Below are 241973 nucleotides of genomic sequence, written 5' to 3'. Positions count from 1 at the left end.
TTTACAGCCAGAAATTATGGGGACTTCTCTTCCTGGCACTGGAACTCTGAGCTGGGCGCCTGGTGTGGGACGGGGACCCCTCATTCCTCAAAGAAGACCTTCACAGAGGAGGTGTCCTCCTGATTTTTATCTGCCACACGTGGGTGTGAGACCAGCCTGTCCAAGCCTCCGCCCCTCCTACCAGTCTCTATGTGGCTTCTTTAATTTTGTAGTTGTAGGACTTCCATTCAGCTTGATTTCAGGTGGATCTGAATGATGGTTGTTCTGTAGTTTCAGGATCACATGATTTTACAGGGGAATTTTTCCAATCCTCCCAAGACCAGATAATCCTAATGTCAGAACATAGAAAAAAAGAAAACATCCAAACTCTTTTATTTTTTTTTATCCTCACCAGAGGACTTTTTCCCCCATTTTTGTTCAGATAGAGTGAGAGGGACAGAGAGGATGAGAGAGAGAGAGAAAAACATCGATGTGAAAGGGACATATCAAGTGGCTGCCTCCCACATGACCCCAACCAGGGCCAGGGACGAACTGCAACCGAGGTACATGCCCTTGACCAGAATCGAAGCTGCGACTCATTGGTCCACGGGCTGACACTCTAACCTCTGATGCAAACTGGCCAGGGCCAAGCTCTTTTTATGAAGTAAATATAACATTGACACCTAAATGCAATAAGTACAAAAAACGAAAATGCGTGGATCTTCCTTACTTATAAATATTTATGCAAAAATCTCGTGTTAGCAAATTGACTCTAAGAGGACATTAAAAACAATATACCATAGCCCTGGCCAGTTTGGCTCAGTGGTTGGAGCATGGCCTGTGGACCAGAGAGTCTCGGGTTCAGTTCCTGCTAGGGGCACATACCAAAAAAAAAAACAAAAATGATAATAATAAAAACAATACACCATAATTAAATGGGATTTATATAGGAATGTAAGAATGGTTTGATACTATTTATTAATATAGTCTACCATAATCATAAATTTGTGAACAAATTATGACTGTCTATAGATATTGTAAATGCTTTTGACAAAATTAAATACCTATTCATGATAAAAACATTAAATAGAAAAAGGAATTAATGAGTGCATTTAAACAAAATACATGTATATATAAAGGTATATATTAGAAATATATATTTCATTCCTAAAGTTAGGATTTTACTTAATGGATAAATGCACGAGGACAGAAACAAGGCAAGGATGTCCATAACATTGGAGATAGTCACCAATACAACTGGATAAGAGAAAACTATTAGAGATATAAGAATTGAAAATGAAAAATAAAAGTATCTCTATTTGTAGGCAATATGCTATGTAGTCGGAAAACTCAAAAGTTTTAATAGAAATAACACAAGCAAAATAATTCTATAGAATATACATATACATGCACAATTTTATATAGATAAATAATATATAAATATGCAAATATGTTTATATTGGTATACACAATAGCCAGTTAAAGGAGATAATGAAAGAAAAACCCCTATTTAATATAGGGGGAAAAAGCATAAAATATTTAGGAATAAATTAACAAATGGGTGAACTATGTGGAAATTCTAACATAATCTGCTAGGGAGTTGTTGACATAATATCATGGTACTTGGCATCTAGAAAAGGAGTCACATAGTCATCAGAAAACATAGTATGTAAGAGGCCAGCTTGGCTCTGAATGTAGTTACCCATGCAAGTCATTGGGCATCTTTACGGTCCCAGGAGGGTGGTGCCGAGTCCCAGGGAGGTGCTGTGGTACCTCTTCTGGCTTGACTGGTCATGCGTCTGGCTCCAGGTCTCCTGTCCCTCTGGGCTGTGAGACTGGCAGCTGGTGTCAGTGTGGTGGCTTGCTTGGCTCTGTCCTCTCCTCTAGGATCACATTTTCTATTATAAAATTTTTGCTTTGATCTGCTGGAGTGTCCAGTGTTTTATTTGCTACCACTAATAATATCAAAACCTCTCTGAGGAACCCTTTAAAACGTTCCCAAGAGGCATAAAAGGAGACTTGAACAAAGCAAAAGGCATCCCATGTTCTGTGATGGGACAACTCAAGATCATAAAGATCTAATTTTCCTCAAGTTAATATATAATGTTAACATCATCCTAATAAAAATACTGTATTTTTTTTTCTAGAGGAGTTGATTCTAGAACTCATATAGAAAAATAACCATGCAAGAATAGTTATAAAAAAGTCCAAATTGAAGAGATGTGAGAAGAGAGTAGGCTTGTCAAATAATAAACAATATTATAAAAGATCTGTAATTAAAACTTGTAAATGAAAAGAGACTATTAGAACAAAATAGAAAGTCTAGAAATAGACCTAAGTGGATATGGAAATTTAGCATATGATAAAGTTAATATCTGTAATCACTGAGGAAAAGCTGGTTCTTTTAATAAATGGTGTTGGGGCAACTGGACGGCCATTTAGAGAAAGATAAAATTGGATCTATGCCTCATACCAGAATAAACTCCAAATGGATCAGCGGTCTATGTGTAAAAATAAAATTATATGGGTACTAGAAGAAAACAGAATTTTAAAAATAATCTCAGTGTGGAGGAACTTTTCTGACTCAAAATGTACATGCAACAAAAGAAAAGATTGATGAATTGCTCTACATAAAACTAAAGCAACATTAGCATGGCAAAAACATAGAAAGAAAAATCATGAACTAGGTGGAAATATTTGCCACCTATGTCAGAGATAAAGATCTAATTTCCCTAATATATGAAGAAAACTAAAAATTGAGGGGGAAAGAAAAAAGATCATAAACCCAATATAAAAGTGAACAAAAGAGACAGTATATGAAAATGTATATAATGGTTCTTAAATGCCTTTTGTGGAAGAAAGAAGGGGAAATAAGTATGAGTATATTATACACAAACAAACAGAGAAAGGAAGGGTTAGGAGGAAAGGGGGAGAGAAAGAGAAAAGGAGGAGGAGGAGGAGAAAAGAGAAGAGAGAAAGGAGAGAGAGAGAGGAGAAAATAGGGTATGCCCCTTCTTTCCTTCTTTTTTTATTCTCACCGCAGGACATTTTTCCATTTTTTGTTCAGATAGAGCGGGAGGGAGAGAGAAGAAGAGAGAGAGAGAAACATCGACGTGAAAGGGACACAATGAGTGGCTGCCCCCCATGACCCCAACTGGGCCGAGGACAAACTGCAACCAAGGTACGTGCCCTTACCAGGAACCAAACCCGGGCCTCTCTGGACCGCAGGCCAACGCTCTAACCGCTGAGCCAAACTGGGTATGCCCTTTTTTTACAGAAGAAATCAACTAGAACGTAGAAGAACTGACTGAGTTAGAAAACCTTCGTTTATAACTGATTCTGGCGAGGATCATCAATGGGTGCTAACACCGCTGGATGATTGGTGAACAGGACGCTTATGTACATAGGCAATGTATCAGTCCAAAGATGGTTTCTAATTACAAGGGGAAAGAGACAAGATCTACTTTATCCAAGGAAGACAACTTAGCATCATCATTAATGGAAAAAAGACTGGTATAAAGGGCCTCCCCATCTGAGGAATGGAAAATACAGCCCTGCCCTGACCGGTTTGGCTCAGCGGTTAGAGCGTCCTCTGTGGACCAGAGAGTCCCAGGTTCAGTTCCCGCTAAAAGCACGTACCTCGGTTACAGTTTGTCCCTGGCCCCGGTTGGGGTCCTGTGGGTGTCAGCCACTCGATGTGTCTGTCTCATGTCGATCTATCTCTATCTCCCTTCCTCCCTCTCTCCCTCCCACTCTATCTGAAGATAAATGCAAAAAGAATGTCCTTGGGGAAGGATAAAGAAAAAAAAAAAAAAAATACAGCCCTGGTTGGTGTGGTTCAGTTGATCAGAGTGTCAGCTCTTTACACTGAAAGGTGGCAGGTTCCATTCCCCGTCAGGGCACGTGCCTAGGTTGCAGACTCAGTCCCCGGTTGGGGTGGGTGCAGGAGGCAACTGATCAGTGTTTCTCTCTCACATTGTTGTTTCTGTCTCTCCGTCTCTGTCTCTCTCCCTTTCCCTTCCTCTCTCTAAAATCAGTTTTTTAAAAAAGCATATCCTCAGGTGAGGAAAAAAATTAAAAAAGAAAATACATGTCACTTGTGTAGTCTTCTTGCTAAAACATTTTCACGTGATTCTAGTAATGAGAAAATGATAAGACAAATCTAGAATATAGACTATGAATTCTATAAGTTAATTCACCTGGACTCTTCAAAAATGTCAATGTCATGAATGACCCCCCAAAAAGTGTGGAAACTATTCTAGGATAAAAGCAGACGAAAGAGGACAACCAGCAAATGCAATGCATAACATTTGGATTTGGGGTTTAAACATAAAAGCAAATATAAAGGACATTGTTTAGACAACTGGGAAAATTTGAAAATGAACAGGAAATTACGTATTATTGTATCAGTGTTAAATTTCTTGGATGTCTTAATGATATTGTGGTTAGAGAAGAAAATATCATTGTTCTTTGGGAATACTCATATTTAGGGGTGAACTGTCATGGTGTCTACCACTTACTTTCAATTAGTTCAGCAGCAACAAAATAATTGGTTATCTGAATCCTTGAAGCTTAGTATGAAACACTCATTTAAAAACTATTGTTTTAGCAATGATCTTCACAGCACATCCTAAATACCTATATATATATTATTTTTCTTTATTGATTTTAGAGAAAGAGGAAGGGAGAGGGAGAGAGAGATAGAAACATCCATGAGAGAAAATATGGACTGGCTGCTTCCTGCATGCCCCCCACTGGGGATCGGGCCCACAACCTGGGCATGTGTCCTGACCGGGAATTGAACTGGTGACCTCTTGGTGCATGGGTTGACACTCAACCACTGAGCCACACCAGCCGGGCTAAATACCTGTATTTTAATTGTTGGCAGTCGGGAGGTTGTAGGGACACTCACTTATCATAAAAACCACCCTAGATGAAATAGTTCTTCAGGCAATCAACACCCCGCAATGGAGAGGTTGTAACTTGTCCAAGATTATGAACAGAAAGAAATGACTAGAATGTGAAGAAAGAATGTTGTCTTATCATCTGTGCCTTACACTATGTGATATTTCTTTTTTCTTTTCTTTTACTCTTTTAGGAAACTTTTCATTGCACTATAAAATACATGCAGGAAGACACCAATATTACATGTATAGCTTGCTGAATTTCTACAAAGTGAATAAATCCATGAAACCAGCATTCAGATCAAGAAACAACAATCCAATAGCTCCGAAGCCTCTCTCGGGCTAAGATTTAAAACTCGGCTTGTGGATGCATCTAGTGGATGCTTGTTTTCCCTGTTTACTTGGCATATTTATTTAATATTTTCCAGCAAACCTTTTTGAATATGAACAGGATACCTGACACAGGTGTCCTCTGTGTCAGATACCTGAAGGCATATTGCAGGCCACATTATTGTCTCCTTCATGCACCTGCCATACTGGAGGCTCTGTGTGTGTCCACATCCTTTTTGGTTAAGAATAGACACTTGTCAGGCTTTTACTGTGTAGCATCCATTCATTCTTGGCACCCTTAGATTTTCCACTAAGGGAATCACAGACTCTCCAATTTTCATTATGCACGCTTCAGGTAGAGTTAATGTCACATTTGGCATCAGGGGTGAGGATATGACTCTGGCTCAGCCAATGAGATTATCACATTTTACGGCCATAGATTGTTTCATGAATAGGTGCATGATCCAGTCAGAGCCAAAGAAATGTAATAAGGATTTTGTTAGGACCATTGGAGAGGCACACTTACTTTTCTGTTAGACTTGAACCTGGGAGGATATAAATGTGCAAATGCTAAGAGACATTTTTCCATTTCTGAATTTCTGTGGGGTTGGCTGAGGTCTCCACTGAGACTTTGTCATAGTCCAAGTTCTCTTTCTGCTTCCTTCCCTTCTCTTCCCCACGTGTTGATCCCAGGAGCAGCCTCTAGTAAACCCTCTCTCTGTTTCAGTCTGCTTCACAGGGAACCTAACTCGCCGGCTAAGCACTTAGGTAAATTATTCACCCCACAGATGAATTCTGAAGATACACTGTGTGCCAAACTTGCAACATTGCAACTCTCACAATTTATGAACCTCATGTAACAGGTGAGGAAACAGAGGCACATAGCAGTTAGGTTACTATCCAATGTCACACAGCTGTTAAGCAAGAGGCAGGATTCGAACTCAGGTCTGTCTGATTCTTATAATACTGCTATAAACCAACCAGTGGTAGAACTAAAAACTACTCCAGATTTCCAAATCTTCATAGCCAATGTTCTTGTGCTGACTCAAATAAATAAATATACATTGTACTGTGACCAGATCTCAGAGTTTGATGATGAAAGGCATGTCGAGTCTCTGCAGCCCAGGCGCTCCTGAGAGACAGGAGAACAAGGCACAGCACATAAAAAATTAAATCACAAGACAGTAAAAAGAGAGCAAATTATCAAATTTTAAAAGTACATGTGAGCCCTGGTTGGGTAGCTCAGTTGGTTAGAGCATCATCCCTATACGACAATGTTGTGGATTCAGTCTCTGGTCAGGGCACATATAAGACTCAACCAAATGCCCTGGCTGGTTTGGCTCAGCAGTTAGAGCATCGGCCCATGGACCAGAGAGACCTGGGTTTGGTTCCTGCTAAGGGCACGTACCTCGGTTGCAGTTCATCCCCGGCCCCGGTTGAGGTGTGTGGCAACCAGTCGATGTGTCTCTCACATCGATGTTTCTCTCTCTCTCTTCCTTCCTCTCTCCCTCACGCTCTACCTGAAGATAAATGCAAAAATGTCCTCTGGTGAGGATATAAAAAATTTTTTAAAAAACTCAACCAATGCATAAATGAGTAGAACAACAAATCAGTGTTTCTCTCTCTCTCTCTCTCTCCCCTTCTCCCTTCCTCTCTTTCTCTAAAAAGAAAAACATGTGATTTACCACCGAGTACATGCTCACCCACAGGTGGGTTGCACTGACTAGTAGTGTGCTTTGGGATGGAAGTGGGCTCAGACAGGCAGGGCATGGAGAAAGAGTGACAATCAGCAGAGGCAATAAGAGGAGACACAGGGGGCACATGCAGAGGTATTTTTCCAGGGAAAGAATTAGACCAACCCGGCCAGAGCTGTAAAGAGGAGGTGCTCCTGGAGGCTGGACCAGCGGAGGCTGTGGAGGGTGACGGAGGTCAGAGTCCTTTCCCCCTGGACTATGGATCCTTGTCTCCAGCTCCTCCCTGCTTCCTATTCTCACTTGGTCCAAACATTCTATCCTAGCTTCCTTGGTGGCCCTAGGATCGGAACCGAGCTCACACCCTCATGCATGGGAGGCCGGGTGCAGAGTCCCTGAGGCCTGTCTGGCTGTGCGTTCCCGACCTGGCTTTCCGGGTTCTCAGATCAAGGAACACAATCCCTTAGCTTCTCTCTCTCCCAGTCCCTTTCCCCTCTGTGTTACTTTCCTGGGACTACCAAAAGGAAAGTACCATGAACTAGGGAGCTTGAAACGACAGAAAGTTCTTCTCTCGTGGTCTGGGGCCAGCGGTCAGAAAGCCAGGTATCGGCTGAGTGGTCTGAGACTCGGGGCAGAATCTTGCTTTGCTTGTGTTCCTTGACTGGCTCCTGCATCATGCTGATCCCCGTTTCTGTTGACACAAGGCTTTCTCCTGCGTAATTTGTGTCTAAATTTCCCTCTTCTCGTAAGAAGACACTAGTCATATTAGATCAGGGCCCCACCCCAGTGACTGCATCTCAACTTGTTTACAGCTGCAAAGATCCTGTTTCCTAATAAGGCCTCATTGACAGGTGCCTGCAGTTAGGACTTCAACGGATCTTTCTGAGGGACACAGTTCAACCTCTAACACTCCTTTCAGACATGCTGACTTACTCTTCCTGGGGAGAGAAGAGGAGAGTGAAGCAGGCATATGTTAGAAACACTCATCCTTCCCCGATCCTAACAGGCCTCATTTGGGATTCTTTAAATCATCAGAAGTCAAGTTCCTCAGGGATTCATCCCAAATAGCTAGAGCAATCCCCCATCCCCAAGGAATCCCCCACCTCTAAAAACCAACCCAAACCACGCCTGTCACCTCTCATTCCCTACACTCTCTTAGGTGTCCTGCTCCCTCGAGTTTCCTGAGCTGCCTGGTGTGTGACCCAGAAGATCATCACTATAGCTGCTTGCATCAAGAGGCGACTCTGGGCCAGCCTTGTGCTCAGCTTCTCCACGCAGGAAGAGATTTGTTATTTTCATCTCACGGATGAAGAAACTGAAGGCGAAGAGTTTACAAAGCAAGGTCACTAGGCTGGCAAAGGGCAGAACCTAAACACAGATCTGTGAGTCTCTTATCTACAGTATGTTGTTCTGACAATACTCTTTTGCCCCTGTTTACCTTCCAGATGGTTCTTACAATTATTTTCTTTCACTCTGGAGCTTTTACCTGCAGACGATGACCGAATCCTGACTCAGAGCATCCCTCCCTCATTCAAGAGAAGACTGGATTATGATGACTGATTCTCCAGTGGGAAGCCCAGTAATCATAATGTTATTGGTGGAAGTACTGCCGCTGGAATAAAAATTTCTGGAGGCCCCCACAGGAGGATAAGGTATTATTAAAGCTTTATTTCCATGGAATTACACCCCTGAGTTTCCAAGACCCCCTCTCCCTCCTTCCTGCCATGGGAGAAGTGTAGCTCTGGCTACAGCAGAGCTAGAATCAAAGCCAGTGTATGGAGTTTTTGCTCCATGTTGGAGCAGGGTCCAGTCTAGCATCAGGATAGTTTAATTTGTGTTCTTACCTACAGTCCATTAGTCCATTGTGTGGGTGGTCTGCATGGCTATGGGCCATATAGACAAATGCAAGGAAACAGGAGCAAAACCAAGGGAACCAGAGAGCCAAGAGCAAACCATGAGCCAAGAGACACAAGGGCAAACTTCTTTGTTTGGGGGATTATGTATTCCCATTTTTCATGGGCTTGTAGTGGCCCTGCCTGTTCTGGCCAATGGTTTCTGTTTCCAGGTGACTGACAGGTACCTTCACTAGTTGCCCCAACTTCACTGCACATGAGTCTCTCTCTCCTCTGTGGACCCCTTCCCCCAGTGGTCTGTAGGGAATGAACTAGTGGTTCCCTAATGGGGGTGAAATTGCAGTTTCCTGGTGAAGCTGCCCAAATGGCCATGCTTATGTCTGGTCTTCCTTTTGCTCCTTTCTATTATTAATAACTAGTTAATTACAATGATATCAAGGATATTAAACATAATGTTAAAAACAGCTAATGACAGCTTGCTGAGCCCCAATCATATGCCAGGTGGTTTACATAAAACAAAAACAAACAAAAAAACAACTCAGGCCCTGGCTAGTTTGGCTCAATGGTTAGAGCGTTGGCCCGTGGATCAGAGAGTCTTGGGTTTGCTTCCGACTAGGGGCATGTACCTTGGTTGCAGTTTGTTCCGGCCCCAGTTGGGGTCGTGTGGGTGGAAGCCACTTGATGTTTCTCTCTCTCTCTTCCTCCTTCTCTCTCTCCCGCTCTATCTGAAGATAAAAATGCAAAAACAAAAACAAAACAAAACAAAAAACAGCTTTATTGAGGTATAATTGACATATAAAATTGTAAGATATTTAAAGTGTACATGGTGGTGATTTGATATCATCTACATTGTGAAAAGATTCCTCCCAGGTAGTTAATAAACACATCATCACCACACATATTTATCTTTTTTTTTATGAATTTTTATTTATTTTTTGTTACAGATATTTTACCTTTTTAACCCATTGGCACCCCCCACCCCAACCCCCCTCCACCCTGTCCCCGGCTTAGTTGTCCATGTCCATTGGTCATGCATACATGCATATAAGTTCTGTGGTTTATCTCTTCCCACCCCCCCACCCCCCATCCCCTCTTCTGAGGGATGTCAGTCTGTGCCCTACTTCCATGTGTCTGGGTCTACTGTATTCCTCAGACTGTTATGTTCATTATATTCCGTATATAAGTGAGATCATGTGGTATTTGTCTTTTTCTGCTTGGCTTCTTTCACTTAGGATAATACTTTCCAGGTCCCTCCATGTCGTTTCAAAGGAGAAGAGATCTTTCTTTCTTACCGCTGCATAGTACTCCATTGTGTATATGTACCACAGCTTTTTTATCCATTCGTCTACTGGTGGACACTTGGGCTGTTTCCAGATCTTAGCTATTGTAAATAGTGCTGCTATGAACATGGGGGTACATATATTCTTCATGATTGGTGTTTCAGGCTACACATATTTATCTTTGTGTCTTTGTGTGTGTGTATATGTGTGTGTGGTGAAGGAACCAAAAGTTTTGCCTTCTGGTATATTGATTTTAAGCTGTTTGTTGGGAAGAGATAAACCACAGAACTTATATGCATGTACGCATAACCGATGGACACAGACAACAAAGCCGGGGATGGGGGGGGTGGGGATGGAGAGGAGAGTGTCAATGGGGAAAAAAGGGGAGAAACATCTGTAACAAAAATAAATTAATAAAAAAATAAAATAAAGAAACAAAACACTCAAAAGGAATCTTTTTTTTTTTTTTTTATCCTCACCTGAGGACATTTTTGCATTTATCTTCAGATAGAGTGGGAGGGAGAGAGCAGGGAAGAGAGAGAGAGAGAAACATTGATGTGAGAGAGATACACTGACTGGTTGCCACCCACATGACCCCAACTGGGGCCGGGGACAAAATGCAACTGAGGCACATGCCCTTAGTGGGAACCAAACCTGGGACTCTCTGGTCCGTGGGCCGATGCTCTAACTGCTGAGCCAGACTGGCCAGGGAAAAAAGGAATCTTTGATCCTCCCTCCTTTCCTGCCTAAAAGATTCAGACAGAAAAATCTGTTTCAGGAAGGCAATCTTAGAATGTTGTTTTAGCCTAATTTGAATTAAATGTGGTAACTAGAGGGCTTCAGGCAGGGGCCTGTTAGCTAGGTCCCTCCTATGTCCCACTGTTTCTGAGCTGCCCCGCAAGGACTTGCCTGCCGTGTATGTTGTGCTCTTTCTCAACTACCTCTAAAGCACCCATTCCTACTTCTGAAATCTTTGGTCTACAGGCTGACACTCTAACCACTGAGCCAAACTGGCCAGGGTTTACTTCTGAAATCTAATGCCCCATTCCCACCCCCTTTTCTGTCTTTGAAATTTTCATGCATATGTGAATTCCCCATGCACAGGTATTAACATTCTTTCTCTTGTTGATCGGTTTCTGTTCATTTGATTATTAGCTCCGCTAAAATAATTATTTTTTATTTTTTTAAATATGTTTTTATTGATTGATTGATTGATTTTTTTTGGTACGTGCCCCTAGTGGGAATCGAACCCGGGACTTTCTGGTCCGCAGGCCGATGCTCCAACTGCTGAGCCAAATCGTCCAGGGCTTTATTGATTTTTTTAGAGAAAGAGGAAGGAAGAGAGAGAGAGAAACAGTGATGTGAGAGAGAAACATTGATCGGCTGCCTCCTGCATGCCCCCTACTGGGGATCGAACCCAAAATCCAGGCATGTGCCCTGACCAGAAATCGAACCCAGACTTCTCAGTCCATTGGATAATGCTCAATCCACTGAGCAACACTGCCTGGGCAATAGCTAAAAGGATTTAGAAGGTGGGCAGAAAAGTATTCATGTTTTCCAGCCCCACAGTGAGAACATTTAAGTTCTACTCTGTTAGTGATTTCAATTATATAATACATTATTATTAACTCTATTCACCATATTTTACATTGGATCCCCAGTCCTATCTATCTTACAGCTGAAAGTAGGTACTCTTTACCTACCTCCTAAGTGATTTACATTTAATCCCCACAATAACCTTATGATGTGGCTACTATTCTTTCCATTTTCAGATGAGAACACTGAGGCTCAGAGAGGTAAAGTAACGTGCGTGAAGTCGTGCAGCTGACAGGTCGTAGGCTGGGTTTCTAACAGAGCTATTCTGACTCCAGTGACTGTGCTGAAAGGGGATTAGGCAGGGTCTCCTGCACGGGGTGGCCCTGGATGACCAAAGATGCTGCAGGTCCAGGCCAGCTGCGTGGGTGCCCACTCAGTGAGGTCAGCACGTCACAGGCTCTGGCTGTTACTGGCGTGGCACTGGCATGCAGAAGCCTCCGGTGTTGCCTTCCATAATGGTCACCTGATCCCCAAGCTGGTGGGCAAATAGCCTGAGATGTTTATACCCTGACAACCAACTGGCCTGACAGACAGACAGCCCCGGTGATAAAAGAAGACAGAGGAGGTGGCGGGGGGAGGGGCTAGATAAAGGAATCCTCTGCCTCTGAGAAGTGCTGTTTTGCTTGGCCGGGGCCTGGAGTCACACTACCGGCCTCTGAGTGACAGTGACATTCTCCAGGGATTAAGCATGCAGTGTAGAAGCTGGGTCTCCATGGGGGTGCCGAGCCCCTTGGAACTTAAATCATGCAATTAACCACTAGCTAATGTTTCTCCCACATTCATTTCATACCTCCATGACTTCCCATCCCCCCTCCAAAAAACACACCTTCAATTTGTTGTATTACCCACCCACCCCCATCTTACCCTGCCGCGTTGCTTTCTCTTGTAAATAGCAAAGGCGGTAAAGTCATTCTCTGGATCCTTCAAAGCACAGCTCAAAATTCTTCTTTTCCTGGAAATCATAGACCCTGGGATTCGGAACCCAATCCACAGTTGTTTGTCCCCAGGTACTGAACGAGTGATGGAAGGACAGAACTCAAGCCACCTGGGCTTGAGGCAGAGCTGTTTTTAGTGCAGGCAAAGAAGCTGATGCCACTCCTGGTTTGTGTAACTGCTTTTCTGTTCAGGGGTATTGGATATACCTAGTGATCCAGACCCAGATTTTCTGACTCCCAGTCAACTGCTCCTTTGATTATAATACAATACTTGTGCGGATCAGTGGAGAACAGGGGGCCTGGCTGATAAATCCACGACCAGGGAGATGGATGCTGAGCCGGTCCCTGCAGCCAATGAGGGATGAGTTGTCAGGCAGAAAAGAACCTCATGGGTCATGTCCTCAGTTTTCCTCAGCTAAAGTTCCCTGACTGTCTCCTTCAAATTCAAATGTGCATCCAGTTCCATGAGTAACCACATTATTTTTAAACAGCATCCTTCAGCCACTCTCTCTCCTGGGTTTTCAGAGAGGCGATCCTTTGTGAAGCCGACCCAGGACTTTATTTTATGATCGTTTTAAAACATTTCCAGGGGTTCCATGGAGTTCAAGTAAAAGATTGTGCTTTAACTCTGAGAGAGGAAAAGAGAAAAGCCAGGTCATGTGGAGACATGGAAAACCAAAGGCTGAGAGATTGGAAACAGCAGAGAGGGTCAAACCAGCTGGGACTTAGCAGAGAAGCTTCTGGTCTCCAAAGCCCCCATGACATTACGAAACACCATGCCCAGTAGTTATAAGGCTCTACCCTTTGTAATCAAGATTGGGATTATATCCACAGTTCTTCCACTTAGTAGCTGGCCAGGTAGCTGAACTTCTTTGAGCCCTAGTTTCCTTACCTGCAAAATGGGCACAAAATAACCACCTAATAAGGTGGTTGTGAGGATTAAATAAGAAATGTTACGCCCGGCTGGTGTAACTTAGTAGTTGAGCGTCGACCTATGTACCAAGAGGTCACCAGTTTGATTCCTGGTCAGGGCACATGCCCAAGTTGTGGGCCAAATCCCCAGTGGGGGCACGCAGGAGGCAGCCAATCGATGTTCTCTCTCATCGATGTTTCTGTCTCTTTCTCCCTCTCATCTTCATCTCTTTCTCAAATCAATGAAGAAAAAAAAGCAATGTTACGTACTCAAACAATATAAAAGGTCACAAAAGGAAAAGATTCCTGCCCCATCCTAATTTTCAGAGTTCATTAATGTTAATAATTACTTGTATAATTTTCCAGAAATGTTTTATGCTGCCTTCTTAAGAGTTACAATGCAGGGTTGGGGTGGAGGGCGGGACAGAGGGGGTGGCCCAGAAAAAATAAAATAAAATAAAATAAAGTAAAAAAAAAAAGAGCTACAGTGCATTCCCTGTAGGGGATTATTTTATGTATGTAGGGATTATTTATTTATTTATTTATTTTTTTATCCTCACTCGAGAACATATTTGCACTTATCTTCAGATAGAGCAGGAGGGAGAGAGGGAAGAGAGAGAGAGAGAAACATCGATGTGAGAGAGATACATCAACTGATGTGACAGAGATACATCAACTGGTTGCCACCCACACAACCCCAACCGGGGCTGGGGACAAACTGCAACTGAGGTACATGTCCTTAGCAGGAACTGAACCAGGGACTCCTGGGTCCGAGGGCTGACACTAACCACTGAGCCAAACCAGCCAGGGCTATTTGTTACAATTTTAATAGACTGCCAACTCGCTTCCCAAGAAGCTGCTGCAATTGAACTGACATGTTCACCTACAGAGCACGAGAATGGCTGTGTCTCACAGTTTCATCAGCTCTGGGTATTATCAAACTTAACAATTTACTAAGGGAACTGTTATTTAAAAGAATAACGGTAATGATATACATATGTGAAATAGCAGTACGTATTAAGTAAGCTCACCTCTAGAGACAAATGCTCACAACTACCCTGCAAGGTGGGCTAGTTTCCCTTTGAACAGAGGGCAGGGGATTTCCAGGAGTCAGACCACGGTCTAAACCTGGGCTCGTTTATTATCCCTGTGACCTCGGACAGGTTCCAAGCTTCTCTGTCTGTAAAATGAAGATATTAAATGAAAGATGGCATGTGAAAACTCCTCAAACCGGTGCCTAGAACCCAGTTAACATGTATTACTACAAAACTCACCAGGGTGCCAGAGTCCCCAAGACTCAATAGTTTGACAGTGATCCTAGTAGTGATAGAGACCTGGGTTCTAGTTCCTTCTCTTTCCTACCACCTCCTGCCAGGCTGCTGAATTTCTTTTGAATTTTCTTGTTTGTAAGTTATCAATTTGGATCCTTCCTATAAATGTACTGATTGGAATAGAAATGAGTGGCAGAGTTGAGTCACAATGCAGGTGGCATTTTATGTCCACTGGAAGGTGCAGGCAGCACCACAGCAGAAGACAAATGGGATCAGCTCCATGTCTGTGTCTAATGCAAGTGGATCAACCAATTTGAGGTCCTGCTTCTGTCCCTTAAAAGCCAGGTGACCTGGGCAAATTCTTATAGCTATCTGAGCCTCAATTTCCTCGATTCTAAAACATGGATAAGAGTAGCTACTTGATGGGGTTACTGTGAGCATAAAGTAAGTAATAATCTATGCAGGCACTTAGAAGCTGACTTCTAGTAAACATTCAATATATTCACGGACAATAAACTGCCTGACCATAGTTTACTGGTAGGTCGGAAGCTACGGATACTTCCGCAGAATGGAAGTACCAGCCCTCACCTCCTAGTCACGATCCATATTTGTCAAGTTGGGTGACTCACACAGCGTTTCTCTCACTTCTATAACTGTGAAGGCACCCTGGGGTAATGGGGGTGGTGAGGGCCCAAGGCCGACCAAAGCAAGACAGTTTCTTTAATGGTTGCAACTCCAGCTAGGGATGTTTTTCATTCTTCTTGGAAAGAAGTGGGGAAACCTAATTTTAAAAACATTTTTTATTGTAACTGTTTAATACACTTAATGTTTGACTTGCAAAATGGAAATGCTTGTTCAATCATTTCCTTTTTGGGGGGATGTGAGGCAGGGAGTGAAGTAGCTGAGGATGTTTCTGCAGTACTCCCCCCTCTTTGCATCTAAATGACAAAGATTAAGCTATAATCATGGAAATGGGATTTCTAAAAAACACCTGTGAATTATTAATTTTTCCATTTTTTACTTTGAAAATTTCAAACTTATAGAAAGGATGCATGAAAAGCCTAGTGAATACCTAGATTTACCCACTATTATTATTTTTTTTGTCACATATGCTAATACATTATTTTTGGGCTGGGATTTTGTTAATTGTTTGTTTTTGCCAGTAAAAATGTTATGGGGATGGCTTTAATCATATCAACATTGTGACCTCCAGACACTCAGCTTCCTGGAGTTTGAGATGTGTTGTCCTATTTGGCTACAAGGTTGGAATATGAGGAATCATGTTTGCAGTGACTGTCAGGTTGAATACCTCCTGCACCAAATATGCAAGATAACATTATTTCTAATCCCAACAGCGACTGTGTAAATCAGGGTCTCCGCAGCCCCAATTTACTTACCTGGTATCTGGTACTCACCGAGGTCGAGTCCCTCCACTGGTAAAAACAGATTTGCCTTGTTGAATACAAAGCCCTTTCACAAAGATTCTGGAAGATTCTCAGAGGGAGATTTTAATGCAAACTTATGGAAGGTTTTAGTTTAGTATCTGGGAGAGTTGCAATGTTCATTTCAGGTAATTTTTCCCAACCAAGGAGGTTCCGGTGGTAGAAGGTGGACTTTTACTGAAACCATAGCCAGGAGTTCAGTGACTGCTTCTTAGGAACGGTGTGGGATGGGACAAATCACCTGGATGCCTCCTCCTTTGTAAAATGGGACAACAATCATGATCTCTTTACCTGGGATTTTTGGTGAGACTCAATTATGGGAATTGTGACAACGTTTACGAATACAAGAAAATGACGCATTGTTTATTCCGTAGGAGGAAGGAGAGAGAGGGCACCCGCGCTATCTAGGTAGGATGACACAAACCAAAGGAGGCATAGTGTCCTGAGGCTGGCAGGGAAGTTGACAGGAAATCAGTCTAGAAAAAGAAGAAAGTATCTGGAAGGAATTCAATTAGTTACCAGGTCCCAGAGAACCCATCTTCAGAGTTTTCCTCTATGAGGCTGCGGGAGGAGGACCGAGACCCTCAGCAAACTTCTTTCCAGGCCGTGGGGCATCCTGGCTTGTGCTCTGGCTTCCAAAGCAGTCAAGGGACACTTTTCCTTACTTCCCGAGGCTGCGATGTCAGAATTTAGAAAGCCCGTTAGCCCACAGGACACTAAGGATTTCCTGGGTGACTTCCATGGTCTTAGATGTTTCTTCGGCACCAGGTGCCTCCCCAGTGCCCCACTCCCACACTCCCTGCACCAGGACACTAAGCTGTCCCTAGCCTGGGTGTCTTCTCAGACCAGGATGCCGGAGTTAGGGCTGTGAGCTGGTGTGCACCGGTGAGCTGGCGCTCACGGGCGCCCGGGCAACCAAAAGGCTTCAGGGGCGGGGATGGTGGCGGCGCGAAGTCGGCAAACTCTCTCCTTTTCATTCTTCATATTTCCACTGAGATTTCGCCAATAAGTAACAAAAATAACAAGTATGCTTGGCTTTGTCTTTGCGCACGCGGGATTGTGGCGGGTCTTTTACAGAAGAGAGAGGAAAAGACGAAGACAAACCGCGGCGGCCCCACCGGCTGCTCCTGGGGATCCCTGAAATCAGCAGCTGGAAGTGACAGTTCGGAGAGCCCTCGGGCCTGGTCATCTAAGACCCGGGGTTACAAGTTCCACTGACCTGGGGGAGGGTCCGGACTTTCCACTCGCGGGGCTGGGCCCTTTAGCTGGGGGTGGCGCTGGCCGGGCGCCAGCCGCCGAAAGGTGCCAAGCCGGAGCCCTTCGCACTGGTGATGCGCGCGGACGCCCCGGGCGCGCTCCGTCCGCTCCGCTTGGCAGGAACGCGCGAGGCCGCGCGCTGTCTCCGGGGCAGCCCGGAGCAGCCGGCTCCCGGGAGAGACCAGAGCTCCGCGACCGGCGGGCTGGCGTGCGTCTGGCCGCCTCACGCGGTTGCGCTGCGCTGCTGAGCGCCGGCCTGGGACCCTGCGGGCGCACGGTGGCGGGGGCGCACGCCGCGCTACCTCCCAGTTCGCGGCGCCGGAGTTCAGCAGGCAGAGCTACACGGACCACCGGGGCTCCAGGTAGCCCCCGGCCGCAGAGGGGGTCCTGCCGGGGGGAGACGCCCCCTGGCTCCCACCCCGGCCGTGTGGGACGAGCGGGAGCGGGAGGAGGAGGAGGAGGCGGCGCCGCCGGGACTGCCTCTTCCCCGCCCCTCGCGTCTCCTCCCCGCGCCACCGGGAAGGACAAGGGGACTGGGCACGGGGACCCCGGCCAGTGAGCGCCCGTGTCCCGGGGCCGCCCCTCGCGCGCGCTCTTTCGCCGCGAGCCGGGGCAGCTCTCGCTTCACCCAGTGCTGGTCGCAGCCATGAGCCAGGACGCGGACCCCAGCGGCTCCGAGCAACCAGACAGAGATGCCCGCAGCGTGCCCGGTGCCCCGGCGCCCCCAGCCCCGGGCCCGCGAGGGATGCAGCCACCGCCGCCCCCGCCCCCAGCCGGCCTACCCCAGATCATCCAAAAGTAAGAGGAGGGGGCAGGGTGGGGTGCGCTGGGGGACAAGCCCTGGACGCCCCCTTCTGTGGCTTCACCTTTCCGGTCCTGCTCAACTTCGCCGGCCACCGTGCGTCTGAAGCTCTCCTGCCCACTCTCCCTGCACAGTCGGCGTCATTCTGGCTGTTCGTGAAGTTGGGGACAGGGAAGCCAAGTCATTTGGGGAAAGTAATTTTGGTTTTCCTTATTTTTTTTTTTCTCCTCTTCAGGAATGTTACTGGATATTTTCAACTAAAATAGCTCAAATTAGGGGGAAATGGACCAGAGACTGTATTTCATGTCTCTGGTCCCAAGAGCCGCCGGAATGTATGGAGAGCGGTGCGTGAGTGCGTGTGCGCGCGCGTGAGGGTGTGTAAGTGAAATGCCGCCACCAAGAAATCGCTCCTAATGGTGCCTCTGAAGTCAGCCAGTGACACTGGGTGAAAAGGGTGGTGAGGGTTTGTAAACAACATGTTTTGCTTTGCCCTGTAAGACGTGTTTACACTTTTCAAGAAGGCCCTCGCGAGGAGTTCTCAGCCGCGCAACCGTTTGCCTTTAAAGTTAGCATCTCGCGATTCCGGGCCCTTGCGATTTGGGTGGTGAGCTTTCCAGTGGGCCATCCCCACGCGTGAGTGGGCTAGGGGTGGTCCACAGGCCCTGAGACTTAAAAGTAAAACAGTGATGTTGTGTTTCTTCTTTTGAGATTTTGTTGACAGTGTGAGGCCTAGAATGTTGGTCTGGTTGAAGGATATTTGTTCTCCTAAGGATTTCCCCCAGCTTGTAGTGAAGCCCTCAAAACCAGTTTAAGAAGTATAGCGAAACCTGAACGATGAGTGCTTGTGCGAAATTGGCGAAACTAGAGCAATACACACAAGTACAGCAAAATCAACCTTGTGGACTAAAGCAGATATTTTTCCAGCGCTGCTGCATGGATGCTTTGAGTTACAGAAACTTATTAAAGTGTAGTAAGAGAAATAACCAGAGATGGGATGTAAATGGAAGGAAATGGCACTTAAATGTTGTTAAGACTGATTTATGTAATAGAGAGGGTAGTGAAAATTCAAGTTTGACATCAAAGAACGCTGGTATATTTCAGAACAAAATGGTTCCCGTTTTTTGACTGGCAGAATACAAAGCTCCATTTATGACAACTTTTTGCTCTAATTTACTTTTACATAACTTTCAACAGCTAGCAACTTTCCAAGTACACGAAAATTAAAATATTTTATATTGGCATTCTCTTGCTATTGTTTTGCAGATTATTTCAGCTAAGAGTAAATATGATTGGCAGTTTATGTGCATCATTATTTAAAATTTCTCTGTAGTCTTTAATATAAATATAAACCAATAGGAAAAAAAATCTTTAAAACCTCAAGTTCATTTACTAAGAAAAAATATCCCTTATCGACCAATTATTAATTGGAAAACATCTAATGTGCTTCTTGCCAGGTCAGTGTTTTGTGGCTTAAGATAAGGCTGCCCAGTAAGTTTAATGAATTTGCTTTAGTATTGTAATCACTCTGCATTTTTCTATCATTTACTTTTAATTAGGAAAAAAATAGGAGTTTTATGTTCACAGAAAAATCTTAGTAGGTGGGTGTCTGATTATGAAATTTTGCCAGGTGGAAAATAAATGCTATTTTTGTAGAAAATGGATCATGTAAAGTGTATTTTAGCTACCTCGTATAGTAAATAATTTAGCCTGTAAATTCATCCCCTTTTTGAAAATTCCGTATCTGTAATATCTTACTTTTAAAAGATGAGACTGAGCTTTTCAAAGATGGCCCCTTCTGCTAGTAGTCTAGGATGGAGACCTCGAGAAACACCTGATAGCTCTGCCTTGTTTGACAGATCAGGGTAGGAGCCAGGTCCAAGGCCAGTGAATGTGCCCGTGGGATTTGATATTTATGCACTTAGCTTTCAAGATCTTTCTCTATAAGGATAATTTGGGGTTTGCGCTCCCCTCAGTACCCACTGAAATTCCGCAGGAACCAGGCGTAACATGGCAAATGCTTTGCAGGTCCACCTTTAATGCGCTGAAACTTGAGCATGTTATTTTGAAACTACGTTTGCATAATTTAATCCGAGCAACCATTTTTCTGTAGTTATGAGGTGCTGTTTTCATCAGCCATCTTTGAGAAAATATAATAGGGAGGTTGCCCTCAGCCGCGAAATGAACTGTCAGTCTCTTGACTCGGAATTTTGTGAACTGCAGCTTTGGATGAAATTCTCCTCTAGTGGATCGAATATGAAATAAATGTTATTGTGCGACCTGTATTTTTTCTAGTTATTTTAATGAGGTTATTATATAACTTACAGGAAGAGAAACTTCGATCTCTTTCACCACGATGAAGATATCAGTCTTCGTATTGCATAGCGTTGTAGAATTACAAAAATTTTTTCACGTCTTAATGTCTCGGTTTACTGATTTTCATTAATAACAGCTTCCTTTGAGGTAAAGTCAATGACTTGGTAAAATAATTGTCATGATCATCATAAACACTGTTTCCTATTCATATACATTATATTTGGTCTTAAGAGAACTGCTATATATTACATTTATGCCGATAAACACGAGGTATGACGGTGAATAATGATACTGGTTTTGGTGTTTGTTTATGGGGGCCAGTCTCGGTACTTACGAAGATTCCATCGAAAAGTTAACTTCTGTGGAGTACTTTTGTTCTACTCAGGGATATTTAGTTTTCTTATTATTGCATTCTTGGCTTTCGTCAAGAATTGTCCATGACCTTTCTGCTCTTGTTAGCCGCTGACTCTTGGCCAATATTGGCATTACCTATAAAGACTATCAGCGATGTTCAGACATACGTAACTCATATCTTGTAAGATCTTTGTTTTAAACGTGCATTCTCTAAGTTGGCCACTGTGGGAGTGTTATTGGATAAAATGTAAAGTATTATGTAAGACATTTGGGCAACAAGAAATAGAAATAACATTTCTAGAGGAGATTTGGGATGAGTTTAGGAAATCAGAATAATTTGAGGACTTAAAAATATATTCTCCATACTAACAGAAGTAAGGCAACATTGACTGGTGTGTTTCAGTGAATGTGTTTTAAGGTTTTATCTTTGTAAACATTCAGAATATTTTCAAAAGTACTTTATGTTTTAATTTTGTGCTTTGAAATCAAACCTAATTCTTGATTTGTAAGAAGTTATTTATTAACCTTGATGAACGTCAGAAATTGAAATTTTAGGTTATAAGTTTTAAAACTCTCTCCAGAATGAAAACAGACGTATTCAGTTCCATATGAAATCTAAGGACAGTTGTCAAATGCATCTACTAAGTGTACCACTAATCGTGGTGAAAATTAACCAAACAAACACCTGCACCTTCTATGAGGTGAACACAAAGGCGATTTCCCGAAATTATTTGATTTACAGCAAAATATTCCTGACTGATGCATGCCATCAGGTTGCATATTTAATTTGAGTATGGATGACTTATTTTATCCTTTCCAGGTTATTTTGATAAGTAATGAATAAAAATGAATTATAAGAATTGAAAATGTTTTGGGTTAGCGTTTGCTAGCTCCTGTTACCTGCATGTGTTTGTGACTTATGGAGATATAAATCCAGCTTTAATTTCTCAAGTTTATAATCTTCTGCATGGCGTTAGTTACACTGGCCGGCTATGTTTTGGCTGACTGTGTTTTCAGAGCAAAGTGCTCTCCTTGATTCAGAATAGAAAATATTACAAGTAGTTACTCTGCTTGCAGATAGTTTTTATAGACATTCTGCATTTGGACAGATCTCCATGTAACTCTTACAGCGTTATATGCAGGAAAGTTGTGTGTGTGATGTTCACCCACTTTGATGGATATGCTGACAATTACATCCAGAATTGGGGAGGAAATAAGAATTTGCCAAAAGGGATATTACCTCACTCCTCCTCAGTCCTTTTCTGGAAAAAGGATGGAATTTCTAACATCTGTGCCAGTTTCTAACATCAGTTTGAGTCCATTTTTAGGGGAAACAGGGATACAACTGTAGAAGGAATTTTGACAATTTTAAATACCATCGTAAACTGCACGTAAGACAAGCATTCAGCAGGAGAAAACATCTGAGAGGATTAAGTGGTTACCCAAAACAGGGAAGGGAAGAGGGTGGGCTCTTTTCTTAGCATTTTGCAAAGTTTCTTTGCTTCTCTAGAAAGTCTCTTAAGGGTATTTCTTTTTAAAGGAAATTTTGCTTGAAGGTTTGTTGTGATAAGTATTTTTAGATAGTAAGAGCAGCCATCCAGTTATGAGTTTTTCTGATATGTCCAGAGAGATCAGTATTATGAAATGTAGTACATTATTCTCATTAGTCATGGTAAATGACTATACATATGGTGTACACAGGGCTGTTCAAATGCCAGTGCTGCAGGGAAAGAAAAGAAGAAAAATTTTATCACCCATTTTATTCTTCTAGCCACTTACTCTTTTGCCACCTCCTGAGCAGTTTATGAAATTGATAATTTTAAAAGCCCAAATCCGCCCGTTGGAATGTGAACTCTGATCTGTTAGAATCTCTTTGTCCTCCCTTATAGTTACTAGGGGGAAAAGAAACCCCATCAGGATTGACTCACAGTGAAATGATCCCACATTATCCAGTTTCTCTCTCTCTCTCTCTGATTTATTTTTCTTGCGGCTGTAGGTTTTTGACTCCAGTTAAACTATTATTTCTTCCCTGCCTACAGCAGCTAATCCTCAAGTAGACAAATCAATATAGCCCAATTCACAGCTTTGATAAACAAAAATCCACAAAATGTTGGGAACTGGGGTCTAATCAAGGGATAGAACTAAAATGGACTGAACTAAACATGGAAAGCAAGGATAGAAGCAGCAGCTTGAGATAGCGGAGTTAAAACTCCAAAGATACATTCAGGGACAGGGTCCCCTTCTCCCTTCATCACCCAGCGCCCCTGCCAGACAAAAGCTTGAAGGGGTCTCCTGTGATACAAAATCCCACTTAATCTGATTTTTATTTCCTGCCACAGTAATTATCTTGTTTGGGATGGTCTAACTGATAGGATTTTGTGTATTTTAACAGGGAAAGTTGCTGTGGAGCCACAGCTGGTGTGAGGTGACTGGTAGCTGTGTTTAGAATAGCGTGTTGAAAAGTTTTGCAGAAAGTAAAGTGATCCGTATTCCAGAGTCAGAGCAAAGACCGTAATTAGTGGTTAGTAGAAAGGAGTTTATGGCATTTCACTTTCTGGGTAATGAACCTGGTTGGATCCTGGTGATATGTGTGTTATCCTGGAAACCTGATACTGCTTGTTCCCACCAGTGAGAAGACTGGGAAATCCTGACTTTAATTAAATAGGCACATTTTTGAATCAGGAATGTGAATTTGGTTTCCAGTACCACCAAGGGGGTGTTGGCGATGGGCTGATATTTTGCCTGGCTCGGTGGGTGGTCACTGTTTAAATTCCACCCAACTAAGGTTTCAGTCTTTGACATTTACAGACAGCAAGTTTGGGGACAAGTCATCACTGCCAGCTGTTAGAGAAAGATGTGGCGGGGAAGGCCCCCTCCTCAATATTTTATGTGTATTTTGGATATGATCCATATTTCTAATATGATGCATATTCTAATTTGATAAAGTCTTTAAAAAAATGTATTGATGTTAGAGACCAAGAGGAAGGGAGAGAGAGAAACATTGATTTTGTTGTTCCACTTACTTATGCGTTCATTGGTTGCCTCTTGTATGTGCCCTGACCAGGGATCGAACCCTCAACCTTGGCATATCAGGGGAGTGTTCTAAACAACTGAGCTACCCAGCCAGAGCATATGATAATGTCTTTACAGCAGCAGAAGTTACAGCCAAGTTAATTGATCTAACTCTTTCCTATATTCCTACAGGACTCCGTAAGATAAACAAGTCCCCTTGATGGTTTATAAGGCAGCTTTCCCCACTCACTGACAGCAGACCCGTCAGGGAGATAGTACATTTTACTTTGAATATATTTTATGAGCAAAGAGGGAGCTGTTAAACAACTTGCGTGAGGAGGCGTTAATAACCTGTAGCTCAGTTCGCTGAATAAATCTTTCCATGTGTTCAGAAACAAAAGGCTGAGGGTCATGCATGGGTTGGGGGGTGGTTGTCACCCCATAAAAAATAGTTTTCACGCCACCTTGCCCTTCTTTTAATGTGGGTATTTGCTTTAAGGATGCACAAGGCCATTTGCCGCTGCCCTTACTTTGCACCTGCTTTTTCTCGATCACAGTAAAAACCCATCAGTTATCAGTCGCCACTTCCCACTTTTAGCCCAAACCTAGAAACCTCCACTCATGGTTGTCTGGACATCTTAAATATTTTTCAGTTTTGTAACTTGTCTGTAGACTCTCTCCCAAATTTGTCTTTGGCCCTTTAGTAGATCTGTCCGTAAACCTGACCCCCCAATGTCATGACACTGAAGGAATAGACAAGGTAGTATATGTATATATCTGCCTGGGGTTGTCAAGTGTAAAAGGAACATATTTACTCTAAATTAATTATTGGGTTTCTGACAAAAAGGGTCAGAGAGGAAAAGAAAACCTTGAATTGGGAGTGGGTGACCTGGACAAGCCAATTAACCTTCCTAATCCAGCCTCTCCGGGGATTGGAAATGATCGATGGCAGTTCCTTCCAGGAATAAAATTATGTGAACCTCCAGGAATATTGCTGAGTGATCATCAGTGTAGAATGCCTCCCCTCTCCTGCTGAACATCGGATAGAATATATTCCATAGCAGTTATATTTTAGCCGTGGGTCCAGGTACATGCTTGTGAGATCGATCACTCATGAAGACGGCAATACCCACAACGAGAGCATGACATGCTTTCTCCTACATTTGCAAAGGGTATTTAACTCAGTGACCTCATTTCAAGTCAGAAAAGTAGGCACTACTGTCAGTGAGAAGGAAGATGTTTGATATTGTTTCCTAATCACTAGAAATTTTAAAAAGCGAAAACAGTTATTTTGGCATGCTAATTATTTTCAAATGTTACGACGAATACTTGAGTTTGCAGAAAGGGTTCTCTTTTCAATTCACGAGACAGATCCAGTAATTTTCATGTATCTAAATTGGATTGTGGGAAACACAGGCAGGTGGGAGTGTGTTAGGTGATATCATTGTTTTTAAAGGCAAAAAAATGTAAACATAGGACCTATGGGCAGCTTCTAGGAGCCTGACAGCCACTTGGGGACTGGGCTTGGTACACCGTGACCGGTGGTCAGTCTGCCACGTGGGCTGCAGAGGCGGCCGCCCGGAGCTCACAGCCTGGAAAACACTTTGCGAAGAGACGGTGGTTGTCCAAAAGCTGGGCCTCAGGTTTCTCTGTGGCCTCCTTGAATGAAAGAGACCAAATGTTGTTTCCAGAGCCTCCTAAGGACAGGTCTCCTTGGGCCCTGTGTCCTCCTGATTGCCTGGGTTATGGAGAGCCTTTATTTTATTTTATTTTTTTTTATCCTCACCCAAGGACATTTTTCCATTTTTTGTTCATGTAGAGTGGGAGGGAGAGAGAGGAACAGAGAGAGAGAGAGAAACATCGATGTGAAAGAAACACATCGAGTGGCTGCCATCCGCACGACTGACCAGAGCCGGGGACAAACTGCAACTGAGGTACATGCCCTTAGCGGGAACCGAACCCGGGTCTCTCTGGACCGCAGGCCGACGTGGAGAGCCTTTATTTGACTTTTAAAATATTTTTTTAATCTTCTGCATAAGAAGGGGAGATGGGTTGTGTGATTAAATCTTGATTTATAGACTTTGTTATATACATAAGAATATTTATTGCAGCATTGTTTAGAAGAGGAGACATTAGAAACCACCTAAATAAATGTTCCTCAGTTGAGAAACTAAATCATTTGCATGTAGAATAACAGTGTGTACCATTCAACCATCAGGATTCTGTTATCTTATATTTATGAATATGGAATATAAACCATATAATACTATTAACTTAAAAAGTCACACACAGCATGTCCACAGGGATCCCATGTTTTTAAAAATGTGTGTGATTATACGGGTGCCTGCATGCCGGGGAAAACATCTAAAGAAAGATGCTAACAGTGGTTCTAACTCGAAGTGGTGCAGTCATAGTGATTTGTTTTTTGTTTTTAGTTAGCGTGTGTTAACTTTATAATCAGAGAAAACTTTCCATTCTTTAGAACACAAATAGGAATAGACATTCCATGTTGGTATTGCACTGTCTTTAAGAATCCACTGTCCAGCCCTGGCCAGTTTGGCTCAGCGGTTGGAGCGTTGGTCTACAGACCAGAGAGTCCCGGGTTCAGTTCCTGCTAGGGGCACGTACCCAAAGGAAAAAAAAAGAAGAATCCACTGCCCATTAGCATTTTAGGTTTTAGACCCGGAAGGCATCTGAGAGCTGCTTTGGCCGACCCTTCCTGTTTTTCTCCAGAAAGCACCAGAGAAGCCAAGTGAATTGTTCAAGGTCATAGCAAGGTTGGGATAGGAATCCCCATCTTTCTGTCTGTTACATTTCTGCTAGGCTACCCTTTTGTCTGCCTGGAATTAGGGGAAAGTGGAGAACATTCTTAAACTATTTATCTATTGGTCCTAGTCTGTTCACGTCTCCTAAGGGGATTATGAAAAGCATCCTTGGGTGTGTTACCGCCTCCTCCTAGTCCCCCATAGGTTTTTGTGCAGGTGGCAGTAGACTGGGTCCCCCCAAGACTTCCCCCGCTCTGTTCCATCCTGCCCAAAAAGCTGAGCATCACATTCCGCCCCTCTAACTACAGGAAGGTAAGTGGCATAACCATAATTCTGTTATCTAAAGGAATTAATCTTAAGTATTTTTTCTAATAAACACTAGATTTCTAACTTTTTTCAAATTGTCATAAAAATGTCTCATATAGGTATTTGAAAAACAATAATCACCTGGTTTTGCAATTGTGTATGATGACTCTTCTGATTTAGCAAGTATAGCCACCTTTTTCTGTTCTTCACGATCGAAGATTCCAGGCTAGTTGTGTTGTAGAATGAACCATGATCTGAATGTGTCTGTTGTTTCCTCATGACCAGATTCAGGTTGAGCATTTTGGCAAGGGTATGCAGCAGGTGATGTGTGTTCCACCAAGTTTGATCCTTTGGTTAATGTGGTCACCACCAAGTCTCTCCATCATAACGGGACATTTTTTTTCTTTGTGATTAGGAAGTTGTCTTTGGGAGAGAGACCGTCAGACCCTCTGGATATCCTGTTTCCCAACAAACTTACATCTAATGGTTTTGTATTTTAATTTGACCATATTCTGAAAATGCCCCGTGGATGAAATATGTGGAACTGAAATAATAACTAAATATCACTTTAGAATGGATGTAGTTTAAATCTGACAGCTTTGAAAATATGTTTGTATTGTACCAGGCTGTGCATATATCTGGAGCCTCTGGATTTTTCGAGTCCTGACTTGATAGCAACTTAACTGATGGGCAAGCCACTTCCTACTTAACCTCTGCGGCAGGCATTCTGTCACAGGCTGCGGTACTTTTTAACATCCATACAAAGATAATATAAATCCCTTTCAATGCTAGTGGCAATGAGTAGATGCTAATGTAATTTTTGCTAGCTCACACAATTTTTTGGCATCCTCTTGAAGATCTATCAACACTTTGCAGAAACCTTTTATCTTCCTTTTCAAAATCACTATAGGAAGCTGACTTTAAAAATGACTGATGACTTTCCCTGGAGCCTAAACGGGGTGAGTCCTGAAGCTGCTCTGTGACTACCAGTTTGTTCATGCTTTTTAGATTTCAGTTACACAGCTATTTTTTTTTTTTTTTTTTTTTTTTATCCTCACCCGAGGACATTTTTCCATTTTTTGTACAGACAGAGTGGGAGGGAGAGAGAGGAAGAGAGAGAGAGAGAAACATCGATGTGAAAGGGACACATCGAGTGGCTGCCACCCGCACGACCAACCAGGGCCAGGGACAAACTGCAACCAAGGTACATGCCCTTAGCGGGAATCGAACCCGGGTCTCTCCGGACCGCAGGCGGGCGCTCTAACCGCTGAGCCAAACCGGCCAGGGCTACACAGCTATTTTTGCCTCTTCCAGATTAGTACCTTTATTTTCATGCAGAAAATATGTGTGGGTAGGGAAAGAGGTGTGGAGTAGCGAAAGGAATCAGGACCAGCCATGCTCTGTGTTCTAGATTCAGCTTCGTCACCACTAACCCTGAGCCTCAGTGTTCCCATCTGTAAAAGGGAACAGTAATATAAAGTGAGTAACGGTGAACATTCATTGAGTGCTCCCTGTGTGCCCTCCACTGTCTGAGCACTTTATGTCTATTTAATTCATTTAATCCAACAATAATCCTGAGGTAAGGGCTGTTGTTTTCCCCATTTTACAGAAGAGTAAATCAAGTCACAAATTTGTAAGGATCCAGCAAAGCCAAGAAATATAGTATTTGTGAAAGAGCTGGTGGGGTGGGGCTGGGATGGGAGATTGTTATGTAAATTCAGGTGATCATTTCGTCTCTATGTAAATATCTGTGTCCTGAAAATAATTTCTAGAAAACCCATCATTTACCCCCCAAAAAAAATTATAGAAAAAATTGCTGAAATAACTTTGAGAGTAGTTAAAATTTAATCTGAGACAAACTAAGTAATCCAACTAAAACCATTTTTTTTTGTCCCGCCCCCCTTTTTTTCTTGTAATTTAAGTACGCCTTTTGGTTTAAAGTGAAATCCATATCCCAATTTAAATTCCACGAGCAAATCTGACTCTGGCATTGATTCACTGTCTGACTCTGCTTGTTATGCATGTTAGGCAAGATCTGAATTTGATGCTCACTGAGAGTATATAAACACTTATAATCCTCTCAGCATGTGCTAAAATAATAACAGATATGATAGTTTGATTTGCAAAGTGAGTGTCTGCCAAGTTCTACCAGACCATTTCTGAACCAATTCAGAAAACCAGGAATCAGCAATGATTTAAAGTGTCCTAGGTTCCTATTAATAGCAGAAAGAATGCCTGACTTGAAACATGGCCACATCAAGCTTGCTCAGTCTCCACCAGGCGTACTACTTGAACGGTCTTAGCAGACATTGTTACAGGTGTTCTTTTGCTTTAAGAAACCATGGTATGTAGAAAACAGACTTAATAGATTCAATAAATCAGGAAAGGATTGTTTTCTTTGACCTGTGAAAGAATTTACAGTAAAGTTCCTCAATGTATTTCAGATAGAAATTTAAAACGTCTAAGAATTTAGAGGTCCAATGGTAATTTTGAAAATGTTTTTGTATTTTTACAGAGGCATAGTTGAAATATACTAAGATGCACATGTTTAAAGCATCCATCAAATAATCAAGCTAATAAATATTTTTTATCAGCCCTGACAGTTTCTTCATGCCTTATCCTCCTCTCTTTCCTTTAACCAACCCTTCCTCTCAGGCAACTACTGCTCTGCTTTTTTTTTTTTGGTACGTGCCCCTAGCGGGAACCGAACCCAGGACTCTGGTCCCCAGGCCAATGCTCCAACCACTGAGCCAAACCGGCCAGGGCCTGATCTGCTTTCTAACACCATAGATGAGTAGATGAGTTAGCATCTTCTGGAATTTTATACAAACGGAATTACGGGATGTATTTTTTTTTTTTGCCCTGGTTTTTTTCAGCATAATGATATTTTTGGAAGTAATATTAAAAAATTGTGATCAAATACATATAACATAACATTTACCATTTTAATGCGTAATTCAATAGTATGAAGTACATTCACAGTATTGTACAACCATTACCACTATCTGGTTCCAGAACATTCGTACCATCTCAGAAGGGAAACCCTGTCCCCGTTAGGCAGTGTTTCCCGTTCCGTCCAGGGGCAACCACTAATCTGATTTCTATCTCGAAGGATTTGCCTGGACATTTCACATACATGGAATTATATAATATGTGGCCCTTTGTATCAGGCTTTCTTTCGCTTAGCATAATGTTTTCAAGGTTTGTTTATGTTCTAGCATGTATCAATACTTTGTTCCTTTTCACTGCTGAATAACAACATTCCATTGTATGGACAGACCACATTTTGTTTATTCATTCATCAGTTGATGGATTTGGGTTATTTCTACCTTTTGACTATTATGAATAGCGCTGCTCTGAACATTTCTGGACAAGTTTTTGCTTGAACATCTGTTTTCTATTCTTTTAGGTATAGTATATCTTGGAGTGAAATTGCTGAGTCATATGGTAACTCTATTTTTTAATTTATTGAGGAAACTCCAAACTGTTTTCTGAAGTGGCTGAACCATTTTACATTCCCACCAGAAATGAATGAGAAGGGTTCCAGTTGTTCCACAATCTTGCCAACATTTGCTGTTTTTCCCTTTGTTCTTAATTATGGCTGTCCTAGCTGGTATAAACTGGTATCTCACTGTGGTTTTTGTTTGTATTTTTCTAATGACTAATGCTGATCATCTTTTCATGTGTTTGTCACCTGTTTGTAATCTTCTTTGGAAAATATCTATTTAGGTCCTTTGTTCCTTTTTTTGTTGTTGGTGTTAATCCTCAACCAAGGATATTTTCTTCATTGATTTTTAGAGAGAGGGAAGAGTGTGTGTTTGTGTGTGTGTGTGTGTGTGAGAGAGTGAGCGAGAAAGAGATTAACATCGATGTCAGAGAGGCACATCGATTGGTTGCCTCCCAATGTGCTCTAACTGCCAATGATCAAATATACAATCCAGGTATATGCCCTTGACTGGGAATTGAACCCAAGACCCTTTGGTGTGCAGGCCAACACTAACCACTGAGCAACACTGGCCAGGACCTTTGTCCATTTTTAAAATTGAGTTGTTTATCTTTTTGTTGTGAAATTGTAAGAATTCTTTATAAATTCTGGATACTAGACCCTTTTCAGATATATGATTTCCAAATATTTTCTCCCATTCTGTGGGGTTTCTTTCAGCATAATGATTTTCAGGTTCATCTGTGTGTTTTGTTGTTGTTGATTGTATATATCAGAAGTGTGGTCCTTTTTATTCCATCTTATGGATATATTATAAGTTTTTTATCCATTCACCTGTTGTTTTAGGTTGTTTCCACTTTCTGGCTATTACAAAGCTGGCATAAACATTCTTTGCAAGTTTTTATGTGGACATCTCTTTTAGTTTTCTTGACTAAATGTCTAGGCCAATGATTATTTAACCTTTTAGGAGCACAGATGTTATACATGAGAATCTTGTGTGTGTGCGTGAAAATACCTTTCAATTTTTATAATTTTGTCTTTGAACGGAGAATATTAATATCACCCTTCAGGGCATTTAAGGAACACATGCTTTTTTCCCCCTTCATGTTAGTTTTCAGGGTTAGCCACTCATTAGCTTAGTTTGTTTTTTCTTGTATGGATAAGTCTTCCTTCAGTCATTTTTCATGTGACAAATAATTATTATCGTGGAAGCTGGGACATTAGATGAATAAGAAAACACAACTGCAGAACTTGAAGCTGGAAAGGACCCTGGAGATCACCTAATTCCATTCTCTTGTTTTCTAGAAAAGAAAGCCAGGTCCAGAAGGAAGACCAGATTTGCCCAAGGCCACTCAGCTGTTAGAGAAGTTACAGGAGCAGAGGAAACTTACATGCCGGGCAGTGCCCTTTTCCCTGGCGTGGAGGCAGCGGTGCAGAGGGGGCGGGGACAGCACCGTGTCCCTGCTTCATGCCATGCTCTAGGGTTCGTCGGGCACTCGTTTCCTCCTCGGTTATTCCATTTCATCCTCCAACAACCCTGTGAAGTAGGTAGGGATTAAGTCACTACTAGTAGTTCGAGGTCCCCTAGCCAGTGATTGAAGAGCCCAGGCTCAGAACCAGGCCTCCTGGCCATTCCAGCGTGTGGTCCTCCCTTCAGCCCTGCCTTAGTCCAGGCCTCCGGGCTTCTCCCCCTGCCTCCAGCGGGGCCCGTCCTCCGGTCTTTCTTCTCTCCACACCAGCACAGCCTTAACCTTGTCATCTGCTTGCTAAGCCTGGCTGGGGCCCCTTGTTGCCTGCAGGTTGGGATGGAGCCTGTTAGAGGCCCCTCTGGATCTGCCCTCACTTCGCTGTCCCGCCCCGGCCGCTGTCCTGACTCCTGCTCTCCCCGCACCCTCTTCTCTCCCCAACTAGAACACATCTTTCATCTTTAGGGATTCTGCTTAGACCTCACCTCTTCTAGGGAGCTTCCCCTGACCCCAAGCAGGAAGGGGGTGGGTTCCCCTTTCCCGTAATGCCCTGTGGCCCCCACTGGAGCCCTTACCCCATGCTTATCTCCTGCTGGCCTACCCTCGAGGCCCCGTGAAGTCCCTGCGGGCAGAGCCAGTGTTCTTCATCTTGGTGTCCTCAGCGTCGGGCAGGGTCCCTGGTGCATGGTTTGTTGAATACACGAGAGAATGAGCAATTTAACTGCCACGTGACTTGGTCTAACTGACTTTGTGATGAGAAAACCACTCAGGGTGGTGGCATGGTGGAGAGTGGATGAGAGACCAAAGCTTGGCTTTCTCCAGCTTATGTTTTATGCGGCCTGACTGTCGGAAAGGGCTAGAGAGACACAAGTACCCCACCTTTACATTGGGGAGGTGGTATAAGTGGGGGGCACAGACCCAGGAAGTAAGGAACCGAGCTCTGGTCTGGGCTGCAACCTTCAAACCACGGTGTGAGCAGAGGGAGGAGACTTATTTCTCGGGTCCCACATTTGTTAAAGGGGTCAGGGTGGGGGCTTGTTAAAGAACGTGGGGTTTGTTATAACAATCAGTGAGAACAGCCATGAACGTGCATCAAAGGAATAAAGTGCTGCCTACACGTGTGTCACGACGTAACCGGACTTTTGTCTCAGTTGTCTCCATCCAGGGCCCCGATTGAGCCCTTAAAGCAGGGGTGGGGAACCTCTTCTCTGCCAAGGGCCATCTGGATATTTATAACATCATTCACGGGCCATACAAAATTATCAACTTAAAAATCAGCCTGCTGTATTTGGTCAAACATGTCATTAACTCCCCCCGATGTGATGTCTGGAGCTGCTGCTCTGTGGTGAGGCTGTGATGTCAGCTGCTACTGATGCTGCCACTCGCAACTGCTTTTCCAGGTTTGCATCTGTCAGTCTGGAGCATAGTCGACTCTTTGTGATAGTAAGTTTTTTTTAATCCTCATTTGAGGATATTTTTCTATTTATCTTCAGAAAGAGTGGGAGGGAGGGATAGAGAGACAGAGACAGAGACATTGATGCGAGAGACACATCGACTGGTTGCCTCCCACAGGACCCCGACCAGGGCCAGGGACAAACTGCAACCGAGGTAGGTGCCCTTGTCTGGAATCAAACCTGTGACTCATTGGTCTGCAGGGCGACGCTCCAGCTGCTGAGCCAAACCGGCCAGGGCTGCAGTAGTAAGTTTTGAAAAGAACTGCTTGCAGCAGTAAGTTGTTCTGAACACAGATGCATATTTCAATGCATGTCTCCTCAGAGTGGGAAATTCATCATTGCTTAGGTAACGTTTACAGAACTCAAGCAGTGGGAGGTTGTACCTAGCTTTCAGCTCGTCATCGCGCAGCTGAAGGATTTCGTGTTGTAGGTTATCAGGCACATCAGCTGGTTCCACATTGAACAGTGTAGCAAAGATGTTCAATTCCTTTTGTTTACTTTTCACATCCTTGAATCTTTCACTAAATGCCTCAATTAGTTTCGCACACTCACTAGCACATTCAAGTGTGGTAGAAGGCTTTTGTCCTTCCAGAGTGGGGAAATGCACCGTGTTATTTCTTTCAAGTTGCACTTTCCACAGCCTTAATTTAGCTTCAAATGATTTCACGTTTGAAAGCAGGGAGCTGAGAAGCTGGTTGGGGCCCTGCAGCTTGACGTTCAGCTCTGAGAGGTACTTGGTGATGTCCACCATGAATGCTAAATCACACAGCCACTTGCTGTCATTGAGTTCCTGCCGAGTTTTCCCTTCATCTCCATGAACTTGTTTGACTTCATCCTGCAGTTCATAAAACCTCATGAGCATGTTCCCACGACTGAGCCACCACACTTCACCGTGATAAACAAGATCACCATACTCAGAGTCAAGATCATTCAGTAACTCCTTAAACTGGTGGCTGTTAAACCATCTGCTTTTGAGAAAATGTATGCATGACACTACTGTTGATGTCACATTGTTGAACCACATCGACTGTGCACAGAGACTTTCCTGGTGTGTGATGCAGTGGCATAGAATTAAATCACTTGGATCAAGACTGAGACAATTCAGTTCTTTCCTGACAAATGCAAGTAACACTTTTTGCGAGCCAGCCATGGCTGGAGCTCCACCTATGATAAAGCCACTTAACTTTTCAAATGTTAGCTCAAGTTTTTTTTTTTTTATCCTCACCTGAGGACATTTTTGCATTTATCTTCAGATAGAGCAGGAGGGAAAGAAAGGGGAAGAAAGAGAAACATCGACGTGAGAGAGACACATCGACTAGTTGCCACCCACACAACCCCAACCAGGGCCGGGGACAAATTGCAACCGAGGTACGTGCCCTTAGCGGGAATTGAACCCGGGACTCTCTGGTCTGCAGGCCGACGCTCTAACTGCTGAGCCAAACTGGCCAGGGCTAGTTTTTTCATTGATAAAACTGGAAACCACCCTGGTCGGTTTGGCTCAGAGGTTAGAGCGTCAGCCTGCCGTCCAGAGAGACCCGGGTTCGGTTCCCGCTAAGGGCACGTATCTCAGTTGCAGTTTGTCCCCGGCCCTGGTTGGGGTTGTGTGGGTGGCAGTCAGTCAATGTGTCTCTCTCATGTCGATGTTTCTCTCCCTCCTGCTCTATCTGAACAAAAAATGGAAAAATGTCCTCGGGTGAGAATAAAAAACAAAACAAAACTGGAAGCCATGCCAAGCTTCCAGTGATAACAGTTCCTCTTGCGGGTCAGACTCTGCAGGTATCCCAGTTGGGCAGTATTTGTTATGTCCATTGTCTCGTCACAAGCCAGAGAGAAAAAATGGAATCTCCTGCAGAATCCTTCAGTGTTCTTTCAATATCCTTTGCTAAACCAATAATCCAATCAGAGATGGTTCTCCCAGACAAACTAACACTCTGAAACAGTTTTCCTTTGTCTGGGGCTAACGACTCCGCAGCAGCCACCATGCACGCTCCAAACTCTCCTTCTACATGAGACCTCAGCTTCTGATTAGCTCGCTCACTACATACCTCGTCTGAGTAACGTCTCTGTCACAGTGAGGCCTAGTGAAAGCGGCTTGTTGTGATTCCAAACTCCGCTGAAGAGCATCGATTTTATCCAGACTCATTTGGCCTCCCCAATTCATTGAGTTTAGCATGTTCTGAGCTGCAATGATGCCCCAGATTGGCCTTTCATTACTGTTAATACATCACCACAAACTAGGCGCACAGGTTTGCCTTTGACTTCAACCAAAAAAGAATCATTCGTCCAATTCTCTTGGAAAGATCGACACTTCAACTTTTCTTCTCTTTGTAGTCGCCATTTGTAGGATGTCACACCACTTAAGTTTTAATAACTATCTAGTGTGTGTGTGGCCAGCGATGTGATTATTTTGCTTTGATCGCTGTTCTAATCTTGCATCTTGGATTTGGAATATAGCCAACGTTAGTGTTATCGACTCTTGAGGTCTTTTCTGTGTATTATAATTTTCTTACTCTTCATCAGAGATTCAGTTTTTGCAAGGCTTGTTGATCATGGGTGTGTGGATAAAGGTTGGATTGGAGTTATCGTCTGTGTTGACAAGAAGTCGACATCGTCTTCAGTCATCAGAGGCAAGGTCCTCGGTGTCATGAGGAATCATCTCATCTCATCTCATCTCATCTCATCTCATCTCATCTCATCTCTTCTCATCTCATCTCATCTCATCAGCAGCAGATCGCTGCCTAGTTCCCCCACAGTGTGTTAGGACTTTCACAGAGTGTACGCTCCCAGCCTGCCTGGCATTGGCTGTCCTCTCAGTCACGCAATCAGGCAGATGGGCTGTGGCAGCCACCGAGAAGCGTAAGTGTCTGTCCCGCAGTGTACTCGTATGTGCCTTGTCTATCCCGTAATGGACGTTCCTTGCTTGTCCCTCAAAATTTACGTTATGATGATGATTTACTTAATATACATTTACATTGCTATGGAAAAAGCTCCTAGATTTATTGAATTTCAAGTCCCGCCTGTGGTTGCCTTGGCAGGGCCAGACCAAATGATTTCTCAGGACTTAGATGGCCCGTGGGCCAGGGGTTCCCCACCCCTGCTTTAAGGGTACAGACAAATTCCAGGCCGAATATCTTCTGTGAGAGTCAACCCACGTAGGAGAATTGGTGGAAATGACCACTCGGAGCACCCCTTAAACCATGTTGCATCAAAACATTCAACAGCACTTCTGGCCGGTTTGGCTCGGCGGTTAGAGCGTCCGCCCAGGGACCAAAGGGTCGCAGGCTCCATTCCAGTCAAGGGCACATACCTGAGCTGCAGGTTTGATCCCTGGCCCCAGTTGGGGTCATGCGAGAGGCAACCAATCAGTGCATCTCTCTCACATCAATGTTTCTCCCTCTCTCTCTCCCTCCCTCCCTTCTACTCTCTCTAAAAATCAATGGGAAAAAAAAAATATCCTGGGGTGAAGATTAACAAACAACAACCAATTCAACAGCAGAAATTTCTGGATCACAAAAATGATTTTTAAAGTCCTAAGTGGACATTCTGCTTATTTCAAGGAATTTCTGAAACACAACTCAAGGCAACTGGGATGCTTTATTATTACCTTGACATTTGCATAATGGCAGTTTAACTGTGGCGATGATAATGGCAGTTGACCTGTGGCAGCTGCAAAAAGGAGTTGCCCGGAAAATAAGATATTGCCCATGATTTCTCAAGGAGACCTACTGTAGCCACCCTACCTTAATTGCATCCTGCAACTTTCTGTCCAATCTCCCTTACCTTGCTGTTTCCCCCAAAGCACTTGTCATCTTCTTTTTTTTTTTTTTTTAATCCTCACCTGAGGACATTTTTCCATTTTTTGTCCAGGTAGAGTGGGAGGGAGAGAGAGGAACAGAGAGAGAGAGAGAGAAACATCGATGCGAAAGGAACACATCGAGTGGCTGCCACCCGCACGACCCAACCAGGGCCGGGAACAAACTGCAACCGAGGTACGCTCCCTTAGCGGGAACCGAACTGGGTCTCTCAGGACCGCAGGCCGACGCTCTAACCGCTGAGCCAAACCGGTCAGGGCACTTGTCATCTTCTAACAGGCCATGTGATTTACTATATTTTTATTGTCTGTTATATCCTCTCTCATCCAGCTTGTGCCACGTACGCTCTCCAGGAGCTCTCAGTGATTTACCCCCCAGCACCTAAGAATAACACCTGGCACCTAGAAGCAGCTCTCTACATATTTGTGGAAGGATTAGATGAACCGTTAATAAAAATGCCAAGCTTAGGCATTGTTACATGGTAGCATTTCTTCTCTGAGCCCACCTAGGATGTGAAGAATATGTGGCTCCATGATCTGAGCTTTGTGATTCAGGAAACTGACATGAATGTGCAGGATGGTAGGAGATCATAACCTTTGATCCTGTGTGATTCGTACACGTAAAAGAAGGTGTAGAACCTGGACTGCTCCCGCTGGCCCCAGGCCTCAGTGACTCAGTGCTCTCTGGCTGTGGCCTGGTTCTGCCAGAGGCCAGTCTAGTTGGATTCTCTGGGGCAGACATCTGAGCTGTGCACTTGGTAGGATCTTCATGTTGGATGAAGAGCAGGGAGGGCTAGGTCTCACTCAGCCCCTTGAAGTCAGGGTCCAAAGGACTGAGACACCCACATGTCCAGCAACAGGATTAGTGAATAAATTCAGGTTCAGCTACATCTTCTCATACTATGGACTATTATCTTGAGCACATCACTGCTTGTTCTCAAAAGAAATTTCCCGTGTCCAAAGTGTAGAGAATTGAATTAGATTGTTTTAATTAAAATCCCTGTCCTGGATTATTAATTAAGGCCTTTGAGATTTGAGAGATTTTTTAAAATTGAAGTCAACATGTAAAACACACCACCTCATGGTGCGAATGTGAAAATGGTACCATCTCTATGGAGGGGAATTTGGAAACATCTAGCAAAATTACATGTGCATTCTTTTTTGACCAAACAATCATTTTTGAGATCTACCCCAAAGATTCAAATTCATGTGTTACAGAGAAATCCCAAGGATATGGGGGTGGGGGGTAAGCAGGGTTCAGTGACACTGTATATAGTTACTATCTTTTGTATAAGAAAAGAGAAAGATAGGGATATATACATATTTTCACACACACACACACACACACACACACACACTGGAAGGATACACAAAACGAAAACCTAATAAAATGAGTACAGGTGGAGAATAGAGTTGGGTGGTAGAAGGTGTGAGGGTGAGACCCGTGTTACAGCAGGTGATGGAGGGGTGATAGAGGATGGAGGAGGAGGCTCCAGGAAGGACATCCAGATGTCTGAGGAGGTCATTGTGAGTTGATTTGAAATCTACGCCTAGGGGCTTGTCAGGTGAATGGGGGAGGATGGGGTCTAGACGGAGGTGGAAGAGCATTCTAGGTAGAAATGCGTTTTCAGAGACGAGAAAGACCGTGGTGAACGGAACCCTCTGAGTAATTCTTGACGGGGGTCAGAGTGTGTTTTTAATTAAAAGGCACTGATGTGGGATAGGGCAGCTGGAGAATGGTGAGGGCTGAGATGTAAACTAAGGCAGGATGCTGGTGACACAGAACCATCCCTCTCACGGTTAGGAGTTTGGATGTTATCTTTTGAGTAGTCATTTGTAAACAGGGGTCTGATGTAATGAGATTGGTGTTTTGGAAGATTACATGGGTATTGGAGAAGGAAAGGATAATAGCAGGGTTGCGTGCACACGTGTGTGTGTGTGTGTGTGTGTGTGTGTGTAGGTGTGCACCTAGATGGTGAGCATCTGAAGTGAGGAAGCACCATAGCATGACAGTTAAAGGTAGGCATTGGAGTGGAATCCCTGGGTTCGCATCCAGGCCCCTACTTGCTTGCTGGCTTTGTAGCCTTGGACAAGTCCTTAAGCTCATTTACATCCATTTCTTTGGGTGTAAAATAGAGCTGATAGGGAATCCACCTCATAGTGTTAGTGTGAGGAGCAAATGAGATCATGTGTATACAAGTCCCTTTAATGTTAGCTACTTGTATTAAGGTGGTGGCAGTAGTGATGGAGGGGAGGGGCAAGATCTGAGAGATGTTAGCAGTAGGGATGATTAGGGAGAACCAACAGTCTACATGCCATCTAAACTCATGCTGGGACAATACTGTGGGTAAAGGGACGCTTGGGTGATGCTGTTAGTGGTGTGGGTGTGGATAGGAGCCCACACTCAATCCACATCAGATCTGTAATTTGTTAAAAGGATGAAGGGGGATTAGAAGAGGAGAAAGCACCCAGAAGCACTGCCCCCCCCCCCCAACTTTGATTTTCCAAATTAGGGAACCACTAGTTCACAAAGACCCAAACTAACCTATGATATTTTCAGTCTGGATATTTAATACTGTGCCTAACTTCCTGACATAAGTAGGGAGAGTCAAGTGTGTACGTAAGTCAGGCTAGGCTGCGGATAAAGGCATTATCTTGAGCACATCACTGCTTGTTCTCAGAAGAAATTTCCCGTGTCCAAAGTGTAGAGAATTGAATTAGATTGTTTTAATTAAAATCCCTGTCCTGGATTATTAAGGCCCTTGAGATTTGAGAGATTTTTTAAAATTGAAGTCAACATGTAAAACACACCACCTCATGGTGCGAATGTGAAAATGGTACCATCTCTATGGAGGGGAATTTGGAAACATCTAGCAAAATTACATGTGCATTCTTTTTTGACCAAACAATCATTTTTGAGATCTACCCCAAAGATACACAGGCAAAAATAAGAAAAGACATTGTACAAGGCTTTCTGTGGTGGCACTGTTTGTGATAGCAAGAGAATGGAAACAACCCAGGGCCCTTCAGTTGTTATAGAAACCATGGGACATCCATATAATGGGATTCTCTGTGGCTATGAAAAGGAAGGGGACAATCTCTACAGTTTATTGTAAAGTGAGAAAACCAGGTGCAAAAAATAGATAGCATGCTTGCTTTTATTTGAGAAACATGTATGTGTTTGCTTATAATGACACGAAATGGATGAGCAAACCAATAAAAGTGATTACGTGTACAGGGAAATGGGTGGGTTGGGATAGAAGCTAGATTTTTCTGAATATATATTGATGTGTGGACTTGACTTTGGAGCCCTATAGATGTTTTTCTTTTCTTTCTTTCTTTTTTTAATCCTCACCCGAGGACTTTTTTTGCGTTTATCTTTAGATAGAGTGGAAGGGAGAGAGGGAGGAAGAGAGAGAGAGAATCATCAATGTGAGACAGACACATTGAGTGGTTGCCACCCACATGATCCCAACTGGGACCGGGGACAAACTGCAACCGAGGTACATGCCCTTAGCGGGAACCGAACCCGGGTCTCTCTGGTCCGCGGGCGACGCTCTAACTGCTGAGCCAAACTGTCCAGGGGCTAGATGTTTTTCTTAACTGTAAACAAAATTTAATTCAAATAGAAAAAAATCCCCCCAAGTCAAAAGCAAAATAAAGCAAATTTATGTATCAAGTTGATAGTTTAACACACAGAAAGTTATTTCAGATAACTGTAGAACACAATTTGATTATACATCTATAGTGGGATTTATCTTAAGGTCAAAACAAATTCAAAATAAGTCTTAAGCTGTTTTCAGTAATATTGTTAATAATAATATACGTATTATTATTCTGAATCAATTATATATATATAAATAATTATGTTAAAATAATCAGAAACCAATATTTTAGTATATAAAAAAAGACACAGCAATTTTATAATAACAACGCTTAAGTAAAAATTCTGTAATCCTATATTTGAATTAGAAATGTCCACATGAACTCTGAAATATTTTCTTTTTAACAAATGAAAAAGTACTTCCTAACTTTGTCCCCTGAAAAGCCTAGAAATCATGACTAGCAGTAGCCATAAACACCTGTAATGCCCAGATTGTGGCCTCTAAATTGGGTTTCCCACTAAAAGGAACTGTGATTCCTCAGAAGAATGGCTGATTCCAGGTCTGGAATAGGAAATTTACAAAATAAATTGGAATAGTTTGTAACAGAAAGTAAAGAAGCTATCAAAGACCACTAGTGTCCTGTCAAAAGGACTCAGGAGCCAAGTTGAAGCCCCCCCCGATCCCTGCAGTGTACAAATATGGAACAATTGGAGCATTAAAAAGAATAACTATAGTGGACAGATTGACATGCATCAAATATATTACAATGTGTACAATCCCTGAGTTAAAAATTCAGTGTTCCCTACGAAGATGTTGGGAACCAACTCATTCTGGAAACTAGTCAAGAGAAGGAAAGAATCAGACATTTATTCTGTCCTTTCTTGTTGGTTACCTTAGGGTAATTGTTGATGAGGAAAAGTTCTTTTTGTTGTTGTTAATCCTCACCCGAGGATATTTTCCCATTGATTTTTAGAGAGAGTGGAAGAGAGGGAGGGAGGGAGAGAGAGAGAAACATTGGTGTGAGAGAGAGACATTGATTGGTTGCCTCCTGCAAACCCCAACCCGGGCCAGGGATGGAACCTGTAGCCCAGATACATGTCCTTGACCAGGAATCAAACCCGAGACCCTTAGGTCTGCTGGCTGATGCTCTAATCACTGAGCCAAACCTGCCAGGGTGGACAAGTTCTTTTTTTGTAAAAGAATTCCATCTAATAAATACAGAGGGAATTACAGAATTGGAGCTAATGAGTTTAGACAACATGGTTATTAAATGGCTACTAAAACATTAGCTGGAGCTGAGGGGAGACTTTTTAATGGATGGATCAGGCTGATGACTTTCAAAGCCACTAATCAATCTTAATGTCACAGAAAAGAAAGACTCCAAGCATCATGTGCCTATTGAGGTGATGTAGTGGGAAGTACATAGCACTATCAGAAATAGAACCTGAATCTTTGCCAGGCTCAAGTACTAACTACCAGTTTATAGAAAATACAGGGGAAAGAGGAACATATCAGAACAACACCATGGAGATAAAAATCAACCAGCTGGAATGTGGGACATTCCTCAGGTCAGAAGACCTGGTTTCTTCAACAAACACATTGTAAGAATAAGAACAGCAAGAAGAGTTATCTATAGATTAAAAGAGACTAAAAATACTTAACAGCAAAATGCAGTCTGTAATTCTTGTTTTGATTCTAGCTCAGACAAATGAAATAATAAAAAAATTACTAGATTAGTTATATTTGAACACACTGGGTATTGAGGCTAAAGAATTATAGACTTATTTATTCATGTATTTATTTATTTATTGTGATAATGATACTGTGATTATATTAAAATTTAAAAAGCTATTCTATTTTAGAGCTATATACTAAAGTATACACACACACACACACACACACACACACACACACATTATATTTATTTATTGTTGTTGTTGTTAATCCTCACCCGAGGATATTTTCCCATTGATTTTTTTTTTTAAATCCTCACCAGAGGACATTTTTGCATTCATCTTCAGATAGAGTGAGAGGGAGAGAGGGAGGAAGAGAGAGAGAGAAACATCGATGTGCACATCGAGTGGATGCCACTCACACGACCCCAACTGGGGCCGGAGACAAACCACAACTGAGGTACATGCCCTTAGCAGGAACCGAACCTAGAATTCTCTGGTTCGCGGGCTGATGCTCTAACTGCTGAGCCAAACTGGCCAGGATGATTTTTTTTTTTTAATCCTCACCCAAAAATATTTTTCTATTTATCTTCAGATAGAGTGGGAGGGAGAGGGAGAGAGAGCAAAACATCGATGTGAGAGAGACACATTGACTGATTGCTTCCCGCACGACCCTGACCAGGGTCTCCTGCACAACCCTGACCAGGGCCGGGGATGAACCACAATCGAGGTACATGCCCTTGACCGGAATCCAGTGTGACTCTTTGGTCCGACCCTCTAACTACTGAGCCAAACCAGCCAGGGCTCCCATTGATTTTTAGAGAGAAAGAAAGGAAAGGAGGAGAGAGAAACATCGATGTGAAAGAGACACATTGGTTGGCTACCTCCCACATGACCCCCAGTGGGGCCAGGGATGGAACCTACAACCCACGGACGTGCTCTTGACCGAGAATTGAACCCATGACCCTTCAGTCCCAGGGTCGATGCTCTAACTACTGAGTCACATTGGCCAGGGCTACTAAAGTATTTATAGATAAAATGATGTATTTGGAATTGGCTTCAAAATAATGGTGTGGAGATTGAGAATGGGCAGCAGATATACAAGACAGACCAATAGTTAATAATTGTTGAAGCTGGGTGATGGTTACATAGGACTTCACATACTGTTCTCTCTACTTTGGTCTAGTTAGAAAATATCCAAAATAAAAGTAAAAAAAGATAAACCTCCCCAGCTCAGTCAGTGGCCAGTCCTGACTTTATCTATCCCTGAATTTAATTTTGGGCTGTGGAGTGTACTCTTGAAATCACCTGGGTGGCGATTAGAAGGTCACAGGTGCTCACTCACATCTGGCCCCAAAGCTCGTGGTCTTTCCACTGTACCCTGCAGAATGTATGTCCCTCTACGGCTCAGACTACTGTGAGATTGTTTAGATTGAGGATTCATAGGGTTCCACCAGCAGCTGTCACATCAACATGGGGAAATGGTGCAAAATCAACACAAGAACCAAAAGTCAGAACCAGAAACGTCAGAGTCGGTGTTCCGCTGAGGGAGGGGAATTTGCCCAAGCGAAAGGCAAGGAGGTGGAAAGACGCAGACTTCTGGCCAGACCTGTCTGGGTCTGGTCTAGTGCACCAGCCTGGGTTTGGGATTGAGAGAGACCTGGGTTAAAGCAGCATGGTCTGTCACTTACTAGCTGTGTGACCTTATGTTCTGTGCCTCGGTTTCTTCAACCAACCCCATCTGGTGGTTGGGAGGATTTCAGGAGCTTGTAAGGCCTCAGATGTGTATCTAGAAGAGAAAGCAGAAGCCCAGTTCACCAAGTTCCTAAGAATCTCAGAGCGGGGCTGGGGACTCTGTGTGTGCAAGTGCTTTGTGATCTAGCCCTCCGTCCCCTTCTCCCCCAGCCCTAACACAGTCTCCAGAACTTTCTGCAGCACCTGGGGGGAAGCTGGGCTTAAATTTGGAATTATTCTTTTTCCTGGGCAAAAAGGCCAATCACTGTTCCATCTGGCCACATTTTGTTTTGTTCTGTGGCCTGGTAGCCAAGGGCAGCCAGAAAAGACCCTTCTTAGGTGTGTCCATAGAAAAGTGCAGCCGGATAGCTGGGGGCCAGCTTTCACTTTGTGGCTGAGATGGTGAGGAGACGGTGGTCGCTGAGATGGTGAGGAGACGGTGGTCACTGAGATGGTGAGGAGCCGGTGACGGTCTTTTCTAAGAAAGCAACACATTTTCTGTCCCTTTTATCCTGTTAACCTCTTAGAGCCTTAACCTGCCCGCCCTCGGCTCACCCAACATCAGAACAGAGTTCCATCCTACACTATGGATCTTTCTTTTCATGAGCCCTTTAAGAGTGCTTGGCCAGCGCCCTGGGTTGAGTCACTTGGTCACCTGGGAAGTGTCCAGGAGCCATACCTTGCGTCCTTTGATCCTTGTGTGTCTGGCTCCCTTTCTCCCACTGCATGTGGCCCACCCACTTGCCAGGGCTTGGGTGTGAGGAAGCCTCTGGCCTGGGGCAGCGCAGCCAGAGGGAGCCCTGATTTACGGACTGTCCATATTTAACCGAGGCTACAGCACTTTTATTAATAGAACATGCTGCATTTCCTTTTTATAAAAATATGAAGATCACTGCACTCAGGAAAACGCCTGGTGACTTTCTGTCTTTAGTGCCTGTTCATCACCAGGCTAAAATTAAAAGTGAAGTCAGGTCCTTCTTGAGTCTATTTTTAACCGAGTTTAGCATATGAATGTGAACGTGAAGTCTTTCTTTAGATCTCCCTTAACTCAATTACTTGCTTATGCCAAGCATCCCGCCTGGAATTCTGAGCCGTGGCTGGGTCTACCTAGCATGGGAGGCCCCCAGGAGTCAGGGCCCACTAGCCATACTCCCTGCTCTCTGGCTTGTGTGTCTCCACCCATCCCAGCTTCACTTTTTCTGGAAGGTTAAGGTGGAGCTAGTTATTAGACTGAAAACAAAAACAAAAACAAAAACAAAACAACAACAAGAAACAATGACCAACCAACTGACAGACCTGTGGCCATTCTGTGACAGAAGATATCAAGTAGTCCCCAATTGGTACATATTTTTCTAGGGGCTCCAATTTAGAAGCAGCCACTTGAGTAGAAGAGGAGACATTGGATTTCAGGGGAGACTTTGTCATTCAGGCAGAAAGTTCGAATGGCCCTGGCATACCAGAGACTTGGGACAACAGGTGGAGGGAGGCAGAGGGAAAAAGCGTAAGGACTGTCATTCCTGTCCAGAGAGGTCGCGATGAGTGATGACAGTGTTAGGGAAAACTTTCAGAAACCCTCTTAAATTCCCCCTTTGAAATCTTTTTAAAGTCTCTGCTCTTTGAGGCCTGTGAATGGGGGGGAGGGCAGAGGGCAGAGTTGATCCTAAATCTTAAGATTCTTGGGCCTAAAGTTTCACTTGACGGCAGGGACTGACAAAGGCTCTTTTTTTTTTTTTTAACTTCTTCCGAGGGCTGTTGCCTGTGGACAGTTTTCAAGTAAAACTGTATTTTTAAATGCCTGTTTATCACAAAAAAATCCTGGCCCTTGTTTTGTGTTCTTGAAAAGTGATTTTGGAAATGTTTTTTTGGGAAAAATATTGACAGCTCATTCCAGTTGTGTCATTTTTCCATTTTTCTTTGCACTTTTACGTGAACGTATATTCAGCGCATGTCCTGCACTCAGTTAAGGCGCTGTTATTTTTAAGCTTTTTTTTTTTTTTTGGTATGGCAACTAAAGCTATCATTGAGGATAGTGGAAGATGAATTTAAAATGCCAATTATTTTGACTAATCTGCTGATGGTGAGGTGGTTTATGGCTGGAGAACTTTGAAAATGCTTCTAGACAGTCTGAGAGGGGAGCAAGGGGAAAGGGTGTGTGCATGAGTGTGAGTGTGGGTGTGTGTGTGAGTGTGGCAAGGTGGTCATTTGACTTTTGGGGACTAGGAATGATATTTAAACAATAAGCTCCTTCCATATACATCTTATTTGCATTTTCTGTTAAAAGCAGTCAAAATGAAGTATGATGTGGTTATAAGTCACTACCCTCCGCCTGAAGTCTCTTGTGGGTTTTTGCCTTCAGCTCAACAAACCACTTACATGCTTTAATGATCTTTTCAATAAAAGTTTGGATTCAATTACATTGCTTTTAGGCTCGGAACATTGTTTTCAGTTCTGAAAACATTGCACCCTCACTTGGTTGCAGTAAATTTTAAGGGACTGCCTCTCCCAGCCAGACTGATATTTTTCGCTGTGTCCAGTTAGTAAAACAAGGTCAAGGTAGGTCTGGGGACTGAAAGATGCTTGGGACGTTGTGAATGGACAAACCTCTGATGATCAGAGTTGTGAGTTCAAAACAATATGCTATTTCTTTAAAACCATTCAGTTTCACCCTGTTTAGTTGTTCAGATATTTTGTCTTGGTTTTCACCTTGACTCAGCTTTAATCCTTAGTGAGTCTAAGGATTCATCTCTCTGAAACCTTTTCGTTTCACCTTGTTGGGCGATTCCTGCTAAGGAGAACATCTTTGTCTTGTTTTTTCCTTACCTCAACTTGACCCCTTGGGGAATCTAAGGATTTCACATCTTGGAGTTTTAGGGTGAATCCAAGACATGGATGTCTCTTTCTCAGGCACTGTGGGTGGCACTTGGCACAGATGTACAGATAAGGAAGTGGAGGATGTGGCCATCCTTCCAATTGTCTTCTGAAATGGGATCTGAGCCTAAAGCCCCTCCCATATGCCTTTGCTTCTTTCTCTGCGGTTATGGTTTGTAGGATTGAGGTTAGGCCTGGAATCCCCATTGTTCCCTCAGCTGGAGCTCCAGGCTGCTGGTGCTAATTCCAGCTGCAGCATGATCCTCCTCGTCCCTGGCAATGGGAGCCTGGCTCAGAGGACACTAGAACCATTTCTGTTGCAGGTTTTCTTCTCCTGAAAATATGGTTTATTCTCAAAAATCCTCTACGACATATTTCTCTTTCTCCACGTTTTATTGAAAACATAGAGAGACATTTTTGTTTTGTTTTAATCCTCACCCAAGGTTATTTTTCTATTTATCTTCAGATAGAGTGGGAGGGAGAGAAAGGGAAAGAGAGAGAAACATCCACGTGAGAGGGACACATCGACTGGTTGCCTCCCGCACAACCCTGACCAGGGCCAGGGATGAACCGCAACCGAGGTGTGTCCTTGGCTGGAATCGAACCCAAGACTCATTGGTCCGCGGGCCAATGCTCTACAGCTGAGCCAAACTGGCCAGGGCAAAGAGAAATTTTTGAAAGAAAAAAATAATTACCAGTAATCTCTTCATTAGACTCAATAATTTGCCTATTTTCCCTTCATTCCTTTTATGTTTGGTCATACGCATATATTTTGAAACAGTACACACAACTTGATATTTTTTTTCTACTTAATAAATTGTAAAAAATTTTTCCAGCTGCATCCTCTTCATATTAATTTCCTATGATGGCTTGATATTCCGCTGAGTCGGTCTACTAAAATTTATCTAGTTATTCATCAACCAATGGACAATTATGATTTCAATTTTTCCTTTTATCAGTGGTACAGTGATGAATGTCTTCATACATGTGGTATTGGAATATCTCCTAGGAATTGGATTACTAGGTCTAAAGGTATGAATATTGTTTTGCTCCTGATCTATTTGTCATATTGCTTTACAATAAAGTTGTACCAGTTTTCAGAGTCAGCAGTAATTTATGAGGAAAGGAGTTTCACTATGACAATTATGAGATTTTCATGAGAGGTTATGAAAACCACTTTCCCTGGGTTTGAATCCCAGCTTTGCCACTTGCCACTTACCAGCTGTGCGACCTTGGGAAAGTTATTTAACCTCCCTGTGCCTCAGTTACTGCCTCTGTAAAATGGGGTAGCCATGGTACCTACCTTAGGAATGAACTAGTTAATATTTGTATAGTGCCGAGGACAGTGCCTATGCCAGTATTATGCACTGTTTTTGTTTAAAAATAGTATCTCTATTTCAGGAATTAAAAAAGAAATAGTGGCTTTAAAAAATCTTTTTACATGTTTATTAACAGTATTTCGAAGACACTCCTTTTAGATAAATATTTTTTTCTTTTTGAAAAAATTTCTAAATGTCAGTTTACAGAACGTCCATTCTGGTGGTTGTTCACATTACCTAGGACCACTTCCTTAAACTTCTAAAACGGAGGGCCCCGCATCCCCGTCTGCCGCCGACGGTGCGGAGGAGTTCCAGCGCCTGCACGGGCCGCCCCTCCGGCTGGGGTGTGGCAAGCACGTGGGTAAGTTAGGGCCCGTGTCAGGCGGTCTTCGTCCTCTGCTTAGATGCCTGTTAATGCAGAATCCCGGTTCCATGTCCGAGATCGCTTTTACCTGGGGGCCTGCGGAGGACCGTCCTGGCTGCTTCCACGTCCCGCGCGGCTTCTCCCGCACTCGGCGATGCCCGGGCCCCTGCGGGTGGGGGCAGCGGCGAGGCTGCAGTGACCCGGCGCGGCCGGAGGGTGGGAGAGGGGCATCCCTTGTCACATTGCGGCTCGCCCAGCTTTCCTCCCCGTAATCCTCGTGGTTTCCGCGGGGCCCTCTGAATAACTCAATCCTTGTGTGCGCCTGCAAACTCCCGAAACCTGAGAAGTCTCCGCGAGCATGTCGCAGGGGAGCCTCCCGAGCGCCATGTGTCACCGCACCGGGACCCTGCGTCCCCGCCCCACGGATACCGCCCCTCCTGGCTGGCCGCCGCCCTCTCGGACCCCCCTCCCCGCCCCCCGCATCCGCCGAAAGCGCCCCCTCCCGCCCCGTGGGGCCAGTGCGCTGCGCCCGGCGTCTTCCCGGAGGGCGCAGAGGTTCGAGCGCTGGCGGCTCGGGCTGGTTCAGCTGCTGTTGCGTCGGCAGCTTCTATCCCCTGCAGGGAGATTTTCCCAGGCCTGGGCAGGCTCAGCGGCCCAGGAGAGAGGATCTTTTCTCCTGCAGCGGGAAAGCAGGCTTCTTTCTCTTGGAGCGACAATGCCCCCGACATGCTGGGACCGGAGCTTTCTGGGTTTTTCAAATAACGCTTCAGACGTGTCTCTTACAGGAAGCAGAAAAGAAAGAAAATCCCTCGTGGGTCCACTGTCTAGAGTTAGCTGCTGTTTGGGATAGTCCCTTGCCTCCTCCTTCTCTACATAAATTAGCTCCCCCCACCCCCAGTTTTAATTGTATGCTAATACTCAATTTTGAAGTCTGCTTATGTCACTGAACATTATTTTGCAAACATGCATACTGGCTGTGTAATATTTTACTTTGAATGTTTTAAAAATTGATTTTAGAGAGAGGGGAGTGGAGGAGAGAGAGAGAAACATCGATTTGTTGTTCCACTTATTTATGCATTTATTGGTTGCTGCTTGTATGTGCCCTGACGGGGATCGAACCTGCCACTTGGTCTTATTCAGATGATGCTTTAACTAACTGAGCTACCCAGCCAGTGCTGTGCATAATATTTTATTAAGTGTATATAGCTATCCCCCCGTTGAATATTTCGGTGGTTGGGTTTTTCTTCTTTTTTAAAAAAAAATTCTGTGGTAAACATCATTTTGCATAAAGCCTTTCCCATATAAGACTATAGTCTCATTGTTATAATTATTGGGACAAAGTATGGGGATATTTTTAATTTCTCCCTCCCCTCCGCAGGCCAAGGTGCAGGTGAGGAGAGTAACCCATTTATTTTCGGTTCCCTGCCTTTGAGGACAATGGCCTATATTGAAAGTGGGGGAATGAGGTTTAGTTACGTTTCAGGGATTGAGGTGGTTTTAGAGGTTATCCTGGGTCAGTGTGTTTAAAGTAGAGCACTATCTGAAATTGTCTTGGCCTCATAACTCAAGTGTAGCACACCTTCAGGGGTTCGCTTCCCTTTTTAGGATGTGTCTTTCTGGACAGGGACTGGACCTGACTTCATTTATTTAGATGCCCCACCCCCTGTTACTTTTATAGTATTACAATTATGTGTTAGAGTTGTTGCCTGGAGAAGGTCTTGTTTCAAGGATACATTTCAGTTCCTTTGTATGTAAGGAAGGGAAGGCATATAAAAGTCATGTATTAGTTGTTGTTGTTGTTGTTATTATTAGTCTGCAGATGTATTGGAAAAGCTGGGTTTTAATAACAAGTGACCTGTGTGGGATGGTATTCATGTTTGAGTTGTTCATGGTCAATTCTTATGTTCTGCAAAATCCATTAGAAAACATGTAACTATCACCAGGTCATTATTCTGTACCTGCCTCATGTTGCTGGGGCTTTGCTTGCAACAATGAGCTCTTCAATCCAAGGCTGCTGTCTTTGCTCTGCTACTTTTGAGTGAGAGCAGGATTTCAATGTCCTGCAGTATAAACAAGTTCTGAATATCTCCTTAGAATTATTCTCAATTCCCAGCCCATTTCCAGATGATGGACAGACCTGAATTATGTAACCTGTAGCTGGGCATTTGTGTCATGACCAAACAAGCTCTATAATGTCTTCCAGGTCTTTGTGGATCATTTAGAAGCTCACTGGGTTAATAGTGTTGAAGCCTTTTAATCCAAATAATTTTCATTGCATTAGGAAGCCTGCATTTTAACAAGCTGATAGTAGGTTCAGGCATTAAGATTGATACTGTTTAAGTCTCTGAGGTCAAATACATGGTCTGTTATTTTTGAGGATGTTGATGAACTATATTCTTTAGATTTTCTTGAGTCCATTCCGTACTCTTGGAGATAACTATCTCAAATAATTATTTTAACTATCTTAAAATAAGACAAGCCAATAACTTTAGAATTCTATGCCAACTTTATATGGTTGTGTGTGTGTATGTCTGTGCTGTTTCCTGTAGCGGATATAGAGACAGCTCACGTACTGTCCTCAAGGAGCATGCAACCCAGTTGTGGGGATAAGACAAAGTTGAAATATCTAATGAATGTCTCAAGTCAGGATATAATTCTATATTCACAGTGTACTGATGAACGATGGTAATGTTCTAAGTGCCAACCTTAGGCAAATGGTCTGGAAGGAGATCAATAGGGCCTCAGTGTTTGGGGAAGACTTCATGGAGAGGGTGGGATTTGGAGGGGGCTTGAGGGAATGAGTAGGTTTTGGATCAATGGAAGTGAAGTTATTGAAGTTTTACCTTAAGAAGACAGGTGGAATAAAGAAGAGAGCCTGGCCCTGGTGGAGGGGGTGGGGGGGTCGGTCGGTCGGTCGGTCGGTTGGTTGGTTGGTTGGTTGGTTGGTTGGTTGGAGCATCATCCCCTGCCCTAAAAAGTTGTGGGTTCCGCCCTGGCCGGTTTGACTCAGCGGTTGGAGCGACGGCCTGCGGTCCAGAGAGACCCGGGTTCAGTTCCCGCCAAGGGCGCGTACCTCGGTTGCAGTTTGTCCCCGGCCCTGGTCGGTTGTGCGGGTGGCAGCCACTCGATGTGTCTCTTTCACATCGATGTTTCTCTCTCTCTCTCGTTCCTCTTTCTCCCTCCCACTCTACCTGAACAAAAAATGGAAAAATGTCCTCGGGTGAGGATAAAAAAAAAAAAAAGTTGTGGGTTCCATTCCTGATCAGGGCACATACCTAGTTGCAGGTTGATCCCTGGTTGGAGAACATATGGAAGGCAACTGATCTGTGTTTCTTTCACATCAATGTTTCTCTCTCTCTCTCTCTCTCTCTCTCTCTCTCTCTAAATCGATAAAAACATGTCCTTGGGTGAGGATTACATTTTAAAAAGAGAGAGAATCTAGTTAGGAGAATAAGGTTTTTGTTGAATTGTGATAGGTAAAAGGTGAGATAGGATGGTGGGTCTAGGTCTGGAAGGAGCCCAAAGTCAAGAAGAGAGGCTGATCTTTGAAACCACTACCATACCCATCCCAGCAGCAGCCACAGCCTATAATTAGCAACTAACCTTTAATTTGTGCTTGCAATATGGTTGTTAGGACTTTTTCGTTCTCCAACAACCTTATGAAACAGGTAACAATGATTGTGTCCTCTTTATAGCAGAGGCACTGAGACATGAAGAAGTTAAATAACTTCCAGCTGGTATGTGGCAAAGTTGGGGTTCAGTTGGACCGAATCAGGTGGCCTGGCGTCAGAGTCTGTGTTTTTCATCATGGTATATTATTAGCTTTAGTAAGAGTTGAGAGCTCCTGATGAGATTTACATGCCCCCCCTTGGGTTCTGGAGGAGCCCAGCCTGTTGAGTCAGACAGACCTGGGCTCATATTCTGGTTCTCCCACTTATTCACTATGACCTTGGACGTTATTTCTCTGAACCCTTATTTCATCATTTGTGAAAAAGAAGTATAGTAATACTTCAGGGATGTTGGGGGGGATTAAAGGAAACAATATACACAAATCACCTAGCAGAATGCCCAGCAGGGAGGAAGCAGTCAGGAAAGTGATAACTACTATGGGCTTTTATTTCTCAAATATATCCAGGACTATAAAGGGGTCTCTAAGAAAGACAAGGAATGAGGGTAAGATGTAATTCAGGTGGAATTTATTTGATGTCACTGGCAGTAATAATTAGCCAACCCAGATACCAGATGTTGGATTCCTCCTCCTGGAGCATCCCAGGAATGGACTCTAAATCCCAACTGTGATTCTGCATTACTCCCAGAACTGACTGCATTTCTCTTTGTTCTCCAAAACGTGGAGGGTGAAACCAGGACACTGCCATGGCACCGAACTTCGGCACAGGGTCTGGTGCCAGTTGTGCGTTCCAGGAGCTGAGACCAGTAATGCTGAAGCGACCAGGGTCCTTGCTGTGCTGCCTCCTGCTTTCTGATGACACTGACCACAGATTATTGCCCCGCGTCTCCGCAATGGAGGAAAGTAGCTTATTTCATTGTCTATAATGTTCAGCAGTGCATCGAATAATTATAACTTAGTCAGAGGCATTTAAACAAAACATTTAGAAGAAAAAATTCAATGGGAGAAAAACTGTGCCCCAAGATGACACGCTAATTAGAAATTGCACTCAGAATTTGTGGAGAAGCAGCGGTCCCAGCTTCTTCCACTTGGGTTCTTGCACATGTCAAACTCTCCGCTCGGTAGTTTTCCTCTGTGTGCCGTTCTGTGGTTAGAGAGTTTTTTCTTAACATGACTTCCTTCTAGAATTTCAAAAGCCACGGTGCAAGTGTCTACAAAGAAGAACAATTTCTAGACTTTTTCTGGTTTTTGGTTTGCTTGGTTCTGATGAACCTACTTGTTCTTGTTTCCGTGTCGTTGGTACAATTCAGTACGGCTTCCTTGGAGCCACCAAATAATTTCTGTTGTTCTTAATCCAGTGTTGGTTTTGAAACCTGAGCACGAGAGAAGCTGTAAGGAAAAATAAAAGTTAAAACACCATGTAGTGTGTCTGAAAATGTGACAATTTTATTGAAATCCCAGAGTCACTGTAGAAGTTTTAAGTTTTCAAATAAGGCTAGAATCAGATTGCTGCTTGCAGAGACGCTGAGTGGTATTTTGGAAAAACTGGAGTGTTGCCCATGGTTTTATTTTCCAAAATAATAACTTTCTGACTTGTTTTACTCGAAGTAAAAGTGCTTTGTGTCCTCCAGTCAAACACATGGGACACTCCACTCCTAGTCCATTCAGGTAAAAGAAGAATTTCTTCAGCACCTGCTAAGTGCTAAGTGATGAACAGAACAGGTATGGTCCTTATGGGTGGAGCCTACAGTCTAGTGGAAAAAACAAACATAAACTAAAAAACATACAGATAACTGTAAAACCATTCATTGTGGTAAATAAGATGAAGAAAAAGAAAGAATTTCTTTTAACCCAAGGCAGAGAAATAGAGCTATGGGAAAACTGAAAAGTTTACTCATACAAAACAGAATCCTATTACAAACAAAGAAATCGCCCTGGCCAGTTTGGCTCAGCGGTTAGAGTGTTGGCCCTCAGACCAAAGAGTCATGGGTTTGATTCTGGTCAAGGGCACGTACCTCAGTTGTAGTTCAGTCCCCAGCCATGGTGGGGGTCGTGTGGGAGGCAGCCAGTTGATGTGTCACTCTTACATCGATGTTTCTCTCTCTCTCTCTCTCTCTCTCTCTCTCTCCCTCCCTCCCTCCCCTCCTCCCTCCCCTCTATCTGAGATAAATAGAAAAAATATCTTTGGGTGAGGATTTAAAAAGCACACACAAAACAAACCAAAGAATAAAGATTAAAAGTGATTATGCAAAAAGTGTGTAGGCGTCAAGGAATTTAAATGCATCAAGTTGCCATGAATTGTCCAATTAAGTACCACTAAATGGAATTCTGTTTCAGGACACATTTGATTCCATGGCCATGCTGCCCATGAACAGTGAACCATCTCAAAGTTTGGTTCTCTTGCCCTGGCCAGTTTGGCTCAGCGGTTAGAGCGTCAGCCTGCGGTCCTGAGAGACCCGGGTTCGGTTCCCGCTAAGGGCGTGTACCTCGGTTGCAGTTTGTCCCCGGCCCTGGTTGGTCGTGCGGGTGGCAGCCACCTGATGTGTCCCTTTCACGTTGATGTTTCTCTCTCTCTCTCTTCCTTTCCCTCCCTTCTACTCTATCTGAACAAAAAATGAAAAAATGTCCTCGGATGAGGATAAAAAAAAAAAGTTTGGTTCTCTTTTTTTTTTTTTTTTTAATCCTCCCCCGAGGACATTTTTCCATCTTTTGTTCAGGTAGAGTGGGAGGGAGAGAGAGGAACAGAGAGAGAGAGAGAAACATCGACGTGAAAGGGACACATCGAGTGGCTGCCACCCGCACAACCGACCAGGGCTGGGGACAAACTGCAACCGAGGCACGCGCCCTTAGCGGGAACCGAACCCGGGTCTCTCAGGACCGCAGGTGGACGCTCTAACCGCTGAGCCAAACCGGCCAGGGCTGGTTCTCTTTAGTTAAGGTGGCATTGTACCCACTGTGGTGTCGCTATAGAATGGACCCTCCTGAGTCAGGGCCACCATGAAAAATGTCTGATTTGGTGACTTCGCCCTCGTTGCTCATTTCTCCGGACCGCATGCCGATGCTCTAACCGCTGAGCCAAACCGGCTAGGGCGGTTGCTCATTTCTGGTAGGATGCATTTGGTTATGGGAAGCCTCCCTGAGTGTGCAGGCCCGCTGAACCCGGCTTCTCCCCTGCTCTGCAGCAGCCTCTTTGGTCAGTGAGCTTGGCTTCCCTGAGACCAGGAGATTTAAAATACAAAGGGGTTGAGCTTGGTGACCTTAAAGAGTGTTTCTGGGTCCACATTTTATTTCAGAAGAAATGGGCAGTAGGGGAATGTTTGGGGTTGAATCACTTCATACTTAGTAATGAACAAAATAAACTAGCAAACAGCCCTGGCCAGTGTGGCTCAGTTGGTTGGGCATCATCTAACCAACTTTTTAATTTATTAAAAAAAATAAATTAAACCAAAAAGAAACAGACTCATAGGAACAGAAAACAGGCTGACAGCTGTCAGTGGAGGGGTTGAAGGGCTGGGTGAAAAAGGTGAAGGGATTAAGCAAAAAACACAAGAACTCATAGACAGACAACAGTATGGTGATTACCGGAGGTGAAGGGGCGGGAGGAGGTAGGAGAGGGTAAAGTTGATGGAAAGAGACTTGACTTAGGGTGGTGAACACACAATACAATATGCAGATGATGTATTATAGAATTTTACACCTGAAACCTATATAGTTTTATTAACTAATGTCATTCCAATAAATTCAATTGAAAATAAAATGAAATAAGACGTGACACTTTCATGGCACAATAGAAGGCACCCTGAGCCCGGAGTCTGAAAGTTTCAGGCTCAGCAATGCCGTTGACTCCTGGAATGATTCGACTTCCACTCCTCAAGGCCCAGAGCACAGAGGAGCTCCTGCTCAGCGGCCACCGTGGGCCAGAGACAAGGAGGTTTCACAGTGGGCGAGTATGCACGTTCTGGGTTCAATTCCAGAACACTCAGCCAGGTAGCCATGTGCATCGGGCAGGAAACCTGGCCTTCTTGAGCCTCCGTTTTCTCATCTATGAAATGGAGCCTCTGTTTCTCATCTAGAAGACCCCTCTGTTCTTCCCAGGTTGGAGCTAGAGTGGAGGCTAAGGTGGTCAGCAGCTCCTGGCACATAGTACGTGCCACTAAGTGTTCAGTGTCACTGTCATTTTTCTTGTTAAGTTACTGTGGCTTCTGGTATTGTAGTTCTTCAGTTGGGCATGTCATGCATTACCCTTTGTGTCTTGGTGTCCTACCTGTGGTTTTGAAAGTTGAATGTGATACTCAGCCGGTGTGGCTCAGTGGATTGAGTGTTGTCCCATGAACTGAGAGGTCGCAGTTCGATTCCCGATCAGGGCACATGCCCAGGTTTCTGGCTCAATCCCCAGTAGGGGGCGTGCAGGAGGCAGCTGATTGATGTATCTCACATCAATGTTTCAATCTCTCCCTCTTTCTCTAAAAAGTCAATAAAAACATATTTAAAAAAAAAAAAAAAGTTGAATATGACTGTTGGAAAGTGCTTTGTAAACCTCAGATCTTCTCCGAGGGCGAGGTGGTAGGACTGAGCAGTTGAAAGCAGAAGGCTGGAGGTCTGTCCATTTGCAGCTTGGCCATTCCTGAGGGAGGGCTTAGCTGCACAGGGAATGCGGGTCTGTCTTCCTCCAGCCCTGACAGACTGACACACATGCACACACTTCCCATCCAGGCAGACAGGCCTGGCCCGCAGATGGCCGGAGTCAGGCATTTGGTGACTGTCATTCACAGCTCCTGCCATCTCATGCCAGAGGCACCCGAGGGCACCTCAAACTTTGTTTAATCTCTACACCGACCCTGCCCCCTTTCAGCCTCCAATTGAAGGATAGCACTATTTTAAATGTCTTTAAAAACCATTATATAGATATTTAACAACAAAATCCAGAAACTGTGAGTGGTGGCCTTACAGGCGGCACCTGTTGTCATGCAGGCTGCCCTGAGGGAAAGCAGTTAGTTTGTTTGGCAAAACCACTGGAATGTTCTTGGTGAGGGCCCGAGGCGGGAGTGGGTGGTGGGTTTGCTCCCTGGGTGTGTTGCCTCCTTCCCTGCAGATGGGGCTGGAAGAATTTCCAGAGGGAGGAGGGACGGCAGTCAGGGCAGGCTCAGGGGCTGTTTTCCTGTCCAGATGGTCCATTCATAAACCGCCTCCTCGTCCAGATGGCACTGGCCACTGCCTGGTTTTCCCCACCCCAGGGTTCACTTCTCTCAGAGAAGGGAGGGGAGCACTGTCAGCTAAAAAGCTGGTAGGAGCCTCCTTCTCCGAGCTCCGTCCGTGTCCCTGCTCACCTGGCTCCCTGTGACGGATGGCCTCAGCCTCTGAGCCAGGATCTGCCAGGGGTGTTTGGGCAGCGCTGGGACTAACGCACAGGGTAAACCAGCCTGGGCTCCTGCTCACCGGGCAGCTCACCTGGGGACGCGGCAGCTGCTTGGGGGAGGCTGCCCCACCTTCCATGGCTCGGCTTGGCTCCAGCTTGGTCCACTTAGACTGGGGTGCTCAGGAAGGCTGTGGGGAGACAGGTGGTTGGTGAGGGTCAATTTGCCCAGCTGCTCCTTGCACGGGAGAGCTGCCCTCGTGTTTTAACTTCCTGCTCCTCCTGTGAGCTCCCCAGGCCTGGCCCTAGTTCCGCTGTTCTTTTCTTTCCACTTTCTCATACTCTCTGTCTTGGATTCTCTTCCCCTCTATTCTGGCGTAATAGTAGACGTGATTTGCTAAAATTCATGGAAAATCTTGCCTCTGTAGCATGTTTGTGCTTGGGGCAGTTGCTGGATGGGAGAGAGGCAGGGGCAGCTTCTCTCATGTTCCTCGCTGACCACGCAGGGCCAGCCACGAGTGAATGAAGAAGGGGCTTGCTCCTCGCAGGGCTGCACGGGGAGCTGGTGACAGGATGGTCCTGCACCCTCAGAATGCACCATCACCCTCTGCTGTCGGGCCCTGCTCCTCGGCCGTGAGGCATCACCGAACCTCCCTAGTGGACACTTCCAAGTAAATCCTATCCACCTGTCACCTACCTCAGGGCTGATTTAGGCTTCGAGAGACCACAGGGGAGAGATTTAGATGTCCAAGTTCATCCTTCTATGTAGTACTTTAAGTACAGGGATCCCCTATATATATTTAAATAGGTTTTTATTGATTTTAGAGAGAGAGGAAGGGAGAGGGAGAGACATAGAAACATCCATGAAAGAGAGAAATATTGATTGGCTGCCCCTCATACACGCCCCCCCCAGGGATCAAGCCTGCAATCCGGGCATGTGCCCTGAGCAGGAATTGAACCAGTGACCTCCCGGTACACAGGGCGACGCTCAACCAACTGAGCCACACTGGCCAGGCTATAATATATTTTTTAAGGCATTGTTGGTTAAAGCAAGGAATACTCTCTGCTAATCCTGTCTACCTTCAGGTCACAGGCATGGTGTCAGCAATACTGGAATTATTTTCACAGTTGCCTTTAAGCCCCATAAAGATAAACTTTGGAAGGTGATGCTGGCCTAGACATGGCTGCTGCCACTCCCTCAGCCTCAGACCCGGAGTTTTATCAGTCCTTTTTTGCCTTGTATTTTGAAACAATTTTAGACTTGTGGAAATTTTGCAAAAATAGCACAGAGAGTTCCTGTAGACTTTTCACTCAAGCTTCCCCTAGTGTTAACATCTTGCATAACCTCAATACATGTATCAAAACCAAGAAAGGAATATTGCTACAATGCTGGTAACTGAATACAGACTATTGGGGGAGGGGGAAGCAGTTATTCCTTAAATGCTTTTTTTTTTTTCCCTATTCTAGGATGCAATCCAGGATCATGGCATTTAGTTGTCATGTTTCCATGGCCTCCTCCAGTGTGTGACAGTTTTTCAGTCTTTTTGTGTCTTTTATGATCTTGATACTCTCGAAGAGTACTGGTCAGTTATTTTGTTTTTAAAAACAAACAAGAATCACTCAGCTTTTGCTGTTGAGGCCCAGATAATAAATATTTTCGGCTTTGCAGGCCAGATGGTATGCCGCAACAACTCAGCTTTCTGTTGAAGCATGAAAACAGCCTTAGAAAATATGTAAACGAGGGGGCACAGCCGTGTGTTAGTATAACTTCACTTATGCAAGTAGCCCCGGTCCACATCTGGTTCTGCAACCCCTGTTGTAAAAAGACCTTACATTTAGTACACCTGATGTGTTCTCATGATCAGATTGAAGTTGTGCATTTTAGAATAAGAATCCCACAGAAGGGAAGTGCCCGTCAGTGCGTCACTTAGTCACTTGGTCGTAACTGTAACCTTAAAGTTGACTTTTCTCCCCCTGTGTCAGTAAGAACTGGAGGGAGAGCCTGGTAGGATTATGCAAATAGCCTGTTTCTCCTGAAACTTTCACCTGCTAATTTTAGCGCCTACGGGTGGAGCTTGCCTGCAACAGTCATTGCTGTGGTGTTCTGATGCTGAATTTCTGTTTCACTTATGTCTTCTATATTTAGTCATTGGAATTCTCTTGTAAGGGAAGAGTTGCTCTTTCTCCCCTGTGAATTGATTGGTATCAATAAATACTCATGCATATTTTTTTTCAGTTTGGGGATGAGGAGGTTCACCATGATTGAAGTGGCTGCCAAATGCCACGTCTTTTGGACGCCTTTGCTCTCATCTAATATTTGACCACCTTCCTGATTTCATAGTTGGCTTTCGGCTACTTTGTGGGCTCCGGTGGCCTCAGACCTAATAGGCCTAATAGGTCTGCACTTCATTAACTTGTTAATGGCAGAAGGCAGTGGTATCTTTCAGCTGAGCGTAGCAAAGCTTACAGGCGCCACACGGGTGGCTCAGTGGGTGGGAGGTCAGCCTCAGGGCGATTGGAGCCTGTTGGGTGCTGGGTAATTGGTTTTCATTAATCTTGTTGGGTGAAGGAGGAGTTTGTAGTATGTTCTGGTACCTGCCAGGTCATGTTTGGATTAGGAGTGTTGTCCACACTGCTAGTTCTCCCTCCCTCTTGCTCTTTATAGGAGCTTCTTTTTCATTCTCTCTGCTGGGAAATGTTAAGGGTAAAAACCTGGCTTAGGTGCAGAGTTTAAAGTCAATAGAATGTCCTTGCCTTTGTATGCCCATTTTCAGATTAAGGTAAAATGTCAGTTTAAATGGCTCAATTAGAAAGCCAAACAGGTTTCCAGAACATGAGACATCTGATCTGCTTTTGACACAATGAATATGTTGCATCAACTTTCTATAATAGGGGAAACTTCTATGACTCCTATGGTTAAAAGGACTGCTTTAGTGACTGTGTGGAATATTAGGTAAATAGCCAATGAGTGGGACATTTTTGTTAGCCCTTTAAATGATTCTAGATGTTTTTTATGTAGGGCTTTTTGATTATGGAAGAGAGAAAAATCAAGGCATGTTCTGTGACTAAGAACAGAGCTGTATCTCTCACTTTGAAAGATTTTTTAACTAATTCATTCTGGGGGCAAGGGTGAGTAAATTTACTCAGCTTTTAAAGAAATTGATTGGAAGAATTCCCCCACACTATCGGTTAAGGAAAAACAGAAAGAATAGAATTATCATTTGCCCGAGGCATTGTTAAAGTCAAAGGGAAAAAGGAGGAGCTTCTGACCTTTTTTTGTCATAGAATTCACGGACAGACAGCCTTGTAAATTGCAACTTAATTTCGACCTTCCTTAGGGTAGAAATGTGTGTGCTAAGAGTGGAAGTTCGGGCAGGCTCCCACTCGTAACTGAGAAATTCCATCCAAAACTCGGGTGAGCTTTTTCTGTGTAACTTCTTCATCTCTCCTGAGGTGTAGAATTGGATGAAGAACAGAGCTATTAGTACTTAAAAAACATTTTTATAAAAGGGAACCATAGACTTTCACTGTGTGTTGATTTCACTATCTGTGAAGCAGCCCAATAAAGTCACAAGCTTAAGGTCCCGTCCAGGTAGCTCACTTGGTTAGAGCATCATCCAGAGACTCCATGGTTGTGGGTTTGATCCCCAGTCAGGGCACATATAGGAAGCAACCAATGAATGTATAAATAAGTGGAATAACAAATCAGTGTTTCTCTCTCTCTCTCTCTTCCTCTCTAAAATCAATAAATTTAAAAAAGCATATAAAGTCACATATTTGAGTCAGCTGTAGGTCTCTTGAAGCTTAGGGCCACCAAAACACTCCCCTAAAATAATGTGAAGGAGATTGGTAGAGAACAGCTGTGTCTCACCTGGATGATTGGGGTCCAGCCTGACATCTTGAAAAAGGAATTTATTCCCAAAGGTCTAGTTTGAGCACAGGTCTGGACCTGCCTCTCGGACAGAGATACATGCTGGAGACTGGGTTTGCTCATTTGTAAATAAGGCCATTGGACCAGCTGTTGGTTTTGGGGGGGAAAAAACATTGTGTGGGCCCTTCCTGTCCTTCCTGGGGTTTGTGATCACTGTGGAGGCTCAGCAGTTTCCCATGTAACCTTACAGAGTCATTGTCATCATGTCCTTGGCGGGCATTTCATTCCATCAAGTGCTCAGCGCATTTCATGTAACCGCTGGAGGCCTCCGAGATAAGAGTGGAAAAGGGCCCTGTGCCCTTCTGAGCGGTGGGTGATCTATTTTCGACTTGGAGACTGGTGACAAATTTGTCTTCTGTCAGGTCAAACTCGCAGGGACCTTCTTGTTTTCTGCTCTTCTGTTGACAGCTGTGACCGTGTTCAGAATGGTCATAGGGGAGCTGGAAGATAGCTCTGGCATTGAGACACCTAGATAGGAAGGGGCAGTGGAATGTGGTTTTTTTCTTTGCTATTTTGGGTCCCTCGTAGTCCATAGTGAGAAGTGAAGAAGTGAGGAGAGACCTGGGGAGGGGGGGGGGGCAGGAAAAGACGCCCAGCTGCTGGTTTGGAAGGTACAGAGGGAGAGATTTCTCCACTGGGGGGTTTTAGTACCCGCAGAGGAATGGCTGGACGGAAGATGGAAAATAAAGGTGGGATGTGAGGTAGCCTTGGGTGGAGAGAAGGGATGGAGGTGGGATGCAGAAAAGAAAGGTAGTTTTTATTGTTGTTGTTTTTTTTTTAATGCTGTATAAAACAAATTAAAACGCATGCACTGAAAATTGCATTTCTACATAATCTAAGATCTTTATTTTAATGCCCTGGCCAGTTTGGCTCAGCAGTTAGAGCATTGGCCTGAGGACCAGAGAGTCACGGGTTCGATTTCCGGTCAAGGGCATGTACCTGGGTTGCAGGTTCGATCCCTGGCCCCAGTCAGGGTCTTGCAGGAGGCAACCAATCGATGGTTGCTCCTTCTCTCTCTCCTTCCCTCCCACCCACTCTATCAGTGGAAAAATATCCTTGGGTGAGGATTAAGAATAAATAAATAAAAACACAATGGTGCAGGCTGACCTGATGGGAGAACTTTTGAGAGACTCTGTTAGTCCTCAGCAGTACTTGACATGAATGTGCATGTAGCTTGGTTTAAATACCAGTTCCCAGCGTCTTGCATCCACATGTATTAGCCACTGAGTTTTGACAAATTCTTTATTGTCCTCACCTACAAAATGAAGCCAGAGCTGCCTACCTGCCTCACACGGCTGTTCTAAGTGTCCAAGTCACCGTGCTATGCTACATTGTCTGGGCGGTTTAGATATTTTGTAAAGCCTGTAATGGAAACTAGGGGTGTTGCTCCCAGACCTCACTTTCTTCTATTTAGTTACAGTGGCTAGTGATTCTTCCCCTCATCCCTCTTTTTTTTTTTATCCTCACCCGAGGACATTTTTCCATTTTTATTCAGATAGAGTGGGAGGGAGGGAGGAAGGGAGGGAGAGGGAGAGGGAGAGGGAGAGGGAGAGGGAGAGGGAGAGGGAGAGTGAGAGCGAGAGAGAGAGAGAGAGAGAGAGAGAGAGAGAGAGAGAAACAGAAACATCCAGAGCCAGGGACAAACTGCAACCAAGTTACGCACCCCTAGTGGGAACTGAACCCGGGTCTCTCAGGACCTCAGGCCGACACTCTAGCCGCTGAGCCAAACCAGCCAGAGCCCCTCGAGCCCCTCATCCCTCTTTTATTCAAGGTCATAGCTCCCTCTGGGATTCTGGTGAAAGTAAGGGCCTTTTTTACACACACACACACACACACACACACACACACACACACAGTTGGGGACTTCTGATTGGACTGTGTCTGTGTTTTTAATGGAAGTGACACTGTGATCTGAGAGAAATGGATTTTGCAGATGCCTGGCATTGGGAATTTTCTGCTTGTGTGCCTCTCTCCATCATGTACATTTCCAGGGAAAGAAACCATTGAATTGTGTTCTCGGCATAAGCTGAGTGCTTTTCTAGTCCTGCCCCACTTCAGCTACAAGCAGCAAGATTGTAGACTGACCAAAGCTGGGTTGTAAATGCAGTGAAAGGAAAAGCTGAGTCATATGGTACTGACTGGGCAGGTGGTAAGATGTTAAAAGTAGACAAGTCAAAAGCACCCAAATCATGTTTCTCTTCCCATTCTTCAAATGTCATCGCTAACCAGAAGGTTAACATTTTTCTTTCTTTCTTTTTCTTTTTTTTTTTTTAGCAGTGAACCCAATCAATGTGATTTAAATCATTCATGATATAGTTAGAGCCGAATGATTAAGTTGGATGATGTGACAGAAGTCTCAGATCGTATTTATGGTCATCGATGGTTTTATGCATTATTAGAGAGAAGCATAGTTACACCAAATTAAACAGAGACATCTGATCCAGACATCAGTTCAGTAATTTCATGGGAAAAAATAAATCTAAATGAGCAAAAAATGTTGTGGTATTAACTCCAATGTGATGGTATTACAAGTTTTCCCAGTTAATTAGTAACACATATTGTAGAACAAATGTTTGAAATAGAAATCTCATGTTTTAGCATAACAAAAAGAACCCTGCCTTAGAAGGCACACTAAGAGTCTTAGAAGTCCCACCATGGTGCTGTGTGACCTTGGGCAGATCACTTCACCTCTCTGGATCTGGAACCCAGGAAACGGGACTACACATCTTAAATGACAGAGGATTCTTGCAGTGTTAACATGTTGTGACTTTAAATTTAATGCTGTGAGAGTCCTGTCAACATTTAACATAATACAGAACAGTGGCCAAGTCATGTGCACCGCTTATTGTATTGTCACCTTTCTAACCAGCCCTGGATTAAGAAATGGAAGTGTTAACAATATTCTAGAAGCTCTCCTTGTTGTCTTTGGATTGAGTGCTACTCATAAGAGTGTGTGTGTGTGTGTGTGTGTGTGTGTGTGTGTGTGGCGGGGGGAGAGAGAGAGAGAGAGAAAATTGAGGTGATAACAAATTTTAGAAATTTGGAAGTCTGACATTAAAAATCAAAAGCTTTATTCATGTGGAATTCTATTAATCTAGTCCACAACCCCCTAGCCACTCTTTTGAAATCTGAATAATTCTGAAAACTGAAAGTTGTTTGGAAAATGATTTGGCGACAAAGTCTGACCTGAAAGGGTGAGTGACTGTTTGTGGTTTTGATTGCTCCTTGTGGTGCGACTGTCCACGCTCTTGCTAAAGAAACGCTCACGTGTTTGGTGGTAAACGCTGCCCTTGGACCCCACTGGGGTTTAATGCACAGCACATGTGTCATGTTTCTTCTCTGAAATCAAAGAGACTCTAAATTCCAAAGCAAATCTGGCCCCAAGGATTTTGCTGAGGGATTGAGGATTCAAACCACAACAAATTGTTTACAGGTGGACACCCCGACTTTTTTATTGCTTAGATTTACATGATCTTTATCTGAAAAGATAAATAGGTACAGTTCTAGTTAACTACCTGGTGCATTATTGGACATTTGTCTTCCAACCCTACATTAAAAAAAATTTTTTAATTTTGGACTAGTTTTGGATTCAATAAAAAGTTGCAAGGATACTACAGAGAGTTCCTGTCTACACTTTACCCAGCTTCCCCTAATGTTACCAGCTTACATAACCAAGACATTAACATTGGATACAATACTATCAACTCAATTATAGGTGTTATTCCGATTTCCTCCGTTTTTCCACTGATACCCTTTTTCTGTTCCAGGATCCCACACGGCATTTAGTCGTCATGTCTCCTTGGTGTCCTCCAGTCTATGACAGGTTCTCAGTCTTTCCTTATTTTTCATAACCTTAATAGCTTTGGGGAATATTGGTCAGGTTGTGACAACATGGATTGACTTTAAAAAAAAATTTTTTTTTTCTTTATTGATTTGAGAGAGAGAGAAAGGGAGAGGGAGAGAGAAACATTAATGAGAGAGAACATCAATCGGCTGCCTCCTGCATGCCCCCCACTGGGGATCAGGCCCACAACCTGAGCATGTGCCCTGACCGGGAATCAAACCAGCGACCTCTTGGTGCATGGGTGGACACTCAACCACTGAGCAACACCAGCCGGGCCGATTGACTTTTAAAGGCATTATGCTAATAAGGCAGACAGAGAAAGACAAATACTGTATGATCTCACTTAGATGCGGAGCAGGGGGAATTGGAGGAAGGGGATCAAAAGGTACAAACTTCCAGTTATAAGGCAAATAAGTACCAGGGATGTAGTGTACAGCATGGCCACTATGATTAACACTGCTCTGTGGTACATAGGAAAGCTGTGAAGAGAGTAGGTCTTGCTCTGGCTGGTGTGGCTCAGTTGGTGGGCGTGGTCTCGTGCACCAGGAGATTTCTGGTTCCATTCCTGGTCATGGGCACATGCCTGGGTTTGCAAGTTCGATCCCCAGTAGGGGTTGTGCAGGAGGCAGCTGACCAATGTTGTGCTCTCACATCGATGTTTCTCCCTCTCCCCCTTACCCTTCCTCTCTCTCTAAAAATCAATCAACTAGAGTAGATCCTAAGAGTTCTCATCACAAAGTGAAACCATTTCTGTTTTTTCTTTTTCTTGTATCTGTATGAGATGATGGATGTTAACTAAACCCACTGTGGTAATCATTTCACAATATATGTAAATCAAGCCATCATGCTATATGCCTTAAACTTATACAGTGATAGATGTCAGTTTTGTTTTTGTTTTTTGTTTTTGTTTTTTCAATAAAACTGGAAATAAAAAGAATACTGGTGAGGTATTTTATAGTATACCTTTTAGGCATTTGTTTGTTTGTAAGCTTTTAAAAATTAAACTTTTGATTTTGAAATCATTGTGGATTAACATGCATTGTATGAAATAATACAAAGAGAGCCTGTGGCCCTGGCCGGTTTGGCTCAGCGGTTAGAGCGCTGTCCTGCAGACCAGAGAGACCCGGGTTCGGTTTCCGCTAAGGGCACGTACCTCAGTTGCAGTTTATCCCCGGCCCTGGTTGGGTTGTGTGGGTGGCAGCCACTCGACGTGTCTCTTTCATGTCGATGTTTCTCTCTCTCTCTCTTCCTCTCTCTCTCCCGCTCTATCTGAAAATAAATGAAAAAAAAAAAGAGAGAGAGAGATCCTGTGTATCCTTTACTCAGTTTCCCCCAGTGGTAACATCTTGAAATCTATAGTCCAGTCTCATAACCAGGATTGGTCTGCTACTGAGACAGTCAAGACAGACCATTCCCGTCACCACAAGGACCCATCGTCCAGCCCCTCTCTTGTGCCCTCTTGGTTCAGCACTGGTGGACTGAGGTCCCCCAGGGTCAGGCTCTGCTCAGGCCCTGGGGAGACAGAGGTTGGCATAGCTTTCAGGAGACAGACATGAACAAGGAGACACACACCAGAAGATAGAATGGGAGCTAGTAATGCTATGAACTAAAATCAGAAGACTGAGGATTCAGAGAGAGAGGGAAACCCAGAATTCTAGCTTCTCTTGAAAATCGAGAGCTTGGTCTTATTGGGCCAGACTTCCCTCTCAGCACCTTCCCTCTCAGAAGGTGTTGCTTTCCCCTCTTTATTCTGCGACGGTGGTGTTACATCGATTGACTTTTATACGGTGAATCATTCTCGTATTCTGGGAGTAGATACCACTTGGTCACGGTGTATAATTATTTTCACATGCTGCTGAATTCAGTGTGCCAGGATTCTGTTGACAATTTTACATCAATATTCACAGGACGTATTGGTCTGTAGTTTTCTTATTGTGTCTTTGGTATCAGGGTTATTCTGGCCTCATAGAATGAGTTAGGCAGTGTTCCCTCCTCATCACTTTTTTGGGAGAGTTTGAAAATGATTGGTGTTAATTCCTTAAATATTTGGTAAAATGCACCAGTGAAGTCATCTGAAATTTCTTTGTTGGGAGGTTTTTGATTAGTGACTCCATCTCCTTATTTGTTATTGGCTTTTCTATTTCTGTATAGGTCAGTTTTAGAAAACTGTGTGTTTATAGGCATTTGCTCATGTCAACCATGACGATTTTTATACTGAACTGTTGGCAAAATAGTTACTTCTGTCTATCTGACAGAATACTTACTTCTGTCAGAAGAGTGAAATTCTCATTTTAAATGGCATATTATTTCATTACAAAGTGCTGTATCAAGGAACATGAGGGTTTTGCTTGTATATATTATTGTTGATGTGTATTCTCTCTTTTTTTTAATCCTCACCCGAGGACATTTTTCCATTTTTTGTTCAGATAGAGTGGGAGGGAGAGAGAGGAAGAGAGAGAGAGAGAGAGAGAGAGAAACATCGACGTGAAAGGGACACATCGAGTGGCTGCCTCCCATATGGCCCTGACCCAACCGGGACCAGGGACAAACTGCAACCAAGGTACGTGCCCCTAGCGGGAACCGAACCCAGGTCTCTCTGGACCGCAGGCTGACGCTCTAACTGCTGAGCCAAACCGGCCAGGGCGATGTGTATTCTATTTTAATCAAATATTTAATAAAATATTTTACTGTGTTTCTTATGGCCCATTAAAAGTGAGAAACATATATATAAGATTATCAGGCCGTGCTTGCCTGATTTGGTGGGGGGTTGGGGGGGCAGAGGAACAGGTGAAAAGGGGGAAGAGATTAAGATGCACAAATTGCCAGTTATAAAAACAGTCACAGGGATGTAAAGTGCAGCACAGGGAATATAGGCGGTAATATTCTAATAACCATGTATGGTGTCAAGTGGATACTAGACTTATCTGGGTGATCACTCCGTAAATTATATGAATGTCTGATCACTGTGTTGTGCTCCTGAAACTAATACATTGTCTGTAAGCTATAACTGAAAAGTTTAAAAGAAGATTATGAAGCTATAAAAAACAGTTTTCAACATACTAGTTACTTATAGTTTAGATACAGGGCTTCTATGGAATTTTGTTAAGATATCATTATCAACTGACAATTATCCTTACTCTTGTAAACTGACTTTGTTTTTATATGGTCTTTAGCCATTTAATTGGTCCAACGGAATGAACCAGTGATATATTTGGCTCAAGTTTAAATTTCTCAAGTTTCTTTTCAGCAACTGGTTCAGAGCCAACAGAAGCAACCCCCATCTGTGTGGTACGAGGGCTTTGTGACTTCCCCTGATCCCCAGGGTGGGTGTTTTCTGATAGGGAGGCATTCATTCAACAGTTCTTCATTGAGCACCTGCCATGTATCAAACACTGAGTAACCATAGATACCCCAGTGACACAAAATGCAGAAGCACATAGAACAGATGACTCCTGTGCATCGGGAGAACCGAGGTGAGGCACCAAAACCAAGGGGCAGCTGGTCCTCAAAAAGGAGCTGCTTCTGCTGTTCAGACTGTCGAACCTTTTTGTCCTGTTCCTATTAATGGAGTGACTCCAGCCCAGGCACTGTCCTGTTGTCTGTGGCTGGGTTGGCCCTTCTGTCCGGAGCTGGAGCAGCCCCCTTTAAGGGGAGGGGGACTGTGATGAAGCAGTAGGTAACGTTGGGCCAGGCCTTGGAAACCTTCCAGAATTACATACGGAAGGTGATAGCCTCTCTAAAGAGGAAATTATGGCAACATGGCATGTAGTCATTTCAGTGCGACAGGAGCCTGGACTCGAGCCCCCGAGGCGGGAGAGACAGGTGAAGGAAGGCTTGAGGTTCGAATTCATTCTGAGTAGCTCTGCCTGAAGTGATGGCTTGGGTTAAAATAGTAATGTCCCAGCCACAGGCCTTGTGACAACAGCAAACTGCTCTTACCCCAAACAGGGAAGTAGTTCTGTAGAACGTACCTTAGAAGCTGACTTGGTGTTTAACATGCAAGTTCCTACAACTTTGGAAAACACTCTACCCAAGGAGTGGGAGCAGATCAGGCTAGTGGCCACCTAACAACGAGTCAGACAAAGTTGTCAGGAAAGTTGTTCTAAGGGCATCATGTCCCTGGTTCAAAGGTTGTGCCTGTGCCTCTTGAGTTACGTGTTCATTGAGAGGGCAGAACCCGACGGTGCAGGTGGTGTCGCTTCAAAGGGTTTTTACTACTCTCCACACCCGATTGAATTTCTTAGGACATCCTTCGAGAGTGAGATGATCTCCCAGGGCGCTGAAATCGCTCACTTTTCCGGCCCCTGCTGAGTTGTGACCGAGAGTCCCCCCCTCCCGCCCCCCCGCAGTTTAACTGGGGTGCTTTATTCATCTGCAGACTGGAAGCCCAGGATTGGAAATTTAACACGATATAAATAATTAAATCTCAGCTTCCACAGGTGCAGAGGGCATAAATAATCCAACTGCATGCCGCCTGAGCATTCCATAGCGTGGGCCATTTAGATTTAATGCCCAGGCACTCACTCGTAACTGAATATGTCGGAGCGCAGCTCCTGCGGGGACAGGGAAGGGTGCTGTTTCAGAGCCGTGTGCTTGCCTGTCTGCTGGAAGGCGGCCTCTGTCCTGTCCTCCTGAAGACCCTGAGCCGGCTTGGTCTCCAGGGAAACTCGTCTGTCTTCCTGACCGGCCCTGAGTACAGAGATCTGCAACCAACTCTTCTTGTGGTTCCATGAAGGAGGTGATCATAGTGAAGGGCACCCCCCCCCCAAATCATTCATTTAATTGGATACATTTGGGGAAACAGATGAGTTCGCTGATGGGCACGGACCTTAAAAAGTTGGTTCTCAGAGGCAGGAATTTGAACCTGAGCCCACTTGAGCACTTGGGAGTGGCTGAAAGATGGTGTCCTTTTCTGCTTCAACAGCAAATCCCGTGAAGGGCACTGCGTGTAGCAATCCATTTCGTGGTGACCAAAGGGAAAAGAACGCAGCTCCTCATTCAAATGATGTCTGCATCACTTAATGGCTTTGCACGTGGTAGAGATTTGATCAAAGTTGGCTAAATGAGTGGCTGAAAGAACCGATGCATCATGTTCAGCTTCCTGGCTGTGCTCTTGTCTGGTGCTACTCACAGGGAGGTCCCCGGCCCAGCAGCATCCGCTGGGAGCTGGTTAGGAATGACGATTCCCAGGCCCTGTTCCAGACCCACTGATCCGTATCTCGGGGGTGGGCCCCGGAACCTGTTTTTAGCAAACCCTCCGTTGATTCTGATACCCACTAAAGTTTAGCAACCTTGGCTTCAACCAGGGATGGGATTTAAGAATCTTACACCCACTTCCTCTCTCTCAGTAGAAAGTCTCCAGAGCTGGTTGCAAGAGAATCACACCTTAGATCCTTTCATGCACTTGTTTCTTCACACACAAACACACACACACACACCCAAGCTTCTCACTCAGGACGAAGCTAGTCACCAGGCATTTTTCTTCAGATCTCGTGTTTCCAGATTCTCTGCTCGGTCTCTTCGAGGGAAATAGAGGTGAGTGGAGCGGAAGGGACCTTCCATTTGCTGCTTGGCAGGAGACGGGGAGCTGTCATGTCAGACACTTACCGGATGCGCACTGTGACTATGGTCCCTGTCCCCTCAGAGGCAGACAAGGAGGTGATGACTGCTGGGCCCGGTGAGGTTGTCACTCACGGGGCTGTCACCGGGAGCACTCCGATGGGCCACGCTCAGACCTGCCCTGGGGTGGGGTAAGGGGCTTTCTGGAGGAGGTGTTGCCAGGGCCACCTCTTACAGGGTAAGCAGGGTGGCAGCAGGGCGCAGAGAGGGAGGGGCCGGAGGGACTTTCAGGGGGAAGGGGCAGCATTGCGGAAAGACACTCTCGAGAGTGCTCTGTTCAGCTCGGGGGACTCTGTGTTTACTTGTCATTTTATTTGTTTGGTTTGTTTGTTAATCCTCACCTGATAATCTTTTTTCCACTGATTTTCAGGGAGAGTAGAAGGGAGGGAGAGAGAGAAAAACATCTATGTGAGAGAGAGATATCAGTTGGTCACCTCCCACAGGTGCCCCACCTGGAGCTGGGGGGTCAAACCTGCAACCCAGGCATGTGCCTCGGCCAGGAACTGAACCCGAGCCCCTTTGGTGTGTGGGCCGACACTGACCACTGAGCACACTGGCCAGGGCTTCACTTTACTTTTAAATTGAGTTATATCCTACGTATAGTAAAGTGGACAACTTTCAGGTTTGCAGCTCAGTGAGTTTTTAAATTTGTCCTCACCTTTGCAACCATCACCCAGATCAAAATATGAGACATTTCCAGCTTCTTAAAGGGCTCCCCGTACATATTCCTTCTAGTCCATAGGCCCCTGCCCCCATGGATATCCATTTTTACCTGTCACCGTAGATTAGTTTTTCTTGGGGACTTTAAAAAACCATACATTTAAAATATATTTTATTGATTTTTTTAGAGAGAGAAGGGAGAGAGAGAGAAACACTGATGAGGGAGCTATATGGATCGTTGGCCTCCTGCACGCCCTGTACTGAGGATTAAACCGGGACCTCTCAGTCCATGGGATGACGCTCGATCCACTGAGCCACACTGGCCAGGCTGTTTCTTTCTTTATTTATTTTCTTTTCTTTATTGATATTAGAGAGAGGAAGGGAGAGGGAGAGATAGAAACATTGATGAGAGAGAATATCGATTTGCCGCCTCCTACATGCCCCCCACTGGGGATCCAGCCCACAACCTGGGCATGTGCCCTGACCGAGAATCAAACTGACAGCCCCTTGGTTCATGGGTCGATGCTCACTACTGAGCCGCACTGGCCGAGATATTTCTTTATTTTTTAAATTGAATTTATTGGAGTGACCTTGGTTAATAACATTATATAGGTTTCAGGGGTACAATTCCATAATACATCATCTGTACATTGTATTGTGTGTTCACCACCCCAGTCAAGTCTCCTTCCATCACCATTGATCCCCCTTTACCCTCTTCTCCCTCCCCCCACCCTCCTTCCCTCTGCTAATTACCCTGCTCTTGCGTGTGTCTATGAGGGCTTATTTTTTCTTCTTGGGGACTTTTTTAGACTATAAACTTCTTGAACAAAAAAATTTATTCTGGTAGCTGAAGCTGAATATGGCTCCAAATTGTGTAGTTATTTTTCTTATTACTGATTTTTAGAAAGAGAGAGAAACAATGATTTGTTACTCCAGTTATTTCTGCGCTCATTGGTTGATTCTTTTTTATCCTCACCTGTGGACATTTTTGCATTTATCTTCAGACAGAGCGAGAGGGAGAGAGGGAGAAAGAGAGAGAGAGAGAGTGAAACACCAATGTGAGAGAGACACATCGACTGACTGCCACCCACACAACCCAAATCAGGGCCGGGGACGAACTTCAACCGAGGTACGTGCCCTTAGCAGGAACCGAACTCGGGATTCCCTGGTCCGCAGGCTGACGCTCTAACCACTGAGCCAAACCGGCGAGGGTTCATTGGTTGATTCTTGTATGTGCCCTGACCAGGGATTGAACCCTCAACCTTGGTGCCTGGGGACGACACTCTAACCAACGGAGCTATCCAGCCAAGGCCTAATGGCACCAAATGATGTATTTTGGTTTTAATTCATTGTTGTCATTTAAAAATTGGGGGATTTCAGCCCTGGCCGGTTTGGCTCAGCGGTTAGAGCGTCGGCCTGCGGTCCGGAGAGACCCGGGTTCGGTTCCCGCTAAGGGCATGTACCTCGGTTGCAGTTTGTCCCCGGCCCTGGTTGGTCGTGCGGGTGGCAGCCACTCGATGTGTCCCTTTCACGTCGATGTTTCTCTCGCTCTCTCTCTTCCTCTCTCTCCCTCCCACTCTGTCTGTACAAAAAATGGAAAAATGTCCTCAGATGAGGATTAAAAAAAAAAAAAAGAAAAAAATTGGGGGATTTCAGATAAGAATCAAAAGATTGGGTAACACTGGGCTTACGCACCTTGGTGGGCTGCAGTTGGGTAGAGACTGTCCTCCCTGAAGGTGGGTCATCTGCTCTCCAGGGGTCCCCTCTGCTCATCACTTTCTCCTGGCCGACGACACTTCTGTTACCTGCCTGGCTCTGTGGGCATTTCAGTTTGCAGTCCCTGCCTCTCAGTATTGTTTTGTGTTTTGGTTTGTAGCCTCCAGCATGGCTTAACGATTTTTATTTGTTCACTCATCAGTATTTATTGAGCACTGACCACGAGCCACGCACTTGCCAGGCGCTGGGAACACAGAGGTGTTGGGGCAGAAAGATAACATGTTTGGTAGCTTGCCCTGCAGCTAACCCCACCCATGTGTGGCACCTCCTGTCTGTGAGTTCTCATCTCACTACCCCCTTGGATGCCACCCTTACTGGCTGTTTCCTGATCTCTGAGCCCACTTGTTCCTTAAAACAGTTCTGCCTCACCTCCCCGCCCCCTGCCCCTTTCCTCCCTGTCTGGCCCTCACCCCTACCAGAACCTTTTGCTCTCGTCCCACCTCTTCCGAGAAGTCTTCACTGAGCATCCCTTTCTGTCCTCTGAGTGCCTATTTCCCACACCACCAGCAATCCAGCCTGTCCTTGACTCCTTCACCGTAAAAAAGAAAAGGCTAGTTTCTTAAACTCAATATTGCATGTCCTAAGGGAAGAGACTTTGCCTCCTATTTCCTGACATCGCCCCATACTGCCCTGCACGGTTCCGAGCACACAGCAGGCGCCTAGTAAATACAGAAGAGGCTGCAGATGGCAGCACCGGGGGGTGAGGGCAGAGAGGAAAGCACTTGAGGAGCTCCAGCCTCCTCACCAGGAGTTGCCCTCCCTGGCAGTTGTCCTGTAGGGATCCTGCCTGTCTGCGAGGACCTAGCGTCCTTGCGAGAATGTTGACACCCTTCAAGGAGGGCACAGACACTCCAGTCGCCGGGTCACAGGCATTCTGGGCAGTGTCATGTGAGGTGGCATTTGAGGTTCTCCCCTTACAGCCTGACAGAGTGTCCCTGGAGTGGCAGGAGAAGGCTCACTGAAGATAGCATGTAGCTGGAACAGGCAAGTGTCATTTGATGGCCATTCCCTCAGCCTCTGCCATGGTCCCTCCAGCCTGGGAGGCCTGCTCTGTCTCACTTTTCTTCCTGACTCAGTGATACACATGGCTGAAGGCAACCCAACTACAAATAGCCCCACACCTTGTAACATGGCCTCCTTGCAAAGTACCTTAGATGTTGGCAAAGGATGGTGACCTTTCTTTAGTGGACTTCTGCTCCCAGCCCAGCTGACCAGACTACTGCAGTGGAGGTGAGAGAGGTCAGAAGAGCCTTTAATTTAAGGGCATTTGGCAAAGAGCTGTGCCTCTGTGCTAGGGTTCTGTTATATGTCACTTGGTGTGCAGGGTTCCAACAACTACTTGGCCTCCCGACAGGGAACATGATAGAATGTCAGAACCTAAGCTAATGCAGAATACGTCGTGCCTCGCCAAGTCATGCACAGCCACTGCAAGAAGCCCATCGGTCACCCACACGGCTGCACCATGTGGCCAAGGACTCCACTGATGGGATTTAGCCTTTCCAGAGCCACGTGATGTTGGAGACTGCACACAGCAGCTTCTTACTCAGAGCATGCTGACTTAAAAAAGTATGAAGTGGCCTGGCTGGTGTGGCTCGGTGGTTAGGGTGCCAGTCTTCGCACTGAAGGGTGCAGGTTTGATTCCGAGCCCCGGTTGGGGCATGCGCAGGAGGCAACCAGACAAAGTGTCTCTCTCACACTGATGCTTCTTTCTCCCTCTCTCTCCCACACCCTCCCTCCCTTCCACTCTCTCTAAAAAAAAAAAAAATCAGTGGAAAAAATATCCTCGGGTGACGATTAACCAAAACAATAAAATAAAGCATGAGGACCCTGGCTGGTTTGCTTAGTGGTTAGTGCATTGGCCCAAGGACCAATGAGTCACGGTTCAATTCAGGTCAAGGGCACGTACCTCAGTTGTGGTTTGTCCCTGGCCCTGGTCAGGTCATGTGGGAGGTAGCTGGTCAATGTGGCGCTATCACAACAATGTTTCTCTCTGTCTCTCTCTCTTCCTCCCTCCCACTCTATCTGATAGTAAGTAGAAAAATATCCTCGGGTGAGAAATACATACATACATACATACATACATACATACATACATACAATAAAGCATGAGGGCATCTCTTAAAAAAAAATACACACTCTTAAAGGGCATGTGTTTCTTATTTCTCTTTTTTCCCCATGTACGTTCCCTTCCCTTTTTCCCCTTCTCCTCACCCTGCTCCCCACACTGTTCTGTGTCTTTGTGTTTATGTATTGTGCCTTCGGCACAACCCCGGATTTCCAGGTGATACGGCAGGCTGGGTTTGCAGGTGCTACGTTCTGTGACTTGGGGGCTTCAGATTTAGTTACCAGGACAAAGAGACCTGAGGTTCCATCCAGTTTGCAGCCTTGGGCCATTTAGGGAAGGTGACACTGCCAACTGTCATCTAACTGCTGAGCGAAATCATTATGGGGGAGTTGTGTGACTGTCAACAGAAAACCCAACACACCGTGGCTGAAGCCAGCAGGACCTTTGTCATCTACTGAACAAGAAGTCTGGAGGCAGGTGGCCCAGGGTTGGTTTAGTGGTTCAACAGGGTCTTCAGGGTCCAGGCTCTTTCCATCCCCCACCTCGCCAGGTCCATTCTGCAGTCTCCTCCCCACAGGGTGGCTGGCATGGTGCCAGATCTCGAGCATTTTCATGCCAGCAGCCAAACTGAGAAGTGCCGATGGAGGGCGGGCAACCAAAGACCCCCCTCGTTTACCTCTTTCTTATCTGGGAGCAGAACTTTTCCTTGTTGCAAAGGAAATGCTGTTTCAGGTGAAAACTGGCACACAGACCACCTGGGTCATTTGGGGTTATCTGGGACAGAGTGAGCTGAGACTTCGTTTTCCGGCTGACCATGCCCTGCTCCATTCCCCATTGTTCTTTCTAAAAATTACAGAATGTGAAGAACTTTATTTCTGCCTAGTTTCTTCCAGCCCAGAGTTTATAGTTGGGCTTAATTTTCATCAACGGATGTGCCAAGACTTAACTGAGAATCTCTCTGAGCTCCTGCCTTAGAAACTACAGACATATCTCATTTTCTTACAGATGTTTACAGATGTTTTGTTTGTTTGTTTTTGCTGTTTTATCAACTTGATTCTTTTTTTCAAAATTGAAAAAAATTTTATTGCCAAAAAAATGAAAATACGTTGTCTTCAAAGTCATTCATTCATAGTAGTATTCTTTTTTGGGGGATGCTTATTGATTTGTCTTTTTGTTTGACATGGCACTTTTTCTTTTACTTTTTAAAATTATTTTTATTAATTTATTTTTGTTACAGATGCTTCTCTTTTTCCCCCATTGACACCCTCCTCTCCATCCCCCCCACCCCACCCCGTCCATTGGTGGAGCATGTCCATTGGTTACGCATATGTTCTGTGGTTTATGATTCTTTTAAAATTATTTTTATTGTTGAAAGTATTGCAGATGTCCCCTCCCCCCACTGGTCCCCTCCTCGCTACTCACCTCCTCTCACCTTCACCACACTATTACAAATTGAAGGCAAGACCCTCCACCAGCAACAAGATTATGACTCGCTTTATTGCAGTGGCCTGGAACCAAACCTGCAATACGTCTGAGGCAGGTCTGAAAGAAAGTCTGGCCTCTACTCCCTAGTACCCACTCCCTTTTTTTCTGAATGGTGTGTCGTATCAGCCTGGACCATAGTGACATACTGTTTAGCCAGAGCGCTCATCATTATTAAGTTGCAATGCCCACCCCCAGTTGGAATTTGTCTTGTGAAAGGTTTGGGTCTAGCAGTCCTTTGATCCTTTCTAGCACTGAACCTTGGGACACGATTTCTCGGCTAAAATAACTGGTTTGTACACACGCAGACACACGCAATCCACGTACCCCAGCGCTACACCCGGCAGTGGGAAAGGCAGGCTGCAGCGTCATGGTGGTTGTCTTCTTGATGAATGTCCCCATGTTCGCCCATAGGGCCGTGACATTCCTGCCTCCCCACTTGGTAATCTGAAAATCTTCCCAGCCAGATTGCCTTGCTATAGGCCTGCAACTCTGGAATGCCACGTCGCTTCTGGGTTTCAGTCCCCAGGGCCCGCACTGGCCAGCACGTGTGAGGGGCTGTGGGCCTGTGGCTGGTAAGGCGGGAGCTGCGGGGGCCATCCGGGAGTGCCAGCGAAGACGCGGGCTCCCGTGGAAGGCAGCCGGGCTGGGGCAGGGGGGAAGCGTGACGCAATTACATGGTCTTGTCTCAGCTTTCCCTTCATCTGCTCCCACATGCATTGTGCTTTCTAGGGCTCCTCACACTTTCTTCATGAAAGGCACTCCCAAATGGGCCCAGTTCTTCTCTCCATTTTCCAGCCTCTGCTGGCAAAGGCGGCGAAAGGAAGAGCCCACCTGACAAGTTATCTGAGACCTCTCCATACTTCAGTTTCTCTATCTGCAAAATGAGAATAATAGTATTACATGCCTCATATGGTTAATGGGAGGATTCAATGAGTTAACATTTAAGTGCTCAAAATGTTACTTAACAATTAGTAAGTACCATATAAGTATCTGTTAAATAAGTAAATCTTACTAGGTAGAGATATTTTTGTTGGCTTAACTCTTCTAACTGAAATTTTTATTGAGATCATTCTGGATTCAAATGCAGTTGTGAGAAATAATATAGAGAATTCCCCTGTCCTGTTCCATTTATCTAGTTTCTCCCAATGACAACACTTTGCAAAATTGTAGTACAATATGGCAACCAGGATATTAACATTGATACAATTTACCTTAATTCTGATTCCCCCAGTGTTCTGTGTACTCATTTGTCTGTGTGTGTATACATTTATCATTTTTGTCTGAGTGTATGTATTTATCACGTGTGTGTGTGTGTGTGTGTGTGTTTGCAGTTTTATCATGTGTAGGTTCACATTTGCACCACCACACTCAGGATACTAAACAGTTCCATCATCAGACGTATCCCTCCTGTTGCTTTTTTATGACCATACCCACATCCCTCCCTTTCCCAGCAGGCCCTGGCGGTGACTAATCTATTCTCCATTTCTAAAATTCTGTCATTTAAAAAATGTTATATAAATGGAATCAGAGAGTTTGCAACCTTTTGAGATCAGCTTTATTCCTCAGAATAATTTCCTGGAAACTTTCCCAAGTTGTGAGTTATCAGTAGTTCATTCCTTTTTCTTGCTGAGTAGTATTACCTGGTATGTATGTACCACCGTTTGTTGAACCATTCACCTAATGAAGGACATCTATCCCGGCTTTTCCCAGTTTTTGGCATTACAAAAAGAGCTGCTGTGAACATCTGTGTACAGGTTTTTGTGTGAACATAAGTTTTCTTCCTCTGAGATAAATGCCCAAGCGTGAGATTGTTGGGTTGTGTGATAATTGCATGTTTAGGTTTAACCACTGTAACAGGTATTATACTTTGTTATTTAAATGTGTACCTCCCAACGGTAAATTTACGTTTGATTCTTTGACTTATAGTAAGTATTATTTTAGTACTTAGTACTTGTTAAATACATTTAAATGGGCCACTGGCCTTTACAGTATATCCAGCACTGTGTTAAGAGGTCAGTGAAGAGAGGAGATTCAAATGGTTTGATGATGGTTCTTGTCTTCAAGAAATGGTTCAGCCCTGGCCGGTTTGACTCAGTGATTAGAGAGCATCGGCCTGTGGACCAGAGAGGCCTGGGTTTGGTTCCCGCTAAGGGCATGTACCTCAGTTGCAGTTTGTCCCTGGCCCCAGTTGAGGTCATGTGGGTGGCAACCAGTTGATGTGTTTCTCTCTCATTGATGTTTCTCTCTCTCTTCCTCCCTCCCACTCTATCTTAATGAAGATAAATGCAAAAAAAAATGTCTTCGGGTGAGGATAAAAAAAAAAAAAAAAAAGAAGAAGAAGAAATGTTTCATCTTGGGCCTGGGAATTGAGTAGTTGAAATAGGAGCTGACATAGATGGTGTGTTGTCAGATTGTAGAAGGCTTGAGCAAGCCAGTGGACAGCTGGGGGGGAGGTGCAGGATGGGGAGAGAGTGGAGTTTTAAAAAAGGGTTGTCAGCCCTGGCCGGTTTGGCTCAGCGGTTAGAGCGTCGGCCTGCGGTCCGGAGAGACCCGGGTTCGGTTCCCGCTAAGGGCATGTACCTCGGTTGCAGTTTGTCCCTGGCCCTGGTTGGTCGTGCGGGTGGCAGCCAACTCAATGTGTCCCTTTCATATCGATGTTTCTCTCTCTCTCTCTCTCCCTCCTGCTCTATCTGAACAAAGAATGAAAAACTGTCCTCAGGTGAGGATAAAAAAAAAAAGGGTCGTCAATGTTGGGGCCACCACTACCTGAGATTGGGAATTTGATGGTGCTTGGTATTTGAGAAGAATATGGGGTTATTTGAATTTGAAGAAAAGCATCAGTTTTGCATGGAGTATGTGTTTTGAGTCAAAGGTAAGGATGTTGTAGAATCATGCATTTCTTTGTAGGGACCTTCTCAGTTTACAAGAAGAGAACTGAAACGTGGCGTTGCTGGAGACCAGCTGGATTTAACGTTTCACCATTGTGGAGGAAGGGTCATCTCCTGGCCAGGCCGCACTCTGGTTTTGCCAGGTCCTAGCAGGATGCTGCTTTCCCCGTACACTGGGGTCAGTGCAGTGCGGTGAAAACTCACCGAGCATGTTTGACACCTGGAGCAGATAATTTTTCACATTCCTATCTTCTGAACGTCAAGATCATTTTCAGCAAAAATCATGTCATGGGCTGCCATTATTCCCTTGATTTCCCCCCCTTAGTTTGGAATCAGTGACGGGTGAAAAAGAACACATTCGTTTTAAAGATGACTTAAATGTAGAAAAATATTTCACATCTGGATTAAAATTTGTGCTTACCAAGCAAAATTGTTACATCTTGCAGTTTGCTGTTTTAAATTTGACACACAAATAAAATGTCCAAGTGGTCACAGGGTGACTGAATAGAAATAACTCAAGTTCTGTTTCTTCAGTTTTTTTTTTTTATCCTCACCTGAGGACATTTTTTTTTTTGTTTTTTGTTCAGATAGAGTGGGAGGGAGAGAGAGGAAAGAGAGAGAGAGAAACATCGACGTGAAAGGGACACATTGAGTGGCTGCCACCCACACGACCCAACCAGGGCCGGGGACAAACTGCAATCGAGGTACGTGCCCTTAGTGGGAACCGAACCCGGGACTCTCTGGATTGCAGGCCAACGCTCTAACCGCTGAGCCAAACCGGCCAGGGCTGTTGCTTCAGTTTTACAGTCACTGTGCTATCACTGCTTGTTCGAAATCTGTTGAAATACTAGAATACACAGTACTGCAGGGATTGGAGACAGGAACTGTGTCTGAAGTAGACTCAAAATATTTTGACCTATTATGAATTTATTTTTGAAATCTACAGAAGTCTGAGTTTGCACGTGTCAAAGTCAGGAGCACTTCATATGAATACCTTTCATATGAATACAATATTTATCAAAGGCTAGGTCATACAAATATGCTAACTTGCAGTTTACATCTATATTATCATTCAGACCCACGGTAACTGCAGGAATCATTTAGAACTTAAGCCCACACAATATTTGTTTTCCAGGAGGGATAGCTTCTCCCTGACATGGTTTAGAATTGCTGATGCTCGGTGATAAGGAAAAGCGGGCGGCTTTCAGTGATTTTATTACGGTTTTAGATTCTTGGGAGACAAAGCCCTGCCTTCTTGTGGCACTCGGGGTTGCTGCTGATGACAAGCAGGGGTTTGGGGAGTTCGGTTGACTCGAATCTGAAGCCCAGCCTTGCCTATTTGTAGCCCTATGACAGAGCACGTTACCTTACTAGCTGTGGTCGGCTCCCTTCTCTGCACAGTGGTAAACTTTTGTTGGGATAATAATATAATCTACACAGAGGGCCTGGAGTTGGTTCTGGTGCATAGGAGCCTCTTAGAAATGTGTGTTTCTCTCTCCACGAGGAAGGAGCACGAGCCCTGGACCCTGACAGGAGCTCAGACCAGTTCGAGTTGCCTCTCTCCCGGCTCAGGAGAGGCCAGAATAGCTCCCCATAACCAAGCTGCGTCCTGGACACCTCTCCCAGAGCCCGGGGACTTTGATCAAGCTTCCCTCGGGGTGCAGTGTAGTCGCTCAAAGCACAAGGCTTAACCAGACAGAACGGCTGCGTTTCCTGCCGGGTCAGGGGCGCTATTCAGGCCTCTTCTGGCTGAGAGGGTGAGGAGCTCCAGGACGATGTGATCTGCTTGTCGATCAGAAGGTCGAACCTCCGGGACCATAGTGCTTGTCCTTTGCTTCAGAGAGAAGAGGTCCTGCAGCCGTTTCTCCTGACGGAAGAGGCTGGGCTGTTGTCAAGGCCTTTTGCAAACCACGTTCCCCCCTTTCTCTGCCTCCTCCTCATACTGATAATTGCCAAGGAACATGGTCCGGGCCCTTTGCTGGCTTTTGTAGCCTTTTATAGCAGCTTAGGAGGAATTCTTGGTATTCTTCTCATGTAGTAAAGATCAGGCTATTCTTCCACATAACCCAGCTCGTGTTAAACATGTAAACGTGTACATGACCCACAGGCTCTGGGGCAGCGGTTCTCAACCTGTGGGTCGCCACCTCTGTAGGGGTTGAACGACCTTTTCACAGGAGTCGCCTGAGACCATCAGAAAACACATATTTCTGATGGTGATTCATAACAGTAGCAAAATTACAATTACGATGTAGCAATGAAAGTAATTTTATGGTGGGGGGGTCACCACAACATGAGGAACTGTATTAAAGGGTCGCGGCATTAGGAAGGTTGAGAACCACTGCTCGAGAAAGACTACTTTATGTAGCAATTTTCTTTTTTAATCCTCACCTGAGGATATTTTTCCATTGATTTTTCAGATAGAATAGGAGGGAAGGAAGGAGGGAGGGAGAGCGAGAGAGAAACATCGATGTGAGAGAGACACCAATTGGTTGCCTCATGCACAACCTCAACCAGGACTGCAACCAAGGTACATGCCTTTGATGAGAATCAAAACTGCGACTCTTTGGTCCATGGGCTGACACTCTAACTGCTGAGCTAAAATAACCAGGGTGCAATTTTTTTTTCTTAATCCTCACTCAAGGATATTTTTCCATTGATTTTTTTTAATTTAATGATAGAATGGGAGGGATGGAGGGATAGGGAGGAGGGACATTGATGTGAGAGAGACACATCAATTTGTTGCCTCCTGCATGACCCCGATGGGGCCGGGGATCGAACCTGAAACCAAGGGATGTGCCCTTGACCGGAAGTCGAATCCACAACTCTCTGATCTGCAGGCCAATGCTCTAACCACTGAACCAAACCAGCCAGGACTGTAGCAATTTTTTTTATTGTAAAATGAACCTGTTGTACTTGAAAGGTGCTAAAGAGAATTCTTTATTTTATACAGAATATTTGATCTGCCCAGTAATAGGTTTTCTTTTCCTTTACTTTTAAGGGAAGTTTATTTAGTGATGGCTTCTTGGAGGATAAGGGAGGAAGCACATAGTTTATTATTAAAAAAAAAAAAAAAAAAGCGTATTACAAAATTTATCCCAGGAAACTACCTCGTGTTGTAAATAATCTCGGATGAAGATTTTTGAATGTGAAATGGGGCTTAAGGTTTTATTCTCGAATGTTATGTATTTCTACAATACTAGCTGCATAGCTAATTCATTTCAACTGGAAAATACATTAGAAAATGTATAACTTAATCAAGAGCAAGTGGAAAATACAGAGCTTTTGAAACATTTTTTCTGACCTTCTTTTCATCCTGCCAACGTGTTGCTTAGAGAAAGGTGCACATTTTTAGAAATCTTAGTGAATGATCTCAAAGTCAGCTACGGTAGATCTGAAGCCTTAAACATACAAAGTAAGCCCTTGGTGATCGTGTAGTTAAAGCAGTATGTCCAGGCAGGGCCAGCCTCACAGGCCTGCCACCTGTACAGTCACCCGGTCCCCGTGCCCAGACGGCCTGTATGGCTCAATGCTCTGTTGTCACCATTTTGAACAAAAGGCTTCATGTTCTCATTTTGCAGTGAGCTCCCCAAGTTATGCAGTTGGTCCTGTGTACTGGCTACCTGGTCATTCAGCTTCAACTAGTTTGGGGCCTTTGAATTTCCAGATGAATGAACCAGACATCGATCAGCCTTCTTTTTCTCTTCGTGAACTTTGAGGACCATCCTAATGTCCTTTCATTTAGATACATTTCTTTTCACCTATTTTCAACTCTTATTTCTCAAAATATGAATAGAGGCTATTGCTGGAGCCTGAGTTTCAGAAGATTTGCGCGTTTTCAGTTTTATAGCTCTGCATTCCAGTTTCTGCAACAAGCAGGAATTATTTTTGTAATTGGGGTTGGGGGACGATAGGGACTTAGGGAAAACTCCCTTTATTTGTTGCAGCTTTAAAAGGAGGCGCTTCATTTTGATCCAGGCCCTGTGGAGTTGGGGCTCTGGGGTTCCCATTCCTGTGGGGCGGTCAGAGAAATGTTAGTTCAGATCGAGAAATGGCTCAGAGTGAGCACGGCCCCACAGTGGGTGATACTATTTGTGGCAAAACATTCGGTGAGTGTAAACGTGGGGGTAATCCGGCCTGGCACTCCATGCCACCCGAGGCACTGATGGACTCTTGTCATTTTAAGTCCTTGGCTATCAATTGTTGTGTTTCTCTGTTTTCCTTGTTTTAAATGCTCCTCTCACGCTTCAACAGCAGATCAGAGATGTGTTGCTTTTGGCCAGAGCTGCAGCTTGCCTTTGAACCGGGACAGGGCTGCCTTTCTTCTGATGCGGGGTCAAGTTCAGTGTGAGATAAACAGCTTTGGCCTCTAAACCCTTGTTGACATCTCACCCTGCTGTGCATTGTGGCACCACGAAAGCCCTCCTGCTGCTTGTGAATTGGCCAGGATTTAAATGCCACTCCGAGTCCAGAGCAGAACCAGAGGGTGTCGCTGCATTCTGTTGGACACCTGCCTGGAGAGGGCAGCCCCGCTGGGTTGGAGGACTGGACAGCCTGGGACAGCCTGCTCCAGCCAGCTTCTCCCGGTCGCCCTGCTAAGGGGCATGTCTGCCCTGGCATGGAGTAGGAGGGCTGGGGGGCATCTCTCATTTTCCTGCCTGTGCTGCCTGTGGGCAGAAATGCTTTGACCAAAGGCCTTGATAAATCTTAAACATAATTTTAAAGATAAATTATAATTTCAAAAATTATAAAGCCAAAGTGGAATAAAGTCAAAACCCATTTGAGGTTAAGAGAATGCAGTGTTTACTCCATTCAGCTGGTTTGCCTTTCGACTTGTGTCCCTTGGAGCCCCAGAGGCTGTGGCAAAGCAGGTGGGATAGGGGTGACGGCCTCACCCCACATCGCCCAGACCTGCTTCAGTCACATCAGCATTACATTTTAATCTTCTATTTTTTTTTTTAATCCTCACCCGAGGATATATTTTACATTAATCCTCAGAGCTGGAGGGAGAGAGAGAGAGAAACATCAATGTGCGAGAGACACATCGATTGGTTGCTACACGTACAACCCCAACAGGGGCCGGGGTGAACCACAATCGAGGTACATGCCCTTGACCAGATTCGAACCCGGGACTCTTTGGTCTGCAGGCGACACTCTTACTGCTGAGCCATACTGGCCAGGGCTGTTTGCAGGAAGTGGGAAACCACGGAGTTGGACTGACCCTTAGCACCTACAGCTCTTTAGCGCTAACTTTGTGCTGACCAGTGAGACAGATCGCAGTGGTTGGGCTGTGACCGTACTGGACATTTCGTTGTATTAAGGTGATTGCACGGAGGGGAACGTGGCCAGGACTCCCACGAGGGTGACGGTAATGCCTCGGCATGTGCGGCTCGTCTGCGTGCTCCGCACTGGCCTGGGCGCTTCTCAGGCGTTCACCCGTCTCATCGTCGCCATCGCCCTGAGATGAACACTCTTGTCCCCATTCCCTGGGGCCTCCGGTTGTGAGTTTAGAAAAGAACTGAATGTCGAGGCTGCCTATTGGGCCTCCTGAGGCCGCTGCTTTTCCACCCTCGGTTCTCTGCCTCCCAGCCAAACCCTCAGCCTCCCCTTAGCCCTTCTCCCCAGCAGGAAGAGGACTGAGCAGAGAGAGAAGCTCACATTTTGGGGGAGTGTGGTTTTCTTGAAGAGAGGTTGGTCTGTCCCTCCTTCTCCCCCAAGGTGGGGCTTCCTCTCCCCAAAGTCTCCTATGAAGCCTGGATACCTCAGTGGCCAGTGTTGCAGTTGGCTATCACTTTGTCAGGATCTGCTACTTGCTCTGGGATCCTGGCACAGGAGGAGAAAGGGGGGTAGGACTCCCACCTGGAGGACACGTCCCATGTGAGCCTCGACCCTGGAATGTGACACTGGGGCACAGTCTGCTGGACCTGCCGTTGCTTGCAGAACAAGGAGGCTCCCACCTGGGAAGGTTGTCTGGAGATGCCACCCCTGGAAGGGAGCGTACAGATTCTCCAAGATTCCTCTAGGGGAGTGGCCTAGGGGGGAGGCTGTTGTCAGTGTCCTAGAGCACAAAGCCCACAGATGAGAATGTGTGTGTGTGTGTGTGTGTGTGTGGGGTCAGTAGTAGTTATAGTAGTAGGTGTCCTGATCATGAACAGAAATGAGTCCTTTTCAACTAAAGGCTACTTCGATTCAGTAGCTACTGCAATAGTCTAAGCATGGCATGGGAAGACTTTCTAGAATTTTTTTTAATCTTCACCCAAGGATATTTTTCCAGATAGAGAGGGAGAGAAGGAGGGAGGAAGAGAGAGAGAAAGAGAGAGAGACACAGGGCAGGGGACCAGACTGCAACTGAGGCATGTGCCCTTGAACAGAATCGAACTTGCAACTCTTTGATCTGCGGGCTGACTCTCTAACCCCTGAGCCAAACTGTCCAGGGCTTTAGAATTTTTCAGTCTCTATTGATTGAGGCTAATAAACACTGTTCTAGAGACCCTGACAATTACTCTTCTGTTATGTCATAGGAGGATGCTTCATTGCCTGGACTCAAACATATGTTTCTGTTTGGCGGAAACCGTCTTTTTTCTGTAATTCCCAACACATGTATTAGTACATCTACTCTGTTCTCTGTAGTACTCTCTAAGTGGCTGTCAGTCATTTTAAGCCGTCCTCACTTTGGCTTTCGTATTCTGAGTACCCTCTTTCCTCTCCTCCTCTGGCCTCAGTCCCCCCGGGCTGCCTCCCAGGCTGCCTCCTGCAATATTCTTTGGTTCTGCCCACAGTCTCAGTTCTTGCTCCTCTGAACTCTCAGGGTGAGAATCACAAAAGATAAGTAGTTACCGTAGAGGCTGGACTAACAGGGCAGAGGCAGTAAAATGGATTTATGTATAGACCCACGGAAGAAGTCTGGACTCTTGGGTTCCAGGCCTGGCTGGGTACAGTCCTGCTGTGTGGTCCAAGCAGGTCTCCGACACGGAGAAACACACCACAAGTGTTAGCTAGCATGATAGCTATTGTTGTTTATTAGTTAACCTTTCTGGGCCTCAGTTTCCCTCCCTGTTCAATGAGGGACATGACTTGGATGATATATTAAGTCCTCTCCACTCTCATTTTAGGTACAGCAAGATTAAATTGGATAATAGCCCTGATTAGGGTAAATCACTAGGGAATGAGGACCAGGCCTTTAACCTCTCTGTGTCCCTATGATAATTTACACACGAAATGGGCAGAGTAGTTATTTAAAATTTAGTACTGCCACCTGAGCATTTACGACATTGATAAGGAGCACTTTATTCGTTTAAAAAAGAGGAGCTCATTTTAATTATTTATCATAATTAAATATATGCATTTCCTGCCAATTAAAGAATAAATGAACGAATACTACTCAGCATTAACTCAATGGCAGTGCCCTGACCATGCCCTGAGGTTGGTAGAGCAGGTCTAGTTCACAGATGGAGAGGTTTCCCAGCTGCTGAGTGGCAGGTCAGGAGCCAGAGTCCAGGGTTCCCTGTCCCTGTGCCAGTGTATTTTCCAGCCCGCTGAGGGCTGTCTCATTAGGCTGGTTAGCACAGTAAAAGATACTTCCTTGTGAAAACTGATAGTATGTAGATGCATTCATCCCTAGAAGATGCCTGTCCCGCAGGATAACTCAGGATACAAGGAAGCCAGCGTGAGAAGGAAGCTTGCCCGCCTACAGTGAGGACCTGCGTTGAGCAGGTCTGTGCCTGAGGGTAGAGTCGTGGAGGTGCTGCTAATGTCGCCGATGGGCTGGGCTGGGAGGCTGGAGGGGCGTTTGAGACTCCTGCCAGGTCCACTGAGTGGGCACATGGGCCTGGGCACACCTAGGATGGAAAAATAGCAGGAGACCCTATTTTTTTTTTAATCCTCACCCGAGGATATTTTTTCATTTATCTTCAGATAAAGTGGGAGGGAGAGAGAGAAAAACATTGATGTGAGAGAGACACATGGTTGCCTCCCGCACGACCCCGACCAGGGCTGGGGACCGAACCGCAACCGGGGTGGTGCCTTGACCAGAATCAAACCCTCAACTTTTTTATTCCCAGGCCGGTGCTCCAACCGCTGAGCCAAACCAGCCAGGGCAGTAGGAGACCCTCTTAAGGGAGATACGATGTTCCCCAATTCAAGAGGCTCATGACCTTGGGTCTTGTCCGTGCCAGGCACCTAGAAACGTAACCATATTTGCAGCCCTGGGAGGGCAATGAAGAGGATTTGTGAAGGAGGAGTTCGGATGTTTCAGTACCATGGCCGCATGGTTCCTCTGAAGTGGTACTTTGCAGGGCTTGTAGGCATGCTGGGCTAGCCATGTGGCCATCCAGGCTACTGGAGCTACTGGAGGGGCAAGGTGCAGAGGACCCCCATCGCTGCCAGCCCGCAGCACCCAGGGGAGATCACAGGAGCGAGAGCAGGAATGTTTGCCCCTGGGTTTGTTGCGTGACCTGCTGATGAGAGAGCAGCTGCTGGCCACTGTCAGCAGGCGCTGCTGCCCCCAAAGAGCAGGCAGAGCCCCTGAAAGCTGTGGGTGGCCTGTGGCCCATGGGAGCCACCAGAGGGGACCGCAGGCAGAGTGCCAGGCTGGGGAATCCCTTCAGTGGTCCGCAGCCCCGTGGCATTCTAGAGGTGGGACAGCTTGTCTGCCAGCGTACTTCTGAGTGAGGAGGAGAAGAATCATCGTCCACTAGGTGACCTGGTTGGAGACCCAGCAGCTGGCTTGAATCCTCACCTGGTCTTTAGGTTCCTGCTGAAGGAGTCGCTCAGAGAGAAGGGGCTACCCTTGTAGGGACCTTCCCAGATGAGCTTGAAAAACTATCAGCAAGCCAGCAGTTTTTTTCAATATTTATGTTCATATTCATACTTCTTTTGCTCCATCACCCTTTACTGATTAACTCCCAAACGGAAGGGGATGCTCCCCAGTCTTAGCCTCCAGTGAGCCTACTGTCTCCACCACTTTTATGTTATTCATTCATTCACTTCCTCACCAGACGTGGTCAAGTACCTTTGACCGGCCACACCAGAGTCAACCTTGCTTTACTGTATTTTACTTGTCTGTGTTCATATATTAGCTTCCACTCAACTAAAAGCTTTTTTATTAAATCATAATAGACATGCTACAGCCACAAAATCCCAGTGGCTTCATATAGTGAAAATTTCTCACTTACTCATCCTCCATGGGTTGGTGGGGCGAACACCAAAGGGGCTGCTCCACGCAGTCCCTCAGGGACCCAGGATGACCAGGGCTCTGCCCCCTCACGGCTCACTGACGGGACACAGGCTTCTTGGCGACCGAGACAGGGAAAGGGTACTGAAGGGTCTCACACCGGCACTTCCGCGTGGGGTGGCATCACAGCTCCTTACAGCCCCTTGGTCAAAACTAATCACAGGCCCACCCAGCTACTTCTGGGAGGGCCCAGAGGTGCCATCTGCCTGTGTGCCCGAAGAGAAAGAACTGGAGAAAGCAAGCGCTAGAAGGCCCTACGCAACTTTTCTTGATGGCGGTGTTGGCTCTCTCATCGGCTTCAAGTACAGTTGTCTCTGGAAGACTCATCTTCATTCGCAAAGGGACAGGCTCTACGTGATGAAGAATGGAGTATATATTGCTAATTGCCCAGCTTGGAAAAGGCTAGTAATAAGTCGTTTAGGCATCCTTGCATGAAGGTGTCTGTCTTTCCTCCTTCCTGGTAATGGAGGAGAGTGGTTAGGGATAGAAACAGCCCTCTGAGCAGGTCCCAGACTCGTTGAGCCAAGGCAGGGTTTGCCCTCATTTCCTGCCTTGGCAGAGCGAGCACTGCCCCACCTCACTGCCACCCCATGCCTGAGCACCCCAATGCCTGGCTTCTCTTGCTCTGTGGGCCTGGGTGAAGACCGTCAGAATCGAGGGGCGGCCAACGTAATGCACCGTTTACCTTGATACATCCAACCACCACTGAAAGAAGGGCTTTGGGATTGCGGCAGCCTGGTTGGTTCAGTAACGCCAGATGGAGATTATGTCCTAATTTAGAACGACAGCGCAAGCATGGTGAGGATTTCAGAAGGCAGGGGGCATTTGAGGACCCAATTGTGTGTTGAATAAATGGCTGGAATGTGGAAGAAACGGATGAAACAATATGGGAAATGTGAATTTACAACTGTGCCTGTTATCTTTCCTGTAACTGTGTTTTCAAACACCTGTTGCCTGAGTTTTCTTCCTTATGTGTGTGTATTCTGTATAAGGAAATGTCGGTTGAGTGTACTGATGTCATGCACTCGTGGCTGTATATCCTGTGAGGGTCACCTGCCCCAGCGTGTCCCTCTCCAGCTGCATACTTCTGAGTACAGAGCTGTGGGCTGCCTGCTCCAGCCCCTTTACACAGCTGCTTGCACACTGCAAAACAAGGTGGTTATATATTTTTTTCTTTATTGATTTTAGAGAGGAAAGGAGAGGGAGAGAGATGGAAACATCGATGAGAAAGAACATCAATTGGCTGCCTCCTGCATGCCCCCCACTGGGGATTTGGCCCACAACCTGGGCATGTGCTCTGACTGGGAATAGAACCGGTGACCTCTTGGTGCATGAGGTCAATGCTCGACCACTGAGCCACACCGGCCAGGCAACAAGGTGGTTATTAATGATGAAGTCAGTGAAGGTGGTCCATAGGAACCATCTTCATATTTATTTCACGACACCCTCATCCTTTCCTATTTTTTTAAGGGCCGGTGGGCCCCATCCCATCTTTCTCCTTCACATCTGATCAACACGCCACTGCCCCGTCCTGCCTTCACCTCCCTTCCTCCCGCAATGTTCTGTCAGCGCGGATTTCATCTGGTCTCCGGTGGTATCTGGAGGGAATGCTACGGAATGTGATGGGTGCACCTGAGTTCTTGGATGGCAGGCCCCTGGCACGGCCTTCATCATCACAGGGCCTGCTGAGATTGGTGCCCCCTGGCCGCTGGCCAGGTGTGCGACATCGGGCTGTCTTCCCGATCTCGTTCGCTTCTGCTCTGTTGCGGGCTGTGTTGTGTGTTGCGGGCTGTGTTGTCTGCTGCGGACTGTGTTGTCTGTTGCGGGCTGTGTTTCTGTTGCGGGCTGTGTTGTCTGTTGCGGACTGTGTTGTCTGTTGCGGGCTGTGTTTCTGTTGCGGGCTGTGTTGTCTGTTGCGGACTGTGTTGTCTGCTGCGGACTGTGTTGTCTGTTGCGGGCTGTGTTGTCTGTTGCGGACTGTGTTGTCTGCTGCGGACTGTGTTGTCTGTTGCGGGCTGTGTTTCTGTTGCGGGCTGTGTTGTCTGTTGCGGACTGTGTTGTCTGTTGCGGACTGTGTTTCTGTTGCGGACTGTGTTGTCTGTTGCGGGCTGTGTTTCTGTTGCAGACTGTGTTGTCTGTTGCGGACTGTGTTGTCTGTTGCGGACTGTGTTGTCTGCTGCGGGCTGTGTTTCTGTTGCGGGCTGTGTTGTCTGTTGCGGACTGTGTTGTCTGTTGCGGGCTGTGTTTCTGTTGCGGACTGTGTTGTCTGTTGCGGACTGTGTTGTCTGCTGCGGGCTGTGTTTCTGTTGCGGGCTGTGTTGTCTGTTGCGGGCTGTGTAGTCTGTTGCGGGCTGTGTTGTCTGTTGCGGGCTGTGTTGTCTGTTGCGGGCTGTGTTGTCTGTTGAGGGCTGTGTTGTCTGTTGCGGGCTGTGTTGTCTGTTGCGGGCTGTGTTGTCTGCTGTGGGCTGTGTTGTCTGTTGCTTGGTCTGCCCGTCACACTTGCACATCCCTCCCCCTCTGGTCGGATTCCTTCGGGGATACTGCTCACCCATTCTCTGTGGTCCCAGGGGGGGCTGTCAATCATGGAATTGGGAAGGGGGCTGACTCACTCCCCAGAGAGGGCAGGTAACCAATGTACCCCACTGCACCTACCCCACTTACTGAGGGGGAAGCACCCTTGTCAAATAACTCCGGTCGGCGTTTCTCCTGGGACTAATAGAGAGAGAAGCAGTTCCTTTGCACTGGGGCTGCTTGCAGAGCATGTGTGTCTGGGCTCCAGGCAGCCCTCTTGTCTGCCATGGTGATAGCCTTTGAAATGGACGGGAAACAGAGGCAGGAGAGTAGGGGGTTGGGCAGGAGACAGAGGCTTGGCCATGTCTTAAATACTAGCCCTGGCTGGTTTGGCTCAGCGGTTAGAGCATTTGCCAGCAGACCGAAAGGTCACAGGTTCAATTCATGGTCAAGGATAACCTGGGTTGCAGGTTTGACCCAGGTCCAGGGTTGTAGGGGGGCGGGCAACCAATTGATATATCTCTCTCACGTTGATGTTCCTCTCTCTCTCCTCCCCTCCTTTCCACTCTATCTAAAAATCAATGAAAAAATATCCTCTGGTGAGGATTAACAACAACAACGAAAAAGAGAACTTGAATACTAGAATCACTATCACCCTGTAGTTTTGAAAACACTATCAATTTTATAAGTAATATATGAATTCATAATTATAAATATCAAACACCTAAACGTTTTCTTAGAAGTACTGAGTGATAAGAGGAGGGCTTCATCTCCCCCGCCCTGCCCCCAATCTGAATCCTCTCTCTAAAAGGCTAATTGCTAACAGTTTGGGCTGTATACTTCTAGCCCTTTCTCTTTGCATTTACATCCATATGTATGTATACAGACATATATAATTTGTACTTTATTTTTTAACATATAGAGTAATATATCACGTGTGTGTATGGTTCTGTAACTTTTTTTTTTTAATCCTCACCCAAGGATACTTTGTCTCATTTTTATCTTGTTTAGAGTGGAAGAGAGAGAGAGAGAGAAACATCGATTGGTTGCCTCCCATATGACCCCAACCAGGGCTGGGGATGAACCGCAACCAAGGTACGTGCCCTTGACAGGAATTGAACCCACGGTTCTTTGGTCCACAGGCCGATGCTCTCCAACGTTCTTCCACTGAGCCAAACCGGCCAGGGCGGTTCTGTACTTTTTATCAGTGTGTTTTTGGAGATTGTTGATGCTAGTATGTGTAGTGAATTTCATTCTTCTTATAAAGACTTCATAGAACTTGACAGCATGAATAATTTATTTAAATAACCTCATGCTGAAGGACATTTAGTTGTTGTCATGTCTTGTTCTCTCTGTCCCAACACTGCTGCAGTGTTTAAGCTCAGGGTGTTTTCTTGCTCACGTGTGGAGGTCTGTTTGTAGGTGGAGGCTTCTAGTGAGGTGACTGAGTCTAGCACACGCCCATGAAACCTTTTCATAGGTTCTGCCAAACTGCTCCAAAAAGGCCTGACCGATGCGCTCCCAGCCGCAGAGTCGAGTTTTCCCACCCCCTCACCAACACCAACGGCGAGTACTGTTCAGTTGTCCTGATCCCCTAAGTGAGAAACTGTGAGGTCCTTGTTCAGGTGCACTCCTCTGAACACTGGTGAGGGGAGCATCCTTCCACGGGGTCTTGAATTTTCCCTTGTGTCAGTTTTTCCTTTTACAAAATGCAGTGCCCAGCCAGTGTGGCTCAGTGGATTGAGCATTGTCCCATGGACCGAGAGGTCCCGGTTTGAGTCCCAGTCAGGGCACATGCCCAGGCTGCAGGCTGGATCCTCAGTGGGGGGCGTGCAGGAGGCAGCCTATCAGTGTTTCTCACATCAGTGTTTCTCTCTCTTTCTCTCTTCCTTCCTCTCTCTCTCTAAAAAATCAATGAAAACATTGAAAAAACGTGGCTGTTTGTCTTTTTCTTATTGACATAAATACGTCCTTTGTGCATTATAGATCTCAACCGCATGTCACCGATGTAAATATTGTCTCCCAGGCATTGCTGTGAGTTTTGTTTATGAATAAGGTTGTTTTTGTTTTTGTCTCTTGGGCATGTGTGTGTAGTTCTAGGCTTAGTCTTGTTCATCATTGGCCAGGCAGATGTTTTACTTTTTTATGAATTCAGATTTGTTCGTCTTTTTCCTGATGGCTCCTGAGTTTGGTGTCTTGTTTGGGGAGCCCTTTTCCGCCCCTGATTATAAAGCATTGCTCCTATGTGTATTGTTTTCAAAGTTAGATATTCCGTCCAGCACTGTCATCTTTATCTGTGTCTTCACCTGTACGTGAAGGGAATGTGTCCCTCCAGAGGATTCGGTGAGTGTTGGGCCCCGCCTCCTTCTCCAGCCCCCCACTTTCCAGCCACTGCATCGCGAGCCTCCTTCCCACAGTGGAGCTGTCGGGGCTGTTTCCTTGATGCCAGAGTTTGGGCACAGCGTTTGGGAACCCTGTGTTCACCCTGTCGTGAGGTGACGAGCTGCTTCCAGGGCGTGGTACCCAGGACCTCGTACCGCTCCCTCTTCTGCAAAAGTGAAACTTCTCTCAGATTTACTGTCTTCGTCCGCAGTTTACAGCACAGCCTTCGGACTCAGACATGTGCTCAGAGCCAAACCCGTAGAGTCGCCCTGGACTCTCATCTTTCTCTCCCCACATCGGTCCACCCCCAGATCCTACCAGCCTTACCTGAGTCACACTCAGAATCTACTTCTCACCACCTCCTCTGCCCCCACTGGGCCAGGCCACCATGGCCCCACCCAGACACTGAGCATCTACCCGCCCTCGCCCCCGCAGTCCCCGCCCACACAGCAGCTAGAGTGACCTTTAAAAATGCAAGTCCAGTAATATATTTTACTCGGCTTGAAACCCTCCAGACTCCCCCCCATGTGACTCAGAATAGAACCCAGAGGTCTTGCCTGCCCGGCTCCCCGTGGCCTTTACTTTCATGCCTTCTTTCATTCTTGTCCTCCTCTTGACGCTGTCCCCTCCAGTGCCCCAGGGCCTTTGCTCTCGCCGTCCAGAGCCTCTCCTTCCAGATGCCTGCAGGGTCCACTCCTTTGCTGCGTGCAGGCACCCACTCAGTTATCACCCTGCCCAGAGGCCGCCCCTGGCCCCTGTCTTAAGCAGCAGCCCCCAGACCCCCATCATTCTCTGTCTTTTTTTCCTTTTTCAGTTTTTCTCTTAGCACCTATATTGCCTGCCACAGTATACATTTATCTGTCTGTTTTTCTATCTTCCCATCCTGGAATGTCATTTCCCTGAGAAGAGAGCCTTTGTTCCCTGCTGAACAAATCCCTGGCACCCAGAACAATGTCCGGCATAAACAGGTCCCTCACCTACTGGTTGAGTGAATGTAGAAATGTCCAACCGGGACTCTGATGAGGGCCGAGCCTGCTGTTAGAGCCCTGGCTGCCTTCTCGCACAGCGAGTGCTCACTCTTGGGAAGGCCGTTCCCGCGGGCCCCGGTAAACTCTGCTGGGACAGGCGATGGGCGTGAGCCTGTCTCCAGGTCTGGGTCTGTCCAGGCAGAGTCCACCCGGCAGTAAATCCTGCTGCACAGACCATGTCTTTTCACTTGGCCAAAGAGCAAACCAGCGAGCTCCTCAGAGGCCTTGGTGTCATCTTCAAAAGTAACCTGTGGCTTCCGACTCTGTGTTTGCTTGTGTAAGCGTCTCTCCTCGTGAAACTTCTTAATGTGGCTGAGTATTTGGATTTCCCTGCACCTGCTCATTTTACCAAGCTATAAAATGAAGACCTAAAAATAGGTGTGATATGCAGATTAAGGCAATTTATTGCAGAACTCCCTGCCCCACTTCAGCTACGGCCCGAGTTCGAGGTGCAGGAGCTCAGAGCAGCCTCACAGTCTGGGGGGATGCATCCCCGCGACTTCAGACACTGGAACAAGACGCGTGGTGCAGGCCAGTTCCCGCTGTTCCTTAGTTGTGGAGGGGAGGCGCCCCTGCTGGGCATCTGGCCCTGCCCTGACTCTGATTACTGCCTTTTCTTTGCCTTTGGTTAGTATTTTTTTGGGGGCGGGGGGGGGGTAGCTGCAGTTTGGCAATGAAGTTAATTGAGTCAGAAATGAATGTTTCTTTTAATGATTGTGACATCCTGGCTTTGAGCTGCTATCAGTGTTTAATTATAGTTGTTAAGCCAGAAGATTTGAAATGATTAATAGATGTATTTCAAGCATAATAGGCATTTTAAAAATTAAATTTTAGAAGTACTGTAGAAATACATTTTGCTTTAAAATATTAAAAAGTCCCCTTTTTCCCCATCACTGCCAATCTGAGATTCTGTCTCGGAACTCATCACTATCATCAGTTTGTATCCTTTTCTCGTGTCCCGGGAACCCTGGAGCACAAGGTGACGGTACTAGTTCCACCTTGAGTGACGGTGACGAAGTGGCTGTAGGGCCAGGCACGTACCAGGGGCTACGCAGCATAATCCTCCCAGCTACCCTGTGAGGTAGGAGGTGGGTACCCTGTGGTTGGTAACAGCTTTATTGAGAGATATAAGCCACATACCATAAAATTCACCCGTTTCATGCGTACAAGTCGGTGGTTTTGTGTACATTCTCAGAGTTGCACACCCATCACCACTATCTGACCCCAGAACAGTTTCATCCCCCAGAGAAACCACAGATGCATGAGCAGTCCCCCCGTTCCTGCGCGGACGGCACCGCCTCCACAGGCTGCGGCTGCTCGTGGTGGAACTGCCCCAGGCTGGGAACTGCGCACCAGAGTGGCTTCCCGCCGATGGACACGTCTTTGTGGAAGGACCGAGTCTGAGTGTCCCGCCAGGCCTCATCTTGTCACTTGCTGCTGTGCTCTGAGGAATCAGGATTTCCTTCGTTCTGTTTCGGGGGCGGGGTCATTGAGTCACAGTCTTTCTTGAATCGGCCTTCTCTGCCCACACAGTGCCCTATAATGTGTGATGCCCGACAACGCCCTGCAGCCGCCAGTGTGCTGGGTCATACTGCTGCCCAGCCGGCGGTCTGGCACTTCGGCGGGGTACACAGAGAAGGTACATTCTTTCTTTACCGCCAAAGCAGGTGTTTTTGCTGCATGTGAATCATCTGAGGAGCGAGAACAGGGGGCAAGGAGGACACGGTCATCATTTCACCGAAAAGCATTTGTCAGGCACCTACTGCGCGTGGCCCCGTTTGCGATGGCGGTGCCCTGCGTCCCCCACAGGAACTTGACCTCTCGCACACGCCGTCTCCATCTGCAAGAAGCTGTAAGTCTCTGGGTTGGAGAAACACCTGTGAACCACCATGTTACTGCGAGCGGGACTGTGCTAAAGCCACTGAGCTGCTAATAAAGTGACAGGCACGCTCTGTGCACCTGCGCAGTCCCTGCCCTTGCCCTGTGCCCAGCGGGCAGTCCTCCTTCCCCTGTTTAATGCACAAGGATGTCTTGAGGATAAACGAGCCTGAGAATGCGCCGGCCCTGAGCGTGCTGGGCGCGCTGACATTGGGGTCAGCAGTTCCTGTAAGGAGCTGATGAAAGCTCTGGACTTTCACCTCAGAAAGATGACTCCGGAGCGCACGCCCGCGTGATTTTGCAAACAATGCCAATTTCATGGTTTTTGTAGACAATCCTGAACCTCATCCTTGAACCTCCACGGGGCTGTAGGTTAACAACACCTACTTCAGAGCTGTTCCCCTGAAGGGTGTTGAAACAATTCCAGATGGTAATTCACATTACGTTATTACGAATACCGTTTTTCAGTTATTTCAGTGTTAAGAGACCTTTGTCTGTTAAAAAAAAAAAAATTTGCTAAGAGTCCCTTGTGACTAGGCACGATTTAGATTCTTGAACGATGGGTATAGAGTAGAGCAGAGTAATCTGGCCAGATTCCGATTTCCCCTCTGTACTTGTATACATGGATAAGATGAAGCAGGAAACAATGGAATGGGGCAGACTTTTAAAAATATACATGCGGACAGAGCACATGAGTCTGGATTCTGAGTGTGGCATCTTGTTGGCTGCGCACTCTGGGGCCAGTGGAGCCCACGAGGCTGTTTAGGGGCGGTGTTAAATGTGGCATAGCTGGGGTGGCGTGTGTGTAGCAGGCGGAGGGCATTGCCACACCAGGTTTCCTGAGACGCGCAGACAGGATTGACAGGCACAGCTTGGTCTCCACACTGGGGGGGAATCTGCTGTGTGTGCAGCCTCCTCCCCGCCCCTCCCCGTGCTGGCAGGCCCGGTGCTGTGGCTGACACCCTCCCTGACTGGGGGCAGATGTGCCATTGGCCGCCCCCTCTGCCGCCTCCCGCCTGAGTCCTTTCCCGGCACACCCCCCTCGCTGCTCGCCTGACGCAGCCCTGGGTGGAATGTCCTGTCCTGGGAGGCATGACATCACTGCTCTCCAGGCTTCTGCTCCTGAGGGCTGGGGTGGCTGACCATGAAAGGGCCGAGGTTTAGCCTTCAGGGCCGCTGGGGTGCCTGTGTCGTAGGTGGAATGGTAAGGTCACAATACCACCCAGCATCTAGACAGCGTAGCATTTTCCCCACTGAAGCACTGTCGGAGGTCTCCCCTCATCGCTGACGGCATGGGCTGCTGTTCAGAGCACGGCGTCTAGCGAGGCCCTGCTCTGCCGTCGCAGCCTTCAGGGTGGCCCAGCTGTGCCCTAACAGATGGCGGCCGGACCACTGTGTGCCCAGGTGAGCGTCCCCCTGGTGCTGCAGCCTGGTGACCAACTCCAGCTACACCAGCTACCGGATGTGGGGTCACGGGCAAGTGATGGACCCTGCCAGCTGCCCAGTCTCCTTGTCGGTGAGGTGGGCACGACCGCACCTGCTTCTCCTTGGGTTTCTGTGGGGATTAAATGCCAGTGCACAGGGACTCCAAAGTTCAGGGGTCCCCGAGACCACACTTGTGATATAATTGTTAGAAAGACTTACAGAACTTACTGTAAGCGGCCGAAATCACAGTTACTTTGAAAAAATAAGATTGAAGAAGCCACTGGAAGAGACACACAGGGCACAGTTCAAGAGCATTCCATGTGCAGAGCTTCCGACTGTCCTGTCCCGTGGGATCAGGTGCAGCACATAGAGCATCCAGGGAGCTCACCTGAGCCTTGATGTCCAGAGTTTGTACTGGAGCTTGTGGGTGACTGCCGTGTGGCCGGCCTCAGACCCAGCCTCTCTGGAGGTCAGGCTGAGACCACATGGCCCAGAGTCCCTACCGTAAGTCACATGGTTAGACTGTCTGGCGTGGCCCAAGGCCGCCAGGGAAATGGGCACTTTTTTCAGGCAGGACGCTCCAGGGGCTTGGGGATCACCCCCCGAGCCAGGGCAAGGCAAAGGCCAGACCTCTCCCTGGGTGAGTTTCATTCTTTACTCCATAGGGACGCTGCCCGGATGTGGTAGACAGACTTCAGAGAATTGCTGTGAGCTCTCATTTTTGTGCCCCAGGGTCAAGGTGTGTGTGTGTGGGGGGGGGGGCTTTGCTTTTTTTTCTTCTTTCTTTCTCTCTTCTCTTTATGTCTGTGGTCTTAGGAGGGTGTCACTCACCTTGCCTTTTTGAAGTTAATATCAGGGTTTGATTTGCCAAATAATAATTTCTCTTGTTCATGCGGTGCTTTAAATCTGCCGGGCTCACCTGTGTTTGTTTGAATCTCAGAACAACACGATAAGGTAGGTAGACAGGTGTCATTATCCCAGTTTTATAGGTGAGGCAGTGACATCATAGGCTCACTGAGTCACCAGGTCTCAGGACGGATGGACCGTGGGATAAAGGTGGCAGCTCGTGGGTGTCTTTCACCCCTTCCGGCGACCCCCAGACGCTGCTGCTCTGGCTCATGTGTATGGCCTGGAGCCAGGCAGGCCTGTGTTCAGATCCGGCCCCGTCACACCAGGCTGCGTGATCTTGGGCAGATTCCGTCGCTGTCCCCTGTCCAGTAGGATGGTTGTCCGAGTCACGAGATCAGGCATGTGAAGCACAAGCTCGTAACGCTGGTGGCCAATGGGGAATATCAGTGCGGCGAGTAACATTACAGCAACAAGAACAGGAACTTACGTGTTTTGCTCGGTGTGTGAGAACTTCAGAATGAGGAGATGCCGTGAATACAGAGAACGCAGTCTGTGGCATCATCATTCATCCTTTTCAGATAATTGCCCGACAACTATCTCTACAGCCTGTAAAACAATATCCTTCCCTCCCAGACCTCCCCCCTGCTCCCCGTGTCTCTGCCTTCGGCTCCCAGCACTCGGCCTCCCCTCCTGCCTGTCCTGCCTCTCTCACCTAGGAAACCCCTGCATCCTCTTCACAGCCGACTCCTCCCTGACCCCCTGGAGGCTCACGCCCCCATTTACTCCTGCACTGGAAGCAGTTCCACACTTTGTTGACAGGTTGATTACTATCTATCTCTTCTGCTAGGCCCTGGGCTGCAGGGGGCAGCAGCGAGATTTTCCCTCCCAGACCCAGCACAGGCTCAGCGGCCAGGTGGGGGCTTGTCTGGGCTCCAGGTGTTGGTCCTCACTGTGGAGAATGCTGGCCTTTGTGCACTGGCTGCAGTGCCGCAGCGGGGGGACTACAGCCCCCTGCGCCCCCTGTGGGATGTTGGAACGCCGGAGTGTCGGAGGAGTGTCGCTCTCAGGGGCATGTTCCCAGTCATTTCCTTTCCATTTCAGGACTAATCCCAGAACTGTGCTGTCCCTCAGCTCTCCACGCCGCTCCCCCTGCCTGGGAGGAACAGCTCCGCAGGTGGAAGACAGCAGCCTTTCTCCCTTCCTTCTTGTCTCTGTCTCAACATCGGCACCACTTAGAAATACAGCAAGCCCTGGCGGGGCGGCTGGTTTGGTTGAGTGTCGTCCGTCCTGTGCACCAAAGAGTTGCCGCTTTGATTCCCAGGAGGCAGCTCACATTGATGGTTGTTTCTCTCTCTCTCTCCCTTCCCCTCTCTCTAAAAATCAATTAAAAATCTTTTTAAAAATACAGCAAGAGGGAAGTTGGTAAGGCTCCAGAACACACCTGCACCACTGACGGTGCCCTTTGGGGACGCAGAGTGTTTGACTACTTGCTTGAAGCCGTTCTTGACACCTCTCCACCCTTCTCGCCCTAGAGCCGGTTCATGGTGTCTTAATTCTGTCCATATCTGCCCCACACAGACATTTCTTCAGGGCAGAATCAGTGACACCCAGTCATCCTTAACCCCTGCATCCTTAGCCCCTTGCTGAGGATGCTTCTTGTGTAGGGATGAGCCGGGTGAAACCACGAAGCACAGAGCCAGGTGTATGGCTGAGACAACTGTGGCTTCCAGACACCTTCCCAGGGGAGTGACTTTCAGAGGAGGCTCTGGATAAATGATCCTTGGCTGCACAGAGGAGGCAAACAGCATGATTCGTGGTTACTATGAATAGAGTTGCCCAGGCAGGGCTAGCTCCTTGGTGTGTGAGCCTTCGTTAAGGTCATGGCAAATCAGGGGTGCAACCTCTTTTATGATCCCTGGGGATGTTGTCTGTGGTTTCTGTTTAGCCTGAGACACACTGGCTTTGCTCTGGCTGCCCATTTCCCACACTTTCGTGACTCAGCACTTTCTGGCTGCCTGTGACATGCCTGTGACTTTGCAGAATGCCCGAGAACTGCTCGCTCGGCTACTCTGATTCTCACTTTAAAGATTATCGCCTCTAACGCAAGGTAATGGACATATTATATCCCCAGCAATTCGGTTTTCTCTCAGGGGGCACTTTCTCAAAATAATGATGTCGCATGTGGGTGACCAGCTAATCAGCTTGTGTGAGTGTGTTGTTTAACCGTGCTGAACTTTTTCTTGACTTTTTTAGTTTACCTGGGAATGTCTGGTAACCGCAGTCACTAGATTCATTTCTTCTCTTTGTTCTTAAAAGTTAAATCAACCCCTCCTTTCATTAAATGAGGAGATAATTTTCATCATTCACGGAAAGTCTGCATTCTGTCTTGAATCATCATTGATCGTTGGGCAAAAACTCGAAAGAAGTGTGCTAATATGTTTTGATCTGTTGGGTTCTTATAATGTCAGAGTGAGTTGAGGCCTCATTTGTGCCCTCTGGGAATGACTCCAAGAGCAGGTCAGAGGAGTTGATTGGTACGTCCTTGGATGCTGATCCACTCGAGATGTTGAGTAAAAGGATGTTGAAACCGGGAGAAAAAGAGGAATGGAGAAGAGACCTGAACAAGGAAAATTAGAGTCACAAAGAATTGCCCTGTCAATATAGAAATGAACTCATGAGTTGGCTTCAGGAGCTCATGCTCATTTGTGACATTTAAACCATTTACTTTCAGAAACAGTTTTGAGTATTCTTTGAACTACAGGTATTATTGGAAATAAATTCCTCTGTTCATTCTGTTCCCGCTATTAAAACTGGATTTGCATCTATTTCTAATTTCATGTTTGGACCTGTCTTATTAAATCCTGGGGATGAACTCATTGTATCCTGTGAGCCAAGATGTTGAAATGTTGGTATAGATCCTATATAAGAATTCCCTCATATTCTCATTTCAAGAGGGTCCTTAATATACTTAGAACACACCCCAATCCACTGAATTGAGTAATCTTAGTGGGGATATTTTATTTGTAAAATAGGGTTGCTGAGAGGGTGGGGTGAGGTTATGTATGTACCTGGCACACCTCTCAGGTGGCTCTGTCATCATCAACACCACGGTGACACTGGGCTAACCAAGTTTACGTACAGGACCTCATCGAATCTTCACAGTGGACCCCACAAGGAAGTGTTTCTCTCTGCTCTTTACTGCTGAGGAAACAGAGAGGACCATTTGCCCAGCGATACATGGTGACTAAGCGGCTGAGCCCAGATTTTAATCAGAGCCCATCTGTTTGTTTGTTGTTGTTTTTTTAAAGGGAGATAGTGGTAGGCAGGGGAGGTTTCGCTTCTTACAGCCTTTATTTATTTCTTTTTTTCCATTATTGATTTTTTAGAGAGAGAGAGGAAGTGAGAGGGAGAAAGAGATAGAAACACTGATGAGAGAGAACATCAACTGGCCACCTCCTGCATGCCCCCCACTGGGGATCGGGCCCACAACCTGGGCATGTGTTCTGACCGGGAATTGAACTGGTGACCTCTTGGTACATGAGTCGATGCTCAACCACTGAGCCACACTGGCCGGACTGAGCCCATCTATTTTAAAGGTGTGATTTTTAACTAGTACCTAGAGAAATGTATGTTTAATGAATATAGTAATAAGCTCAAGATAACTAAGGGTGGGAGAGAAATTGGTTGGACTTTTTGACCAAACATATAAAACACTTTGTAGATTAATTATCGTTTTCTTGGGGGATGGGGTTGGTAGTGGTGTAACTGTGTCATATCCTTCTAGTCCCTACTCAGAGTTGACATGCTTTGGAGTCACTCCCAAGTAACCCAAACAATGAACTTGACTCAAGCCTTTGTTTTGATGTCTTTTCACAAACTATATATTATGCTATTATTTGCCTCATATTGATTTGGGCAAAAATTAAGTTTCTCTCACCCTGGCTGGTTTGGCTCAGCAGTTAGAGGTTCATCCACGGACCAAAGGTATTCGGATTCAATTCCCAGTCAAAGGCATGTACCTGGGTTGCAGGTTTGATCCCAGGCCCTGGTTGGGGTCATGCGGGAAGCAACCAACTAATGTGTCTCTCTCACATTGATGTTTCTCTCTCTCCTTCTCCCTTCCACTCTATCTGAAAATCAGTGGGAAAATATCCTCTGGTGAGGATTAACAAACAAACAAAAAAATTAAGCTTCTCTCTTCTATATGTATATTTTTATAGTGAACACAACTAAACTTATTATTTGAAAAAATTGCAGCATTTGATAAAAGTGCGAATGATTCAAAGGTGTATGCAATAATAAATAAACTTTTCTTCCTGAGACATTCTTCACTCGACTGGTTTCCCCCCGTCAATTTCCTGGGTTTCTTTCCCGAGATATTGTCTACTTATAGAAACATGTATCCGCACGTATATCCTTTTTATACAAAAGGAACATGTGGTACGATTTAGCTGCACTTAATTTTTTTTTTTTTTTAACAAGGTATTTCAGAAAAGATTATTACCTGTCATACAAAACCACCTTGTGCTTTGGTTTGCTTGAATGGAATTCCATTGTGTGAATTACTATAACTTATGTACCCAGGCCTATAGATCAAGGTTGTTTCTAATAATTTGCTGGTACTGACAGTGCCGTAGTGAACATCCTTGCACATGCGTGTTTGCGTGTGTGTGAGTCCATCGGAAAGACACAGGTCTATAAGTAGGATTGCTGGGTCGAAGGTGTGTACATCTTTTTCTTTTTAATGCAAATACATTATCAGTGTATGAGAGTGCCCCACTAGCTGGCGATCCACTCTAGGTTTTATGACTCCTAGTGAAACACCTGCTACTACCCATAGAATTCAGGACACTGTCCTATATGCAAAAGGTATGTGAGCAAAGTTGCTAATTAGCACACATCTTAGCAAAAATGTGGGGTATTGGCCCAGGATTGCCAGTTTCATGGCTGGAGCATTCAGCCCAAGGAGTAAAGGGCTAAAGAATTTAACCACAGCTCAGGCTATGAAAAAACACTGTTCCCCACCCTTTGTCCTGACAGCCTGTTAACTTGTCAGAGCTGACCCCTCCCTGTGCCAGCCACTCTGGGAGCACAGTGCATCTGCAAAAAACATCCACACTTTCCAACCCAGAGAGGGTGAAACACAATCTTTTGGCAGCAAATCCAAAATGACATGCACTTGGGATTGTAAAGTCACAACTTCTTTGCAACCAGAGAGCTTGGGAAGAAGTTGCCTGAAGCAAGAAAATCATAATGTGGTATTTACAAAAATGTACGAGATTGAAGTTCACCTTCCCAAATTATATTCTCTGTCACGATTACTTCTCTGCCATGCTCCTTCCATGAAATAGACTCAGTTTGCACTAAATTCCCTTCTCCCGGTCGCACGCCATGTATGTTTGCCAGCGCATGTACAGCTCTGCAGAACAAGATGTTTTGTTTTATTTCCTATGTTTTTGCTTTAAATTTCACATTTTTGGATTAGGTCATGCAACAATAATGCTGTTTATAGTTGGTGTTTCTTGGGATCGCAAGTTTAAACATTTAACTCCGTCTTAAAAATAAAGAGAGAAAGGATGGAAGGAAGGGCCATCCCAGATGACAGAAACAGAGAGGGAGGGGCTGGTGGTTCCAGGTGCCCGTGTCCACGAACACGCAGGAGCGTGGGGGCCGTGCTCTGAAATCCTGGCCTGTTGAGATCCAGCACCATCTGACAGAGGGACTGTCTTTCCCTTGTGTAGTAAGCTTTTTACTGAAGTATAACTCACCCATAGAAACAATAAGTAAATAGCTTGATGAATTTTCAGGCTGTGAGTACATCTCTAAAAACCTACCCCCAGATCAAGAAACAGAAACATTGCCAACACCCCCGGAGCCCCTTTGCCCCTTTCTAGTCACACCCCCAACCCCAGCAAAGGTCATTAGAATTTTTACCATTCTGACCATGGTTTGGTTTGCCTGATTTTGAATTTCATAACAATTAAAAGTACATGGAGTGTTCCCTTTTGACTTTCTTTTGCTCAGTGTTATGCTTGTGCAGTTCATCCATGTTGTAGCAAGGAATGGTACTTTGTTCATCTTTACTGCTGTATAGTATTCCATTAAATGAAAAATATATATCCTAATATATTTATCTATTTTATGGTTCATGGATGTTTAAGTTATTTTAGTTTCTGGCTATTACAAATAATACTGTCATGGACATTTTTGTACACATCTGCTGGAGAACATATATACACATTTCTGACAGGTATACACTTTGAGGTAGGATTGCTGGGACATTGGATTGTCTCACCAGGGGCCAGATCCCACTTACCAACAGATTCTCTGTGGTCTGTTGGTCATTCATTCATTCATTCATGTATGTGCCAGGCACTATGCAAGATACTGGGATATGGTAGCAGATGTCATTTCTGCTCTTGTGCCGATGTTAATCAAGCAAACACCAAGATGAGGTGGTGTAGTTGCAGCAGAGGTAAGTTAAAGGAACAGAGCAGGTTTCAGGAGCACAGATGGCGTGGGAAGTGGACCTGGACTTGAGAGGGAGTGGTGTGAGGGAAGGCTTCCCTGAGGTTTGAAGAATGAAGAGGGGTAAGCCAGGGAGTGGAGAGGGAAACGCTTTCCTTGCAGTCAGAACAGCCTGTGGGGCACGTTCCTAGAGCGGAAGGTGCTGTGGCCAGAGCTGGGGCGAGGGGGGAGTAGTGAGCTGAGACTGGGGAGGGGCTTGCGAGCCTCTGTTTTTCCTAGAGCATGGAGGAACTGAGGTGTTTCAGAATGCGGTCACTTGCGGTCACTTGAGCCTGTAGGAACCGTGAGGACCTCTCCCTTTGTTCTGTTTGTTCATTCTCCTTTGAAACAAGGTGAAGATGGGCCAGCAGCGCCGAGTGGAAGGGTGAGAACTCTCAAAGGGACCGTCAGCCGGCTGAACGACCCTCTTGGGCCAATGTCGTCTGCACTGGGCCGTGGCTAATGGCTCTTTAGGTCTGTGTGGGTTTTGTGTGTGACCCTGCGGACAAAATCAAAGTACCCTTTGTGATTCTTGTGTCTCTCACCTGTCCCATCGGGTTTTGTTTATTTTTGTGTTTTGATTTTGGCAACTTCCCAATAAAAAAGGCAACCGACTCCCCACCCAAAACCCTCGCTGCGCCTGTGCCGTGAAAAGCTCTTTGGAGGTGTCCCGTTATTAATCCCTTCGACCTTCCCTGGCCCACCTGCAGCTCTCTCGCCAAAGCGAGGCTCCTTCCTGGCTCCAGCATTCCTAGAGTAGACCTCTGCCTTCCTTCACGTTGTTGCCCTTGCATAGAAGGATCCCTCGTTCATCCATTTAACCCGTTCTTCAAGTCCCAGGTTAGCTCACCTCCACAGGAAGCCTTCCCTGATTACTGCCAGTCACATTTATTTGCTGCTTTTCTGTTTCTGACAACTACTGTTGTTCCCGGGGACAGAAGCAATATGGGAACATTTCTTTGGATGGGTGGGTCACTGAATTTCATGTGTAGGGGATACCAGGAAATAGAGGTGGAGAGTGTAGGTGCTCATGGGAAAATGCAGATTGCAACCACATATGAGATACTACTGCACACCCGCCATCATTACTAACATTCTTAAAGACTGAATATCCTAAGTGTTGGTGAGGCTGTGGAGAGGTTGGAACCATCATTCGCTGCCGGTGGGAACGTAGAATGGTGCAGCTGCTTTGGAAAACCGTCTGGTAGTTCCTCAAAAAGTTACACACACATTGCCATATGGCCCAGCAATTTCACTCCTAGGTATATCCCAAAAGAAATGAAAACATCTGTCTGCACAAAGACTTGTACATGAATGTTCATAGCAGCATTATTCCTAATAGCCCCACAGTGGAAACAACTGAAATGTACATCATCTGATGAATGCGTAAACGCGACGTGATCTGTTCACACGATGAAGGATGACTTGGCTGTGGAAGGGGGGAAGTCCTCATATGTGCTACCAGAGCCTTCATATGCTGCTCCTGAGAAGCTAAAATGATGATGAGCAGTGTCTGCTAACGTTAAGTATATGCCTCCCTATGACCACGCCCGTGTACTGCTAGTTGTATCATGAGCCGTGAGTACATGTGTGCACAAAAAGGCATGTGCAAGAATGTTCCTAGCAGCTCTATTCATAATAATTACGAACTGGAAGCAACTCCGTTGTTTCCATCAAGTGGCAAATGGATAAAGTAATTGTCACATATTTGTACAATGGAATTTATATAGAAATCTGATAGACATCCTGGTACACATTCCACATGAATGAATGTCACAGATATGTTGAGTGAAAGAAGCCAGACACCAAAGAATATGTATGATAAAATTCCATGATACAAAGTTCAAAATTAGGCAGAACTACTACTGGATATTGGACAAACGGTTACCTTGTGAAGGAGGGGTGTATATGAGGGAACCTTGCTGGAAATGTTCTATTATCCTGGTTGGGTTGTGGTTAGATGGGTGTATGTTAACAAGTTCACAAGACCCCCCAACTGCCCTTTATTGTACATTTCTAATTTCACAATAAAAGCTAATTAAAATTATTTTTTAAATGATTTAATAATAGGTACTTCTAAAATTTAATTAAATTAAAAACCAATCTTAAACTTGTCTTGGTTTTCAAACTGGTTATAAGCTCCTTGAGTCAGAAACCCTGGTTTCTTCCTATCCAGGGGTAACTCCCAAACTGATAGAAGGCTCAGCTCCTCAGCTGGGCTTTTCCTTTAGGGCAGCAGAAATATTACGGGGGCCAGGGAGCTTGCCCAGTTTCAGCAGGACCACTGCAGTCGGTCTGGTCTGCTCCCAAAGGAAATTCAGTAAACGGTGCCACAGGTCAGACACAGTGTCCCCTACAGGGAATCTGGCTGCGGACTCTGTGCGACGTGGGCATTCCCATGGGACACAGGAGACCTGTGATGGAGCCCGGACCGGCGGCATTAATGGGACGGGTTCATGATGCTGCATGATTGGTGGGAAGTGTTTATGTTCTGTAACGTCTCAGAACCCCCCGGGGAACTGACCTGGCTGGAAAAGATGCGGGAAGGTGTCAGGGTCTTTCTGGGAGGTCACTGCCACACGTGGCATTTCTGGCTGGACACAGGAGGCCAGAGGGACCTCTTTCCATTTGTTGAGTGTGGCCTGGTCTCGTGAGGACTGAGGGGAGCCTGCACATGTCTGAGTTATGATGTGTCTCCGTGGCTGCTTTAATCCCGCTGATGGCTCTTGAAATCTTGCCTTGTTTGTAGGAAGAGTTTTGACCCTGAAAACGGCAGGGATCTGCACTCTGGGAAGGTGTTTGTTCAACAGACATTGATCGGGTGCCTCCTCTGTGCTGGTGTGTGCCGGGCACTGCCCAGCACAGGGGGCACCCGCAGAGATCAGAACAGACAGCATCCCGGCCTCATGATGCGGTGCTCATCCACGGGCTCCTCTCGCAGTGCGGTCGTTTTGTTGAGCTGCCTGACATCTTAGATAATCTTCCATCAGGGAGAAGTGCTTATGTGCAGGCACTAGGAAGGAAGAAAGCAGGGCAGGAAGACAGCCTTCTAGATACAACTGGTGGGGAGGCAGAGTGGGGCTTGAAAGAGCTTCAGCCTCAGTTTGAATCGCAGCCTGGGCCGCTTCCTGGGGGTATCGCTTTGGGCAACTTGATCTGTAAAACGTTGACCTGTAAAATGTAAACTAATCGCCCTGGCAGGATCCTTGCAAAGATGAACTGAGATGATAGGTCCAGCCCCTGGCCGGAGTGAGGTGGCTGTGTTGGCCACCGACCTAGGATGCTTCCCAGACACACCCCCCGGCAGTGAGAAAGCCTTCCCCTGGCCCCACCTGCTCTGTGCTCCCGGCCCAGCTGCGCCGTCTCCCACTTGCTCCCTGCCCCAGCGCCCAGCCCTGCTTCAGCCTCCCTGATCCTCAGCAATGCAGACTTGTCTGGGAACTCGGATGCTCAGGCAGCTTGGCATTTCTGACCAACTGCTGAGCTGACACAGGTTTCTTGTCAAGGCCAGGGCCAGGGAAGGAAGCCTGGTCGGAGGCCCCGGGGCTGCTCGCCCCAGAGCTCCGGAGAGAAGGCTGTTTAGGACTTTGTAGAAGTCTGAGCCTTGCGTGTGTTTGATGGCCTGACTGTGGCTGGGGTGCAGCAGTGTAGACCTTGGGAGGTTAGGATGCTCTTGTTTCTGATGGGATTGCGTAGTGTAGGTCGCTGGGTGTGCATGGTGGAGAAAAAGCTAAATTTTTTTTTTAGGTTGGGTGTTTTTGAACCAGTCGAACCCGAATGGGCTGGGCAGACCTGGGCTTCTGAGTTAGTACCAGCTGGATGTGAGTGTTTGTGGGCGAGAGCAGGGTCTGGAAAGAGAAGGTTGACCAACGTCCAGACGAAGAGGGAGACTGGGGGGGGGGGTGCGGGGGGGCGAGTGGGGCCCAGTGTGGGAAGCTGCGTTCTGCAGAGCTGGGTCAAGGATCTGCCCTAGAGGTGGAGGCCACCTTCCTTCCTGCGCTTCCTCCCGACAGGGCTCAGTGGGGACTGTGTCCACCGGGCCATGTGTGGCCACTCGGGACTCCTCACCTTCATCACTCTCCTTACTCAGGACAGCAGCAGATAGAACATTCTTCGTGGGCAAACGTGAACACGTTGGCTCCAGGGGGCAGTGTTCGGATGCGCAGGCCAGCCATTTAGCCCTGCTGAGCTCCAAGAGGATGCAGAGGCAGCTGGCCCCAGCTTGGGAGACACAGCCTCGGACCCCGGTCTGGGAGCTCCTTCCAGGGTAACGTGGCTGTCGTCATCCGGGGCTCGGGTCCTTCTCTCCCTTACCATCTGCACTTGCCTTTTCCTCCTGATTCTGTGGCATTCTGGGAGCTTCCCCTGACTTCCAGCCCGAGATGGCAGCCCTCAGCCCGCTTCCTCGGCAGCTCCCGGCACGTCCTGCCGCTCGCCGCGCCTGCCCAGCGCCTGCCCAGCGCCTGCCCAGCGCCCGCCCAGCGCCTGCCCAGCGCCTGCCTAGCGCCTGCCCAGCGCCTGCCCAGCGCCCGCCCAGCGCCTGCCCAGCGCCTGCCCAGCGCCTGCCCAGCGCCCGCCCAGCGCCTGCCCAGCGCCTGCCCAGCGCCTGCCCAGCGCCTGCCCAGCGCCTGCCCAGCGCCTGCCTAGCGCCTGCCCAGCGCCTGCCCAGCGCCTGCCCAGCGCCTGCCCAGCGCCCGCCCAGCGCCTGCCCAGCGCCTGCCCGCCGTCAGCTCATTTGTCTTGCTCTCTGTTACCCCTCCTTTTACCCCTCCACAGACCAGAGTCCTATGAAGAAGGTGAAAAACACACATCTTTTTAAAACTATGCTTAAATTAAACTATACTTGACACATAACAGTTGTAAATTTAAGGTGTGCATGTTAATTTGATACATTGATGTATTGAAATTTGATTGCCATTGTAGCAATAATTAGCACCTCTATCACATCACATCATTATGTCTTTATTTAGTGGTTAGAATCATGTCGTTCTGGTCTCTTGGTATGTTTGGTTATTATAATACATTACTGTGGTCTGTATTCACTGCTGTGCATTTCATCTCTAGAACTTATTTACCACTTATTGTAAGTTTGTACCTTTAAACAACATCCGTCCCCCCACCCTCATTCTCTGATAACCACCATTTTACTCTCTGTTTTTACAAGCCTGGCTTTTTTAGATTCCACATATAAGTGATAGCATATGGTACTTGTCTTTCTCTGTCTGACTTACGTCACTTAGCATAATGTGCTCAAGTCCACCTCTGTGGTCACAGTGGCGGGATGCCCTTCTTCCTCCCGGCTGAACAGTCTTCCACTGGGTATGCACCGCAGCTCCCTTGTCCGTTCGTCTGTTGACAGGCCCTGGAATTGTTTCCATATCTTGGCTGTGGTGGACAATGCTGCCGTGAACATGGGCTCGCACACATCTCGCTGGTGTTCTGTTTTCATTTCCTCTGAGTTTATCTCCAGGAGTGGGGCTGCTGGTTCATACAACACATACCGTAGGGTGGACACAGAGAAAAGAAACTGTCAACAGAGGTACCACAAATAACAAAGAAATACCAGTCTCTGGCTCCGTCATCTCCCCAAGCTTCAGATGTGGGGATCCAGGGGCCTGTAGCAGCTTCCACATTATGTCCCCCAGTACCAAGAACTTTTCATGTGTCTGAAATTGAACTCATCATCCTCTTGTTGCCTCTCCTTCTGTTCGACATGACTCTGCAATCAACCCAGAAAGCCAGAGACCCACCAGTCATCCTGGGCCCCTTCCTTTCGCTCACCTCTGCCTCTGCCCACTCAGGCCAGCTATCACCACGTTCTGCCAGCTGTCTGTCTCAGATGCTCCATGAATCTGTCCCCTCGCTAACTGTGGCAGGCTGAAATTATTTTCAGTTCCCTATAGCTGTACAGGGGCTGTTCCTGGGCCTGCAGCTCCCTCACCCCCAAACTCCACTTCTTGCCTGGCTCTGTCATGCTCTTTCACCAAGTCTCAGCTCAGACCTCACCTCCTCTAGGGAGCCCTCCTGGACTGAAGGTGCATGTTCCCCCTTCCTTCCCCAGGATTGTCTGGCGGTGCCCTCTTCCCAGCTCCTGCTCCTCTAGAATGCCCACGTCCCACCCGCTGTGGGAAATGACCAGTTTATATTCCTGCCTCCCCTGGCAGCCAGCTGTATAGGCCTGATCTTTCCACACCCCAGAGGAGTCTGGGAGTATCTCAAATGGGGTGAGGAGAAGAGACAGAGAGGTTTCCCAAGAGAGGGCAAAGGTACAAGGGAAGGGAAGAAATAAATATTCAGTCCTAAGAAAAGTAGAAGCAAAAATCTGAGTGGAGAAAAATCTTTGCCCAGGAATTTGGGGATTAAGAATGTTGAAAAGAGGAAGAAAACAAGAACAGGTCGCCTAAGAGATTTGTGATGCTCGAGGAAAATACAAAAGGGTGATGTGATGGACTCAGAGAAGCAGGAAGAAGCAGAAACAACACAAGGAGTTAAAGTGAATAATTAATGTTCCATTCTTTTCTTGCCCTTTTCTTAATGATCTTGTACTAGGAGGGTCTTTAACTTACAGCTCTGAGATTATCCAGACAGCCGTCTATGGAGTGGGGCTGGACGGATCCCTAAACCACTCAACTGGTGTTGGGCTTAAAGCCTTAGGTGTCCGCAAATTCCAGCTCCTTCCAGATGAGTCTAGAACAGTGGTTCTCAACCTTCCTGATGCCGGGACCCTTTAATACAGTTCCTCATGTTGTGGTGACCCCCAACCATAAAATGATTTTTGTTGCTACTTCATAACTGTAATTTTGCTACTGTTATGAATCGCCATCGGAAATATGTGTTTTCCGATGGTCTTAGGTGACCCCTGTGAAAGGGTCGTTCGACCCCCAAAGGTGAAGCCCGGGAGGTTTCAGTTCTAACGAGTTCCCAGGGGATGCTGACGCTCCTGTCGGGGTCCCCGCTCAGAAAGCCACTGCCCTAGATCATCCAACAGTGCTCAGAGATGCATTTCTCCCTCACTTGTACTGCTTAGGGATTGTTACCCCACTTTACAGACGAGGAAACAAAGGCATGAGAGAGAACAACTGGCTTCAGGTCGTGGGCAGCAGAGCTAGGATTTGAACCCAAAGCCCTTATAACCACTGTCTGCCCTCAGGCCATGGGTCTCCCAGATCTCGGGCTGCAGGGCTGAGTGGTTGCTCTGGGTCCTCTGACGGGCCTGTGGAAGAATGTGAGACCGGAAGAGCCCTGAGCGCCACCCCCACTGTTCAGGAGAGGGCCCCATAGATTTGCCTCTGGCTGAGATCTTGACTCCCAGCCAAGGGCTTTGTTCTCTATTCACATAGTTTAATGTTTCTTATTCACATGTTCATTTGAGAAGGGCCCATGTTGGGCCCAAAAGGAATTATGTCATTTCTGCCGCGATGGTCTTGACCGTCTTTCATGGCAGAGCTAGAATTGCACATGGATGAAAGATCTTCAGAGACCTTGGCGCTGCTGTGGGGGTGGGGAGGGGGTGGTGCCGTGGTGGAGAAATGTAGGCACGGCATAAAATAATCTATTCATTTTCGGCATAAAATAATCTATTCATTTTCGCAGTTGTAAAGCCCTTCTAGTCACAAAAGCCCATGGCAACCCCCAAACCTCATTGCCATCATTCCTTCTTGCTCTTCCTGTGCTGGGCTCCCACCCCAAGGTGCTGATCCCTGCAGGCTCCTGCTGGGTTTGACCAGGGCAAGGCGCTGGCGGGGGGTTGGAGGGTGGAGGAAGAGAAATGCCAGGGTATTTCTGCCCCTCCTCTGTGACTGATGGCATTTTTGACTGTGGCTGACTGTCTTCCTGGCCTCTACCCACCCCCTCTTGTCCTCACCATCTTTTGTTTGCTTTCTTATCTGTATAACACGTTCCCTGGATTAAATTCTCTTCGTTCTAAATACTTGGAGTGGTTTCTCTTTTCTTAACTGGGTCCTGACTAATATAGACATCCTTCCCTTTCTCTTGTAGGTAGCCACTGCTCTGTTCCGACCTAACGTACCACTCTGTTGCTAAATTGAATTGGCATGTGTGTCTTCTCCAACAGCCACGAGCTTCTCAGGGGTAGGCATCGTATTTAATTCAACGCCAAGTCCTTAGCGCCTCCCTGTAACAGTTGTGACATGCTCAGTTAATATCTGCGAAATGAAGAAAAGATAGCAAGTGGCAGGGTCTGAAAATGCATAAGAAAATCAGAATATGCAACATTCAGAATGTGTGCAGTAGTTGACTCGTCATGTGAAAATGTTGATGCCCCCCCCCCATTACAAACAGTAGTAATAAACGTATAGTCCAGAATACAGATTGGGGGGGGGTGCTGGATTTTATCAAATACTTTTCTGTAACTATTGATGTGATCATGTGATTTTTATTAATTTATTTCTGTTATAGATGTTTCTCTTTTTTTCCCCCGTTGATACCCTCCTCCCCATCTCTCCCACCCCATTCTGGGCTTTGTTTCCATGTCCATCGGTTATGCGTACATGCATATAAGTTCGGTGTTTTATCTCTTCCCTCCTCCCACCCCCTCAGAATACAGATTTTTAACACATACATCTGAGGGTGTGTCAGTTGTCTACTGCTAGATGACAAGCCACCCCAGAACTCAGTGGCTTACAACCGTTTGCTGTTTCTCAGGTTCTGTGCATCAGTACTTGAGCTGGCTTCGGCCAGTCTTGCCTGGGCTCACTCATCACTCCATTTGCTGGTGGTTCACTGTGACTGCCTGGCTCCGGATGACCTCACCCACATGTCTGGGCCTCAGAACAAATGGCTAAGACATCCCTTCCGTTCTCTATCCACCTGGAGTCCATCCTCGAGGAGGCTCGCCCGGGCTTGTTCAAGAGGTGGCAGGGTTCCCAGAGGGCGAAGTGGGAAGCGCGAGGCCCCGGGAAGTAGAGGTTTGGACGTTTTCCAGCATCACTTCTTCTGTTTTCTTTTCCAAAGCAAGTCATCAGCCCCACCCAGATCCAAGGAATGGGGAAATTAGACTCCGCCTCTTCATCATAGGGACCTCAGAGTCTGTGGCCATGCTTAACCTACCACATGGTAGTTATTCTCATTCCAAAACGTTCTTTCTTACACACGATACAGTGTACAGATGGTGTGTTGTGGAATTGTGTACCTGAAACCTATATAATTTTGTTTACCAGTGTCACACCAATAAATTCAATAAAAAGGAAAGAAATTCTTTCTTCAAATATTCAGTACAGCTGTACCTTAAGTAGAGCCTCCTGGAGTAGATTTAAAAAGTGACCCAAGCCCTAGCTGGTGTGGCTCAATGGTTAGAGTGTCAGTCCATGAACCAAAGGGTGGCAGGTTTGATTCCCGGTCAAGGGCAAACCTAGGTTGTAGGTTTGATCTCTGGCTCCCAGTTGAGGTGTATGCAGGAGGCAAACGATCAATGTGTCTCTGTCACATCGATGTTTTTATCTCTCTCTCCCTCCCTTGCACTGTCTCTAAAAATATCAGTGGAAAAAATATCCTCAGGTGAGGATTAACCAAAAAAAAGGGGGGGGGGACTCAACTTAAGGCCCACAAACAGGCTACCCATGGTCACTGATTTTCTTAGTTCTTTGTCCAACCACCAGATGGCAGCATTGCTCAGTCGACCTGGAGTCTGTCAAGGCCAGCACCAAATTCCACCTGGAGATGCCCTTAAAGCTGAGGGACTTCGGTGATTTTGTGTAGGTGGATCTGGGTTGGTGATGCTGTCTATGGAGGGGGCCTGGGATGAGAACTGTAACGGGTACAACTCTTTTTGCCTGATTCTTAGAGTACTTTTATGGGAACAAGGAAGGGTCAGTGAAGCCCCTCCACCTCCCAGAAGAGGAGATTCTGCAACTACCTGCAAATAAGGTGCGCAAATACCATCTCATCACAAGAGACACAATCATGAAGAATTGTTTGTAGTAAAGTAATGTTTCCATACTCATAAGCTGCCTATGAAAATTATATTGTATGGACCTCATGACAGTGTTGTAAATAATCCTATACCAGCGTTTTCTGTACCCTCTGCACCGTTATAGTTGTTTGTAAACTTAGAAATGACAGAATATGCAAAAAGCTGATGTCATCTGTAGTCTAGTTCATCACATGGTGCCAGTGTCAGTCCTGGTGTTGGTAACATAGTGTGGTGTTCTACAAGATGTTACCATTGGGGGAAGCTGGGTAATAGGGACCGAGACCTCCCTGGACTATTTTTGCAACTTCCTGTGAATCTATAATTATTTCAGAATAGAAAGTGAAAAGAAGAAAAAAAAAAGCTATAAATAATTCCCACCTGGTTGTGTATTACTGGTATTTGCATTGTTGTTTGGGAGAAGAAGGTTGAACGTGGATTTTAAAAACTGTTGTTTTGGTGTTTGGCCAGAGTAGCCCCCTTTCCTCCCACTTCCAATCCGCTGGCCACTTCCGCAGCACCTGCCAGCCCAGCGGATCATCTGTGCAGAGGACTTGGGGCCAAGGACGGGAGGTGCATTCTCCTCCCTTCTTCCCCTCTGTCTCTGAGACTTTCCCGTCTGGTATCGTAATAGTGTCTTGCAACACCCCTCTCGGGCTCCTAGGAAGGCACTATTACTCTCATTTTACGGATAGAAAAACGGACTCTGAGGGGATGAAGGACTTGCCTGAGGCCATGAGTAAGTGGTGGACACGAGGTGAGCGCACATCCTTTTAACCTTAGGTGTCCCTTGCTAATTCCTCAATAGACTAAAAAGAGAAGAAACTTTTTTTTTTTTTGGCATTCATTTTTTTTTTTATCTTTATTGTTGAAAGTATTACAGATGTCCCCACTTCCCCCCGATTGACCCCCTCCTCCCCACCCCCAACCCCCAGAGAACAAACTTTTAAAAATGAAGTAATAAAACTTCTTTTGAAGTGTACATGTTTAAACCTAAGCCATCATTTCACATGTTTATTTATTAGCTTGCTCTATTAAAATACAACTTAGAACCTTCACACAGTGTTTGAAGTAAAGAAATGAAACTTCCTCTTATGAATAAACAAGTAGAGAAAGTGGTGTTACCTCCCCACCCCCCAATCAATGAGGGAACATGGGGAGCAATTGGTTAGTTCTGTTAGTTTTGGCAAAAAGGCATTTCCTGAGATTGAAGCAAGGGCCAAAGGAGACTATTGTGATGTGTTGGTGACCAAAAGAACAGTGGGAACTTTCCAGATAAAAAGCAAATTAAAACTGTGAAAAATGTAAACAGCATCCAGTGGGCTTTTCAGTTTCCATCACTCTGCGGTGTGTAAGCCTGGGAGGGCTCTGCCTGGCGCCGGTCCACGGTCTGGCTGCGGAGACCGCGACCGTGCCCACCAGGTCACAGAGAACCGCACTGGGGCCGATGCTTTTGTGCCAGGCTGATCTGTGGCACAAAACGTGGGCCACAAGGCTGTTTTGTGGCACAAAACGTGGATCACTGCGAAGAGGCGTCAGTCAGGGAGGGTGCGCTGGACTCGGGCTGGGTGTCGAGATGCCGGGAGACAGCTCTCTGCTGACTCAAAGCTGCAGTGAAGAACCAGGCTCTTAAAATCCACTTTTATAATCCCGCTTGTTAGCGGTGTGCTCCTGGAACAATGACTTTTACCTTCTCAGCCTCAGGTGCCCACCCCACCCCCCTTTTTTGTGGCACAATACCCATGACGTCACACTTAGGATTTTAGCCATGTCAAGGTGTCTTCAGTGCCATCAGTCATTTATAATGGTGTGCAGGCGTCGATCCTGTCTCGTTCCAGAGCGTCTTCATTGCCCACAAAGGAGACTCTGCACCCATCAAACAGGCAGGCCCTCCTCCCCGGCCCCTGGAAACCACTGAGCTGCTCTCCGTCCTTATGGAGTTGCCTATTGTGGACAAGTCACCTAAATGGAACCACACAGTATGTGATCTTTTGTACCTGGTTCCTGTCACTCCACACAGTGCTCCCAGGGGTCATCCATGTTGATGTCAGCCTCAGTTTTACATTCTGAAGAGCGTCTGTGAAAGGCAGTGTGGGCATGACTAGGAGAATAGAACAGCTCGTGCCCTGAAGGGTGCTTGTGTGCCAGAGAAGAGAGGCAGGGATCTGGGTCATTCGGATACACGCCGGTGACACCAGGCACACGGGCAGGAGCACCAGCACGACCCCAAGTTCACGGGTGAAAAGGCGCACGGTGTGTTTGGATAAATGCGGTGGTCTGGGGTGACTGACTCGGGAGGCCTCGAGGGAGGCAAGGTGGGAGATGGACCCAACTTGGAGCTCAGTGCCTTTCTGGGAAGTCTGGACTTACTTAGTGACAAGTAGGAGCCACTGAAGGTATTTGGGAGTGATGGGAAGGGGTATTAGCATAATCCAGGCAGGAATGTTGACCAGGGCATTGGCAGTGGGAATAGCCAGGAGGAGATGCATTTGCTATTCATAGTGCAGAGTGACTCAGAAGCATTTGGCCTCTGGTGGGTGTGGGGGCTGAGTGAGATGAGGGTGAAGCTGGCCCTTGAAGGACCCAGCGGGAGGCCCTCCAGTCCAGCGTCCTGTTCACCCTCCCTCCTTTCGGCTTTGTCCGAACTGGGCTGAAGGAGACAGATTGTTAAGTAATAAAGGAGTTTTAATAACACCGAAAGGGAAGGCTTTATGGGTCTTTCCTGGCAGAGCCCAGCTAACGGCTTATCCTGTCTTCTCAGCTTGCCCTAGTCCTTCAAGCCAACCATTCAGGGATTTTCATTCTCTGGCCCGAGTACAAACTTCCTTCAGGGGCTTTTGGACTTTTCAGGGACTAAGCAGACTGTCCCTTATTCCCGGCCCATGCTGCAATAGCACTTAGGCCCATAATGCTTGTCCCCATTTTATAGAGAGGTTGAAAGGTTGCCTATGATGATATGGGAAGTGATGGGGCCGAGACTTGAACCCAGGACTTCTGCTTCAAGAGGAGCATGACTTTCTCTCCACCAGTGGTGCCTGCTTCCACGTTTGCACTCCCTCCTGCTGAGGAGTGGGTCACTGCCTTCAGTCTCCGCAGTGTTGCCCCGGATGGATAGGAAGCATTACTTATTTTCTCTCTTTCCAGCTGTTTGTTTGAACAAGGCTGACAATAGTTTGGGGTCAGGGGAGCGACAGCCATCTCATCCCCTGATACTCATGTTCCTCTGTGTACCTCGGGCAGAGAGCCAAGAGCTGGGGACAGTGACTTGATGGGAGTAGCTGCTGGCTTAGCCGTTGGCAAAGGGAGCAAGGGCTTGAGCATAAAAGGGAGCAGGGTTCTGTTTCTCTGTTCCTCATCATGGGCATTTTCTTGTCGAGACTGGTTGCAGGTCCTACTGGTTTTGTGTGTACAGACTCGGGGACAAGGCTGGCCACATTCCAGGAAGTGCATTCTTGCTGAGAAACCAGGTGTGTGGCATCACTCCAACTGGCCCATGTGAGCAGCCCCCGCCTGCCTCTGGAGTTGCTGCTCTGCACAAAGGAACACATCCTTATGCACCCCAAAAATCAGTGACCCATTCAAGGCCAGTTAATCCCTTCCGTTAAACCCATTCATATGGGGTGAACAAAAAGGGAGAGTATAACAGACTCCAGAGGGTAATCAAATCCCAAATCCCTGAAATAATTCATTTCTAAAAAAAACAGAATCCATCTGTTTTCTTCATGAACGCCCAGCCTTTCATGAGCTACCATAAAGTTAAGTATGTACACACACACACACACACACACACACACACACACCATTTGTCTTTTTTTAAAATATATCTTTTAATTGATTTTTTAGAGAGGAAGGGAGAGAGATAGAAACATCAATGTGAGAGAGAAACATCGATCGTCTGCCTCCTGCATGCCTCCCACTGGGGATCGAGCTTGAAACTTGGGCATGAGCCCTGACTGGAAATCGAACTGGGACCTCTCAGTCCACGGGGCAGTGCTCAATCCACTGAGACACACCAGCTGGGCCAGAACATTTGTCTTAAAACCATCTGGCCAAATGTTGTCTAGGCATCCACTGCATTTGCTAAGGTCAACGAAGCAGGAAGTGTCAAAATAAATAATAAATCCCAAGTAGTAGAGTTCAGAAGTATATATGCAATCAACAGACATTTATCATGCATTCATGGTGTGACAAGTGCTGTGATATAGTGGATGGAAAGATGTGTGAGATTTAGGCCTTGCTCCCAGGGAATTTAGTAGTTGGGAAGGTAACATCTAAGAACATTAAAAAGGCAACTGCCATCCTATGGTCAACATCATTCTTGGGAGGGAAACCTTAGAACCATTCCCAATTAGAGTTAGAAATAAAATAAAGACACTGCCGTTCAATATTATGCTGGAGGACCTAGAAAATGCAATTAGACAAGAAAAGTAAATGAAGTTATGAAGATGGAAAATAGGAGACAAAGTTCTTGTTATGTTAAGATTATATGATTGCACACCTTCAGAATCCAGTAATTTTCTAAAGTATTATATATAACAAAAGAGGTAAGCAGAGTTGCAGAGTATGGTATCAACATACAAAAATCAATAGCATTTCTGCCCTGGCCAGTTTGGCTCAGCAGTTAGAGCGTCAACCTGTGGACCAGAGTCCCGGGTTCGGTTCCCGCTAAGGGCACGTATCTCAGTTGCAGTTTGTCCCCACCCCAGTTGGGGTCGCGTGGGTGGCATCCACTCGATGTGTCTCTCTCACATCAATGACTCTCTCTCTCTTCCTTCCTCTCTCCCTTCTGCTCTATCTGAAGATAAATGCAAAAATGTCCTCGGGTAAGGATAAAAAAAAAATTTAAAAAAAAATCAATAGCATTTCTGTACAACAAAAATAACCTATTAGAGATGCTATAAGAAAAAATATTGTTCATAACAACTAAACTACATGATACCTAGGAATAAATTAAATAAAACATGTATAGCCTTTAATGGAGAAAATCATAAATCATTATCACAGTATATAGTAAATGGATAATGATATGTTGATAGATGGGTCAACTTAGTATAAAAGTACCTCATTTAAGACAATTCTTTTCTTTTTTTAATAGTTCATTTATTTATTTATTTTAGAGACAGAGAAAAGGAGAGAGAGAGAGAGAGAAACATCAATGTAAGAGCACAACACTGAGTGGCTCTCTCCTGTATACCCCACACTAGGGATTGAGCACAACACTGAGTGGCTCTCTCCTGTATACCCCACACTAGGGATTGAGCCTGCAACCTGGGCATGTGCTCTTGACCGGGAATCCAACCTTCTGGTGCACAGGATGACACCTGACCAACCGAGTCACACTGGCCGGGGCTAAGACAGTTCTAATAAAAATTCCACCAGGATTTCTCTTAGAACTACACAAAGCAATTCTAAAATTCATTTGGAAGAGTGAGGTACATAAATAAATAGATCTGATACTTCTGGGAAAAACGAAAAACAGAGAGATCAACAAAACTAAGAATCCCTATGAACTTGGCATGGAGTAGTGGCACGTTATAAACCAGTGGGAAAGTTTGAGCTCTGCAGTGACTCATGTTGAGACCACTGCTTTCTGTAGAAAGAGATGAGATCTTATCTTACAGTGTAGAGAAAGATCGATTTCAGCTAGCCCTAAACAGTAAAAAAAGACTTCAACACTGTTAGAAGTTAACTCCAGGAGAATATCTTTGTGATCTCAGGGGTTAAAAGGAATTTCTTAGAAAAGACCCAGCTCAGAAGTGAAAAGGTTAATAAAGCTATGTTAAAATATTATTGCTTATAGGTGTATAGTATAAGAAGATGGCTTAGACATATATACATAGGTGTTGCCTCTGGACAGAGGTGGGGGAGAGAATGAGACGGGACTACTTGATCCATAATGTTAAAAGCAGGGAATGTTAACACTGGTTAATTCTGGATGGATCAGAGTATGAGAGCTTGCTATACTTATGCATATTTTTGTATTAAAATGTTTTTTTCAAGAAAACACAGAGTCAGCACATATACCAAAACAAGAAAACACAAAGCAGCTGCCAACCCAGATCAGCACGCAGTGTGGAAACTACAGTCGTATCGAGGACATTGCCTGCTCCCCAGTTCTGTGCCTGTGGGTGGAACCGTCACTCTGGAAAACAAGAGGATTGGATTGGACTGCTGAGATCCTCCCTCCTGCCAGTTCTCACACTGTCTCTTCTCCCCGTGGGAGAGGTTACAACTGCTAGAGGAGCAGAGGAGGGGTCACGGGGAGGAGCGCACGGAAGGGGTCCTCACGGCATTCAGTTCTCACTGGCCTGGCCTCTCCATTCATAGGCTGCCTGGCTTCTGTCAAGCTCTAGACCTTGCTGTTTTCCTCGACAGGGTGGGTCTGGGTGCCCCGCAGTGACGTGTGCTTCCCACCAAGGGGCAGAGAGTCTTAATTAGCTGGGGCTGAGTCGGAGTGGCTTGCTGCTGACATTGAGGTACCAGCGTAATTGGTCTCCATTACTGCTTCAGAGTCATAGCCTGAAAAAGAGCCAAGAAATACACCTGGGTTTGGTGAGGTGGAGGGAGTGAGGATGTCAGGGGGTTTTAGGGAGGCAGCAGTATTTTGATCAAGGTGGTCGTCTGTGGGCTGGTAATATGGAAACGGGAGTGTTGGAATCTGGCCTCAGCTATGGATCTGTTGGCCTATTTTGCCTCAGTTTTCTCATCTGTGAAATGGGGCTGACGGGTGAGGCCAGAGTGATCTATGAGATCATTTACTCTTTGCAGAGAGGAGGTTTTGAAAACAAAAACAGTGTAGTGGTACAGTTTTCCACAGGGTCTAGGTGTTTGTAACTACAGTTATTACTGCTCTCAATCCAAACAGGGAGTGTAACCAAGATCTCAGTCATCTTAAGTGATTTGTATGTGTGGACAGATTCTTCTAACTTTACATGATGTCCCTGTAAAACCAGTTTGGGTGCCAGACGATAAGAAAATCAGAGTTGAAAGGCAGGGCATCCTCTAGTGGCCCCTCCTTGCTACAGGAGTGAATTTTAAGAGACTCGGTTGAGTATCCAAGAGGTAGTTTTAGCAGGATCAGATTGGGGGTGTAGGCACACACGCACTCCCCCTGTTCATCCTAATCTTTCCACTGTAGGCGCTGAAAGCTCTTTTCCTCTCCCCCCTCTGTTTCTCCCGCTCTTCCCTTCATTTAGCCACCCCCCTCTGCATCTTCTGGGCTCCTTCCCTGTAAGGTGGTCTGAGAACAGGGGCCTTGGGGACCTGAGCAATTTGCATGAAAATGGCCATGCTTGTTGAAGGAACCCTTGGTTCCCAAAGTTCTGCCTGTGAGTTGACTCTGCACCTTTTAAAGTTTATCACTAGCTGTTTGACACCTGTGAAGAGAATGTGCTCATTTTAGAGAGAAACGTTGAGAGTGACACCTGAGGGCGCTATGTTTTCAATGGCGGGGAAAGTGTGTGCTTTACGGCAATTGTTTTAATCTGTTAGGAGAATATATAGAAAATGAGCAATAAATGAAGTTGCTCTTTAAATATTTATTTGTATTAAGATAGAAGTGGTGCCCTGGCTGGTTTGGCTCAGCGGTTAGAGCGTCGGCCTGCGGTCCAGAGAGTCCCGGATTCCGTTCCCACTAAGGGCACGTACCTCGGTTGCAGTTTGTCCCCAACCCCGGTTGGGTCGTGCGGGTGGCAGCCACTCGATGTGTCTGTTTCACGTTGATGTTTCTCTCTCTCTCTCTCTCTCTCTCTCTCTCTCTCTCTCTCTCTCTCCCTCCCTCCCTCCCTCCCTCCCACTCTGTCTGAACAAAAAAGTGGAGAAATGTCCTCGGGTGAGGATAAAAAAAAAAAAAGAAATGATTTCTTAAAAACTCTGTGTAGATTTATTTCTTAAGTCACCGTTGCTGCTGTGTCTATGTCTCCTTCTCCTTTATCCCTGCCTCCCTCCCCCCTCCCAACCCCCCTGCAGTTGTGCCTCCTTATCCCTGAGGAGTTCCTGGGTCTGGGGGCATTGGTACTGTTTCCCTTTGGTATGAGGCATGGCTCTTTGAGGTTTTAGCAGCAAGCATCTCACTGGGAAGCATAATCAAGTCCAGGCTTGATTGCGTGTCCTGTTTTTTTAATCCCTGCTCTTGCAGCATTTGAGTGGTATCTTTGCATCAGCATTAAAGGAGAGTCTTGCAAAAGCACTGTTAATTACAGGCACTCACACCTTCTGGCCACTAGCTTGTCTTTCTTAAGTATGCAGAAGAGTTAGAGGCCAGAGGAGGCAGACCCAGTTCTGGGGCCATCTCAGGGCAGCAGGTTTAACACCAGGAAGTCTTTCGTGGATTCCTGACATATGGAGTGTGTGTACGGGGAGGCATGGTTTTGAAAAACAGAAGTAAAAGTTATTCTCAATTAGCTGTCTAGGTGAAGCCCCTATGGCCTTGGGTAAATCATTCAGCTTTGTTAGGCTCTGGCTGCATCATCTATAAACTGGGTATAAGAAGAATGCACTGGTCTGTAGACAGGAGGCTGGAGGAGATGGTGCCTACAGAACTCATCTATGGGTTTTTGATTTGCAAAACACTGAGCTGAGTCTGGACACAGGGCTGAGCTAGAACAGTGTGGACATACCAGTTGAAAGGCATAAACGTGATTTCTTTCAATCCTTTGCCATTGTAGAATATTGCCTGCACACCGGAAATACTTAAAGCATATCTGCAGGGTTTTAAAAATGAAGACAAAACACCTATGTAGCTTTCCCCAGCTCAATAAATGGAATGCTGCCGGCTCCCAGAAGCCCCTGAGTGCCCCTGACCCATCCCAGCTTCCTTCCTCACTTTTATGGCAACTTCCTTGCCTTTCTATAGGTTTACCACCTGTGTTCCCTCCACTACTTTGAAAGTTATACATTCCTTCTGTTCTAAAAATTATGGTATTCGTACTTAGGTTTTGAAGTTTATCAAAACTTTCCTTTCCCATTGAGTAAGACGGGGTCCTTGGAACACTCTAAAAACATTTACCTCACCCTCTTTGCTTATTTTCTCTCATTGTTTTGTGTTTGAATTCCATCTACTTAAAAAGAACACCACAAAATGTATTGTTCTCCACAGCCAGCGTGCATTTAGGTCTACTCCTGCATTTGCCACTGTCTTTGCTCTTCAGTGTTGTTGTGTTTCCAGACTCCCATCTGGGATCATTTTCCCTCTGCCGGGCTTACAGCCTTGAGAATTTCCTTTGCTGGGAATGACCTCCCTCAGGTCCTGTGAGCCTGGAACTCCTGGATTTGACCTTCATTGTGGAAGGAGAGTGTGGACAGTTGTATTAGTTTCCTGTGGCTGCTGTGACAAAGGCGGTCACTTTAAACAACACGTCTATTTCTGTACCGTTCTGGAGACCAGAAACCCGCACTCAGTTTTGCAGAGCTAAGGTCAAGGTGTCAGACGCTCTGCGCTCCCTCCGGAGCGCTAAGGGAGAATCCGAAGTGCCTTCGCCAGCTTCTAGAGCTGGATTCCTTGGTTCATGGCTCCTTCCTCATTTGCAAAGCCGGCCTCATGGCATCTTCAAATCTCTCTCTCCTTTTGTCCCATCAGATCTCTTCTGTGTCAGATCTCCCTCTGCCTCTCTCTCGTGATAACACTTGTGGTTGTAATTAGGGCCCAGCCGGAAAATCGAGGATGGTACACCCATCTGGAGACCTTCACTTAATCACACCAGCAAAGTCTTTTTACCATATAGGGTAACATTCACAGGTTTCCAGAGACTATGACCGGAATATCTTTGGGGGCCGTTATTCTTCCTTGCACAAGAGTGTATAGAATTAGAATTGGTCATTATTTGCTTTCAGTATACAGTTGACCCTTGAATATCATCGGTTGGAACTGGGTGGGTCCACTTATATGCAGATTTTTTTCACATCCACAATTCAACCAACCTCTGATTGAAACTATTTTCTGCCCTGGCCAGTTTGGCTCAGCGGTTGAGCATCGGCCTGTGGACCAGAAAGTCCCGGGTTCGGTTCCTGCTAGAGGCACGTACCACAAAAAAAAAAAAGAAAGAAAGAAATTGTGTTTTCCATCTGTGGCTGGGAATCTGCGGATGCAGAGGGCAGACTGTACGCCCTGTTCCATGCCATTTTGTGTAAGGGATTAAGCATCCGTGGATGTTGGTATTTATGGGGGGCATGTCCTGAAACCAATCCTCCACAGATACCAAGGGACAACTAATGTTCTGGGGAGTCAAAAGTTATATGTGGATTATTAACTTCATGGGATGGGTCAGCGCCTCTAACCCCTGAATTGTTCACGGGTCAACTGTATTAAAGATATTCAGCTGTCTCTGACTTTCATTTCTGATGTTGAGACAGCATTTCTCAGTCTAACCATCATTTGTCTTAAGGTAATCTATATATTTTTTCAAGATTTCACTCTTGGGTTTGATCACTATGATATGTCTAGGTGTGCATTTCTTTATATTTATTTAGCTTGGGATTCTGTGGGTCTTTTGAATCCATAGCGTCTTTCAGTAGTTCTGAAAATAACCTCAGCGATTATCTCCTCAGTATGACCTCAAGTCCACCCTCACTCTCCTCCTCTTCTGGGACTTCAGTGAAATGTATGTTGGACCTTTTTACTGTATCCCCCATGTTGTAAATCCGCTCTTCTGTGTTTTCCATATTTTCGCCCTTCTATGCTATGTTCTGGACAACTTCTTCTGATCTAATCTCCAGTTTCTAATTTTGTCTTGTGCTGTTTTGTTGTTTTTTTTTATCTGCTGCCAAACACTTCTGCTGAGATTTTAATGTTACTGAATTTTCCCTTTCTGGAGGTTCTGTTTGATTCTCTTCCAAATCTGTGAGGTCATTTTTTTTTTTGCCATTTTTTCTTCCCTGCAGATGTTTGCAAACTTGTCATTCATTGTCTTCATGTGGCAGGCATATCCAAACTTAGTAAGTCTGCGTCTGAAAGCTGCCCAGGTCTGTTACTGCTCTCAGTCACTTATTCTGACTCTGACTCCTGCTGCCTTGTTTCCCTGTGTGCATGATCATCTCTAACTGTTTTGCTGGCTGTTGCCTTTAAAAAAGTACTTGTGGAGATTACCCGAGGCTTGGAATAAGGGGACTTTCCGCCTTCTGGCTGCTTTAGGGGCTAACTTCAAACCAAATTTGTTGCACATCAGTGCTGTTCATTTCTGGGGTGAAATATGTACGGTGGCAGGTCTGTGGCCACGTCTTCTCAGGAGTGTTTCATCCCCCTTCCTTCTCCTTCTGCTCTGCTGAGGTACAGAGCAACCTTCTTTCTGTGCCTGTGGGGTTAGGAAGGAGCAGCAGATGCCAGACTGGTTCTGGTTCATCCTAATCCTGAGGGTGCAGCCTGTGGACCCAGCTTAATGCAGGAAAAGGTATCCTGTAAGTCTTCACAGTGACTGTGCTCTGTGCCTTGACCTGTGTCACTTTTATCCCGCCGGTATCGTCAACGAAGAAGTGACTTTAGCACACAAATGATCCTCTCGTTTATTTGGGTTCAAGCTTCCCCCCCAAATTAACCTGGCGGGACTGTACTGTCTTCAACTCTTTGGTGCTTTGAAGGTGACTTATCAAGAGTTGTTTTCAGTCCAGAGGGTGTATTCGAATAACACACTACCTAACCCACACTTATGGGTTAATAACTCACACAAACAGCTATTACATTTTTATTGTATAAAATTATACATTTGTGTTTAGCAGCCATTGCCTTTAGGAACAATCATTGCTTTTAGGAACTTGACGGTGCAAAAAAGGTCAAGGGAATGGAGGCCCACGAGTTTTTATGGAAGCGAGTAGTAGCAACCAGAAGGAAGACCGATCTGGGGTAGGCATTGGGGAAAGTGTGAGGCTGAGGATGGGTTGTCCCATTAACATGAGCTTGAAGAGCCCGTCTGGCTTGACGCCACTTGTTCTTTCCTCAAGGGGTGACTGCAGTCGGTTGGCCAATAAGCGGCATCGTTGCCTTGAAAAAATAACCACCAAAGGAAAGGCACCCTCAGCTGTTTCCCAAAGACCTCGGCTGGTCCTGAGCTGCCTTGCAGTGGCCAAGGTCCAGCCTTTCCAAGTCAGGGGCAGCTGTGAGGGCACTTGGTTGTGATTGAGGCTAGCAGCAGCATGAGCTCCCAGCCTCTTCTCTCACGCCCGGTGCCTCAGCACTCCAGCGTGTGTCTGTGACTGTGAAGGGGATTCCTGACTCCGGCCATGGAGAAGGACATGCGCTTGGACCAGGTTTCCGAGTCTAGTCTTTGGTTCACCCTCGACATCACGTTTTGACCAGCTGGTCTTGGATCAAGGCTCTAAAATTTTAAATCCCAAGTGTCAAGAGTAAATTTTTGACCCCTTGGTCCTCCTATCCTAAACTTGGATGGAGACCTCTGAAATTATAATCAACATGAGGAAAAGCCAATAAATCATTTGTTGATTCAGAAATCATTTAAGGAACTACTGTCTGGAAAGCACCCTGCTGGTATTGTGGAGTCCTTGCCCTCGTGCATCGAATCTGGTGCTATGCAGAGAACTCAAGGAGGGAACCTAAGAGAGGAACAGATTTACAGGCCCGCCCCCTTCCCGAGGCTGGTTGTGAGAGTGGTCTGTGATGTTTGCCATCCATCACTAGGAGGTTTGATTTGGCCGGTCCCTCTGGCTGCTGTCATTTTCCTTCCCCATCCCTCAGTGACTGTCCCTTCCAGATCAGGGCTCACATCAGTGAGTGTGACTGTCCCACCTGGAGGAGGACTATCCTTTGACCAAGGTGTAAAGGTGGCTGTGCTTCTCTGTTTAAGACTCTGCAAAAGACAAAGTAGAGAAAGCCTGAAGGTGGGAGCTAATTAATCTCGTGGCCTATCACGAGGCTTCATGCAGTCATGGCCAAAGAAATGAAAATTAATTTGTGATTTATGCATCACAGTAGACTTATTTTCCAGGAAATCGTTTCAGAATGGATATTGGAATTTGATTACTACGACGTGGCTGGAGTGAAAGATGTGTTCTCCCGGCCAATTCTCTCATAATTCACTGTTCTGCAAAACTACCAAAGTGAGGTTGGTGCATTTAATGGTTACTGCCGTCAGGAGGGTAGTTAGAGCTTCAGCGGTTGCCCTGGACGCCTTTGGGAGGAAGCCAGCTTGGAAGCAGAGTTGTTTCCTCAGCAAGAATTAGAGGGTATGCCGCAGAAGCTTCTCCAGGGTGCCCCTCTCTCTCCTGGCTGGCTGTCAGGCTGTGAGCTTGCAGCCCCACAACTTCCCTGATGACGGGGATTCCTTCTGAGCACAGATGCTGCCTGTTTTTATTTTTGCTTTCTATTTTGTTTGTTCTCCATTCATTATGTGTGCTATTTTTCCAGGCCCTGCTTCTTTGATTGTATTGCTGAGTTGTTTGATCCTAAACATGGGTGACTTTTGTACTCAGCCTGTTATGAAAGTTCAGTAAAATGTGACCCGTGGTACGTTCCCACTTTTATATCTTTACACTCCTCTGGTGTTTGGCCATGGGGATCATGTTTTCCTGAATAGAATACTCTTGCCATTCACATTTTAACTGCATTAAGTAAGAAAACCAAGTTGTAGTAAACTGGTTTTCTCCTCCACCTCCTCTTCCTTCTCTTCCAGAGGGGTCATCAGGAAGCAACGCATATATGCAGAGTATTAAAATACCACCTCCTTAAACTTTGGTGAGATCCCATCCTATGACTTGCTTTTGTATATGCATGTGGGGGAAAGGTAATTCCAGGGTGGAGGGTTCTAATACCAAATAAGAGGGGCCCTGGCCGGTTTGGCTCAGCGGTTAGAGCGTCGGCCTGCGGTCCGGAGAGACCAGGGTTTGGTTCCCGCTAAGGGCGCGTACCTCGGTTGCAGTTTGTCCCCGGCCCTGGTCGGTCGTGCGGGTGGTGGCCACTCGATGTGTCCCTTTCACGTCGATGTTTCTCTCTCTCTTTCTCTCTGTCTCCCTCCCACTCTATCTGTACAAAAATGGAAAAATGCCCTCGGGTGAGGATTAAAAAAAAAAAAAAAATTGATAGCGGGCGTTGGTGGTATAGTGGTAAGCATAGCTACCTTCCAAATAAGAGGGTATTTTGATCTTTTGCAAAAGCAGAGAAGGAAGACAGTGCACGTGCTGGGCACAGCATGTTGACTGGCTGATATAGGCGATAAAGGCAACTGGACTTCTTAGAGGAGAAACAGGACAAAGCTGGGTGTCAGCTACTCTGCTCCTATCTGGGCACTCCCACAACACTCAGTCTCCCTGGGTGCTCTTGATGGGGCCCACGCTTTGACGTTATCTTGGTCCATGGAAAGATAAGCTGCAGCGGGGTGGCTGCTGTCCTGTGATCTCAGAGTGATGGGTAGACCCTACTGTGAGTCATTTATTCAACGATATTTACTGAGCTTCTTCTTATGCCTGTACTGTTCTAGGCATTGGGCATGCGGCAGTAGAAGAAGCAGACAAGATCCCGTTCTCATGAGTTTATATTCCAGGGGAGGGACAGGCAATAGAGCATGAAATAAACAAGGTAATTTCAGATAGTGATAAAGGTAGGACAAGGGGATAGAGAGTGACCTTATGCCCTGCTTTTGATTCCTGGTCCGAGGTGGCCTCTTCGAGAAGCAGCCTGAGGCAATGCTGTCCGGTAGAACTTTCTGAATGCTGGAGGTGTTCCCTACTGTGCTGTCCAGTATGGTAGCCACTGGTCACATGTGGCTATTGAACACTTGAAAAATGGCTGGTATGACTGAGGGTTGAGCTTCCCATTTTATTTTATATTAACTTCAATTTAAATAGCTACATGTGGTTCATAGCTACCCTGTTGGCCAGGGCAGAGCAAGAAGAAGGACTTCTGGCAGAGGAAATAGATTACGCAAAGGTCCTGAAGATATGATCACCCTGAGAACCCAGCATGGGATCTATGTCTGGAAGCTGTGCTCAGTCTTTAAAGAGCAAATCTGAAAATCTTAAAAATACTTCCTGCTTCTGTTTTGTGGGCCCCTGGAGAACCTACAGAGGAACACCAGTAAGCCAGATGGGAATTATAAACCCCTGCCCGACAAAGAACCCGTTTCCTTTCCTGGGAAGGGCTCATTCCTGCATCGGCTGACTCACAACCCTTGACTGGCTCCCTGTGCTCGAGGGCCGCTGCTGGCTGGGGTGCAGGATGTGCAGTTACACGGGCTGGGCTTGTTCATTCTGGGAACAAGCCCTGTCCTTGCTCTTCCCTTGCATCTTCCTGGAACAAGACGCTGGAACCTCTACCATTGCTTTTTCAAGGGGTCGCAAGGCCACTACTTTTATTGCCTTCCATTTATCCCAGGGGCCTGTGACCTCATCTTTCGTGGCTTAACTTTTCTTTTCTCCCCCATGCTAAAGATAGCATAGTGGGCCTTAGTGATAAAGAAAAACAGGGGTTTAGAGATAATGTCCCTGTGAGTTGCCCCTTACATTGAAAGAGTTAAGAAAGAAAAGGGGAGACGAGAGGAGAGGAGAGAAGGTTTCCCGAGCATTTCCCGTGGTTTTCTCCCCTGCCACGTTGCTCTGGGGTCTGGTTGGCTGTGGGAGCCCCCTGCACCTCTTGGCCGAGCAGTGGGCTGTACCAAGCAGCTACTGCTTTATCCCAGCGCTGCAAGGGAGGGAGGGGCCATGGCAGGGGCCAGCTCTGCCCATCCATTGTGGGTGGAGATTCAGGTCCAGCAAGATTCCCAGCTGAAAACAGGCACGAGGTGGCCTCTCCTGGCTCAGGGTGTTGAGGATTAGACAGAGGAGGCCCAGCCATGAATCTGATCCTGGGCTAGCCTGGATTACACTGGTTACCACTCTCTTGGCACTTGCATACGCCTAAGAAAACACAATTACCCAGCACCGCCCTGAAAAATATATAAACCCGAGCCAAGGGGATCCAAATGTTAAAACTGGAGACCGTAGCCCCAAACCCACTTCCGGGGCTGAGCGGTGACTCTGCCTTTTCCCCTTGGCCCTGGCCGACTGCAGTTAACTCAGCGCTCCTCCCCTCCCCCACAGCAGCCGCGGTTTGGGGTGGGGCTGCAAGGGGAAAGCAGAGAGGCTGTGGACTCTGAACTGTCTTGATGTTGATGATCTTGATCTCTGGGGAGAAGTCTGAAGTCATAAAAAGAACTGTTGTTTACCCCGATCAACGTGCTGGCATGTTCTGCCTGCTCTGTGCGTGGCCCCGTCCTAGAGTACAAGGTGAAAACCCGTCTGAATCGCGTGCTTTGGTCTGCGTGGGAACACGAGGTGGCCACGCCTCTGTCCCCCACTCTCCATCGGCCTTGCCCTGGGCTTCTGGCCTGTGGTTCTCCAGGAGAGCAGTGCCCGCCCTGGGAAAGGGGCTTTGTCACACAGTTTCACGGACGGTCCTGGTTATCTAGATGGGACAGCGTTAGCCCAAATGAATTCATTTGTCTCTAAAAAATTACTTATTTTTTTCACCGAAATATAAACATGTTTCTTTAAAAAAAAAAAAAAAAGTTGGAACATTTACAAAAGGAGAAAGAAAATGACCTACATTTCTACCTTATAAACACAGCTGCCCCTGTTAACATTTTGGTGTGTTCTCCAATAGCATTTTTTTTCCACTTCAGGGTTATTTTGCCTTTTACATGTCGGTAACGATATATAATATATGATTTTGTGCACTGATTTTTAATTTAACGTTGAATAGTAAGTGGATAGTAAGCATCACTTTTGATGGCCATGCGGTAATGCCCTTAAGTTCCTGTGTACTTGGCACTTGGGTATTTTGAGCCACAAGGACTCGCTAACTGGCTGGAGGTCACCCAGTGAGTTGGTGACGAAACACAGGCACAGCTGAGTGTTCCTTACACTCACTGGTTCTCAGCGTCTCACTGCCTCATCCCCCACACATGGGCTGAACACCCCCTCCCAGTGTGACTCCTTACATTATTGTGCATTACCCCTCCCCCACCTCCACTGAGGACCACACCACCACCAGCTTTGGGACATCTCCCCAGGAATGGAGGCCAGGTTATACCCTTCCATGGCATCACCTCCAGAAACTCAGTATCGTAATAAATAGCAGTATGTGTCTGGGCCAGATTTGCCTCCTGCTTCTCCCAAACCAAGTCCCACCCCCAAGTTCCCATTGCCTTGCGTTCACGCTAGCACTGTGCAGGGGAAGGGATTAGCCAGAGGAAACGGGTAGGCTTGACGTCCAGCAGGTGGCCTTGGGCTGTGGTGCTCTGGGAAATGCTGTTGTCAGGGTGGATGAATAATGTGCCTCCCACTCCTCCCCCTCTCCCCCTCAGAGTTCTTCCCTCCCGTTTGGGACTGGCTTCGTGGGCATGTGTTCATGTAGGGCCTCTGCTTAGAAAGGATCTGTGTTAGATGTAATGCTCTGCTCTCGCCATCTTGAAATTCTTAATAATTTTTGAACTATGCCCCTGCATTTTCCTTTTGCACTGGGCTCCACACATTATGTAGCTTGATTATACTTGGAACACACCTTGTCTGCAGCACTCATCTTGTTTATTATTTATACTTATGACTCACTTTGCACACTGGGAGGTGTTTTACTAGAAGGACAAGGAAGGTCTTTGGAATCAAACAGACTTTGTTTCAAATGACCACGTACTGACTTTGGGACTTTGGGTAAGTTATCTAGTTATTTGGAGCCTTGGTGTTCTCATCTGTGAAGTGGGAATAATGATCTTAATTTTTTAAGACTTGTGACGATCAAGAGAATATATGAAGTGGTAGCATAATGCCTTGTGTATCTACACTCAATGTTACTTTGTGTTCCTCCTTCCCTGTGTGCCTGGTGCCATATACAGTAGGTGCTCAACATGCACTTATTTATTTATTTTTATATGTTTTTATTGATTTTTTTTTAGAGAGAGAGGAAAGAAGAGAGACAGAGACAGAAACAGCAATGTGAGAGAGATGCATGGATTGGCTGCCTCCTGCATGCCTCCCACTGGGGATCGAACCCTCAACCCAGGCATGTGCACTGACCAGGAATCTAACCAGGACCTCTCACTCCATGGGATGATGCTCAATCCACTGAGCCACACTGGCCTGGCAATATGCACTTATTATATTTTAGTTTGTGATGGTCAGTCTGTGCTTCTTTATTTCCAAATGGGGCCAGGGTTTGTGTCCTAATCTCTGGGTAAGAGCTAGTACCACACAGTCAAAGGGCTCATTCTAGGTACTGACTTTTTTTCTCCTGGGAGTCACACTCCAGGCCATGTATCAAGGTACCTTTTTTCTTAATTAAGTTCATGTATCATGCTATGTATGTATCATGCCATCCATGTATCATGCTATGAAGCTCACAATAGCAGATCCTCAGCCAGAGCTGACTATACCGGGCACTGGGCTGTTAGACACATACCTTCCACCATAATTCTGAAGGTAGGCATGGCCTTTACCCTATTTCCTGGGGCTGACTGCAGCTGTCTTGCTCCAGGGCCTGTGTCCCTAACCATTACATACCCCTGCCGCCCCGGAAGGGGCAAGGGGGAGCATTGCCTTAGATATGGGTTTGGGAAGATGAGTGTGGAGGAGTGCTTTTTAGTAAACTATTATTTTTATTTATTTAATTAATTTATTTTTATTGTTGAAAGTATTATACATGTCCCCCCTTTTCCCCCCATTGACCCCCTCCTCCTTCTCCCAGCTTCCTCCTGCTTTCCCCAACCTAATGTCTGTGTCCATCGGTTGTGTATATATCCATATAAGTTCTTTGGTTTATCTCTTCCCACCCCCCAGCCCCCATCCCTTTGAGGTTTGTAAATCTGTTCCCTACTTCCATGACTCTGGATCTATTTTGATCAGCAGCTTATTTTGTTCATGATGTTCCATAAATAAGTGAGATCATGTGGTACTTGTCTTTCTCTGACTGGCTTATTTCGCTCAGAATAATACTTTCCACGTTTCAGAGTAAGAGATCTTTCGTTCTTACAGCTGCGTAGTATTCCACTGTGTAAATGGAATACATTTTTTTTTTATCCTCACCCAAGGACATTTTTGCATTTATATTCAGATAGAGTGGAAGGGAGAGAGAGAGAGAAACATCGATGTGAGAGAGACACATCGAGTGGTTACCACCTACACGACCCCAACCAGGGCTGGGGACAAATTGCAACTGAGGTATGTGCCCTTAGCAGGAACCGAACCTGGGACTCTCTGGTCCACATGCCGAAGCTCTACCACTGAGCCAAACCGGCCAGGGCTGGAATACATTTTAACCACTAATCTACTGATGGATACTTGGGTTGTTCCCAGGTCTTAGCTATTGTAAATAACACCGCTATGAACACAGGGGTGTATATATTCTTTCTGATTGGTGTTTCAGGCTTCTTAGGATATATTCCTAGAAGTGGGATCACTGGATCAAATGGCAGTTCAATTTTTAATTTTTTGAGGAAATGCCATATTGTTTTCCATAGTGGCTGCACTAGTCTGCATTCCCACCAGCAGTGTACTAGAGTCCCCTTTTCTCCACATCCTCTTCAGCACTTGTTTAAGGATTTGTTGATGGCAGCCATTCTGACAGGTGTGAAGTGATCTCTCATAGTCGTTTTAATTTGCATCTCTCTAATGGATTAGAGATATTGAGCATTTTTTCATATGTCTCCTGGCCATCTGTATGTCCTGTTTGGAGAAGTGTCCATTCAGGTCTTCTGCCCATTTTTTAATTGGATTGTTTGTCTTCCTTTTGTTGAGTTGTATGAGTACTCTATATATTTTTGGATATTAACCCCTTAGGCAAATATGTTCTCCCAGAGAGTGGGTTCCCTTTTCATTTTGATTCTGGTTTCTTTTGTGATGTAGAAGCTTTTAAGTTTGATGTAGTCATATTTATTCATTTTTTCCTTTGTTTCTCTTGCCCTAGGTGATGTATTAGTGAAAATTCCACTATGTATGATATCTGAGATTTTTCTGCCTGCATTTTCTTCTGGATGTTTATGGTTTCACAAGTTTTGTTGTTTTTTTTTATCCTCACCCGAGGACATTTTTCCATTCTTCGTTCAGGTAGAGTGGGGGGCAGAGAGAGGAACAGAGAGAGAGAGAGAGAGAGAGAAACATCAACGTGAAGGGACACATCGAGTAGCTGCCACCCGCACAACCGACCAGGGCCGGGGACAAACTGCAACCGAGGTACATGCCCTTAGCGGGAACCGAACCCGGGTCTCTCAGGACCGCAGGCCGACGCTCTAACCGCTGAGCCAAACCGGCCAGGGCTATGGTTTCACAAGTTACATTTAAGTCTTTTACCCATTTAGAGCTTATTCTTGTGCATGGTGTAAGTTGATGGTCTAGTTTCATTTTTTTTTTTTTTTGCATGTACCTGTCCAATTTTCCCAACACCATTTATTGAAGAGACTGTCTTTTCTCCATTGTATGCTCTTGCCTCCTTTGTTGAATATTAATTGTGCATGCTGTCTTGGGTCAATTTCTGGGTTCTCTGTTCTGTTCCATTGATCTATATGCCTGTTCTTGTGCCAGTACCAGGTTATATTGATTACGATGACTTTATAGTATCACTCGATATTTGGTTTTGTGATCCCTCCCAGTTTGTTTTTCTTTTTCAAGATTGCTGTGGCTCTTCGGGGTCTATTTTGGTTCCATATAAACTTTTGGAGTATTTGTTCTAGATCTGTGAAATATACCATTGGTACTTTAATAGGGATTGCTTTGACTCTAGATTTCTTTGGGTAGTATGGACATTTTAATGATGTTGATTATTCCAATCCATGAACTTGGTATATACTTCCACTTTTTTGTATCTTCTTCTATTTCTTTTTTTTTTTTTTTATCCTCACCCGAGGACATTCTTCCATTTTTGTTCAGATAGAGTGGGAGGGAGAGAGAGGAAGTGAGAGAGAGAGAGAGAGAAAGGGACACATTGAGTGACTGCCTCCCGCACAACCCCAAACAGGGCTGGGGACAAACTGCAACCGAGGTACGTGCCCTTAGCAGGAAGCAAACCTGGGTCTCTGTGGACCACGGGCTGACGCTCTAACCGCTGAGCCAAACCAGCCAGGGCTCTATTTCTTTTTTCAAAGTCCTGTAGTTTTCCGAGAATAGGTCTTTTATCTCCTTGGTTAATTTTATTCCTAGCTATCTTACTTTTTTTGTTGTTGCAATGGTAAATAGGGTTGTTATTTTAGTTTCCCTTTCTGAGTGTTCATTATTGGTGTAGTAAAGTATTATTTTTAAAATTAAAAATTGTTTATTTGTTTTTTAATTTTCCATTCATCCCTTCTATCCCTCTTCCCTTTGGCAACCCTCAGCTTGTTCTGTGTATCTATGGATCTGTTTCTGTTTTGTTTTACTTATTTTTTTAGCTTCCACATATAAGTGAAATTATACAGTATTTGTCTTTATCTTTCTGGCTTATTTCATTTAACAAAATACCCTCAAGGTCCATCCACATTGTCACAATGGCAAGATTTCTTTTTTATGGCTGAGTAATATTCTATTGTAAAAATATACCACATCTTTTTTATCCATTCATCTATCCATAAACACCTATGTTGCTTCCATATCTTGGCTGTTGTAGTTAATACTGCAGTGAACATAAGGTCACATATAGCTTTTTGATTAGTTTTTGTTTTCTTTAGTTAAATACCTGGAAGTGGTATTGTTGAGTCATAGGGCAGCTTTATTTTTAATTATTTGAGGAGTCTCCATACTGTTTTCCATAATGCCTGTAGCAATTTATGATCTCACCAAGTGTACAAAGGTTTTCTTTTCTCCATATCCCCTCCAGCACTTATTATTTGTTGACTTGTTGATGATAGCCATGATGACAGGTGTGAGGTAATATCTTATTGTGGTTTTGATTTGTATTTCCCTGATAATTAGTGATGTTGAGCATCTTTTCATATATTTGTTGGCCATCTAATTGTTCTTGTTGGAGAAATGCCTATTCAGGCCCTCTGCCATTTAATTGGATTATTTGGGTTTTTGTGTTATGAGTTTCTTACATATTTTGGATATTAACTCCTTATTGGATATATAATTTGCAAATATCTTCTCTCTTTCAATAGATTGTCTTTGTATTTTGTTGATGGTTTCCTTTGCTGTACAAAAACCTTTTAGTTTGATGTAGTCCCATTTGTTTATTTGTTTATTTTGTTATCCTTGACATATTTTTAAAGATATTGCTAAGACTGATGTCAAAGAGTTTGCTGCCTACATTTTCTTCCAGAAGTTTTATGGCTTCAAGTTTACATTTAAGTCTTTAATCCATTTTGATGTTATTTTTTTATATGGTGTAAGAAAGTGGCCCAGTTTCATATTTTTGCATGTATTTGTCCAGTTTCCCAGCACCACTTATTAAAGAGCCTGGCTTTACCCCATTGTATATTCTTGCCTTCTTTGTCATAGATTAATTAACCACATAAGCGAGGATGTGTTTCTGGGCTCTCTATTGTATTTCACTGATCTATAATTATATTTTTATGTCAGTACTGTACTGTGTTGCTTATTATAGTTTTGCAGTATAGTTTGAAATCAGAGAGTGTGATACCTCCTACTTTGTTCTTTCATAAGATTTATTTGGCTACAGTATTAGGGTATTTTTGTGGTTTCATACAAATTTTAGGATTAGTTGTTCTAGTTCTGAGACGAATGCCATTGGTATTTTAATAGGGATTGAATTTAATCTATATATTGCTTTAGATATGAGGACATTTTAACAATATTAATCCCTCTAATCCATGAACATGGTATATCCTTCCATTATTTGTATCTTCTTTAGATTCTTTTTCAATGTCTTACAGATTTCAGAATATATGTCTTTCACCTCTATACTTAAATTTATTCCTAGGTATTTTATACTTTTCAGTGCAATTGTAAATGGATTGTTTTCTTAATTTTTCCATTTTATTGTTCATTATTGGTGTATAGAAATGCAACAGATTTCTATATATTAATTTTATATTCTTCAGCTTTACTGAATTCAGTTATTGGTTCTAATAGTTTTTTGGTGGAGTTTTTAGGATTTTCTATATTACATATCATATGCAAGTAGTGAGAGTTTTACTTCTCCCTTTCCGATTTGGATGCCTTTTATTTCTTTGTCTTGCCTGATTGCTGTGGCTAGGACTTCCAATACTATGTTGAATAGGAGTAGGGATAGGGGGCATCCTTGTCTTATTCTTGATCTTAGAGGAAAAACTTTTAGCTTTTCACCATTCAGTATGCAAAATTTGTCATATATAATTTTATTTTGTTGAGGTATGTTTCCTCTATATCCACTTTGTTGAGAATTTTTATCATAAAAGGATGTTGCATTTTGTCAAATGTTTGTTCTGCATCTGTTGATATGAGTATATGATTTTTATCCTTCATTTTGTTGATGTGATGTATCACATTAATTGATTTATGAAAGTTGTACCATCCTTGCATCCCTGGAATAAATTCCACTTGGTCATGGTCTATAAACCCTTTAATGTATTGTTAAGTCTGGTTTTCTACTATTTTATTGAGCATTTTTGCATTTATGTTTATCAAGAATATTGGCCTATAATTTTCTTTCTTTCTTTCTTTCTTTCTTTCTTTCTTTCTTTCTTTCTTTCTTTCTTTCTTTTTTGTAATGTCTTTGTCTTATTTTAGTATTAGGGTAATGCTGGCTTTGTAGAATGAGTTTGGAAGCATTTCTTCCTCTTCAGTATTTTTTGGAATAGTTTAAGAAGGATAGGTATTAATTCTTCTTTAAATGTTTGCTAGAATCTTCAGGTCCTGGACTTTTGTTTTTTGGGGGAGATTTTTATTACTGCTTTAATGTCATTGCTTAGTAATCAGTCTGTTTAGATTTTCTTTTTCTTCTTGGTTGATTCTTGGAAGTTGTATGCTTTTAGAAATTTACTCTTTTTTTTTCAAGTTGTCCAATTTGTTGGCACATAATTGTTTATGGTATTCTTTAACAATTCTTTGTATCTCTATGGTGTTGGTTGTAACTTCTCTTTCATTTATGGTTTTATTTATTGGGCTCTTTCTTTTTCTCTTAATGAGTCTGGCTAAAGATTTATCAATTTTGTTTTTCTTTTCAAAGAACCAACTCGTAGTTTCATTGATCTTTTCTATTTTAATTTCTATTTTTTTAATTTCTGCTCTATCTTTATTATTTCCTTTTAAATATTTACTTTGGGTTTTGTTCATTCGTCTTTTTGTAGTTCCTTTATGTGTAAAGTTAGATTGCTTTGGGGAATTTTTTTTGTTACTTGAGGTAGGCCTGTATAACTATGAACTTCCTTCTTAGCATTGCTTTTGCCACACTCCATAAATTTTAGAAAGTTGTCTTTTCATTTTTATTTGATTTCCTATTTGAGTTGTTTGGTTTTCACATATTAGCCCCCCCCCCCCCCCCATTTTCTTCCTATAGTTGAATTCTAGGTTTACACCATTATGGTCCTAAAAGATGCTTAATATATTTCAATCTTCTTGAATTTGTTTAGTCTTGTTTTATGGCCTAATATGTGATCTGTCCTGGAGAATGTTCCATGTGCCTGCGGGGGAAAAAATGTACTCTGCAGTTTGGGGATGAAATGTTCTACAAATGTCTATTTAGTAAACTCTTATCCTAAGACAGTTCTGAGCATAATGAAATAAGACAGAGAGTGAGGAAAGGCAGAATGTACAATCCATGACTGGAGCTCCACCTTGCACCTTGGGGAGGGACCCAAGACCTGAGTAGAAATGCAGCTGTGGCCAGGTTGGCTGGTTCCCATAGGTCAGGATCTGGGACTGGCGCCTTTAGGTGTCTATGACTGCGTCACGGGCAGAGAGCCAGGTGAGCCTGGGGCAGCCTGTGGGCTGTGACTAAATTAGGAAGAAAGAGTCCTTGGACTCTCTGGGGAGCTAACTGGGCAAGTGGGCCTCTGGTGGAAAGCTGGAAGCGAGCTATTTAGACAGACATGACTGGCTTTCACCTTGACTTTTCAATGGTCTGCAGGAACATCACACACTGAGTCCTAGCAGGAGAGAAGCTTCTCTGATACCCGTGAACATACCCCACCGCCAAGCGTGTATGTAAAATAGGAGAACCCAGTAAGCTTTAATCCCTAGTCCTTCATAAGCTATTTTGGGGAGGTTGTACCTTGTAAAAAAAACATAACCTCCTGGATAATTTTGAGCGGGGATTATACTGGATAGTGTGCATCACAGATGAACATCAGACCTTCCAGACAGAACAAACAGGATGATGGCTGCTCTAGGTAACCTGGCAACGGGGTCCCTTTGGACAGCAGATTTTGATTTAGAAAATCATGTGAGGTTTAGTTTGATGTGATTATGCTGTAAGCGTTATGGTGTAAGATTTGGGAAGAAGAAGAGGGACACAAAGTGACAGGACAGTGGTGGCTCCTTGGGAGAAAAGTGACGAGGTTCCTAAGTAATTAAACCGTCAGTCAAGCCAAACTCATCCCTGGACTCCAGGAATTTAGAAATTCCTCATAGAGAGGGCTTCTTGACTTTGTTTGTTTGTTTTCTTATTCTTTTGCGGGTATCATCTTTTCTGCGAAACTTGTGGAAGGGCTTAGCCTTAGAGCCGTTTCTCAGTGGTGGCACTATGGATATCTCGGGCTGGGTAATCCTTGCTATGTCCTGAGCATTGTAGGATTCTAGCAGCATCCCTGACTTCTGCCCAGTAAATGCCAGTAGCAAACTCCAGTTCTGACCAGCAAAATGTCTCTAGCATTCCTTGGGGAGAAAATCACCCCCAGTTATGAGCCACTCCTTAGAGCAGAAGACAGTCCCTTTTCCCTGCTGAAAAGTATTATAGTTACCACTGGGTAGGTGAAATGATGGGTCACCCCACTCGATCTCCTGCTCCTCATACACAGAAAAAAAAGGAGGGGTCACCTGTTCCGGAGGTTTGCTGGTTAGAAGTCAGTTTGTCAGTGCTGATGTGACTACATCACTAAAGGTCTTTGTGGGGGACCTTCAGGACTAAATCGTCACCCGTAAAAACCCAGAATAAAAAACAAGCAAGTAGTCAAACAAACAAACGACCCTCATTACCACCACCAACAACAAAAAGTAGGAAAATAAACCAGAACAGGAGGCTTTGAAATTTTATTAAAAGTGACCACATGATTAGCCCAAGCCCCCCTCCCCCTTCAGAAGTGTTCTCAAAAGCTGGCCTGGGTGTTGATATGTGAAGAGGCTGAGAACATGTGGCGTAAACATCGACTGATATTGTTTGCCATTTACACTCAGCATGTGTAATGCGGCAGGAATGGCTCCCGGTGGCATGTGACTCGCCTTCCAGATGGGTATGCAGGGCACTTTTTCTTTCACTCGCTCTCTCGCTTTCATTCCCCCTCCCGTGCCCCTTTCCAGACTCCTGAGAGTTTAAGTGGAAGCTTGTCATGATTGGCATGCAGAAAGCTGGTAGGATGTCATTGGAATTTTCTAGGGAGGCACATGCGCGACACCCAAAATGACTCCCGGCTTCGGTGGCCTCAGGTCAGCGCTCAATGCCAGGCTCCCTGCTCTTTTTCAGAAAGGTAAGGTTGCATGACGTCATCCTACCTTTCCCCAGCACAGGGGGACACCAAGGGGTTTCTTTCGATTCTTAGTCCAGGCAGGACTTCTGACCACGTTCTTGGCGCTAAGCATTTGTGCATGAGTGTGCGATTTGTCTGTATCCCCACCCCCTCCCGTTTAAATAAATGATTCCCAGGGTAACATGTGACCTAAAACAGCTCCCCATGACCCCAGTGAAATCAGCGATCCCGATGTCAGGATGTCTAGATGTTCTTTTTACGCCAGTTACTGAACTCTTTTGTAAAGAAAAGTCCGGAGGCTGCGGGAAAACAGATTGCATTATCCCCCGATCTGCGGGAATGGAAGGGGACGTTTTCAGAATCCCGAAGCCTCATGAACGATGGGGGTCTTTTAAGATTGAGGTCTTCTGTGCTCATGGCTGGAATGTGTCCGTGATGGAACATGAATGTTAAGTCGCTGGCGGTGTTTCCTATCTCGAGTGCAGAGTCAGCCTCAGGAACCAGGCGGGCAGTGCGTGTTGGAACCCGCGAGCCGAGATATTTTGCTAAGAAGGAATGCTTGCAAGTTGCTCCGAGCACCTCTGGAGGACACGCATCTCAGCAACTCCTAGGTGTCTTTAAATAAAGTTAGATTTCACAGCAAAACTATTTTTAAGTCCCCAAGCAAGCAAGAAAGCATGTAAACATTTGTCGCAAGGTTCAGGGGACGTATTTGGACGTGGATGTGATGATCCGTTAGCAGGCTCAAACACAACTATACCCGATTCACCTCGTTTCTTTGTCTTTGGCAATTAAAGGTCACTTCCACTCTTATGGGGAGGAATCCTGGTTTTCTGCTTGCAAGTGTGTTAAAGCAAACCCACACGCACACACTTGTAAAATGGCGTGTATGATGTATTTTACATGACGGGGATTTTTGTAACCTTAAAATAATCCACTATGTAGCTTTGCCAGTGGTTTCTGCGTTATGTGCATTAGAATCTCTCTCTTTTTTTTTCCCAGTGTCAGAAAACTGAAAGGGAGAGGGTTAATATTTTCACACACCCGTTCCCTCCCCCACATGCATACCCTAACAGCTGCCACATACGATTTTGTGGAATTTGATAGTTTGAACGAAATGACTTCCTTATTTTTCATAGTAATATAATAATCAATTTTACCATAGAGAACTGTGTACATGTCAGACCTGGGCTGCTCCTAATTAGCAATGGATGGGGCAGCCGAGGGCAGTGCCGGAGAGCGGGTTTGAGTGAGGAGTCCGCCTCGGAGCCTCCACCGTTCTTCCTGCCTCCGCCTGCCCGGATCTGGGCCGCAGCTGAGTTCGGGGTTGATCTGACAGAAATATCTAGAAGGGTGCACGCACCGTAACCGACGGGCCTCCCCTGTCGCCGTCGCTGCTTTGTGTCAGCTCCTGTCTGCAGTAGCTTTCGCACCGTCAGGGCTCCGTTAGGCCGAGGCAGAAGCCAGAAGTAGCCCGCGTGCGACCTTCTCTGCCTTGGGTGGCACTGTATTTTGTGGGCTGCAGTCAGAAAGGTGTGTTTCTTTCGGCACCAGGAACTTCCACCCACTTTGGGAAAATGGAAGCTTTCTCAAATAAATAGTGTTATGGTCTGTTTATACAGTTCCAGCCTCAAGGTTCTCATTTACCCTAAGGAACCCGAAAGCATGAAACGGTGCCCATCTGTGACACAAACACAGAACCGTCTACCTCCTGTTTCACAATGAAACACTTAGCGTGTTCTGCCTCAGCAGGGCTCCATGTGCTCAGAGACAGTCATAAATTCAAGTGAGTCAAACAAGTGTTTGTTCAGTGCCTCTGATTTGCCTGGCACTGAGCCAGATGGACACTCGGGGATCTCAGAGGTTTCAGGGTGTGGATGATGTCTTCAAGGTGCTTCTAATTGAGAAGGTAAAAGAGTCACCGCCCAGCAGACCTCTGGTCTCTGCTGTAGACGCTGTGTATACACTGCGGGAGAGGTCTTGCCCTGAAAAGTATTTGTTGAATTGTGTGAAAGACGCATCAACCAATAAGAAATATTGGTGGCTGCCCGCTGTGTCTGTGACCCTTTGTGGGCTAATGAAAACGTCAGTGTTTATTCTTAACTATAATTTAAGACAAATGGGCATGCTGTTTGTAGTGACAAAAATGGCTTGTGGGGTTTAAAGTAATGAAGAACAGATTGATTTTATTCCTTTATAGATTGGCGCGTCTCAGATTAAACTTCACAATAGTCCTGGGGAGCTGTGCAAAATCCCGGTGCCCGGGGTGAATCCGAATCTCTGGAGACGGCCCAAGCACTGGTCTTTAGAAACACCCCAAGTAATTGCAGTGCCATCAAGTTTGTCATCTAGTGATGGGGGTGGTTTTATTTTAAAATGTTTTAGTCTGTGGTGAATTTGGATTTTTTCGTCATCATGATGTTGCTTGACTAAAGAGTTTTTGGTTTTCTGGAATCTGACCCTTCTGTCCTCTGCTTTAGTGAACTCAGTATGAATAGAGTTATGCTTTTTTCCTGCTCAGCAAACCTGATAACATGATGCTGAGCGAATTAATCAAGTCAGTTATCTGAGGTTTTATGAACTTGAGTGTTTTAGAAGGCCAAATGTTGAACATGGCAATTGAGTCCTTTTTTTTCTTTTTAATTTTATTTATTGATTTGAGAGAGAGATCAATTTGTTGGTTCATTTATTGATACATTCATTGGTTGATTCTTGTATGTGTCCTGACCAAGTGTTGAACCTGCCACCTTGGCATATTGGGACAATGCTCAAACCACGTGAGCTAGCCACTTGGCTAGGGTGGCGATTGAGTCTTTGAGTCTTTTTTTTTTTTTTTTTAATCCTCACCCGAGGACATTTTTCCATTTTTTGTTCAGGTAGAGTGGGAGGGAGAGAGAGGAACAGAGAGAGAGAGAGAAACATGGATGTGAAAGGAACACATCGAGTGGCTGCCACCCGCACGACTGACCAGGGCTGGGGACAAACTGCAACCAAGGTACGCGCCCTTAGTGGGAACCGAACCTGGGTCTCTCAGGACCGCAGGCTGACGCTCTAACCGCTGAGCCAAACCGGCCAGGGCGAGTCTTTGAGTCTTTTAAAGAAAAGCAGGTATAAGAGTGATTACGTGTGCTCCCTGAAATTATTTTTGTAGTTTTAAAACCATCATGGAAGCCCTGGACTGTTTGGCTCAGTAGTTAGAGCGTCAGCCTGCAGACCAAAGAGTTGAGGGTTTGATTCCAGTTAAGGGCACGTACCTCGGTTGCCGTTCAGTTCCCAGCCCTGGTCAGGGTCGTGCGGGAGGCAGCCAATCGATTCTCTCACGTCAGTGTTTCGCTCGCACATGCTCTCTCTCTCCCTCTCCCTTCCACTCTGTATGAAGATAAATGGAAATCCGGTGAGGATTTAAAAAATAAATAAAACAAAACAAACAAACAAACAAAAAACCCATGGTAAAGGAAGCTTCTTCTTGGTGTACTGGGAAGCTCATTAAAGGCAGAGGTGGCTCATTAAATACGTAGTAGTTAATAACTTTCTTACAACTTACTATAGATTCTTAGAGTTGGAAGGTGGTTGAGTGGTCTCGAAGGGCAGCATCAGTATCACCTCAACATGTTAGAAATGCAAATGCGGCCCTGGCCGGTTTGGCTCGGCGGTTAGAGTGTTGGCCTGCAGACCAGAGAGTCCTGGGTTCGGTTCCTGCTAAGGGTACATACCTCGGTTGCAGTTTGTCCCTGGCTCCGGTTGGGATTGTGTGAGTGGCAACCAGTCGATGTGTCTCTCTCACATCTATGTTTCTCTCTCTCTTCCCCCTTCTCTCCCTCCTGCTCTATCTGAAGATAAATGCAAGAATGTCCTCGGGTGAGGATAAAAAAAAAAAAGGAATGCAAATGCAGAGGCTTCAACCCAGCCCCCTTGAGAAAGAAAGGGGGGGGGGGTGAGTGAGCCTAGCATCTGTGTTTTCAGATGCTCTCTGATGCCCACCAAAGTTTAAAAATCCCTGCTCTGGTTTTACCTTGTCCTTTTATAGACAAGTCTGTTCATTGGAGGTTAAGTGCCTCCCTTTGTAGTTCCAGGACCAGAGGAGCAGCAGAGGCCAGAACTCAGATCTCTCACTGTACAGTCTTCTCTACCCCATGGCCAGACCATCCTGACTCTTCCATGTGTCCTACGTGACAGCTTTAGAGAAACACCCACCATCCTAAAATCATAAGGCATAAAGGAACCTTAAATGTGGTCTCATCTGATCCTCCTATTTTACAGATGAGAAAACTAAGTTCTACAGGGTGAACTGAGTGCAATAAGATGTATAGTTATTGATGGCAGAATCCATTTAAAAAGTGGGTCTAGTTACAACCCAACCAGTGGTTCTCGCCCCCACCCCCCACCCCCCTCCCACTGCCTCTTCACTTTCATATGAACTCCATTTGGCTCAAATCATGCTGGTTAAAATGTCCAGGTTAACAATCAGGCAACTCTAGGAAAAGACCAGCTATTCTGACTGAGAATTTTAATTCTTTAAAAATTAATCTAAAATATTATTTTGATTTAAAGTTGGCTTGAATTTTATAACATTTACCAGAAAAAAATCTCAGTGATAAAAACTACTAAGAAGAAAGTTGAGTGAACACAGGGACCATTCATTCCTTGAGCATATGTTTCATCTCAGAATCTTAGACACTTTTATCTCCTCGGATCACACACTGAAATTACATTTTCTTCAGATTTAGTTAAAAGGAAAAATGTGGCAACAAGTCTTTTTGTTGAATATTTAGGATTTTATACTTGATGTGGTTGGTGGTATTTACATACTTTCAGCAGTGTTCAAAGACAGAATCTAATCTACTTTCTCTACAGAACGTCATCTTCAAAGCCTTCAGCAACACACACGGAACATTTGTCCAGGAAAACAGATTGAGAATGTGATACACAACTCTTGCCTCGCACACATACACATGGGTCAGGTGTGTACTTGTATAGAAATGCTTATTGGTTCCACACACCTGCCATGTGCCAGGCACTGTGACATGAAGCGGGACACACAATTTCTGCTTCAGTATGATGATGGGACAGTGAGGAAGTCAAATGAGTGACTGGGTACACAATTATGAGAGTGGGTAGTAGGAGTTAGAAGAAAGTGTAATTGAGGCTAATGGAACAGCAGGGCATTATGGGGGAGCATAGAACGGACACCAGCACACACTGAATGGAGGCAGGAATCAGAGATGTCTGCCTGGAGGAGGTGACATCTAACTGCATGTTGAAGAGTGGTCATTACCTAGGTGATGAGGAACAGGGAGGAGATTGTCCAGGGACAGGGAACAGTGTGTGCAAAGGTGCTCATTTTTGCATATACTGCCCTTCACAGTGGAAGTATTAGCCTACAAACTCCAAAATGTTTTATTTGTATGCATAACCATGAATGCCAGGCTTCTCAGAGAATTTGATGCAGCAGTTTTAAAATATAAATTTCAGACAGCTTGTGTTTCCATCTCAGAAGACTCCCATGTTCCCCAGAAAAGTTTGTCGGTTGAGAGGTTACCCTATCTTATGTGACTGAGACAGGAGAAGGTCTTTCCTCACCCAGAAGTCAAACCAGCTCCCTCAATTTTAGCTGCATAAAACCAGTGAAATTCTGCCCAACACGAATTTCCTGAAGAATCGTGTCTCCAGCCCCGAATGGATTTGAGCTGCTTGTTACTGTGAAAGCCTGGGTCTGTCTGTGGAATGCCTTTGGAGAGGAAGCATTCCTACAGCGGGGCACTCTCGGTATTTCTTTCCCTGGATCGTCATGGGTAGAGTTAAGAGAGCCTCTCCTTGTGCTAAACGGCCTGCCCGAGAGATCAGGGATAGAAGAAATTAAATTAGTTCATGCTGGCTGGCCAGCTTTAGAAGCATTCCCAGGAGCTTAAAAATAGCTTAATTTGTAACTAATAATAATAATAAAAAATATTACTTGATAATTATTATGATTATCCATCACCATCATGCTTTGCAGAGCATCTGCACATGTTAGATCTTCAGAACAGTTACCAGGGAAGATGTTATTATCTCCATTTGACAGATGAGGACATTAAACCTTAGAATCATCAGGCTTCAAAGGTGGACAAGACCTTGGAGGTCTCCTTTCATATCCAGCTTTCTCATCTTACAAAAAAAGGGAAGTTGACTGACCTACAGTCCCACAGGAGTCAATAGTGGCTGTAAGACCAGGCCTGGGTCTTCTGATTTCTAGCTCACTAATTCTTTTGCTCCATCACACTGCCTTTAATGTTCAGTGTGTTAAAAGAAACTTGGGAGAATATGCATTTGTTTCTTCTTCTTTTTTTTTAATCCTCACCCAAGGACATTTTTGCATTTATCTTCAGAAAGAGCGAGAGGGAGAGAGAGAGAGAGAAACATCGATGCAAGAGAGACACATCGAGTGGTTACCACCCACATGACTCCAACCAGGGCCGGGGACAAACTGCAACCGAGGTACATGCCCTTAGCAGAAACCGAACCCGGAACTCTCTGATCTGCCAGCTGACGCTCTAACCACTGAGCCAAACTGGCCAGGATACATTTGTTTCTTTAGGAAAAATATTGGTGAAACCAGTCCTACGTGCTCTTTTATGAACACATGTAAGTCTTTTCTTTGTATACTTTTTCTGTACATAGATACAAATAGGCAGACATATAGATAAATAGACAAACACACCAACATAGATGTCACTGGGGAGATGGAGGTGGGATTGGACCAAGGAGAGGCTCAAAGGGGACTTCAACTTTATCTGTATAATTTTTTTTTAATCCTTACCTGAGGACTTTTTTTTTTTTTTTTTTTTTTGCATTTATCTTCAGACAGAGGGGGAGGGAGAAAGAGAGAGAGAGAAACATAGATGTCAGAGAGACACATCGACAGGTTGATACCCCCACGACCCAAACTGGAGCCAGGGACAAACCACAACCCAGGTACGTGCCCTTAGCGGGAACCGAACCTGGGACTCTCTGGTCCACGGGCCGATGCTCCAACTGCCGAGCCAAACTGGCCAGGGCGATCTGTGTAATTTTATTTTATTTTTTTGATAAAAAAAATGTCTGAGGCAACAATGACCCTAACTGTAGCATTTGTTTATCTGGGATGATGGGCAAGGAATTAATAAGTATTTGTTATATTCTTCATATTTTTGTAGTTTTAAAATTCAAAACAAAACAAATATGAGTATGAAAACCAATTACCACTTATAATGCTATCATCTTGTAAAATAAAGGCTATTTTAAAGAAAAAAATGGTACAGAAGGAGAGAAAAACAACGAACATATGGTTCTTAGTGGTAAATTGACATTAATTCTGTCTTTGTGCCAAGTCTCTACTTACAACACTGACAGACTGTATGTTATTTTCTCTGCATTTGCTGCATCGCCCGATCTGTTTGGTAAATGCTGAGCCCTTCTACGTCTCCAGCAGGAAAGGTGAACCTTCTCATGTCAGGTATACCTGCGGGCTACCCCTTTGTGACTGCATGTCCTCCGGCTCCGAGAATCTCATCCTGCCTGATGAGTGGTATAGACTGTAATGCACCCAGAGGCTGGTGATCTGATACCAAATGTGTTATTTAAAATCATGTCCTGGATGTGTTCACTAAACGTATTGTGGTAATCATTTCACAATATATACATATATCAAATCACTACACTGCACACCTTAAATGTATATATTATTATATGTCAATGGTATCTTCATGAAGCTGGAAAAAAATTTAAAAACCAGTATTACAAATTGAGAGGAAAAATCAACAAAGAATAGAGGAAAAAGCTTTATAATTTAGTACTTTTGAACAAACCAAAAAAAAGAAAAATCACACCAAGGCAGTAGGGCCAGGAATGTGGTCTTAGAAGCTCCTTCAGCGAACCTATCACAGAGGATGGAATGTTGGCCTTACAATCAATAGACCCTCGTCAAGTCCCGTTTTCACTGGATGCCCTCAGGTGGTTCTTCCAACCTTCCTTGTTCTCAGTCTGCTTAATATCAACTGGAAATGGTCATATTGGACTTACCAGCCCATATGGTTGTCTTAGAGATCAGCTAGCTAAAGAGGTGAAAACACGTATTAACACTCCAACTGAAAAACATGAAACAAAAGAGATGATAAGATTATTGTTGCTGTTATGAATCACTCCGAGAGGTGTCATGGTGATATGAATCATCATATGGTTAGATCATGGCTGAAGCCCAAATGTGGGATCACGCCAGCATTGAGCCAGTAATCCCAGTTAGTCACAGGGGCCTCGCTGGTGATAATCCATTGCCCTATTGGTACCAAGAAGACAGCACTAATCAAAAAGTGTGTAATCCCACTCTGCTCCCCAAAAAGGAGAAGACTCTCTGGTGAATGTTGATGGGGCGTGTCCCACCACAGTGGCTCCGTTAACCCTGAGGAATGAGGAGAACTGGGTTCCAGGTCCTCCTCTCCTCTGTCCAGAGATGTGACTTGGGTCGATTCAGGTATTATATCAGCTTCATTGGGCTTCACTTTTCTCTCTGTACACTGAGTGGGTTAAACTTAATGATCTCTAAGGCCTCTTCTTGTTCTTAACATTTGTGATAATTCGTTAGAGTTTGAACTTTAGCCCCAATATTACTGTAGTATCACCATTGTCATTTTGTAACCTGGCATTTGGGGACTGTTCGCTGCAGTTCACATCCTGACCTCGCTTCTGAGAGCACAACAGTAGAGTTGAGAACTCAGGATTTGAAGTCCAGCTCCCAGGAGGAGGTGGATGGGCAGGACTCAGCAAAGACTTGACCCTGACTGCACTTCATTTGATTTGGCCACGTTATGAAGTTGTGACCAAACCTGGAAAACATTCTCTTGCCTGGTCCTGAGTCCTCTCACCTGGATTATATTTTATATCCTAACCATGCCATGAGGAAAAATGGCATGTCCATTGCTTGGCCAGGACAGGGAACTGAGTTGAACTAGAAGTGAATTTAAATTCCTGATTGGCTATCTTGGAAGATCTTATGCATACTGAGATGTGACCAGCCGGGTCTGTGTAAGCACCACCGTGCTGGGCTGTGGTTCTTGGCTCCTGCTTCTGGCTCGCTGAACCTCACCGGGGACCATCTTGCTGTGAGTCCACACACATTCACATCACGGAACTGCAGCTGGGTCCTCCTTGTTCCACAGCCCTGCTAGTTCATTGTTAACTACTTACCCAGTTCACTGAGCACCTCTTATACCTCTCTGCTCCCTCCAAGTCCCAGAAGCCACCCTGCTCCCCCTCTCTCAGCAGATGTCCATCCTTAACTTTTTACTTCCCTCCTCTCCGTATTTACATCTCCTGGTGTTTTCTGTCATCTGCCTCTGTCTCTAGGGAAGATTCGTCACTGCTGTGGCAGTACTACTCACCATCTGCCCCAGCGATGGCAATAACCACGATGCTGATGGTAGTGATAGTAACAGTGATGTCAGTGATAATGATGAGAAGATTGGCTGTAGTAGCAGTTGCTGCTCTGTTTGTTTAGTGAATGCTTATAGTGTGCTGGGAGCTGGGCAGAACAATTTATGTACGCCCTATCATTTAACTCAGAGCAAGCCTACGCCTTAGAAATAGCCACCCCAGCTTTACTGATGAGGACCCTGAGGCTTAGAGAGGATATTTGCCCAGAGTCCCCAGCTTATAAGTGGCAAACTGAACCGCATACCCAGGTGAATGCTAATTCTGAAACCTGAGCTCCTTCCGTCCCCGCCCCCCATCTTCCTGCAAAGCACAATTACATAGAGATGGCTGCTACTTCATAAGTATGACTGGACTGATTTTAACCCATTCTACCCTGAATCTTAATTTCCAAGGACATGAATGACAAATGTCACTTCCTCTGAAAGGGAAGGGTGTATTGTGATCACACAGAAACGTCCTCCTTCCAGTAAACTTCTGGACAATGGCACACCCTCACCTCTGTACAGCACCTAACAATTTGAACCATTTGAAGAGCATTCTGACAACTCTACTTATTTGACTCACGTCAGCCATCATCATGTGGCCTGAGCCACGAGGCTAAGGTGACTAGATTCCATTCTTATGGAGGCCTCCTGGCTGAGGCGGCTAAATAACTCCATTTTTATCATCAGTGGACCTTCTTCTTCAATATTTTTCCAATAATAGGTTAATTACCCCTAGAAGTAAAGGAATTTTGCCTAAGATCATAGTTGCCCCACGTGTTGGGAGGCATTTGCGGTTTCCAGTATCAGTATTTGCAGGTACCTGCAGGTACCTGTGAGTGGTGAATAATGCTAATTTTGACTTCTGTAATCCCTGTCACTCCCACTATTGTACTGGTCCCCTGGGGGAGGGCAAAAGGAGGCTGGGGCTTCTGTCTTTAAAATTGGATGAGCAAGAAGAATCGTGGCTGCTGATCTGAGGGGAGACTACACCCTCCGCGGCCCTCCCGCGAGAATAAAGCGCTCCTTCACAATTTGGCTGTGCGTCTCTGGTTATCTCGCTGACACATTATAACCCATGTAGAAGAGGAAAGATTGACTGGTTTTTTTTATAAGTGAGGATGCTGAGGCTCAGAGAGGTAGACACTGTCACTCACTGTAACACAGATGTCAAGCATCAAGTTAGGACTGGAACCCAAGATGCCTAATTTCTTTTAAAAAAATTTACTTTTCTTTATTGCTTTTAGAGAGAGAGGAAGGGAGAGGCAGAGAGAGATAAACATCAATGAGAGAACATTTACTAGCTGCCTCCTGCATGCCCCCACTAGAGATCGGGCCCACAACCTGGGCATGTGCCCTGGCCAGGAGTCGAACCAGCGACCTCTTGGTGCATGGGTCGACGCTCAGTCACTGAGCCACACCAGCCAGGCCCACGATGCCTAATTTCTACCCCTGGTCATACAGGGCGCCTCACAGCCCAACAGGCATTCAGTCTCCTCTCCTCCGAGTGAAGAAGCTAAAGAACCCGTGTGTCTTTAACGAAGACCCTTTCTCCTGGGGGATCACGAAAGCTTTACACAAAGCCAGTTCTTAGTGCTGCAAAAATAGGCTGTTAGTTAAAAAATGAAAGGTGTCTCAGTAGATTAGAAACTGCTCTTTTGTGAAGATCAAGGCTTTATGTCCCCAGCTCACAAAAGCACCAGTGTGGCCAGGGCCGGATCTCTGAACCTGCAAAAGGTTGTTGCGTAGCCCACACCCCATTCACACCCTGATCTTGTGACCACCATGTGGGGCTCTTACTCCACCCGGGATGGAGGAGCATTCTGTTCCCTGAATCTCCAGGAAGCAGGTCTCTCTGGTCAGTCACCAGTCACACAAAAGTGACTGCCTCAATTTCCCCTGCAGTGACCCTTAGCTGCTGGGTCTTTACATTTGGTCCCCTCTGCCCAGGAAGCTGGGGAGTGACAGACAACTCTTGAGTCATTGTGGAGCCGTGGAGAGGAAATGTCTGAATTAAATGCATATGGTTCGAGTAAGTTGGCTTGCTTTCTACATTTTTATTTTTATTAAGCAAATAAAAGAAATGCCTTGTTTTGTGCAGAGAAAAGCCCAAGCAGGTCCAGGGGAAGGTGGCTCAAGGTGTCCCTCTGAGGTCACCCGGGAGCTGCCTGCACCCCTGTCTCCAGGCCAGTGTCTGGGTTGGCTTTATTTTCAAGCAGGCTCTCCTTACGTGGTGGCTCAAATTCCACCAGTTTAGCAACCCAGGCGTGACATAAGAGTGTCTCTCTCCTGATGATCCCAACAAAATGTCAGGAGTGTCTATCCCTGAGCCTGTCACTGCGGCCAGGGGGATGTGACTGGCCAGTTTGCATCACATTGGATGGAGATCACTATTCCCACTTTACAGATGAGAAAATTAAACACAAGTCGGGAAAAATTGAGCGACGTTCTCCCATCACATAACCAGTAACTGGCAGGTGGAAGCCAGGGTCTCAGACCACAGTTCACCCCACAGCTGCCTTTCACTAACAGCCGATCATCTTTGCATCTGTAGATGAATTAAATAAGCCCAGAACATTTGCATGTCTTTGTTCAGTGTTCTTTTCTGAGAACTCTGCCTTTCTGTTTCGTTTGTTACATTTCTCTGAAACATCTGAGGCTTGCACCACTTCCTCCTGTGCCTTGCTGTTTTGTGTTTACCTCCGGAGGAATATTCATCACTCCCCGTGTTGGTCTGTCTCCTCTTGGGAAGGTATCTCTTTCTCTATCTCTCTGTCCCCACCACCTAGCAACTCCGCTCAGCACATAATAGATGCTCAGCCCATGTGGGCTAAATGCACAAATTCATGAACGCCCTGCTGGCCCCTGGATGGGGTCTGTGCCCCACGGCCCCTGCCTGTGTCTTGGGTGCTCTGGCTTCCTTGTAGAACAGGACGGATCACCTCACAAAAGTATTGCTGAATTTCTAGCATCCTGACTTAAACCAAGGCTGGACACTGCCTCACTCCTTTGGCCCCATACTAATCCATCATTGCGTCCTGCTTGGGACTCAGAATAAAATGTGGAAGAGCTTTGGGAGGAATAGTGAGCATTGTCAAGTGGAGACAGCTGTTGCCTCCCGGTGGCTACAATATGTTGCCCGTATTTTGGCACGATGGGATTAAACCATTAGAAACAGTTTTCATCTGGAAGTCCTAAATCTCTCAAGTCTTATAAAGGCAACTATTTCGCCTTTATATTTTATTTTTAAAACTATTGTGAGAAATGCTGTTTTAATGAAAAACAAAACAAAACCAAAAACCTTTCTAAGTGAGCAGGGAGCCAAAGTTTTTACTGAAATTATGCACTGTGAATTCTTTATAACGATTAATGGCTGGAAAGGAACGTCAGCCCTGGGGGCAGGGAGCCTCGTGGAGGCCTAGATAACAGTGCTGTGCTGTGTTTTCTCTGAGTGTGGACGAGCCCTCTCTGTGGCTGTGTGGTAGCTTTTCTGGCTCTGTGCCCGATGCCCAGCTTAAGGAACTCATTGTGCTACTCCCCCTCCTGCGAGGTTTGACTGTGTGACTGCAAACAGAGCCACTGCACAGGTTTAGGGGAAGAGAGGATGTAGTAGGCACATAGAACGTTGTCTCCCACATGCTCCCCGCACACAGGGACATCCCTACTGTCACCTCTGGAGCTTACAGAGGTCCAGAGGGGCTGAGTTTTTGCATCTCCCCAGTGCTTTGCATATCGAAGGTAGTGGGTAGGTATTCCCTGAACAGAGGGGAGGGCCACGGATAAATATGGGTGGAGATGGTAAGTTGGTGATGAAATAGGTAGTTCTGGGGCTTAGAGCTCTTTTGTCAGGTGCTTAAAGCTGGTTTGAATTGTCTGAGTTCTCATTAAGGTTTTACTGCTACCCAGCTATGTGGCTTTGGGCAAGTCACTTTCTGTCTTTGTTAATGAAGGGGCTGGATGAGTTGATCCCTAAGGATCTGCGATTCCAAGCTTTTCCAGATGCCATTGCTCCAGCTGGGCAAGAAGTTGACTTTGAAAAGGAAGAGACCTCTGGGTTTTGCTGGCTCCTGGCTGAGTTCCTAGAGGGTCTTCAGACACCTGGTCAGATGGTCTGTGCTCTCCAGGACCTGTGGGAGCGTAAGTTCATACCAGCCAATGTCCTGAATAAGAGCTTCTTTTACATATCATTTTCTTGGTGGGTTATATTCATTTTTTATTTGCTTCTGTAACATATTACCACAAATGTAGTGGCTTACAACAATACACATTTCTTATAGTTCTGGAGGTCAGAAGTACAAAATCCATCTCCCTGGACCAAAGTCAAGGTGTTACCAGGGCTGGTTGCTTCTGGAGCCTCTGGGGGGAAATGTGTTTCTTTACCTTTTTTGGTTTCTAAAGCCTCCCTCACTTCCTTGGCCCACGGCCCCTTCCTTGATCTGCAAAGCCAGCGCGGTAACTTCTCTCTTCTCTGACTTTGCTTCCACCCTAATAGCATCTCCCTCTGACTCTGATCCTCCTGCCTCCATTTTATAGGGACCCCTGTGATTACATCGGGCCCACCCAGATAATCCAGGATAATCTCCCCATCTCATGCTCATTGATTTAATCACCTCTGCAGAGTCCCCTCTGCCATGTAAGGTGACATTTATAGGTTCTGGGTATTAGGATGTGGATGGCTTTAGGGGCCATTATTCAGCCTACCACAGGGATTATCCATCAATTTCAAAATCTAGACTTGGACAGGGAGAGGAGTGTATTGGAGCTGTTGCTTTGGAATGAGGAATTGTAGACAGTCCCCTGTAGTGGATTGCAGTTTAAGGGATATACAGCAACAAAACCCATTTGCTTTCTGGGTATATTTAGATTTTCCTTTTTGAATTGTGAGGGTCTTTATCTGCTGCAGTGTATACTCTCAAAGGAGGTGTTCATATCTCCTTAAAGCCACCAGGTCCTGAGGAACCACGTCCATTATTTTCCTTCTTCGTTCTGTTCGTGGCAGTTACTGAGTGTCCACCAAGCAGGGAGCACACTGCGGAGATCGTCAGTCTCTGAGAGAGGCTTTTCCTCGTGGAGCTCAGTTCGCGGAGGGAGAGAGGCACACCTGCAGCTGTTTCTCACACAGGGCAGGATATGCCAAGTGTTGTGACTGAGGGACCAACAGGACGGGGGCGCATCACTTCCTGTCCCTCAGGTGTCAGATTATATGCCCCAATTTTTATTTATTTTTTAATTATTATTATTTTTTAACCCTCCCCCAGGACATTTCTGCATTTATCCTCAGACAGAGCGGGAGGGAGAGAGGAAGAAAGAGAGAGAGAGAGAAACATCGACGTGAGAGAAGCACATGGAGTGGTCGCCACTCGCACGACCCCAACCGGGGCCGGGGAAAAATTGCATCCAAGGGAATCGAACCCGGGTCTCTCTGGTCCGTGGGCCGATGCTCTAACCACTGAGCCAAACTGGCCAGGCATATGCCCCAATTTTTAGAGTGTCAGCTGGTGAACCAAGGAGTCTTGGGTTCAATTCCCGGTCAAGGGTATGTACCTTGGTTGTGGGTTTGATCCCCAACCCTGGTTGGGGTTGTGTGGGAGGCAACCGATCGATGTGTCTCTCTCGCATCAATGTTTCTTTTTTCTCTCTTTCTCCCTCCCTGCCTCCCACTCTATCTGAAAGAATCAATGGAAAAATATCCTTGGGTGAGGATTAAAAAAAATATGATTACTATAGCACCTGAATTTTAGGTTATTAACTCTTATGAGCTAAAAATTTTAGGACTTGTAAAAGATAGGATGATGGGTCGTCTTCTTTATCTAAGGGTCCTTGGTTCAAAAGAAATATTTAGCTCCGATGATTCATGTGAAATTACTACTCAAGGTTGATTAAAGCTGGGAACAATAAGAATTTGCTGGGCAAAGCAGAAGTCGAAAAGAAAATGCTCTTACTTCACGCTGGAACTGAGTGGGTTACCTTCTGTCGTCCGGGCTGTACTCGGCACAGCCTTGCCCGTGGCTGACCTCGAACACCCAGCAAGGCTGGCTTTTCCGTTGGGCAGTGTCCTTTCAGAGGTGAAGGGGCCTCTGCCTCTCCAGCAAGAGCTCCCTCCAGCCCAGAACACGGTTTTAGAAAATCCAGCTGACTTCTCCTGGAAAAACAAAACCAGCCTCTTCTTACTCCGGTCATGGAACCAAGTTGGCACCTCATTATCGCCTTGTTAGCAAGGACAGGCTGCTTCGAGGACAAACCTGGTCGGAAGGGTTGGCTCCCTGTGGACAGGGTTTTACGTTAAGCTTAATTGCTTTTCTAAAGCTCAGCTACTTAATACTCCACAAGCAGAAATCTATCATCAGACTCTTGACCATCCTCCTCTTCCTTTCATATTCTCACCTACGTAGACAATTAGCGCCTCCCCAGCTCCACGGCAGCCCGGGCCCCACTGGGGCCACCAGGCTCTGCTGCAGCCAGCACAACTCCGAGGAGAAAAGGGCTGTAACCACCTTTAACCTAGAACCCCAGCCCTCCAATATCTTAAAATGCAGCCAGCTCGTTCTGCCCTTGGAGCACAGCCAGGCTGCTGGCTGGGTGAAGGTAGCATCTCTTTTATGGCTTAGAGCAAATTCTTGATTTCTCACAGAATGGGAAAGAGTAACCCAAAGTCATTTGTATCTGGCTCTGAAATGTGTTTTTTACTTGTATTTGAACGTGGGTGAGCCTGATGTTCTGAGAACTCACTTCAAACAGAGCAGCAAGGCAGCCCATGAGACGCACTCAAAGACGGCCGAGAAGCTGTGTGTGTAACCGTGACCGCAGGTGCCCTTGCTCGTCTTTCCCAAGCCTGGCTGACGTTTGCATCCCACATGTGTCCTGCAAGGAAGGGCCACCTCATCTCTCTGAGTTTTAAGTTCTTACCTGCATAATTGGGGTGAAAATTTCCTACCCCGTAGAACTGATGGGGAGGTCAAATGAGATCATGTAGGCTAGCTCAGCACTGGTCACACAGTAGCATCGCAGTCAGTGTGAGATTCTCTCCCCTTCACCTTCTTCCCCACGACCTCCACACCTCTCCCCTGCCTCCCACCGTTTCCTTAGACCAATGCAAAGCACCAACCCAAGCAGTTGCTTTTCTCAGAGTGTCTCCTAAGTGGGAGAGATGTGGCATGCCACACAGTTTTCATGTCTCCCTTTTTTCCTGAACCACGCACCCCTCCTCCCCAGGTCTCTCCTTTGTTTCATCGTCATCAGACTTTTACTGTGTGGAACCTGTGACAGTACAAACCTTGTCTGAAATGTCCGGCTTTATAGTTTCTGCTCCATACTTCTACAGGCATGCTGAAAATACAGCCTGGGTTGTCCATGGTAATCCTGATTTCAGATGCACGGTCCATTCAAATGTCCTGGGAATTTCATTTCATCAGCATCCCAAACACATTTCTTGATTATACTCACTCCCCAGAAGCGGTGTTTAAGACCCAAGAAATGTGGTCCTTACAAAAGATCCCTGACTGGTAACCACATATCCCAGACTTTCTGGGAAGGCCTGTCCCCTATTCGTCCTGATTTTTGGTTCAAAAACACCATATGCAACCAGAAGAGGTAACATGGAAGGCACGTGTTCAGACTGAACACCCCTGTAGTAAGCGTCTATGCATGCCCACGGCTGCCTGTATGATCTCAAATTCAGACTCTTCTCTTGTACATATTTGGTATTCTTTGTGCTGGTAGAGTTGAGAGTGGGCTGAAGGGAGCATGACTCTTGGTGCTTTTGGATGTGAAATAAAGACATGGATGAAAACGTGTGTGGCGCAAATACAATTCATTCTGTCTGCAATTTTGAAGCTTGTTTCATTTAATGTTAGCATTTATGGATTTTCTCATGTCACTAATTTGGGTGGAAGGGTGTAAATAATGACTTAACCAAATTCAAGATAGTGTCTACCATTGGCAATGCTGGATACTGAAAACAGTATCAGAGCAGGGACAGGAACCGTGTGTGTGTGTGTGTGTGTGTGTGTGTGAGTGAGAGAGAGAGAGAGAGAGAGAGAGATCGGGGGTGTGGGGCATGGATATCATTTCGTGTGTTGGAATGTTTTCTGCCTTAAGCTTGGTGCCAGGTATACTTTTTTTAATATAAATGTCTTAAATATTACATCATGAAGTAGAAATTTAAACACCAGTAGTGAATGTCTACTTAATATCTCACTCTGTAAGTATACCACAATTTACTCAGTTTATAACTCCCCACCCGTTATTGGATATTTGTAATTTTCAACTATGGATTCTTAAATAAGAAGTACTATTGAACATCTTTGGGCATCCTGTGCCCAAATTGGTGTCGGAATTTTAGCTCATTTTCTTAGGACAGAGTCATAGAATTGAATCATCGGGTTAAAGCACACGGCTCTAAGGAGTGCATATGACGTGGCCACCTTTTAACAACGTTGTGTGCGTTTAAGACAGTCGTTGACATGTGTCCATTCCATTGTATTGCACACCAGCACTGAGTGCTGGTTTTTTTTTTAATGTGCCACTTTGTTAGGCAAATATTTGTTTCCAATGGTTTTAGCTTGCATCTCTTTGATTACCAGTGAGACTGAACATTCTGTTATGTAATTTTTCTGTTGGAGTTTTATTTTTAATCGATGTTTGTGTGAGAGCACAGGTCTCTGCAGACTCTCTAATATGGGGGCCCTGTGGGAGGGTCTGGCTTACAAGGGAGGGGGGATGACAGAAAGCACAGAACGAGCCCCTGGCTCCTTGTTGGAAGCCAGCTGTGCATCTCGACCTCCCTTCCCGCAGTGCCGCCAAGCTCCTGGACAAGAACCCGTTCTCGGTCAGTAACCCGACTCCTCTGCTTCCTTCGCCTGCCAGCCTCCAACTGGCTCAACTGCAAGCCCAGCTCACCCTCCACCGGCTGAAGTTGGCACAGACAGCTGTCACCAACAACACTGCAGCCGCCACAGTCCTGAACCAAGTCCTCTCCAAAGTGGCCATGTCCCAGCCGCTCTTCAACCAGCTGAGGCATCCGTCCGTGATCAGCGCCCCCCACAGCCATACTGGGGTACCCCAGCATGCTTCCAGCGTGCCCAGTGCCCGGTTTCCCTCTAATACAATCGCCTTCTCACCCCCTGGCCAGACACGAGGCCCAGGACCCTCTGTGAGCCTGCCCAGCCAGCCCCCCAATGCCATGGTGATGCATCCCTTCAGCGGCGTCATGCCTCAGACCCCTGCCCAGCCGGCCGTCCTCTTGGGCATTGGCAAGACTGGGGCAGGTCCCTCTGCAGCAGGGTTCTACGAGTATGGCAAAGCCACCTCCAGCCAGGCATATGGCTCTGAAACGGATGGTCAGCCCATCTTCCTGCCGGCCTCAGCCTCCACCTCAGGCAGTGTGGCCTATGAAGGACACTACAGCCAATCAGGGCAAGATGGCCAGGCTGCCTTTCCCAAAGACTTCTACGGAGCCAACTCCCAAGGGTCGCACGTGGCAGGCGGGTTTGCGGCTGAGCCAGGTGGCCTGAAAGGTGACATAGGTCCGCTGCTTCAGGGTCCAAACAGCCAGTGGGAGAGCCCCCATGGATTCTCTGGCCAGAGCAAGGCTGAGCTCCCAGCTGGCCCCAACCTGTGGCCTCCACCCCCCAGCCAGCCCTACGAGCTCTATGACCCCGAGGAGCCCACCCCAGACAGGACCCCTCCTTCCTTCGGGGGCCGGCTAAACAACAGCAAGCAGGGTCTCAGCGGTGCACGACGGCGGGCCAAGGAGGAGCAGGCGATGCTGTCCGTGCGGCCTCTGCAGGCTCACGAGCTGAATGACTTTCATGGGGTGGCCCCCCTCCACCTGCCGCACATCTGTAGCATCTGCGACAAGAAGGTGTTTGATTTAAAGGTGAGTCATCTCAGAGTATCTGGGAACCACCTCTGGAAGCCTGGGTGGGCTCCCCACCACCCCCCTCTCTGTCTGTGGGTGAGAAACTGGTACATTTGGGGATTGGGTAACCAAATGTTGCCATCTGTACCCCTGATTAAAATCATAGGTATTAGAAGCAAAAGGTATTTCTGAAATGAGCTAGGGCCAGTCCTTTGCTTTAAGACACATAAGAAATTCTTATCCATGTCTGTAGCTGAGAAAGGTGCAGCCGAGCGGGGGCGGTGGGTGGTGAGGGGCTCAAGTGACCCCGCTTGGGTTACAGAGAAGGGACTTGGGAACTAGAATCTCCCGCCTCCTTGAAGAAGGCCTTTTCTCTGTGGTACACCTGGAAGTTACCATTCCTGGAGTATGCACATTGTACTGAGTTTGAAAGGAGAAAAAAAGTGAGCAGAATTTTGGATCAGAGGCAAGAGAGAAATTCTCAGGTGGGACCTAGATAAATTCCCATGGAGGGCCTCAGCATCCCCACCTGCAAAATGGAGACAGAGCGTGATGACACTTCCCAGTGGTTGTCAAATGCTTCAGCCCCAGCAAACAAAGGGCCATTAGAGTACAAATTTCTCTCCCAAATGTATTGATGATGTAGTGAACTATTTCAGAGCAATAACAACAGCTAACGTAGTCAACCTTTTCTGTGTCTGCAGTAGCTCTCCAAAGTTGATACTGTTACCGTTCTCACTTTACAGATGTGAAAACTGAGGCCCAGAGAGATTAAATGACTTGTCTGGGGCCCCATAGCTAGAAAGTGGCACAGTGGACATTTGGATGTGGGTCTGGCCCTCCCAGAGTCCGTGCCTCTTCAGCTCGGCTGCCTTCTGCCTCTCCCGTCTGCATTTCGTGATGAGGCCTGCTTTGTGGGAGTCCGACTCACACTGCACTGTGTCATTACCTCTGCTTGGATCCCATGCGCAAGTGCATCGTGTCACTCGGGTGGGACACGTCCTCTCGCCTCCAGGCTCTGGAGGGGGCTGGCGGGCATGAGAGGTGTTGGAGAACTTGGTCCCTCCTAAGCCTTTCTGAAGGCTTTGCAGCTCACTGTGAGGTGTGGTGGGACTAAGGATCCATGGAGAGGGGGAGAAGGAGTCAGGTTTATTCACCTGGGCTCCTGTCCAACATGGACATGGGCTGTGTAGGTAGTGCCCCATGGAGCGAGGGCTGGCCGGAGAGCAGGAGCTGGTCAGAAACCTGGAGGGAGAGGAGGAGGGGAGGAGATGCGTCTGCAGGGTTGGTCCGGCCTCCGGGTACGCTGAGCTCTCGGCCTGGCCTGGGAAGCCTGCACTTACCCCTACCTTCTTGTGGACCCAGTTCTGCCTCCGTCATGTTTCTTTCCTTCTGGCCTAGGACTGGGAGCTGCATGTGAAAGGGAAGCTACACGCTCAGAAATGCCTGGTCTTCTCTGAAAAGTAAGTGCTGCCCGGGAGAACAGGTTCATGCACGCACCCAACCAATATTCATTGAGCACCTGCTCTGTGCCATGCTTCGTTGTGGGTGCTGGGGAAACAGCAGAGAGCAACACCCCTGTCCTCACGGAGCTTACACTTAATGGGGGGATCAGATGATAAACAAAATAAACAGTGAAGTATATAGTGTCCCTAGTGGTAAATGCTAAGCAGAAAACAGTATCGGGGCAGGGGCAGGGACAGGAAGTGTGTGTGTGTGTGTGTGTGTGTGTGTGTGTGTGTGTGTGTGTGAGAAAGAGAGAGAGAGAGAGAGAGAGAGAGAGAGAGATGGAGAGATCCTTGTATTTTAAACGGGAGGGGACCATGCTGAGCACACACACCTCAGGAGAGGATGGAAGGAGCTCATGGCTGACTGGGGGACATGTACTCCTGGCAAAGGAGAAAGCAAGTTAGTTCCAAGGCCCTGGGAAGCTCAGGCAGCACCGTGTGACCAGAGCAGAGTTCCCGGTGAGAAGCTAGGAAAGTGCCAGAGTCCAGGACCTGAGCCCTTGGGCTTGTTGTAAGGACTCTTGCTTTTGCCTTGAGTGTGACTGGAGCACTGGTGGGCTGAGCAAAGGAGCGATGTGGTCTGGCTGTACTGGCTGCCGTGCTGAGAACAGATGGTGGGAGGCAAAGGCAACACCCAGACACCAGTGAGGAGAGGTCTACTGATTTGCAGAGAAGAGGGCGCCTGGCCCGGGGGTGTAGGACAGAGCATGGGGTTCAGTGTTTTGAAGTGAGCGCATTCGAAAGGCCTCCCTCTCCTACCCACAATAGCCCCAAAGGTAGAAGCAACCCGAATGTCCCCCCCAGATGAACAGGTAAACCAGATGTGGTATACACATACAATGGAATATTATTCAGCATTAAAAAGAAAAGAATTTCTGACACATGCTACAACATAGATGAAGTAAGCCAGATACCAGAGGACAAAAACTCTATAATTGCACTTACAGGAAGTGCCTAGAGGAGTCAGATTCATAGAGACAGAGCGCAGAATGGCGGTTGGCAGGCGCCGGGGGAGGGGAAACGGAGACCTGTTGTTGAACGGGGTGAGAGTTTCAGTTTTGCAAGATGAAAAGAGTTCCAGAGATGGATGGTGGTGATGGTTGTACAACGGTGTGGGTGTGCTTGATGCCACCGAATACGTACGCTTAGAAACGGTTACACGGGTCACTTTGTGTTACGTATGTTTTAACACGGTGATTTTACAAAGGTTTTCTCTGGCTTCCCATTTTTTTTATTGGGGTGAAATGCATGTAAAGTGTACAGTTCAGAGGTGTTTAGCATATTCACAGGGTTGTGCATATATCACCACTGTCTCTGGTTCCAGAACATTCTCCTCACCCCCACACTCATTAAGCACTCATTCTTCATTCCCCTTCCCTCCAACCCCTGACAATCACTAATCTGCTTTCCATCTCTGTAGATGTGCTTTTCTGGACATTTCATATACATGGAATCACATGCTATGTGGCCTTTTGTTACTGGCTTTTTCACTTAGCATAAAATGTTCAGGTTGATCCACAGTACAGCATATACCATCTTTTTATGGCTGAATAATATTCGTGTGTGTGTGTACATATCACGTTTTATATACGTATAAATAAATCTTTTGATCTGTATTTGGAGCATTTCTACCTTCTGGCTATTGTGGATAGTGCTGCTATGAACCTTCACGTACGAGTTTTTATTTGAATATCTATTTTAAACTATTTTGAGGCTGTTCCTAGGAGTGGAACTTCTGGGTCATATGGGAATTTTTTTTTAACTTACTGAGTAACGGGTTCCCGTTGTTCACCCTCCCAGCGCTGGTGTCCGGTGCATCCTTGGTTCGGCAGAGGGAACGCTGTGTGCCTCTCCCGACAGCTCGGCCGTCTACAACCCCGCTGGGAGCGAAGGTGAGTGAGGGCCTACCGGTCAGCAGCTGGAGCCAGAAACCAGCTTCCCACAGGCTCATGACGTCACATCTGTGAGAACCAAACTGCCCTGCTGTGCCCTTCTTATGCGTCTACAAAGCAAACCGATCCCAGGACTCCGAAATGCATTGCGCCTGCTGCCTGGGATCTTGGACATTTTCTGACATGTTTTAGATATAATGCTTTGCTAGTTAGCAACATGCCCAGAGGTGTAATCGTGACAGTCACTAATCAATATGCTAAGAGGGAATTTTCATTTTTCTCTTCCCACTTTTGTCCTAATAGTGACTTTTAAAGGTAAAGTAAAGAACTAGGTTTTCACCCAGTGTTATGTAATTTATCATTTAGATTATGCCTCAAATCTTGGAACATCGTATGCAGCCATTCCAGCAAGGTCATTTACTCAGTCAAATCCCACCTTTCCTTCGGCTTCCCTGGGGACAAATGTGAGTACAGAAGCATTTTCTCCATGTCTTTGTCATCCTCAAAGGTGTTTGTATCACCTGCTGTGCCCGGGTGTTAGGTGCAGAGGAGCTGGGAAGAAGCCGGTGGCTTTGCGCAGTGCAGGAAAACTGTCCCTGGACAGACGGCAAGACCTGTGTGATTCAGTCCAGCGAGGGTTGAAACACACAGACAAAAATGCTAACATACATTTCTAAAATTGAAAGCCATTATAGACTTTCTAGCATTCAGCACTGGTTTAGAAAAAAAGAAGTTTGAGTGTGTGTGTGTGTGTGTGCGTTTTAAGACATGGCTGTTTTATTGAAGTGGACCGTTTCCTGTGAGTGGGTCATTCTGAAACTTGAAGCAGTAATGTATCTAGAAGTAATGACCTTACACTAATGGTATTTGTTGGCCCCTTGGGGAAATGGCTGCTTCTGTGTAATACTTTGTTTTCAGTCCTCTCTCTCTACAACATGCTCTTGTCTCCCAAAGCTCTAAAGCTCATCTCTCCTTTTCGACCCTTTTTCCCTTTTTGTTTTCGCACCATGTGTAGCCTGGTCCCCTATCTGACGTTCTGTTTCCTGGGAACACACGGAAGTGGGTGGGAGACGCAGAACGGACCAGGAAACAAAGTGCATTTGCTGGAGTGCGCGTGTCTGTGTGTTCTGCCTGTGCCTGTATTTCTTTCAATTCAGGATGAAGCAGCTGCAGCTTCTCTCTGGTCTCATGCAACCTGTGAGCACAAGGCTCACTCCATGTGCTGCCCCCTCCGTTGTTGTCCCCGTGCCGGGCAGGTGTGCAAAACTATCAAAGGGCAAGCCAAGCAGTGCAGGTTTGGGTAGGGTGGGGGTGAGTGTGTGTGTGTGTGTGTATGGGGGGGGGGGTGATGAGGAGGTTACAGGCCTGCCGGGCTGAGATTTCTGTATGTCTGTCTGTTTGTGATGTTTAATGGGAGAAGCGTTCAGGAGAGAGCCCCTGCTGCAAGCCCGGGTTTCCCAGAGAGTCTTGTGGTTTCCCTCCCTGCATGCTCAGAGCCACACCTGGTCAGTGGCAACTTTGGTCAGTCCCAGGAGAGCAGAATGGCTAGGCTCAGTGAGCCCTGCCATTTGTCTTTGATTACATGACCTTGTGTCCCAGTGGGGTGCTGGCAGCTTCAGCACCGCCCCCCCCTCAAGCCCATTTCCCCATTCTGTGAACCATGGACGCATCTCTCCCCACAGCCTGCTCTGAGCGCCCAGCACTGGGGGGAAGGGGACTGTGACCCAAAAGGGGAAGGCCAGACTGGGAGACAGGTGGGCCAGGGTTCGGGGCGCTGGAAAGAGAGCTGGTGTTAACGAAGCCCCTTATAAGGGGGAAGGGACTGGGGAGAGGCGAGGGCAGGACAGCTCTCCTGGGTCCTGCGCCTCAGCCCCATCCCTCAGATGGACCAGTGAACCAGGGGCCCTTTCCTGTGGATGGGGAGCCCAGACGCCCAGTTCCAGTTCCAGCTCTGGGGCCCACCAGCTGTGTGGCCTCAGGCAAATCCCTGTACTTCCCTGAGGCTCTGTTTCCTTAAACAGGGACAACACTCCCCTAATAATGACTTTTGAAGGTAAAGGTCTGGGTATTCACTGGGCTTGTGTTATTGCTTGTTTTGATTAAGCCTCAAATCTTAGAACATCGTTCATGGCCATCTGAGCAGTTTCCTGATGCAGTGGTCAGACCTGGAAGGTGGGAGCGAGGCTCAGGGCAGACCAGGGATGGCCTGCCCTTGTGAGAGTCAACGAGAGTGTATGTGTGACAGTGATTTGTAAACTGTGCAGTGCACAAGGTGTGTCAGTGGCTACTGTTGAGTAACAAGTCCCTTTAACCTACGCTGGGGAAACCTGTCCTGGCTGAGGCTGGCTCTGTCTGCTCGCCGTGACTTTGGGCAAGTCTCAGTGTTCCTTGTGTTCCATCTGTCCAGTAATCTCTGGAGCCATACCTGCTCCCCTGAGAGATGTTGAAAGGCTGCCTTGACTTACGTGCAGGGCAGGCACGAGCAATCTGCTGACCCGTGATCATTCGTGAATACAATTTCCTCCAAATGCCTGGAGACGGGAGGTCATCTGGCTTGAGCCCAAGGAGAAGCAGCGCACAAGAAACATCTTGCTTTCTGCACCGGCGGCCAGCAGGAAGGACACGGGGCGCCCCAGAACATTGTAGGATGATGAGGATAACAAGAGCGGACATTCATATAGTGCTTAATGCATTCTTAGCATTTTTGTATGTATGAACTCATTTAATCCTCCAGACAGGCCTGTGCGGTGGGGGAGATCGAGGTGTTGAGACACTAAGGGCCTTGCCTTGGGTCATACAACTGCTAAATGGAAGCATCGGGATTTGAACCCAGGCAGGCAGCCTGGCTCCAGAGGCCTCACTTTTAACCAACGCTAAGTCCAGCTGCCCCTCTCTGAAGGTTTCTGAGTTCTCTTCCTTGCTGCAGTTGTCTCTTTAGTAAGCTCCCTCCGCTCCCCCAACTCCCACCCCATAAGCTGCTTAGCAGGATCTGAGGCTACATGGGGTGGGGGTGGGGTTCAGATCCTTTCCAGGCCTCAGCCAGCCATCAGCCGTGGAGCAGGGCGTGGAGGCCAGTCAGACCCAGCCGCTAACCCTTTACCACTGTGACAGTGTCTCCCAGGATGAACTCAGAAGTTTGACGGCATTTTCTATAGACCCAGTAGAGCAGTGGTTCTCAACCTATGGGTCACGACCCCTTTGGGGGTCGAACAACCCTTTCACAGGGGTTGCCTAAGACCATCGGAAAACACATATTTCCGAAGGCAATTCATAACAGTATCAAAATAACAGTTATGAAGTAGCAACGAAAATCATTTTATGGTTGGGGGTCACCACAACATGAGGAACTATATTCAAGGGTCGCGGCATTAGGAAGGTTGAGAACCACTGCAGTGGAGGGAGACAAGCAGTATGTGACTGGTTTTATCATTATGCGTTCTGAGCCTTCCCAAGGATAGCTGGGGACGAGGATGAAGCCTGCCCAGCCACGTGTCCTCGGTGGCTGGAGGGTCACATCCTTCTGTAGGCTTCCAGTCCTCGTGTTTGCCATCTCTGGCAAATGGAATCATATGAAGTGTGTCTCTCTTTAGGAAAACCTGAAGTGCAAAAATGTTGGCATTTGAAGATGGGCCGAGAAATGAAGGGCCAATGACTCCGCTATTGAGAGAGAACTTAAAGGAAGACTCCTTTAAGGAGCAGGGGCATCCCGCAGAGAAATTATTGATTTCTTTTCCTGCCTTCAGATAGTGACCTCCAAAGATAAGCAGCTACATCGGGGGTGATTACTGTGCTAGCAAAGGACACGTTGCCCAGTGAGCTCCTTGCACATAGTCGCTTGTACTATTTCTTCTGCTTACAAAATGTATGCTTTTTGTGAAAATTCAAACGGAAAAGACGTATTTATGAGCGATCGAAATGCCTCCAGTATCCCACCCCCTGACCCCCCAGAGCCCCCATGAGAACCCGTGAAAGCTTCGCCGGGCTTTCCTGTGCAGAAATGTGTCCCCGTCCTGTGCCAGGCTTTTTCTGTCCCATTCCATGGACTTAATCTTTTTCTGAAGCACATCTTGTTGCAGACCAGCCGGGGACGATGCCGCTGTAGTATCACTGTTGTATGTGTGGCAGAGAGCAGTCCCTGCTTCTAAAGCTCCCTGTTTGCAGACAGAGCACAGTGACACGGACTCTGGAAGTCAGCCCTCAAAGGTCTCTGAAGTGACACACGGTGTAAAACGATCGCAGATCCCGTCTACTACCTCCACCAAGCCCAGGCTTGGCTGCTAAACTTACACTTGCCTCCACTCTGTGGGAATACCATGTTTCTTGTTGACGGAGATGGGGAGGGGGTTGCTTGTGTCTGTCCCAGCCTCTCCCCTCCCACCCCAGGGTCCCAGGAGAGTGTGTTCACTTTCACTGAAGCTTCTGCCATTGACGGAGTGGTGACATTTTGTCTTTGGCTGACAGAGTCGTTGTAAATAGAGTAATCAGGTTTCTTGAACGGGCCTTCAGGGCCTTCTCAGGCTGTAAATAGTTTGCTTGCACCTGCCCAAGATGGACTTTGCCTGCTGGCTGTCCCCATAAAACTGCCTGGAAGATTTCACAGCCACCTTGGGGATTATTTAGCGCCGGCGCACAGATGGGCCTTCCTGGCCTGGGACGACGCAAATCGTTTTTATGGTTTTGTTCTCACCAGGACCCTGCACCCCAGGAAACGTAAAAATAAGGAAATCGAGGCACCAGGAAACATAAATGTTTGTGGAAGGGCAGAGGTTTAAGTCATAGGTTGCCCCTCAAGTTACTGGCTGTTTTCTAGAACATCTGGCTTTCTGGGTCCGTGGTTCAGAGCACCGTGATGTCCTGATTTCCACAGAACATGAAGAATAGTCACTGATGTGACAAATGGTACCCACCGCTCTGCAATCAGTCCAGCTCCGTCACTGCTCCTGTCCACAAGGTGGGGGCCCCCTTGTGCGTTTTCTTTCTTTTTTTTTTTTTTATCCTCACCCGAGGACATTTTTTCATTTTTTGTTCAGGTAGAGTGGGAGGGAGAGAGAGGAACAGAGAGAGAGAGAAACATCGATGTGAAAGGAACACATCGAGTGGCTGCCACCCGCACGACCCAACCAGGGCCAGGGACAAACTGCAACCGAGGTACGCGCCCCTAGCGGGAACCGAACCCGGGTCTCTCAGGACTGCAGGCTGACGCTCTAACCGCTGAGCCAAACCGGCCAGGGCCCCTTGAGCGTTTACAAAGAGAGCACAGCCCTGGCCGGTTTGGCTCAGCGGTTAGAGCGTCGGCCTGCGGTCCTGAGAGACCCGGGTTCGGTTCCCGCTAAGGGTGCGTACCTCGGTTGCAGTTTGTCCCAGGCCCTGGTCGGTTGTGCGGGTGGCAGCCACTCGATGTGTTCCTTTCACATCGATGTTTCTCTCTCTCTCTCTCTGTTCCTCTCTCTCCCTCCCACTCTACCTGAACAAAACAAACAAACAAAAAAACAAAGAGTGCACAGAGCCAGCAAACGGGAGACCTGGGTGGGTCTCGTTCTCTGCTTTTTTCCTTTTCTTTTCCCAAATCTTAATCACATTCTCTTGCTGCAAAAGTAGTGCAAACATAGTGTAAAAACATCAAACAGTAACAGAAATGTAAACAATAGAAAACCCAAGCCTGCAGAGAAAACTGCAGGTGGATGTCTTGTGCTCTAATTATGTGTTTCTAACAAGTACACCTGTGTATGTGTAATTACCCGAAGTACATGTTTTTGCAAAACTCCGATAACACCATATAACCCATTGAACAACTTGTTTTTTTCATGTAACATAAACTCACAGTACATATTTTAATTGATTTCTAGACATCTTTGTGCATCCACACATAAAACCTATCTTATGTATAACATTTATTGTATGCATTTACCATAATTTATCTAGTCTGCATTTGACTGATTTTTCAGTGAAACCTGAGTTGTAATCACAAACCTACCACCACCCCCTTGCCCACAGATTAGGTTCCTTAACTTTTTGTTTTTTTTTATCCTCACCCGAGGACATTTTTCCATTTTTGTGTTCAGACAGGGTGGGAGGGAGAGAGAGGAAGAGAGAGAGAGAGAGAAACATGGACGTGAAAGGGACACATCGAGTGACTGCCACCCACACGACCAACCAGGGCTGGGGACAAACTGCAACCGAGGTACGTGCCCTTAGCGGGAACCAAGGTTCCTTAACTTTTTTGATGCATCTGTGTCCACATATTCAGTGAGGGGTGTGGACCAGATGACCTCCCCCCGCCCCCCAGTTTTAAGATTCTGTGACTCTAAAGTTTACACATTGAACCACCCCAAGACCGGTAGGCAAGTCTGGCACCAGGAAAAGTAGATTTACTCTAAGTCAAAATTAATAGGCTTTATAAAATATCTGAAAGTGTCAGTAAGACATCTGTGAGTATCCTCCAAGAGCCATATGATGGAAGCCACGCCCATTCGCTGTCTGTACAATATGTTCAAAGTCAACATCATGATGAATAAATATTTGCCCCGTGTCTTCCCTCACATGTCTTTAGCACAAAACCAACAGAGGCCCACAGATCAGATGCTGGGTGAAATTAGGTCATGGCCAAAGATCAGGCTAGAGCACAGAAATTGGTCATTGAAGCTCACACTTGTATTTGTAGCTCTAGCAAGCACTTGGGGCGAGTTCTCTCACCCCACAGGCCTCTTGCCCTAAGCCACATTTTTATTGCGACTCTGTGAGTTATTTGAACTGGGCCTGTTCTCTGAACTCGTTTGCGAAGCCTGTTCCCACCTGCATCAGAGGGCATCGAAAGGGCGCTCAGTCTTCCTACACACGTCTATTTGCTCCTTTCATATTTCCACTGATCTGTAAAGAAGTTGTGGGGGAGTTAGAGGTCTGAGACCCAGCCACAGGAACCATTAGAAGCAGCATCTGGTTTTAAGTGAGTTGCCCCAGCATGTGAAAATGGACAACCCAGGTCTCTGGTCACATGGGAGGGCAGGCCAGGTCATTGCTGGCCTGCTGGCCTACTGAAGCATTCCCCCAGGCTGGGAAAGGGTGACTGTCCCTTTAGATTAGTAATTAGGGCTTTGGTGACAACCCTCGACAGCCCTTAGCTCTCTTAGAGATTTGACCTGGATTGGAAAGTTTCAAATGCACCTGTCACATAGGCACCTCCCGGAAGCTCAGTAGGCAGAGCAGCAGGTGGGAGGTTAATGGGGCCCATCAACACCTCACACCAAAAATTCAAGTTGGGGAGGTCTTATGAGTCTCTCTAAACCCATCTACTCCTGCTCCAGAGCACAGCTTTTAAAATGTAGTTTTGGTAACTTTTAATTTTAATGTAATTCAGAATTATAGAAAAGTTACAAGAAAGGTTTAAGGATCATCTAGATTCATTGTTCCTTTTCACTTGGACCACTTAGCATTCTCTCTACGTGTCTTCTGTCTCTCTGTGTGTCTCTATCGTCAATCTGTTCATCTCTGTCTGTCTATCTGTCCATCCATCCATTCATCTGTCTGTCCCTTCATCTCTGTCTATTCATCTGCTCTTCCATCTGTCCATTTATTCATCTCTGTTTATCTTTCATCCATTTATGCAATCACCTATGCCTGTTTTTCTTGAACCCCTGGAGACATTACATCTGTTCACTCCTAACTACACCAGTAAGAATTTCCTCAGAGCCCTGGCCGGTTCCACTCGATGTGTCCCTTTCATATAGATGTTTCTCTCTCTCTCCCCACCTCCCTTTCTCCCCCTCCCACTCTATCTGAACAAAAAATGGAAAAATGTCCTCCGTTGAGGATTAAAAAAAAAAAAAAAAGTTTCCTAAGAACACAGACTTTCTCATTTAATCACAGTACAGTTACCCCCACACACACACCCCGCAGTCTAGAATCACCATAGCACATCCTTTAACTGTTGGAGGAAAGGAGACAAGTATTTACTTATCGGAACCTGCTGGACACCAGGCAGTGCACCAAGGAAGGCACTTTACACTGGGGCACTTTCATCTTCTAAACAGTCATGTGGAATCAGTTTTTATTTTCCCTGTGTGATACACGGGCAACCCCAGGCTTGGAGAAATTCAGTCACTTGCCCAAAGTTGGCCAGTGGGGAGTGGATTCAGATCCAGGTCCATCTGACACTTCCATGGCCCTGGCACTGGTGCCCGGAGACTCTGAGGCACACATTCGATGTGTGTCTGTCCTTGAAGAGGTCCCAGCCCTGGGTCTCCTTAGTTCACCTCAGTGTACCATGTCAACTACCGTAGGCACTGTGGCCTCAGGGTCATTCAGGGAACTGCCGAACTGGTCGGCGGGGTGCTCACTGCTCGGAGCTTATCTTCAGCCCTGAAGATGAGACCACCACCCACACAGACAGGCGTGTCTGGAAGATGGACGTGCTGGTGACTGTATTTACGCTGAAACAGATGATCATGCAGAGAGGGAGGACAGACATCACACCCACTGGGACAGACAGTGGGAAACACACAGGTTTCCTGTTGAATACCCAACACAGTTGGGGAACGTTCTCATTATCCTGGATAAGGCTTTGGCTTGGCAAGGCGTCTGGGAGGAGCGGGATTTCAGAACTCAGAGCCACGTAAGCATGGACTTTTTACTTCTGGAAAAGACTTTAAGTGTATAGGCCATCCTCCCCCTGCTCATTCCAGACACTGGGAAACCAAGGCCCAGGAAGGAAAACTAGTTTTCCCTGTCACGTACCTAATCAATGGCCGAGCTGGGACTCAAACCCAGGTCCTCTGTCTTCCGGGATTAGGTTCTTTCCACCACATCAGGAAGTCCGAGCTTTTTCCAGCCAAACCCCCTTTTAATTACTTACTCCCACTTCAAGCAGCCGCTATCCTGCCTTCCATGTTTGGAAAAAGACTGTATCTGCCAAAGTACTTACATTAGTGAGTAATCATCTAGTTACTCATTTTTATTAATCAAAATCACAGGCACGCCAATCAGACTGTGTAATCAGCCTACGATCTACCCAGGGTATGATACTGACAGAGTCAAGAAACTGAAAGTATGATCTCAACTCAGGTTTTTTAAATGTGAAAAATAATGGCCCTCCCTTGAGATGGTATTACCTAAGGACCCGTAAAGACTTATTAGAGAACCCAGGCTGGGAATTAGTGTACAGCATCGTGCTGTCTGCTCAAGGGCACTCAAGGTCGTCTGTGTCCCCAGTGAACAAATTGTACTCTAGATGTACCACCCAAAGATGGCATCCTTCCTTCCTCCCTAACTTTCTCTCCTCATTCAGATCTGCCATCGGGCATATGGTAAATAATATCCATGCTTATACAGTGGCTTCAAGAATAGATTTAAGTATGCATGACCAATGAACATAGACAACAAAGCTGGGGATGGGGTGGGGGGAAAGGGGAGGAGGGTGCCAATGGGGGGGGGGGGAATGAGAAACATCTGTAACAAAAACAAATTAATAAATAAAAAATTTAAAAAAAAAGAATGACAGATATGTGTTAAACACTTAATTTTAATTAAAAACATATAAATGAAAAAAAAGAATAGATTGAAGTGATTTTTAAAAAATATTTTTCTTTATTGATTTTAGAGAGAGAAGAAGGGAGAGAGAGATAGAAACATTAATAAGAGAGAACATCAATCAGCTGCCCCTGGCATGCACCCACTGGGCATCCGCCCGAAACCTGGGCATGTGCCCTGACCCAGAATTGAACTGTATACCTCTTGGTGCGTGGGTCAACTCTCAACCACTGAGCCACTTCAGCCAGGCTAAGTGATTTCATACATATACCTCTATAGTTTTTACAAATCAAATATTATTTTGAACCTAATCAGGTTTTACAAAGAGATGTTTTAGCTTGACGACAGAAAAGAATGCAGACTGAACTGTCCTAGATCAAATATTTGCAAAAGAATATACAGGTATACCTTAGAGATTCCACGAGTCTGATTCCAGACCACCACAACAAAGCGACTATCGGAACAAAGCGAGTCACACACGTTTCTGTTTCCTCGTGCATATGTTTACTGTACACTGTAGTCTGTGGAGTGTGCAATAATAGCATTTTGTCTAAAAAAAGTGCATACCTTAATCTAAAAATACGTCATTGCTAAAAAATGCTAGCAACTATTATCTGAACCTTCAGAGGGTCGTAGTCTTTTTGCTGGTGGAGGGTCTTGCCTTCATTTGTAAAAACCCAGTACCTGCGGAGCGCAATAAAACAAGGTATGCTTGTAACCCATAAAAAATTGTTTTCTAATTGGATGGGGTTTTTCACATGCCCTGAAGCCAGATATAATACAAAGCAAACCCTTAATACAGATTCTCAAGATTTTCAAGCCTCAGGGTTTCAGTTCACGGCTGACTTAGAAAATGATAAACTGAAACGCACTGGTTAAACGGAAGAAGCTGCTCTTGGGCACGGCAGGTACCTGGCCTCCACCCTGAGGGGTCAGTATCTTGTCTACTGAGAACCCCTTTGCAGTTTACCAGTTGGGAAGCTCCGAATGAACATAATTAACTAGAAGAATACTAAAGATCTCGTGATTACCTTAAATGACAATAAAAGACACAGTAAAATCCAAATTCTATTTCTGACTTAAAATCTTGGGAGAGAAAAGGTGCTCATGGAATGCGTTTAAAATTTTGGGTGAAAACCTTGAGACCCGTTTCTTTTAGGGCCTCTCTAACGAGGTCTGGAGCATGAATTCATCTCATTATGCGGTGACTGGCAGCTGTGAGGGTGTTTGTTCTCCGAGGCCTGTTCCACCCCGCAGCCGCTTTTGTTGCACTTCTGCTTGAATAGTTGCTTTTTCAGCCTAGAGGACAATGAGAAAGTCTCTGGCCCTTGTGCTCAGTCACTAGGCAACTGGAGAGGGGATGGGCCCAGCACCGCCTTGCCCGTCTGCTCTGCTGTCCAAGCACACAGGAGCCCAGGCCAACCACAGCAAAGTCACCCGGGACAGAAACGTGCCCTCCTGTTGATAAGCTCAGAGGACCAGCCACTGGCCGTGCCTGAGAGCTCGGCTGGGCCTATGTCTATGTGAACCACTCTCTCTAATGAGAGGCACAGATCCTGCCTCTTAACTGTCCTTCCTGTCATCCCTGGAGCACCGTGGGAGCCAACTGGGCCACACACTGAGTCCTGTTCCCCTTTGGGAAAGTGTTTGACCTCTGGACATCACTTGGGTTTCTTCGGTTCGGGGCTGAACCATAAAAGGAAATTCTTATAGGCTGTAATAGTCCTCAGCCCAGATGGGACACGAGGGCTTTTCGTGGTAGAATGACTCGAGTATTAGCCCTTGTTATAGGGCCTCAGACCTTCCCACTGTGTTACCTTAGCAAGCCAGCCCCCACATTAATGGAATGAGATGTCGAAGTTCACTTTATCATAGAAAATGGCAATTACGCAAACATAGGCTATGCTGGTAGGATGTGTTTTGAATTTGGAAAATCACATCCTTCTCGCCCGTGTTGGGTTGGCTTATGGTTATTCATTCTCGAACTTCCTGGAGTCTCAGGCTAAGGTTTGCACAGACCGAACGGGCACACTCCCTCCCTCGGGAGCTTTGATGAGTGCCAGGTCTTGGCTTCCAAACTGGGTTCCTTCGAGGTGACTTTGGGACTGCCAGCTAGAGTGTGGCAGCAGGACGCTGACCCCAAAGTTCATCTAGGGCAGCTTCTTATGGGTCACACATGCTGGGCTGCTGAGCAAGCTTTGGTTTGAGGAAAGGGTTCCAAACGCTTTGGAAGCCACTTCCCTAAATCGTTGCTGCTGTGAGTGGCTGTGTCTGTGCACCAGGGTCCCCCAGATCCTCTCTCTGCTCCTTTTCTTTATTGGAATGTTGAAAAATTAGAAGTCAGACAATGTGAGGTGTATAAAAGGTTAAACATCTCTTCCCTTCCTTCCTTCCTGTGCTGCCGTTTGAAGATAAGCAGTGTGGACGCGTGGACATGAATCTTCCCGTGCCTTTCACTTCTCTGCTGATAGCCTTTAACATTTTGTTCATTGGGGAAAATTTCAGACAAAACAGTCAACACTAGTATAAGTAACCCGGTGCCCACCCTCCACCCCCACCGCCGCTCCAATAATTATCAAATTTTTACAGCACTTGCTTCATCTGTCTCTTTCTCATACATTTTTTATGTTTTGTTTTGTTTTGTTTTACAAAAACGGCATGCTACTTGCCAACCTGTTCTTCTGCTTCATTTATCTCGAACATTCTTTCTGTCAGCTCATCTACCTCCTTTTGATGGCTTTGCCGTTTTCCGTTGTATGCTTGAACCTCCCTTTGCTCAGCCAGTCCCCTAGTTTGGACATCCAGGCTGTTTGCAAACTCCTTTATCACCTTATAAATGACCGTGACAAATGTCCATGTACATAAGTATTTACATGTTGATGCATTTATTTCTGCAGGATAGATTTCCAGCAGTGAGACGGCAGGATCGTGGGCTATGTATATTTTAAATTTCATAGCTACTGCTCAAGTATATTCTCAGATTGTAGATAACCTCCCACCAGAACATATGCCCATTTCCTCAAAGCCCTAGACGTGATTGTTCACTAAAAATACTGTGAATCTCTTGTGTAAAGAGATGGCATAAAATCAATATTTCCTGTGTTTGTAAATGAATTCTTGTCTACGTTAACTTTGTAAATTATAGTTTTGCCATCGGTACTTGGGGGAAGAGAGCCCTTGGGCACCAGGGGAGTCGAGGGCAAGAGGGACTGTGTTTTGAAGACCAGCCACTGCTCTTTGTCTCTATCAGTTCGTGCAGAGGAAAGCAGGCACTGGCCGCGTGGTGCACATCTGCAACCTCCCCGAAGGAAGCTGTACGGAGAATGACGTCATTAACTTGGGGCTGCCCTTTGGAAAGGTCACCAATTACATCCTCATGAAGTCTACTAATCAGGTAGGTCTGGGCACTTACACACTGATATGCACCCGATAGATCACAAATTGGTGGAAACCTATCCAGTACAGAATATATATGTATAAGTTTTTTTAGTAAAAGAAGCTGTTCTTTTTTTATTTTTTTTCTTTGTTGATTTTAGAGAGAGAGGAAGGGAGAGGGGAGAGAGATAAAAACATTGATGAGAGAGAACATCAATTGTCCACCTCCTACAGGCCCCCCACTGGGGATTGGGCCCACAACCTGGTCTTGTGCCCTGGCCAGGATTCAAACTGGCGACCTTTTGGTGCATGGGTCAGTGCTCAACCACTGAGCCACACTGGCCGGGCAAAGAAGCTGTTGTTAACATAAAGAGGTATGACACAGCTGGACTCCTACAGAGGTTTTTGTCGATGGTGGTGTCTTGTTTCCCTTGTCTCACCTCACCCTTTGTGTGATGGTTATAGACCTTTGTGAGTTGCCTGGAGGTGAGAGGTGCTTTGGAAGGAGGTGCTCATTAACACAGAAAACTAGAAATCCACGGGCTTGAGTCTTCTTTTTGTTGCCAATCCCCAAGCTAATGCTACAGTCTTACCTTCTAAGCTTCATGTTGCTGAGGCCTGGATTTGGAGCACACAGCAACTGACTGGGAACAGGTATTTTCACTGATCCTTGGTGTTAGCATCAGAGGCCCTTGGGTCACACAGCAGGAGAATAGGTGGGAATTGAGGGATGCCTGGTAAGTCTAAGGAAGTAAAAACACTTAACCCGTGGGGATTGACTGAGTCTTTGGGAGTTAACATGTTTGTCTTCATTTCTAAAGTCAAAGGAGGAGTTTATAGAGAATGGCCAGAAATAAGAATATTTTGTATTTGGTTGTTAATAAATATTTTTATTTTATGAATCAGAGGAATAGGAATTGGAGAAATTCTTCTCTCTCTTTTTAAAATATATTTTTATTGATTTTTTTAGATAGAGAGGAGGTAGAAGGGGAGAGAGAGAAACATGGATGACAGAGAAACATTGATCAGCTGCCTCCTGCATGCCCCCACGCTGGGCATCGAGCCCACAGTCCGGGCATGTGCCCTGACTGGAATCAAACTGGAACCTCTCAGTCCTTGGGATGATGCTTAATCCACGGAGCCACACTGGCCGGGCGAGAAATTCTTTTCTTAACTAAAACATGCACTTTGGAGGCTCAAAGCCACATCCGATCACCAGTGGTCTTCCATCTGCCTGGGCTTACATTGCTCACTCTGTCTCTTTGTTCCTACTTCTCAAAATTCTATTTGGGGCAAATGTCCAAAATTCAGCTTGCAACATTCGTGCAGTAAAAGTCACTGAATTAATATTATTCACATTTGACAGGTGAAAGCCAGAGGTGCTAAAATGTTTTCATGAACAAAGAGGCATTTAGGGAGCTGGGCGGCAGAATTTGAATAAAACTCTAAATAATCTTGACTTCTAGTGTCCCACACTTCTACCATAGACTGTGACTGCATGGCAAAAAGCATATCTGAAACTCAAAAACAAAGGTGAGGGATGGGGGAGGAGTTTGTTCAAGGTGATGGGAGAGCAGATGCTCAGAGTGAGGGCCCCCTAGTCACAGACCACTTCCTTCTCAGCACCGAGGGGCCGAATCAGTACAAACCCAACAAAACTAAGAAACAATAACGATGATGAACCCACCACAACAGCTACTGGGGTAAACTGACAGGTCAGTCAAAACAGTCTAGTTAGAAAGTCTCTGTAGATAAAGATGGAATGGAATAGAGCATTTCTTTGTAAGTTTTTATTTTTTTTATCAGTAAAGAAGGAAACTGCTATGGAAATATAACAGGGTTTTCATCTCTCTTGAACTCATAAAGACGTGACCTTCCTTCAAGCTTAGGGAGCCCCTGAGATTTTTGGTATATTTCTTTTTTTTTTGCAAAGAAAGCGAGAGCTCCAATACCCAGCTTGTGCCTCTGTCTTCTGCTGTTGCCACAACCAAAGAGCAAATTTTGCAGGGATTGGCCCAAGGTCACTTGTGCAACAAACTCACTCTCCCCTGTTCCACTCCTTCCCCTGGGAAACTGCTGGTTAATGGACCCTCCCACCCCAGAGGGGCTCCTGTGGCATGACGTAGCCCAGGATGGACATACATAATTAAGAATAATGTTTGGTAACCATTGGGATCAGGAGAGGGGCCATCTTATAATGAGCTCTTTTGGTGAAGTTAATAAATAGGTCTCTTTGAACAGATGGGATCAAAGAGAGCTCTTCCTCATACTGGTTTTTTTCTTCTTCTTTTTATTGAGGTATGAAATGCATACTCTAAAGTGCACTAGTCTTAAGTGCACAACTCCATTAATTTTTTACATGTGTACACCCGTGTAATTATCACCCAGGTCAAGATATGGAACATTTCCAGAACCCCAGAAGGTTTCCTCATGCCCCTTGCCAGTCAGTACCCCACCCCAGAGGGGCGCTGAACTTCTATCAGCACTGATTGATTTTGCGTATTCTTCAACTTCATATCCTTGGAATCGTACCTTGTCCTGGATTTTGATTGCGACCACTCATGTCAAGTTCAATGTATGTCCTGCCACTCTTTCCTAGGCCTTTTTAGAGATGGCTTACACAGAAGCTGCTCAGGCCATGGTCCAGTATTACCAAGAGAAGTCTGCTATGATCAATGGTGAGAAGTTGCTCATTCGGATGTCTAAGAGATACAAGGAATTGCAGTTGAAGGTAAAGCATTCTCTTGTTCATTTAGTCATTCAACAAGCATCAGCTGAGCGCCTCCTCCTTGTCAGGCACTGTGCTAAGGAGAGGAGAGACGCAAAAATTACCCACTGCCTTTGAGGACATCACACGGGAAGGCAAACCATTATAACATGGCGAGAAATGTGCTCATTGATAAAAGTACAAAATGCAAAGGGATGCTTGAGGGACCCACAGGGGATTTACGGGGAAGTCTTGAAGGATAAAGTGAACATTGAAAGGTGCTTGCTTTTCAGGGCTGGAAATTCCGGGCATAAACCCTGAATATAAATAACCTCCTTCTCTACTCATGCAGGGCTTCAGTGACTTTCTGCCTCTGTCACTCTCCTTGATCTCTTATTCTCTCCTCTGTCCTCTCTTTTGATGTCTTCAGCCTCGTGGAAATCCTTCTAAGCAGCACATGACTGAATTGGCCACTGTCAGAATTCAGGGATGAATTCAGATCATTTCAAATGGGGCTTTTGTGTTTAGCTTGTTCTACATTTCTCTTTTCTTTCTTTCTTTCTATTGTGAAGTACAACATACAGAAAAGTGACTATGCATTGCACAGTTTAAAAAGCACTACTGGGTGAAATCTCATAAGTCCCATGAAACCACCACCAAAGTCAAGAAACAGGACATTGAAAGCACCCAGAAGCCCCTCTGAGTCCCTCCTCATGTCAATGCTTCCCTCTCCACTCTAGGACTTTGAGGACTATCATTCCCTGCCTCTAACTTACAGTTCTATCACCTCTGTCTGCCCTCCTACAGTGCAGTTTAGTTTTGTCTATTTTTGAACTTTATGTGAATGGAATCATATTGTCTGTGTTCTTTCATGTCTTAGTTTTTTCATTCAACATTATGCCATTCATGTTGGGTCTGTCTATTTATTTTCACTGTTATATAAATTTATATTGTATGGCTATAAATTTATGTATCCATTCCTCTGTTGATGGACATTTTGGATCGTTTCCAGTTTTAGGCTATTAGGGACAATGCTACTATGCACATTCTCAAACATAATCCTGTCCACACGTACACCAGTGTATATCTCGGGGTATGTACATAACTGGGAGTGGATTGCTGAATCACAGGCATACATACCCTCAAATTCACTAGATAACAGCAAGCTCTTTTCAGAATGAGTTATCCCAGATCTACACTCCTACTGGTAGAGCCTGAGACTTTCCAATGGTCCCCATTCTTGTAACATTTTGCCTTGTCTGGCTTTTTAGTTTTTGCCTGACTGGGGAGAGCGTAATGGTTTATCGTGGTTTTATTGTTATTTTCCTGATTACTGATTGAGATGGAGCACTTTTTGATATGCTTCTTGGCTATCCCAGTTGGAGCTTCCCTGGTGGAGAGTTTCTTTTCAAGGACACTTTAGATGTCTTCTTAATGGTCTGCAGGAGTTCACTAAACTAGAGCACTTAATCCATTAGGGCTTATTATAATTAATGCTAGATTCATGTTTAAATCTGCCTTCTCATTTGTGCTTTCTACAGTCCCCTGCAATAGGGATTTTCCAGGGCCTGTCAGCTCATTCCACATGTACTTGGGTCCATTTTGTTTGAGACCCACAGCCCTCCATCTGCCTTTAAGGTCGAAGTCAGAGGACAGAGGCCAAGTGGCTGTTTCTGGCTAGGACTCGCATTCTGACAAGTCTGCATATGGAGCTCGGATATATGTCAACCGGTTGCCAAAGCCCTGATTCTGCTTTGCTTGCAGTCTTGCTTCTGAAGTTCCTTTGGCGACAGTTGTGGCAGAACCTGGCATTTTTTTTCTGACTAATGAAAGCATGGGGCTTTTCTCAGACAAGTGAAAATCCCACCCCATTCTCCACCCAGCCAGAGTTCCTATTCTCCTGCATTCTCCCCGGGGGCTAAAGTTGAATTTCTGTACTTAATTCCCAGTGCAGCTTTGGTCTCCAAATGAAATGTCGCTGTACGTTCTAATTAAGATTAATAGCGGTACTCAGCTCCTTAAGGTACTCAGACACTGCGGTACCTCACCAAGGGAGACAGTTTGGGGTGGGGCAAAAACCATGGGTTAAAGAGCTCGTATGGTCCAGACTTGTGTTTAGCAAATATTGTGCCCACTGTGGGCAGGGACTGGGCAGCACCATGGTAGCGAGCTTATGGAGGATCTCACAGTCTGGTGAGAAGAACAGGAAAACACAGAGCTACCCACAGTCACGTGAGCTCGGCTACATTGGAGGGCGGTGGTGCCAACCTGGGCTCTACCCCTTCCTGTTTTAATGAGTTTGGACAAGTTGCTTCACCTCTGTGAGCCTCCGTTTCCAAATCAGTCAAGGACTATACCCTGAGTTCTTTGGTTATAAGCAGTTTTTCATACCTCATCTCTTTGAGTCTCACAATCCCTCTCTCCTGCAAGGTGTGTAGGGTGGCTAATAACAGTAATTATAACAGTACAACAATAATAACGAGCACATGTACCTTTGATTGAGTCCCGGTACTCTGGGTCAAGCAATGTGCCTTGCAGTCTACGTCAATACATTATCTCCTGTCATTCTGACATCAGTTTTGTCAAACAGGTGTTACTACCTTGGTTTTACATATGAGGGAACTGAGGCTCGTAGAAATTTGGGAGCTTGACCAAGATCTTAGTTACTGGAAGAGCCATGATTACACCCTAGGGCTGTTTTGGGTTTGCACTGTGTTTGCATCTCTGCACTGTTATTACCATCTCCATTGTCCACAGGAAGAACCAGAGAGAGATCAGGTAATTTGCTATAGTCACCCAGCCAGTTAGCTGCAGAGGTAGGGTTCTAGTAGGGCTTCTCAAACTTTAACACTGAGCTTGTTAAAACTTCTATTCAGCTCTCTATCTCCCTCTCTCTCCCTCCGTCCTCCTCTATCTGAAGATAAATAGAAAAATGTCCTCTGGTGAGGATTAAAAGAATAAAATAAAATAATAAAATAAAATTTCTATTCAGGGCAGGTCTGGGAGTCTGCATTTCCGACAAGCTCCCAGGAGATGCTGACGCAGCTGGACCTCAGAGTACACTCAGCAGCAAGGATCTAGAACATACTGTGGCTGACCTTTCATTGGGGTGTTCTGCTCCCCAAGCTGTCACACTGCCTCTATGTGAAACATCTCAAAGCATGTTTCAACTACAGAGCAATGCATGCGTTATGGTCCCCAACATGACATCAGCTAGGACCTTTCTCTGCAAGGGACAGAAATTTATGTCAATTAAGCATATTGACTAAAGTAAAACGGAAAAAAAGTGTGTGTGTGTGGGGGGGGGGATTTATTGGCTCATGTAAATGAAAAGTCCAGGAGTATCCCTGGCTGCAGGTATGGCTGGAGTCAGGGCTCAAGTGATAGCGTGAGGACTTGGCTTCTCTCCACTCTGCTTGCTGCTCACTTGGCTTTGTGTTGGGGGGTCTTCCTGAGATGGCCCTGGCAGCCCTGGGCTCTCTCCTCTAGGTGGCGTGATGGCTTCATTGACTTCAGCAGCTCTGGCTTCTCATCCTCCCATTTCCTTCAACAAGAGCGAGCCAGTGTTTTCCCCAGTAGCTCCCACAGAAGTCCTGAGAGTCACTCTGATCACCAGGCTGGCTTAGGACACGTGTCCTTCCCTGAACCAATCTCTATGGCCAGGGGGCAGCTGTGCCGTGATTGGCAACGTCTTTGTCGCCTGCTGCATTCTTGGAGCAGGGGTAGAGAAAGGGGAATGGCTGCTGGGGAGGTAGACAGCAAAACACGACATTCATACATGTGTCTGGGCCAAAGGAGCCACCACATGGGGTCCCACCACCGCTTGCAGAGGTGGAGGAAAATTTTGATTGGTTTTTCTCCTCTAGCCTTACCTTTTGCTCACCAGACAAAGTAGAGGGGGAGAAAAAAGAGATCTTAAGGTACTTTTCATCTCCTGACAAATATCTTCTCCTGCCATAAGCTTATCTCCCTATACACTTTTCGTGGTGAGGTTCTATTCCTTAGGGCCTTTGGGGCAGAACCTGTCACATAACAGGTGTCCAACCAGTACATGGAATGAATGAGAAAAAGAACATCTTTTTTTTTTTTTTTTTTTAATCCTCACCCGAGGATATTTTTCTATTTTTTGTTCAGACAGAGCAGGAGGGAGAGAAAGGAAGAGAGAGAGAGAGAAACATCGATGTGAAAGGGACACATTGAGCAGCTGCCACCTGCACGACCCAACCAGGGCCAGGGACAAACTGCACCCGAGGTACGCGCCCTTAGTGGGAACCAAACCCAGGTCTCTCTGGACCGCAGGCTGACGCTCCAACTGCTAAGCCAAACCGGCCAGGGCAGAAAAAGAACATCTTTAGGAACAACAAAAAGTGAGTGTTTTTTCCTATAGACCTGGACAAGAAAGTCGAATTGTTTTCTGATTTGATCTATAGAGTCTTCTGCAGAATCATAGCATCTTATGTGCAGAAGGGAACTTAGAGTAATTTAAACCAGTGTCTTCCAGTCACTGCATCAGAGAATCATCAGGGCAGTTTTAAGGTCCTCTCGCCCAGAGGTCCCCCTGCAGTAGGCCTGAGATTGAGGCTCTTAGGCTTGGGGGCAGAGGGCCTGGTTTCAGAGCCACTGAAACCAGGCTTTTCCAGCCTCCTGGCCACAGAGAGGGTCCCTGGCCCTGGGCAGCAGTCTTGTGAATGGTCTGTGATGCTCTCAGGAAGATGAAATCAGCAAATGATGACTGAGGTTCTTCTCCATGGAAGACGTAGTGGCTGAGAGCTACGATGAATATGAGACATGGTCCTCACATGGGGCGAGTTTGTTATCTAACTGGAGAGACAGGCTATTCTTGTGCAAAATCATACAAGATTTAAACCTGAGTGCATAAGTATAGAAACTTCTAGAAGTGTAGTGGCAAAAGGCAGTGTGACTCGGTTGTGTAAAGAAGGGAGAGATTACTGAGTAATCTTGAAGGATGAGACAAACTACCCAAACAGAGAGAGGGGTCCAGGTGCACGGAATCAGATGGGAAGAGATGCAGAGCCTGGAAAACACAGTTATGTTGAAAACACCCCGGGCTTCTGCGGCAGTGCGGCTCCGATGAGCTCAGGGCTCGTCGGGAAGGTTTCAGCATCTTCCCAGGACTCTTGAGGCTTGTAAAACAGCAGTGCAGGGGTCAGAAGGCATGAAACCCTCTAGCAGCTCCTATTATGTTGGCCCAGCATCGTATGGCCTTTTCAGCGTGACCTGCCATGTCCTTCCCGGTGGTGCCAGATGGGCCTCTTGTCCCATCTTTATAGATGGAGAAAGTGAGTCTCCCTCAGCCAGCAAGTCTTGATCCCAGATGACCCAGCCAGCTGGAGGCAGAGCTGGGCCGCTCTTCCTGGGCTGAGCTGCTCCAGCCGTGGTGCCTCCCTCTGAGTGTGCCAGCCCTTACCCAGGACCGCGTAGGGCAGCATCTCACCCTTGTCTTAAAGGCAGCAAGCCGTGTTGACCGTGAGCACTGTGGACGGTCCCCTGTGGGGTTGCTGAGCCACATTGGTGTCATCACAGAGTAGATAAAAGGTACTATGCCCTGGCCGGTTTGGCTCAGCGGTTAGAGCGTCGGCCTGCAGTCCAGAGAGACCCGGGTTCAGTTCCCGCTAAGGGCATGTACCTCGGTTGCAGTTTGTCCCCGGCCCTGGTTGGATCGCGTGGAAGGCAGCCACTCGATGTGTCCCTTTCACGTCCATGTGTGTGTCTCTCCCTCCCTCCCACTCTATCTGAACAAAAAATGGAAAAATATCCTCGGGTGAGGATTAAAAAAAAAAAAAAAAGGTACCATGGATGGAAAAGATACTGTTTGCTTCAACGTTCTCTGTGGGGATGCGGGGAAGTGAGAGTATGGAGGAAACAAGATGGGTCGTAAGAGTTGACGGTGGAAATGGATTCGTGGGGGCTTCAGTGTACTGTTCTCTCTACCTCCGTGCTATTTGACGTGTTCTGCAATAAAATGCTGCTCAGAACATCATCGCAGACCCACTTTGTTCTCTGCCATTTGCACTTGTCCACAGTGATTGCAGCTTCATTTTCTTGCCCCGTTCACACCTTTGCCTCCGGGAGGATGCGGCCAGGCCTAAAGAGGACAGTTGAGAGGATTTCCTTAGGGCTGTGATTTTTGTCACTTGAAAGTCTTTGACCGGCCCTGGCTGGTTTGGCTTAGCGTTAAAGCGTCAGCCCATGGACCAGAGAGTCCCAGGTTTGATTCCCCCTAAAGGCACGTACCTTGGTTTCAGTTTGTCCCCGCCCCCGGTCGTGGGGTGGCAGCCAGTCGATGTGTCTCTCTCACATCAGTGTTTCTCTCTCTCTCTTTTATCTATTATTTTATCCTCATCCGAGGACATTTTGTTGTTGTTGTTGTTCAGGTAGAGTGGGAGGGAGAGAGAGGAATAGAGAGAGAGAGAAACATCGACGTGAAAGGGACACATCGAGTGGCTGCCACCTACATGACCAACCAGGGCCGGGGACAAACTGCAACCGAGGCACATGCCCCTAGCGGGAACCGAACCCAGGTCTCTCTGGACCACAGGCTGATGCTCCAACCGCTGAGCCAAACCAGCCAGGGTGACTTTTTTTTTTTTTTTATCCTCACCCGAGGACATTTTTCCATTTTTTGTTCAGGTAGAGTGGGAGGGAGAGAGAGGAACAGAGAGAGAGAGCGAAACATCGATGCGAAAGGAACACATCGAGTGGCTGCCACCCGCACGACCGACCAGGGCCGGGGACAAACTGCAACCGAGGTACGCGCCCTTAGCGGGAACCGAACCCGGGTCTCTCAGGACCGCAGGCCGACGCTTTAACCGCTGAGCCAAACCGGCCAGGGCGCGACATTTTTTTTTAATGTATTTTGTTCAGATAGAGTGGGAGAGAGAGAGAGAAACATCAACGTGAAAGGGACACATTGAGTGGTTGCCACCCACACGACCCAACCAGGGCCAGGGACAAACTGCAACCGAGGTATGTTCCCTTAGCGGGAACCGAACCGGGCCTCTCTGGACCGCAGGCTGATGCTCTAACTTCTGAGCCAAACTAGCTAGGGCTCTCTCTCTCTCTCTCACTTTCTCCCTCTCTCCCTTCCGCTCTATCTGAAGATAAATGCAAAAATGTCCTCAGGTGAGGATAAAAAAATATAAAAGAAAAGAATAAAATAAAAAAGAAAGTCTTTGACTGCTTCTGTCCAGATGGCAGCTGGTGAGGTGTTAGGGCTAAGAGAATGCCAACAGTTTGGAATTGTCACTTAAAACAGAGAAACTGACCTCTGCTCCTCAGAGGGTGGTCACGATGCCAGTGACCACCAGCCCTGGCGTATGATCTCTGCATATTGTCTTGTTCTTTCTCTGCAGGCCCATCCCTCCATCTCTCCAACCGTTCATCTTGGAGCAGGTGTTATGGGCACCGGGTCCACGCGAGGCTCTGTGCCGGTGCGAGCTTTGTAGAGACCAACACCCCAGTGCCCTGCCTCACTGGGAACATGGGGCCTGGATAGAAGGAACCTCAGAGGGTGGTGGGCTGAGAGTAGCCTCAGGGGGATGCTCTGCGGTTGGAAAAATAAGGGGCAGAGATAGTTAAGTCAAGAAGAGGCTCTTCTAGCCCCCAAAGAACTCTAGGTGCATCTCTTTAACCCCTGGGGGACTCAGGGGCCACTAGAGGATGTTTCCGTCAGTGGTGCCTGATTGGCTGGCTCCGCCCCTCATCCCGTGACACCCAGAGGCAAAGGGCAACAATCCTTCTCTCACTCCGGGCTTTCCTGCATCTGGGCTGGAGGGAACAATCACAAGTTTCCAGAAGAGCAGAGGAAAAGTGTTGGGGACCGTGGGTACTCTTTTTGCTATAGAAAGTCCCCCATCCATCCCCCCTCAGGGAATTCTTATGTTCTGCAAAGTGGCCATGGTACCTTTAGCCCAGCATGGGGGGCACATTCTTTAGCCTTTGCCTGTTCCAGGTTGGCAGTGTGCGCCAGGGATTTGGGACCCAGGATGTGACCTCCGCAGTGACGGCAGATGTCATTACACATCCCTGCGCTTGGTCCTGATGGCTCGCCAGCTTTCCCGAGCCCCGTTTGCGCAGGCGTCGGCCTGTGTGGAGGCTGTGCCGCCGCAGGTCTACTGGGAGCCTGCTTCCCAGGCTGGCCGGTCCCACGATGCTGCCCGGCAGCTTCCACTGTGCCCCAGGCAGGCAACAAGAAGAACCTTCAGGTGAACCTTCTCGTTCTACCCCAGGTAGTGACAGACAACCCTGGCAAAAGGACAGGTGATCTTAGGTGGGATGCAGGGAGGCACCCTGGACCACAGCCTTCTGCTTGGGCCCGACCTTCAGCCTCAGTTTCTTTCCCTGCTTGGTCTTGGGTCTCTGACTGTGGTCTAGTTTAAGCAGATGAGGTGTACCGTGGGCAATCTGGTTCCTACAGGTGACACTTTTTTTTTTTTCTTTTTTTTTTATCCTCACCCAAGGACATTTTTCCATTTTTTTTTTTTTGTTGTTGTTTTTTTGTTCAGGTAGAGTGGGAGGGAGAGAGAGGAACAGAGAGAGAGAGAGAAACATCGACGTGAAGGGACACATCGAGTGGCTGCCACCCGCACAACCAACCAGGGCCGCAGACAAACTGCAACCGAGGTACATGCCCTTAGCGGGAACCATACCTGGGTCTCTCTAGACTGCAGGCCAACGCTCCAACCCCTGAGCCAAACAGGCCAGGGCATGACACTTTTTCTTTACGCTTACAGAGGGGCAACCTATATAGCTATAATCAGATGAAAGGGACCATTTGTAAAAACTGTGAGGTCTTTTATCGGACGGATGTCCTGACCAGTGCTGAGTTCCTGAGCCTTTTCTTGAGCAGGGATGTACTGGCTTCTTGACCTCCGTCATGACCTCAGGGAAACAGATTGCGCCTTCTCTTTGTCTTTCTTTTGTATTTCCAGCAGACAAGAGATCTCTCCCTGGTTTGAACATTTTATATCCCTTTCTTTGTCCTAGCCTGACCTCTCTCCCTGAAACGAGAGCGGACTCCTGCTTTGTTTTCTCCTTGACTTGTGCTTCCCCAGCCCAACCCTGAATCTCAGCACTAACACGGTAGCTGTGTGCTCAGAGGACCCGGAGGATCCGAGTCCTGCTGGGTCACCTGTCTCACCGCTTCTCTGCCCTGGTTTCCTCGCTGTGAAGTGACATAGATGATGATACCTAACATTCTGAAATTTCGTGATTCTTTGTAAAATATTTAGGGAAAAAATCGAGCATAAAAACAGCCATTGATTCAATTTCTTAATAAAATTCTTTGTCAAAAGTTTGTTTACATTACAGACCAAGGATTTTTAGATTTATTGCGATGCAATCACCTACCATAAAATGCACCCAGCTCCATACATCTTAATGGAATGGATGAATTCTGTGTGTTCTTTTGGAAGATGTTCTCGCCTTTCTTCTATGTCCATGAATTTCTTTTTTTAATAGTTTATTTCTTTTTTTTTATCCTTACCCAAGGACATTTCTGCATTCATCTTCAGATAGAGTGGGAGGGAGAGAGGGAGGAAGAGAGAGAGTGAGAGAGAAACATCGTCGTGAGAGACACATTGAGTGGCTGCCACCCACACGAACCCAACGGGGGCTGGGGATAAACTGCAACCAAGGTACACGCCCTTAGCGGAAACCAAACCCGGGACTCTCTGGTCCGCAGGCCGGCGCTTTAACCGCTGAGCCAAAGCGGCCAGGGCAATAGTTTATTTCTTATTGTTGTGTTACTATTTTCCATTCTGGGTTCAGGAAAGGGCTTTGGTTGGGATTCAGGGGCTGCGGTTGGTCCTGTACTGGTACAGCCACCAAATAGTGACTTATGGAATGGGGTGGGGGGTTTTCACAACCTACGCTGCCTACTCCACAGTGTATGTTGAGCACCAGGTGGCCCTGTGGAGGAGCATGCTGGAGTAAGGTGTTTCGTGAGCCATGGAAAGGATCTTGGAGTCGAAATGCCCATTGTCAAGTCCTGATTCTCTAACTATCTCTAGGACCTTGAATGTGTTCCTTAACCCAGCACACCTCCAGGAGTCACCATCTACATGGAACTCCTAGACCCTGGAGTTGTGCAAGGCAGAACAATGCCTCAATCTCTCTGGGTCTCAGTTTTCCCCATCTGTAAAATGTGGATGCTGTAATCAATGATCCTCAAGTCTCTTCAAGTTATAATGCCTGCCTGCCTGCCTTCTTCCTTCCTCTCTTCCTCCTTCTTTCCCTTTCTTCCTTTTATATCTTGGATATTTTATTTTATTCAGGAAGGAGTAGGAGGCAGGTGTGAACAAATGCGACTTTTTCCCAACATGTGGATGGTGAGCACCAGGCTCCTTCCTTCCCCAGCTCAGTGGACACTCAGCCCAACATCGGTCAGCATTATGCTCACACTCCTCATCGCCTGGGTGAAACTTCTTTCCTCCCCTAAAAAGACACCTTTCCCCATTGGTGGACTGGACAATGAACCCAGGTCCTAGCTGCTTCTCTTTGGTGTTTACAAGGCTGTCTCTGGTCTGATGACCTCTCTCCCTTTGTCTAGAAACCTGGGAAAAACGTGGCTGCCATCATCCAGGACATTCATTCCCAGAGGGAGAGGGACATGTTCCGGGAAGCAGACAGGTGAGGCCCCTACCCTAGATCTCGGGGCACATGCTGGGCAGTGGAACATTCCCCTGCTTGTCATTCTGAAGGGTGTTTGTGTCACGCCATGCCCTGCGCTTGCGCCTGCCCTGTCCATCAGCCTTTCTGGGCCCTACTTTTCCATGTGCCCAATGGAACACAGTAGTCCAGTCAGAAGTGCTGCTCAGGTTAAACCTCAGCAAAATGCGAGAGGCTAAGCTTCCTCTCAGCTGCTCCTCCTTTGTTAGAAAGGAACATAGGAGGGGATCTGTTGATAATTGGCTCTTAGGGGCAAGTTTATACTTTGCTAAAACAACTTGAAAGTGTGTGTGCGTGTGTGCATGTGTGTGTGTTCTATTTAGAGCCAGCTCTTGATTTTTCATGGCTAAATGTAGATGTTAGAACAGGAATGGAGACGCTCTCCCAAAAAGCACTTACTTGACTAGTTACTCTGAACATTGAATGTGTTCAGTTTTCCAACTAAAGTTGGGAGCACGCCAGTCCGTGGCTACAAGTTTGCCCAGTCACTGCCCCACGAAGAGAGTCCCTGTGGAGAGCCAAGGGGGAGAACAGCAGGAGGAGGCACCTGGGCAGCCACAGATGGCGCTCTTACGTCACTGCCGAGGGCTGAGCCCAGGCTGTTCCCCAGTGGCGGTCAAGGCAGCCTGGTCCCAGGGAGCCACATCTCGGTGTCTCCTGGTCAGTGAGGGCTACATGGTTTCCTGGATTTGGGAACTGAGTGAAAATTGACCATCCTTTTAGAATAGTGGCTGTGTGACTCAGTTTACTTGCTAAATAAACAACCTTAAGAGAGAGATAAAGAGGATTTTTGTATGTAGCAGCTTAATTTGGGGATTTTTATTTGTTTGTTTGTTTTCTAAACCATGGTTATTTGGGTTAAAAAAAAAACCCACGTGCAAAGCCATGCTGCGTCTCCTGCCGTTCGGGGGCGGGGGGGGGGGGGTAGGAGATCTTGCCTAGAACCTTAGGCAGGTCGGGGTCCTTTTCTGGGTTTCAGTTTTTTCATCTGAAAAACTACCACATCAGTGTTGTAAGGTCTCTTCCAACCCAAAGATAACTTTCTAAGTCTTCATTCCTGGAGCCTCTGAGCCTGTCTTCTCCCCCTCACCTCCCAGTAATTACTGTCCCTCTTCCATGCCCAGGATCTCAGCAAACTGAGATGAGGAATAAAGAAAACAGAGGCCAAGAGGTCGCCTTCATGCTGTTGGAGGCGGAGGTGGGGGCTGACTTCAGTCTCATAGCCAAGAGGGGGGCTCACTGAACCTGAGGGCTGAGTGGCTGCGCCCACCAGGCTGGAGCAGGGCACCTGGCCCACCCCCACCCCCAAGCTCCCCTACCCACACACCCCTCCAGGAGAGCTGAGCTCAGTTGTAAGAGGAAGGAAGATGGAGCGGAGCCAAAACCAGTCTAGTTATTGACCCCAGCCCCAGGCGGCGTGAGCAAAGGGCAGAGCGACAGGACGGGGCTGGGAAACCCTGCCTAGAAGCGGGATGGAGGGAGGCGCTCTCGGGGCTGCGAGCCCGCACGGAGTGGTCCAGAGTGTCTGGCAAGAGGGGTTACGTGCGCGGTGTCCACGCGAGGGACGGGATATCCGGGCCGGGGCTGCACATTCTCTAACCCACTCCTTTGCTCCCCTCAGATATGGCCCCGAAAGGCCACGGTCTCGCAGTCCGGTGAGCCGGTCATTGTCCCCAAGGTCCCACACTCCAAGCTTCACCTCCTGCAGCTCGTCCCACAGCCCTCTGGGCCCCTCCCGGGTGGACTGGGGCAACGGCCGCGACGCCTGGGAGCACTCCCCCTACGCCAGGCGAGAGGAAGACAGGGACCCGGGCCCCTGGAGGGAGAACGGGGAGGACAAGCGGGACAGGACCGACGCGTGGGCACATGATCGCAAACACTACCCTCGGCAACTGGACAAAGCCGAGTTAGAGGAGCGGCTGGAAGGAGGCCGGGGCCACCGAGAAAAGCACCCGAGGTCCGGGTCCCCCAACCCGCCCCACTCGGCGCCAGGCTACAAGAGCCGGGAGGATGGCTACCACCGGAAGGAGCCCAAAGGCAAAGCGGACAAGTATCTGAAGCAGCCGCAGGATGCCTCCGGGAGGTCCAGGAGGAAAGACGAGGCCAGGCTGCGGGAGAGCAGACACCCGCACCCAGACGACGCCGGCAAGGAGGATGGGCTGGAGCCAAAGGTCACCAGGGCCCCTGAGAGCACCAAGCCTAAGCCCGGCGAGAGAAACAGAACCAAGAGACCCGACAAAGACCAAGAAGGAGCTGATGATAGGAGGGAAAGCGGAATGGCAGAGAATGAGGTAATGATGTAATCTCCTCTCCAGGTAAGGAGAGACAGGTCCCAAAGGGTAATAATGTTAATATAATGATGATGAACGTTTCCTGATTGAAGGAAGCACTTACTGAGTGTTTGCTGTGAGCCAGGCACTGTGTTAAATACTTTTTCTCAGTCATTTAATCCTCACAGAAATCCTGAGGTAGTAATATTAATAATATTATTACTCTAGCCCTGGCCAGTTTGGCTCAGCGGTTAGAGGGTCGACCTGCGGTCCAGAGAGTCCTGGGTTCGGTTCCCGCTAAGGGCATGTATCTCAGTTGCAGTTTGTCCCCGGCCCTGGTTGGGTCATGCGGGAGGCAGCCACTTGATGTGTCCCTTTCACATCGATGTTTCTCTCTCTCTCTCTTTCTGTCTCTCCCTCCCACTCTACCTGAACAAAAAATGGAAAAATGTCCTCAGTGAGGATAAAAATAAATAAATAAATTAATTAATTAATTAAAAAAATAATATTATTACTCTAGACGAGGAAACAGAGGCACAGAGCACTCAAGCTAGTTACCCAAGGACACACAGCAGGAAATGGCAGAGCTGGAATTACACCTAGGTGATCTGGCTCCATATGCCACAGCATCCTGCTGCCTTTACTAGAAGTCAGGGAGGGACATGATGCAAAGGCCTCCGTGTTCCTGTTTGTCCAGGGTGGAGTGCCCCAAGGTGTTTGTACCCACAGACTCTGACCAGAGATTAGATCTTTGGTCTGCTCTGTCTTCTCTCCTGCCAAAAGCATCTACCAATCATGGGACTTCGAAGGGAGGCAGTAAAGGAGAAACAGCCACCACCCACTAAATTATACTGGGCACCCAGGGCTCGGTGTGTTTCTCTAGACACTGTCCACAGTGTTTTACTTCCACTGTAATAAAAATGCCCAGCAGTTGGCTGGCATCTTTCACCAAGGCTCTGAAAGAGCTCATAACCTGCTACATGACTTCAATTCACGCAGTGTGTCACCCGGAGGACTCTGGGTACAAGGTTTATATTATAACTTGGCTTACACTTCCTTCCCACCAGAACCACCGACGTTTAAGTAGCAGTGGAATAGTGGAGGTGAAGGGGTCTGCACACAGAACCCAGTTTTTAAAATCTTACACACATGTTTTCTAGTCTGACCCAGGAGTTGGTGACAATACTAAGTCCAAGTAAGGAATCCAATTCTCAGCTTCATGAACTCTGAAGAGTCACATTTGGGCCAGTACCTTAGCATGCCACTTTGCAGATAGTATGCTAGGCACAGGGAAGTCCAGAGGTGAATGGTCTGTGTCATGGCAGAGCACAAGTCTAAGGGTGGAAACAGACCTACAAAAACAACTTGCCTTCAGAGGAGCCCATGCTGGATTGGAGGTGGGGATGAGCTGCCCGGCAGGCAGTTAACTCTGCACAGAGGACATTTGAGCTGAGCATTGAAAGTGGGGAAAAGCAGTTTGGGAAGCAGCAAGGGCAAAAGGGAGAAAGAAAGACTGGCTCCAAGAACCTGGAGATACTCGCCACGAGTGCATCTTTAGGGTATAGTCAAGGATCGTGTTTTTTAAAAGTTTGCTTTCATGCAAACATAAACTGAATGCACATTAAAGATGTGGTTGACTCAGTCATGAATGAGGGAACCAGTAAGATGAGAAAGCTGTTCAAAGGAGAATCTAAAGACCAGGCAACATGTAGAGGCAATCAGGAACATGGGCATGAATTTGCTAACAGGAAAAACTGACCTCTTCCGAGGAGATCCTGGGACCAGATAAAATGCAGCTCCAGCAGATAAAATTCCTTTGCATCTCTATGTGCACGAATCATTTGCATGACTGTCAGTCACCTGCAATGTATAGAGCTGTAAAGCAGCTCAGCTCAAGTTGAAGTGCAAACTCTTAAGAACCAGATACCCTGAAAGCTGTGCTGGAGAACTGCCCAGCATTCCTTCGCAAGGACACCCAGCGATCTTTGCGCCCATCTGGGTCTGCCGTGATTTTTCCTGGCTGGCCTAGCTGGGGGAAGGTCAGGAGACGAGATTAGGGAATGGGTAAGGGGGACGTGAAGGACCTCCTGTGCCTCGCTGAGGACTTGAACTGGATCCTGAGGACCTGTGAATGGGTGGATGTTCTAAGGAAGAGTGTGCAGTTTTCCTTCAGTGCCCCCAGGAATTGGTTCCAGGATCCCTTGTAAATACTAAAATATGAGGATGTTCAAATCCCTCATGTAAGATGGTGCCGTATTTGCAGGGAACCTCTACACATCCTTCCTTGTACTTGAAGTCATCTCTAGGTTACTTAAATAATGCCTAATGCCATGTAGATGCAATGTTACACTGTGGACTTTACGGAATAATGACGAGAAAAGAAAGTCTGTACATGTCCAGGATAGATGCAGCTACATAGTACATATGAACAACAACGTAACTTTAGTTTTTGAGAATTTCTATCTGAGGTCGGCTAAATCTGCAAATGAGGAACCTACCTGCAGACACAGAGGGCCAACTGTATGTGCTTAGGTGTCCCAGGTGCTGGTGACAGGGTAGTGACTCAGGAAAAGGCACAGAGGGGCAGGGAGAGCAAGGGCGCACATTGCCAGTCTGGAACCACCTGTCCCCACAGCAGAGCTGTGGAGCTGTCCCTTCACACTCCCACCAACACTGAGACTCTTCTGTGGTGATCTGTTTCTCCTGCTGTTTACCTGCCCTTCACAGTTCACACAACCCTCGCCCATTTAAGGTGACACACATTGTAAGTCACCCTGAGAGCCCCTGATGCAAAAAGGATGCCCAGAAAGCCCCACAGTTCTGTCTCTCTTAACTGGTTCTGTCTCTAATAGCCCTAGAGTGGGGTCGGCAGGGACTAGCTGGGGTCCCCAGCAGATTCGTTCTGTGGCTTTGAAGCCCAGGCCCACCACTCAGTGGTGGGATAAACAGCAGAACGAAGAATTTTCCTCACTGACCTCAAGCTCCATGTTGTGACCTTGAGAAAACCCAGAATCCCACAGGGCCGCCGAGACCCAGATAACAGACTGAGGGACTAGACGTAGGGAATGAAGGTAACAGGGCTGAGGAGGTGGCCTTGCCTGTCTTCTAATATGCAGGCATCTCCCCGCACCGGCCCCGCCTAGGAACTTCACCCCCCAGTCCACGTGGGTCCCTCCTCACCTCCTCTGTCTGACTGATGTCACAGTCCCCACAGGTCTATCCTGGCCACTATGTGCAATTTCAACAGCACACTTCTCTTTCTTCCCTGCATCCTTTCCCTGGTAGCACCTGTCTCCTACCCTCTCCTCTACGGCCTTTATTTATTGTATTTAGTGTCTGCCCCCCCCCTCCAAAGTGCACCTCCCAGAGGGCAGGGCTTTGTCTGCTGCGCTCACTGCTGTGCCCCTCCCCTAGATTAGAGGGGGCATTCCTACTTGTTGAAGGAATGAATGGCTGAACCCAGACTGGAGGCAAAGACCTGGCTTCTGAGAACCAGGTTACACCCTGTTCTCTCCCTCACTTTTCTTGGTTGTGAAATGAGCATGATCACAAGGCTACTGTAGGACTTCGATGAGCTTGTGATCCTTTGAAACCCTCTGGGATCTCTGGAGAAAGGGCCCGTGCTGGAGAAGCTGGTGTCAGTGTGGCTCAGTGCTTGTGGGTGGCCAAGTTCATGCATAAGAGCCCCCCTGGACCATAGGAAGGAGGAAAGAAATCAAATCCGTGACTAGGGGACACGTGAGAAAGAAGCACTCCTCCACCTTGCTGGGAGGGGATCAAGGGTTACAGACCCAGATGCCTAGAGAAGAGAAGCCAGGCAGGTGACATGGACCAGATTGTATGAGTGAAGCCAGGTGGAGAGATGGGACCATGGCAGACTAAGGAGGAGGTGCCTGTCTGTTGGGAGCAGCCAGCCACTGCTCAGCTCCATTCTGTGGCTGCCATCCCGGAATGCATGCCCCGCACTGTCAGATCTCCCTTTTCTTCTTCTTCTTTTTCTTATTTTTTTATCCTCATCCGAGGACATTTTTTCATTTTTTGTTCAGATAGAGTGGGAGGGAGAGAGAGGAAGAGAGAGAGAAACATCGACGTGAAAGGGACACATCGAGTGGCTGCCACCCGCACAACCCAACCAGGGCCGGGGACAAACTGCAACCAAGGTACATGCCCTTAGCGGGAACCGAACCCAGGTCTCTCTGGACTGCTGGCCAATGCTCTAACCACTGAGAAACCAGCCAGGGCTTGTTGTTTTTTTTTTTAAATAATCATCACCCAAGGATATTTTTCCATTCATCTTCAGATAGAGTGGGAAAGGATGAGAGAGAGAGAGAGAGAGAGAGAGAGAGAGAGAGAGAGAGAGATCAATTGGTTGCTTCTCGCACGACCCCAACCAGAACCAGGAACAAAACCACAACCGAGGTACATGCCCTTGACCAGAATCAAACTCGTGACAATTTGGTTCACGGGCCAACACTAACCACTGAGAAACCAGCCAGGGTATGATCTCCCATTTCTTAGAGCAAGACCAAAGTCCAGATGTCTGTTGAAATTTCCCACGTTCTAGAAACTATATAGACTAAAACATGCTGTGGGACAGATGGAGCCCAGGGTCCCCAGACTGCAGCCACCAGTATAAATAATCCATGAGCGGGAGAAATAGAAAACCACGTATTCTCGGTTCAGAGCCCAGACAGAGACCCGAGCACACTGGGAGGCAGGTGTGAACTTGGTATTCACTCCACCCTCTCCTACCAATCTCCATCATCTTACTAACCAGTATCCAGGGAGCACCCAGCACTGGGGCTCAGTTGTGATTGAAGCTGAAATGACTCCTGATCTCATGGAGCTCATGGTCTAGTGAGAAGACATACTAATCAAATAATTCCTCACATGAGTGAGAGAGTGTGAGTGTTCCGTGCTAAGAAGGAGATGGAGGCATGCATTGCTGTCAGTGCCTGTAACCAATTAGAGGCTTTCCTAGGTTAGGATGTGACTGTTGAGACTTGAAGGAATGGTGGTATTTACTGGGTGAAAGGAAGCAGAGCAGACCGAGGGAACAGCACGTGCAAAGGTCCAGTGGCTGGAGGCCAGTGTTGCTGGAGCAGGGAGCCTGGGTTAGAATGGTGGGAGGTGAGGCTGACTTCTCAACAGCGGCCACATCATGCAGAGCAGTGGAGGCGAGTCAAGGATTTTTGTTTATCCTAAGTGCAAGGGGAGGCAAATGAAATGTAGAAGCAAGAAGGTGCCGTGAGGATATGATGGTTTTTACATTTTGGAGTGATCATTCTTGATTGCCTTGGGGAGAATAGACGTGCGAGGCAGCTACAGAGCTGAAAGGGGAAACCAGTTAGGAGGTGGTTTAGTGTGGCCATGGCCCTGTGGTGACAGAGTGCTGCTTGCAACAGTTGGGACCTGGTCTGTGAGCTGGTGTGGGCAGTGGGGCACATTGGTAGCATCTGCCCCTGCGTCTCCCTGTTCCTCTCGAGAGAGGCGCTCTTTACTGTGTCGCCCTAGGAGTGCGGCTACAGTAACTGCTGGGGAGGGGAAGGGTTGTTTATTTGGGCAAGGGAAGGCCATGGATAATTTGTTCAGAGAGGTAAAAATAAAGAACAGTTGTCTCCTGTTGGTAGAAGTGTGGGTTTTGATGGCTAAAAGGCATCTGGAGCACTTAGGTTAGCTCAGAAGACTTGAGCAGGGATTTTGGTGGGATTTTGTGCTCCAAACACTGAAAGAATAAGGACCTGAGGATTTGAACTGTCTTCCCCTGTCCAGTAATAACTGGTTCAACCAGTCAGCCCTGTGCTCCTGCCCCAGCTGGCTCTTCGCTCAGGAGGGATGTGTCAGCTTTTAAGAAATCAGAAGTAGAGTCACTTACTTTAAGCCAAACTCAGCCAAAAATGTGGAGAAAATGCGACTTGCCCCTAGTATCTCCAGGAATAGTCATTGATTTGATGGCCAAAGTTTAAATCATGGGAGAATATCCTCCCCAAACCTCTGAAACAGGCATTGGAAAACTTTATCTGCAAAACATCGGATAGCAAATATTTTAGTCTCTCTCGGCCAAGGAGCGTTTAAAACGTAACTTCTTGAAAATGTGAAAAGCGTCGTTGGCTCACAGACGACAAGAAGAGGCCCGGGGCCAGGTTTGGCTTGAGGACCGTAGTTCGCTGACCTCTGTTTTAGAGTCTGGTGAGAGACCCTGATTCTCCTCCGGACCGCAGGCAGACGCTCTAACCGCTGAGCCAAACTGGCCAGGGCGAGAGACCCTGATTCTCAAACCAGACGTTTGCTTTTAGTTGTTCAGTTTCCCAGACATGACACTGTCACGAGGGACTTAACTTGAGGGAGGGATGAGAAGGAAGGAGAGAGAAGGGGTGGCCATTGGGGGCTATAGCTCTAGGACAGAGATGGGGCGCAAGAGTGGTGAGAGGGGCACTGATTGGGTGACAACCTCCTCTGTACCCGTAAGTGGCCTGGACGTGATTTTTTGTGGCCAAGACGGATCTGTTGGGGAGATGTCACCATGATGGTTGCTAGCCCCAGGGTCAGTCCCCCCTGGCCCCTCACTGTGTACAGGTCTCACGGTTTGTCAGGGGTTTCTGACCTCCTAAAGGTATCAGTCTAGCTGTTAAGACATTTGGGGGATTCTATTAGTCTGTGTGACCTTGAACAAGTTCCTCAGCCTCTCTGAGCCTCAGTTCTCTCATGTGTAAAATGAAGATGATAATAGCACCTGCCTCTGTGGGGTCTTGGGAGGGTAGAAGAAATGTATGTGCAACACCCCAACAGCTGTTAGCTGTGCTAACAGCCTTCTTCTCTTGGTCCTCGTTTTCTTCTTTGCCTCTGCCGACTGCTGATTGGGTTTGTTCTGTTCTTCCTTTGGCAAGGCTGGGAAAGGGGGCATGGAAGAAACCCCCCCATCAGTGCACAGGCAGGAGAAAGAAACAGAGTCCTCTGATCCAGAAAACACAAGAACAAAGAAGGTAAAATTTGTCCCAGATGCCGACAGTATAACCACGTCTGCGCAGCAGCCACGGAGGACCACGTGACAAGCGTCCCCGTCCTGCCTGGTGGCACCTGCTGTGTTCGAGGCCCCACCGGTGCTTCCACGAGTGAAGCTGCCTCCCCAGCACTTCCCGGAGGAGCGGCTCTGCCTGGGCTCTTTGTGGAGTCCTTGTGGGGAGATCTTGATTACATGCCTGGGCTCTGCCGTACTCTCCCGAAAGTTGGCTGTGCTCATGAGAGAGAGCATGTGCCCAAAAAAGACTCAGGCCTCAGAGCCAGGAGCCCAAAATAGTCAGGTCCCTTGGAAGGGGCTGAAACAGGAGGGGGGCTCTGGGTACTCAGTCTGGGGCCCTGACCTCAGCAGGCCCAGACCCTGGGATTAACAAGACATCTCCTGTGCCCATAAAGATTATTTTACATAATTAAAATGAAAAAACCCAGTTACAGTGCTGGGGCTGCCATAGCCCAGAGAAATGTCCTTGGAATGTGACCAGCTTCGTGCCTTACCGGTCAGGAGAGGCCTAGGGATGGGTATCACTGGCCAGGAAGCTGATCTCTTAAATCTGGCTGCTGGGCCCCTAGGCTGCTGGGGATACCAGGGGAAAGTTTCAGGAGGGGCCAACTATGAGCTGGGCTGTGGAAGGTGTACTCTTGCTGGGAGAGGGTGCTTGGGGGAATTTTATGGGGGATTTTGCCACAGTTACATTTAGTGATGCTTTACATACAAGTATATAGGTCCAGCAAGTTGATCTATTTAGAGTTTATAACTTAATCATTCATTCGTTCATTCAAAAACTATTTATTGAGCAGCTATTATGTACCAGGAGCTGAAAGTCTTTGTGCTACTTTGAACATAGTAGATTAAGCATTAAGGGCTTATTCCAAATCCTGTGCTGTTTTGAGCCTCATCCTGGAGAAGAATCAGTGATGTGGGACTTGGGTGATGTACAGCTTCTAATTACCCAGTTAGCGTTTCCAGGCAGAAGTAAGAATGCTCAGGATCGCTCTGATTTGAGGGGTGCTGGGGTCGAGGCTCGTGCCCTCGGGTTGAAGACCGAAACCTGCTTCTCGGCCACCCTGTGACCTCCATTCTGCATCTTTACTCAGGACCCAGATTGGGAGAGCGGAAGTGAAGCAGAGGACGAGAGCTGGTACCCCACGGACATGGAGGAGCTGGTCACAGTGGACGAGGTCGGGGAGGAAGAAGATTTTATCATGGAACCAGACATCCCAGAGCTGGAAGAGATCATGCCCATTGACCAGAAGGACAAAATGTGCCCAGAAATATGTTCCTGTGTGACAACTGCCTTACACCTGGGCCGAGCCAAGGATTTCACCAAGGAGGGCGTCAAGACCATAGGTAACGGGGCTACGGAAGTCAGCCACAAGTCTCCCAAAGAAGGGCCTTCTGCTCCCGCGAGCTGCCCCAGTGACATGGACGTGGAAATGCCTGGCCTAAATCTGGAGGCTGAGCAGAAGCCAGCTGAACGCGAGACAGGCTCACTGGCGGGTTCAGATTGCTACGAGAAGGAGGCAGAGGGAGCAGAGAGCTCGGATGTGCGTCTGTCCCCTACACTCCAGCAGATGTCTTCCCCCAAGCCAGCAGAGGAGCGGGCCCGGCAGCCTAGCCCGTTTCTTGATGACAGCACGGCCAAGGGGACTCCCGAAGATGGGGCTTGTGAAGGCAGCCCCCTGGAAGAGAAAGCCAGCCCCACCACCGAAACCGACCTCCAAGGAGTGTCGACCCAGGGTAACTACCTCCCTTTGCCCCTGTGTGGTGGGGTTGATGGGGCCACTGCTCACCTGGAGAAGTGAGTGGGCACGGGCAGGCCAGGAGGAACATAAAGAGGGTCTCGACCAGCATTCAAGTTGGCGCAGAAAGAGCGCTTCTAAGAGCCTGGTTGAACTGTTAGAGGTCTTAGGTAGATGGTGCAAAGAGAATCAGATAGCAGGTCACATGTTTTCTGAGAAGCAAACTCAGGACAGACTGCTCTGAATTTTTGGGAGCCCGGATAGACTCTGATAACTAAAATTAGCCAAAGTTTTGAGTTATCAGCCAAAGTTTCTGGGGTTGGCAAGCTGCCTCTGTGCCTGCAGACAGAGGACCACCCAGGCTGTTAGTTCTGTGAGGCCCCCGGGAGTGGGAGTGTGGGGAGCCCCGAAGGGACGGCAGGGGGAAGAATGAGGGGCTCACTCGGGGGATGGCCTGTCCCCTTTCTTTCCACCTCAGCCCACTTTTCTCCAGGGACTGATAGTGAAACAAGACTCGTCCCAGGACCTCCTCTGCCTCCATCGGAGGTGATGCTGTGTCTGTGCCCGGCACTATGACATCATGAAAAACAGTTTAAAATAGGCTAAGCCCTGTCTTCTCTGCCAAGTGGAAACTAAGATCCATCAAGGGCTCTCAGGACAGGAAGGGGGAGTAGCCCTCCATGTTCTCCCAGTGAAAATAAGGAGGTTCATTCCTGAAAGCCTGCAGCATTCCAGGGGGGGAAGTGAGTGGGGGCAGGAGTCGGGGGCAGAAACGATAGAGGAAAGGCTTCAAAATAAACACCTCTGCCCAGCGCTGTAGCTGGCATAAGCCGGTCGGTGAGCTGGAAGCTTGGGCTTTCCTCCATGTCAAGCTGACCTGAGCTGTTTTCACCTGCGTGGATCTGAGTCTCCATGGAAACTCTGTCATGAGATGCCTTCTTGTTGCTAGAGAAACGCTGCCTGGGCTGTGTCCAGAGGAGGCAAGAACAGAGGAGTGAAATGTTCACCCTGCTCTGCTTGAACCCCTTCCCTTTCACGGTATAGGTCTCAACATGCAGTGTAGCTTACCCAGTGTTTGGAGTTCATATTTAATAACACTGTTCTACCAGCTTGGGGTGAGAGAATGGCACGGCCTTTCCTGCCAGCCTCCGTGCTCCTGTGGACGTCAGCACAATTTCTGCCCTTCAGTAATTCTTCCTCCTGCAGAGATGGAATGATATGGAGTCGGGGGGAATGGGCGTAGATCACCTCCACCCAAGGCATCAGCAGCCTATCCCCCACAGGCCCGATGCAAAGATTTGCCAAGTTTTCTTGTGTGTGTGGCATTCTCTTGGCAGTAGAAAAAGCTCTTAAATTATAGCACTTGGGTTCTAATGAGCAGTCATCGTCCCGGCCCCATGTAATTAAATGGTCCGAGGAACGAGTCCTGATCACACAGCAGTGACGAGAATTTCAGGGATTCTTGGAGGCATGTTGTGTTTCAGTAGTTCTTTGCTTTGGCTCATGTTTTGCAGAAAACTCAAGGTACATGGAAATGAAATCCCTGGACGTGAGGTCACCGGAATGCACTGAAGTGGAGCTGAAACAGCCCCTTTCTTTGCCCTCCTGGGAACCAGAGGATGTGTTCAGTGAACTTAGCATTCCTCTAGGTAGGTGATACACACAGCCCTTCCAGAGAATTCAGCCCCAGGAAGTGAGAGTTCCCTGGGAAGGTCTCAGAGCTTGACACTTTGTTGTTGTTTTTCAGGTCTGATGCAATCACCTGCATTTGCAAGGTGCTACTTAAAAGTCTCTTGCCATTTCAGTCTCCCATTGGAGAGCAGATACATCATGGGGCCAGGCCTTGACTAGCACGGCCCTGGGAGCCAGAGCTCAGAGACTTCCTTGCAGGGAAGGCTTTATTCCTGACCACACAGCCCTTATTCAGGCAGGGAAGCAGAGGCCTTGTGGCCGCTTCTGCTTCTGTCTTCCCATCCTCCTTGCCCCAGCCCTTCCAGAAACAGTGCCACCTGTTCCTCTTTTGGGTGGTGACCTTCTCTGAGGCAGTGATGCTGAAGAGACTGCATTGGGGGTGGGCTCTGCAGCTGATGGAGGAGCATTGCACAGAGAGGGACCTGGGCCCCATCCTTCCTCCATGACTGGGTGACTGCTGGTCCTCAGGCAAGTCATACCCAAGAATGTTTTTTTGTTTTTGTTTTGTTCCCAGTCACTTCGAGTCCTTTAGTGACAATTGGACTGGAAAAAGAGAAAGAGAGAGAAAGGTGTAAAGATACTTTTCTTGGAGGCCTTGGCAGTGGGAGGCCCTGTCAGAGTTCATTCACACAGCCAGGAAGCAGCCAGCCAGAGGCAGAATGGAGATCAGGGCTCTGTCCAGGGGAGAGCCTGGCGGGTCCGGGCTGGGCAGCAGTGGGGGGTGGGGGGCTGAGAGCGGTGATGGCTCAGGCCCCAGGCAAAGGGGTGACAAGGCCTCACACAGCAGTGGGTTTGGGAGTTCCTGGGCCTCCAGTTTCCTCACCTGTAATGTGGAATTGGACCAGATTGGTGGTTTTTCCATGGTGGAAGTGTGGGAGTGGGGCAGGGAGGGAGTTACTAATAGAATCACCTAGGACACATTTTCAAAAAGGAGAGGTAACTAGAATTTCAGGGTAGGGAGTGAAGGTCCTTTAAGAAAGTTCCCTGGGAGCTTCAGCCAGCATGGTCTCTGCGTTAACCGTGCAGGTTGGAAAGCAGTGAGGAAAGGAGGGTAGCAGCTGCTCAGAGAAGGAGCTGGGGAAGGTGCCACAAGGACCCACACGAAGTGTGGGCTCCGTGATGCCCACGGCCAAGGACCCTGTGTCCGCTCAGTCGGGGAGGGGCCGTTCAGCGTGGAGGCTCACCCGTTTCATCATGTTTCTCTTTTTCTTTTCATCTCCTTCAAACATTTCTTCTGGCTTCTGTCCTCCAAGTGTACCGTTCTCATTGAGTCAGACTGAAAAGCAAATGTCTTTTTTTTTTAAGGGCTAAATTTGCTGCGTAGCCTCCAGTATGCCTCAGGACAAAAGCTACAAAAAGAAATACTTTAGGATGAACTAAGAGGGCCCCGGGGGGGTTTAACCCTGGGAAACTGTGGCAAAGGCCACCTTGAGGAAGAAGGTGCTAGACAGTCGGTTCATGCGTTCTGCGAGCGTCCAGTCTGTCAGCCGGCTCTGCTGGGCACTCAGGGAGCCGCGAGATATGACACACGTCTCTTGTCATTCAAGAATTTGGAATCTAATTGACACACAGAGGCAAAAATTAAGAATACATTCTGCTACCTTATACTTTGTGTCTTTTTATTATTGCTTTTTATTACAAAAAAGGTGAAAGATGACTGTAACAAATTTTTAAAATAAGAACCATATAAAGTTAATAGTGAACATTGTATCTCTTCCCCCAGCCTCTCCCCAACTCTAGAGGTAGCCACTGTCATAGTCTCAAATAGTTTTCTTCCACCAAAATAAGATCACACTATATACATGATGTTCAGTAATTTACTTTTTAAATTTAACAGTGAGTCTTAGAGATCTCTTCATGTCAGTACAGAAGAAAACTTTTTTTTTTAATCCTCACCCAAGGATATTTTTCCATTGATTCTTCAGATAGAGTGGGAGGGGGAGAGAGAGAAAGACAGAGAGAAACATCGATGTGAGAGAGACACACCAATTGGTTGCCTCCCACATGACCCCAACCAGGGCTGGGGACTGAACTGCAACTGATGTACATGCCCTTGACCAGAATTGAACCTGGACTCTTTGGTCTGCAGGCCGACGCTCTAACCGCTGAGCCAAATGGGCCAGGCAAAAACCTCTTCTTTTTAACCACTGCAAATTTTCCATCTTAAAAGATATACCATCACTTACCGAACCATTCTCCTGGTGAACACTTAGGATGTTTTAAATCTTTTTTCCCATTATTACAATGCTACAGTAGCGAAACGCTTACTTTTATCATTTGGCTCGCAGGCATGGTTCCTGGTGTTTTGCATATATTATCTCATTTAGCTCTCTGAAAACTCATATGAGGTCAGTTTCGTGTTTTACAGATCCGAAATCTGAGATGCAAGGTTACAAAGCTAAAGATCGGCCAAGACTAGAGTCAGGGCGTCAGTCCCAGTGGTCTGACTGGGGGACCATGTTGTCTCAGCTCCGCTGCCTCATGCACCGGCTGTCACCTTTGTCTGTGTGCCAGTGTTTCTGTAGGACAGCGTCCTAGCCTGGGTCCTACATATTTGCACTTCAGATTTTCATAATTGCTACTAAACTGCACTCCAGAAAGATTATACCAGTTTCAACAGCTACCTTGAGTGCGAGTTCTCATCCTCCACTTCCTGGCCAACATTGGATATTATCAGTTTTTAATCTTTACCAATCTGTTAGGAGGAAAATGGTATCGTTCTGTTTTTTTATTTTTTAATATATTTTTTCACTGATTGTTTTAGAGAGAAAGGAAGGGAGAGAGAGAGAAAAACATGGATGAGAGTGAACATCGATGGGCCACCTCCTGCACATGTCCCACGGGGGATCAAGCCCACAACCTGGGCATGTGCCCTGACTGGGAATTAAACTGGGACCTCTCAGTCCACGGGACGACGTTCAGCCACTGAGCCACACCGGCCGGGCTCTAATTCTGTTTTTTTAAAGCAGCTCTACTGAGGTGTAATAAATGTACTGTTATGGAAAAGACTCAGACCCAACACCGGAGGAAGTGAAGAGGTTCTTTTATTCACACATGCGGACCCAGAGGAGGCGGTCTCCAAATTCTGGGCCCTGAGTTGTGGGGCGCGCCTAGCTTTATAGCGGGCTGGGCGGACGTTCTTTAGATGAGAGCGGTAAGCAGTTTACAGAAGCAGGAAGCAAAAAGGTCTGATTACCTGTGAGATTGTCACAATTAAGATAATGAACATATTCATCATCCCCAAAATTTCTTGATACCCTCTTCTTCATACCTCAGTCCCAGGTAACCACTGATCTGCTTTTGGCCACTAAACACTAGTTTGCATTCTAGAATTTTACATGAAGGGAACATATAGCATGACTGTCTTTGCCTGGTTTCTTTCACTCAGGATAATTGCTTTGAGGTTCATCTGTATTGTTGGGTGTGTCCACAGTTGGTTTCTTTGTATTGTGGAGGAGTATTGCATTGTGGGTACCACGTGTGGTATATTTATTCATCCGTTGTTGGGCATTTGGGTTGTTTCTGGTTTGGCACTCTTATAAATTATAGTTTTGTACTTGATTATAGTCTTTGATTAGCTTTGAGACCCATTGTCCTGTTGATCTCTGGGGGTGGGAGAGCTGTATGGTACTATTGTCCACATTTGATAGGTGAGGAAACAGGCCCACAGACTTTCCTAAGATAGCACAGGGGGTTCAGGACAGAAGTGAGGATTTCTGCTCGGAGACAACTCTGCCCTCCGTCCCTGCAGTCCCGGCAGCCTGTGGGGAAGGCAGTTTCATGCAGCGGCTCAAAGCACAGGCTGTGGAATCCGACTCCCTGGGTTCAGACCTCGCTGGCTGGGGGAGCAGCGGCTTAACCCCTGTGCTTGGCTTTTTTGATCTATAAATCGGGGATAGTAATAGAAGCCTACCATGTAGGGTTATTTTGAGGATTAAATGAATGAATACTTGTCAGGTGTTAGTGTCTTCTAGTAGGAGGTATTTAGAAAGTGTTGTCTATTGTTACTATTTGTTCATGAAGTGGTTATTGAGACTTACTATGTTTCCTCTCACTGGGACTGCGTAACCCTTCACCTTCCAGGATTGGTCGCTGCTGCAGAGAGACTTCTAGAAAGGTGGGGACAACTTCCTGGCTTTGTCCCTGTGGAGAGCAGGGAGGTGAAATGAATCATGCCAAGGTCTGAGCACACCATGGAGAGGAAAGGGAGGTGAAGTCCCCTTGCTCACGGGGCGGGCACAGGGGTGCCCTGGTGTCCCGAGGCGGTGCCAGCCTGCCAGGGCCTGCTCAAACCAGAACCGAAGGACACTGCCTGCAAATCGCAGGCTCCCTCCACCCATCCTGGGCTTTGCTGCAACGTTGGAGTTATAATTACCCGCACCAGGAGCTATTATTAGAAGGCAAATGCAGCTTTAATTATTGTACTTAATAGAGGCTGAAAAACGGGAGGACCAAGCGGCTCCAGAACTTGTCGGGGCTGTGGCAGTTTGTCCTGATGCCGCCACTTCCCTCGGTGCTCACATTCCAGAGGCGTCCTGAGGCGGTGTTGGCCTGGGTGCCTGTGACGACGCCCAGCTGCACAGGGGGTTACCAGGCATTTGGGGATCCTCCCAGTCAAATCTCCCCCACGCTGTCTTTTGCCTGCTGGTGCTTCTGACCAGCCGCTGGGCAGGGCTGGGGAAGAGAGTTGCTGCCAAGCTGTGGAGTCCGGTTCCCGGCGGCACGCTGCAGGGTGGCGGGCGGGAAGGCACACACGAGGCAGTCGCCACTGCAGAGAAATGTGTAACACGTGTGTGTTTTCTAAGCACCACACAAACCGAGAGGTGCTCTCCATGGCACCACGTGTGGTATGATTATGGCTTTTCCAGATGAGGAAACTCATCTCAGAAAGGTTGAGTAATGGCCCTGGCTGGTTTTGCTCAGCGGTTAGAGCGTCGGCCTGCGGTCCAGAGAGACCCGAGTTCGGTTCCCGCGAAGGGCACGTACCTCGGTTGCAGTTTGTCCCCGGCCCTGGTTGGGTCGTGTGGGTGGCAGCCACTCGATGTGTCCCTTTCATGTCGATGTTTCTCTCTCTCTCTCCCTCTCCATCCCTCCCACTCTATCTGAACAAAAATAGAAAGGTTGAGTATGTACCTGAGATCACACTGTACATAGAGGCCTGGGGCTCTCTGGCTCATTCATCTACCTTCCCCTACACTGCGGCGTCCAAGCTCTTGGCAACGGACGCTTTTGTTGGAGTGAAATCTCACCCAGAAGACACAGATGGTAGCTGTGCGCCGGGGCTGAAGGAGCCTGCTTCATGCTCTGGTGGTTTCTGAGCCAGCTGCACCCCATCTGGGGGACCAGGACAGGGGCAGGAAGGCCTCTTGGGAAACCTGGGGAATCCTGGCGGCATCAGCCAGGGTCTGCGGAGAAAACCCCAAGGCTTCTTTCCCGGCACCAGCCAGCTGGCCCATCCTGCCGCTCCTTTTCCGGTTGCCTTCACCTTGTCTTGTGTGAGCTTCTGCCCCTGCAGAGCAGCAGCCAGGGCTCATGTGTGAGGTGGGGGGCAAAGGGCCCACTCACAGGCACAGCTGGAGCCGTTTTCCGTCCTCTGGGGTGACAGGGGTGCAGGGTGAGGAGGGGAAGGACACTCAGCTGGGCCTGCGTGCGGCCCTCTCACTTCCGGGGACTGCTGTAGGTGGCCGGGGGCACTCAGCGTGCTACACGGCAGTTTGAGAAACTGGGCGGAGGGGCAGCCAGGCCCTGGACCTCGGAGGAGCCGGGTGTCAAGCAGGAGTGGGCACGCGCCTGCGCTCCCTCCTTCCTCAGGCCTGCCCCTCCGCACTGAGAAGTGGCTTGTCTGAAATGGAGACCAGAAACGTCGTCATTACAAGGCTCTGCTTCTCCGTGACGGGGTCTCCTGGGCACTGAGCTCTGTCTTACAGGAGGCGGGAGGAGAAAAGTGAAGGACGCCCCAGACTTGGGGTCACACAGCACCTCGGTAGAGGCCTGGCCTGTGTCCCTCTCTGCAAGAAGCTGCTGCTTCCCTGGCGTGTGCTGCCAGCACCCTCCAGTGTGGGCAGCCCTCCGCCCACCCCCGGGAGAACAGCGGCAGCTAACCAGGCGCAGCGCCTGACAGAGCCCAGCTGAAATGTGTCAGCACACACCGGGCACGGCCAGCCTGAAAGCGGTCTGAAATCCGTCAGCCTGTCTCCTTCAGTTCCGACGGGTCTTGCTTCTCACATCCCCCATACCCTGCCCTCTGGCTGGCGCTGTACAGTCAGGGCCCTGAGGAAACTGAGGCCCAGGAGGGGTTCAGCTGGCTCTCCCCAGGTCATGTAGGTTCTTAGTGTCCAGCCTGAGCCCGCTCAGACCTAGACTCTTTCTACTGTGCTGATAGTATCTGCAAGAGGGGAACTGTGACCCCCCTAAGACACCTTGGTGGAGGCTGGAACAGCCACCATCCCTTCAAAGATCAATTTTCTGGGCTTTGACACTCGCTTTTTGGGCTGTCAGGCCACTGTTTTTGTTCCTTAGAATCAGAGGCTCCCAGAATCCTGGGACTTACGTTCACAATGACAAATGAAATACTGTTAGTTGATGGTGCAGATGTAGAGACCAGAGAAGGGTGGGGGAATGTTTATGATGTACTATTACATGAAAAAAGGAGGAGACACATTGCACTTAGGGTGTAATTAAAACTGCCCCCCGCCCTGGCCGGTTTGGCTCAGCGATCAGAGCGTCAGCCTGCGGTCCAGAGAGACCCGGGTTCGGCTCCCGCTAAGGGCACGTACCTCGGTTGCAGTTTATCCCTGGCCCTGGTTGGGTCGTGCAGGTGGCAGCCACTCGATGTGTCCCTTTCACATCGATGTTTCTCTCTCTATTTTCCTCGCTCTCCCCCCCACTGTATCTGAACAACAACAACAAAAACTGCCCCCCAACCAAAGGCTCTACCTATGGATAGTGTGGAAGAGAATGTTTTGATTGGAATGACTCTGGGTGATTTTTCCTCACTTTTGTTTATTTAAAATTTTTTTCTTTAATGAACATAATTCTAAAATGAACCAACAAAAATGAGAGCATTCTTCCAGAGTCCTGGCCACAACTGCTGCAGAGAGGGGTAGAGTGCAGAGAAATGACATCCAACAAGTGAAATGTAAGAAACCTCCTCCCTCCTCCTCTCCCCAGAAACAGTCTGGTTCTAGGGGAGCCTGGACCTAGTTCCCAGAGGCAGCTGCAGAGCATATGCTTGCTCAGCATAGCCCAGCCCTCACATTCACTGCCTCCTGTGAATGAAGTGGGCGCTCGTCTCTTCATGTTTACAAATGAGGAAACCGGGGCTTGGAGAAGCTCGGTCACCAACCAGAGTCAACAGCCAGTAAGGGGTGGATCTCATTGCCTCCGTTTCCACCTGAAGGCTGCAGGACCACAGGGGCCTCCCATCACCTTCCTGATTGCCTACCTGTGCATCCCCCATCCTTCTGCAGGGGTGGAGTTTGTGGTACCCAGGACTGGGTTTTACTGCAAGCTGTGTGGGCTGTTCTACACGAGTGAGGAGATGGCGAAGATAAGCCACTGCCGCAGTGCTGTCCATTACAGGAACTTACAGGTAACCGTTGGCCTTCCTTGCCTGGCACTGGGGGGAGGGGGATGGGGACTCTAGTGTCTGTTTCTGAGGAGTTTCTCTCTCCTTCCACCACCCGGAGACCTGACTCCACCAAGCGGCTCCACGTGGTGGCGGCCTCCCATGTGCTCTCAGAGCCTCTGTCTCCACTGTGGTACTTAACAACATTCTGTTGGGTCAGGTGCTTTGTCCCTGCCTCTCCCTTTACACAAACTAAGTGACTTGGGTTTGCGTTCACCTGGCCTATGGTTAGGGCTGACCCCTTTCACAAGACCTGGATGTTCCAGATGCAGACATTTCTGTTTCTGGTCCCCTGTGCAGTGTCCCTGTTGGCTAGCTGGAATAAACGCCATTGTTGTGCTCTGCTCCAATGTTCATCCATACTGCAACTGTTTGTCACAGGGATACTATGTATCAGACACTGTTCTAGGCATTGGGGACACAGCAACAAAAAACAGAAATGCAGGCAAACCCTGCCCTTGTGGAGTTTCCAATCTAGTGTAGGAGGTCAGCAATAAATGAAGTTTTAGAGAATATTAACAGGTGATGTATAAAAATACTCTGTACACCATATTTCATCCAATCTAAGGTGCCATCAGTTATAAGACACACTAGTTTCTGATACCAAGAAAAAAATGTTGAATATTAAACAGTGAGACTCCATCAACTGTAAAAATGCATCTCAATTTCAGAGATGTTAATGTGTGGGAAAAAAAGCATCTTAAAATCGATGAAATATAGTAATGTGCTCTACGATATACACCTAATATGTAACATACTCAAAAGTGGTTTTCATAATTAACTTCTGGCTTAGTGACCTAACAGAAAGCATGGTATATCAGATGCCCAGGGTATCTTCTCTTTTTATTGCACCTTCTGTTTTCACTATAGTAATCAGACTAGTTTCTTGACATACAAAGCCTCCACTCAGAAAGACCCTCAGGGTGGCAGCGTGTCCTGATTCCAGAGCAGGCACTACTGTCACAGTCAAATGGTCCCAGTGGCCGATCTGCTTCTTAACCAGAGATGTGAACGAGAATCACCTGGTCAGTGTTCAAAAGTATATATATGAGCTCAGATGTTCAGTGGAATTGGGGAGCACCCAAGAACATGTAATTTGAGAAGTTCCCCAAAGTATTTAAGTACAGCCCTAGTGAAGGAACTCAGATATGGGCCAATTCTCTTGTTTTATATTTGAGGCCCGACGAGCTATGTGATTTGTCCAACACCAGGCAGATGGTGAGTTACCAGGCCTGGAAACAGGTCACCTGATTCTTAATCACTTTTCTCTTTTGACTCTATTAAGCTGCTCCTGCAAACTGAGACCCATAATGTCATGGCCTGGGTCACCATCTGCAAGGGACTATCATTGGCTTTGCCCAAACTCAGGTCACTTAAGCCTCTTGATTTCCCTCCAGAGAGCAGCTGCCCTGTGGCCAAAGAAGCCATGGGGTCTGAGGCCCAAGTCCTGGCCTCTCCTGGGGGAGGGCAGTCAAGGCCCGACTTGGCCAGACCAAAAGTTCAGACTGGGCTCCACAAAGCCAGCTGAGGGCAGCCATCGTCCCTGAAGACATCATTGCTGCCACCCCAGCAAGAAGAAACCCACAGAATGGCATCAGTGGACTCAGTCCTGGAGATCACCTGGTCCTGATTTTCCCAAATCCGGTCCTCATAGCAGCTGACAGCTTTTATAAATGCAACTTCCTGTACCCGCCTTATACCTGCATATTCATTCTCTCTAGGGCCGGGCCTGAGAATCTGAATTTTAAACATCTTTCCAGCAGGTTCTGATGCCTCGGTGTAAGAACCTTTGGTCTCATCCAACGTTATCAGCTAGACCAGGAAGTCAGAAAGAGTCCAGGCCTCTGATTCTAAGCCCTGTGCTTTTTCTCAGGGCCAGACCCCCCAGCGGACTCACCTCCCACAGCAGGGCGGAGCCATTCCTGTGGTCCCCCGGCGTGTCCAGTCCAGACAGTGGCTAAGCCCCTACACCTGCCAGCCACAGTTCAGGTTTCCCTGCGCACCTGTCAGGGAGCTGGGAGCCTCCACCGCAGGCGGCCCAGATAGGGTTTCTGTCAGTGGCCTTGACAGAATCTGTCCACATAGCCTCACCCACCCCACCCTGCCCCAAGTGGTGAGTGTGAAAAGTGAAGAACTCAGACCCAAGGAGCAGGTGCTGGCTGGCATCTAAGTCAGGCAGCTTGTAAACTTAGCCCCCCAGGAGGCTGGAGGTAGGGCTTGGGGATGATGCTACAAAGCAGGAGCAGGTGGAAGTTCTCTCTGCAACCTCTACTTGCCTCACTGCTGGTCACAGCACAGAGGGAACCCCCAGGGGAGACCCAGAACAGGTGGAGTCAGCACCAGAGAGGAAAGCTAGACTCTGCTTGGCTCCAGGCCAGAGAGGAACGCGTCAGCACGTAGCACACTCACCCACTTGCCTGTCTGAACACACCTTTCCCTTCCCCGGCTGAGGCGGAGGAGAATCCTGGCCCTCCACCCGAAGCCGGCTAGCAGGGATGCACAGTCAGCTCCCTCCCATCAGGCTCACCTACCTCTCCAAGCCAACCATAGCTGCTTCTAGAAAGGGCAGACATTGCCTGCCCCTCAAGTCACCCTGGGAGGGGGAGGACACTGTTTCTCCCATTTAACTGATATGGGTCTGAGGCTGGGAGAAGATGGGTGACTTTCTTGAAATCAGATGACTGGTACCACTTGTGATAAAGGGCAGCATCACAGAGTGTTTATTCTGTGCCAGCGCTGTGCTAAATGTTTTATGGTACCTCTCTTGGATGTCACAGCAACATTCCATGGTAGTTCTGTTATGACCCACACTTAACTGTGTCAGAGATATTGGGTGATTTGCCTGTTGAGACCTAGGATTTGAACCCAGGTAGTTCCGTTATGACCCACACTTAACAGTGTCAGAGATATTGGGTGATTTGCCTGTTGAGACCTAGGATTTGAACCCAGGTCATCTGACAGAAGAGCCCACACTTGACCATGTGCTGGACCTACCCCTGCCGGCTCCTAATCAAGTGCTGTTTGCACTGCCCCTGGCTGCCCAGCCCTCAGAGGGCACAGCTGGGGCCCAGACATTGTCTGGGTCGGTCTCACTGCGATAAATCCAGAATCCCAGGAGCGGCCTGGCGTTTGGCTGGGGGCCTGTCCTAGCAGGGAGTGCCCTGGCACTGTGAGGCAGCCCCCGCTACAGAACAGAAATCCGTAAAGGACCTCCAGGACACTGCACCTGTCAGCCTGCCTGACAGGAAGCAGGTTGTCAGGAGTCTCAAATGTCAGGCTGCGGTTTTGTCTGTCCCGTCTCTATAGGACAGCTTCCCTCTCCTCCCTCTTCCTTTACACGTGGACGTGCTGCCTGGATACTGGGCTCTTCCTGGAAAACAAGCAGAGTTGTCGTGAGGATTAAATGAGGTTAAAAGAAAAGCAGTTAGAACAGCACTTGCACAGGATAGGGCCGTGGAAGGGCCTGCTGTGAGGAGCTGTGATTTCTAGGTTTGCTGCAGGAGACACGTGTCCCTTGTGACCTGACACACGGGGAGAAAGTGCATTGCTTAGCATGGGTCCTGTAGCCCCCGCAGGATTTGGGGAGGCGGGCGAGGGGGCCTCACTTACTAGGCAGGATGACAGGAAAGGAAGCCAAGCACACGCCTGTACTCTCCTCTCCTGTCCCAGCTAGGTCACCACTAACCCTTTTTCTCCTCCTCTGTCTGTCTCTTCCCCCCACAGAAGTACTTGTCCCAGCTGGCCGAGGAGGGCCTGAAGGAGACGGAGGGGGCAGGCAGCCCGAGGCCCGAGGCCAGCGGGATCGTGCCCCACTTTGAAAAGAAGAAGCTCTGACGCCCCTGGTGCTGTTGGAAGCTGGGAGGGAGGGCCCGCCAAGGTGGGGCCTTCCGACCGCGGAGGCTGGGAGCTCAAGCCAGAGAGGAAGGACAAGCAGGCAGGCCACCGGGCCTGGGTGTGTTCCCAGAGACCCCTGAAAACGCCCCTGAAGTGCCTCCCAGGGCCATCACCACTGGTTTCCTTCAGACAGCCTTTTAATCTGCTGCTCTCTCTTCTTCCCTCTCCCTCCTTCTGTGCCAAGGGTCCTTTCCTTTTCATAAAATCCAACTTCTCAGGGACTTTCACAGTGTTCATATTCTTGGTGGGATAGAACAGGTCAGGCCAGGCTGAGCCATCCAAGGAAAAGTTTTCATGGAAACTCCTGGGTCGAGAACCACATCACTGAACCCAGGGCAGCTTCTCTGCCTGGCGTCGTGCGCAGGGGATCGGGGTGGGTACGCTGTCCCGGAGGGGCACCTTCAACAGTCCTTTGGCAGGAGCTGGGAGTTCCTCCAGCTGGACCAGCTTTTCAAAAAGTCCCTGATGTTATGAATTACTCTTTTACCCTCTCTAGATGTCTACCAGGTTCATGCCTTAAAGTAAAATTAAATGAATGTGATGGGGGAGGAAATGAGCCCTTCATTTCGGAAACTCTGATAGTTTCCCCTAAAACTTATTTCCCTCCACTTGTTTTCAGGAGATGCCAGGGTTTGTTCCATTCTGGACAATGCATTTGGTATAGATTCGCTTTCATTGAAAATGAAAAGGGAAGCATCCTCTCCCTCCAGCGAAAACAGGAGTTGGTAAGGGCGTAGGTCGAATGTTGGCCTCCCTGCCATGGGTGACACCAGAACAAGGAGACAGCACCTGTCCCTGGCTCGCCCTCGGTGCTGCACTCGGCTCCAGCAGCCTCGCTGTGGGGTGGTTCGCACTGGTGGCTCAGTGTGGGGAGAAGCGGAGGAAAAGGCTGCAGGGCTGAAGAGCAGTGGAGGATTGTGGTGTTTGCAGGGAGGCCCTCTCCGATTTGGCAGCAGGTCAGGGTGTGTCAGAGTTGACCCCGTGAGCACACTTTGCTGTCAGACATTGTGAAGAACAGAGGCCTGACTCCCATCAGGCGATGCCTTCAGGCCCCAGATGGGCTGCAGGTCTCTGGTGTGATGTTCCATTGGAAGGCTTGGGGACGAAGCCATTGGCGGAACCGAGGCTGGGCTGCGCCCTTGAGAAGACCTCAAGAAGGTCAGAGGGGAGCCTGGTGCAGTTCCCACAGCTGAGATACTCCCCTGGCGGCGCCCCCAGGCTTAGCCCCTTGGAAGACAGTCTCTATTGTTTCTATTCCTGACACTGCAGGAAGATAGGAAGAGATTGACTTGGTGGGGGGAGGGTTGCCTGTTTGTTCTTCAGGTAGATAAGAGTCCACTGCATAGTCCGTCTTCCTCACTAATGGCAGAAGGGTAGAGAGATTATCTCAGTTCGACACTGACTTTTTATCAGTGAGAAAACTGAGGCACAGAAGGGAAAGAAATGTAGAACACACATAAAATGATCATGTGTGAACCTTGGGGCCAGTGATCACAAGGAGACCTGTTGGGAACCTGCAAGAGAGACGAGTTCAAGCCCCAGGGGAAGCAGTGAGCGTGGGCAGGTACAGGGGGAGAGGCTGCAGGAAGCAGCGAACCCTAATTTGACACCAGGCCTCGTGGGGCCTCAGAGAGGTTCATGTCTCAGAGTAGAATCTGAAGATGTTGGCTCAGCCCAGACCCGGTCCCCTGGCCGCCTCCACGCGGTTTTTTTCACCTAGTATTCTGGAAACCAGCCTCCTCCATTTCTCGGAAAATCTTTGGCCCTGTGTGTCTGTCTTCCCACTGGAGGGAAGTCCAGGGCCAGCTCTCCCGCCTCGTGGCCAAACCTTGCTGGGAACAGCCTGCCTCCGCCTAGAGGCTAGAACCCTGCGCTTCAAAGAGGCTGGCGGTCTCTTCTCCCAGCAGAGTGGAAGCTGACCCCACCGCCTCATCCTCCCCCAGCGTGTTTCCATGGAGACCTGGATGGCTGTTCGAACAGCCTCTTTCCTGAGTAATGCCATGGCTCCCTTGCTGACAGACTGACCTTCTCCACGTCGGAAAGCTGGAGGGAGCCCCTGGGAGGGCGACGGGCAAGGCACACTCTGCATTCGATCAGAACTTCCAGTTCAAAATCATCTAAGCTCTGTATTTGTGTGTATATATATATTTATTTATTTTTATTTATTTTTATACAATTCCTTTGGCATGGTCCTTCACCCACTCGATAATTTGCTCTTTTTATTCCTACGTGTGTCATACACACAGCAGCAGTGAAGGCAACCAGGAAAATATTGATTTATTTTTTAAAGCTTTCCTTCAGTGTTTGTCAACCATTTCAAAGTGTCTCCCCAGAAAGGTTATTCAAGAGCAACTGCTGCCTTGAGCAACAGAGTTGTTCGTACCCTGGGTTAATATAACCAGCGGCCCATGTAATTTTCTTTTCATGGTAAACATCTGAAATAAGGTATATCCAGACAATAGTCCCAAAGAATTTGGTAAATTTGATGTTGGTGTGAGTATCAGAGTTTCCCTTCCTTGGACAGTCCGAGGCTGTGACCTGTTAGATTATTCTTGAACTGGACCAGAGTTTGTTTTTTGAGCTTATGAGAAAAAGAGAAACACTAGCTAATTGAAGTTTGAACTTGTAAAGTATTGGAATTCGTTGAGTGTCCTATATACATTGTCAATACTTTCCTGATCTGTATAATTGACCGCAAGTGCTTGTTTTTACAAAAGGGAAAAAAAAAAGATTTTTAATAAAGAGAATTTGAAAGCTTGTGTGTGAGTACCTGTCCGTCATGCAGGGATCCCTTGACGTTTAGCTGGAGGAAGCTCACTGAGCACAGAGGTTGGGATTTGGTCCCTCTCTGAATCTAAAATGTTTCTAAAGGGTTGAAAAGAGCATACACGAGCTTCCGCCTGGGGCTTTGGGGGAATCAGAGATTCTCAGGGGTGAGCCTTGGGAAGGGCTGAGTCCAGGGAATTGAGGAGCTCCTGTCCCTTTTGGAGGATCAGACAGAAAATCTCTTGGCCTCTTATAAATCCCTATTCCTGCTATCTACTGCTCCCCAGTCTTCTGGCGGCTGAACACCATTATACTGCACTAGAGTCAGGCCATTTCTGGCCATTTCATCCCCAGGGGAGTGGGGGGGGGGGTAGGGGACAGGGGCTCATCCAGACATTTGTTAGCCCTATGACTTCCTAAGTCCGCTTGGGGGCGTGAAGGGGATAATGGTAGTATTCCCTTCCCAGGTTGTTTCAGAGTTAGGTTAATCACTCCTGAAAACATTGCTTTGCTGCACAGCTCAAAATCTAGTTTGCTTTTGGAATCTGCTCTGGACAACAACCCTCCAAAGTTCAGTGGTTCTTGAAGTTTTTTCTCCACCCATTGCCAGTCTCCCAGGCTCAGTTGGCCAGTCCTTTGAATAGCCTGGAACCTTCTCTGGGCCCTTCCCTCCTCCTGGCAGTGCTGCTAAGTCGGTGGGGAAGGAGCTGGGTAGTCTGGCACCAGAGGGCAAAGTGAGTGGGGCCTCCTGTAATTAGTGGGAGGGGACGGACCGTAGATCTGAGGGAAGTTCCTGCTCAGCCTGTTGCTGCTCCCCTGCTCCACCCCAGGCTATGTTACCATCCTCAGGTTGAGCTCAGGCCATAGTTCAGTTCCCAAGCAAGAGGGGTGGAGAACCCTTCCCTGCAGCTTCTGGTGCCCCCCAGCTGGCCAATGTAATGAGCGTGCCTAGAGCTTGTCCTGCTTCCCTAAATTCAGGAGCCAGGATGCCTGGGGGTACCTCTGGTGCCCGGTCCCAGCATGTTGCTCCATGTGGCACAACTCTAGGGGGCACCATGCACATTGTATTCTGTTAGAAAGCACTCCCTGGAGCTGTGCAGTGGAGATATTCTGCTGGGGAACCCCCCAAGTTGCAGCCCTGCCCCATGCCTGGGTGTTCCCCATTTGCTCTCCAGTGTTCCTATGGGCCCTAGAATCTGGTTCTGATCCAGTCATCTGGGCTGGGGCCCTCACACTCAGGCCTACTCTCTGCTCAGTTCTCTTCCCAGGAATCAGCACAACTGCCCCTGACCTGACTGCAATGGACTAGACACTGGGGTTTGGCTCCTCACAGTACCCCATGAGGGCAGGCCACTTGGAGACGGAGCTTGCCCCCTGTCTGGCCTGAGACCTCTCTGGCCCTCTGAAGATCAGTGGCATCAGCTGTCTACCTAGGCGGTGATGGGACATCTGGCTCACCCCCAACATCTCCCCATTCTCCTTTCCCACCCAGGTGGCCCACAGAGGAGCCTCTCCCAAAAGGATTTCCAAGCAGGTTAGAGTAGGATAGCCCCAGGGAACCCCAAGTCCTGGCCCTTCCATTTGCAGGTGATAAAACTAAAGCCCAGAGAGGGTAAGTGACTTGCCTAAGGCAACACAGCTTATTAGTATAAGATCAAGACTAGAATCCAGATCTCTTGGGCACTCCTGCTAGCGACACATGGAGAAGTTTAGGTTCTTTCATTTGGATTATTTCGTGAGATTTCCAGGTCTAGCCCTAGCTGGACTCAGCAAGGACTTGACAAAATTGTTGATTTGTGTGCTTTGTATGTATTAGAATCACTTGGGGGCTTGTTAGAAAGAGATTCCTGGAGCCCTCCGTGGAGCTTCTGTCCTACTAGGTCACAGGGGAGGTATTTACATTTTAGCAAGCCTCATGCAGGTGGAGTCTGCTGCTCACACTTTGAAAAACACTGCCCTAGACTGGGGACTTTCCAGCAGCTCCTGGAATAGACGGTTTTTTATTTTACTGGGGGGAGGGCAGGAGAGATGTGAATGGAGACCATTCAAGGTAGGAGAAACTCCAGCATGGAAAAGGCTTGAAGATGGGAGGCAGAGAGGAGGAGTCTAGTCTGGCAGATGGAGATGGTGGAGCTGGCTGTGTTCGGGGGTGGTCCTCGGACTGGGTTTGGGGCATGTGTCAGAATTTTTTTAGTTGGCTTCATACTTACTGTGCTTGGGCAAAAGTCAGTTTTCCAACGGTCTCTTTATCCTCATAAATGGCTGAAAGAAGGCTCCTTGAGGTCTGCTGATAGCCCTGGCCCTCCAGGCAGAGAGTGGACAGTCAGCAGACCTTTTGGGGAGACTGGAGTCACAAGGAACAGGGGCATCCCCCAGGGCCATGTCACTGCCGGCAAGGAACCCTGGAGTTGACACACTTTCTCTCCCCCCTCCATGAGCCACACTAATACCAGTATCAGCCCTGCAGGTCATTGAGCTTGTTACCCTCCACACTCAGTGTGTACTCTGTAGGGACATTGTCTCTTGGCCTCTCCACCATGCTGAGAGACAGGTATTGTTATTCTCTATTGTGCAGTTGGGGAAAATGAGGCTCAGAGACCCAAAGTGACTTGCCCAGGTAAGACAGCTAGTTAGCAGCAGAGTAAGGATTCAAACCTAGGTTTGCAGGACTCAAACTATGCTTTTAACCACTATTCTCCACTGCCTATCTCAGGGGTGGGGTCTCCTCTTGTTCCTGCATCCCCCTAAAGCCTCCAGACCCTGGTCCCTCCGGGAACAGGGGGTTCAGGAGATTGGAGAGCTTAATTTAGCTATTCTCAGGTGCTTATGATTGACATCTGATTGTTAAATTCCTGAGATGGATCTCCTCAACCCCTCCCCTCCTTAGAAAGTAGCTAAAGGAGGTCCCCCACCCCCACCCTGCAGGGCGGGCAGCGACACTGCAGCAGCAGTTTCTTCCTTCTCACTGGAGAGTTGCCAGGGGAGCTGGATCTAAGAAGTGAGAGAGGGAGGAGGGCCTGGGGGTGGGGCTGCTACCTCCTCCTGTTCTCTGTTTCCAGGTAATTTGGGGTATAAGGGCATGATCAAAAGGGGACTTCCCATGGGCCCAGAATGCCGGCCAGACTTTGCACTTTAACCTCCTTCCTGGGTGAAATTTCATTGTTTATTTACCTGTGTATCGTGTTGAGACGATACACAACACAGGCCATGTGTGACCAGATTAAACCAACAGAAAAATTCTAAGTGAGGACTGAGGAAAGTTTAAGGGTGGCAAGTACGTGAGCCGGAAACGTTGGTGGAGTAGTGGTGAATCAGCCTGAGATGTGACTGGGAGCCTCCTGGGAGCCAAAGCAAAAAGAGGAAGCATGCTCCATTTCTTGACTCTGCTTGTCAGAAGATCAAAAGCATGCCAGTTTATCTGGGGAATTGTTCTTCTCGACTCTGTATTCCAGAAGAATTCTCCTGTGGTGTGGGCAGAGGCCCTGAGAGGCTTGAGAAAATCCTCAGGTAGCTGGCAGACCAATGTTGGAGAAGAACACAGTGGAGGCCCCACCGGAGAAGACGTTAGGATGGTTCCTGGTCTGTGTGCTGTCAGGGTGACACCCTCCAGGTGTCTAATAATGGCCTGACCTTTGCTCATACCTGCCTAGCCCACCTGAGCCAGTGTGCTGGCTTGAGTTTGTGGGTTTGGTTGTTTTCCCCCCCCAAAATGTTTCAAATGTCTCCTGTTACTTGGCTGAGCTTCCGGGGGGCCATGTTCATAGACAAGGGGGAGGTTGTTGTCATTGCTGCCATCTGACTGCCCAGCACACCTCCCTGACAGCAGAGTGCTCTGGCTGGGTCCCCTATCTGTCTGGTTCTGGGAAAAACTCATGGGCATTTATTCTTTGAGGTTCCCCAATGGGCCGATGACAGCCCGACTGGGTTCCTTCAGGATGAGGCTGGGAACTACCTCAAACCTGTCTGGTAAGGACTGGCCCTGAGGAGGAGGGGTGCAGAGGGTACCGCCTGCCCATTTGCCCATGAGAGCTCTCATCCTCGCTGTCTGCAAAGCCAGGAGGGAGAGAACTTTCTGGTTCAGAGGCAGGCCCTGTGCTGCAAACCAGGACCCTGGATCCCTGTGTGACATCCACAATGAACTCTCTCGGGCTTGGGCAGGTGCCTTCCTCCACCCCAGCCTTCTCATCTTCACGTTTGCTGTGTGCCTTGTGCTTGCTGAGGTTGGAGCAACAGTGAGACATGAGCATGGACTTGCTGATAGTCACAAGGGGGTGGTGGTCACTTCTGTCCTTGCACGTTTCTTTTCCTTTTTTTTTTTTTTTGGTATGTGCCCCTAGCGGGAACCGAACCTGGGACTCTCTGGTCCGCACGCCAACGCCCAACCGCTGAGCCAAACTGGCCTGTCCTTGCACGTTTCACAGTCCCAGTGCTACATGCCACAGGCCTGCTGGGAGACACGATCCTGCTACCATCCTCCCACCCCTTTCAGCGCCGTCTGCCATCTGCAGAGGACAAGTCCTGCTTAGGAGCAAGCAAAGGTGTGTCCGTGGAGCAGGCTTACTCAGGTCCATCCTGGTCTCTGCGGTCCTGCTCTCCTACGCCTTAGCTTGGCATCAGCCAAGCCTGCTTCATTCATGCCTCATCTCCACCCACCTTCTCACCCCCACAGCCTCCTTCCATGGTTTGGCCATGCTCAATGCTTCATGGGTCCCCGAACAGGCTCCTTGGTTTTGCACATGGTCTTCCCACTGCCTGGAATGCCCTTCCCCCCTTCTCTTTATTTGGAAACTATGACTTTCTCTCAGATTGTAGGTAAGTGTTACTTTCTTTATGAAGCTTTGCTTGGCCCTCTTTGACCTCCCGCAGGTGTTACTGCTCCAGCACTGTCCCAGGGCACAGTTCCCACCCCATACACATACACAGAGGCCTTTTGTAGCCATTATCAGGTTGCCTTGCGATCTGTTCATAGGCTTGTTTCTGCATTAGCCACCGAGTCTGCTGCCCCTAGGCCTGCCACAGAACAGCCATCAAAGACTGTTAGCTGAAGTACTAAACAACTTGACCCATCCCTGGGACTGGCTGGAGCAGCAGAGGCCTGAGCCTCGGGTCTCTGCCCAGCCACCAGCTGGCTGGAGGAGCAGGCTGTGTCCTTGGAGCAGTGCCAGGGACTACTGCCTTCTACCTCCCACCCTTGGCCCTGTTTACCCCCCACCCCCACCCCCAGGTTCCCAGCCACCCAGGACTGGGAGGTGACTGATCTGTTGGTGACATAAGCCCAGCTTGTTTTGCCCAAAGCTTGGCCTTGTAACAGTCAGATTCTTCTACAGCCACAGAGCTGGGATTCCTTTGCCAGCCTCATCTCTCTGTGTCCCCAGGGGCATCCCCACTCCAAATCTATCTGTCCTCACCCTGCGTCCCCACCTAGCCAGGCCCGCCCAGTTCTCAGGGACCTTTCCAGGCGGAGCTGAGAACAAAGCAGGTTTATGACAGTTGTGTAAACACTGGGTGGATGGCCTTGGTTCACCTTGGACACCACCCCTGCCTGGTGCCCATACCTGCTCGATGCCTCCCAAAGCCCAAGGGCTACAGAGAGGCCTCTTTCTCTCCAGTGTCTAGAAAGCATTGGGGGTTGGGCCAGCACATGGAGATTTCACAGCCCTAGAAGAGAAAACTTGGTCTAGATTGATTTGGCTGGCCAGATGATTAATAATTAACTGCTCCCGCGCTGGCTGACTTGGCTCAGCAGTTAGAGCATCAGCCTGCGGACCAATGAGTTGCAGGTTCGATTCTGGTCAAGGGCATGTGCCTCGGTTGCGGTTTGTCTCTGGCCCTGGTTGGGGTCGTGTGGGAGGCAACCACTCATGTGTCCCTTTCACATCGATGTTTTTCTCTCTCCCCCTCCCACTCTATCTGAACTAAAGTGGAAAAATGTCCTCGGGTGAGGATAAATAAATAATTAACTGCTCCCAGCCATACATGTACACCCCACAGCCAGGAATCACCAGAGAACAGCTCTGCATGGGTCTGATACCCAAAGCCCCCTGGGAAATATATTCTTAAGAGTTTCAGGGCTCCTTCTATCCACCTACGTAAGGTCCTTCAAATCCGCCTCCTAAATAGAGACTTCCTGAGTTTTCCCACAGGCTCTGAGTTGTGAGCAGGCTTGGTCAGTTTCTAGGGTGCAGCCAGCCTTGGGGGCTCTGCCCTGGGATGGGATTTGCTTATCAGATTGGATTTCGGCTCCACCTGTGTTGACACTAATTTCTTCCACTCCATGGTGAGCTCCTTCCGAGGTGGCCTCTTCCCTTGTTATTTCTACTCCCCAAGCTCTGTGGCGAGCAGGGCACGGCAGCAGGTCTGCTTCTCTGACCCCAGCCCAGGAGCAGCTGTCAGCTCACACAGGTGGGAGTTGTGAGCCACTTGCATTCCACCCTCATCACCAGGGCCCTCCTCTGTTCTCCCACTGGTCCCTCTTCAGCCACTAGGACCCCGAGATTCCAGGTGGCCGCTGAACAAGTTGGAAGCTGAGGACCCAAACACCAGGGCCCAGCTAGGCAGCTAAAGTGGGGCGCCCTCATTCCACCCCCAACCCTGCAGACTTATCCTGCTAGAGTTTCCCTTATTTTTTCCAAGGTCCTGGAGAAGCATGATCTGTTCCCCAGAGACCACCTTCCCACCCACCCTCCCTTTCCCTTCCCTCATCTCCCCAGAGCTGTGGAGGCCACTCTTTTATCAGGTTGTCCAGCCTTTGGTGGTTAGTTTTTACTGGGCCAGGGTGAGGAGGGGTGGGATCTCCAGCTCCTATGGTGCCCTGGCCTCAAGCCAGCCAGCACAACCTCCCTCCCTGGGCCTCTGCATTCCCGGAAAGCTGGCAGTTGTCCAGCCCCACCTGTCTACCTCCTGGTGCTGTGTGAGGTAGGACAGAAAGGCCTCAGCCTGTTGTTTAAGTATGTGCATGTGTGCATGTGTGTGTACGTGCATGCATGCATGTGTGTGTACATGAATGTGAAACTTCTGGAAAGCAGTAGTCACAGTTGAAGGTTTTAAAATCTGAGCCGCCCCAGGATGTCCCACCGTGGGCTGCACCCCAGTCCTGCCCCTTGCTGCAGCACAGAGCACCCCTCCATTTTAACCCACACTGCAGTTGGACTGTTCTCTTGCTCCAGGCTCAAGAATGATTCCTGAGGATTATTCAAAGCCTCTTTTCCTTTCCCCTTCCTCACTAAATAGAAGTCTACCGGCCAAGACTGGGCCCCTCCCTCTCTTTGTTACTGGGTAGAACAGGTCCATTTTCGGGGATAGGAAGAATCAGAGGAGTGGGGCTGGGAGATGTTCTTTGAAGATGCCTGAGCCTGACTCCCAGAGAGAAGAGGGAGCGAGGGAGGGCGAGCAGGAGGGGGAGGAAGAAAGAGAATGCACTCACTTTGGAGAAGGTGGCAGGGAGGTTTTGCAGTGTTTTAGTGAAGAGTAGAGAGTTCCAGAGGGAGAGAGAGGTTCTGGGAAGCTCTCAGGTATCAGAGAGTTGGAAACCCAAAGAAATGGAAGCAGAGATGCAAGGTTACATTGCCATGGATCACAAATTAGATTTCAATGTTCTTTGAGAAACCCAAATAATACATTTCATCTAATCTGTGACAGTGTTAATTGTAAGTTTTATTTTTACTTTTTTGTACAAGTAGGAAAGAAAAAAACACACTGCCAATTAAATCCTAACACAATGTTTTCTTATCAAATCATGTGTCAGATGCAGCCGACTTCAGGGAGAGGTCCAAATGTCTTTCTATATTTTTTCACTTCAATGAATATCTGAAAGATGGATAGACAGATAGGCATGTGTGCATGTGCACGTGCGTACACACACACACACACACACACACACACCTCAGTCTGGACATCTGGATGACAAGATGACCCGATTTCAGTCCTCCTGTGTGTGGGGGTTTGTGACGGCCTTGGTGCCAGTGGCGTACCAACTGCTCTGATCATCCCAGGCCCTTGAGGGAAGTATAGCTGGGGACCTCACACACAGAGAACGTGGTTGTGCATGCCGAAGGGGGGAAAGAGAGGTTTAACAGCGGTTTTAAGAAAGAAACATGGTAGAAAAGAAGAGTATTGGGACAGAGAAGAACGGAGGTTTTTTGACAGAGCCCCAAAGACTACCATCATTTATGGGATATACAAAGGAATCTGAGAAAAGCAGACAGGAGGAAGCCTGAGAGACACCAAGGGGACCCAGGAAAGGGAATGTTTCTTTCTTTCTTATTATTGTTGTTGTTATTGTTATTATTATCCTCACCCGAGGAAATTTTTGCATTTAACTTCAGATAGAGAGGGAGGAAGAGAGAGAGCGAAACATCAACGTGAGAGAGCCACATCCAGTGGTTGCCACCCACACGACCCCAACTGGGGCCAGGGACAAACTGCAACTGAGGTACGTGCCCTTAGCGGGAACCGAACCCGGGACTCTCTGGTCTGCGGGCCGATGCTATAACCACTGAGCCAAACTGGCCAGGGTGGGAAAAGGGATACTTCAAGAGTGAAGATCTGGTCACCAGAGTTGAATAGTTGAACTGATCATCTGTAATCCTGATAGATTTTGTTAGCTGGGTGTTCAGTAATTCTGAGGATAAACAAGCAGAAGAGGCAGAGTGAATGTGAAGAAGTCTAGACAGGTAGAACAGCCTCTGAGCAAGTGCCATTTAAACTGCAGTGCCTGTGGGACATGATTTCCTTCGGCTTGTGAGGAATCCAGACAGTCATTCTCCATCGCCAACTTCTGACATCTGAATCCCCTCAGTCTTGCCCCACTCCCCACCCCTGAGGGCCCACTGAGTTCCAATTCCTAAGTCAAGTCTGACCAAGACAGGAAACATATACACAGTCACACACCCACCATTGTTGAAGGGAACCGTGGAATGAAACACTCACCCATGGAAACACACACAGTTTGACCCAACCTGGGACCTGGTTGCCTGGCACTGCCTGCTGGGCTGAATTAATGTGCTGCTAAACGGGCTTCTGCCTGGGAACCTTCTCCTCCTCAGCTTTGATCCACCTGCTGCCTGATGCTGACCTCAGCCACCCGCAGGAGCAGGCCTGGCCCTGCAGCCCAGATATTATTGCCAATTTCTCTATGCGACTGAATTGTACAATGGGTTGTTTTGGCCTGTGCAGTGCCCTTTGCTCATCTTCCTGAGAGAGAACCACTCCTTACAAAAACACATTCTCTGTGGTGTGGACAGGCTGATCTGTCCCATCCTTTCAGACAAGTGCTCATGTGATTCAAGCCTGACCAGTCGGAGTACCTCATCCTCTGCTTCAGTGATTGGCTCAGGGAGAGGAATACGACCCAAACAGGACCGTCGAAATCTTCCCTGTGACTTTTGCCAGAGCCATACAAAAACAAACAAACAAAAACTATGCACTCTAATTCTGGGGTTGCTAGCTCTAAGTCAGTGTTTCTCCAAGTGTGGTCTGAAAATCCCTGGGGATCTCCAAGAACTTTTCAGGGGGTCCATGCGGTCATAACTATTTTTATAATAATACTGAGATTCCACATGCCCTTTTCATTGTGTTGGCATTTGCACTGATAGTGCAAAAGCAATAGTGGGTAAAAGTGCGGCACCTCGGTGTGAATCAAGGCAGTGGTCCCAAGTTAAACTTGCAGTCCTTGTATCCATCACTGCCTCACACTCACAGGGAAAAACAAAACAAGACTAGTTTCACTTAAGAAATCTCTTGATGAAGCAGTAGAAATTATTATTAGACCTCTCAACCTTTGCATACACATCTTTATAATATTGTGATGTGATGATATGGAAAGTATCCACAAAGCGTGTGGTGGCCATGAATATGTGCTACTCAGATCTCCCATTGAGGGGGCATCTGCTGTCCTCTGGATCCGACACCATATCTGTGCCAAGGCCATGCTTCCCTGGTCTGCTCCCAGCCAATGACTGAGCACAGTGGGTGCCGTAATGCAGGTCGTTCTTGGGAGACAGAGGACTCCTATGCCGGGTACTTTGGCTTGCGGGCTCCTCATTGGCCTGGCTGAAGCTTTAGTGAATTATACTGCAGTCCAAGACTTTTCCTACCTGATCCAATTTCCTTTCCTCTCCCTCCTCCGGTTAGGCCAGCATCATGTTCTAAGAATCCCCTTATCTTCCTTCCCTAGCTCCCACCCCTTTTCCCTTCTTGGGTGTTTGCCCTACTATGCACATCTAATCTCTTGGTATCTATGTCTGGGAGGTTCTTTATGGAATTCTACATCACAAAATGTTACAATTATCTCAAGGAAAACACTCATGTGATTGAGCTATGAGCTAAACTAGCCACTTATTTCCATGGACTATCATTTTAGCTGAAGACAATGATTGACTGGCAAACTGTGGTTATTCAGATTTGGTGTTTGGCAGGCATTTTCTCAAATATGAATGAAGTGCCCCGGCCAGGTAGCTCAGTTGATTAGAGCATCTTCCCAAAATGCCACGGTTACCAGTTCGATCTCTGGTAAGGGCACATATAAGAAGCAACTAATAAATACATAAATAAGTAGAACAACAAATTGACATTTCTCTCTCTCTCTCAAATCAATAAAAATGAGAAATAAATTTTAAAAACGAATGAAGTGAGCTTGTCATCAGAAGGAAAACAAATGATGGTTTTGTTATCAATGATAAAATTTGAGCCTTGAAGCAAAAATTGGAATTTTGAAATCTTGTATTCTCTACCATGAGTTTAACAGCTTCCTAGTGCTTACAGGTTTTTATGATGAGGTTAGTAATGATATTAAAGAATGCAGTTTTGGGATATTGTATAATGAAATGCATCAATGTTGAAAGATCAGCAAAACCCAATGAACCAATATTTTTCAAATGACCAATTCACGATGTTTTAAAATTATGCATGGGTAAAAGGTCTGTTCAAAGTTCTGGAAAGATCAATGAATTTTAATGTAACAGAGTATGAAAATTTCATTGATATGGTTTCAGATTCCACATTGCAACTACCTTTTAAGAAACTACCATTTTTGAATTTTGGTGTAGTATCAAAGAAGCATAACCATAGTTAACTGAAAAAAGTATTAAAATATTTCTCCCTTTTCTTCCTACCTATCTTTGTGAGGCCAGATTTTCTTCATATACTGCAACCAAAACAACATATTGCCACAAAGTGAATTCAGAGTACATTTGTAAGTCCAGATATCTTTGTTTCAGCCTAACATTAAAGAACTTTGCAAAAGTATAAAAACGGGGACACTCTTCTTAGTAAATACTTTTTGTGGAAAACATACTTTTCTCAGAGAAATATGTTATTTATGTTAACATGTAATAGGTTTATGGTTATTTTAAATGAACTAATTCTATGTTCTTTTGAAATTTCTCAGTTTAATTTTCTACTATAGTTAAATATTGATAGCTGTAATGCACATAAGTAAAAGTTCTTTGAGGTCCTCAGTGATTTTCAAGAGCTGTTGAGAACTCCTGCTTATAAGCTTAGACAGTCAGCCAGCCTTTGGTCATTATGTAGCAAGAACCTGTTTGAAAAGGAAGCCAAGCAGGACTGAAAATCAGAGAGTGTCAGAGTTCAGATATATACAAATATTTGGAACAATTTCCAAGATACGCAGGCAGGGTGTCACTAAAAATGCTTCCCAGTTATTTTTGCTTCAGCGGAATTGAGTTGGGCTGTCACTTGCCACAAGGGTACTGACCAATAGCCTCATCTGCCTAATGGGCTGGCCCGGGCTCTCTGTCCTCGGCTTATGTCTAGACTGAACACTCCCTAGACATTGTACTTCTTGTTGATTTTAATTGATAAATGTATAATTTTTAAATGCCTACAAAATGTGACATGTCAACTAGTTTCCTATAATTCAAGTAATCTTTTATGTAGATAAACACATTTATTTCAATGTGGGACTATTATAAAGTGGATGATTAGGACCTCTAAACCCTGGGGACCCTTAAAACATCCCCCCAATAATCCTCTTGATTCATCACCACTGACTTTTTTATGGGCCTGTATACCATATCATCGGTAACAGGATCCCCCCCCATAATACCCCATGTACCCTGCCACCTTCCGCCATCCCAGTACAAACTTTAATGTGCATATGAATCACCTAGGGATCTTTTTTTTTTTTTTTCTTTATTGATTTTTAGAGAGAACAGAAGTGAGAGGGAGAGAGAGAGAGAAACATCAATGAGAGAGAACATCGACTGGCTGCCTCCTGCATGCCCCCCACTGGGGATGGGGCCCACAACCTGGGCAGGAGCCCTGACAGGGAATCAAACCAGCAACCTCTTGGTGCATGAGTTGATGCTCAACCAGTGAGCCACACTGGCCTGGCTCATGGAGGGATCTTTTAAAATGCAGTAGGTCTGGGGTGGTTTTTTTTTAATCCTCACCTGAGGACATTTTTGCATTTATCTTCAGATAGAGTGTGGAAGGGGAGAAGGAGGAAGAGAAAGAAAGAGAAACATTGATGTGAGAGAGACACATCAACTGGTTGCCACCCACACTGGGGCCAGGGACAAACTGCAACCGAGTATGTGTCCTTAGTGGGAACTGAACCTGGGACTCCCTGGTCCGAGGGCTGACGCGCTAACCACTGAGCCAAACCAGCCAGGGCTTTTTTTTTTTTTAGTTAATAATTATCTCTTTTTGTTGTTGTTAGTTTCTATTGACCTCATGGATGGGTCTTCCCTGTTCTGTAAACAGAATTTTCCAGAGTCAGACATACCTCTTGTTTTTTTGTTTTGTTCTGTTTTTGCATTTTCCTGGAGTTTCCCTCCAGGACTCTTTCCCCACTTTAGCCACTTCATCCAGTTCCAGTTGGAACCAGTTTCCCTGTGGACCTACCACACAGCTCTGTCCTAGACTGTCACTACCACCATCCCAGATGCCCTTTGACTCTTGTGTTGCAGCTCCTGTTTCCTGGAGCCCATAGCTTTCTCTTTCTTTGTTTATTTACATTTGTTTTCAGTGGAGCATATATTCAAATAATTCATGAGTAGGCATGGGAGGGAATATTTTTGAAACTTTGTGAGTCTTGAAACACCTATATTCTACTCTTAAAATTGATCAGGAAACTGGCCAGGTAGAGATTTCTGGGTTGAAATCATCTTCATTTGGAATATTGAAAGCATTGCTGCATTGTCTTCTAGTTTCCAGTGTTGCTTTTGAAAACTCCCATACCATTCTTATAACTGCTCCTTTGTTTGTGATCTGATTTTTTTCCCACTTCTGGAAGTTTTAGGGTCTTCTTTATATCCTGAGTTTTATGCATCAGTGTACTGTACCTTGGGGCGTGTGTGTGTGTGTGTTTCTTTGTGCCTAGGGACTCCCATGAATGTCGTGCTTTGACCTCCTAGCTACCTCCTTGAAGTCTACCTCTGCAGCTAGGTCAGTTTTCCTAGCTACTGAGTGCTGTCTCTGGCCTGTTCTATGAGAAGGAGCCAAGTGGCAGGTTGAGTGACAGCCATGAACCTTGTGCTGCCCATTCTTTGCCCTGTAACTACAATCAGGTTCACCAGTCATAAAACTCCAGGGCACCATGGATATGATGATCTATGTGAGTGGTACCACTCAAGCAGTGCACAACCTCCATAGCTGTCTGTACCCAGTGGTTCTAAGAGCTGTGCTCCCCAAACTATGTTCCATGTGACCATCATGCTGTGGGATACAACTCCCAAAAAGGATGCCATCATTAAATAAGCTTGGGAAGGCTGCATTCTAAAGAGCCCTCTCTTGGAGACTCTCAGTGGAATCTGCATACTAAAGGTTCCCATGTCTTACAATAAAGTAATCTGATTAAATTTTACTTAATCCACTCTTTTCCCCAATTATTTTACCATGCAATCATTTTAATTCAAGGAATACTTAGTAATATGCTATGAAATACTGGACTTTATGAAATGCCATTCAACAGGACTGTAAACTCCATGAGAGCACAAACTGTGTCAGCCTTATTTTGTGCAATATGGCCAGGGTAGGGCCTAACTAATACAATGCCTGACACATAATAGACCCTTGAAAATGATTTGTTGAACAAATGAATGAGTCAGTGAATGATTGATGCTTTTGCAAGTCCCTGATGTCGTTAATATTTCTATAAATGCAAAATATAGTGCATTGCTTATGTCGTTTTGCTAGCACTGAATTCTGTGCTGTGGTCTGTTGTCTTTTCCAAATGATATGTTTCTGAGGATGCAACAAGATTTTAGGCATTTAAAATTTGTTCCCTCTGTGCACAGGGCTGGGCAAGCACAACTGTTTCCCATTAACCCAGCCGCTCTGAGGCCCCCCTTCCCTCTGTGAGTTGGGCTGGAGAAGAAGCTCAAGTAAGCCCTTCCCAACGGTTTTTGGTTTTCACGTGGTTGGCAAAGAGCTAACGCTGAGCCGGTTGGGCAATAACGATGCTCCCGGACCTCCTTCTTGGGAAGTTGCCAGGCTCAGCCTACGTGTCCTTTTTTGGGAAGAAAAGGGCACCAAAAAAGGGAGTGAAAGTGTCTTGGAAACCTCAAGGTTTAGAAAGTATAGGATTTGGGGGCCTGTGGTGAAAGAGAATGTGAATATCTTCCTCTGTATTATCCTCATGTGCAGGAATAATAAATTACAGCCTGAAACTAAAGCCAGCCCCCTGCTTATTTTTATACTGCCTGTCAAAAAACATTAAAAGAATAATATTTTATGACATGTGAGAATTATATGAAAGTCAACACTCACTATTTTTTTTTATCCTCACCCAAGGACACTTTTGCATTCATCTTCAGATAGAGTGAGAGGGAGAGAGGGAGGAAGAGAAAGAGAAACATCGATTGAGAGAGACATATCAACTGGCTGCCACCCACACGACCCCAACCAGGGCCGGGGTCAAACTGCAACCAAGGTATGTGCCCCCAGCAGGAACCAAACCTGGGTCTCTCTGGACCGCAGGCCAACACTCCAACCGGCCAGAGCTGTTTCCAATAGATTTTGATGATAGAGGGCACTAACTTTGAACCCCATTAGACAAAATGTCATTCCTCAAAAAAAGAATTTTATTCTTCTTATTAGCAGAACTACTGTATTATTTTTTTAAACTGTGCTCTATTATTATTATATTTTGAATTTCATTAATAATAATTTCATAGAAATGTTTTTTCTCTTTTGCTTTTTTGAATTATTGATTTTGAGAGAGAGAAACATCAGTTAGTTGTTCCACTTAGTCATGCATTCATTGGTTGATTCTTGTATGTGCCCTGATTGAGGATCGAACCCACAACCTTGGTGTATTAAGATGACACTCTAACCAGCTGAGGTACCCAGCCAGGGCTCTTTTGCTTTTTAAGTGCCTATGTAAACGCCTCTATTTTGCCTCTTGCCTGAAAAGGCTAACCTATTCACAGAAAAGTTTACAGACCCCTGCTCAAGTGGATTATCTGCTGTGTTAGAATGCCTTAGGCTCTCATATGTGGCAGGGGAGAAGGGAGTTTAAGTAGATTCATGCAGTATTCATTTAATCAACAAGTTTGAATGGGAGCCTCCTATGTACTAGGCTCCGAGTGTACAATTGGTGGACAAAGCTCCCATGGTCCCTGCCCACAGGGAGCTTACAATCCAATTATAGGCCATTGAAAATTCACCAGCCTCTGTGCACATGTCAATGGAATGATGAGTCAAAATGATGCCTAACAACTTTGGAGTTTGAAATATGTCAGTTTGTCAGTGGGTCACCTTGGCCAGGGCGCAGTTGCTCAAAGTACTCTGAGAAGTTCCGGGAGGGTGTATAAGGAAGGCAGGATCAGGTGAGCACCATGAGACCAGCAGGTGAGACGCCAAGTCCAGAAAAGTCAACCAAGATAAGGTTGCTCTGTCATATTGGTTCAGGCAAGAGGCCAGAGAGCTGGCCCAAACAGCACCTGCAGATGAAAAACAAGGAGGTAAGCAAGGCTGCCTGTGCTAAGGGCTGTTTTACATTGTTTGCAAGGGCACAGGGAATATCGTCTTGGGAGGCTGAGCAATTCACAGACTTGCTCCTTCCTTTAGATCTGGAATTTGTCTTCTCTTAGGGATGCAGCCTCCAGAGGAGTTCATGAGGTGGGGAGGGGACTGAAGTGTTCCAGGCTGCTGAAGTCATGACCTTTCATCCCAGACAGCTTCATTTGATGGTCTGGTCTACACTTTGTGTTCAGCTTGGCTGGTATCAAAACCTATTCTTGTAACCTCTTCTCAAAAAGAAAAGCATTCTAGAGAGGCCAGCTGGGTGCCTCAGTGACCACCCCCCCAGGAACCTTCCATGGATTCTGAGGCTCCAGGAACAGGGGCAAAGGTCAGAAACAGAGCACCTTCCCAGGACATCCCTGCAGCTCCCCCGTTGCCCCTGTGCTGCCAGAAACCACCCTAGAAATGGCTCCAAGGCTAGTCATAGACTTAATTCTAGCTGCCTGATAAGAGCAGGTAGAATCCTATGAGCTAATCTTGCTGAGCTCTACACCTGGGAGCAGCCTGGCAGCATGGAAAGCACATGGGCCTTCAGGCCATGGGAACCTACCTGGAGCCCTGGTTCTGCCACTCAGTAGCATCTCTGTCACTTGACCCTGGCAAGCAGAGAAGAAAATAATTGCACCTGTTTAAAAGATAAATAAAAAGAAAAGTAAAAGTCTGCTTGACCAATCAAGTCCTCCTCCCCAGACACACATTATTAATGCTTTGATTCAAATACTTGCACACTTTCCCCTAGGTTTATACTGACCATATGCATATTTTTACAAAACAAATATTATTTTATATATTGGTCTACAACTTGATTTATTTCTATTCAACAACTTATCACATACATTATTTCAAATCCACACATGTAAAATATTACTCTTTTTTAACCAACTGCATAGTATTCCCTAATAGGGATACAAGGTAATTAATGCAACCTACTGGCAGATATTTAGCTGAGTGCAAATGTTTTTCTACTACAAACCTTGCGGCAATGTACCTGCATGTTTGTAAATATATGTTATTATCTGTAAGAGAAAATCCTGAGAGTAAAATTGCTGGATAAAAAGTGCATACGTTTAAAGTGTATGTATTAGATTCTACCAAATCTTCTTCCTCCTCAAGTTGTGCTAATTTACACTTGCACTCACAATGTATGAGAGCATTCATTTCTACATATCCTGGTAAGCACTGGATTCTATTAATTTTTGCTTTTCCTCAACAATAGTGAAGTTGAACATCTTTTTATGTTTACTGGCCATCTGCCTTTCTTGCATGAATTCTTTGTTTATATTCCTTGCCTATTTTTGTTTGGCTGTTTGAGTTGTTCTTGCATGTAGGCATTTTTTGTACATTAAGCATGGACATCTGTTGGCAGAAAGAAAGGACGCTGTGTTTTGAAGCACCTTGGGGGGGCGTGGGGCATCTAGAGCAGGTACTGGGGTGCCAGAGGTCTGTGTTTGACATTAGGGTGTTAATTCTCTGTTGGCAAACATTTGACCCAAGCCTATTTGCTTTTAAATTTTATCTGTGCTGTCGTTTATAATATACGAGTTTTAAATGTTTCAGTATTCAAATCTATTTTTTTTTTTTTTTTCCCTTTCTGGCTTCTGGGTTTCCTGTCTTGCTTAAGAAGTCTTCCCTATTCTGGTGTTACATAATTAGCCTATTCTGTTTTCTCATAATACTTTAATGTCTTCATTTATTTACATTCATATCTTCAGTATTTCAAGAATTTCTATTTGGAGTAGATGAGGAATTTATGTCCCCAGCATAGATGATGTGTTTCTGAGGTTTTTTTCTTTCATCATTCTGAATGCATTAAAGAACCCATTATTTTTTTGAGTAAAAAATTATGTTCAGTATAATTCTATCAATATATTCAAGTTGTTTTTTTTTTTAATTCTCACCCGAGGACATTTTTCCATTTTTTGTTCAGATAGAGTGGGGGGGGGGGGGGAGAGAGAGAGAGAGAGAGAGAGAGAGAAAGAGAGAGACTGACTTCAATGTGAAAGGGACACATTGAGTGGCTGCCACCCGCACAACCCAACCAGGGCCGGGGACAAACTGCAACCAAGGTATAAGCCCTTAGTGGACACCGAACCTGGGTCTCTCTGGACCACAGGCCGACGCTCTAACCGCTGAGCCAAACCAACCAGGGCTCTACAAGTTTTTTATACTGGTTATTATTTGTTTTGGTTAATCCTCACCCGAGTATATTTTTTCATTGATTTTTTTTTTTTATTTTGGTCTAGCATATATTTTTGTTGTTGTTGTTTTTTTTTATCCTCATTCGAGGACACTTCTCCACTTTTTGTACAGAGTGGGAGGGAGAGAGAGGAAGAGAGAGAGAGGGAAACATCGACGTGAAAGGGACACATCGAGTGGCTGCCACCCACACGACCAACCAGGGCCGGGGACAAACTGCAACCGAGGTACACGCCCTTAGCGGGAACCGAACCTGGGTCTCTCCGGACCGCAGGGGGACACTCCAACCGCTGAGCCAAACCAGCCAGGGCTAGCATATATTTTTATTTATTTATTTTTTAACTCATCTTTATTGTTGAATGTATTACAGATGTCCCCCCCTTTTTCCTCATTACCCCCCTCCTCCCCAATCCCACCCCCCTCCTGCCTTTCTCACACTATTGTCGGTGTCCATTGGTTATGCATATATGCGCAGAAATTCTTTGGTTTATCACTGATTTTTTTTTAGATAGAGTGGAAGGGAGGGAGGGAGAGAGAGAGAGAAAAAAAAACATCAATGTGAGAAACACCAATGTGAGAGAGACACATCGACTGGCTGCCTTCTGCAGGACCCTGATCGCGGCTGGGAATCAAACCTGCAACCCAGGTACGTGTCCTTGACTGTGAATCAAACCCTCGACCCTTCTGTCTACAGGTGGACGCTCTAACTGCTGAGCCAAACTAGCTAGGGCAATACTGGTAATTAATGTAAATGTTAATATTGGTTATTCCTGTGTGATGGGATTGCAGATGCTTTTAATTTTTCTCTCTTCTAGTCAGTATTTTCTTATTTTTCTGTATAATAACTATTATTTGTGCACTGAAATGTATTTAAAAATAAAAGCAGTGGGAAGAGTGCTATTTACCCAATACCTCATGTATGACCTAGACCCTATCCTTGAAAAGCAACTAGACTATAAGCTTCTTGGGGGCCCCTCCCTCCCTTGTACCTAGCACTGGGCCTGATCAAGCAGCAGAAGTGTGTGGCTCAATTGGTTAAATTTCTCTACAAGCCCACAGTGTTCACATAAAGACTACACACAGCTCCACTCCTTTAAAACGTTTCTTCCAGCCAGAGATTTTATTTCCTGATTCCCCCACAGTGGGTAGCCATATAGGCTGGGAAAAGGTAACAATGTAAACATGAGCAAAGGCAAAACAAATTTAGGTTCCAGGCCAATTCATCAGCACCCATGTTTGTTAGGATCATTCCTAAACAGTCTCCAAAAAAATTTGAGATCAAGGGATTACTCCTTGCTATCCCACTGGTTAATTTGGATAGTATCTTATGCCTTTTCAATAGCTTCTGCATTCTTATTATCTGATTTGGTACTTGGGCTAAACACTGACATGTAGAGACCAGATATGACTGTGTCCACCAGAGCACTTGTGGAAAATAGATGTCTTTCTTGATATCTATATGCTCAGGATATTGGAGACTTCCCTCTTTAAACACCAAGGCTTTATTTACTTGAAATGTTTTGAAGAAAATTTTTCTAAAATAATATTCTGTAAAGCCCTGCCTTGCTAAACATGCAATCATGTGAAATTTCCCTGGAAAGTCCTTGTAAGTATCAATTATCACACTAGGTTGCTAGGCATGATGGTCATTGGAGCTATTGACATGTGTAAATGTATTTGCTCTAGGACCAAATGGCTTGTGTTGCTTTTAAAGATCTTGTTTCTACCCTAGTTTTTTTTTTTCTCTTTTCTTGCTCTCTTGGTTGCCTTTTATGTTTCTATCAGTCAACAGTATGCCTATCTATAACAGACCAACTCCCTGCTAATCAATTGTTTGTCATCTGTGGTAAGTCAGGAAGCCAGAAAACCAAGCATAGTCTCATTATATGTAAACTAAGAAAACACATACTCCCAGAGAGGATCTAAGGGGCTTCTCTCTGAGTGAAGAATATGAGATAGACGGACAGGTAACGTAATCTTTTTTTGAGTACTCAGAAGTCTTTGGGCATTTTTCTTCCTGATGTTCACACTGATGAAAGTGTTAATCCCACTTTACAGATGAGATGCTAGTGGGACAAGGTGATTTGGTCAAGGTCGCGTGGTAGCTGAGTGGCAGAACAAGCACTAAACCTGGGTTTCTTCCTCGGCTGCATGGCCCTCTCAGGTGTGGCCCTATACATGCTTTCCTGGATGAGCCAAGTGCCAGGAGCTTGGCTGGGACAGAACACACTATTGTCTTTTCTGTGTTTGTCACCAGAGGAGAGTGGGCCAGCTGCAGAGCCTTGCCTCTCTGGGAGGTTTACCCAAACCCACAATCTACCTGGATGGATCCCTTCTGCTAATGAAGCAGGCCTCTCACGGTTAGAAATTAGAGCCTGGGAAACAGCTGTGTTTACTTCCAGAGGGCTAGTTTATCGCTGCTGGGTCCTGGAGCGGATTGTTCAAGCTTATCTTCTCTAGATAGTGATGTGCTGAGGGCTGCACAGTTCTGACCCAGATCGAAATCAGCTGCAAAACACTAGTCCTGAATACACACACACACACACACACACACACACACACACACTTCTCAGGCACTTTAAGACAACTGCAACTCACTGACACATCCTTTCCTCAACAGGCCGACTCCTTCCCAGAAGGCTATGAGCTGAGCCAAGGCAAGCGAAGGTCCCAGGGCACTTTGAGCCAGGACCTTTTCCCTGAGCTGGACACCTGCCTCCTGCTCCATATGCCTCATTCTCACGTCCTTCATGCAGGGAGATGGCTGTGTAAGGGGCACATAGAAAGAAGGAAGATGGTGAGCATCAGGTTAGGGAACACTCAGGACCAGGAACAAAGGGCCGCTTTTGACCACTGCACATTTCATGCAAACCCTGCAGTATTTTATTCAGGGAACCAAGTCCTTGAAAAATGGTGGAACCTCAGTCTTTTCCTTCTAGAAAGTCCACCCTGGTTGCTCCAGGTAGTAGAGGACTAACAAAAGGTTCCAGTCCCCATAGCTCTGATCTGGCCACTGCCCTTTCAGAAGCCTTTAATGGTGTCCAACAACTTGGCCCCATGAATTCAAACTATCATTCAAGACCCTTCATGGACTGACCACAGCTTTATCTCCCTCCCAGCCTGGAATCACCCTCTTTCTATGCTCAACTTTCATAGTATTTTTCTCTACCCCTTCTAGTATACTTATCACTTTTCACTGCATACTCAACTTATTTTTATGGGTCTTATCATTCCTACTCGTCTAGTCTATAAACTCCTTAAGGGCAGGGCCTATGCTTATCTTTGTACTCTGAGTCCTTAAAACGGTGCAGGCTTTTCTGAGGTGCTCAATAACATTTGTCTAATTAAACCAGGAATTCTCCCAGAAGGCTGAGTTCACCTCCACAGAGACAACAAAACGTTCAATTTCCCACTGTCCACAGCAGGCAGGAAGGACACTTTCATGCCAGCCTGCAAAGAGCATTTTAGATAGACACCTCTAAGTCACGTGGCCCAACCCTTGCCTTTCTGAAACACAAGCATTGGGGGTTATTCATTTGAGCTGAGATTCGGCCAGCTGAAGTCACTTTCCTAAAGTCAAACAGGTAGACGGTGGTAGCCTTGGGGTTTAAACCTAGGTCTGCCTAACTCTCAAACACATTTTCCATTGTATAGGGGCCCCCAGTCTCAGCCTCTGAAAACCCAGCTGTCCTGCTGGTTTCCCAGAAAAGGGCTCTGGCTGACCAAGCCAGGAAGGGTTTAGGTGCTGAGGTAGGCGGTACCTGGCTCTAGTCCCGTCTGGGCTCTGTGGCTGGAGAAGCTGTTGATGAACTCTGCCTGTCCCAGGCCTGGCAGCCCAACTATCCCAGCTGGGTCTTTTCACAGAAGACCCGTTAGGCAGGCACTAGAACACCACACAGAGCCTTTGTCCAGAGGGCTTGCTGTTTTCCAGTGAGAAGTTTGCATTGGCCATGCTGGCAGGAATAAAGGAAGTAGAGGCCTCAAGCCTCCTGGCCACAGGGCACTGCTCCAAGAGGGCAAAGCCTGCAGCTCCCAAGAGGGAGGAGGGCAGAGGGGAGGAGAGAGAGGGTTGGGCCAAGGGGAATCCAAGTAGAAACTTGTGAGAGAAACAGCCTGGGTGGTATTCAGGACAGTGGGTTAGGGACTCCACAGGAGCTCGAATCAGTTCTTGTGTGCTAGGCTGTAGTGGGTAGTGGAAACAGCTCAGGTTGAAAGGTCACCTGGGTTCAGATCCTGCCCCTTACTGCTTGTGAGGCTTTGGGCAACTTTTTGATCTGAGCCTAAGTTTTTTATCTGTTGTGTGAGGGGGTAATATGAGTATCTTTCCAGGTTTGGTGAGGATCAGACACCCTGGAGTGTGCAGGGCACACAGCAGTCACCCAATACATGGTGGTTTTAATGAATGTTTGTAAACTTGCCCTCAGGTCCAAGACTTGTGAATAAAAGGACAGAGCCGCAGAGAACACCGGGTAATGGGGTCGAACAACTGTTGACTGAGAAAAGGAAAGGAAATTATTATCAGCAGACCCACATTTAGAGGAACTCTGCCCCAGAAACAGTTGAGGGGAAGACAGTCTGTTTCCAATTAGGGAGCAGCCAATGGAAGGACTGTGAAATTTAGTTGTTGATTCATAAACGTTTTAAAGTTAGCATGTGTGTGGTATGTGCATGTGGTATGTGGTATGTGCATGTGGTGTGTGGTACATATGTGTGTGGTGCTTACGTGTGTTTGGTGTGTAAATGTGTGCATACATTATGTGTATATTGTATGTGGTGTGATTTCAGTGAGATTTCATCTTATAACCTGAGGCCTTATCTTTCACCTTCAATACTGCGGTTAAAAACAAATTTTAACTGAGTAAATGTGAAAATCTAATTGGTTTTATTAATCGCTTCATAATTAGGCAGTGTTCCATTTAGCAACCAGAAGGGCTGCTCTGAGGGGTTGTATAAATGGAAAGTGTTTATAGAAAGAAAGGTGGGGCAAAGGAGCTACTAACAAAAGAAAAGGGTTATTTTTAGATTAAGAGTTCTTTTTGGGGGAAGAGTAAAGCAAGCAGTTTTATCATGAAGATTGCCTCTTCTTTCTAGGGAGGTGATAGAGAGGGCCCAGTAGACAGATTACTATAATGGTACTTGACCAGAAAATTTCAGACTGACTGATAAAGATTATAGTTCTAGGAAAGGTTGAAATAACAGGTCAGGTATTAAATATAGGGTTGGAATCATGGACTTTAGCACAAGTGACACCATTTTGCCCTGCAGTTTTCTCTGTAACAATGTTGAATAACGAAGAAAGGAAAGAAAGATTTATTATGTAAATGCTTGAGTATATGTTTTTCACTTAAGTCTCCCAAAGGCTCCCAGACCAAGAAAAATAAGGCTTGGAGAGGTCCCTTATCTAAGCTCAATCATCTGGTTAATTTCAGAGGCCAACACTAGACTCCCATCTGCTTGACAACAGTAGGTATTGTTGACTTGACTCCTGAAAGAAGAAACCCCCCACATGCAAATAGGATTCTGTTCTGTGGTCTGATACTCAGGCAGCTTTTTTTGTGGTGTGTCACCCAAATACCTGTGTTCTG

At 46.7% G+C, this 241973-nt stretch overlaps 1 protein-coding gene across 1 annotated transcript; it reads left to right on the top strand.

The window, feature by feature from the left end:
• The first annotated feature begins 17130 nt into the window (after positions 1–17130).
• Positions 17131–215401, top strand: RBM20 (RNA binding motif protein 20). The gene is made up of 15 exons (XM_036265925.1): positions 17131–17146; positions 18083–18248; positions 160441–161524; positions 162908–162969; positions 164815–164906; positions 165273–165370; positions 177679–177822; positions 180403–180534; positions 191081–191160; positions 192821–193490; positions 200357–200452; positions 201582–202224; positions 203741–203875; positions 211388–211509; positions 215269–215401. The coding sequence occupies exons 1-15, from the start codon at positions 17131–17133 to the stop codon at positions 215377–215379; spliced, it is 3651 nt and encodes a 1216-aa protein (XP_036121818.1). The 3' UTR covers positions 215380–215401.
• Positions 215402–241973: the final 26572 nt, after the last annotated feature.

The sequence above is a fragment of the Molossus molossus genome, unplaced genomic scaffold, assembly GCF_014108415.1.
Source record: "Molossus molossus isolate mMolMol1 unplaced genomic scaffold, mMolMol1.p scaffold_m16_p_17, whole genome shotgun sequence".
Lineage (NCBI taxonomy): Eukaryota > Metazoa > Chordata > Mammalia > Chiroptera > Molossidae > Molossus > Molossus molossus.
Note: the sequence above shows the minus strand (reverse complement) of the source record. Positions and strands in the feature narration are given on the sequence as shown.

Bases quoted from the DNA above. Each gene is read 5' to 3' on its own strand.
- RBM20 (XM_036265925.1), top strand. The intron at 162,970-164,814 runs GTAAGTGCTGCC...TCACCCTCCCAG, and splicing joins TGCCTGGTCTTCTCTGAAAA to CGCTGGTGTCCGGTGCATCC. The intron at 191,161-192,820 runs GTGAGGCCCCTA...TGCTCCCCTCAG, and splicing joins ATGTTCCGGGAAGCAGACAG to ATATGGCCCCGAAAGGCCAC.